The 288,358-nt window shown below is 37.9% G+C and overlaps 1 protein-coding gene across 4 annotated transcripts; it reads right to left on the bottom strand.

Moving 5' to 3' along the window:
- Nucleotides 1-112,467: 112,467 nt before the first annotated feature.
- Nucleotides 112,468-257,755, bottom strand: SMOC2 (SPARC related modular calcium binding 2). Of its 4 annotated transcripts, none has more exons than XM_041424421.1 (13): nt 257,186-257,755; nt 208,698-208,869; nt 196,158-196,264; nt 194,950-195,049; nt 187,293-187,340; nt 183,174-183,257; nt 182,323-182,397; nt 156,868-157,054; nt 149,591-149,673; nt 120,303-120,405; nt 119,153-119,400; nt 116,667-116,710; nt 112,468-113,959 (listed from the first exon to the last, which is right to left on the bottom strand). In XM_041424421.1, the coding sequence occupies exons 1-13, from the start codon at nt 257,258-257,260 to the stop codon at nt 113,936-113,938; spliced, it is 1,350 nt and encodes a 449-aa protein (XP_041280355.1). In that variant the 5' UTR covers nt 257,261-257,755; the 3' UTR covers nt 112,468-113,935. The 4 variants fall into 4 exon arrangements, with proteins under 4 accessions (XP_041280355.1, XP_041280348.1, XP_041280363.1 ...); XM_041424414.1 differs by having other exon boundaries at nt 112,469-113,959; nt 119,126-119,400; XM_041424429.1 differs by having other exon boundaries at nt 112,469-113,959; nt 119,126-119,400; nt 183,174-183,224.
- Between the last annotated feature and the right edge of the window lie 30,603 nt (nt 257,756-288,358).

The following is a 288,358-nucleotide window of genomic DNA, read 5'->3' as shown; positions in this document are numbered from 1 at the left end:
GGGTCTATTTGAAATATTCTTTTTGAAAAACACTGGAAGACACTTGGTAACTTTTGGTAAAGTGCTTGTTGAGTCAGTAGTGGAGGAGTTTCCTTCTGCAAGTCTCCTCCGAAAAAATACCAGAAACAAAAATAAACACAAGATTCGAAATTCCATGTATCTCTGTATTTTGTAGTGTCTCTTCAGGCAGCTCACAAGAGTGAAATACAGAAAGTGCGTGTGGGCCAGGAGTGGGCTATCCATTTTTCCTTCCCTCAGCGGGGGAGTGGCAACCGCTGTTTCTTGGCATTCACTCAGCCCTCCTGCTTTGGCATAATCAGGAGCTGGAAATGTACCGTGACTAAGTCTCTTTTATACCAAATCCAAACATTCTTGTCAACGCCAGGATTCAATTTGCATTTTCAATGCCAAGGGCCGGCAGACTAATTCTACCCTCTGTGTAGAAAGTCAATCCCATAGATGAAGGGAAAAACTTATTCAGCTTAATTTAGATTACCAAGGGACAATTCTGAGATTTACTACATGAACTATAGTGAAAAAAAAAATTACAGAATGTGAGGAAAATGGTCCTTTTTGTTTGTTTTCTGAAGAAAGATCTGTTGTGTCAGTAACAGAAAAAGTGCTTATTGCCTTCAGACAGGACTGATCTATTTTTCAGCTGCTTTTAGGATGAAAATCCTACAGCAAACCCCCTACACCTCCGCTACTAGTAAAGAGTGAGTGGTGCAGCCATTGCACAATAGAAGAATTCAAAGAAAGAGAAGGTAGGGAATCAGATTGCTCACATAGTTGTGGAGATATTTCCTCAGAAATGTTAAGTCAAATTTCAAACATTTATAGAACTTGAATACAGCAGGTTGTCAGACAGAGACCTGGGAGAATTTCTTGATTGTATTACCTGCCAACTCAGCTTTATATTCAGTTTCATAGTTGGCAGACTTTTTACTTCTCTCCACATCATTTGTCTGTCCATCTGATGCATTGTATAATTTTTTTTGTATCTCCTAATTTTGGCTATATTTGCCCCTGAATTTATCTTGTACATCATCTCTAGAGGAAGCACCATGACTTTGATAACCCCCTATGCACTTGTAGCTTTTTTTCAAAAAAAGACTAGCTTCCTTCTTTGTCATTCACTATCACACTTTGTTGTCACAGTTTAAGTGAGCCTTCTCCCTTCTGTTCATTTTTATCCCCACGCACAGTATTTTTGACGGTTTGTTTAAAGTCCAGGCTGACATTTCCTGGAAAAACTCTCTGTCTGTCCTTCATTCCTTTCCCCCTGCTCTCTGTTAATTATAAAATCCAAGCATTTCAGATTTCTATCAGCTCTATGCCTGACAATTTCCTTTATTCTTTTGTTTTAACATTTTTTGGCAAGCTTTTTCCTTTCATATTAAATCATGATTCATGATCCCCTCAACACCTCATGTTCACTTACTTCTTCCTGAGCAGACAACCCAAATTCTCTTCTTCAATCTCTTGTTTACTGAATTTTTTATTATTGTTTTTGTGCAGACTTTGTGATTTCTCTGTCCTCTTTAACTCTGAAGACTGGTCTGATTTCACTAAGCTTTCCTCCACTTTTTATTTCTCAAAGTATAATTTTCCAGCTTTTTTTTTATTTTCTGGCCTTAGTATATTCTATACTAAATATAAAGAGGTCTTTTCATCTTTTCATCTCCTGTGCTCTTTAATGTCGATTTAATGTGATTTTCCTTCGTCTGGTGGCTGCTGCTGCCATGAGGTGTCAGGGTATTCTCTTCTTTAATACAGAACAAGGCAATAGGGATGCTGAGGGATGCAATGCTAGAAATAAGTGAGCCAGAACGGACACCCATCAGTAGCATTGTAAAGATGTGCACACCCTTGGATCACTGCATGACAATTTATCATGCCTGCACAGATTAAATGGTCAGGTTAAGGGAGGCAGCTGGCTCTTTTCACTAGGGTTGCATTGCTGCAGCACCCAGATGCCCTGCAAAATCTCCAGTCAGGCATTTTTTCCTTTGAGGGATGCAAAAGGTTGATGCTGTGCATCACCAGCCAGCTCAATGGCAGCAGAACGTCCACGGCTAAACTGACACTGTCTGGTCTGGGATTATGACTGTGTTGCTTGACAGTGGAAAGGTGACAGGCAGGAGCAGTGCCCCACTGAGGCAATTATTCCCACTTCCCTCCACTGACAGAACAACACAGCACCTACCCCTCCACTCTATCAAACATGGTGACACAGAGCAGGGGTTTAACAGCTCATTCTCTTCCATCTCATGCTTTTCTCATCCACCTTCCCAGGGAGGATTTGATGATAAGCTTACTTTCTGAAAAGTCTAGGGATTCTTTAAATGAGTGGAGATTAATGGGAAGGAGAATTAGGTATGAAATTAATTGACTGTTGAGCTAAATTCTGTAAATTGTTTTTGACTGGAATAAAGAGAGCAGAGGATTGGTGCTGTATATTTTGAGATTCACTTTTCTGACATGGACCTTTTAAAATTGAAAATGGATACTTCAAATGCATTAGAAAAGTTAGGATTCCACATGGCAAACATATGATCTGCCCTGCTGTGGTTCAGCAAAATTCTGTCATGTTCAGCTATGGTCACAAGCTGATTCTACAACTAGACTTAAAAGAGCTCTATCTTATAACTATAATTTTTATTTAACTTTAGATTTCTCTTAGTATTTAATTAAGAAAAGCAAGCAAAGAGAGGAAAATGAACGACTGCCAGTGAGAAACTTGAAGGTCTCTATTTTAGACCTCTCTAGACCTGCCTATTTGGGTACCTGTACCTACATCAGGCACAGGTAAGAGCACAGGAACCTGTCATGGAACCCACAGTGCAATGCACCCCAATATTTTGTCTCTAATATCGACCAGCATTAGCAGAAAGGTGTGGAAAGTTCTCCTGCTGCTCTTAAGTCATAACATGGATTGAGCCTGGAAGTCTGAGGTTTAATGTCTCTACCATATTTTTTTAATTTTGATTCTATTTATTCCAGTTATTCTTATTATTCATGTAAATGTCCAAAGTGATTAAAACAAATCCTTGCTTCATCTACATTACATAGAATTTTTTTCACTCCTAAATAAAACCAGCACTGCATTCTAAAGTTTGTGGACAAGAAATACAGAGAATTCTGTGTAAATTACTTCAGGGTAGATGACACAGAGGTGTTGCTTCTTTGTGAAGATTCTACTCTTTTTTAAAGTACAACCCTTGTCAGATCATGATCAGTTCTAACACTTCTCTTTACTGCAGAGAGTGAACTTATGGAAGGTTAATAACCTTTGTTAAGTTGCTCTAGGTGCCAGGGCTAAATTATCTCAGAAGATATTGTTTCAGGCCTCCAAGAGATGTGCACAGCTTTCAGAGGAATCAGTAGTTTTAACATATGGAAAGTTTGTAGCTCAACATTTATTGGTTGGATTTGTGTCAAGTGCAGACTTCAATGAATTTGCTAACTCAATATCTTCCTCAGATGTTGTCAGTCTTGCTGATGCAGCAGCTCTAGCTTACTGGCTTGGTGCCATGGTGCAGGTTTAGAAACTAAGCATCTCTTGCTGGCTGATGTGGACTCACAGATGTCTGGGTGCACCGCCTTAATCTTCTCATGCTTTAATAAATGCTGTTCTCCTGGGTCAGCTCACTGCCACTTTGGTGTCCTGGCTAATGCCTATGCCTGGCAATTTTGATATCTAATTCTTCAAATTCAGGATCTTCCTTTGTGCAGGCATTTTCTCTGCCCCCTTCCCTTTGACCCCAGCTTAACTAACCAGAAAGAAGAGAAATTCTTGTCTTTTCTCCAAACCTATTCCCCATGCCATTTCTTTCATCACTGTTGACGAGTCTTCCGTCTTTCCAGACACTCAGATTTACAACCATGAAACTACTTTTCACTCCTCACTTCCTAATATTTGGGTCCACATTCAATTTTGTCTTCTTTGCTTCTATAATCTTCTAAACCTACCTATTTTTCTTCTGTGTCACTCATCATTTTGCTGTCATGGCCTACCTCAGCCTCCTTTTTTGTGCATTTTCTGGCACCCAGCTTCCCCTATGCAGGTTACTTAATACTCATCAGCTAAACATAATTTCTTCTTCCTCAGATAAATAATTGTTCCTTTTTTGTTCTAAGTCCTCTTTTCTCTCTCACTCCTTCGACATTCAGTTCAAAAGCTCTGACAAAATTTTGTTTCTCATGTCTTGAATCCCGTTTTGGTTTTTTTGCCCTTCCCACCCCTCTTGTTTCATTGCTGTATCCTCCCTTCCCATCCTTGCATGTGGAATTTGGGTCATGCTTCTTCCAGTGTGCAAACTCTCCATTTCTTTCACTTAAATCTCTGTTGACATACCATCTTTTCTGTTGTTTTACCCTAGCATTTTCTTTAATATCCTGCTTACTGTTTTCCACTGAAACGGTTTATCCTCCTCCATATCAGAAGTCACTACTCATGTAATTAGATGACTTTAATATTTTAGTTTATTCCTTGATACCATTCAATTCTGTTTATCTCTGTCTTGTACTTCTTAATTTTAAATTGCATCCCCTTTCCTTGAAGGGGGTATTCTGGTACAGGAATTCTGTTTTATCACTTAATGGATATTTGGTACTGATGTGGCTAATCTGCAGTAAGAATCACTACAAACACCCACAAAATCATTAGTGAGATGACAAGAATAATAAATATTTCTCTTCATCCTTCTGGGGGACCACAGAGTCCAGAGTGATCCTCCTTTGTTCCAGCATGTTTCAACCTTCTGCCCTGCAAGCACTCTGCTGGTTTTTTAAGTGCATCCTTTGTTGAAAATAAGAGACAGAAATTTGGCAAGCACCTTTCCACAAGGATTGGGAAGAAGATTTCTGAAAAATTCACTGCTGTGAAAGTTGCATGTACAAGGTTTTTTAGGTGGAATGTATTGCAGAGAAAATGCAGTGAATGCTTAGTACTCCCCTCTTTTACCTTTTGCCTTTAGTAGCAGTATCCTAAGAACAAATACTGATGCTTTACCTTTCAAAAGCATGCAGCGTCAGAGGTGTACATTTTATATTTACAGAATGTGGGGAAAATAACTCTGAAGTATAGTGGTGAACTTGTATGGCTATTTGAGAGCCTTATCACTATATTAGATTCACTTAAAAACAAAAACCTGTCTGCATAAGAAAATAAATTATATTACACACTCAGCAGTACAAGTTACTCCCATGCACTTGTACCAAATGTAATTGTTAATGGCAGCAGCCACAAACTTTGTAATTGAAATTAATTTGACAGGTGTGATCTGTTTGTTTTAATTATAAATGCTGTTACTAATGATAGGAGTGTTACTTTGGAACAGGTTTGTCAAACATAACTTCTCTTTCTGTAGATATTTTCAGTAAGAGATCTACTTTTCAAGCCAATAAAATTCCCTCCAGTCTAAAGATGAAACATTATATTTTGTGGAGAAGTTCTACTTCGCCTTCTGACATCTAGCTACATGATGTGATGTATACATATACATACATATTTCCTTAAACATCATTCTCTTCTGAAAATCAATTCATTTTGGCTGCAATCCAGAAATATTTTGAGGCAACTTTATACACGACTTCAACAATAAGTGGTTCCTGCTTGGGTTTCAGTCTGTCTCTTTCATGGGTAATGCACAAGAACAAGGATCAAAGTACTTAAGTCTTTTGTCAATACTAATTAGAGCTGAGAAAATCAATCACTGTCTACTTCAAACTTGAACAGAAAGTTAATATTTTTCAGAAGAGATTTCTGAATATTCATCCTCTGACTATTAGCTGAGACTGCTGAACATGGCACACACTAACTTCACTTGGACGTGATGCACCTACACTTCCCTGTGTTCAGAAACAGCATGAATAGATCAGGAACTCCTCCATTTAAAGAATTTCTAGGAGCAGAAAAATTAAACCTGCTTTACTAATGACAAGGTTCCTTGGAAAAAACTAGCATATGATATGGACCAAAATGTGACATTTTCCCAATATATATTAGTCTACAATACTTCTGTCTCACCAAGATTCCAGTATACATTTCCATACCCATTCTCAAATCATATATAAAATAATATGCATATGCATATGTTAGAGAGCAAAACAAATATTCACAACCGTGTGGGATGAGAGAAGCTGTGAAACAGTAGCTGTAATTAAAAAAAAAGCAGATATGTATTATTTTCTCAGCAGATTATTGTAGATTAAATGCTATGGTTCCACAAATAAAATATAAAACAATATAAAAATAGGACAACTGTTATTTGTCTTGTAAAAATGTTTACTGAAGGAATATGCTCCTTGAAACCTTAATGTTTACATTGCCACAGTTTAAACAAAAACATCTTTAAGGTACTTGGCTTCAAGATTAATCCTGTGTGTATAGCAGCTCTAGCAGTGGGACCAGTTTCCTGGGCAGGTCTGATTTATATGTGATTTGTAAGGCAGACTTGCCAAGTTTATGCTCCTGGTGCAATGCTGAGGGCCAAGCTCTATTCTGGTGCCAGCCAGCACAGCACCACTATTTACAGCCATACGTAATAAAAATGAGCCAAGCATGTGCCTCTCAGAGTTCCTGGAATAGTCACTTCTATACTTAACTATTAGAGTAAAGTATTCCAATGAGATGTTTGCCAGACTGGTACAACTAAGCCCTGGTTCTGACTGATGAAGTTTACTGCAACGTGTATGTTATGCATCAGTGTTGACATGGGTGTGCTCATTTATAAGCATAGGTTTCTCTAAAGCAATTTGGCCTGGAGGGATCTAGTACCTATCTGCAGGAAAGATCATAATATTCACTGGCATATGCATGCAGACACATGCAAAAAAAAAAAAAAAAAAAAAAGGAAATACAAATATCAAGTAACTGCACAAGGTTATATTATTGGCACCAGCAACTGAAGTCCAAATCTAAGGTAAATCCCCATCCATAGCTTTCTACTGTATGTACTGCTGTCTTGCTGGCCTCAGTCCATAAAATTTTCAGTTAATTTGGAGAACCAGTTCCACAAAGGACAAGGCTCTATACCCTGGTTTGAAGGAAAATAGGATTCAGATATTCGCCAGAGACAGGACTGAGTCATTTGCATCATGTGTGTGTTGCATGAGGACTACTTTCACATTCCTTCAAGATGAAAGATATGATAGTTTTACTTGTGTATAATGTTTAGGACATGGTCTGGTGAAGCAGGTATGCATCAAGCATCAAGGTACCAATCAATATATTCTCAAGGGATTTTCCAAACACAAGCTAGTCAGGATTTTTTTTTTTTAATTAAACACCTCTTCCCTTGAAAATGCTGGTTTCTTGAAACTGTAACTTTTCAGGAAAAAATCTAGTTTTTCAAAAGCTTTTTTGTGAGGAATCTTGGGTTTAGGATGACATTTCTCACAAGGGAAGAAGAGAGCCATGCCCTATGCTACATAGTGATTTGGAGTTCTCAGGCTAGTGGTGGTGAGGCTCCAAAAGCTGAGGGTAGCAGCTTTTCATTATGAGGCTTCTGTGTTTTACCATGGATCAGAGGAAAAAAAAAAAAAAAAAAAAAAAGAGAGTTTCAAGATATCCCAGATTCTTCCTAACACAAAATGAAAACAGAAGCTGAAACTTGGTGTGCCTGTGCATGTGTGTATTTATGCTATGTAAGCGAGTGTATTGCTCTTATTCTTGTTTCCCAGCCATTGCTGTCACACAGTTGATGTATGGTTCTGGCTTAATATTAATTTTTTTAAGGTTAATATTTTCTATGAATCCATCAACAGGGGCCCATGTAGCTGCTGGATGCTCTGGGACTTACAGACTCTGTGAAGCAGCTGTAATCTGCTTTCTGTATAGACTGTTTCGTGCCAGACATAGATAATTTTCAAAAATTCCTAGACAGTAGTGTCTTGTGAAGACACCGAATGTCCAGATGTGAACTGAGGCCTATATTCTCAGCTGGGGAAAATGGTGTAGCACTGACTTCAGCTTTGCTATGCTGAAGTACATGCAAAGCCACAGCTTGCATTTGACCCACCACTTAGGACAGCACCACAGTGCTTGATTGCAGATCCTTTGAACCATTCTGGGTATGTGGCAAACTGAGAAATTTCTATTTGGCATGAGGCCACTGTATGAAAGCCACATTTCTATTTTCTAATGAGGAAAATTTTGCTAGTGAATGTTCTGGGTGAATTACAGAACTTAGGCATTTGGTAAAAATGCTTTCAATTCCTTGCAAAAGGCTCCATGCAGATGCTAGCCTGCAACTTTCCAACATGTAAGTATGAAATATCATGCCAGGGGCATATCTTACAAGTTACTCTTTAGGGAACAGTGTCATAATCAAGGGAGGAGAAAAAAGAAGCTTTCTACGTAACAGAAAAATTGTCCACTACTCTTGCCAGAATTTAAATCTGATTGTGCAGGTCTCCCAAATGTTTGATGATGTGGTTCACTGAACTTCATACCTATATAAGTTGTGTTGTCTTTTGGTTTTTTTTTAAATTGATAATAAATATTTTTTTTCTTTTAAAAAGAATGAATAATGGTCAGCTGAATTTCAATGTGAAGCATGTCATGTGATGTCATAAAGAAACTAATTTTAAGAGCAGGTACTGTAAAAATGCTTTTGATGCAGTTGTAGTTGTGTTAAAAAGACACAATCATCACCTCCTAAAGACAGAAGAAGTTTAGAAATTGCTTTCTGTTGCTATCAGTGCAAATAGTTTATGCATTCTCTCTTTCCAACTACCTAGAGAAACTGCAGCCTTTTCCTTTGAGCAAGCAGTAGAACAAGTAGGAATTCAATAACTATCTAAGACTCCTGATTGTCAAGATTGTCATCATTAGAGAAACAGTGTTGTTTTCAGGATCAACCTGGAGATCCACTACCTGAAGTTCTTACACCTCTTCCTACATTGCTACTGATCTTTTGGTGTGACTGTAGGGAAGCTGTGTTATTTATGCAATGCCTTAATTATACTGCTTGGAAATAGAAGATAATGACATTTTCTTTTCTTTGTTCAGCCTCTAAACATTTTTCAATTAAGAATACTATGTGGCTGCAATCTAGGGAGCATTGACCTCAGCTGCAAGCTTTCTGCTAAATTCAGCTTGTTTTATCAGACCATGTAAAAGTAAAGGATTATTAAATGCTGCTGATGTATTTTAAAAAAGCCTTTCACTTTGAAGTGCATCAGGTTCCAAATGCTGTTTACTCCACTGAGACTTACAGATCTTAGGATGACTTTTTTTCACAGTTTCCTAGTGCCTGAAATTCTTTGAAAATTCTTGTTGTTATATTTTCACATTAGCCAGAAGCTCCAAGATGACCCTGGAGCAAACTCTTGCAAATCTTTGAAACTCAGCAAGGCCCTCTGAGGCCCAGATTCTATTCAGCAGACAAGCCTTGCGTGTGGTTTTGTGTTTTATAGCAGTTTCCCACAGTTCCACTTTTAATATCTTTTAAAAATTATTTTAGAATAAGCCGAAGAAGGAGAAATTGCCTAACGACATAACAAAAAGCCTGAAAGAAGCAAAATAGTCTGTGATTCAAAATATGGTACTGCAGCTTTAAATACCTTACCAAATTGTTGAATCCAAGCCAAACTTCAATCATATTTGCAGATTTGGGTTTAAATAAACACCACTGCAGTTGAAAATGGAACACTCTCACTTCACTGTTTACATTTCAGAAAAGCCAGCGCTGGAGGACAACTCTGTTGGGAACAATAGTTTCAGACTTATTTTGTTTTTTACTCACTTTACATTTGGGCGTAGAGGTAAATCACTACATATAGTTAGGCCAAATATATGACCAGAAATTCAGTATGTACTGCTTGTGTTTCTACATAACACAACTAGAGCATCTTTCAGAAGAGAAATTGCTTCTTTAATGTGGTAATGTTTGCATGAAAATATAGAAGTTATATAAAATATATATCTAAGGCATACTTAAGTTTGTATCTCATTTTTTTTCACTTTCCCTTAGACCTCTGTGCTGATGTCTTCCTCTGCATTAGTCAATAGCAACCTGGCTTTCTACTGATGCCTTATGAGGGTTCATGGAGGTCTGTGCCACAGTACTAAAACCACGTTTACATCTGTGTGTGAAAACCTGTTTAAAATGTTGCAGTTCAGGCAGACAGTGCTGAACTAAATATGGTACTGACAGAAGCTTAGTGGAAGACCTCAGCAAAACAAGTACCTGCTCACCATTCCCTGCCCAAGGGCATGTGGTTCTGCTAGCTTGTTGTGAGTTCTCTCTTTCTCCACAGTTGGTAAGATGGGTTTCAGCACTCTCAGTGAGCAACCCAGCATTAATAATTAGCATCATATCTGGAAGGCTACCAGCCTTTTCCAGACTGAGGCTTAGCTCTCTAGACATGCATATCCCCAATGGTGTGTTAGAAGTCTTGCTCATCATGCCTATTTTTCTAGCAAACATTTCAGTAGCAGCACAGATTCATAAAATGCTCTTTTTTATATGTGTAAATAAATAGGCTTTGGAATTTTCTCATTCTTTATGATTATTGACACTTTTACATGTTTTGCTAGGATTTCTTCTGTTACAGCCTGAGGACCACAGTAGTAACTGTGCTTTATTATGAAGGTGAATAGATCCTGCTGTCACAACAAGGAAAAAAAACATCATTTAGATTGCAGGTACCTTAGACTTCATTGTCACTAAATTATATTCAGTTTTGGACTATATTTGAGGCAATTACTCCCACTCATGATTGCTTTTGTATAATGGCATAGTCATGAATGAGTGAGAGCTGAAATGCTCTGTGTATGACTACATGAATGCACACAATCCATTGCACTTCTTACCAGACATTTCCTGACATCCGACATTTTCAAGGAATCTTATCTTTCAACAAGATTTGTAACAGGCAGTTCAAGTCATACAGACACTCATATCTTAAGCATCCTTTCCACTGACCTTGACAAATGCAGTCTTGTCTGGTCAGAGCCTTTGAGAATGCTGTTTTAATGATCATTTTCCCAGCCTGTTGCTTTGATCTTGATACCCCTTCTCTTAGGGCACAATTGGCTCCTCACCTCCCCCTCAAACAAAAGTGATATCTCTTCAAAGACCATTCATGGCTTTCTTCCACCTATTTCTTATTCATTATCACAACATCAACTTCCACCTCTGATTGACTTGTAGTGTTAACCTTATGTTGATTGCTGCAAAAATTTTCAAGCAAGACCATTTTAGTACTTGCTTTTAGTTGGCCCCTCACAGCTGGAGGAGATGTTTTAGCTGTGACAGTCACTTATTAGTTCTCTTTTTAGTCTAAGCAGTTTTGTTGGGTTTTTTCTTTCCCCAAGATCATGGTGAAAAATGCTTTAATGCTGATGGTGTGCCAATACTTTTTATGTATGCCCACAATGCCTACCTCCTCCTCTTCTGTCCTGCCTTATGTATGCATGGTTTTTGTTTTGAGCAGGTCCTGTCCTAGGAGGTTTTCCAGTAGGCCAAAATATTTGAGTGCTCCAGTAACACAAATCAAAGTAACAAAGATCTCTTCCTCTCCTAATTATGTGTTAAGTTTTCATAACAGCTGATTTTAAAAAGCAGCAATTTCCTAGCCCCCTCAGGTGGGCCATACCCATCCCACCTTACCCTGATATGACTACATTTGCATTAAATGAAAAACTCATGTGCATCCTCTTCAAACTTATGATCCAATGCCAACAAAGTTATTGATATGAACATTTTTGTGTTGCCAAAAGGGAATTCCAGTTGGGTTTGGTTATGACTTTCAAGAAGGTGGTTGAAATACACCTACAAAACACTTTTTCAGTCAGAAAACACTGCCTGCCCATTGTGGTTGCACTAAGGGGTTTTACCAGCGCAACTGTGATAACAGAAAATCTACCGTGCAGAAAAGGGCTGAAAATTTACCAAAGAGCCCCTGAAAAAACTGAGCAGTGGCAGCCTGGTTCCATTGGCATTCACAGGAATTTTGACATTATCATGAGTAAAGATAGGATTTCACAAAAGATGTTTATGAAGCCTAATACATGGAGGCCATAAACTGGGAGCATATCATAACATCCATCCCTATAAATGTCATGAATCTACATCCACATGTAGATATATATATATATATATATAAATATATATATTTCATTTCAGTGATCTGTTTTAGATTTCTAACACCAAGGAAAGCTCAACCCCTCAGAAAGGGTAGTAAAGATATAAGAAGATAATTGCAACACATTCCCTTGAAATTCAACTGAGAAACTGTAGAATTTCAAGGGAAACATGAGGCTATTTGAACATGGCCACCTACCTAAACCAAAAGAAGTTTCCAGGTCCTGAGCTGTTTTAATTTTGTGGGGTTTGTTCAGACAACTAAAGTGGCAATCAATAAGACTCTTTAACCCCTCAACCTGGTTTTTGTGATAAAAGGTCAGAGTTGAGAATGGCCAGACCACAGGCTGTTCTAAGAGGTGATCTGGCTATATGTTGGATGAAAGTAGAAATTAGTTATCTGATGAATCAAGGAAGTCTACTTAAAACATAAATGTAAACAAAAATAATTCAAAATTTTGTTCAAAATGGTAGAGAGATAATATATATATAATATATATACATTTAATCTTACATAGGTGGCAGGTACATGAAACATTTTAAAAATTTTTAGTCAAGTTTTGCCTGGGGACTTCTGACTTCAGAAGAAAAATGAAGGTGATCTTAAAAAATATGGGAGGAAAGTTAAGAGATCCTTGTTAAAGCAATGATCCTTTCAATGATTCCTCTCTTAGCTGAACAATTTTGATGTGTGCTTCATTTACTTCAGTAAATGAAGAAAGAAGGAAAGAAAAGAAGAAAGAAATCTGAGTCAGGATAGCAGGGGGGAAATCACTAGAGTGAAAATAAAAATAGAATGTTTTGTAACTTTTCATGCAGAGTTTTATTTTAGCAGTGTGCCAAAAACAGGGACTTCTGAAGACATTCCAAAAGAATGGCTTTTTAATTATCCTGCTGTTATATTGCTCAGTCATGAATCTTTTTGACAGTCTAAGTGCAAAAAGCTAAGAAAATGTATTTATAATCTTCACTCTTTTCCTTCTCTCATGCACGGTTTTTTTCCCCATATTGGAGTAATAAATACTGGCATCATAATAGGAAGACACATTGAATGGTTCACTAGTGAGTTGAAAGAGGTGAAGGCAGAGACTTGATCCAGAGGAAAGGGGTGTCTGTGATTGATGAGACAACAACAGTGACTTGAAAGCGGGAGCAGGACTAAACACACTTAGGGTTTTTGGGCTTTTGTTAGTACTCGTTCTTTCTTGCCTGGGGGACAGTGATTTCAGTAGGATTTTCTTTCTTGCCTGGGGGACAGTGATTTCAGTAGGATTCAAGTCACTTGTCCAGATCTTTAGAAAGACCTGGCTGTGGCATGGCCTCCAGCAGAGCTTCTCGACACCCCCCAGCCCCAGCAGATGGGGGATCTGCAGCCAGGGACTGCTGAGCTCCGCACAAGCAGAAGGTGCTGCTCCTGCCACACTTCCTCAGCAAACCCACCCCGCTGATCAGTGTGGGACAAGGCTGGAGCAGAGCTGGAAGAATAAAGGAGATGGGGATTCCCCAGCGCTGCCTCTGCACTGCCACACAGCAGGAGCGTTTCTCCTGCCGCACATAGCTGGGCTCAGCAGGGTCAGAGCTGGCAATGGGCTGCACTGCTCTGGCTGCACAAACTTGCTGAGTGTGCTGTGCCCTCCCAGACAAAGATTAAGTTCAGATTAATATTCACACATACTTCCCGTTTACTTGTGATGAAGAGAACAAAATACCCTCACAATCTTCTGCTAAGATTTTTCATAACCTTCACGTTCATATTTGATTTCTACAGTTAAATAGACATCATGTTTGATAACAAGTCGATAGACCACAGCACTAGCTAATAAAATAATTTGAAAATTCTTTTGGAATTTCCTCTGCATGATGTATATGGATAATTGAACAACTCTCAATATAAGTTGCACCAGAGAGTTCTAGCGTTATTTCAGAGGGAATGAAAAGACTGTAGAAGGAAAAACTCTCATCTCTGATAAGATATACCCATATTAATGAATTATCACTCTTTTTCTAGGAGATAACATTGTATTTCCTGCCAGCGTTCAAAGTATAAATCGAGTGTATTCAAGTAGTTATTATAACAAATGTAAAAAGCACTTATACCAAATGTAAGGGCTTGTCATCTTACAAGTGGCTCCTGTGCATTTAATTATGAACAGCAGATAAAATACTAATGTTTCTCATTCTGAGATTTTTTTTAACTTTCTGCTTCAACTGGGGCCATGGGTTTAAGCTCAATTATATGTTCTCATCTAATGAAAATTTTCATAACTAAATATAAATTGCTGAATTACCAAAGAAATGCATATATATATATATATATATATATATAATTCACATTATTGTAGATTTCACGAAAAAACCTATGTGACTTCAGTTTTTGCTTTATCAATTGGACCTAGAAAAAAATCTGAAGAGCATATTACTTAACATTTCCTTAGTAATAATAATTAAAATTCTGTAGCACCTGTTCTAAGGATGGAGAGCCAAAACATTATTCCTTGCATATTTTTAATTCAGTCTATTCCCTTGAACTTCAAAATGACCTTGCAAATATTTAAACTTAAGTATGATCTTGATAGTAGTTGTTTGTATCCTGTCTTGTGTGTCAGTACAGTAGATGGAGAGTAAAAAAAAGACACCTTTCCCCCAAAATCTGTTTTTTAGAAAAGCTGACCTTGTTTTTTCTCCAACATCAGAGATTTTTTTTCCTGTTTTGTTTTATCGTTAGAAAACATTTATTTCCTCTCTGCTTTCATAAGAATGGTTGGAAGGAATCAGTTCATCTGTGCAGTCTGAGATATGCCCTGCATTTTAGGTGTTTATCAGCTTAGGACATACTTTTTCCAGTCTGCTTGCCAGCAACTTACATTCAAATTTATCAGTGAAATAGAACTACAAGGCAATGAATAACTTCAGAGATCCTGACCAGGTTCTGTCCTTGCCTTATGTTCTGTCCTTGTCTCACAGATGGGATCTAGGAAAGTTTAAGCATTTTGGGCAGGAGCTAAAATACCTTGGCTGCAAAGATTAGGAGGTTTGGGCAATCTGGGGTGTGTTTTTTTCTTCTCTCTTATTTTCTTTTTAGAGTACACACAATGCCTGATGGGACTTGGGTCATGGCCTGTTTCATCTTGCAGTTCACACTGGCTTTAGCTGGAATTTTCTTCCTATTTGTATTAGACAGGAGTTTTTCCCTAGGAGCTGGGCATTCAATTTTTGTAAGCCTTCAGGTCCATCCTTTCTAGGGAGTCTTTCAGGAATCCTAGCCTTTAGTTTCTGGTTTTGCCTTTCTATAAAGGTTATCAATGTGTGAAGTTCTGGTTAAAGGTTTATATGTAAGAGTTGTTTCCTACAGCATTTTCTTTGCTTAAATAAGTCTGTGCTGAACCTTCTGTAAACATCTTCATATAGTTCCCCAAGACATGAGGCTTGATATTTTATCTTTTTTATTACAGATTTTATTGGCAAAATAAAATAATTGGCCTGATAAAATTTAACAGAACTTTTCTGGTTTTGGTTTAAAAGAATGTTCAAAGCACTGATAAACTTGACAAGTGACTTTGAAATTTTCTGTAGGTGCTTAATGCCTGGAAGTAAAGACACAATGTCTGTCTGAGGATCTTCTTGCAAGAAAAAAACGTTAAACCTTGTGCTGGTTCTGTTTCATGCACTTCTTCAGATCAGCTTTAATGGGCAATATTCACCACTTTTATATATATATATATATATATATATGCACTTTTATATATATATATATATATATATATATATATATATATATATATATAAAGGCTCAGAAATCTACACAAAGCCTTAAAAATTACTTTTCTCAAATTTTAATAAATTACATATTACTCATGTACAGAGCTGGTTTTATATTAATGTTGGGATGCCAAAGGAAAAAATAAGGAAGAAGCACAAATTTCAAAAATTCTTGTGATATTTTATTTTCAGACACATCAAACCCTGGAAAAGCAACAACAGTTTAGCAAGAACAAATATCTGGCTTTTTTTGCATCAATTCTCTGTGACTCCATTTCAGAAAATTCTTGCTCTAATAAGGAAAGTTGCACTGCTGATAACAGTACCCTTTAGTCTTTAGGTGCCGTAACACAATGAGGGTAAAGTATTGATAGTGTTCTCTCATCTTTGGATTTTGGTGGCTTGAGGGGCTATAACAGCAGGATCTCAGTACCCACAACGAACTCATCAACAAGACATAGCTACCAGTGCAGGGTGGAAGGATGAGAAATAACAGACATAATCTAAAAGAAGAGGTTCAGACTGGATTTAAGGAAAAAAAACCTTTTATACCATGGCAACATTTCTCAAGAAGTAGAGGAGCCTACCCAGAGAGATTATCCTGTCTCCATCCCTGGATATTTTCGAGAGCTGACTGGCAGCTGTCAAGCTCTGAAACAATTATGTCTAACTTGAGAGCAGACCATGCTTTCAGAAGGAGTTTGCACTGGAGACCTTCTGAGTTCTTTTCCAACACAAATCCAGCCTGTGATTGTGCAAGGACTGGCTGCAGGAGGAGCTAAGGATCACCTGCTCCTGTCCATCCTATGAAAGGGTGAGTAAAAGACACATTGCAAATATAAAAATATGTTCTTCTCTTATGACCCGGAAACATAGTGCACGTGGCAAACAATGGCTACCAGGTAGAATATAAATCTGTTACAACACAGAATACACTAGAGTTAAAACCAGAGAAAAGAGTGCCTTCTGGCACGATTTCCTATTAGACTTCCCAGGTGTCTGGATGCTTCCATCTTCTTTCAGCTCCTCTCACCCTGCCACCACCTCTTTCCCTTCAGTTACAGTCCTTTCCATCACGCCCTGACCAAAGCAGATTCCTTTCAAGGAAAGAATCCCACTTTTGAATTCTGTTACTTTCCTCTTATTTCAAGTAATTGTAGTATTCTTTTCTTCCATCAGTGTTCTCCCTTAGGGGAATTCTTCAAGCCTTAATTCTCAAACCACCCTTTTTCAAATAGCTTAAGATTTAATGCAAAAAACCTGTTTGTCAGCTTATGTTACCAGCTATAGCTATTTCTAGCCAGGGTGTTTAGGAAGTCTTATGCTTCCCTTCGCAGGTTGTAAAGTTGTGGGTTTGGCCTCCATGAAATATCCTTAGTGTAATTTCTGCTTTGCCTAGAGCTACCCTCAATCAATCCCCCATGCATTTATCCTGGAAAACACAGAGCTGCTTCACACCTCTGAACACCTATAGCTCTCTGAAGTCATAAGTCTGAAGATCATCATCCTGAGGTATTTAATAAGTTTGGGTTTAGGGCTTCCATTTATCAATCCTTTTTTATTAGACCCTTCTTTTTTCCTGGCTATTTCTCCAGCCGAACTCTGTAGGAGTTGTCTATATGACATATGCCTTCACGGTGTGCAAGAAGGGGGGGTTTCTGCCTAATCTTTACACTGTAATAAAAACTAGTCAAAATACTGGATGAAAATGTTTTTTGTATGTATTCCTTGAGCAAACTAGCAATGCCAGAAGACTTGTACCACTTCAAAATTTCTGTCAAACATCCATGCAGTTTTGTCTGCTTTCTGTTGCTGTTAACTGGACTTCAAACTAGTGTTCAAATATCCCCATGAAATTTTGAGTTAGTTTCATGGGCCATGCTTGTCAGTGAAGTTGATGAAATGAGAGAAACAGCTCCCATCAGGTACCAAATCATACTTTGAGCTTCAACACAAGCCTAGAGCTTGAGATGGCACAAATGAAAATGAAATTACTATAAAGACAATTTTGTCTCAGCTTCTGAATTCTGACTGCATTCAGACAATGCTGAAGTAACGAGTTCTAAAATAATCTCTCATAAACCATCAGTAAGCCTAAGATTTGCTTGAATTCCTTTCTTCACATACACTGAAAAAGCTGAAGGATTTTCAATAATTTAGAGCATTTTTTTTCACTTTAGACTGAAATCTCCCTTCATGTCTCACAATCCATGGCTGTTAGAGCTGTGGTAAGATGGCATTTTTTCAGGATTGCCCCAGTTGCAGAGGGAGCAAACCTGTACATGTGCTTCTACACAGCTATGGGCTGCTGCTCAGCTCTTGTATGTGCAGGCTGCCAGAGAGCCAAAGTGACTACTGATGCTGTCAGCCAGCACCAGTGTGCAGAGATGTCCTCTCTGAAGCAGGCATTGATTGCCAGCAGCACGTTATAGTCTTCTGATGTCAAGTAGACCTAGTGCAGACTCCAGCACTCTCCATACCATCTCTGTCCTTCCACTCTCACTGATCAGCAGACAAACAGACTCTATCATCTACCTCTGGGCAGGACTGCAGCCTTGCCTGCTATGCCTTGCCCTTACAGTCACACTGGTGAACAAATTGTTTTAAGTAAGGAAGGGTCTGAACAGTCATATTTCTTGCTTTCCGATACAACAGAGACAATGCCATGTCTTGGAATGGTTCCTAAATTCAAAATATCTTCATGATTCCTCATATCTATGAGTTTAGAGATGCAGATGCACTAGAGGGAAATACCTGCTAAACTACATTTTTCAGCAGACAAATAAGTCCTTCCACCTTCATTTGACCCCAATAACTTCCCATTAATATATTTTTGCTTGCAAAAACCCCAAACTGTCTGCACTAATGAGGAGGCAGAATAGAAACACTATTTGGCACCTGTATCGTGATCAGTCTGTAGCACAGGTATGTGTATCAGTGTGAAGGTACTGCTGAGCTGGAGTACAGTACAACCCTGAGCATACTGTAGAAATGGAAAAGAAGAAAAATCAATTTTGTGTATTGTAGAAGGAATAGAAGGAATCCCCTATTATTTGATGTAGTAAAATGGAAATCTTTCACCTGAACACAACACACTGAAATAAACACATAAAAGAGTTCTCACCTAAATTTTCTCTGAATATTGCAGGAAAAAGCATCTGGACAAAAGAAAATGTGAGAAACTAGACAAAGCAGGGGATACAATGCCTATTGAAAAAATTATCAGATTGTACCTGATTCAACAACATATCCTTGAATCAAAGGTATCCTGGGCTGTGTCAACAAGGGTGCTATCCGAGAGTCGAGTATTCTCTGAGTAGTCAGCACTGATCAGACCACATCTGCAGTTTTGGGTTTTTCAGTACAAAACAGATATGGACATACTGGAGAAAGTTCATCAAAGGAACACTAAACTAGTAAAGTGGCTGCAGCACATCTGCTGGAGTACCTGGGAGCTTAGCCTTGAGAAGAGACAGCTCAATGGCATCACATCAATTAATTAAATATCCTAATGGAGAGTAAAGACGGTGCCAGGTTCTTTCAGAAAGGAACAGTGACAATGGGTACAAACTGAAATATAGAAGGCTTCATTTGTACCTCAGAAAACACTTTTGTACTGTGAGGGTGACAGCATTGGAACAGGTTACCCAAAGAGGTTGTGGAGTCTCCACTCTTGAAGATATTTAAAAATCACCTGGTCCTGATCCTGGGCAACCAGCTCTAGATGAACCTGGTTGAGCAGAAAAGCTGGGTCAGATAACCTCCACAGGTCCCTTCCAACTTCAACCATTCTGTGATTCTGTAATTTCTGTCTACAATTAGAGCAAGTTACAGCAAAGTACTATAATACTCAGAAAGAGGTTTGGCTGAGACATAACTTTAAGCTTGGGTACTTTGTCAACATGAAATATTTTTGATTTATCTACTGTATAGAGGATGATCAAAACAAAAATTTTCCCTCTCAAGGGATAGATCAGCCTTTTGCTTTTTTTTGTTCAGTGTTCATATTATTCTGTACTGTGCCATCAAAACCAGGTGCATTTTGCATCTGTTGCTGGAAGTTGACTTGAACAAAAAGGAAAATGCAATAGATTTATCAAAGGAAAAGAGCATTGGTATTTCTCTGAAATCTGCTCAAATCTTTCTCTCTGTCCATGAGTAACCATAAATCTACCTGGTGTATTGACAGCCAAATGTTTTCTGACCTGCGCAAACATAGTCAAATAAATTTTAACTCCTTTGATGCACTACTTTGCCAAAACTGAATCCAGATGTTCAACAGGTGACCTGACAGAATACCATTACTTCCCAATTACCATAAATAAAAGGAAAGCTGCCACAAAGAGTGTGTGAAGATATATCATTCTAACATTCCTGAAGATTTAACCCTTCCTGAACATTCACAAATTGAACATCTGAAAGATAGTCCTGGACTTAGTAATTAGACACAAGGATCTTGACATTATCACTTCTCACTTTTCCCCAAACTTAGATACTTTGAAATTAGGTGTTTCGGGGGATTTCAGTCTTTTCAGAAGCTATAGCTGTCATATGGAGACAGGCAAACAGACCTGCAGCAGCACTTCAGAGCCATGAAGAAAGAACAATTCTGCCTCCTATTAGGCTCAGTAAGAAGATAAATAGGTAGACTAGTATGCCCCTTGATACATTAACTATAATCCTGTAGTCTTCTCTAGTACAGCTATTTTCCAAGTCAGTGAGTTAGTGAATATAAATAACTAAAGCTCTAGGGGTTTGCATTTTGTGTTCCTCTCTGCAACACAAGGTAGCATCCACAAGTATTTCTCAAAATGCTAATTTTAGCTTCATGCATGGGTCCATTTATGTGATTGCACTGTGCTTGTGACATACAGAATGCTGGTAATATAGGTGATCTTAGCAGTGGTGGGATAATAAGTAAAAATTAGCATAACACCATTAGAAATGTTTATGTATATTGCAGAAAACACTCTTATTCTAGGATGATGAGCAAAAGAAATATTTTCCAGAGTCCACTAACTTCTTGGATTCATTCTGTCATGGGCTTTCTAATAGAACCCATGAATTCAAAATATTGAAGGAACATCAGATCTTAAAAGTGGTTTAGAGTGGTTACACTGAAACAAATAGACACAAATACAGACTCTTTAAAGATGATTTTTTTGGTATAAATATTCACAGAGTGAAGACATGGGTAATAAAATGATGCAATTTTTTATCACTCTGGCAATTAAGTTTAAGCAGTAAAGAAGCAGGTTAAGAAAATTTCCAACCAGTATCTATGGTTACTGTTTTAGATCCAGATGGTGTAATACCAGCTGATGAAAAGTCACCTGTTAAATCAACTGATGGCAGCTAGAATACCATCACAATGGATTTTTCACTTTAGATTCCCAAGGGAAACAGGTTCATAATAGCCACTTCAGATACATTAACCCAGCATACAGCTCCACCAAGGAAAAGAAAACATTTCTTCCTTACTCTGAAGTATCAAAATTCACAAGGCTGAGGAAGAGTCCTCCACGTCTATACTTATCCCAGGCAAGACCTCTGATTAGCTGGTGGTACTGGGGAGAAAGGAGTGATGTTATCATCACCTCTTGAGACAGGAATGCTTTGTCCAGCCTTTCATTTTTTATGTTAGTAATACGAGCACTGTAGGGAAGGGAAAGGAGATATTCAGAATCACATCAGTCCTCATTTTTCTCATAATTTTCAGCAAATACCCATTTACTGTGCTTTCTATTTGTGTTTCTTTTTCTGAAGCACTTTCTGTCTCTGCAATTTTTTGAATACCTGGGTGACTAAAAGCAATGCACTGGCCAATAGTGTCCTAGAGGTTAGGCAAACTTTGGTGACTTCAGCCCTGTATTTCACTCTGGCTATCCCTTATTAATGCTTACCTTGACCTCTGGACAGATCTGTACTTTCATGAATCAACATACTAATTTCCTACACTTTTTAGTTAGTTTTTAATAAGCCGCTAAGAATAATTGGGGTTTCAGCAAGATGACACAATAAAGCTGCATCATGGAAAAGGTCTCACCCTCTTCATCCTGCTTCTGAATTGTAGTGTGAATAGGCACAAAGTGTCATTCCACTCTACACCCTACAAGCACACAGGTATGAGCATGTACACAGACACATCTGTCTATGAAAAAAAGTACCTCTATGACTATGAAATCCCAATATCCACTCTCCTCATAATCCATGAAAAAGCCATTTGAAGCCAATAATTTAGCCACATGGAAAGGATTCTGTCTTGCCTCCACCTCCATTAAGACTCATTGTCACAAAAGACAACTCACAGCCAGAAATGCTCTGTGACTAGGTTTATCGGGTTTAATTCATTAAATAGGGTATTCCTGTATGGCTTGTTAGCAGTGAAGCAGCAAGAATAGTCCAGGATTACTTGCACCTGTCTGGATTTAAAACAAAATAAATAGAACAGCAACAACAACCACCTTCCTTTTCAACCTAAATGTTTCACAGACCTCCGTAGCTTCATAGTCACCAGAGGGGGACAAAGACTCAAAATGCTGAGAACTTGAGTATACTTTAATTTGCCTCAGCCCACAAACTCTTCAATTCTCTGTCTGCTCAGATGCTGCCTTGCATTTGTACTCAAAGCAGCCTATTTTTCTTGTCTTTTATGGTTTAGTAAAGCCTTCTTTTATAGAGAAGTGTACTAGATTTCAGAATTGCTAAACCAAACAAAATTAAACATTCATGAAAGGATCAGATATTGAGGTTTCCTCATGTTCCTTGTACTAACACCACACAACATTCCTTTTGATTTTGTTTTTCTAGATGGAAGTATTGCTATCCAAGTGATCTTACAACTCACACATGGCTTCCTGCTACAGCCACTGACATTTCATGAAAAACTCTGATGTTGGCAGAGAAAGAATTCCCTAAGCTTTACTGAGCTTTCCTGGTACTGTTTTTCTTTGCCTGACCTTTGTTTTACAGTTCTGAATTATTAAGCTGGCCTTTTTTCCTTATTCAGCATTTCTGTGTGGAAGATATTATGTCTGAAACACATTGAGCAATTGAGGCCATTGGGCTCTACACTATGGTTGTGAAGAAAAGACTATATGATAATCCATTAGTATCTTCTCATGGGGTTACAAGAAGGAAAAATTGTTATTGGAAAACTCTATTGATCCCAAAAGTCAAGAAAAATATTCTTCTCATTATGCAGAAATATATGAAGTGTATATATTAATTTATATCTTGCATTTTACAGAATAAATCTGTGAATATAGATTTGATGGAAACAGAGCTGCACCCTTTAGGAGTGTGCTGTTTCTACTTATTTTTTTACTTCTTATTTTATTCCCCCCCCCCTCCATCTCCCTCTTCAATGCATAGGGTTCAGCTTCCCTCTGATTATCATGCTGTCTTCTTTGAAGTAATGAAATATATAGACATGATATATAGATATGATTTTCTAGAAGACACCAGAGGTGGCCATGTCCAACCAAGTTTTGCTTTCTCTCATAAGCAGAAAAGGACAAAAGCAAGAACCAGTAATTTCTCCTAGGAAAGGTTTTTATCTGATAAAATAAAAACCTTGCTCACACACTTCTTTCTCTAGATGAAAGTTTGTGATTATCTTTTTTTATGGAAACACTCTCTCACACAAGGGTAAATCTAACATGTGTACTTTTTATCTCAATATGCATTTACCAGACAGAAGAACAGTATCATAATCATGCCACATGCTATCTTCAGACATGCATCTCCCCTGTTGCATAGTCTGGTATTTAGTATACTGCACCATGAATCATTTGCTATCTCTTTTATTTGCGTGTCATTACCTAATGTACATGCATTAAATTCTCAGTGCTTTTTGGACTCTCAAAGATGCAATTTCATGCCTGACAACTCCATAAAATATATTAGATATTTTCATTTATTTTAAATTCAAACCAGAAACCTGGCTTCAGTGGATGTTTCAATTGCTTTTTTTAAATCTCTCCAAGCTTGTGACATTTGTAACTGCTCAGATGTTAACCCAAACCATTCACCCATTCACCTTGGTAACAGCATACTTTTGGTTTTTATGTACTGGGCTGGACATCAAAGACATGTTTTTATTGCAGAGATTTTATTAGCCAAATCTGGATTTGCAACAGACCCTATTCAACAACAGCTGAATTGTATAGACAGCTCTTCTTTTGGATAAAAACAGGTGAACTGTGATCAACCAAGTCCCAAATTGAAATCTTCCCTCCATCCTTGCTCAACTTCAGCTCCCTACTCAGATTTTGGCTGGGATGGGACATTTTATGGAAATATATGCTATATCTGCTGTGCTTCTTACAATAGGAAGCCTCAGTCTTCTTACAGGAAGACCAACACACACACACAATCTCTCCAATGGAGACTGTCATAACCTACAGATATCTTATCTAAAAAAAACATAGTTAATGATGGATGCATTGAACAATTTATTATTTTTTATGAGACAAACTGATGTCTTTAACAATTTGTGTACATTGCCTTCCCTACTGTGTTTCTACTGAGCTTCTGGAGGTTCATAAATGTAGCACTGGCTTGCCCTGTACTTACTCAAACCATTACCTCCTCCTTCATTCCCTACAGAAAGAAACATCTGGCAAAATAATGGCTTCTCCGTTAGTTCAGTCAAACCCTCTTTCCCCTCAGCCCATGCTCCCAAGGTTTCTACACACACATTTAAACATCCGTGTGACTGCATGAGTAGGGTTGAATATATTGCCTAAGTGTGTAGCCACTACCACAAGCATGTGGTTTAATACAATCAGGAGTTCTTGATGACCAGGAAGATGTGAGGCAGGCACTCAGAAAATCTGTTGACGAAAGGTACTTGAACTACATGTTCAGAAACTTAAGCAATGTCTACCATAATTTTAATTTGTCGAGTTTCATATAAGAACTCACTTCTGTCAAACAAGTCAGGATACCAGCTGTTTCAGTAGATGTTATCAACAAGATTTTATGGTTAATGTTATTTCCCATTACTTCCAAGAGAAATAAATGGAAGAGGATGCTGAATGACAGTTTAATAGTAATGATATCTTATATTTATATAGTGCCTACTATCCCAGAGCAATTTACAAATAATATCCATAAAAGAGTTACTCTGCCCATCCTTGAAATGCCTCCATCTCTCTGCTGGAGGCTGGGATCCAAGCATAAAGTTGACAAAGAGCAGATCAGCAGGGGAAGGGGAATTTTGGCTTAAAATTCATAGACTTGGGAAACAACATCTCCTATGGAAAAAAAATAGCCCACAAGAAACCTACGCTGTGGAATCATTAAACTTCCCATAGAACAGAAGATTCTGGCCTTGTAAAAAAAGTTTGATCACATAGGAATCTTCTTGGGAGTTAATTTTCTGCCACTGAAAGATAAAATACCAGATTCTGCTAGGTTGTGAAAATATGGTGCCATGAAATATCCATAAATCAAACATAAGCCAAGCCTTCCAGCTTGGAGACCAAATGAACATATACTTCCAAATGCTGGTCATTGATGCTCATGAATCTGGTTTTACTCATAGATATTGACAGTGCAGCACACACAGTTGTGTACCACACTCCCTTCCACTCTGGCAGCAGCCAATTACCAGGTGTGCCAGCAGGCTGCAGGGCCTGATCTGAAGTCTGTGATGGCAGCTCTCAAAGAAATACCTCCTCCAGCATTTGTGTCTATGGTTTGAAAGGAAAAACAAGAGCTATACCCCACTGCTATGAGAGCTGTACTTCATAATTTTTTTTACGTCTCAATTTGGCTCTGGGTTGTTTGCAACACAGCAGTGATTTACCAAAGCATCGGGGGAATACTTTTTGTCACCTTCATGTTTCCCACCAGCAAATTGAATGCAAACAAGTATATGTTTGTTTGTCCATTCAAAGTTATGGGAAGTAGAGATGTATAGTTTGGACATCCTATTCCTTCAGGAGTCAGGCAAATAATTTAGAAGTTGTGCTCTGTACCCCCCTTCTGTGATGTCCCATTCTTAAGAGAAAGGGAGCACTCAAGATTCGTAGATACTTATGGTCAAAAGAAACAACAGAAGTCAGAGGATCCACAATAGCTGCAAAAAGACCAGAAGGATTAAACACTTGGCATGGAAATTGGTATGTTAGTCCCTGACCATCTAGTACAAGCATGCACCACTGGGGTTTAGATAGAAGTGCAGGGTGAAAAGAAGAGAGGAAAAGAGAGATGAATTAAAATGGGAGAGAGAGAAAATGAAAGCAAGAAAGAGAGAAAGAGAGATCACTAGCCCTGGATCCAGTGTCATTCCGGTTGGGAGTGCCTGCATGCCTGGGCTTCATGGGCCTCCCTTTCTATTAATGATTTTTAATAGGTAAGTTTTCCCCAACCTAGAGTTAAGTTTCTTGCTTCCTATCCAAATTAGCTTTCTGCAGTCCGTTTCTTCTAGACCTTTCTGGAAATGAGTCAGGGGTCTTTGGTGGTCTTTGGTAGTCTTGACTTCTGTCCCTACTGTCCACGTCTACTTCTCAATCTACTTCCTGTACTGTGCAACACTGCACTGTGTTGTGGTCCAGGAACTGAGACAAGGACATTTTTCCCAGAAAAGTGCTACCCTACCCCTATATAGTCCCCTTCTCCAGCCCTTCTCCATCCTGTTCTTTATCACAGTGTGTTAATACCAACAATCTTTGGTTGTTATTCCCAAGAATCCTTGGTCGGCTCCACAGCTATCTGGCTATCGGTATTTGAGACATACACATTAGCCCCTTATCTTCTGGGTTTCTACACCTTCTCAGTTTCTCACTTCTCAGATGAGTAGTTTAACCACTGTTTTATGTGATGCTATCTGAAAAGTTAAAACACTCATCTGAAGATGAAGCAGAGTACACAACCATCTGAAGTGCATTATAGTTTAATGAAAAATTGCAATAGTAAGTGTAATACAAGTAACAAGTGTCTGAATCCAAAACATTAAATTACAAAATAACTTTGTTTTTTTTCAAATCTGACTCTTCTCCCTCCTTCACCCACTGGTAGTTTCCAATGCAAAATATTTCCCACTAGCCATGAGTCCCTGGGAAAGCATGTAAGAAAGAGAGGTGATAAGGGAATAATAATTTGAGAATAAAATGTTTGCAGCTGAGAGTGAATATTAGCTGGTTTAGTGCATCAGTATGTAAACTAGTCTGGGCTTTGAAGCAAATTCATTAGAACAGGTTGACACAGTCCAAATGACAAGTGGGGGGAACTCCTCATGGTGACATTTCTCATGGCTAGAACAGAGAAGCAGGTTAACTTGTTACTGAAGGATTAAGTGTTCATCAGTTACGTGTTGACATGTCTGAAAAATATTTGGCCCCTTTGTCTATGATTCACTTTAATTCTGCCAGACCTTTTTAACCCTAAAATGCCTCAAATTTCTGTCCTCTCCCAGCTTTCCCAGCTTTGAGAAATACTAAGATGCCAAATTTTATTACAGAATTTACTGTGGGCTTTATAACACCAGCCTACAAATTAAACTTTCAATCTGTAAAGTAACTAGTTTTCATCTCTTATTTTCAAATATACTTGGAGAAATTGTTTCTGAAAAAGACGTGCCTGTCCTCTTGAACTAATGCAGTCAGTGGGGAATTCGGCCATTTGTATGTTGAGTTGTTATACTAAAACAAAAAATAAAGAATAAATAATTATTTCTCATCCAAACTGATACTAAAATTTGGAGATTAGAGATCCCATTCCTTCTCAACCATGATATGAAGACAAAGGCAGATAGGAAGGGGGTACTGTGTGGGGTGTTTTGGCCAACTCTAAGTATTTACTAGTAGAGGTCCTTTTCTTTTTCTTTTCTTTTTCTTTTCTTGTTTAATTTATTGGCCTACCTGCCTTTTATTTCGTGGGATTTTATTTCTTATGGTGGGGGGTTTTCTTGGTTGTTTTTTTTTTGGGTGGGATGGGTTGTAGACTTCTTTTTAGTGGTGAAATATAAGATAAAAGATAAGAAATATGAATCAAATGATGAACTTTGCAAAAAGTTAACTCCAAAAAACATTACTAAACAGACAGAACTAGTGAAAACCACTAGTTCTTATTATGAACTCCAACCTCCACAAATCTGTGTGCTGAAATGGAGCATGGAAGCGATCAGACCAGAATTTACACTCTTTAAGGAATTTCTCCATTACACAGGCTTTGTGGTCAGGCATCTACAGTACCTTTCCCCTACATGCTGAGAAATTTTCTTGCATTTTGAAGATTTTAGAAACCTCTGTTCTGTGGCCAGTGTTGAGATAGACTGGAAATCTGATCAGCAAGGTTGCCAGTCGCCTTGCTCAGAACAGAACACTTTTTATCTAGTTTTGATTGACACTCTTGCAGAAGGTCTCCACTCTGCATATGGTTGTCAGAAAAATTGAAATAGCAGTGCAAGACAGATAGCTGAGACACAACTTGCTGCTGCTTTAGGACTGTGAACAAGGTTGCCTGGCAAGTTCACTGTTGCTGGGTATCAGATGCTGCACACACAGTCTAAGTTCTGTTACTTTGGGGAAGTTGTTTCAGTGGAAATAGATTTTTCTGATTTAATGTTGTAGAGAAAAGGCCAGAGGGATTATGTTTTAAAGAAGATATTTGCTGTAATCATGCAAACACACAGGGCTGCTGCTATCTAACAGGGTGGTCACTTCAGTAGAGATACCAAACTTTATCTGAACTCAAGCACACTTCCTGATAAAGTAGCCTGTACAGCTGCTAGGTGATATTTACAGTAGATGGATTTAATAAGGAAAAGGAAAGACTTTTTTTTTTTTGTTATTACTACTTGGGCTGCAAAGCTAAGAATGACTTCAAGCCAAAAAGCTCCCAACTTCTCAGTATATTTAACTCAAACTATGAATGTCCACTAATACTTTCCTCTGATATTATCTCCAGATTCCCAGTATAATAGTTCATCAATTCAATTAAAACACGGTCACATTCTCTTTCAATTTTAACTTGCTAGAACCCTGACCAACTTGTTTGGTTTTTTTTTTTTTTTTTTAAAAAAAGCAAAAATCAAATTATTTTTCACATTTTTATGCTCATTATACTCTGTAAGTCTCTTTTCTAAGGATCCTGAGACATATTTTTTTTAAAAAGCAAAAATCAAATTATTTTTCAAAATTTTTTATGCTCATTAAACTCTGTAAGTCTCTTTTCTAAGGATCCTGAGACGTATTTGTCTCAAAATATTCTCTCCTAGTATTCCAGCATCAAGAACACCTGCTCTTGATATACATACCCTTAGTGAAGGCTCCCTTCCTTTTTTTTTGACAGGGAGAGGTATTGTAAAATATGCCAGTATGAATTTAATGTTAAGACTCATATTTATAGCGAAATGACATCTTCCACGTGATGAAATGTAAGCAAAATCAGTAAGTTATCTATTGCTTCTGGGCAATTTCCATCTATTAAACAACACTGAATTGATCAATGAAAGGTAAGAGTCCTTCATTGTTTGCTACAGACTTCTAGTAAATGTCTGGATAAGAAATGAAATATTTATATTTATTTTAAATCTTCATCAGCAATAAGATGACTTCTAATAGGCTTGAGTAGTATAGTCATGAAAAAAGTACTGGAAAACTACTTTAGAAACAATTGAGGATATGGAGCTATGATTGTATGAAAAAAACACCAAACCACTCCTGAGGCGGTGGAGATGTTTATTTTCCCTCACTAAGTATGTGATCAGACTTTGCAAATATTTGCATCTGGAAGCTGAAAGTTAAATAAGATCAAAAAATTAGGTTAAAAGGTAAAGAGGAATCCTCAGTGATAATCAGAATTCATCAGGCTGAGAGGTAGTTCCAAAGTCATGAAAACCTGGTTTTTATGCTTATTGTTTTTCAGTGCCCAGTGTTTTTGTTTATCTATTTGTATTAAGGTAAATTCCTCATTATTTGTGTTATGGTACCACTACCTACTGTGCCATGTATGTACTTCTGCTTTAGGCAGCTGAGACTTGCTGCCATCAGAAGTTGTTCTAGTTTCGCTATGAATTTGAAGGCACCGGTAAAACTGGTGCTTCCCCTCTTTCTCCTGCCTGCCATCTTCAAGGAATAAAGGACTCGCATTCTTTTCTAGTCTTTTCTTTCTACTCCCTGATGACCACTGGCAGGTTGACCTCCAAGTGAGTAAAACGGCAGAGGGAGTTGTTTACACATTGGTACTGTATCTATTATTTTTCCTCCCAGAAAGAGTTCTCCACTCAGCAGTGTATGGTTCTGCTAAGGAGTTTTTATTCATCAAGAAATTGTAGCCTCTGGCATTTTAAACAAATTTCACTGAATTCCTGCAGAACTGGTTCCAGCTATGGATGGAATTTGTAAACTTACATGGTAAGTGCTAAAAGAGACTTTTTGAGGCGACACTGAACTGCCTTTTTACACACAAAACACATAGCACTTTAAATGTAAGTTATTTTTACATTTTCTTGCCTTTTAAAAAAAAATTTTTACTTCTCCTACATACTCTATGCCTTTGCAAAACCTAATGCCACAGCTTTTTCTCTCCAGGTCCCAAGTTATTCCAGGTCTTCTCCATTTCTTCACAGAATATCAGTTTTCTGTATTACACTTGATCTTCCTCCTCAAAACTCTGCACTATACTACTCCAGCCATGTGAATTTCTTAGAGAATTATTTAGTCTCTTCTCACTCCCCACCCCTTGTACCTAAATATTTTGGATTTTTCTCATGACTGATCCTGAACACGACTACAAACCAGAGGGATCATTTTTACTTTTGATTTCTGGGGCTATCGAAAAAGTAGTTCAAAATCCAGTTTGCACCTCAACTCTAGAAATATACATCTCCTTGTTATATTTCCTATAAATCAGCTATACATACTTAGGCCAAAGTATACGCTAAGCCTTTCATTTCTGTAATACATTGGTAGGAAGAAAATAAACATAGAGAAACTATCTTAAAGTGATCTGCAGCAATTCATCAAAGTAGAGTTTTCTTGAAGACCTTAGTAATGAAAATCACAAACAGCTTCTGTGCACTAAACAACACCAAATGCTTGCCCTGGAGCTCTAAGGAATCATGGAAACAGTTTCTCAGTGCATTTCCCAGTATTGATCCACAAGAATTTTCATGCTTTCAATTTTACATAATTCTCAGGTTGAAATGAACTCAGAGCATGCAGCATGAAACTCGGCCAAGAATTCTGCTTCCTATAATTCCAGCTCAAACCCATATATCAGCCTGACTTCTCTCAAAGCATCTTTCACAAAAGGCGTGCAAGCACTGACTAACCTCATGCTGGATTCCAAATCTGTAATATGGTTTTGGTTTCATTCTAAACATTTTGCATAACTTCAGCTTTTTATATTAAAATGGTCTATGTGGTCTTCAGAGGGGTCTAAAGGAAGAAAAAAACCAAAATGAACTCTCAAAAGGTTCATAATTTCCTTCATAATCATTGGATCCTGAAGTCACACTGGCTTCACAGCTCAGATATTAATAACTTCTGAGAAATCCGCAGCTGAATTTCTGGGTTTTGCAGCAGATATTGCACATCTCTTATAGAACAAATTATTTTTCAACACCATTCACATAATTAACTACCTCACAAGCAGCTCTGCATGGTGCTATCACTGAAGTAGGAAGTCCTTAGCTGTCTGAGTATTCATATAGAAAACATCCAGAGTAGGAGTACCTTCCTAGTGGGTTAAGGCCCTCTTGCAAGGAGTCCTGATGCACAGGCCATATGGATGTAGAAAAAGCAGCATCACTCTGAGATCAGAGATTTATAGGTCATTAGAGAGGCTTTGTCTTTCTTACAGCTTAGCTAAGCTGCTTAACAGCTTGCAGCTGTACCTACAAGCATCCTACAGAGCTGGAAGATCCCAGACTACCTTGGCTGTATCTGCTCTTTGCAACACTTAACGATCCAAACAACACATTAAACCCAACAATGTTGGATTTAATGCAGGAGTATTCAAATAAACAGTTAAGTGGCTGTTCTCAGCTATATTCAACAGTAGTTATACATTTCTGAGAGCAAGTCAAAGAGGCTTGCTTGACCTTCTCTGCATATAAACTGACTTATTTTAGTTTGAAGTGAAAAGAATGAAGAATAAGGTCTCAGATGAAATTACTACTAGGCCTGACAGTCTGTTTAAGAAACTAATATAAATCAGCAATTAGATATAACCTTCCATGAAATTATAGTGTTTTACTGTGATATATTTGCAGGTTCATAAAAGTGAGGTTCAGATCAGGGCTTAAATATACGTATTTGTGTAGTTACCTTTGCTACTTTCTTTTCTGGAAAAGGTAAGTATAAGTACAGATCAGTATGAAACCCATAAACAATTGCAGCTTATGAATTTTTGTGTTGCTATATCTAAGAGTCTAGCTACAGAAAGCCTCATTTTCTTTGGGAAAATTAGTACTAATATTAGAAGAGGGAAGAAGTTAGAGCCTGTTGATATAGGAGAACCATGGATATCTTGTGATGCCACAGGTGACATGTTGAAAGACAGACCTCACCTGCTCACTGGGTACTTTGTGAAGTCTTGAAGGCATTCAGAAACCACTGCTGTCAAGAAGGATCATTTCAGCAATCCTCAAGCTGGGGGTTTGCTCACAGTGGCTAAGTGGACAATATCTAATTCTCTAACCTATGCTCCCTTGCTGTGTAAATGTGTCACATTTTTCAGCTGGACTTCTCTGCAGTTCCTCCTTCTGCAGAACATACATTAAGCTCTTCAGTGGACAAGGGATATTGTGAAGCTGACTGAAATTTGTTGCAATGTTTTGCTGTTGATAAGTCGCATCAGAAGAGTGTGACGTGATGCTAGATATGCTTCAGCTCTTCAGAGCTGGAGAGGTGTTTGGGGCCTACCTATTCACTCTTGACAGAGTTATTGATTTAAAAATTTAAAACAAAATTTAAATGAGGAAGTTGCACTAAGGCAAATAAACAAATGTATTTAAAATTCGCAGAATGAAGGTATTAAGGAGAAAACAACTGCTGAGAAGGAAGTGTTTTCTCCCAGCTGTGTTTTCTCACCTCAGGTGAATTCACACTCTGGTTTGACTTCAAATGATCATAAAACATCTTCAGCATAAACAGTATATTTAACAAAGATAGAAGTGGCCTCATGAGATGTGCAGTAGTTTCTCACACCTTTTCTGCTTTCAGAGAATGACTGGTAACTCTTCCCAGTGGATGTGCTGCAGACACATTCCAACTCTCTGATGTCAGTAGCAGCTGCACCAAGAACTTTGCTGGTGTGCAGAATGGCTAATTTGCCAGAGCTTGTCAGATAAGAAAATAAACTTATTTCAGCAACTGTGAATTATTCCATCTAAAGAACATCCTCTTGAGCTCTCATGTTGGGATTCTGTGAAAATCTTGTTTCACAATTCTGTTTCCAAAATTTAGGCTGACTTTGATTCAGATTTTTTCAGGCACTCACACCATGCCTTATATAACTCAGAAGAATTTAGCCTACAAGACTTAGCTCATTTTATCAAATTTTCTCAAAAAAATTACTATTTTGGTGGCTTCTACAAAAAGAGCTGACCAAGTTCTGTTCTCAGACCAGCTTTACACACATGTAGACAATAAATATTTTTAGACTTTTCACTGTCCAGTTATGTAGCCACAGTACTTTCCCATGTAAAAGTACATTAAATTTTAACGCTTCCTATGAGACTCCCTGAGATCTTCAAAGTTTTTTCTGATGAAGACCTTCCTTCCTGCTGGTAGTTCTGATCTTCCAGATGCTATGCTCTTTCACTGAAATCACAATGAGTCTTCTTGAGATGTTATAAAATCATAGAACAGTTTCAGTTGGAAGAGACCTTAAAAATCTACCAAGGAGTTCCAAACTCCCTGTCAGGGGCAGGGAACCTTCCTGTTTACAAGAGTAAACCTTGACCAGTTTACTCGGAGCCCATCCAGCCTGGTCTTCAATGCCTCCAAGGATAAGGCATCTGCAACAACTTCTCTGGGAAAACTGTGCCACTACTTCATCACTCTCACAGTAAACAATTTCTTCCTAATGTCTTATATAAACTACTCTGCTTCAGTTTAAGCCCATTGCCCCTTGTCCTACCACTACAAACTCTTGCCAAAAGCCCCTCTTCAGCCTTCTTGTTCCTCTCTTTAGGACTGGCATGCTGCTATATGGTCTTACCAGGGCCTCCTCTTCTCCAGACTGAGCTCTTGCTCTCTCAGACTGTCTTCATAGAAGAGGCATTCCAACCCTGTGATCAACTTAGTAGCCCTCCTCTGGATTTATTCCAACATGTCAATGTCTTTCTTGTGCTTTGGGGAGCTGGACACAGTATCCATGGGGAATCTCACAAAAGCAGGACTTTCTTTCAGCTATCACCTAATAAAGAATCAGTCAGCTTGGCCTAAACTGATAATTGACTCCCTAATATCCATTTCCCTCTTTCTGCGGGATTTGGGAATATTCATCTATCCTCTGCCTTTCTCCATTGCTCCCAAATGCTCCTATGTTATCTCCTACTCAAAACTGCTAAGTCTTGAGTGATCAGACAGAGCACAGTCCAAAAGCTTTCTTTCAGAAATGTGACAACAAACCTCTGTCTTTCATACACGCTGAGTTGCTGGAGGCTTCATATCTGAATTCTGTGGTAGTAAATGCTGGAAAGGTTCCCTGAGCTACATAAATGTTAACAATGGATTTTTAACACAAAAGAAGGGTGTTTTGCTCTCTTGTGTCAGAAAATATCAGGTGAGCAATATAGCAAAGGCCATCAATTTTATGTAAAAATAAGGGACATTGAATTCTGTTTAAAGGAGACTTAATAGTAATTCTGGGATGTGACATACTGTGGCATACGTGCTTTATATACAGAAAGATGTGTCCACTGCCAGTGGCCAGGAAGGCCAGTGTCAAGGACACAGGTAATATACGTGAAACAGAAAGTGTAGAGAAAAGTGGCAGGGAAATGTTAAGTACATATGAGCCTGCAGGAAACAGTGCCTTCTTAACACCTCAGTCATGAAGCCCCAAAAATTTAGCCAGAGACACTGGTATTCTGTAACTTCCTTCATGATGAAATCAAAATAATCACAGCTTGTCATTATTCTTTTGCAGAAAAAAAGGTTAATCTTTGGAGAGAAGAGAAGAGAAGAGAAGAGAAGAGAAGAGAAGAGAAGAGAAGAGAAGAGAAGAGAAGAGAAGAGAAGAGAAGAGAAGAGAAGAGGGAAGGGAAAGAGAAAGAGAAGAGAAAAGAAAGAGAAAGACATCTGTGTGGCAAGTGGTACCCAAAGTTGAAGTATTTCCTTCTTGTGGAGGTTGTTTTAAATATAATTAACTTTAAAATATATTTAGCTCTTTTACATTTTTATTTTTTTTTCATTAAATACATTAAGAGTACATTTTATTTAACTTTTTTTTATCTCCATAATTTCTGAATTTTAAAATTTACAGTGTATCAAAATATCATCCTCTCTTTCAGTATGTTTTTATTGTCCATGAAGAGGAGAAAGAGAAAGGAGACAGAAGAAAACAATTTAGAACAATAGTAACTGGATTGTTCCTGTTATACTTTGTATTTAACAAGCTAAGTTAAAAAGGTGAGAGAAAAAAAAAAAAAAACACCTTTCATAACCTGAGATAAAATGTAATTACAGCAGGATCACCTTTCAATATTTTAGTCAATTCTAATCCCATTATGGTAGATACAAGATAGAAACAACTTGAACTCACAGAGTTCAACCTGCAGATCCTACATGCCCAATCCACTTTTTTATTGTGTTCCAGCTCTTCAGCAGGTATGTTCCAGCAGGTTAAATGCTTTGCTGATCTGCTGCTAGCCTTCAATAAACATGTTATCTAAGCAAAAAGATCGAAGAGTATATGGAAGTTGTCATACTGTTTGACTCAGTCTACAGTATATCTTTTTTTACTTTAAAAAAAGAATACAGAGGGGAAAAGCAATGAATCTGCTGGCACTGGTTCTAGCCAATTTGAACTCAAATTAGCAGAAAAGTCACCATGTGATGAATGTTTCCTTTGTTGTGATTGCTTTCCTATGCCTGTTCAGGTCTGCAGAGTTGGAATTGTCAGAAAGAGAAGGAGAGAAGTCCTCGTGTAGGGAAGATATTTGAGGAGTGGCTCCCTCCCTGGGCAGTGACTGACATGAATTTGTAAGATGCTAAGTCCCAGACCTTCTGAGTCTGAAAATTAGTTTCTTGTACCTAGAACCCAAATAAGACCAGCCCACCACAGCAGGAGCTGACTTGCTTATTTCTTTTACTACTGGATTTCTCTTTGGAAAAAGGTCTCACCAGCAAAGGTCTCAGTGGAGGCACCATAAAGAGTGGTTAGGATGCTGTAATGCCCAAATCCAATGAACATAAAAGAGTTCCAAATTTATCCTGCTGTAAGGCTCACCTAGGACAGTCCCTCACTATCTGAGGTTGAAAAGACACTTGAACAGCAGCCCAGCTTTGCAAAACAAGATCCTTAAGACACAACGATCAGTGACAAGTTCAAGCTGACATTTTATTTCAGCTGTTACTTTTCTGCTTTCTGTCACTCCAGTAGTCCCTGCTGGCCAGACTTAAAATAAACTTTTTTGTCTCTGGAAAAATTAATGACATTCCTGTGAAAAGCAGGTTAGTTGAAAAAGCTCTATCAAGTCCAAAAAATAAACAGGAAAGTATTATTAAGAGAAAAATAATCTTTAAGAGGAGCTGATTTAATGATTAACAGCTCTACTTTACCACAGACAGAATTCCTCCAGTGATATATGGAACCCCTCTGGGACTCTCAATTTTTACTAGATAATCCCTCCTGAATGGTAAAATACTGCTATATTCCCTGCACATCACCTTTTGAACTATACAGGCATTTTACTAATTGACCTCAAGGATAACTCTGGCCCAGATTATCTGAGGTGCATGGCTGCCCGACTTCCAAGAATAAACTAAAATTTTTGCTGTTTTGTGGGGGCTTTTTGAAATTTTTTGTTCTAAGTTTGTCCTGGAAGCTTTACTAAACAGAACAAAACAAACCAAGCATACAAACAATTTAACAAATCCCAAACCAAACCAAACCAAACAAACAATTTAAAAAAACACAAACCAAACCAACAACCCACCCCTCCAAGAAAACCTCAACAAGAGAGTGAAAAAAACCCTGAGAATCAATGTCTGCAAACCATACATATTCTGTTACTCCTCATTCTGATGTTGCCCATTGTATTGTGCATTCATTTGATCACATAATTACCATTTTTCCACAGTGCATTCAGTACACAAGAATCAAAGGAAAATACAGACATTTTAAATAACATTATTTTTTATTAGCTATAGAAGATTCTTTATATTCAAGGAAAGAATGTATTTTCTTCTAAACCCATATTTTAGAAGCAAGACTCATACAATGGGCCGACAAAAATGCAAGAAAACTTTACTGCTTGGTATTTCTCAGCACAGCTCTCTAAGTTTTCCTCAACAGAAGTGAAAAGCAATAAAGCTTCACTTTTGAGTGACTTGAATCAGCATCAAGTTAGGCACAGGATAAAGGCTGTGAAATACTTATAAAAGCAACTCTAATGTTAAAATAGGTACATCAAGTTCCTGGAACCTGTCAGGAAAAGAAAAAATGTTCTATTTGCTCCTCTTCTAGAAGGGTGGAAATAAAATACTGGCAATATATTTAATTAAATAAAGTCAGAGAGCAAAATCAGGGCAGATAACCTCTCCTGTGCATAGCTCCAGTCAGCATTTGGACAGTTGTATTTATTTACACTACTACTCAACCATGGGGCCAACCTGAGCTAACCACAAAAAGGAGGAGAGAGCCCCTGCCTCAATGACATTAGGAAGAAAAGACAGTAAGACATAGAATGAAAAATAATCCCAGTATTCCTTATTTTTTCCATTCATAATTCAGGTATACAAGAATTCAGCACTACTAATGAAATCTGCATCAAGCTTTCAGAAATCTCAATCATTACAGAAAGCTACCACCAAAATTTCTTACTTCATTTCTTTACTTCTTTGCTACTTTAATTCTTCACTTCTTTACTCCTTTTCCACTCTCCAAAATACATTTTTCTGGAGCTATGCAAATACTACATGATGACAGCATGACACACTGTGGGTTTCTGTACAACCCAAAGTGCCATGGCTGAACAGGACTGGCCAGGCAGTGGAAGAGTACAGGGTTGGTAAGGATTTCTAAGTAACACAGAACACATTTTTCTGTAACCTGTTGTTTCCATCTGGTTTTTATCTTGCAGATGATAAACAACACATAACATGAAATATGTAGGCTGGATTGTGCTACTACTTTGTCACGTTCAGATTTCTAGAATTCACATCTTCACTTGTAGACCACCTTCTCAATTCCCATCAAACCACTTCTTGTGACCCATGTAAACCTGCTTTCTGTAAGGTTTTTCTTTCTCCTGAACTCCCTGGAGGAATAGGTTGCTGCTCTGAAAAAAATGAAGTAAGCAGGAGAATATCAAAGCTGTCTTGTATGCAGTGAACAAGTGCATACAGTCAGGATGTGACTTGAAGAGATTTCATAACTTATACATTTTCACAATGGTTGGAGATGGATAAGTCACACTGATACCTGAGTGGCGGCTGACATGAAAAATAAAGGATGTTCCTAACAGCCAAGTCAGCAAAATCAGCAGCTCTCTGCATAAGTACCCTTTAAAGTACAATCAAATTCTGCTGAAGAACTCAAGGAATGAATCTATGACAGATTTGGTCTGACCCTTACTCTTCAAGACTGACCTAAAACAGAGGCATTTAGCCTGCAAGTCTAACACTAGAGAGGATTAAAGGATGCTGTTTCGTTTGTCTTAATCCCACACAGCAAAGGACAGAGATACAGAGATACAGAGGCACTCACTGCTTGTTTAGAAGAGTTCTTGCCTGCAATGCATGTTTACAGGGACAAGAAAAGCCTGTCAGATGCAATGACAACTAATTTTATCCTGCCTGTGAAAGGATTTGAGAGTTTTAGAAGAGGCAGGAAGGCTACAAAGGGAAGGCATTTTCTCAGTTTAATGATGGGTCAAGTGTCCTTCACCACAGTGCCTGCATAGCACCAAGCCAGTTATGGCAGAGCATATTGATCCTCAGGAGGGACATAATCATTTCACAGACCATAATTTAAAATGTTTCTATTGGGACAGTGACAGCTCCTGAGCTCTGGCTGTTGTTTTGTGGCTTGCAGATTTATGTGAATGTGCATGCCTGCATGCCTGCCCACCCACCCATTCATGCTTCTACTGAGCTACTAGCCTGTCAAAGAGATCATCTGATGGCTCAGATGATCAGAACCCTCATGGACAATTTCCTCCCAATTCTGCCACATACCTCTTGCCTATTTTGAGGTGCTAATTCTTTCTCAGAAGTGATGCAGGCTGTAATCACTGCTGTCATCTTCATAACACAGCCCTCACCGTACACATTTTCTTTGGGTTTTTTGGTCCACTAAGTGTTATACTGATCAAAACAAGGACAATGATTTAGAAAAAAAAATTCAGGATGCGGTTTCCCATTTCAACAAGGTACAGAAAGTCCTCTCTGTTATTGACAGACATGGGTGAGCAAATTCTTCTTGTCTGAAGGGAGTCACAGTAGAAACTCATGGAACAAATTGAGGCTAACCACCAAGGCATGAAAATATGGATTTACAGCAATGAAAAGGAAGTGTGTTTGACTGTGTATACCAGTGATATATGAAGCATTTTTTTAAAGTGTAAAGCCCTACTAGGCATACACTGTGACTTAACCAAATCATGTGAAACACTATTCAGTACTTTTTGAAAAGAAAAAATGGAATATGTTGCTTCCTTCAAACAGAAAACTGAGCTTCTAAGTCAAAACAAGTTGCTTTCTCAGAGACACAGGGCAAAATTACTTCACCATCCAGGTAATGTAGTTCTGATCCAGACTTGAATCTTCAACTGGCTAGAGCATTCAGATCAGTAGCATTTTGTTATAGAGATATTAGCATATACAAGGACTCCGTCAGCTTGTATCTTGAAAGATAGGCATGTAATAGATATATGTGACAAGGACTTGATGTATCACTTTTGACAGAGCCTGAATATTTCATTCAATTTGGCATATCAGATTCCAGAAAACTCAGGCAGGAAGTTGTTTATATGACCTACTTTCCAGTCATTATAAACTTGCATTTACTCTGAGCTATTTCTTTTTCTTCAGGTTAGGACTAGTGACTGGGCACACTGTGATTTAAAAAAGTCAAAGCATTATTCCACATTACTGAATCCATTGAATTCTTTAATGTAAGCTAAGCAACTACATCACAAAGAGAAGACTTTCAGTTAGAAGTCCAAAGTATATAGAGGGATTTAAATTGTCTATACATCCTGTCAAATGCTAAATCAAATGGAATAACCTTATGTATACATACTTTACAACTCTCAAAAACTTTTGATCTCTTTCAGGATAAAGACATAAAGCAAACAAAAATTTCTTTCTTGTCAGAGACACCACCTAGCTTGAAGAGTTTCAACTCAATTCTTTTAACTACCTGTCTCCTTCCCCCTGTAGTTATTTATATCTGGAAGGTAAAAATCTGGTTGCTGAAAAGTTCTGAGCTAAAAACAACATAATAGAGGACTACAAAATACATTAAAACCTTACAGGAGTAGGGAATTGGATAAAAAGTATGATTTTGTTTCTTTCTATATTCTTTGATGTATGTATGCATAAAAGTTAATTTATATGTATATTTATAATCTATTTATTTTCTGTATACATCACAGTTGCCCACGTTTGCCTTCTGAGTTATCATTAGAACTTAGTCCATAAAGTCAACCCATTGCTCACTTATCTTAACATAATATTGATTTATATTCCAAATCTACTTCCTCTACCGTGTTATAAACTAAACCCCTGGGGACTGGTTTTATGTTTGATTTGTGTTTAGATCAGGTACAGAATGGTTTTTAACCCACGTGAGGAGGAAGTCACTAGCAGCAGGCAGTACCAGGAACCATGATGTTGTTAACCACCATGGAAGGAGCAGTTCCTGCAGATGAGGCCATCCATGGGCTAAGGTCAGGCCATCAAAAAGCTTTCTTGACTGAAGTGAGATGTTTTGATTACTGCACACTGCACTCTTGGGCATCCTTCCCTCAGGCACAGTTGCTTTCTTGCCCTGCTATTGCAGAAGGGCAACACAGGGAACTCTCTCAGTCAAGTGAAGATTCACCCACTCATCCCTGCGTTGATGGCCCTACTATCTCCCTGTGTGTGTTTGTCATTGTATGGGATCTTGGGAACACCACAGTGTGTGCCAAAATCTGCTGTTATAAGACATTGGTACACACACTGGCATGATTTGCAGGGTTTCGAGTCTGCAGGAGAGCTCAAGAGAGTACAAAACATCCCTAGACCACCTCTCCTTACCTCAGCCACAGGATAATCTTAACGCTGTAAAATATTATTAGCTTATTACCTGCATTAGCTTAAGCGGTCTGTATTTATTTAAGGGATATTTATGTTTTCCTGTCCCCAGAGTTTTCTTTTCCTATTTTAATGTGTTTTAAGACTTTGGGCCTAAAGGATATATAAATGTGACACTCAGCCTTGACTACACAATTATGACCAGTAATTTTACAATATCCTACATCACATTTTCAATTAATCTGGAGTTAATGTGGCGTGTCACACCAACAATTGGATGTACAGTTAATGAAAGCTGGAATCTTTCCCACTCTGTGGGAGGTTTTGCTCTTTTGAAGACCTTTTCCACTCATATATCACCTGTGTTAAAATGCAAATGGCTTAAATATAATCAAAGCACAGAATGTGCTGTGATTTGAAAAAAAAAAAAGCCGTTTCCATCAGCATGAAGCAGCAATTCTGCAAAACTGATGAAAGATTTCAATAGCTATATTTTGTTACCGCATATCAGCATTATGCAATACTACCTCTGTTGACATGTCTTTTTAAACTGTAAAGAAATCATATTGGTTAGAAAAATCCACCACATCCCAAATTAATAGCAAAATAAAAGAAAAAAGAACAAAGAAAAAAGAAAGGGAATATTTTTCTGATTTTGAGAGTGGTCCTTCAGGATTTTCAATGATGGTAATCGAACTTTATGACAAAGGGCAAAAAAATCTTAGTATTAATTTATTGTTGAATGTATACTTTACTCCAAGAGAATAATTAAACAATATACAATTGAAAATGCCATATGCAATTCAGTCCTAATTTGTTACTTTAAGCTTTGTTCATCTTGCAATTATCGAATATCTTTATCAGGGTAGCCTTAACACTGCCCATGTATATTAATTTGATGAACTTTGGTAATGCAAGAACTCATTTAAATTTTTTTTAATTGAATTTATAGAAGAATCAAAACACTGCTTTTCCTCAAATACAAAAATGTAATTTTTTTCCCCCAAAATATTCAAAGGGACTTCTTTTAATTAGTTTTTTTCTGCATCTTTTTCTGTCATTTTTACTTTAGTGAGCACTGTTCAACTGGTTTATGAACCTTTTCATATAAAATTATCCATAGATTTATTTGATTTACCAGGAAAAAATGTAATTTTTTCTTACTATGTATACATAAATATATCATGAGCTATTTAACTATCTTTTGGCCATGTAATATATGTTTAAAGCACAACATTGTTATGAAAAATGAGACTTTTGAGGAATGACATTAATGTTTTGTATCATTGGAAAGGGCCTTCTTAGCCTTTTCCACCTCTGGGGAAAAAAAAAAAAAAAAGAAAGAACAAAAGAAAAAAAAGCCCATGGTGTGTATTCCTAACATTTCACACAAAGTTTACCTGTGATATTTTTCACCAGGTGGGAATGAAAATTTTTTTCCATAGGGAATATCTCTGTAATTACAGAAAAGTAAACATACATGAGGGAAGAAGACGGAGTTATAAAAGATGACACAATTTATAAATCTCTTTGTATAAACTTTGCAGAGAAACACATGGAATTATATATAATGTGTGAAATGTGAAGAGAAATTAGATTTGAAAATGTAAGAGGGAGGTGTTAAAACATATTTTGCTTTAACTGTAATTATCAGGTTGTCATTTAAAAGACAGTGCAGACAGTAGTAGAAGGATAAGAGGCAGTTCTTGGCTTCTAAGGAGGAATTTTTTCATTCTCTAAATAAATTGGAGTGCCTAAACTGATTTGCAATACCCGTATGACATTCACACAATGCACAGCTATGCAATTGTGTGCCTGGCCTTGTAATGATGCATGGGCACAGAAACGAGCAGTTGTCAAAGTCATTGTCCACTGCCTGCTCCCTAATAAGAGAGCAGTGGAATGCAAGTGGCAGGGATGCTGCTCCAGTCATGAGATCCAAAGGACACAAGGCAAATTTTAGGCGCGGGGGGTGGGGTGGGGTGTGTCCTATTAGATTTCAAACTGCAAACTAACTAACACGCTAAATCAAAACTGAGCTGTCATAAGCTGTTGGAGGTATTTCAGTCAGTGTGGTGGCTTCAAATAGGTGTCTCAGCGCAGGGGAGAAAGGTGTCTCAGCCTCTTACACTTTTACGCTGATAGGATGAGATTAATTGTCTGAATTTGAACTATTTAGCCTAAGCTAGTCAACTAGGCTCTCTTTATGACTGAGGAGACACAAAAACGTGTTTTGTTAGGACCCACCCTTTAAATATAAGGAAGTCCAAAAGTCACATTTGCTACATCTCCACCTCTCTCTTTCATCTTAGGAGTGCAACAATGTGGCTTTGACTAGAAACCTGTGTGGTCAGTATAAGTTGGGAGAATGGAATCCCATCATCACGCATTCTTGTCCTGTATGTGCTATAATGTGTCATAAAGAAGAGTGAGATCACTGTGCCTGTCTGAAAAGATGCTATTATCTGAAGGATGGCAAACAGTTAATGTGTTTTCAAAACAAAAAGAGATGTTGCTAATCTGTGTTAAATATTTATTTATTTTCTGAAAATATTTGAGAGTATTACTCCAAAAATATACTGCATAATGTTCAGTTCTGCAGAAGGATCCTTTACATCACATACAATGACTTTTTTAATGACACAGAAATTTTTGGGGTCTTTTTTATTTGAGGGGTTCTTTACATAGTGAGTATCTTAGGAAATTAAGAGACCTAAATCCTACAGTATTTTGAAAGATGCAGGCAAAATTTCCATTGAATTCAGCTGGGGTGGAGGACAGACTGAAAGATCTGGATGCAAGTAATGATCATTTAAGCATCTGTTACTGATGAAAGTATTTGCCAACACCTCCTCAGTGGCCTGATCTATTTGGTTTTGTATACTGCAAATTGTAACCGTGCAACAAGCAAGTTGCTGAGCAAGGAAAAGCTGAGGAATTTGAGCCAGCTCACAGAAAGTTGCACACAGTCTCTTCAAGAAGTGTTTGCAAGTCATCTGAATTGTGCTTATCTCAATGCAAATAACAGTATTTCAGAAAGAAGGCTGTAACTTTTCCTTGATTAAACTTTTTGGCCCCTTACAGATAAAATGGTCATCTGCTTTCCCTTGACATTCCATTATTACAAATTTTTGTGGGTGTTTCCGTTCTCAGGGATAAGAAAATTGAAGAAAGCAGCCATAAACTGTAAGCGTATTGATATCCAAGTGGCATGATTCAAGCTGAAATGTGCTGCCCTGTTTACACATTAAAAGGAACTTGCCATCTTTCAAACCATGACTAGAGGATAGCAATTTTCATTAAGCTGAATTCAGAGCTGAAGATGTACAAAATACTGTACAAAATAGTGAAAAAAAATCTGAGAAACTGTCCACCTATCCCAAGAGACTAAGCCAGCAACAAGGTTTAAATTTTCATCTGCACTCCCCTGTAAAAAGGAATGCAGATATGAAAGTGACTACAGTATCATTCCACATGGCAATTCAGGGACTGAATGTTAGGTGTTAGGGCTCAAAAATGCTCAGTTATATATATCAAACAGATTATAACAGAAAGTAAGTTGAGAAGTTTCTAGGTAATACAGCTTTTTAATGTATCCAAGTACAACATTTTTCATGTCTTTAATTATATGCCATTAGTTGCATTATTTATATTCCATATAGATTAGACAAAAAAAATACACTTTTTGTCTATTTTTTTTACTTGAGTTCAAATATCTGAAGTTTGTGAATAAAGAATTAAAGCTAAGAAGTTATCATATCTTTTCCAAAGAAGTGTGACAGTTCAACAATTTAAAAAAAAAAAAAAAGTTATTCTACCGACATTAAATTTTCTCATGCTGCAATAACATTGTTTTTTCATATACTAAAGCTCTGAGAACTTTGGCAGTTTCATATCCCCAAGGTTCCATTTTCTTCCTTTTTTTTTTTTTTTTTTTAGTTCAGTTACTGAGGGTTCACACACATGCTGAGTTCAACTTTGGGTTTCTGGGCTCATACAAACCTTAAAACTCAAAGTAATATTCAATCATAACCATGTTTTCCATGGTTTGGGACAAAACAGTAAACTTTCTGTGGAGCTCAGAGATAGGATTAACTCGACAGGCAATCTGTACTTTAGAAGTTCAGCCTGAGCTCATTTCAAGGGTCAGTAAAACTTGGAAAATCTTCTTGACAAATTTGAGACAAATTGAGGATTACAAAGACGACTCGAAACACACCCATCTCAAAAGAGGCAAGTAATCCTTTCTGTATCTCTTTTGTCCTCCAAACCAGTTGCTACAGAAAGAAGGGAATTTCACATGGCTGTGAACTTCATAAAAAATATACACAATTCATTCAGATGAAAAAGGCTTAAATATTCTTACGCTTTTTACAGTTCAGCTGTTCCATTTGTCCCACATTCAGCTGAGATACTTCTAAGTTATGCTTACATTAAAGAAATTCAGGCTTATAATTCAATGTCAATCAAAGTATATGAAATTTCTCTCGAACAAATGAGTCTTTATGTTTTTCATGTCTGAAGGCACCTAACTACATATGATCCCATGCAAGTTATGTTTAAGTCCAGATCTCAAAAAAAATAAACCTAAAAAAAACAACTAAAAAAGAAGTTTTCAATCTTTCATTATTTACATACTTAATGTTGTTTGATTCAGAAACCACAATATAAATGTTTTCTTTTAAAAAATCTGTAAGCATCAAGATATATATAAATATTCTACAAAGCGATCAGTATGTTCTCACCAAAAACAGATGCCTTGCAAATATTTGGCTTGTTTTTTAAAAAAACACCTAAATAATTTTTTGAGGTCTGGCCATCTATACATTCAAAGTGCAAGTGTTTTTAGAAAAAATACTTCTAAAATATATATTTATTCATTTTTCATATGTCTATATGAAATAGAAAGTCTTTACTTAATATTCAGAAAATCCACTGTGGTGCAGGTGTACAGGACTTTCCAAAAATTACTTGGGAACAAGATGAATTTATTCAAATGGCCCCTCTTGCAGGAAAGTTTATTCTGCTGTTCACAGCATCTGAGAAGCACAGTGATTACCTTCAAGTTTCCCAGCTCCTTCCCAGGGGAGCATTCCAAAATGTCTGTTCTGGATGCTCCCACAGCCCCAGTGCACTTGCAGGGCCAGAGGAGTGAGCTCAGAGGGCTCCAGCAGCGTGGCTTTTCAACACAGGGTGCAAAGCTCGGGCTGCCTGTCTGGGCTCACCGCCATCCTGGGCTGCTGGGAATCACAGCTGCTCCAGCCAAATCTGGGGCAGGAGCTGGGCTGACTGCAGACTTGGCCAATACAGCAGGTGCCATAAAAGAAAAAATATGTGTACAAGTAAGCCTTCTGTTTGGTAATTGTTTATTTGGGTCAGCTGCTTGCTGAGAAGGACAGACTAGCTCTTGGCACCTGTCCTCAGAGCAGTGTGAGTCTGTCCCATGTGGCTTTGCTTCTTACAGGGATAAAACATAGCTCCAGTAGGCCAATAATTTAAGCATAGGAGTTTAAGCTTTCATTACTTTCCTAAGTTTTCTTTTCCATGCTTTTGCAGCACTCACTGATCCACGCTGGAGCACAGTGTTTTCTTTTTATTATTTGCTCTATTTTTGAGATAGCCATTTCAGGTCTCTAGTTGCTAAGCTACAGCACATCTAATAGGGCCTTGTCCAGAAATACTCACTGTGTCAGAAAATTAGGACAAAAAATCTTAACTAATTGTAAACAGATGATACAGGATCCATCCCTCCTTATTCTGAAGGCCTAAAATTTGGGTGTCTAGTCTAAACTAATCAATCTTACATCCTCTCATCAAAGGAGAAACTTTGTTTTAAAGAACAGTTTGTTTAAAAGTTGTGCAGTTAAAATATGTGGCCCTTACAAGGTGCATGTCTTCCCTTAACTTTTATGGGAATCCTACACAATGAATTGAAACAAGAAGCCCCTTTTGGGTGAAATGGAGCCCACCATTGGTATATACTTCCAATGTGAACCTACCATGATGAATAGCTATTTCAGTGAAGGGTTTCTTAATAGCTCAGCAAGGAATAAATAGTCTGAGCTGGCTAACAGCAAGCAGCCTCCACTACACAGAGATTTTCAGCATAGTCTCCTCAGCTGTTGTGAAATATATGTCTCTGCTGTTATAAAATGACTTTCATGAACAAATACAAATGTGTAAAAAAGATGTGTTAAAAGCAAAGACAAATGAACACATGATGAAATAATTAGAAACAGATGACAATATACTGCTGTTTGAAAGCAATGTTTTTCACTTGGTTCTATTAATGTACAGAGACCCGCAAAGCTCTTAAACATCGAAGAAGGTTTCTAACACATAGTAAGTTGCAGAAAAGAAATGAATAATTAAAAAATTATTCCATTGCTCTTTCAACAGTGTACAAGCATTACAAGGACAATATTCTTTTTCTGTACTTCCCCTAACTTAAATCACATTGCAAAGCGTAAACAGTACATTACACTGTTAATAAAAACACAATGTCTATGAAGAATCATTTTTATTGAGAAGGCAATCTGCCCATGCTTTCCATGTAAGATTAAAATGGTTTCTCTTCTACTTTTGTTGGCACAAGTGGTATTAGGCACACACCAGGATTTAACTGCTTTAAGTCATAATATTCTTTGGCCAAACTGTCCTGAAGTCAATGGAGATTGTATTTGGGGCTCCTTTATTTTCAAAGTCCTTTGATATTTCAGAGGATAGTTTACTGTTCAGATCTTCTCTTCCAGAAAATCAAAATCACGTTTTGCTATTTCCTTCTCCAACATGATGATAAGTCCCAGACTCTCTTTCGTTAACACCCGAGGACATGTGAGGCAGGACCTCCTGCAAGCAGCTTTGTGTATAGCTGATTTTTTCCCACTAGTGTCTAAGACATCAATTTCTAAACATTACACAATAATGCACATTTAATTCTAGCTTTTCGGTAGAAGTCAAACATGAGAGTTTCATGACCAGAAGGTCAGAAAACAGGCAGGACCGTTTCCTGGCAACTTAATGGCATTTGGCTTTATAGCTGAATTTCATACCCTTCAGGAATCTTAACTACATTTTTAGCAAGGAAAGAAAACAATCTCAGATACTGAATTAAATCCTGGAAATGGACAGTTCTAGCAATATGGTATATAATCTTCTAAAAGTTGGTGAACTGTTGAACAGGACAGTCTCAGTAAGAAATATTATATTTTTGGCCATGGGCCTCTACCAGAATTTGTAATGTGTTACATGAAAAGCTCAAACCACATGGCACAGACAGTCATTTGTAGAAAACTTTCCACTTCTTCATGCTCTGAGACTAATGTTAGGAGCAATTCTCATAGATTTCAGGGGGAAGAGACAGCTGACCACAGATTTGGCTCAGAAATCAACTCTTTTGCATCAGGGGCCATTCTTTTCTAGAGGGCAAGTAAATATTTTTACAGACATGAATGGAACTGGACACAAGATGATCTGGGACATCAATCAAAGTTAAATTGTTTCTTAAGAGAGATGTGGAAAGAAGATAAGACTATTTTATTCATTGCTAATATTATATGTTCGTGTAGAGCAGAAAGGATCTCACTGCACTACAGAAAGATTATGCTTACAATCTAAATGATAAAAAAGACTAAATGCAGAAAAACTACATTTGCTCCCTGGCATGAACTGCAACAGGACAAGGAATGTTGGCTTGTCAAGAGTAAATAATTTTATAAAAATGTCTTATTTTTTCCTGGTCCCAATGTTTTCCACCCACCCTGAAAAAGAGAGCCTACTATAACTGGAAGTGAAATTGCAGGACCATGAGGGTTTATTAATTTTTAAGGGGTTTGTGAATATCAATCTATTTTAAAACAACTATTTTTTTAAAAAATTATGCAAATAGGTTTCTCTATTGAAATCTAAGATGGACAAAATTGTAAAAAATTTGTAAAATTGTTTTTAAGCTGTTAACTCAATATTTGCTCAATATTTGTATCACTATTTTGTAATTTGTAGATATGCTTTTAGACATTCCTGCCACTTTTGACAAGCGTGGTAACTGGGAATCTTCTACATAAAATACAGTAGTTCTGACATTCCAATGGCTTGACATTTACATTTCCTGACTCAGATGTGGTCAAAAGGTGTCCTTCACTGCATCATATTAAATTTTGATGGGTCATTTAGCAAATTACAGAAAGGCAGCTATCAATCATGGACTTTGTATTTATTTTCTTAAAGAAGGTCCAAATACTGCAACCTTTGTCTAGAAAATTTTACATGTAAATTAATTTTGGCCTTGCATTTCCAAAGAGAAGAAATGAGAACACATCTAACAATTTTAAACATAGAGAATAGCTTCATAGCTTAAAATCTGTTTGCTGATTTCAGTCAGTTTTGTCAGGATGTAGACAAATACAATCATACGGCGTCTATGGAAATGGTTGTTTTCATAAATGTTCAAGGGATCATTCACATAGCCAAAAAAAAGATAGATGATAGAAAATTAAAAGTTCTGATAGTGGTCCCCAAGACAATATATAGGTGTTGAATGGCTTGAATATCACAAAAATTGCTGAGGTTCATTTGTAAGTTGAAAGGCAAGATGTGGCTCTAAGTAGTCACTTCTTTGATTAGAGAACTCTGACTTTACTGATGTCTGTCCTTCAGCATCATACTTTGAGTCTATCACTTTTTATTTGAGCAGTGTAAGGCTGTTTAAACAGGCATTCTTGTTCTCTGCAGAATGAAGAGAAGTCATTCCAGACCTAACGTCTCTCTAGGCTGGCTGATTTTGTCACTGTAAGTATGCTCACTTTATGCTAAGCATAAGGAATGCCTAACCTGTACATTCCTTGAAGATACTCCATCTGGCGTGAGCACAGAAGGAGGCAGCATAATGCTACAATGTCACCAGGAAAATTCTCAGTTACTGAGGTAACATTTGGAAGATTTACAGCTTCTAGGAGCCATCAGGCTGAAGTCCTTAAAACCCTGGGGAAAATGTCCACTTCTTATACTACAAAGTTTACACAATTTCCCTCCCGCCTTGTTTGTGTGATTCAGACTCAGTTCCTGCTCTTACCAGCTGCCTTTATGGGTGGCATATCCATGCATTTTGTGGGAAATGACCCCACGCAAGTAGAGGATGGACAAGAGGACCTTGTACTTTAAGGCCCTTTTCTTCTAGCTGGGTAAGCTGACATCATTTATGGTATGACTCTTTGAATTCCAGACTCTATATATGAGAGATAAATGAGTGCACAAAACACAAACCTAGCAGCAACTGAAGCCTGCCTCCTTTATCTGTCTTAGTAGTCCATGGAGAAGGTGGAAGGCTCCTGTGGATGTTGTTTGAAGTAGACAGTTGTCCTCCGGAACTGCTACTGCCTTTAGGGAGTAAAATGCACAAGAAAAGGTTCTCAGGAATAGAATCATACATTCAGAATATCCTGGGTTGAGGGGGACCCACAAGGATCATTTAATTGAACTCAGATGGCTGATATTAGGCTTTGTGAGCCCCTAATTTTGCCCCTAATTGTTGTGTTCAGTTCTTTTTGATTCATGGGAGTATTTCAGTCCAAAGAAAAACACAGGTGTCTGCCTTTCAAAAACTGCTGGTTGAGGACTCTAGATGGGTGGAGCTTGTGTGACCAGAGGTTAGAGAGTGTCTGTCCGGCAAACAAGTGCTATAAATCCAATTAACTTCCCAGAGCAGGAAACTCATTCATCATAAAAATCTGGAAAAAGATATTTTATTTTACTCAGTGATTAAAATGTTAATTATGTTCATTCTTTAAAAGAAATAAAACCAAAAACATGCTAATGCAGAGACTGAGTTGCTAAATACAACTTCTGGAGGAACCAAGGTGAAGTGTCATAATTCAGAAATGTTGAGGCACATTGTGACAATTCAACACAGTTGTTGGTTATCAGGAGTTTCTACAAAATATTGTGAGAGATAGGGAATTACAATCATCCCCAGTCTCATGGGTTTCAGATCAGGAGCATTATATATTTGATTGGTCAAACTGGCGCCAGAGAGCATCATCAGTCATAATTTTCTCTTAAAGCTGATTGAGTTTACCCATTTCTTCCTCCATTAGATGCATGCAGAGAATTTGTAACACAACATTCAAGTCTCATCATCATAAAATGAGACTCTGGGCAATTCTGAATGACACTTTTCATCTTTTGTTTATTCTTTCCCAACCCTCTGTAAGGTAGGTGTGCCAGTGTCTCAGTGAGTATGAAACCACAGACACGTGAGTCATGTATCTCAGGGTTTCTCTCATGCACATGCATGCAAACAGATCAATGCAATATTACAGCCAATGGAGTAAACCTTAAATGAAATTTCTCACTCCTGCAATCGGAGGAGAATTCAGCCTTGTTATAAATGCTCCAATTTCAAAGTAATCCTATTCGCAGAGCTGCATCTGCAATGTGATTACCTGAGCAGGTTTATTATGTACAACTTTGTGTTATCTGGATGGAAAGCTCAAGAGAATAAACCATGCTAACAACAGCTACTTTATCTTTCATTTGCGGAAAAGTATTGGTGGAATACAATTACTCTTAGAAACTTAGCACATCTGAGCTCTGCAAGGCTGGAAATAAAAGTCCTCAACACAATTAAAAAAAGAATATTATTTTGTAAGAAAAGTTAGATTTGTTGAGTAGTGTTGGATGAAACTGGTCTTCTTTTTTCTACTCTTATCTAAATCCATCTCTAGCAAAAATCAGTGCAAAAGGAAGCATTAAAATGTATTTTATTTTTCTGCACATCTTTTGTTTTACATTTTGAATGTATTTCTCCGTACTGTAGCTTGCTTGAACAAATACTTTTGTTGTAAACACTTTCAATTGTTTAGACAAACTAAATGTCAGCCAGTGCTAAATGCATTTGCAACAAGAAATACACCAAATCAAAATAATGGCACATGTATCTCAGGCACCATTAAAGAACTTTAAACAGCAGTGTATCCAAAACAAAAATTCTACATCAAACATAGAAACACATGGTTAATCTGTTACATCTGTTTAGTTAAGTGATGGCCTTAATTACTTTTAGTCACCCATGACTCTCATGAACAGTCTCCATTTTAGATTCAGACATTTTTCCATTTCTCTAATTAGGATTTATTCATGTGTAAACAAGCTCGACATTGGTTTACCCACATACATTTATGTTTTTACTGTGTGGCCTTGCAGAGCAATTCCTGCATGTTTTCTGCCTATTCATATAATTGGCCTCTTTGTCCCACATGTAAACCTCAGCAATAACTTCTTGACCAGTGATTTTAATTTTTTCCCCTCATAAATAGGTTTTGAAAGGAATATCCATAACTTAAACCTTGAATTTCGTAACCATCTTTCTGATAATCAGAAAGCTGTGCTTTCTCACACATCCCTTCATCCAAATATCCCGAATGGGATATGTCTGGATTATTTTTCCCCTTCTCCTCTTTTCCACAATATACTAGGAGTGGATGGAGCATGGAGAGATTTCAGCAGGCAAATGAAGTTTCCTTATAAAATTTTATGCTGACATAATAATCAGCATGAATTTCTTTAAGGGTTACACACTTGTGGATATGGTCTTTTATTCAGTCATCTCTGGAATTATTTCTCTCAAGCACAGAATAAAACAGACTGAGCACATATTTTCAGGTTGAACCCTTAAATGAACTAGATTAGGCACAGAATATTGATTTGGTGGAGCTAATGCTGCTAAGAATGCTTCAAAATAACATATTCTGGGACATGAAAATGAGATTTTAGCATCTTGCCAGGATTTCTGTCCTTGTAGTATTATCTCAGTGCCCCGTGTAAACAGGCCAAACATCCTGGGAACATGTGCAATTTTGAGCATCCCCAAACTGTGATTTACCATGTGTTCATGACCACCATTACTCATTTGCAGAGGAAAAAATTAAAGTATTGAAGTAGTTGCTCTAGAAGATGTCAGCTATGCCAAGGACTCCACAGCATTACATCACAATAGTGAGAGGAGACAGAAGCCAATACATTCACGTGACACCTCACATGACACTTCACTTAGAAGATACTGTAAGCTTAGAAGATACTGTAAGCAATGAAGTTCAGAGTGCTTTATACTACTTTTTTAATTTAGTTTTATACAACTCAATTGTTAACCTCTTTCCATTTGCTGCAACATTATCTACACCTAAGTGCACATTTTGCAACAGTGAAATATATGGTGTAGCTATTTTATAAACCATACAACTATATGCTGGTTTAAGTAAACTAACAAATCATAATTATAAAAATTTTCCTGATTAAAAAGCTTAAAATTTGTAATTTAAAAATAATCCTTATTTGGGGAAAAAAAAATTTGGTTTGTGCTAAATTGTATCTCCTCCCTTCTCTCAAGTATCATCTTTATGGACTACCATAGTCCATAGCCAGGGGATGCTACAGCTAGCACTATTTGAACAAAATTAGAAATGCTCAAAACTAATTCCATTGACAATAATTGCACTATATACAGGGCAAATTGGCACCATCAGGTTAAGACTTTTTTATATAAAATACATTTATTGATACCTGGAGCTTCTCCACTGTCACTAGACTTACACAACATTCAGAAATTCAAACTCTGCAATTTAGATTTAGCTGTTATGCTATTTTTGAACTGTTGCTAGCAAATAATCCTTTCCATGCCATCACCACTTCTTGATGTAGCTGTCAAATTTGACCTAGTCCTTCAGTCTATCCAGACATATATATCCAGTTTGAGCAGATGGGAAATATTGTTACTCTGAAACTCCACTGACAGAAGGCAGCTTTTATTTATGAGATCATATGAGATCAGGTTCATATGGGGGTATTTTAACTGAGTATCATCTCTTTGAAATTTGCTTAAGAAATAGAAATTAATGATAATTTATATCTTACTTGCTCTTTTCAAAGTATTACCAAAAGGCTCTTGGTAAGAGAAAGGGAGGGAGAAGCAAGGGCAATGTTTGTGGCTGTGGATATCTTAGTGTAGGGAGCAGGCACTGACAAGAGTTCTTAGCATGGTTAAGTTTTGTAAGACGGCAATAGCAGTTAAGGGCTTTTAAAAACAAAAATTCCAAAAGGTGTTGAAAAGATATAAAATGATAGAAGAGAAAGCCCTTAATAGACTGAGAATCAGTAGAACAAATGTGAGCAAGTTCCTACTCAAGCTTTTTTTTTTTTTTTTTTTGCAAGGAAGCAGGCAGAGCAGGCAGAAGCCTTTTGACCAATTTTAAAGTCACTTGTGAACTAGCTTAGCCCATATCAGAGCAGTGTGTCTTCAAAATTGGCATCTTTACATTTGTCCTTCTGTGGAGTCTTTCTTTACCCATGTAGAAATGACCACTCACAAACAGCATGGGCTCAGAATGGGCATTGGAAGGAACATAAAGAAAACGATCAGGTTTTGACCATGGGAGAAAGTAAATTCAAATATTCTCAGAAAATCACTTAAAAATATTTATTGAAAATCAATTCATTGAAAAAATTTATTGAAAATCAGTTTAGATTTTGTTTGTTTAATTGTTTTCTAGACACAGCCAACACTGGTCTTTTATTTGAAAACAAAAGAAGAACTGCTTTTTCCACCCAATATCTATGACCAAATTAATCTATATTTAATGTCAAGGATGCCCAGGTTTTTGCTAGCAGCTTCCACGCATCCGTTCTATTCTCCATATTTTTGCAAAAATCCACTTTTTAATGAAGAAGTTACACTATAGTTTTTGAGAATGATTAACAGACTGGTTTATTCTGCAATTTCTTCTGCAGATTTTCATGTGTTTACACAAGACAGCTTTGCCTACTAGCCCTCAGATGGCTGGTTTCTTCTTTGTGTCCTAATAGAGGTAGGTGATAAGACTTTCAAACCAATTGTGATTTTTCTGTGCACATAACTTTTTTCCCCAGGTTCCCTCTTTCTCTGATGTGACATTTATACTATGGAGTTTTCATTTGTTGGTTTGTTTTAGGATCCAAGCCTGGCTCCTCTAGGAGCTGCTCTGAGCATCTGGACTCACTTTTCTAGCATTTTTCTCCTGATCAAATCATCTTATGTGTAGACCCAAGTGTATTCTATACAATCAAAAATGTGTTTCATTTTCTAGTGATTCACTGCGGCTGCCAAATACAGCCCAAATGGCAGTCTGAGAAACAGAGTCTACTAACGGGAATAGATAATGCAAAAATGTTTCTCTAAGGCACCTGCCAGAAACCTGCTGATGCATCATCTGTTGGAAAATGGGTGGCAACAGTAATTTCATGGGTAGTGAGAAATGTTGCCTTTACAGAGAGTTCCTTAATTTCTTTGGTCTGTCCATAAAACCATTTCAGTCTTTCTACCCTCACCAGTTAGTTCACCTACTTGGCTAATTCTTCCAATCATTTTAATGACTTGGAAAATGTTTGCTTATTTATTTTGCTTGAATTTAAAAACAAAATAATCTTATTCAAGGCAGGAGTTATGGGCTCCTAGTAAAAATTGGCCTTGTAAACACTTTGCTGAAAGATTCCTTTGTAACTCAAAGACACCTTGGAATTTTTAGGGGCTTTTTTCCCTCCCTTTTCAGTGCATGTACCTTTAGATAAAATCATTAGATGAACATTAATGCTTATCTCACTAATGGATACCTTTCTGCAAATAAATAGCTTTGGAACCAAAACACAGCATGCAGCAGAATGGTTTTTTTCAGGGGAGGATGGTCTATCCTGATTAGGAATGACTTACTAACAAATGTGCAGGTTGTATAGATCATCTTACTACTCATGGAACTGCCTGCTCACCAGACTAGTGAAGCCTGCTTATAGCATCTGTCACGCTGTGGTTATCTAATGCAACTTCCAGATAGGATCTAAAAGCTGAACTGGGCCAACATCTTCTCACCCACTTATCTGATCTCAACACCTCAGCCTTGATGGGATGGGACAAGGATGGCTCACAACAGAATCACAGAATCATTCAGGCTGGAAAAAGACCTCTAAGTTCATCAAGTTGAATCTTTGACCAATCTCCACCTTGTAGACTAGACCCTGGCATTAAGTGCCACGTCCATTTCATTTATTTCTTGAATATCTCCAGGGATGATGACTCCACCACCTTCCTGGTCAATGCTTAATAATCTCCTCCATGCAGAAATTTTTCCAGATGTCCAAACTAAACCTTCCCCATTGCAGCTTTAGGCTGTGTCCTCTCATCCTGTCACTGCTTGCCTGGTAGAAAAGACTGATGCCCACCTGGATACACCCTTCTTTCAGGCAATTCTCAAGCATGATAGTGTTTCCCCCCAACCTCCTTTTCTCCAGAGTAAACAACCTCAGCTCCCTCAGCTGCTCCTCACAGGACTTAATCACTAGAAGTTTCACGAGCTTCATTGCTCTTCTCGGGACACAAATCAGGACCCCAAAGGCCTTCCTGAAGTGAAGGGCCCAGAACTGGACACAGGATTCAAGTTATGGCCTCACATTGCTGAGTAGAGAGGGACAATCACTGTCTTGGTCCTACTGGCCACATTCTTCCTGATACAGGCCAGAATGCCACTGGCCTTCTTGGTCACCTGGGCACATGCAGGCTCTTGTTCATCTGCTGTTGACCAGCACTCCCAGATCCTTTTCTGCCAGGGAGCTTTCCAGCCACACTTTCGCCAGATTGTAATGCTGCCTGGGGTTGCCTAGTGGCCAAAGTGTAGGACTTGACACCTCACCTTGCTGAACCTCATAAAACTGGCTTCAGTCCATCTATCCAGCTTGTCCAGATCCCTCTCTAGAGCCCTCCTACACTCCAGCAGCCAAATGATTGCATAACTTATCATCATAATATTTCTCTGCAGACAAATTTTGCTTCACTCCAAGACAGAATCTACTTCTTTGGTGCATGGTAGGATATGTCTGGGATGTGTTTCTAAAATGGTGTGACATCTTCTGCCATTTAAGACCACAAATTAGTAGAAGGAAAAGCATTAAGGAAGGTTCAGATCAGAATTATCCATTGATCTGAATAATAATGGCATCTGCAATTACTCACGCTGGGACACAAGTCACAAGAACCATTAATCCTCATGCTTCAGGACATAATTGAGCAACAGCTGGAGTCAGGAATAATTTTCTCTATGGCAGACCATTGCACAATTTTGTGTATTAGGGATAATTATGTCTATATTTGAGATGGCTGGCATCAGCTCAGTTGAAGACAGAAGGTCAAATTAGATGGTCCTCTGGTTTCTTCTGTAGCAATTACTATGTTTTTACACTGATACAAACATCGTAAAAATCCCAAACTGTCTCAGGCGTCATGTAGGACATAATGGCTGCTTCTTCATTCTCATTTTTTCCATCTGCTTTGGATAACCTGGAAATTAATACCAGTTGAGTCTGTGGTAACTTCTTGAACCAACAAGTAGCAAAATGAAGAAATGGAATTGCAAGAGACCATGCAGCAAATAAACATCTTTCATATCAGTGTGTCTACTTTTACCAGCACTCGCTTTTAGCAAATGTACCCTATTAGGAGGACCCATCTCAAAAAATATTCCAACATCTTTAACATCACTTTGGTGTCTCACATTAACTAGTTGTATCTATGTGATTTCTTCTGGCAGAATTTCCATGAACCACCAAGTGAAAATGATGGGAATGGAAATTCAGGTAAGAATAAGTAAGTAATTTAAATATAACAATTATGGAAGTTCAGTACTGCACTCTTCCTTAAAGAAAACCCTGATGATGTTGATTGTTTAGCTAATTCAGTACGCAATGTTTTATGAGTTAGAAATGCAAATTCAGTGCTAGATTATTTGATTTATGCTGATAATCCAAGAAAATAATGAAAAAGTGAATTTGGTCTCCCCCAAATATTTCCAGTTTTGCAAACTGTGCAAAGTTTTATGATTTATATTGCCACTTTCATTAAGACAAGGAAACTACAACTTGTTTTGAACACTAGCAAAGTAGGTAAATTTTCAAATTCTGTTCCACTTCATGTTCATAATTGAACATTTCTTTTAGCTGATATCTTCTTTGACTCATCTGTATGGTAGCAACCAGACTCAGCCATTGTCCAGTGTAAACACAAAAAGCCTGAATGAAGTCAGAGGAAAGCTCTGTAATCATCTAGTATAATTTGAAGTTGATAGTTTTAGTTTCGACTGTGCCTTAGTCAAGTGTTCCTTGAGTTTGATTCTGCCTCTTAAGGGTAAAATTCACATCTGTATAGATCATAAAACTATTTAATAAAAAATTAAAACTATTTGTTATTTGGCAATAATACTAACAATAATAATAATCTCTATTAACACTGGGGATTAATTTTCTCCTGAAGAGGGGAATTTTAATCTCCAGAAAATGCCTATAGTTATTCTGAATGTCCATCCTATTATCATAGTAACAGACATGAAGAAAAATTTATACTAAGGAAAGTTATTTACTGAGGAGTTTCTGAGTAGTTGCAAGGAATCATCCTGTGATAGAAGGACCAGGCAAACTGAAGCAATAGGAATTCAAAGGCATATGATATCTTCCCAGTTCCAGGTTTATGTGTTTCAAAATTAAATAGTTGATTACTGGAGGAAAAACATTGAAATTTTAGTATTAGTAAAAAACCTTTAAAATACTCTATAGAGAACACATAATATGGATTATAAAAATATGTACACTGTAAATTAAAATTTCCAAATAATCTACAGAGAAACATTGACCAAACAAAATAATGTTTAAACTAAAATATTTTCCCCATTTCATTCTGTGTGTCAGATGAAAGGAAAATTAAGGGGGAGAAAAGAAAATTAAGGGGAAGGAAACTCAATAATAATTTTTCTTTCTGTCTTGCACCACCCTATCTTTTTACTATTGTTGGTATTGTTCTGTTCTGTCATCTGTTCTACATTAGATTGATATCTCTTAATATGTTCTCTAACCAGTCCTTGAGAGACATAAAGGGAGATTGAAAGTAACTGAAAAACATAAAGGCATTATGGTGAGAAAGATGGGCACATAATAAATCAGAAATGATTCGATGTTTTTGAAGATCTGGAAAAGCAAATTTAAAACTTTGGAAAATTATTCTAAATGAAGTTTTGCTGTTTAATATCTGCACTAATTTCCATGAAAAGTAGTAAAAGAAGTAAAGTTAAATTTACTGAATTTCAAAGAAGAAAAGTGAAGTCTCTACTCCATTAAGTGATTTTATTTTTGCTGATGCTTTATTGTTTACCTGTACTGACTCTGCAGCACCATACAGCATAAACCTCCATAACCTCAAAAGTTCTTGATTTGCTCCAAGAATATTTTATTGCCTCAATATATTTTCTAATTACAAGATTTTTGTTTTAAGGCTAAGTGGCATCTCCTTAAACTGAGTTCTGATGAACCACTCTCTGCATAAAGAGATATCAGCTGGTTTGATTTAATTTATCTATGACAGTCTTTAGGGTTGAAAAGACCCTTAAGCAGTTCATGTTCATATACAAAAAGCCTGGAGTTTTCAAGAAGGACAGTTTAGAAATTTAACATTGACACAGGTTCTCTGGCTTTTTAGAATACCTCAAAAAAACCCCCAATTTCTGCAAATATTTTGAAACCCAAGTCAGAAAGAGAGATATACTAATTATTGAATTCCAGTTTCTCAGGCTGACCAATAACAACTTCTAACATCCATACTTAATAACTTTAACCACTTGCATCATATTATTTAAGCTAAATGGAAGATTTCCTACCTCAAATGAGCACACACCTTTATAAAATCAGAGACACACTACATGTGCAAATAAATATTCTGATTTAATTTTTAAGTAATTAAAAAAAAAAGAAAATTAAGAGTAACAGAAAAGAAATTATTGTTTAGGGTATTTTTTAAATCAGTTCTAATTATTTTCAATATTACTAAATGCAATGGATAAGCTGGTGAAAACAATTATGCCATTTGTACTGAAAATGTGACTTTATTGAGTCCAACCCTGAAGTAAGTGTCTAGAAAGTATTTTTAACTATGAGGAGCAGTCCTGCAGATATAGGAATAGCATTCTTTTTTCTTCCTCCTTTTGGCCTTGCTCAGAAACATATTGCTGGCTCTTACCTGAATCTGTACCAAGGTTCAGCTTTCTAATTGTTCCACATTTAGATTGTAACTCTTGACCATGGTAACCCATGTCAATCACATTCACTGGGAAAATTAATATTGCTTTAGTACCTGAAAATCTTCAGGAACTGGGAGTAGTTCTGTACTGCAACTAAACAATTGTCTTAGAATCATAGAATCATGAAATTTTTTGGGTTGGAAATTACTTGAATAAAGATCATTGAATTCCAACTTCCCTGATATGGGCAGGGACACCTTTCACAATGTCAGATTGCTCAAAGCCCCATCCAGCGTGGTCTTGTAGAAAATATCTTGAAGTAATTTAGTGAATAAATTTAAAATTCCTATGTACCCAAGGCTGTACACATCTACTTTCCTTCTTTTCCTAGATCAGTATTTCTTCCCTTGCCTCTCCTTTCTCTACAGTTTGTCTTCTTAGCCCTATGATACCTGTATTCTGCATGTGAGAAATAGTATCTCATTCCTAAAATCAGACAGCTCATCTCTCTTGTGCCTTCAAGCCTACTTGGACTGGTTTGAGCAGACCACTGATAACTGAGATCTAGGGTTTCTATCAGTTCAGATGCTATTCTTCTGCTTCCTGCATATGAAACCCTTCTTGAATTAATCTTAACGATACAAAATAATTCCTTAACTGAACAAAAATATCATACAAACATATGGAGCAGATGATATTGCTAACTTAGGCCAGATTCAGAACTAATACAATACACATAAACAAGATGTCTTTTAGAAGATGGTAAATAAATAGAAAACCACTATATGTAAATTATTTAGTCATGTAACATTTAACAACCGCCTTGTTTAGAGTGGCTAATAGACAAGAGAGTTATGCTAGGCCTCATTTAGACTATAGAAAGTCATGTAGAAAATCAATCAGGATAATGTAAAGTCTTCACAGCAGAGATGATTTGGTTTCCTGTGTCCCGAAGTTAGAGATATTCTTCAGAAGCCCTATGCTTGTCCTTGCTTGAATTAAAACATGTAAACCACACTAAGGAAAGAGGTTAATAGTAGTTCATTCTGACTCTTCTATATATTCTCCTTTACAAAAGGTGTAGCGTAAGTCTGCAAAAAGTAGGTAAAGACAGTTTAGTGAACTCTAGCCTTTCTCTCACAGCTTGCTGTATCTCTGTAGTCATGTAGTCATGCTGAGCACTTTCTACAACCATTGTGTTATTGAAACAGCACTTCTAAAGATGCCATGCTACTAGGCAACAGCAGAGACATTGGTATATAAAAAGCAGCTAGACTTTTGTCATCTCTTCCTTCTTGGAGCAAAGCAGGGTAGCGTGGTGGGAAGGAGGAACAAAGGTCACAGTTTTCATGTCCTTCCCAGTATTCCCATCACTGTTTCTAAATTGGGTAGACAGCTAAAATCAGACAAGGATGTCAGGTAAGGGCCCTATCACTTGCTGGACCTCTGAGCTGGCTGGACACAAACCTTCCCAAACTGGACACATATATCCACATTACTGTGGCACTGTTACCATGAGATATCCTTCAGTCAGGCACTTTCACAGCACTTGAGCTGCAGGTTGTGTGTAACCCCATATTTCTAGTTTTAGCACACAGATCCAAATTTTGTGACAGAGTAACCTGCTTCAGTCTCAACCAAATTCTTGTCTCTGTGGTTTTTTTTGAAGGAAACTGAAACTTGGACTCATATCTAAGTTTTTCTGCAAGTCCTGTTTCTCATCTTTGCAAGCAAAGGCAAAATAGAGTAGGATTTTGATGAAGAAAAGTATGTTCTTTTTTATTTTTGGTCTCAGCTCTTAGGAATAGTATGTATTGTAAGAAGGATGAAAATTATGTATGCATTGATTCTAAGTTGTGGGATATGAGGGAAAAAATTCAAAACTATACTGTCTTTTATAACCAGTGGCAGGAATTTCACAGTTTCCAAAATCAATTTAAGTTACTGATGCATTAACATATTGAGATTAATCCATTTATTTCTGGTGAAATGATGAAAACCATTGAGTGAAGGCCAAGTATCAATCTTAGGCAGCCACACTGTGGTGAAATAATTGCAGCTTCATTTATCCAACTCAATCGACCAGTCATGTGTACTGTCCTGGTAATTAAGTATTTAACATCCTTTGTTCTTCTGCCACAAAAAGCTGTGGCAAAGCAAAATTTGGATCAGGATGCCTTGAAACAGAACAGAAAGCTGTTTTTATGATTATTTGCAAAAATTAATTCCTTATTTTTGCAAAACTCAGGGAAGCAATTATGTCTTCCTGTACCGCTGCCAAAAATGCAGCACTTATTTTTCCTCTGTTCAGTGACTGGTTTATTATGTAGGCATTTGCAAGTGAGAATATCTCCATAAGGGTTCTTTGTGTTTGTTGAGACAATTTTTTATTTTTTTTTAATTGTAGAACATGTGGTGTGGCAGTAAGATGATTACTGTAACAAGGAAATCTATTAGACCTCACTCAGAGAATGATGGAATTCCCAGCATTTATGATTGTAAAATTAAAATAGACTTATGGCCAAAAATATTCAAATGAGACAAATTCTTCTTTCCAGGTATATGGGATAGATTTAATTTTTTAATCCATTACTTTATTTTAAGGAAAAATTACATAAATTCTATTTGAAAATATGGTAATTGAAAAGTGCTACTTAACCTCAGCAGAAAATACTTTGTTGTTTTTTTCCTTTTTTTCCTGTCTTCATTTGTTTCCATATCCATTAGAGAAAACCAAGAAACAAAATCAAATTAAATTGTGACAATCTATTTCAACTGCACTCCTATCTCCTGAAGGCAGGAGTGTAGGATTTGCTGCCTTGTGTGTGTCCCATATCAGTTCAAATAATTTTTTTCTCTGGGATTCAGGTTAATGCCTTCAACCAGACAGCTGTAAAAGAGTTTGTGTATAATGTGTTATCCTTAAAACTGGCGACTTGGAAACATGAAGATGACTTGATTTTTCAAATAATCTCCTATTTTTATAGGAAATAATAATAATCTGCTTCAAATAGTCTCTGATTTTTATAAAATCAGCAATGTGTGTGTCCCTCTGGGTATTTATTTTTTTATTACTGTTGTTATTAATATTATTAATAATAATAATAATAAATATGTTTAGAGGGTTTTTTTTTTTTTTGTTCTTGTCAAATCTATGAAGCAGGCATTCAAAATGCCTTTCTGTAACAAAAGCCTTTCCTCTGTGAAGGAAAAAGACTGGCAGGCCACGCCAATTTAAGTAGACTGGAAAGCTGAAAAGAATTGGGAAGAAGCTACGCATTAGATTTCATGAAACAAAGAAGTCAGGAAAAGGCTACAAAATCTGAGATAGCCCTAGAAAGAGCAGAAAAACTGGAAATTGGTTCCTTACTGAAAATGTTTACAGTGGTAAGACAAACACATTCTGCATTTTAGCTCTTCCATGCAGTAAAGGAGCTGTGCTGGTATAAATATTCCATTTCTGGTTTTGTGAGGATGCCCTTCCCAAGGATGCTGTGAGCCAGGCACTGAGTCTCTGGATGCCAAACCTGGGGAGGGAAGAGCAAGCATGATCTGGAGGAGTGTGAAACCCAGGCACAGGCAGCAGATCTCAGCAGAGTCAGGGATGACACAACCTCAGAAGGCTTGTGCAGCTCAGCCAGCCTAGGTGGGAGGTCAGGAACCAGAGACCACAGGGAAGATTTATTTTTTGACTCCACTGACTTGGTGTGCAAGCTCCTTGCAGGGCAGTACAGAAAGACATAAGGGGATTTGATGAAGTATGAGATGGGGTATTTGCAGGATTATGTTAGGTAAACTTGCTTGTCAAATCCTGTTGATTCAATAGGTTCTTCTCTGAAATGAGATAGCAAAACACAGTTTATTAGTCAGATGTAAGTTTTCTCTTCTGGGTTTTTTTATTTTTAATATTTTTTTGCTAGTGCTAGTGCTAGTGTCAAACCTGTGCTACCGGTTTGTATATCAATGAGTCTGCTTATGCTTTATTTGCTGTGAAAATACCTAGAGGGATATTATGCTGTTCCATCAGCCCAGAGGAATACTGTATCAGTCATAAATTCACTGATGCTCTAGATATTTCCCATAATTGGACTCCCCTCATAGTCAGAAAGAACCTACAGTAATACAAAGCTCCTCCAGAATCCAGGACATAAACCAACGTAAGCAACCAGAGCACCTAGTGATCAGGTTTCATGTTTTTAGCAAAGGGTGCATAACTCCTACAGATCTGATGCTCATCACCAATGAAATATGCATTTATCTCCATTTCCTTTTCATGCAAAGCGAGTTAATTGCTTCATTCCTTTCTCTGGATCACCTCCAGGGATATTTTACTTGATTGCTGAGTTACAATATTCTCTTCTGTCTAAGAAAAAGACTAAGAAAGCACAAAGATGCTCCATTCTATGAAAATGCACACATTTTTGAAAAACACACTTAATTAGGACATTTTTAACTTGGTTTATCTAAAATAATATACGTGTCAATATGTTAGTTCTCAGTTGCTCTCTATAAAAAAACTCTAAATAAATGTTTATGAATTTTTTCTGCTTTCCCACATCATCATAATCTATTTTTTATTGATATGAGTGGATGTGTGAATGTACTTATGTATTCCCATGCTTTCAGTGGCTGACCAGTACATAATCAAATAACTACTTATTTGGTGGTGTTTAATTTATGACAATTTCCATACCCAATTTTCAGAAAAGGCTGACTATCCAGTGTAATGCTGACTATCCAAGGCTTTAAGGCAATGTAATAAATTCAGCACTTAGAATTGTCAGTCACCCCTACAGATCTTAGCCATACATTACCAAAAGAAAGGCTTTCTTGTTCATGGTTTGGTTTGGTTTGTTTTCTGACTGAGTGCAAATAAATTGTGTCAGCTGTAAAAACCCCATTGCAAGGTGATTCCAAGGAGGAAATGGACATATTCACTTATGTTTTGAAAACATAAGGATATGAAACCTGATATATATGAGGGATTTCTTGCAAAGAGTGAAATCTAGAAAATTATTGGAGTGTCTCTTACATAGTTGGGAAAGAAGCTAGTCTCTTTTTTTTCAAAATAAGCAGATGAAGAAAGAAAAACACTGACACACTGATTCACACATCCTGTTGCATACCAGTCATTGTTTTTACCAGGCATCTTTTCCTGATGGAGGAATGAAGGGTTTAAACTGGTACTTATGTGCAGACAAGACCTGCACACTATCCCTCTTTTTCTCATGTCTGGACTTCAAATTGGTCTGAAACTTCTTGTGGACCATTTGTTGCAAAGTATTTAGGTAAAGTTGTGCATCTTGCTGGGAAGATACAACCCAGAATTCAAACCCACCTCTTGTGTTTATCTTTCTCCATCACACTAGAGATTTATGAGGCCACTCAGGCTTTAGTGACATTCTGGTTTATTGTTTTTTTCTCTTTCAGGGAGAATTTTAAACAAATTAATCCCTTCCCTTTTCTTCCCTTGCCTGGTTTTGGTTCTTTGAAATATAATATATTTAAGAAACTCCTGGGATTTGAAGCATACCACCAGGCACGTGGGTTCCCTCAGGTTTATAACCCACCCCCTCAGCCTTTCTGGCATTGAGGGCTCACACTGAGTCATGCCTCATGTGTTAAGTCCTGAGGCTTAAGTGGAGCAACGCATAGCTACAGAGCTGGCCAAAATGTGCAAAGAGAAATAATTAGCACCTATGGGGATGTTTCTTAGCCCTCAAACAACAAAATTAAAAAACCAGTCTTTTCTGGTGATATCAATGCTTTAAGGACAAATATGTAGTATATAAGAAAAATGATTATAATTTTAATGGGAGTATAATTAAAATAATTTGGAAGATCTTTGGTTTGAGGCACATGAAATTGCTCATACAGATATCAATAAAGTGTTCTTGAAATGCTCCACCAATACCTATAACAATCCTCAGATCAAAATGCTGGGAAAAAAGATAGGAATAAATTATTCTCACAGTACTCTAAAAAGTTGTGCTAACTCAGCCACGCAATATCTCATAGACACAAAGAGAATAATATCCAAATTAGTGCCATATGAGATTTTAACATTACCAAATTCAAAAATCTCTAAGCAATTTTGAACAAGATGAGTTCATAGGAATAACTTTAAGTAAAAAATTATTTAAAATAGTTGGGAATTACTTAAGAATATTGTCAGTCGTTAGTCAAGAAGCTGTAACCCCATAATACAGAGGGAGGGCCTTGTTGATTAGAAAAACAACATCTTTAAGAGAGGAAAATAAAACAGCCCTTTAACATATATCTAACTATTGTAAAATGAGGTAAATTGGAAGAAATTATTGCAAACCAGAAAACAGGACTTAAAATCAATTGGGTAAACTAAAGTCTGTGATAGACAAATAAAATTCTTGCAGAATGAATCTTATTCTATTTGTCAGTGGTAGAATTGTCAATTGTATTAAAAAGAAAAAACTATTTAGAACATGTTATCAGAAAATTCTTGAAGAGAACAGGAAAATGAAAAAGTCAAGATTTTTCCTTATTTAGTACACAGGGGGAAACAGAGGCTCTTTTTGTATTTTTCATATATCATAGAAAAAAAAATCATAGAAAAACAATCTGATGTGATTTTAAGAAGCTATCTAGTACATTTCACAACTCTCAAAATACTTATGTCTTTCATGGCATTATTTTTTCTACTTTGTGTTTACAGACTTCCAGCACTAAAAATTTTGCAGTCTCATTTGGCTTCCAATTCCAGTGTCCCGCTGTTCTTGCCTATACCAAGTTGATTCCCATCTAACTGTTCCAAGTATCTTTTACTTCCTGCTCCAGATTAAGCCAACTGATTTTTGTTCCAATCCACCATGATCACTGAGAACAATTAATCCTTTCATCCCTACAAAACTATTATACAATTCAGCACTATTATTATGCCTACTTCATTCTACTTTTTGTTAGGTGAGACAAATCCTCATGTTTTCCATACTGCTGGGCATTTTTGTCAATCATGTTTGGTTTTCTTCAATATTTTCATGTCTTTCTTGAAATGTGCTGTTCAAAACTGAAATCCAGCCTCTGCTAAGAAGACCAGGATTATTTCCTATGTCTGGTCTACTTCATACACCCCGCTGTATATATATATATATATATATATATATATATATATATCCCACCAAACATTTCTGACTTGTGTTCAACAATGATACAATCAAATCCCTAGATGAACTTCTAAAGCATGGCTGCACCCTTGGGAGTGCACTCCTGTTTCAGTGTGGCTGATTGTTTTTTAAACTTGTAACTACTGGATTACATACAGTCTTTTTATTCAGATCATTTCTTCAGTTGGCTATAATAATCTTGATTTTTCTTCCTACACTTCTATCCTCCAATCAACTGTAAAATTTCATGAGCATGATCACTCTTCCCTCCTGAAAATATTGTGCATGCCTAGATTCAGGGCAGCATGACACTGGGTAAGTCCTACTACTGACTGTTGCTAACAGCTATCTGGAACTGCTATCCATTTGATTTTTGCATGCACTTTAAAGTCCATACAAGATTTCCTTTGGATTCTCAGAAGATGATCAAAAACCTCATTAAAAGGAGAATATGCAATGCCATTGCTGTATTAGCTGCTCAGTTACTGTGTGAGCGAAATAAATTAGGCAGAATTTGTTCTTGGCAAGTTTCTATTAGCTCTTAGTCTGATGAAATAGTTTCCATTTTGACAGAAGATACTAAACAAAAACTACTAAAACTTGACATTTCAACCAGTGAATAAAGGTTAACTTGCATCCAAGATTTTAAAAAGAGCTTGTTGAGTGGTTGTTTAAATTGCAAATATAATTTTCCAGTAAGTTTGGAAAGAGTAGGGAAGTTCCAGTAGAATAGAAGAATCCTAGTCTCATGCCAATATTCAAAAAAAGCTAAATAGAATGAACCATTTATAATCCTTGCCTTCCTAAACATTAGTCTGGCTATCTAAACAATGGGTGAAGGAGTTCATTAATAGCGACTAGGAGAAAGTGGTGTAATAGAAGTCAATTAAGATGGGCTTTACAGGAAATTATGTTTTCACAAAAGAATTTGCATTTTAACTGCAATAATATTTTGATTTATTAAAATGCAAGAATTCATACAGCATTGCCAAACTTTTGTGAAATGTTTGTCATGCTAATGGGTATCACTTTATAAAAAGAAACAAAAAACACCACCAAGAAATATACAACAGCAACAAAACAGGAGAAGCATAATAGAAAACTAGTTAATTGAGCAGCAACTGAAATGTAATTGTTTGCAGGAAGTCATCTCTGAGTGGGTAGGTTTCAGACGGAAATCTAGGGATGATGATCTAATGTTAAATTGTTTTCCATTTGTATTGCTTTTCTGAGGAACCATGTGAAGTCATTTCTGACAAACTTTCAGGTCACAAAATTTTAATGGGAATGTTGATAAGACAGAGAAATTTCCTATAAGCCAGGTACAAAGAAACCATAAAATATGGTATAAAATAAAAATAACTTTTAAAGATATCACCTATAAAATAATATATTTAAGAGCAAAAATATCCATCTCAGTATTTTATGTATATATCAAAAGTCTCATAAAGCCCTGACTTTGACCAGTTGAAAGCCATGGTGGTGAACAGATCACATTGCAAGACTATGGGCAAAGGATGTCATGTTCTATAAACTGCATGAATAAGAATGTATTGAGCTGAAATAAGGAGCTTTTGATTTCTTTTCAATGAATTCCTGCATTTGGCACAATTCTACAATAACATGTCTGATTCTGGTCATTACAAAGTTGGTTAAAACACAGGTAAACGTCTTGTTCTTGAAGTCTCAATATTTACTTTTACAAAACATAGCTAAGAAGTCACTTGACTGAAGCAAAATGTTAAAAGTCATCATCTGCATACAGTGAGTATTTTAAGGCTATTATTATTCTTTGGACAGTTTTGTCTCATTTCAATGGTTGCAAATAGCAGAAGAAAAACCAAAAATGTGTAAGCATCTAAATGTAAATGTGTAAACAGTGTGTCTGCGTACTAAGGGGAAACTGGCCAACCTATTCATACATTTAGGAAACTGAAATAAATAAAGGAAAAAAAGCACATTTATATTCCATAAGCCTTCATATTTTGTAATACAACGTAATAAGAAATGCCTGGATTTCAGTCTCTGTAAAATGGAAATAACTTTTCATTTCCACTGTGTTTTCTCCATATGGCATCCCCTTTTTTCAATTAGTTCTGCTACAGATTCTTACCTGACTTTTGGTATTTTCTTTTACTTTTCACATAAATTAATTAACACGGATTTTTTCCCCTACAGTTTCTCAGACGAGCCTACAGATAAGGGGATAAAACCAGCCAAGACACAAGTCATTGAGCATATAATTGGTACATGACTAACACATCTCGCACAGTCTCATACAGAGTGAGCAATCAATCTGAATTTGACTTCTGAGGTCCCTCAGAAACTAACTCCATACCTGCCTATGAAAAAATAACTGTAGGGATGAATAGTGATGGTATTTGTGCTCAACCTGTTAAATCTTCCAGACAAGAATGAACAATAACATCATCTCCCATGAAACCACAAATAGTGCAGCTCATTTGTTTAAATACACCACAAAAAGTCATGTAGAGGAGTACATTCTTTGGAAACAAAAGTGAGCTTGCAGTTTTGTAGGTTTTTTCTAACCTTTTTCAGACACAAACATTAGTCACTTTCTGAGTTTTTTTCCTGTAATCCGTCCTAATTATATTTGTACAGTATGTTTTCATCATTAAAATGAGCTATACTTGCATAGTGGAATTTTTAAACCACCAGTATTGAAACCAAACCACATTGATGCACAGTCCAATGCTCTGCTTAATGAAAGGTGTACTTCTATGAACACTTACTTGCATAGGATTTTTGTGATTTTTGACAATTTAGAGGTCAATATTTATGGCTTCCATCTCACAAATGTTCTTATAAGACATTACACACCCAAGAGATACTCCTCTCAGTTACAGAGAACTTTAAAACCAGTAGAATAAAGCACTAAGGTTCTGTAAGAACTTCCAAAGACTGCTGAGCTGCTGATTTGGAAACAGGAAATGTCATAAACATAATTTACTGATTAATCTAAGAGAACAATAATGTATTTTTTACAACAGAGATAATCTATTTCTGTGAATCATGGACAGCTGCAAAGGAGATGAAAGGAAAACGCAGGGTTGGGCTGACTGACAAGATACAGTATTTCCTACACTGCCTGAATAGCATCTCATAGCTATAATGTTAATCTTGAGACATGCCTCTAGCAATGTGTTCATAGCATAAATGAAAACATAGTGCCAGATACTTACCTTGAGTTAGGTGAAGCCTGCTGAATCTAGTACTTTATGGAGTCCATCCTTAAAAATTGATCCTCCATTTAAAAACTGAAATCCATCAGCACAGAAACCCCAGAAGGCATCAGAGGATTTGAAAGGAAATCTCTTTAATTTTTACCACATCCAGGAACTAAAATTCAACACTTAAATATTTGGTTAAAAATCTGGTCTGGGCTTTGAGAGATCTGAGCTGCTCCAAATATTTTTAATTAAAGTGAAGGGACATGTACCCAGATCATTTAAACTTACATTTACATTCAGGTATGCCATGTTTGGTTACTCCCAAAAGACTGTGTTCACAGTTGAGAGGTGTTATGCTGGTTGTCTGGGGAAATAGTACATAAACCAGCCTATGCTGTGACATTTGATATAAAATGTACTAGATTTTAAAAAAAAATTAAAAATATTGCTAATAGCTTACAACTTAAGTTGAAAAGTTGAAAAGAAAACAAGGAAAAAATAGCTTTACATATATCTGTGGGATTTAATCACCTTCACTTTCATGTGAGGCACATAAACGTGTTGCCATGTAATTATAATTGATTGATACCATGTATGTCCACAGTTAACTTGCTAGCTAACAGTTAACTTGCTAACTTGCCCAGAATGGGAGGGAGCTCCACATCATGCCATATGGCTATATTACTGGCAGCTGTCAGACTGTGACATTCTTTAATGGTCTCCATTCAATTTAGTATTTTTGGATATTCATTCTCTTGCCGCTGCTTTAAAGTTTTGCAAAGAACAATTATTTTATTGTGTTTTGTCTCTGGAAGTGGTCAGAAAAAAAAAAATCAGCTTTGGGAGTTTAGGCCTGGTCTTATACATAACAACCAGGAGGCTGTCATCAATCAGAGAGACACAGAGCACTTCTATCTTGGAGACAACTCGTGACCTTAACCTGACCAGAAAGGCTGATCAGAAAGTCCAGTGTCCATGAGACTCCAAGCCTGAATACTGTCAGACTGCATGTCACCCAGCTGTGCAATGAGTTTATAACCCCCCAGCCTTTAAGACCTTTCACTCTTATGAGAAACTTCTTCTTAAGAGAACTGAGCTTATTCTGGAGGAACAGAAGGGGACCAAACAGCCTCTTCCTGCTTTGCTGAGCTCTCCCCAGGGACAACAACTTGCAAAGAGAACAGAGAGACAACACAGGTGGCAGATGAATTGCGGAAAAGGAAATAAACTCCACAACTTTTGTGAAAGTTGTAAAGCCGGTATGTTTATTACAGCACCGGACACGTGGGAATCTCTCCTCTCAAAAAGTCATGCCTAAGTCTGAGAACTCCAGATTCCTTTTTATCTCCCTCACTAATCCATATTCATGGAATTTCACAATAAGTTCATACATATTCATTAGCTTTTTTATCAGACAGTGCAGAAAGAACTCCTGGGTCATCCTGCCCTCTCTCCTGCAGCCTCTCCATCTGTTTCAGAGTTCAAGGGGCCCTTATTCCTTATCTTCATTCCTTATCTCTGTCCTTCGGCTGAAGCAGTTTCTTAGAGCATAGGTTTTTGCGAGAACAGGCAGTCAGACCCAACAGCTATGTTTGCAAGCTACAGACTTAATTCAAAGATGTACATTTGACCTAAATCAAAATGGATTTTTACTGTGGAAACTCTCCATTCTGTCTCATAGATGACTCCTACTTCTATTGCTATCCCCTCTTTCTTCTGCAAGCAGAACATTTGAATTTCTGCTGTTTATTTAACTCATGTGACACCCCGGTTTGTTTTGCCTTGTCCACTTTAGTTTGCATAATCTCCTCTCCTCTCCTCTCCTCTCCTCTCCATTTCAGTTTCAGCAGGTATCTAATATTCCGATCTCATAAACGACAATAAAATATGAAAATTTGGTATTATGAGGAAAGAAAACATTATGCCTCTAGCTGCATGTCTTTTTATTTCTGAAAGATTTTTTCTAAACCAGAGCAAACAATTGACAGATTTTACAAAAAGTCATTTCATGCCTACCAACAGCTCTAGACAGCTAGAGCAAATTTGTCAGCATGGTATTGTAAAGTGCATTCCTGGAAGCTGCTGAGCCCCTAATAACACCATTTAAAAGAACCAGACTGCAAGGCTGAAAGACTTTAATTAAATAGTTTAAAGTTAGAAGGCTTTTAATTGCTACAAGCTAAAGACCAGCTGAAAAGAAAAAGAATCATCCAGCTGCACATCCCAGCCTTGCACTTGCTGTGTTCTTCATGCCTGTCTGTGGCTCTTAGTCACTACAATCTCACATCTGTTAAAAATTATTTCTGAAAATGTCTCTACTGAATGATTTTCTACTGTAGGAAGACATTGAAAGGTATTTCTGATTTGAGCTAATCATACATATGCATATTTTCTGGAATTAACTTAATATTAGCTTTCAAAATATTTCTGTTAAACTTTTGTTTTCCAGAATGCTTTTTTATGCCAGACAGACTTTATTTTATTTCACAAAAATAGTTACAGTTTTCAATATCTTCTCTCTTCAAAAGCATAAAAGTTTAGATCTACTGGATGCAAATTCAATTTGCAACTAAAAATTATTATTTTGTCAAATAAAAAGGAGATGGGAGGGGGGTAGTTTCAGTATAAAAAGCTGAAGTGGGGGTAGAAGGGAAGGGAGAATGCCAGTTTGAGATCACCCATGATTGTTTCCTTTACTTGCATTTGAGTATTTTGAGATTTTGGCTGAGAAAGAAGTGCTGAAATGCTGTGACCAAAACTGAAATTGTGGTATTTTTGGACAGAGTGGAAACAGGAAGGATTAATAACTTCACAAAACAGCCTTTTTCTCTTGAGAATTCCAGCTTAATTTTGTAGTTTAGTGTTGCAATATTCTTTTCAACTTGAAGATATAAAACAAGACTACTGAAATATTACTTTGTATTGCAAGGTAAAGCAATATATTTTAGTGCAAGAACAATGCAAATGTGTATGTTCATACATGTCAAGGGAAATGTGCCTGTTAGGTGGCAAAATTCTGAGAGGTTCCATCTCAGAGCTTTAATTTGAGAGCAGATGCCTGCAGAAAATATTCAGGACTACAGAAAAAAATGACCAATTTTCACAGGACCCTCAGTAAAATTCCACTAAAAGATGACCTCTGCAAAAATTTTGCATCCTCATGACTAGAGAAAGTTTGGGATTTCTTTCTCTGGAACAACACTAATTTGACACAATTTTTCCTTTAATCACTAGGTCATGCCTGCACCATGCAGTATTTGGTTGCTGAAAACCATCAAGAATAGTGTGGAAAAGAATGAATTTCAAAGACACATACATAATAGTTTTCCTGAGTACCTCCCTTCCTAAGATGTGCTGGAATTCACAGCCAAAGTTTGAATTTTCATGCACTTTTTTTTACTCTACTGATTTCAATTTCTTGATTAGCTTTGTGCTTACAAAATCTGGGGGTGAAACTCAGCCTTTTTGTCCAAAGCCTTGCCTGGTTTGACACAGCCTGAGATTTGAGGATCCTCCTCTTCCCAGGACTTACAAAACCTTTGTGGTTACATGTGTACTGAAATTTTAAAAATAGCTAGGCTCCATTCTTCAGCCCTGAGAGCAAGTAGGTTAGACTGGCAACTTCTCTACTTTCCAAAACAGCTTGGCCAAATCCAGCCTGAGCATTGCTAATGGTTGCAGGCCTGTGTGTGCTCCTGATTGTGCCTAGTTACATCCCAGGAACTGTTTGAACAATTTCTCAGCACAGATAATCAAGGTTCATAGTTTGTGCCCATCCTTGCCTATGCCTGTTTGATCAACCTTGTGTATTCCTTCTGAAGAGCAGGAAGAACATTTGATGAAAATCAAAATGTCACCAACACTAAATGATAGCTTCTGCTACCTGGATGTAGTTACATGATCTACAGAACTTTGGTGCAGCCAAATAAAAAAATTAAACATATTTGGGAATAAGGTTTTTCTTTGTTTCTTTGGGGCATTTTAGCTGTCTCAGAGGATCAGAAATAAAATATTATCCCCATATGTTGTTGATTTCCTCTGGATCCAAAATGGTTTTGCTTCTGAGCACACCTAGCAAAAGCCAAAGATACAAGCTGCAGGAAAACTGAGGAACAGGATAGCTGTGCTCTCCCTCCCTTCTTTATATGGCTTCAATCAAGGAAATTCAGGTTCATCTTTCTGTATTCTGTGATCAAGAACAGAGATATTTTTTCAGCTAAGGTTTGTGATATGCTTGTAGAGAACCTTTATCCTAGGCTGCTGAAGCTCTTCCACTTAGATAAAATACTGAGGTGTTTAAGCAGCGGTGACTATGAGAAACTGTGTTCTGGTTGTTTGTATAGACAGGTATTAGGAAGGCTTAGTTTGGAGTCCATGTTCCAGACAGATATGCAAAAATCTAAATAGTTATTTTTACATCTGTAAGACCTTTTAAAAATTGATCACTGGTAATCTCATGAAAAAAAAAAAAGGTTGCATTTGCATGAAATTAATTTTCTAGATGTAATGCATTTTTATTATCCCAATTTTTTCTGAAGACAGAATCAGCAGTGAAAGCCCTCCTTCATGCTGTCTTAGAGACCATTTCTCCTCACTTTCCTGGACACAAAACGTTGCTGAAGCCACTGGAATACTTGTTCCTGTGAGAACCAATTTGCTTTTATACTGTGTATAAGCACGAACAGTTCTAGGTCCAGGTGTGAAGTTACCAACTTCGTGCAATTTGGCAAGTGGCCCCAGCTTGTTTCATGTACCAGGGTTTCTGTCTGCTTCCTTCCATCACCAAATTGAAGGGATTTATAGCTGACTTTAGGGTGGTGTACTGGTGGTAACCTTGAGAGTTCACCAGCATGAGGCAACAGCTCTCTGCAGCCACTCCCAGGGCATGCACTATAGTTTGGGAACCACAGAACTAGGCAATGGTTACAAAGGGCTCTGAGAGGTAATTGCTATGTCAGTGCTAAGTATTATTATTATTTTCCTAGCTAGCAAAAGCCAAAAAATAATGATATGATACACAATACATCATACTAAAGCGGAAGACATACTTGTCCTTGGTTTTGGTTACAGTTTTGTGGAACCAAAAATGGAGGGGAGCCATATCTTTCACTGCCCATAAAATGAGAACAGCAAAAGGAGGGTTGATATCAAATATGCTACTGGTAAAGAAAAACACATGAAAATGTCAGAGATAAGAATGCTTGTGAGCTGTATCTGGCCAAGATTTGGATTTGATTGACTCTGGCTTGTCCTCCAACCAACACAAGACCTGGGGCATCTCCTACTTCCTCACATGCAGAAGCACTTGCAGAAAAAAGCCATGCTTGGGGAAATACAAAATAATAAACTTTGTCTTCTCATGTGAGTGCTTCTCACCCTGGAGATGGTGACCCTCACATTTACCAGCATATACTGACAGAGACCTTCACATTTATAAGTATATATTGGTGAACACATTTTTGCCAATTAATAAATTTTGCATTTCTACTCATTGCACCTAATTTATACTCCCAGAGGACTCCTGCATAACCAGGCTTCATACTTCAACCCTTCCCAAACTATGTGGAGCATGAGTGATCTGCAATCCTCACTTTGCAGAAAAGGAATTGCACCATAGAAACAAAGCCCAGATTTTACACCTGGATTAGACATCTCATTCTTTGCTGGATTCCAGTGGGTGTTGGGTGCTTCCATATCTCTGAAACTTCAGGGAAGGGCTTGAAATCACACAAGTTACATGGGACCACTTGGAATAGTTCCAAGCTTTTCTAGGTCCAGATGGAATAATCTAAGCAGAGGGATAGGATCCTGTTCTTTTAAATTCATATTAATAAGGTCTTATTTGCAAGAAATAAGGAAAATTAACTCACTGGTTTGAAGGCTGACAACAATAATTTTACTGCAAACACAGAGTTTGCATGCTTCAATGCTGTAAGAAATACAAAAAATACTGACTTGTGATGAAATCCTGTAGTGAAATTATTAGTGTTGGCCCTGTGGGATATACAGGACAATATCAGAAATGCTGGTTAAATGTTGTTTGTACACTGCACCCCTCCCTTAAACATCAGCCTCTAATAATATATTACAAAACAGCAAGTCAGCATACAGATGTCTAATAATCAGTTATTCTGTGGGTAGTGTCTGGCCTTGCTGAAAGTGGGTCCAATATCACACAGGCAATACTAATCCTTGCAAATACAGTGAGAATCTATTTGCAGATAAGGGCAGAAGCAGTCAGGACCAGTTCAGGGTTTTATGGTATATAAATACCCAATAAAGAATCTATAATCCCAGTCCTGCAATTGCCATCACATGGCAATTCTGTGTGGAACTCAGAAATAATGCCTCATTCTTAAAGGATACTTTTGAGCAGTGCATCCTGAGTGGCTTTTAAAAGAGAGACACATATCTTCACCCTTTTTTACAATGTGGGAAACCAATGTACACCAAGATGCAATAGTACAAAATGAAAATCAGTAGTCTAGACAGGAATAAATAAATCCCAAGCAACCTGATCCTGATATACTCTTCTCCAGTGCATTGAGGGAGCTTTGAAGTGCTAGTAAGTTATGGAGTCATAGCTTCTGCCTTCAAATCTACTATAAATCCTATTGCTCATAATTTCATTCTCATAATAATTTAATTCTGTACATCCTATAGACTCATTTATGTCACCAGAATTGCTTTCACTCAGCAGTCATGAATGCATTTTGGATTTTTTTTTTTTATAATTTACCTGTGAAAGCAACAAGTACAGACACATTAAAAGTGGAGGGACATGAGTTATGCCTTCCCTTACTCTTAGGCCCTGATTCTTCCCACTTATGAATAAACTAATACATGAGAAGTAATAAAGATTTTATTAGGATGTTTAATGCTTCAAGCTAAGTCAGTGAATAAATGAGGAATATTATTCTTATAACTCTACTTAAAACAGCATTCAAGTATTTCTGAAGTGACTCAGAAAGTGAGAGGTAAAAGACCTACTGGAATTTGAAGGCTGTCCTCATAAACACCTTTCTGCCTTTTGAGTGTAGAAAAGCCACCCATGATTGAGTACAAGGTGGATGAGGATGAATCATCAATTAGATTTATGTTGTTTTGGGTGAGCAGTGTAGATAATCTTTTGTTTTTTCAGAGGTACTAAATAGTGATTTCTAAAATAAAAACACATTCCCCTCCTCTGCCCCACCCCAACATTATTAGGATTTCTTCCAACTGTCATTGCAGAGTCTGAGTGTTCAGTATGGCAAAAAAAAAAAAAAAAAATCCATTTAGTCTTGACTTGGGTTTTCAATGGGAGCCTGGTGGCTCAGACCCCAGGGAAAATCTAAGCTGTTGTTAAAGTACTTAAACTGTAATCCTTTCTGGGACTTGAAAATATTAATGTTGACCTATTTCCCATGAAATAGGATAAAGAGTCAGCTTAGTCTCACACTTTTGCAGTGGCCTCTAGTCATCCCATGTCTCTTCTCTGCCCAGTACTACAGATAGGATAATTTGGTGATGGGAGTCCTTCAACATCTGACTACATCTGTATAACTACATGGGTCAATTTATCCTGCTCATAGCTGTCAGCTCACTCCACTCACTCTAATTCTCCTTCAGCACTTCCCATACCACATATTCCCAGCTGGAGATTACTGCTACATCTTACTCTTCTCCTGAGTTGTTTCAACAAGGAGTGACTGTAGCCATGATATTATGAAAAATCCTTTGCTAGGATTTTTCCTCTCCTGAGAAGCTGAGGAGCCTCAGGAGAGAAATGTAAACTATAACTATCTGCTGCTGTGGAATGCAACAGGTGCATCTGTGATTGGTCCATGTGGATTGTATTCCATTGATGACCAATCACAGCCACCTGTGCCAAAGCTGTGAGCAGTCACAGGATTTTGTTATTCTATTCTGTTCTATTCTTGTTGTAGCCTTCTGATCTCTCTGTTCTTTTAGTATAGTTTTAATGTAGCATTTTAATATAATATTTAACATAATAAATCAGCCTTCTGAAATGGAGTCAAGCCTCGTGTCTCAACACATGGAGAGTCAGCAACAAGTGACCTTTTCAGAGAAAATGAACTGTTCTGGTTTAGGAGATGTACACAGCTGTTCTGTGCTAGTCCCTGGCTGAAACAAGATACAGGGTATTTACAGCCATGCTGTCAACACAACTGTGGCATAATGGACCAGAGGCAGTAATTTCATGGCCTGTACAAAATCAGCTACAGGTCACCTTTCCCTTGATACTTCCCTAGCCTCGTTGTCTGTGGTTTTCATGTATATGTGTATATATATATATATATATATATATATATATATATATGTTACATATATATGTTTCACATACATACATACATACTTCTTTTTTTCTGTTTAAGTATAGCAGTCTGGAAACAGAATCCACAACAGAATGATCTTTGCTTGATGAAACAAAAAAAATTTTGAAAGAGATTGGAATAACTAGGCAGAATGGAAAATCCTTTCAAAAGACAAAAATAGTATAAGCCCTCAAATAAAAGGTTGTGTTGCCAGGAAAAATTACCTTTGAGCCAATGTAACAATAACAAAAACATGAAGAAAGCATTAAGAAGAAAAATACAGAGAGAGTAAAAGAAAGGCTCTAAAGACTCAGAAAGAATAAGGGCACAAATTGAACTGACAGGCCAACTGCTGCTTTGTAAACCTCTGCACTAATAATTTAAATGTAAAACTGCTAAAAACTGGAAATGTTTTAGCACTGATTCCCTCTTTCCACACACTGTCACAAAAGATACATAGATACATAACTGAAGCTACGTAACTGGACCCAGCTCCCTAAATTACATTACTATTACCAGCTACAGGGAGAATCTGATGACGATTCAAAGAGCAACTATCTTCTCTGCATGTTAGAGGTAGCTAGAGGGACTTCACACAGCAGTGACCCTTTGAAGGAAGGGCAGACAACGTTCAAAGCTCCTGCCTGGAGGTATCCATTGTATAGTGGGGGAAGTTTCTACAAGCCCACTGAACTCATACTCAGCTGGACATCAAAACATCTGTCCACAGGCATTTGAATTCAGTCCCTGTGGGCACTAAGGAACTGGTCTGGTAGCAGGGCAAAAAGTGGTAATATTAGCAAAGAAATTAAGAGCTCCTTTTATCATGATGCTCTTCCCTCTTCTTGCAGACAGGCTACAGAAAGTTTGCCAAGCACTCCTACTGGCACAGTAACCTGATTAGCATGCTCAGGCCTGCAAGACCCTGTGTGTGCTGGAGGGTGTGTTTAAACCTCTCCCTGCACAGACTATGAGTCTGGCCAAAGTAATACCGACCTATGTGTGTGTGTGCCTGTACACTGTTAACTCCCCTAAGAGGCCACACAGAGGCTCAAAAGGGTTGCAGAAACACTGAGAATCTCCTAGAGGGACAGAGACTCAAGGGGAAAACATGTTCCTCAGGCACCAGCTGTTGAAGGCCAGCAGTTGGAGTCTATCTTCACGGATCTCTGAGATCCAGCAAGAACTCCTCCAGAATTTCTGACTTCGTCCATGTTAAAGCAAATACCAGATCCCAGACAAAATGAGGAAAGATGGCTGTCAAAATTCCCCCATAGATGAGAATACAAGATTGGGTATTCATCTAAAGAATTGTATCCTTGTGTGAAACTCTTCTGAAGAGTCTAACCCTTTTGTGTCTGTGTCACTGGACAGAAAATGTCATCATTTTGTTTTCTTTAAAATTTTGGGGATTCTTACTTCTCACAGGTCTGGATGTAACGTAATGTTCTCTCACAAAACAGTACCCCTTGAATGTGTCAAATGCCTATAAGCATCAATAGCTACTATTGCCTTATGCCTAAAAATTCTTAGTCATAAGGTATAAAAAACCTACAGCTTTCAAGCTGAATTATCTGCCCACTGAATCCAAACTTCCCACTGCCTTCAGCCATTCAGCCATCTGGTAAGCACAACTTGTTCATAGCAGCGCCCAGTTCACCCAGATTAATGATATTTTCTGTTTGCTTGTTTTCCAGGCTGGGTTAGATTCTCCTCTTCTCTTAACCATACAAGTGGACACATTTTCCTTCATGTTTTGGTTGGCAAGTGATGTGGAAATTTTACACACCCATTGCTTCTGAGCAAGCCTCCAGGATAGGTTGCTGTTGCCACTGGTATTTAATTCACAGTGGTCAGTACTATGGAGATACCTGAGGGACAGTAATTCTTAACTTGACATAAACTTTCCTCCAGTATGGTGCTTGACATTCTGGACCTTATTAAATACCTGGTAGATAAAGGCACCACAGTAGTTTTTATTGTCCTTAGAGTCAGATTTAGGAGAGATGTCTGGATCATGGGCTGATCCAGCCTTGTTATCCAAAGTTAACTTAATTTCATTTGGAATGTTGTATTCAAAAAATCACTTCAAGAAAGAGAGCCTGAGAACACTTAAATACTTAAGGTAAAAAAAACAAAATAATGTGATAAACTACCACTAGCCTAATTTTTACTATCCATTTCATGTTGGATGATTTAATTAATTAACTTGTCTGCTGCTAGTTCCATACAGAAAATGTCATGAATTTCATTATTTATTTGTTCATTTGTGTGGTTTCTTTCTTTTGATTTTTCATTTTGTTTAATTTTCCTCTGTATCCCCAGTCCACAGAAGGCAAAACATGATGTTCAAAAGGTTGTTTATATTAAAAAACAACAAAGCATCAGACAAAAACCACAGCCCTGTGCTCATCTATAGCTAACAGTGAATAACAGATAAACAAGGTCTAATGAAATAAATGCCTGCATGAGCATTTGCCCAAAGCACAAAGTCAGATTTGGAGGTCTGGAAAAGTTGAGTTTTTTATTCTCCTAAGCACACCTCTGGAGCTAACATAGTCACTAAAGAAAAAAGTCACAGATCATGTTTTGTAAAGGTTATCCCACAAGATTCCTGAATCACCCAGGCAAAAGCAGAACTGATTACCAAGAATATAAAAGAGTAGCTACACATTTCTGCTAAACATGTTTGTATTTACTCTTAAATTAAAACATATTTTCAGAACTGGCTAATTGATGTCTTAATTGGCCAATCTGATCCAGTGAGTCCATTTTAATTTTTTTTTTTTTCAGAGTACATTACATTTTGAGAATAGGAGTCTGGGAGTTGTCCTACATAAAGTCGGAATACTGATTTAACTAAATCAATCTAGAGTTTATATGACAAAAGTGAATGAAATAGATACTGTGCAATAACCTCTTCTGCTATAATTTCCATTAGAAAAGTTGTTCTGACATAAAAGCTTCTTTATTTCACAATCATTTGGTTGTTGCTGAAGTGGAGCATTCTGGTCACATTCCTCAGTGACAAAAAGTACTTAAAAACTTATTTTGTAATGTGCAAGAGATGTGAATACAAAGAAGTGGGTTATTGATGAAAATCCAAGACAGATTGTAAATGTCATTCTTTATTTGCTTTTTAACAGCCAATTGTCTATAAAAGAATCAAAATAATTTAAAATATGCTATATTTATTAGAATAGCTATTAAGCTGTGACTACATAGCATTGATACTGAGATACAAACCTACACTTCTCAGTTTCTAATATTGAACCTAGACATTTAAGATTATGACAACAGGCAGAGAGATGCACATAACAGGGAACAGCCTAAACCAACACCACCAAAGTAATTAAACCAGTTCTGAAGATTAAACCAGTTCTGAAGCTGTGAATAAGGACAGTCCCTGCTGTGTTAGGAAATATGTGGTCTATTCTCACTGTTCTCCTCTTGATCTTGCTACTTCAGCTGATTTCTTCTTTAGCCTTGGACTTCATAGTTCAATCTTCCTATTTCATAAAAATATGCTTAAACATAGGAAGTTGTTTAAAGTTTCTACAGGGAAAATATTGCAATAGGACATGGTAGTCCATTTTATAAAATCTTCTCTTTGTAACAGCCTAGCCAAATGTTCTGAGAGTATTGCAATTATTTCTATTATGACACAGGAGTCTTGGGAGCGAGCAAGGTATTTCTTAGCCCTTCTTATCTCATAATTTCAGTGCTACCTTGAAATAAAACAAAGGTGGCTGTGAGCCAGGAATAAACAAAGCCACACACAGACCATGCAGTGTAGGGTCAAGTCATGTCAAAGACCAGATAATAACAAATGCAGAAGAGGAGGAAAAGAATTTAAACTGGTCTAAAAATACCCTATACTATAACACTGGGCATGTATATGTTTGTCTCTGCAATGTGAACCACTGGGACCCATATTCACATCACCTCTGTCCACAGTTTCCTGTAATTCATGTGCTTACAGAGATGGTTTCTGAATGATACCACAGAAATTAGAGAGGAAAGAAGGAAAAGAACATGCCCTGTCCTTACCCATCAGATGATCTTTCCACTGTCGTTTTATGTAGGTGCTGCTTTTCTGTTAATTCACTCATTTTTTTTGTGTATATATGTCAAGCAAGAGATTTTACAGACGAATACATGCTGGATTCATCGAATAAGTGGCGTTGTGTAATGCAGAGCCTGTATTTAAAACTGGAAGCCCTAGGCTGTACATGAAGAACAGTATCTTGCATGTTAGTTTTGGAACAAAAGTACATTTTCTCCACCCTTGGACCCCAAGACTTCATTTGTCTTTGAAGTCATAAAAAATAACAGTCAAAAAGACCCCTGATATCTTTTGCAATGGGACCAGAACTATTCAGGTGAATGCAATGAAATAATATAATTGTAGTAAAAGACTGGAATATATTGTGCTGAAAAACTATCATGTGAAGCCAGAAAAGGAAAATCTGAAGGGAAAAGAGAGAGGGACCTATCTTATGCCCTTTTCAGTGTATCATGATAAAAAGAACTTTCAGAGAGCAACATAGTTAATCTAATATTATCCATCCCTAAGAAGAGACACCACTTAAAAAATAAGAGGGAAGTGAGCATGTTTTGGACAAACACTAATTTCGACTATATTGAAATCAACAGCCACTTATTGTCTTCCATGGGCTTGCATTTCTTCCAAAGCTGTCTTCTGTGTCTGCTAATGTTCAAATCACTTAGGCATGCATGGAGTGCTGAATTAGCAGCCTGTCTTTTAGCAGTACGAAAAATAGAAAATAGAAGGTGGGTAAGATGAGAGGAAATGGGTAGTAAATTTTGAGGAGGCACAACTTAGAGGAAAACAAGGAGAAGAAAGGCAAGGAGGAAGAGGAATATTTAGTTACGATTTATGACAATACCAGAAGTAGATAAGCAGCTCCTGATGATGGAAAAAAAGTGGCTGGCAGTACCCAAAGGCATCACTGGGAAGAGAAATTTTAAGTGTTTTTTCAAGTGAGCTATTAATTAAAGTGTTAGAAGTCAGAACCTATAGTATGTGGTGGTCTAGTTTAACGCTAATTTATCTGTGGCACTTCTTGCATTATATCAGAGCAGAAAAATGCCAAAATGCCATTTTTCAGATGACTACAGCAGTAGCAAGCTTTGTCAAATAAACAGCCATCCAGGATTCAGGTTAGAAAGTGCGGATGAGGGTGGAAATTATTATGAACCACAAAATGGTGGCAAAGCCCACAAGTTTTAAAAATGAAGTAGGTTTATGTCATCTGCAGGCACCAAAACTTTCCTGAAATCCTTTATCTTCATATATTTCTTTAACAGCTCATAAATACCAATATGTACATGTAGGTACTCCCAGGAGGGCAGGCTTGGGGATGATGATGAGGAGTGAAATGACCACACCTGATTCGTTCACAGGTAATCTTTGGGTATGAGGGCTGGCTGTTCCCAAACCAAGGAGAATTCTCCCTCCTGCTGCCTCACAATCAAAGGCAAGTTGGTAAGAGACAGATCTATTTTGTTTGAAGTCACAGATCTGGCAAAGTTTCTTTAATCTTGGATGAAATTTTCCCAGGAAAATTCACTGATGCGAACAAATTCCAAAAAACCAAATTAAACTATCCTCTGGAAAGTTAAGACAAGGCAAAGAAGTGAAAAAAAGGAGAAGACATTCCCAATTGTATCCTGAATGTATCCAAGGCTGGTTTTTTGGAGTAGAGGGGGAGTGGGATGTTTTTTGTTTGTTTTGTTTAGGGTTTAGTTTTTTGTTGGGGTTTTTGGGGAGGGGGGCCAGGGAAGGCTTGTGGTTCAGGGATTTTTTGGTTGGTTAGTTTAGTTTAGGGTTCGGTTTTTTGGGGTGGGGCAGGGACACATAATGTAATATTTTGCCTGACCAGATAAGTAAAGTATAATGCAAGTAAAATGACCCTAATTATAAAATCTGTTGAGAAGAACTAGGAGCTGTTTTCCCTGAAATTTTCCCATCCAAGAATCATAGAACGGTTTGCGTTGTAAGGGGACCTTAAAGATCATCTGGCTTCAACCTCTCTGCCATGGACAGGGACAATTTTCACTGGACCTGGTTGCTCAAAGTCCCATCCAACACAGCCTTGAACACTCTCAGGAATGGGGTACCCACATCTTCTCTGGGAAACTGTCCTGGTTTAGGGCAAATTTAAGAGAAAACCTCCAAAAGGGGCCCCTCCACAAAGCAAGCCCACATGGCCCCTCCCTGCAACTGATTAGGGAAGGATTCCTCAGAGGAAATGGAAAGAACCATTTATTCAACAGGTAAAGCACTCCCCAGCATACAAAATGAACAATACTGGATGACAAAATTCATTGGCCACTCTGAAGAGATGACAAATTCAGAAAGTCTCTCCTGTGGGTGGTAGTTCTGCTGTCAGTCCCTCTGGCACTGGGAAAGGCTGCAGAGTAGGCCCTGGCAGGCTGCAAATTGTGAGCTCTCGGTGTTTCCCAGAGTCTCAGTCCAGAGCAGGTCCGAATGGTTCCAAGAAAAGGGAAAGAAAAACAGTCCAGGGAAAGCTCAGACTGCCTCAGCTAGCTAAACTAACTAACAAACAAGGAAAAGGAGCACGTTGTTCTGCCCTGTCAGTGTCCAGACATCACCAGTGTTCCAGCTGACTGTGGAGGAGGAGTCCAGTCCCTGATAACAAAACTCTGTGCTTCTTCTTCTCCCTGTCTTTGCTCTCAGCCAGTCTTGAGGGCTGAGAATATAACATCCAGCATTAACAGAACACACAATTGGAGATACAAGCATCATAACATCACCCTAGGACAGCAACCTGTGGCAATGTTTCCGCACCCTCACAGTAAAGAGTTTCTTCCTAACATCTAATCTATATCTACCCTCCTTCAGGTTAAGGCCGTTCCCATTGTCCTACCACTATACCCTTGTAAAAAAGTCATTACTACTGATGGTTCAGGTCTTCTGATAGGCGCTCTGAAACAGATATAATGCCAAGTTACACTATAGCCAATGTTATCTAGGTACACTCAGAAGAAAAAAGGATATAAGAGATGCTAAAGTGCCAGCTCCAGCAGTGCTCTATTTACCCCAGCACTATAATGGGAAAGAGAAAAAAAGATTGACATAAAAAGCCATTTGTTTATACAATCTATTGGAGAGTTCTTCAATGATGACATTTAATTTTTTGGGAGACAAAGTCAGTAATGCCATTCTGGTCATTCAGATCATATACCAATAGACTACAAGTTCCAGGACCTGGCAACTGGCAGTAGAGTTAGATATGCATGTCTGGGCGATAGGATGGGGAAATAAAAATCTAAGCAGTCCCCAAAAGCTAAACTCTAACTGAAAGTTTGAAGAACAAAGGTTCATAAAATGGTAGAAAAAGTTGCTAAAAAGGAATATGACATGATGTTTGCTCCATCCCATTGCCTAGTTGAGAATCAGGCATGTCTGATTCTTGTCTATGTGTTCAATCTGCTCATTAACACATTATTCATAAGCTTCTTCTACAATCTCTGGCACTTCCCTGTGTCTGTTAGTGGAGGAAATTTTGTGGTGTCAAACCTGAATCTTCATTGCTACAGATGTAGTTCATAATTTCTGTTCCTTTCCTGGAAAGAAGACAAAACCAGTACTTTTTCCCACAGTAATGTTTTAAGTGAGAATATCATTACATGGTCTCCATTCAGGTTTTTTCCAGTATCGCAGATACTAAATACACACAATTCTACCAAACTTGTAGACAATCTGCAATCTAACCACTTTCATTTAATAAGATATAAGTAATTTCAGGTACTACGTTGACATTCTATGCCAGGGTTTGTTTTTTTTTTTTTCTGATTGTTCTGCTTTCACGTTTTCTCTATTAAAAAATAATACAAGAATAACAACCCCCCAATCTAGTAATTTGAAAGATCCACACAAACAAAAGAGGCAACTAACTAGCTGTTATTTACAAAAAAAAACAAAAAACAAAAACAACCAACCCAAAAAAGTTTAGCTGACTCATTATATACTGTTGAGATGTTGAAATTAGGAAAACTCTTTTAAAGCCTTCTACATCATTACATTGTTTCAAGTGGACTTCTAATAGTGACTTCCCAGGTCTCTCATGCACAAGCCTGGCCTGATGTGGCCCCTCAGCCTTCAAGCCTGCCTGTGTTGCAATGGGCAGCCTGGTTGCTGCTGGGCACAGCAGATGAAGGTGTCCTTCCATGCCACTTTGACAGTGTGAGCTAGGGCAGCAGATGAACTTTTCACTTGCAGCTAAAGCAGTCTTTGGGCCAAGGGAAAAACGTGCTGCCACTGCGGTATTTAAACTGCCTACTCTGGTACTATATGAATTGCAAAAATCTCAATTTCAGGACTTTAAGAATCTATTTTTCAAAACCTGCTTTCTCCCTCAAGGTCCATATGTGCCAGAACAGCAGAGAAAGTAAATTTGTGGCTTTTTAAGCTATCTTGTGTATTTGTTTCAAGCATCATCTAACCCAGGTATTTGCAGACTTCGGCCAAGAATTTTCTGTTTTCCTTTAGAAGCAAACATTGAACAACCCAGGCAGGAAGGAACCTCAAAAGATCTGGTACAGCCTCTAAACAACATTTTTTACTCTTCCTATTACCATTTACTGGTATCTATCTACCATTTTTCAAGTTGTAAACTGATTATGCCAATCCTAACAACTTCCTAAACAAATTCTGAAGCCTTTGTGGCATTTTAAAAGAGGTATTAATAGGTAGTAGAAGTTTTGTAATAATACAACAATTTACCATGATGCAAAAGGCAGTGGCAATTCCAACTTTACTGATTGCTGCAAAAAGACTGGCCAAAAAGCTTTCAAGACTTCCAGCTCTTGGTCCCATTAACCCAGTTAGCAACCTGCTAGCACAGCAGTCAATTGAGGAGCAGCTTCTGACAAGTGTCAGTGCCTTTGCTATAGTACAGTAATTGTGCTTACCAGTTTTCAAACATACTTGGCTTCATAAACAACTGCTTCGCTATAATTTCTCTATCTCAGTTTGCGCAAAAATGCACACAAACTGTGTCCTCTCACATGACAGGTTAGAACCCTACACAATATAGAAGAAGGTTTCATTTAGAAAAAGTCTTTTCTGCTGTACCATGCCCTGGTCGTGAAATGAAGTGGTCAAGAGGAAGCTCCTATGTTTATTCCCCTGCTCCCATTCCCACCTGAGACAGACCTCCTGTAGGAAGATGATAAGGGCTGTTGCTTGATTTCCTTCATTAGACTGTTCAAATGAAGCACTCAAACAAAGGTGACAATGTCTGAGGAAAAAATTGTGTTAGGAGATAAAATGTGTTAATTTAGCATTTTCTGGTCTGGGACTAATATTCTAAATTCAGCTTAAAGCCCAAACATAAGCCAAGAGATGAACAAAAATTTACTTGGATTTAATTGAATTTAGGTAACTGTCCAGACAGACTTGATACCAAAAGAAGATATTTTTTATTTGTTTCTGTTGCAGGGAAGGCCTGATTTAGGCTGAATGGACACCATGTTCAAAGTGGATAAGAGATTCACAAACTGTGAGATCTTACAACACCAACAAGCCATGTTATCTGACTTGGCTTACACGTTTTCACCAGAATATCTTATCTTCTGAAAAAATAACAAAGGATTCGTTTGAATAATACAAAATTGGAGAATATTGTACTTCCTTGGGTTGTACTTGGGATGATCATTCTTGTTCTTAAGTCCATGTTGTGTGATATGCCATGTCCCTGCCCAGATTGTGGGGCTCCCCCCATGCTGGCCACAGCCCAGGAGCTGTGTCAGTCCCAAGGCCATGAGCCCTGTCTCGCAGGAGGCCTGGTCCCCAGCTCCCCTCAGTTCTGCCAAGCCAGATCCAAATCTTGTCCAGACCTCATCCTGACTTCATCCCCAGGAAAGTGCAGGATGCCCAAAGATGGGACTGTCTCAGTGCCCCCAGCTCCCTGCACCTTGCTGGGGTGGCGGGACAAGTCCTGGCTATCATGCCTTGTCTCAACAGACAGCCATGGACAGCCCCCTCATCCTGCAGGGCCTGGCCCCGGCAAATTCAGGAGAGTCACACTGGGCCATTTTTCTCTAAGGAGACACCCCACGCCAGTTAAAATGTTTCTGTGTCTTCTATTTGGTTATCTAAGCATATTGTACTATTTATTTTTCTCCTTGCATAGCAATTAATCTCAAACTTTTTTCCGCACCTCTTCAGGTTCTGGAAAAAATTTTCAAAGCTGCAAATCATTGTGCACAGCCCTGTTTTTTTACAAACTGTCTATGTCAGAAACAGTGATCTCTGTTCATCTTCACAGGTAAGAAGCCAAAGGTCCTTTTGGAAATTACTTCAACCAGAGGCTTATACTTGCTTGTTAGGTAAATGTACTAAAAAGCCCATCCTGTGACACTCATGTTTGCTTGAGTAATGTGGTTTGAAAGCAATATTTTTGCTTTTAAAATGTGCATTTTGCTGTGGAGACAAGGTCCAGAACTCAGTTTTCAAGTCCTTTTCTTTCTGATTATGCCTTTACTATTTTAATGGTGATGGCCTGAGGGTTCTAGACCTGGCAAGAATGAACAGCTTTTCATCTTTGTAAAAATAAGCTGAGATCATTCACAGAGTTTTCCATTGTTTATCAGCCCTAGTAAATATTTGTGGGTGTCCTTATTCATTAGCTATTTCAGATTTGCAAAGGACTCTTTCCAAAATAAAAGAGAGGGAAAAGAATCGGGGGAAATACTTAGAATGCCAGCAGTAGCAGCAAGCAGTGTAGTGAATGCCAAGGCAGCTGTAGCCTTCTCTGTGGTGGGTCTGTTGTGTTTTCCTGTTCCATTCACCTTGTCTTTTCTGCATCCTGGACAACACTGCCAATTAAAACAAAGCCTTTACCTTGCAGCTCTACTTGCAAACAAGGTTGACTGAGGTTTACTGATAGAACAGTTTAAAGTTGCCAGGAAACAGGCATCCAATCCCAGCTGTAGTAGGTATTGTTTAAGGAAAGAATCAGGCCCATTTTTTCCTGATCATGGCCTTCTCATAAAGTAAAGAGAGGCTGAGGTGTTTCAAGAACATGCTGTTGCTCTGTATGGAGTTTTTTTAGTATCTCATCCATAGTCTTTGGTGAAAATTTGAAAGCACGGACACTGCTTTTACTGAAAAAGTATCCAGTGAGTTCCTAAAGTCTGTGCTCATTTCTAGGGCCTTTTAAATATAAGTGTTATCTTGTAGGTGGAAAGAGATAGAAAAAGTATTACTCAAAACTTTGATGTTCATTTTGGTCAAAAACTCATAATGAACCTGAATATTGGTTTTTGGGAAGTGTCATCTTGATGCATTATTTTTGGTATTTCATTTGCTTTCATCTTTACTGGCAAGATTAGGTCTCTCAAAGCATAAATTATATACTGCATACAGAGCCCATCCCTCATTCTGCAGTCCATGAGTTGGCCAGAAAAGACCAAGGTCACTGAACTACAACATCTATGTGGCAACAACTCCAAATATAATCTTGTAGGATATTTTTTTTTTAATAGAAAGTTCATTTTTCCATTAAAAACGGATTCTTTTCATCCCTCTGCTCCAGGTCACCTTTTTTGTTTATTCCAAATTAATTTAAACAGGATATTTTCAGATTGCCCCCACATATTGCAAAAAACATTATCCTTTTTCTTTTCTGGCAAACACAACTAAACTTTTGGTAAATTTTTTCCAATTTTCTTTTTTCTGTAAAAAATTATTTGACATTTCTCTTAATTTCCTTTTTTTTTCTTTTAGTTTTGCATTCCTACTTATAAGATGGTACCAGTGGAGGATCTCATAGGAATTTATTAAGCTGAGTTCATTATTCCAGTTATCTTACATCTTGGGTGATTTAATTATTCTTACTAAAATTTCTTTTAATTCATTTTGATAAAAATTAATCCCACTTATGAAAAGAAAACTGCTAAACCAAAACAAAACAGAGTGAGTTAGAAAGGCATTCCAAGAGGCAAGAGTAGAAAATATTATTATTACTCTTTTCCTTTTTTTATTCTGTCACTTAACAAAGTCCACAAGTTGTGCTGTCCAGCACTGGTCCACACCAAAATTATTACCACACCATTCTTATCAACTGCTTGGTTGTTCAAGTGGTTCAGGTTTATGCTGCAGATTGAAGGGTCTTATATTCTTCCTTCTAATATTGTTCAAGTTGGATTCAGCAGATTTTCACAGGTGGATATGCTCTTATCAGCCTTTTTTAATAAATAAAAAGAAAAAGCTGGATATCCATTTACAAGGGGGGAAAAAAGCACTCAAAGAATATTATAAGTGTCAACCCCAATGCACTTAGAATTAATTATTATCATGTGTTGACTGTGAGACCAAAACATGTCCTTCTGTGCAATGTGTATGTTGTCATACAAGCACAGTTTCGTGACGACATACACATTGCTCCTTAGAAATTCAGTATTATCCACTGCACAAACATAAGGAAGAGGAGAACTTTTTAAAAATATACGTAATTTATATTTTTAAAATAGTGCGTAAATATTTACTTTTTAAAGTATGGCTGGGGTACTCAAGGGAATTGTCTTGTCTTTCGGGGACTCTCAGAAAAGTCCTGTTCAGCAAGTCTATAATAATACCATCATTTGAGGATGTCAGAGTAACAGGTCACATACCAACCTCAACCACAGTATTTCTGGGTTTTGTGATCTGCACATGATACCAGTACTTAGCAGTTTTTAATAACTTTGGGAAAGGTGGAAAGGAGAGAGGAATTTTGGCAGACAGAATTTTGGCAATAGGTGTGCAAATTCAAATTCAGAAAGTTAAAAATGAGAAACCCTTAGTCCCACTCCAGATCAGAATGGAAATAAAGCACAGGCATCTTAGTCATCCTGTCCCTTTTCTATTTATGAAACAAATCTAAGTTTCACCTCCAGCTGCAAACTCTGTCTACTTGGGCATATAAATTATTGTCACAGCTTATGTTAGCTTGATATATTTTTGTTGCTTATAATGAGAAGAGTCCTTTTATAGATGGCTAGGTAATATTACTTTTGTTCATTATGTACTTCTCCAACCTGTTTCCCAAGATGATAATATTTATAATAGAACACTTGTCATTCTGAGTTTTTCATTACTTCCCTTGAGATAGCTGTCGATGCAAACAGCCAAAATCATGTATCAGAAACTGCATTGCTGTTCTCTAAGAGATCCCAAGCTACCAGCATGTGGTTCTCATTTGGAAAGAGTAAGAAGGGGCAGTGTTCTTATAATAGCTCCAAACAAAAAAACATTTGCTTGAAACAGAAGGGTACAGTGAGACATGATGTCCTCAGGAATTATTTTTTCATTTTTAAGCCAAGAGTGGTACAAAAAGTTGTATTCATTTTCCACTCTCACTACCTGCCAAGATATAGAGTAAGGTCACCTATATGACCTTAAATTACTGATGAAGCAGAGCTGAAAGAGGGAGTATGTGCATCAGTGTATCATGGTGTCAGGTTCTAAGCATATCCTAATTGAAACTAAAGTTTATTTAAAGATTGATGAAACATTATATAAATTAAATGTCTGCTGCTACATGCAGCAAAATTAAAACTATATTCATCTAATTGCCCTACCTACCATGACAAAATAATTTACAACTGTTCCTGTTCTCTAAACAGGATGAAAAAATTGTAACAAATTTTTCCATCCTAATACAATTGATGGTTTTTGACTGTACTAGTTATACATAAAAAGCAGTCATAATTTTGAAACCTACTCAGCCCTACTGTTTATTATAAATGTAAATTCTGTCCAGCATCACCCTCCTACCAAGGATCACAAAAATTATATGCACTTAATTATTGTCTAGAATAAGTAAATATACCCAGTCTGAGTTATGCAGAATTTATTAGCTAGCTTCAGCATCTGAAAAGATTCAGGTCATAGACCTAACTTATCTTTGGCTTATCTATAGCTTAGGTTTCCTCCTAAGCTATAGAACTAAGATAGCAGAAATGGTATGACAAAGCAAGGAGACAGAGAAGTTTATATCATAGGTAGCTTACACTTAATAGGAAAAAAAAAAAAAAAAAGAAATCAATGGCTACAAAGTCTCTTAAAGAACTTTGGCTAAATAAGAGGAAATGTAGATCAGGGCAGAAATAATGGGAATTAAGTCTAGGACATACTACTGCCTTAAGCTTATGGCACTGACATGTTTGAAAGGGATGTTCTTGCTAGACATGATACTATGAGTTTCTGATAGCCAAAGACAGATTTAGAGAAATATTTGCGGAGTAAAATGAAATATTTATAATATCTGGCAAACAGTTGAATGCATTACAAAAAAAAGAATACAGGCTGTCCTCAGGTAAGTAGAAGTAAGCCATATTATTTTTCAAAATAATTTGAAAAAATTTGACAATTTCTCTGCTTTGTGAAAAAAAAAAATGCAAATAATCAATATCAAATGCAAATAAACAAAATCCAACTTTTGTTAGGAAAATTTGTGTTCCTGAGTAGATGTCTCCTTCTGCACTGAAATCAAGTTCATCTTTAAGGAATTATTTAGTAAAGACATTTCCTTTTTCACTTCTCAGTGAAAATTTCCCTAGCTGGCCCAAGTAAGGATGAGAGACTTTGAACAATTTCAATTTTTTCCTACAAATGAAAATTGTTTTCCATGCCACTTTTTATTTGGATACTTTTTATTTCTTTGAATGTTCTGAAAAATGAAGGTTTTCAGCTTGCATGGAGATCAGAGTTTAAAGTGACCATGTTGTTATTTTTGTTATTAATATTGTTGATTACCCAACCAATTAATCCCTTTTGGCACTAGGACCATAGCTTGGGATGGAGAGCCAGAGGAAATCATATATGCTGTATGAAAGCTAGCAGGGAACCTGTTTTTCTTCTGGGGGATTCCCAAAAGAGGGAACAAAAATAGTTCCCAAAATCTTCCTGAACTTGCTGAGGCAGCTTGCAGATTCAAGGACAGCCCATGCAACTTAGATTGTCTATTTAACCATCCAGAGCCAACATTTCAAACATGAGGCTTTGAGAGGTTTATGGGGAGTTAGGTACAGGCAAGGGAAATAAGGGAGGTGGTGCAAATTAAAGCAGATCTGTAGCTACTCTGTCTATGCTGTGTTTGAATTAGCTAAAACAGACCTCTGAATACCAGAGAACCGCTGTGCAAAAAAAAAAAAAAAAAAAAAAAAAAAAAAATTAAGTATGATAAAGTCCAAAATTTCACCCTTTAGATGGATTCAATACAGTATTTCTTGTTCATCCAGTGCATTTTGCTGTCCGGCAATGTTATACATTATGAAACGTATGCTAGCTAAGCACGCTTTTGTTATTGATTTTTCTCTCATGGTCTCAGTGCAATGTACAGTCATGCCTTTACTGTGTCTCTGACATCCCATGAGACAGTATAAATGCAGTCTTAATGGTCTGCAAGGATGAGCACAAAAGGCAACTTTGGACAAGTTAAGCAAGTATTCAGAGGAGAAATCTAGGCAGAACGAGAAAGCTGCAGGACTGATTACAATAATGATAAAAAAGCAACCCTCCACGTAGATTCCAGGGGGAGGTAAAACAGGATGGGATGGGAGTGACAGCAGAGATTTCTGCCAGATGTGGAAAGCAGAGAGAGGACAATGCTGGCTCATGGCAGGATGCCTGTTTTCCTCCTTCCAATTTTGAATGATTCCAGGGAAAGAATATGCTGAAGAATATCTCTCCGTTGACTGTCTGTGTTGCTGCAGTATGAAATATAAGCAGGAGGGTTTGGCTATATCTTCAAAACATGAAGCAGAACAAGTAAAAAAGTTTATGTTGTCTTTCTGCTAGTAAAAGGAATTTTGTCCAACAGTTATCATGAGAAAGTGCCTAGTTATATTTTTTGAGGTTTTCAGCAGAAAGACAAAATACCAAATTAAGTCAGGTAGTCCAAAAGTGAAAGTTGTTTTGGTTTGATGGGGTTGATTTTTTTAAAAATTTACAGTAAAATGCTTGAGGATTTTTCCCCATCTTTTACTTTATTTAATTCTTGAGCATGATTCTTTCTTGTGTTCCAATAGTTAAAACAGCAAAAGGGAAAATAATTATTTTCAGTCAGAAATAATTTTTACATCACCTTTACTTCCAAAGAACTTCAGAATAGAAAATGCTCCATCTTAATATTTGTAACATTTCAAGCTGAGAAAAAAAAACTCCCTAAGAAAGCAATGCTGTGACTAGAACAAGAGGAGACAGTCTCTCTGCTTCTTGCTAACGTGAAGAAAGCCCCTATAGGCTACTGGTGCTATTGTACCTTTGCTTTGCAAGAGGGACCAGGAAAGTGACTGCAGCCTTTTCCCTCTCTCACACACCTACCACCCATGGTGCAGATTTAAGTTAGGCATCTTCACACAGAAAAGGTTCAGACAGAGGGACCATAAATCCAACTGAAGTTTTTCTCATAGTGGTATGTTGTTAACTTACTGGCACGCTACTGGGTTTGGCTTTGTTTAACGGCCTGGCATTCTACAAAAAAATAAATCAGGCCTTTAATTTAGATGTTAACTTCATTCCTTCATGTTTCAGTATTATCATCCAAGTAATTTAAAATGTACCCATTATTTTTGCAGATCACATAATCAGATAGTATTAATAACAATAATACCTAATTGGCTCTTATTTTGGCTAGAGCTTATTTCTCTAGTCCTAATTATAATAATAAAAAATAATATGTGTTGATTGTTACACAAGAAAATAATTAAAGAGCTTTATTTCTACACTGGAGTTTTGTTCCTGCTTAGGTATGAAATTACTTATTCTGACACAAGTTTGTGAAGCTGGAGTCCAATGTTGGCCCAATTAACCTAAACCCACCCTAACTTCAGCAGAGGGGTGTTTGCACGTGACAGGCTTTTCTCCTTTGAGAACAATCATGGAGCAATATTTCTGTCATACCCAAATCTGTATTTGGCTCCATACAGATTTGGGTTCTATGTATCAAACCTGAGTCTGACTGTAGTGAAAATTGTCAGGTTTTGTGCTAGATCTGAAACATAGCTCTCAGATTAGACCGGATTTCTGTTTCTCATAGAAGTATATTTTATCCCCGTAAAAACATAACAATTCTTGGCAGGTTAGTGAAAAAAAAAAACCCCAACACAACGTGCATGAACACCTCTCTAAAAATGTCCTGGGAGACAATCTGGTAGTTGAGAGCAACCACACAACAGGAAAATTTTACCATCACAGCTGGCATAATTTCTTTGAGAAAATACTGTGCTCTTCATGGCACAAATGCAAACAGGCTCCCAAAGTTAATTAATTATATTTTTAAAATTTGACTTAGAAGATTCCAAAGAGAACAGCAACAGAAAACTTAGGGCAACAGTTCTAGACAAGGTATGGAAAGAAAGTATGAAAGAAACCAAGAAATCTTGGAAAGAAACCTTTTCTTCAACAACAGTCTGTCCCGTCAGAAGGCTAGCATGAAACTTCTTGAAGCTTGTTTAGTCTGGGAAAGAATAATTGTACTCCATAGTCTGATTATGGTTTCAAATTAATTTTCATGTATTTACTGCTCCCTAAGCAAATCTATTCACAGGAATTAAGAAAACCACATACAAAATCTATAAATTAGAATTTTTCCAAGAATAAAGGGGGTGTTTTCTAGCTCCACTTAATTATTGAAATGTAATAAACATAGGCAGGTGGGGAGGAAGTCAAAGTGGATAAAATAAATCCAGGTTTCCATTTCATGGTGTTGGGCACATTCCATTACTAATTATTCTTTGCTTCTGTGCAGAATGTAGCTGTGATCTCCACTAAATTCTGCTGAGGGGCTGCAGAACTTAATTAGTTTGAAAATGCATTCAGACTTGCTCATGTTACTGTGGAATGGCATGCATTAAACTTGGTTTTGAAGCACACATAAATGCATCTCTCAACTTAAGTCTTCTCAACTGCCTTAAGGCTGAACAAATATTGGAAGTGAGGCAGACCCACCTCTTGGCAGACTCCAGTTAAATTGTGCTAGTTATTGTCATATCTGAATGTGATCAGATATGCAGACACCTCTGGCACATTTGGCTAATTATATTGCAGAATCACAGAATATGCTGTGTTGGTAGGAACCCACAAGGATAGTTGAATCCAATTCCTGGCCCTGAACAGCACCGTCTCCAAGAGGCACATCATGTGCCCGAGAGTATTGTCCAAATACTTCTTGAGTCTGTCAGGCTTAGTGCTGCGACCCCTTCCCTGGGGAGCCTGTTCCAGTGCCCAAACACCTTCTGGGTGAAGAAACCTTTCCTAATATCCAGCCTAAACCTCCCTTGAAACAGCTTCAGGCCATTATCTCCAGTCCTGTGACTAGCCACCAAAGAGAAGAGATCAGTGTCCGCCCTTCTTCCTCCCCTCACATGGAAGTTGTAGCTGCAATGAGGTCTCCCCTCAATCTCCTCCAGGCTGAACAGATCAACTGACCTCAGACTCTCCTCATATGGTTTCCCCTCAAGGCCTTTCATGATCCTCCTGACCATCCTTGGGACACTATCTAACAGTTTAATATTTTTCTTATATTGTTTTGCCCACCACTACTCCCAACACTCACGGTGAGGCCACCTCAATGCAGAGCAGAGCAGAGCAGAGCAGAGCAGGACAATCTCCTCCCTTGCCCAGCTGGTGATGCTGTCCCTGATGCCCCCCAGGCCAGTGTTGGGCCTTCTGGCTACCAGGGCACTGCTGGCTCATGTTCAACTTGCCATTGACCAGGACCCCCAGGTCCCTTTCCATGGCACTGCTGTCCAGCATCTCATTTCCCAATCTGTCCATATATCCAGGGTTGCCCCATTCCAGATGTAGAGTCTGACACTTTCCCTTCTTGAACATCACTGGTGATCACCCAGCCCTCTAATTTGTCAAGATCAGTCTGCAGGGCACCCATTCCTTTGAGAGAATCAGCACTGCCAAAATCATAAGAACAGCACCATGCCTGTAATGCACAACTGGATGGTGTCCATTAACATCCCCTGATTTCCATATTAGGGGATGCTGAGCTATGCCATCAATTTTTTTTTTTTTTTTTTTTGATGTCTGGCCAGACCCACCTAACAGATAAAAAGGTCTTGCTATGAACTAAAACCTCATTCTCCTTTTCCTCTGCGTCAAGCTTGTTGCTCTTCTCCTGCCCTTAAATCTGGTAGCTTTGTCAGATAAGATTTTCTTAGCATTCAGTGAGGGAATGAAGCTTGGAAAAGAAGAGAGCAAAAAGCATGATTTGTTTGTAGCAAGAAAACCATCATTTTGCAACTCAAGCACTAAAGAGGGTTTGTTCCAAAGTGATATAAAATACTCGGCTTTGGAGCCCAAACTGACATTTCTTTGTCCAGGTGATAAATCTCATGTCATGAATTGACTTGAAATTCCTAATTCTGAATAGCATCCTTTCCTTCTCAAGCAACTGTTTTCTCACGTAGTCCTTCCTGAAGGGACAAGCATAAAGTGCAGACATTGCCATTTAAAGGAAATGACTAATTGCTATGGAGAGGCCTCTCTTCACTGGAACAAGCATGTTGCTAGAATGGATACCAGGATCTATCCTTAGCAGTCATAGAGGGCCAACATTTCTTTTCACAAATTGAGTTAGATACAGAAGAGTGGTCAGACATTCCAATTAGGCCTAAGGTAAGACTTAACTGAATAGTTGAGTTCTGCTATCTTCCAAAGGGTAGAAGAAAATGGATAATTTCAAGTGAAAATTTTCTCATGTCTCTGGCTCAGTACCTTTAACCAAAACTCTAGTGGCATTGGCTGAACGTTTCTTAGAACTTAGCTGAGCATATTCCCTTCACTCTGGTTTGACACACTCCTTGTAAGCTACTATGAAAGTTAACCACGGCAGCAAACTTCTGGAAATGCTAGTATGGTCTACATATTCATTGATTTTTTCAGGTCTGTGGGATGGTAGGAAAACAGTCATTTCCACTAGCTTAAGAAGGTGTGAGAAGAGATTGTTATCTAGAAATGTTTACAGATTAATATAAAACCAGATGTAAACATGGAAGCTGCTTGTGAGGTGTTGTAGCTGAAGCACAAAAAAGCTACATCCAGGCAACTCCCTGATGAGTTCATTTCATAATTAACACAAGCAGGATTAGAAACTAGATCTCACTCCCACTGAAACCAGTGATCATTTTCTCTACTGAGCCAGATGAATAGCACAAGATCAAGGCACTTAGAACACAAGCTGAAACTCAGTTCTCTACTGAGACAAGTGGAAGTTGCATTTAAGTCCTCATGAAACCCTTATGGAGTCTCATGAGATCAAAATTGTTCATTTACCACTTCTCAGACCTGAAATCATTAAGCCTCAGACAGACAATTATTCTGACTCTCCTGGGTGTAACATGGCACAAATTTGTAGATGTGAACAAGGCTCAGCTCCACAAAATTTAGGGAAGTTAAGCATTGTTTTGCTCCTGATGTCACTATCACTGTATTCTTCATAGCTTCACGATAAAGTCCTGTGCCATGGCTCCACTGCTGTCATGGGAAGGGAATGGGAAATTCCATCAAATGGCTGGATATAAGGCTGTTGCCTCAGATATGGTTAGGTACATCTTGGATGCACACATATTTGGAATTTTAACACTGAAGAAACTATTCTAGTCATGGTTTCTGTATTTTAAGGGAAAAAAAGAGAAACATGAATGCTCAAAAATAATTGTGTAATGAATTTGCATATAGTGCATTGGACAAAACCAAAATGCACATTTTACTAAGCTAAACTCATTGTATGTTAGATAATGGGGAATGAAAAGAGAAAAACAGAAAAGAAACGGTTTGATTTTTCTTTTCATTTTTTTAGTTGAAAATTATATTCCAACTAAATTATATAATTGTATGTTAATATTGGTTAGGAAAAATATGTAGACACTTTATCAGTATATAACTGCTCTTAGCCCAAGACAAATAATAAAGTTTTTCTTTAGAACAACATGTTATTCCAGCAGAATTTTTAAGTAATCATTACAAGCATGTCTGCGATTCTGAAGTTTTAAAATAAGAAGATCCTAGGCAGTTTAAACACAGACTCAATTTTGCAAAACTGTTTTGTTACTGTCCCCTTACAGCACTAACAGTAAACTTGGATATAATGCACAAGCCAGTTCTCATTTATTATCCCTGTTTGAGAAATTGTGCTTAATATAAATATATGAAACAATAATCTAAACCACAACAGACTTCTGGTTTTATTTTACTCAATAAAAATAATTTTTAAGCTAGTGATAGTATATTTTATAGACACTGGCACAGCAGCAGGGGGACAGATGCTCCATCTGGAGGAAAGCTTTGAAAGATGCTATTATAAGCGTTCTCTGGCTAGCTCAGTTTCGATATTTTGCTATAAAATCAATCAGTGAATATGAGTTATACTTTGGGACAAAGATTTAATATTTTTGATGCTTGGCATCACAAGAGAAGATCTGATTTCTTTAGAGAGTACTCTGTAGAAATGGTTAGAGCTCCAGAACATGTTTTTGGATAGTTGTTTTAAAGCATTTAAGTCTGAAGCATTTAAAGCATTTGTTCTTTCCTATGAATTGTTATTCAAGAGTCCCAAGCAAGCATGATACGTTCATGTGTATTCCTAAAAAGTTTTGAATTCCTCAGACAATTTCAGAACAAGAAGTGAGGATCTTCAAGATATTGTTTTCACATGTCTCTTGTATCTTATTAGAGACCAGAAAATTCAATCACACATGCCAAACCATCAGAAACCAATCCCTATGCACTACTTACAGAAAATTTTTTTTATAAGACTCTTTCCATACTTGGTTCTATGTCCATATTTATAATTAGCTTCATGAAACTTGTCTAAACTTCTCCATTGAATGTCAGGACCTCTTTGCATTCCTGGGAAATGCCTAAACAAGTTAATGTAAGATGTGAGGCAAGATCCCCCGTTAGACACACTGGGATGAGTCCAGATGTAAGCTCTCAACTGAATCTGCAAGCCCTTCCCAAGAGTGTCTCACTTGGAAAGCACTTGAATAAATTTCTGTTTGGTTTGCTGAGTTGTAGTGATGGGTGGCTCTCAGCAGGGTGAAGGGGATGTTTGCCTGCTTATGGACAGGGAGCCGGGCAACATGCAAAGTTTCTTTGGCCAACTCAATCTCTGTCGAACGGTGGGTTCCAGGTCAGTGTCTCAAAGCTTTCATCCCAACACAGTTACATCTCATTGCACAAAGGCAGATAAGAAGAAACCCCAAGATTCACAGCGTCAGTCAAAACAAGAATGGTTAGTATGTTTTCCCCCCCATTTTTAGCTTTCAACTAACAAGAAGAAAAAGTTGTCATTGGGCTTTGGTAAAAACTGAATGGCACAATGTATGCAATCTTTTAATTTTCTTATATAGTTTAAAGAGAGGATAGAACAAACTTCAAATCTAAAGTAGCATGCCTGAAACTAAATATAGGAGTCAGTATTTCCTCCTATAAAACAAACAAAAAAGTAAGTTTTACAGATTCAAATCCTACAAACTAACCTCATCTCTAATTAAAACTTAAGCTGAACAATTCTTTTAAATGAGTGGCATTAAGGGTATTTTAACTTTCTTCCTTTGTATTGTACATCTATTTTGAAATTCACAAGCTGTAGAAGTCAAGAACCACATAATCCACAGTCTGACTTCCTGTTGTAGGGATCTATCTAAATAGATCCTTGCTCAGTCACTACTTCTCCAAGCTCAGAATTCTGAGTCAGGAATATTTCCAGGGATACACCAACCATGATTTAAGAAATTAAATTCTGTCCCCACAGAAGCAAATGTCTGTCCCCTCATCCTGCCTATATAATTACCACCTAAACATTTGGGTAGGATAAACCTTCAATAAACATGAAGAAGGAATTCTTCATTTCATTACATGTCACCAGACATAGATTCAAAAGGGCAAACAAACATACCATAATTGAGGCAATCAGCAACACTGCTACAGATACAAAAACACAGACCTGTAGTATCAGTTAATTTGCAAGCTCGGAGAAATCAGGTTTTCCAATAGACCTCATGGCAGAATGGATTTTTTTCCAAGGTGCAAGAACAAGTATTAGCAGATGAAAATGAGTGGTAGTGGATTCATTTGTAGTATTATCAATACTATCAGTATTGTTTCTACAGTGGTAGAAACAACACTGTGAACTGTATTTGTTGATGGTCCATGGACTATTTCTAAGAAATCTACAAAACATTGTGAAGAAATGTGTACTGATAGTACCTTGTAGTGACTCTACAAGAGAAAGCAATTCCTTTGGAAAAAAAATTAGATTTGCAAATTGAAAAAGGTTATAAATTGCTATTACAGGAGCCTGTAATGCTGTTCATTGCATTAGTAAATTGATAGGACAGTTGACCCCTGACATAAGCTGAGAAAAATAGAAGATAAATTGATGTTGATCTAACAATAACATTTCAAAAATACTCACATAAAAGGATTATGAAAAAATAGCATTTGTCCTAAGATTGTTACAAGAAAATTTGACTTCATTCACCATCTTTTTTATGAAGAAGGGTCCTGAATCCATATTTGACTACCAATTTGGTGAACATATGGAATTGCTAAAAGGTCACAAGTGTGTAACATGCTTTGCCACCTGCTGACACCAGGATATTAGACTCCAATCTAGTGAATGCCTTGTGTAGTGCTGAAAGTGTTGCAGTTAACTATATTTTGTCCTGTTTGGTAACCCTCGTGGCCATGGTAGGTGGGAGTTTCTACATTTTTTTGAAATACAGATTATGGCATTATATTAGGAGGACAATAGATTAACCCTGAGGGTTTCAGTACATTTCCCAAAGAAATAGATTTGGCAGGTGTACTGCAAAGAAAATGGATTTTCATTGCAATATTTTCATTGCAAATTTTTCATTGCAATTTTCTTTTCATCTCAGGTTTCATACCAGTTCATGACCTGGAAAGTTACTGAAAACTTCCTGCTATACATCTTTTATTTCAGTTGTCACCAGACCACAACAGGAAAATATAACATGAATACAAACATGAATCTTCCCTGTGATGTATGTGCTTGTCAGGCAGGCAAGGAAAATGTGCTTCAAGTCAGCTGAGACTTTAGTTCATGATCCATTTTTCTTTTCTGCTGGTACTTTTTTCTGTCTTCTGGTGGCCAACAATCTTTATTAAACCTCACCAGAACTTTTGCACAGAACTATTCACCCCAAAATTCACCATCACTCTGTTCAGTTAAAAAAGCTTTACGGTAAGTAAAAACTCTCTACTTTTGCTGAGATTTTATATAGGTTTCTATTTTCAGAGTAACCAACTAAATTAAACCTGAAAACTATTCTGAAATAACCCATATTAACATAGTAACAAGAATCCCGCCCAAGGTTTTCTAGAACATGTGCAACCTAGTTTGTGATGCAAACTGCAGATTTGCCATGCTCCAGGAAACAGATGTGTGTATAGCCTGTACTGCTAACCTTGTTCTGTTACTGGAAACAGGTTCTCAGAAGACTTGTACAAGAATGGTGAAACTCAGCTGGGATATAAACACTGCATGTAACTTCAGTGACTCCATTCAGCAGGAGAGATTTTATTTGCTATTAGAAAGAGTGCACATGAACCTAACTTCTTGATTGACTGCTAAATTTGAGATTATGCACTTGCTCCTAACTCAACTTTCTTTATCCCTCACTGTAATTTGCTGACTTTTCAGAAAATATGGTTCAACATTTTTTTTTTGTCCTGACAATTGTCTGAACCATTACATCAGTACAGATGTCTGTATTACACACCAGCTACTTTTATCCTAGCTTTACCCAAGAGTAAAAATAAAATTAAACTTTAAAAAATATATCTGGTCCATAAAAGCAGCATTGCCGTGTTCTTGAAATCCTTATCTTGGATTCACATCTCTTCACTCAGAAAGTCAGCCAATAAGCACAGATATGTTCCTTTGCAGCTGGGGCTAATAATGCCCTTCTCTGTGGTCTTAGTGTGAATTAAATTTAAACTGATTGTTGCCCTAACTTACTGCTGGCAAATGACCATTTCTCCTCCCTGCTCAAGGAAGACAGTCCTTGAGATTTTCTGCAATCCAAACTGGGTTCCATCTGTTTCATCTGTTTATTCATGCCTATACTTATTAAGCCTGATGGAAAGGCTGCTGTGAGCCAGGGACTGTCTGTAGGGATGGCTCATGCTGGGGCTTGTCTAGAGTCTCACCCTGTGCCTGATCCCACAAAGCCATGATCTGAAGCAATGGTGCTGGAGCCCTGCTTTGAAATGGACCCAAGCACCGCAACCTGGCAACCAACCAGATGTGCATTTACCCCATCTAGCAGCACACTCCAGACAGGCTTTTAAGGCAAAGAGCATAAAAAACTCCAGAGTGAACTGAGTATCACAGTGTAATACCCTCACCACACTTCAGCCTGAGGTGGAAGGGGAAAGGGCAGCATTACTTTGTAAGCAGGTAAGCTCACAGCCTGCATTCACTTACTGCAGCCCCTTGTTCCAGGAAACTGGGCATACTTTTACTCCAGAGCACCTTAACTCCTACCTGTGAGAGCACTGTATGTTGACTTTCACAGGAATGAGATGTGATAAAAAGATACTTCCACTCCCCTCTCAGATCTGGCCGACTCTTTAAATCCACACTGTTCTCATTAGAGTCCCAGGCTCTGGTTTTAAACACTGCTTTAATGTTCCCAGGGAACTGGAGCACAGCTGGTCTGCACAGTGTTTTAGGGAAAGGTAGGGAACTTCATATGGGAACAGAAATCTGCCTGCATGTTAGATTGTCTGAATAAACACAGGTACTGCTGTTAACCACAACACTGAGTGTTTATTGAAGGCAATTCACAAAGACAGGGGGCATTTTATTTACATTTGCTACAGATGTTTCTGCATGTATCCTACTTCACTATCTATTAAATGCATTCTGCAAAAACTGAGTTGAAAATTCACTAAAAGGCAAGCTTACAAATGGTTGAAAAAGGGATTGTGTGAAATTTTTACCATTTCCACATGTAGTTTTGCCTTCACACTTGCACCTCAATCATTTGTATTCCATTCCCCACTATCTTTGAAACAAAGGCTGTTAGCCGCACAAAATTTTCTCATGGTTTTGCAATAGACTATAAACATAGGGGGTTTAGGACAAAAATAATTAACTCTCTCATATTTATGGCAGACACCCAAACAATGGGAAACTGCTCTGTGAAATCTTGTAGCATGATGAAACAATGAAGTAGATCAGCATGAGGTGAATTTTGCTTATGGAAATGTTTGTAAAAGATGATAAATATTAATAAAATTTAAATAAAATTAATTTCCTGACAGAATTTTTGATGTCCTAAAATATTTTCTTTGTTTTCATTGTTTGTTATATAAAAGTACTGATTAATAGAATTATTATGAAAGATAATTATAATTTAAATGCATGAAGAGCAAAATATGAAAACACCATCAGCAATGCATTGTCACTAATATACAAATGCTGCATGATCTGCCCTGTTTCTTCCCTCTCAAAAGTGTTTCCTATTGTCCAGGTGAAGATTGGCAACACTATTTAACAGACAGCAATTGGTAGAAGTGTGGTCTTTCACAGTGTGAAAGACTGTTTCGAGCCCCTAAGAAAAGAAAAAAATCATTATAAAATAATAAAATAAAAGATACACTAGCAGTTGCAATTGACTAAATATGCTAAAGTAGTCATTACTGAATTCTCCCTGGCAACAAGGCCTATACAGCAACACTACAAACTAAAGCAAAACTTACAAGGGAAGATTTATCTAAAACTTACTGGTTTGTTTTTATGGCCAGGCTATAATAAATTATTTCTTAAGCAGAATCCATCATATTGGTGTTGAAAATTATAAGAAAAAGGGGGACTGAGTATATGATGATTGAGTCTCAATGTGGCAGCATTAGTATTCATTTATACATTTAGCTTCTAGTTTAAAGCAATGCTCAGTGTTTCTTATTAAACAACCAGGATGTTGGGGCATCTCTTTTCAGAGATGTCTGTCTCATCATGGTGCCTGTATCCTCCTTTCTCACTGTGAAGAGGACATTCAGTCCTGGGAAGTTGGATCTCATAGCTATCAGAAGAGAATGAAACTTTCTATTTTAAAAAGTTAAAATTGAGCAGAGGCTCCAGAGTTTAAAACAATCTTTCTGTCACTGTCCATTCCCCCTCCCTCCCCACCCTCCCCATCTTCAACCATTGCAAGCAAATGGGGAATCTGTGCCAATTGTCATTGAATTCCATTTTTCATTTGTACTGCCTGGTTTAAGGTGAAAGGCTTTCAGGCAAAATCTGATATGCACTGGCTACACTGCCTACTGCCAGGACACAGATTCTGAACAGTTCAGAGTCTCTGGGCTTTAAATGGTGCAGCAGGTGCTGGCTGTAAAATAGGCTGTCTGGCCACTCTCATTGCAGCCTCCTCCTCTTCACCCCATCACTCTCTCCCATTCCCCTCCAAGCTGTTCATGGGCATGTAGATGGCTCTCTCTCGCTTCAAGCTGCACCCAGGTGAAGCCCCTTCCCAGCCTCTCCTTAGAGCCACCCCAGCCTATGTCCATTTGCTATTTGTATTAGGACAGCATGTGATGAACTTGTTCCTATATCTTCTCCATTGCACTGCTGAAGATCCAAAGATCCAAAGATCCAAAAATCCAAGACATTTCTTGCCATTAGCTATTTTCTAAGTAATTTTCCAAATGAATTTTTAAAGTAAATTTCCAAAGGCAATGAAGTCAAACTCCTTGCCATCAAGTCATGGAAACATTTGGTACCTTGAAAATACTTCTAATCTGAACATGTGATATTTTCTAAGGGCTCCAAAGTTTTCTTGAGTGTGGCATTCACCTTCTCTGGAAAAATCCCTTTGCCCAGGATTTTTCTCCTGGGAAGCTGAGAAGCCTCAGAGGAAAGGAAAACATTTCTTATCTCATTTGCTTCTCCTGTGTTGTGCTCATGTGTGGAATGTGTTTGGAGATTGTTTAACCAAAGGTGATTGCCTGATTGGATTCTGGTGTGAGTTGTTTCGACTCATTGGCCAATTGGGGCCATGTTGTGTCAAGACTCTGGAAAGAGTCACAAGTTTTCATTATTATCTTTTTAGCATTCAGTAAGTATCCTTTCTGTATTTTTTAGTATAGCATAGTATAGTATAGTATTCTTTAATATAATATCGTATAATAAAGTAATAAATTAGCCTTCTGAGAACATGGAGTCAGATGCATCATTCCTCCCTGCCCTGGGGGTTGCTTTTCAAATACAATACTTGAGCATCTTTATTGCAGTCTGTTTCTCTGCCTTTTTCTCTCTCTGAGAGATACAAACCCTTAAAGATTAAAGACTTTGAGAAGCATTTAAATAATTAGTTTTTAGCCACCCCAAGAGTGAATATAAAGGAAACCACAGAAGAAAAAAAACCAGACAATGAGAATTAAGAACTCTTGTACTCCTTTGTCATCTATGTGTTGATTAAAGAAAACATTAAACTGTAGGGTATCACCAAAGCCTGCAGAGGATTTGTTGGTGAAATGAATGAAAGAAAAAACTAAAAAAACACAGCTAATTAAATTTTGCTTGCATCTTTACTGAATAAGAAATACAAAAGGAAATTTATCTTTGTTGTGGTTCCGATTTCCTCATCCTGCTCAAGTATGCTCTTAGTTTAGAAATATGGTGGTTTCTTCTTTCACATTTTCATTAAATGTTGCTCAGACTTCCGGGATCTAAAGGAAGCCTTTGGATTGGCCATGAAAACAATGTCTTTTGGAACAAAGCACTGGAGTGACTGGGATAACAAGTACTAAATTCAGACCTTATATATGGATAAGGAAACATCCAAAGGCAGGATAAACCTCTTGTACCACTCAGAAAGTGATACTGTATGAGAGAGATGCTTTATGAGAGAGATGCTGTGCCCAGAAAAATGGAATTTTCAGTCTCCTTTTCACCTGTGTCCCTTCTCTTCTTATTCTCCCTTCAGTCTCTCAGACTTTTCCTCCTCATGGGAGGCTAATTACCTGTTCTATTTCTTTCTATCTTTAGCATTTCTATCCTTGCTTTGTTTCCATTTATACCCTTTTAAGCTCTCCTCCCATTTCTACCTACTCTCTCCTTCGTTATGTGTTCTCTTTGTCTGCTCTTCTTTCATTTCCACATGTGGCTTTAGCACAATTCTGGCCACATTCCTCAGTGCCTCAGGGTGTCTCCATGAACCTATTTAACCTATTTTGATTTTTCTCTTCTCTCTCTCCTTAAGTTTTTTCTTCTCTCTCTCTCTTTTTTTTTTTTTTTTTTTTTTTTTTAATTAGTCTTTTTTAAATTACATATTTGGTTTGGTTTCTTTTTTTTCCTACCACTTCAGCCAGCACCTCTTCCTTTGTATATTTTGTGTTGCAAAATATTTTTTGAAACTTCTGTAAGGCAGCAGTGATACAATTCAGGTTAACAGCAAGAGCAACAGAAAAAAAAACTTCCTTCCTCGATGCTGAGTATTCAATACAAAGGACTATGTTCCAGGCTGAGAAGCACAGCTCCTTTCTGCAGAGCACTAAAGATCTGATGTGTGCAGACACTGCTTCATATATGGTGCTGAGCAGAAAGAGGAATTAACTGGTAGGAGTTAACTGAGCACATGCATCTATTGAGGAGTCATAGTATTTCTCAAATGCCCTGTAGCTGTGACTCACGCTGCCTCCCACTCAGTTGAAGCATGATGCTCTCTCTCTCTGAGCATGGATTTGATGCATTAAGTAGGAAGTTAGGGTTTGTCACTGATGATACAGGACAGGAGTTTTCAGTTAATCACAGCCCACCAGGGTAAAAAAATCTGAGCTGTGGAGTAATATCCTGTACTTTGCAATATCTGTCACCATGCTTAATCTTGTGTTCTTTGTTCTGGGTATTTGCCCCTCTGGTATCGCAGCCTGGGACGTCTTAGAAGAATGTACCCAAGCTGTGGATTCAGGAAGACTAACTGGGAAGCTAAAAACCTAGAGAGCTGGAGGTAATCCCTGGGTAGTGGTCAAAGTGGATTTTGCTTCACATCAGCCTTTGAGTGAAATGACTGCTAAAAGTAGATATATGCTAGAATATTTTAGGTTTTGCGTATGTTTGCAATGGCTCAGTCTCATGCCAGGCTTGTTTTGCAAGCTGGAATAGTGCCCCTTATATTTCTGTCTATATTTCACACTGCTTCAACTGTTTTGCATAGATATAAACTAATATAGATACCCTTACGCATATTGCAGTTTTCTTCACATTTCATATGCATTCAGTGCTAAACCCAGCCATTCATCAAGCCCCAATCTCGTTCTTCTTTGCTTCACAGAGGAATAGCAAGGCACTCAAAAACTCAGATGAAGCATGAAAATCTGTTTGGAAAGCTGACTTCTTCCAAATATGATTTTTTTTTTTTAAGGTTGGTGGAAGAGCAAGAATGCTGCTACCTTTTGCAATATCCAATTTTGTGACAAAACAGGTGTCCAAATGTCATTTTCCATGTTGATATTTCATGCTTGTTAGTTAAAGGAAATTAAGATCCAAGATAAAAATAAACACTAAACAAACAAAAAAAAAAACAAACTTTTAAAAGTGACATTTCATAGTAAACCTCAATCACATCAAATCAGTTAATCATGGCCTAGTAAAATAATATTTCTCACTGGAAGCTTCATGAACTTTTTTTTCCCCTTTTTTTTTTTTTTTTTTTTTTTTTTTTTTCTGACTTCTTAGAACAAATAGAGGCAACTTCATGGATTCACTTCACATACTGAGTGGGATTTATAAATCTTTACTAGCTGTTATTAGTAGCTTAATAAAAAATGTAGCTGTCCACCTACAATCCCACAGACTGTTCTGATCTTTTATGAGTGGTTTTCTTCATAGAGTACCCATTCAGCCAAGAATGGATCCCATGATTGTGCAAAGAAGGATTCTGTATTTGATATGAAGCAAGAAATCCCATGCATTGAATTGATGTTAAGTAAAGAGAGTATCTAGGGAAAGGATGACTCAGATGACTCTATTTTATGTAAAAGATTGTTCATATGCACAGAATGGACTCTCAATTCATTATCTTACCTTCCAAAAAAGCTTTGTGTACCACTAGTGACATAAGTCAGAGGGCAAAGTGTAGGACGAAAAAGGGAAGGTAGATGTAGTAGAGGCAAAACACTGCATATATTTCTACCATTAACTTAAATAAAAATAGATCTCTCTCCCTGTTATCCCCCTCACTGGATGTTCTCAGGAAATGTGTTATTCTCAATGCTTTCCACATGAGCTTTTGTTTAAAGAAAAAAACCCATGTATTATTGATGCTTTTTAAACAAAGGGCATGTTCTCATTTATAAAACTTGAACTGAAACAATTAAATTGGACAAAAGAGTACAGTTTGTATCAATCATTCTAATGTTCCAGAGATCAATAAACTCAGTTGGTTCCTATTTAATGTCAAAGTAATTACTCCAAAATTACATCAATTTGCCATCCTAAAGGAAATAAAAGCAATCAATCTCTCACTTTTAGCACTAAAGACTCTTACTTAGAAACATTAGTTTCTATAACTTAGCTAGATAGTACACCAGTGTAAATATTTAAAAGGGACAACTATATTATCTTTGACAGCAAAGATTTCTTAACCTCCATTAATCCATCTTTTATTACTACTATAAAAGAAAATATTAATTACATATATCAAATCTTGGAAACATTTCAATATCTTTAATGAATCAATCTGGGTTTTTTTATTTTCCTTCCAGCTTTCTAGGAATGACTGCTTTCTCCATTGGCTTATGGTACTTATGAAGGGCAAAAGCGTGGTCTAAATAAAAATTACAGTGTATTCCTTTATTTATATGCAGTGATTATTGTTAAAGTTACTATTTCAGTCTTTCAATATCTGAAATTACATTATCATGAAAAAATTGTCATTTGGAGCACTCATCAAGGTCCCAATTCTACAAAATGAGCACCTGAAAGATAGCTATTTTGTTAGACTGGGAGAAGACTGACAATTAAGTCGTTTTGGTAAAAATTAAACTATGAATTTGGCCTAAATGTAGGGATAGGAAGAAATTTAGTAAGTTTTCCAAAGTGTTGACAAAATATTGAGCATTTCTCACAGTGTGGCCTGTTGACTAATGGACATTGCAACAGGCTGGACAAGTCACTGAATAAATACACATTTTTCAAACTTTTTAGTCTTCTATTTACAACCTTATAAAAGTTCTAAACAAATATGTTCAGCAATAGCTGGAACTATAACAAATATTGGTCAATAAGAAGCTGAATATAAGTTTCGTTTTCAGTAACAGGCTTAAATTTGAAATTAAATTGTTGCACATAGAGTAGGATAAAAACTAGAACTAATTAATTACTGTGTAAATAATAAACACTGTAGTGTGAGCCTAAGGGCGTATCCACACGGAATCCTTTTTGTCATCAAGGCTGTTTCTAATTACAAATGGAACATTTATCTCAGTTTCGATATTCCTGTGGACATATGGGAGATACAGGCAGCCAAGATGAATTTAGCAAGTTTGCAAGTATGATTCCTTTAGGGATCTGGACTCTACTGGCAGGATAAGAAGTCAGTACTACTTATATTCGAGTGGTGTAATCGCTGTTAATTGACATAAATCATTAAAGTGATGACACAAAAATGTATACAAAGAGAAACACCTCATGTTTCAGTCGTTGTAGAGTTATTAAATGACTTTCTGTTGTAAAAGTCTTTGGCTACCTAAAAACACCTTTAGCATTTACCTGCACTTCCACCACTGTTTAAGGCTATTCATTATATAATCACATTGCCAGTCCAAATCCGCCTCTCTACACAACCTCTCAGTTTAAATGGGGTGCATTTTCAAACCACGGACATGGCAAAATATTTGGCAGCCTACATTTATATTGTCTCCAAAGGCCAAAGTGATGGAATTAAATGTTTCTTACAAGATGCTGCTATTAACCATACTGTGACGACCTAACCAGGCATTGTGAATTGTGAGGGATTGTGTCTCTCTCCTCATTGTTTCCAGCGAGGCTGAAAGCTGCCCTGCAGCTCACACTCACATGGAGGGGAAAAGGTGTCATCTCTATCTATGCCCCATTCCACTTTGCTGAGAAGAAGCAAGAGACCAGGTTGAAGTTATATGGAGAATTCAAGGAAGCAATGGTATGACTAAGACATGAATGATCTTAAAAGAGAATTCAATATAGGCAAGTAGACAGACACAATGCAAGGTCATGAGGTTTCTTGTAAACTCAAAACAGTGGTGAAATCATCACTGTATGTATCTACTTCCAAACAAGTCTGTGTTGCAAAAGAAAAGTCACCAGCATAATTTGATAACATACTAATCTTTAATCTATAAAGAAGATTAATTTCAAAGTTTAACATTATAAAAGAATAACAAATACTTTTTAAAACAAAAATACAAGATAACACACAGTTGCCTTGGTTTCTCCTGTTGCCAGAGCTTACAGTACACAATTTCTGGGATACAATTCCATTGCATGCAGTGTTTCCTATTACTTCAGAATATGCTGGAATTGAAATGACACCTTTTGATTCACAAAAAGCTTTTCCAGGTACAAACTCAGGCAGGGTCCTATTAAGAATAGCTGGTCACATGTCAGACCCTACACATTATTCAAACAAACCGTAATGAAATCACTGCTTGCTGCTACATTCCTGCCTTCTCATGTCAGTCTCTAGATGCCAGTAGTCCTTCTACCACTGCATCAATCAACCCAGCTGCTTCTAAGTCACAGTTGTTCAAGAGCAGAACTTTTTTTCATTTGGAAAAAAAGAGTCACATCCAGAAGTTCTTATTCCCCTCAGACACACATATGAAAAAACACTGGGGGAAAAAATGATAGACAAAGTATGAAAACTTTTGAGAAGTTTCTATAGTCAGAAAAACAAAAGCTTCAGGCAGGGGTAATGTGAATAGCCCCTCCTCTAGTGGGCCCCCAGGCAAGCCAAAGGGTTGATAAGGGTAACCAGGTGTAGAGGAAAAAGACTTATCCTTCCCTGTCACAATAGAAAGGTTTACAAATCTGACTCATACAAACTCTACTCCTGCTTTGCATTGACCATGGAAACATGGTTTTAAGGCCCAGGCTGAACCGGATTGGAGGGACACTACAATCCACCTTACTCCTTTCTGGTTTGTGTTAACCCAAGTGAAAGCAAACAGGAGAAAAATTCTACCAAAACTTATTAATAAAGGCACTTCAAAAATTGATAAAAGGATATATTGTTCTATAAGCATCCCAAGTAGAATAACTGTTTTTGAATCCATTAGTGGTTGTATTCTCATTGTATGATCTTTGGAAAGCCTAATAATTACAATAAAAACAAAATGAAATAAAATATTTCCACCAATGAAATATCTGTTCAGTAAAAAACTGCAAAACCAAGTAAACTGCAATTTACACAATTCTCTCAGTTCTGCAAACCTGAAACATTCAACACTTCTTGGACAAAATTGAGAATACAGTAGATTTTTAAGCATAACTCTACTTAAATGACAGCATTAAGAAAAATAAAGCATACTATTGAAACCAAGAATACATAGAATCGGGTTTCTGTGCTACTGTTTGCCAAAAAGTTGGGTCTTTTTAAAATGGTTTAAATGCAAACTTTTACATCTCCAACATCTTTTACATATTTCAGACAACAAAAGAATACACATACATTGTATGTGATAATTTTTCAAAACTAGCCATTACTTTTTCACAGATTAAAAAAAAAGTCTGTTTAAATATTTCATTTCTACAAAGTGAATTTACATTTTTAAGTACAAAGTGCAAATACTACAGTTGTTTTTATTGCCTTTTGGTGAGGAAATCTCCCACATGTCAAAGAGATCTGCCTTGGATTAGTAAGGTGTTCACCCTTGCTTCTTCGAAACTTGCTGAAAGGAAGTTGGGAAAATTTGCATTATTAATGATGGTTTCAATTAGTCCAGCATAAAATACTATCTCTATTTTTCAGCAGTACCCATATGCCACTATCAGAGGAGAGTTCTGCATAAATATATACAGGGAATAAAAATATTCCTGCCCTGTAGTGCTTCATGGGATCTATTAGCATGGGTATGAGCAATATCTTGACTACTTACCTATGGCCCTTTAAATCAATATCTGTCAAACACAGTTTTAGCAACTACCCCTGGTTCAATACACCTCCTATGGCATGTGATGTATAAGGAATTGGCTGCTGGCTGAAGTCTCACAAACAATCTGTGGCTTCCTTACAATTTTTTGCTAGGCTGCAAAAAGCAGCACTGAAAGTGAGTGGGCATGTATGTGCGTGTTTGTTGGACAAGGTGGAGCTGAGCAAGGGAAATGTACCTGGCCACTACCTGAGGCCTGTCGGACCCATCCCCTATTTGACCTCTTTTAGAGCAACTACAGCTGTGCCTCACCTTCTCTGCTTTCTTTCATTAAGCTGTTTTCTCAACAAATGTGAAAAAAATATGTGCTGAAGCACACATAAGCATATATTTAACTAAACCTCTGCTAAGTAATAAATTAGTAGAGAGTAAGCTTTTGAGTGTATGCAAACCCCTCCTGAGTGGTGCAAATCTGATCAGGCCTTCTGAGATAGGTGGTTTCCTTTGGGCAGCTTCTATACTTTTCAGTAGCTTCCTTTCAAGTGAGAACTTCTGTGATGAAAACCACCTTGTGCACTTGAAGCCATGTATTGTTCAAGTATGACTGCCAACAGATGGTTTTCTTAGCCACCCTTAATGTAAGGATGTCATTTATCAGCAACAGCTCTTAAAATAATTGATGCTGAGTCAGCAAAATTATTGGACAAAATTGAAAAACATTGATGTTCTAAGGATACTTTTATTTCCAATTCCACAAGTCAGTATCAGATTACAAGAAAGGGGAGAGGGCTTGTCATGCTTCAAGTGCAATGCATGTGTGCCAGTAATTGCCATTATATAATTAAAATAATCCCTCTGAATGCTCTGGACTTCTGAAAGGATGATTGTTTTCAGGCTGTCTTGTTTAAGTGTAAGTAATTTGTGGGGAAAACCTGAAAAATTAAGACCACAAACACTGCTTAAACAAACAAACTTATCACATGATTGTAGCTGTGAGAATATTTTATATTCCATCAAAGGTATGTAGGAGATTTCTGGTAAAAACCTCAGCCAATGTTGAGCTTGCCTTAGGAAGTTCAAACCTAACATCAAACAAAGCAGAGATGAAAAAAGGGAACAAATCAACAAGCAACTTTGAGAAGACGTTTTCTCTTGGCTTGTGGGTAGGTTCACCTGGGGTTCAGTTTCCAGCAAATTAATCTAGCTTTATGATAGATGGGAAGACATTTACCACAACTAGGGTTTTGGGGTATTTTTAGCCAAATTCCCATTTTCATAGGTGCAGCATTACCTGAGCTGCTCTTATAATAGAGTTACATGAATAATTTTTAAACCATTTCATCATTTACTGATGCTTTTGTAGGTATTAATAATTTAATTCCTCTAACTAATACAATAGTGAGGTAAAAGAATAGTGTGAAGATGACTATTTTGCTAGACCATTCAAACCACTAGACTCACCAGTCCTCCCTCAAGACCATGCAAAAGTACTAGGAAGGTATAACAATGCTGGCCAGAAAAAATTTCGTTAGGATAAATGGTTATAAAAATAGACACATACAAATTAAACCCCACTTTTTTTTTTTTTTTAACCTATTTTCTTGGCATTTCACTGGAGTCCCTCCTTCTCAAAGTGCACCTTTCCTTCATTTAAAAAACTCTGCTTTTGTGCCTTTTGCAGCTCTGAACAGCTTGAGTAGCCAAACTTCCATGGATGACATACACTGGTGCTATTTTGAAAAACAAGATCAAGTCTTTGCAGAAAACTGATCAAAAAAAAAACCCATGGATTATGCTGTCAGGGCACTTGACATTTTATTTTCTCCAATCATTCTGCAATTTTAGTTTAAATGCAGATTAGCAGACTGATGCAAATCCTAGTTCTTCACCATATTTTGCTCAGCCAGCAAAAGCATTTGAAAGTGACAGCTCTTTTCATTGCACTAAGATTTTAAAAGCTGTTTTAAGCCACCATATAATAATGCAGTGGGGTTTCTGAAATGTATAGATTTTCACAGGGCATGGGAAATGCATTGCTTTGTTCATTTCAATAAATGTTAGTTTGTGTTTATAGTGCAACACAAAGGAAAATTGACAGAATTCAGCTAAAGTAAAAGTTAAATTAATATAAAGCAGTGCACATTTAAAAGTGCATGGGAATGCTGTCATTCAGGAATGCAGAAGACTCAAGAGGGTTCAATTACACTCATCAAATCATCATATATGTCCTATATGTCAATTTACACTTTCCTAGAAGCTTCCACATGCTAACCTAATCCACTTTGCAAATTATGCACATTTACTCTGCACCTGTAATTGACTGATTTAGCTTTCCATATATAGAACCTAAGTTAAAATTCATTAATTGAGATGTTGCTCTACATTTTTCTGGCAACTCTGCAGAATAGCAGATTAAAGCAGTTTGAAGCTGCAATGAACTGCTAAAACCCCAAGAAATTCAGCCAGGAGAGGCAGAAATGGAGATCTTGCTCTCCTCAGTACTCACCTGCCTACTGGATGAAGTGCTCTCCAGGTTGGTTCTAGGGACGGCTAAAGGAAGGAAAAGAAAGCATTATAAATATGGTTTGCAAGTTATCCTCAAGAACTGAAGCCCTCATTCAGAAAAGCAATTTTTTAGAGCAGGGTAAGTACACAGCTTTCAATAAATGAGATAAAATATTTCAGATCTTTCATTGACACAGCTACTTTTTTCTTTCCTCAATACAGGTATTGCTTATGTCAAGTAGTTATATGAAAATTGAACAACAACATCTCTTTCCAGTTAACATGTCAAATTTGCTTAGGAGATTGTATATAGTCAAGGTTGAGCATTTCAAACTTACTAAATATTTAGTAGTGAATGTAGTCTATTATCCCGGGCAGTAAAGAAGCATGGACAAGCCGACTGTATGGAAAGCATTCAGTTTGATTAAAGATATCAGAAACAGTTTTACAAACCAAAAGTTAAAAGATAAAAATTAGATAAAAGATAAAGATATCACAGAAATAGTTCTACAAACCAAAAACATTGTTCACATTTAATCTGTAAAATGACAGGGTTATCACTGCTTTTTAAAATTTCTTAGTCTCAAAAACAGTACACAAAATAGGTAAAAATAAACCTTCAAAAAGCTAATGAATTTGCTAGCTGATTAATCTTCCCAAGCTAACTTGTGACACTAGGGAGGAACTTGCTCTCTTGGTTTTCCATGTCAGTCTGTGAATCAGACAAGCTTCACTGGAACTTAGGGAAACAAAACTGGACCTTGAAAAATGCTACAGCAGCTAGTACCCCCTTCAGAAAACATGATTTACAACTATCTGTGTTTTAAAATGCTTCAAATTATTCTCACACAAGAAACTTGGGACTCACACAAAATGATACAAAGCCATTTCCTTAGCTCATCTCTGAACCTCAGGTGACAAAAGTCTCATATTTTCCTAGAGATGTAACTCTAACTGCAGTGAAGTGGTAATTGCTTTCATTTGTGCAAGTGAAAGAAGTATCAGAAAGGAAATTTTAATTATCAAGTAAGAGAAACAAAATAGAATAATGGTATTCCAACAAAAGTAATTTTTATTTTCTTGTCCTTAAAACTGTGTACTTCTAGTAAAGCAACCCAATGATTTGGTTAAGAACTTTTTTCCAACTGGATAACATTAGTTTTTCAATGCCAAACTGTTCAGATTTTTTTTTTCCTTCCAAAGTTGAATGTTCTCATTATTTAATAGATTTTTTTGCAGAAGATCTGTTACAGAACTTCAGTTATGATGGTTACAATTTTTACTTCAGCCAAATCTGTGTGTGATCTTCACATGACTTCATGCCTCTTACAATTTTCATTTCTAAAACAGACAGTTTATCCTAATATTTTGGGGTTTTTCTACTGGAATACGAAGACAAAAAAACTGGGGTTTGTTTTCAGTCTTGCCATGGCTTTCCTTTACTGACTGTGTAGTGAGTTTGGACGCAAATTTCATCCACAACAAGTCCTAAGAAAGAATGCCTGCTGCAGGAAGACAGAATTTTGTTTCACTTCCCTCATTCATAGCATAAAGATACCAAAAATCATCTACCTTCATATGCATTTTTTTAACCTTCATCATCTAAGTGAAAATTGGAAGGTATCATTATGAGGTCCACAAAAAAAGCCTTAGGAAAAAAACTCTGGATCTGATCAATATTTGTTTTGAGAGTTCTGTTACTGTGAGCCATAGACAATTTACTTCATTAGTAAAATGTAGACCTCTTCTGTCTTTCTGCAGTATTCCTTTTCTAGACTTGCATACAACCAATGAGACCTTTGTTCCACTGTCCTGGCTTCATTTTAAGGTATCAGACAAAACAATTTTCCTATATTCATTCTTCCACAACTTCTTAAAGTATGGGGATCTACTGCTGCTGTTTAGAACTATTAAAAAAAATTCCCATTTTCAGGAATTGTGTAATTGAACTCTGTAGGTACTATTATACTCTGTAGTTAGTTGTTCGCCTTCCTACCAGTTTGGCAGCAAGGTAAGGTGGTTGTGTATTAGCTGTTATTCCACCTGTTTGGCAGATGACCACATTCCTCTCTGCATCTCTAAACCACATTTGTCAAATGAGAATTCATTAGAAAGTTAAATCATGTGCTTCCTTCCAGAAATCCAAAAAGCACAGGTGCGATACTTCCACTCACTCAGAACACAGTTCTATAATAACACTAAACTGACTTTTTTATGATTCTTATTATATCTTATGTTTCCTACCATAATATATTTAATGGTTAGAATCAATGGGAAGTTGTTGATTCCGTTGGAGCAAAGTGATCCAGAAGCAACTTTCTTGCCATCTGCCCTAAGCAACACTGCATTTGCTGCAGACAGGTGTATTATTTTATTTTGTGTAACTCTGGCACATATAAATATCAGGCTTCATAAGCTTTGAAGAATTTAGTGAAAAAGACAGAGAGAAAAGGTTCTTACTATGGCGTTTCTTTGTTTCTGCTTTACCTTCTTCTTTTGTTACTCCCAAGCAGCCCATTAATTCTTGAACTGACAAGGACTTGTCATTGTTCACATCACAGTATTCCACAAACTTCTTCACACATTTTTTGGGCTTTGATTTCTTTCTTAGGAATCTCTTAAATGGCTTGATTTCCTTCTTGCCGATATCACCACTGGAATTTTTATCTAGCTGTTTGAAATACCAATGGACGACTCTTTCTTCCAGAGTATGATTTGGATCAGGCTCAGAAACACTGGAACAAGAAAAAAAGATAATTTAGTATTAATTCTGATATTTAATACCTTTATTTCAGAATACTTACATCACTGTCAGATGACCATCACCATTGTTATCTAAAACTCCCTGGTACTGGACACTAACTTGCAGTGAATCTCTCTTTTTTTCAATTTGACCAACAATATCCTAAATTTTACATTAAGGGCTAGAATCTGTTTTTAGTGTACTCTCTGAAACCCTGTTGAGTTCAGCATCATATTCTGCAAACAGTGCTTTCTCCTTAAATTTCCTAAATCAGAGAAAAATTGAGAGAGAAATAAAAGAGAAAAAGACTGCTTCATTGTCAGCAGATGCATTAAATGTGTAAAGTAACCAACCAAAGTTGATCAACAATCAGCATTGCCAAATACCAAAGCTCCAATTACAACCCATAGAGGATTCTCTTAGAGCTACAGCACCTAAATATATTGAATTACAGGATAAGCTATAAAAATAAATGCTATCTCCTCAGATAGGTACCTGACCTGCAGCTGCCCTAAGTTTGACAGCACTTAAGCATTTTTAACACTACTTGTGACTGTTGCTTGCAAAACAAACATTGGTCTGTTTTGCAAGCAACTAGAAAGAATATGAATCAGAAGGGTAGCACACATTCAAGAAATAAAGCCTTGAGAGGAGAACAAAGACTGACATACAGTTGCACCAGCAGCTACAGATAAACCCTGAGCTGTGCTGCTGAGAATTCATCTGTCAAGTGTATCTCTGTTTAGTGAACATAGTCCACAGTGGTAACTGAAGTAAACTCTCCTAGATAGGTTATTGGAAATTCACCCTTTATGCGGGCTCCTTAAAACCCTCAACAATCCATTTGCCACTGTCGGAATGCTTTTAAAGACACACAAAAAATCTGAAACCCACCGGCTGGAAGACAATGATGGATCAGAGACTGCATGCACCATATCTGTGGACAATGCATCCAAAACACTCGTTAGGAACTCATTCTTCTTGGCCCCAGGACAACCTAGAAAATCAGATTTTTTTTTTCTTTTCTTGTTACCTGCTTTTACAACACTTAGATTCCAACAATAGTTTAGACTTTGAGATAGATATTACTCCTTGTACACAAATTTCCATAAATTGTGAACATGTTTATAACATAATTCAAAGACAAGCATTTAAATTCAGGTACATATTTGTAACAGAGCAGGAATAAAAAAACAGCCCTTTGAACTGAAGCAAGTGTGAATTTGTTTTGCATACCTTGAGTCCTTTTATTTAATTTTTGGCCATTAGTTTTCCTTTTTTCAGATGTCTGTAACATGGGTGTCACATTTTGAAAAAAAACAGCTTTGAAGCCATAAAAGTTTGTACATGACACAAGACAGAAACACGGACTAGAAGTCGACAACACAATACCTATTTCAGATTTCCACCTTTGCTTCTCTTGTTTTCCACTGGCTTTCTCAACACACATATTTTCAGTACATTGGTTTTCCTCTCTGTAAAACGACAGCCAGTTCCTTGTGTCCTTCCCTTTCCTCTTGGACAGGGATTAACTAGCACTACATGGCACCTAGCCCAATCAGTTGTTGTTAGTTGGTGCTTTGGTTCATACAGTGAGAGCCTATGGTGACGCTAGATCATCCTCATAATCACATTCCCCACGCTATGATGTTCTTCTCTGAAAGAAACTGACAGCATGTTTCAGACACATAATATGTCAGATAAATATATACTGAAAGATCCCCTCTTCAAGCAGCACAGCTGGTGCAGATAAATTCCTCTGACAAGCACATTGATGTTGACACACGGAGGTTTGCTTATACAATACACCTGCTTCCTCTCCTCTTCCCTAGAGCCCTGAGCCAAACACCAGGTCCTCCTCTAACCCTCCAAACAGCTGACTTAAAGTATAGGATGATCCATGATCAGTGATATGGAGATTACAAGCTTGAAGTTAGAGCCCACAGCAGGACTTTCACAGACAATTCTGTGCTGGAAGCCACTTACTGTAGCTCTGTTTTAAAGTGAAAAAGGGAAATACTTTGAAGTGGAACACTAAGATTAGTCAGTCAGTAGGGATTTGGTATTTTATTACATTTCTCAGCAACCTCTGGAGCAGGCAGTAGGACTACATGAGCCTGAAAAGCTTCATCTTGCCCAGCAAATTATTTTTTTAATACATCCCATGTTGATCCAAGGAAATAAACCTGTGTTATATTAGCCCTTAGTTGTGTTTCAGTCAGAATACCTCAGCTATTATGTACAGCAGGAGTACCCACTAGATATTATTGTCTAACACATTAATGCAGTTATGAGTTCCTTGCCTTTGGGACCAAGGATATTTTATTTCAGTAAACGGTATATAAAAGGAATTCACTAAGGCAAGTTTCACTGCACTACAAATACACATATGAAAGCAGTTGTCACTCTGTTAGATATGTCCCTTTCTCATTAGTATTTAATCAGTTGTGGGTTTTTTCCTGTCACAACTGGAAAAAAGAGAAAAAAGAAATTAAAAGAAACTCTCCAAAAACCAAAACCAAACAATCCAGCTCCTATAAGTTTGAGTTCAATGAGGCATGAGTTCAGTGAGGCAAGCACTTCAATTTTCCCTGTACGGAACGAAAGTTAGAAGGGTGGCAAGATATTAATAAGGGAAGGACAGAGAACTGTACCAACAGGTTCTATTCAGTGCATATTCTCTAGTGCAAAGAGTTTACTGTCAAATTAGGTTCAGACATTGCAGCCATGAAAGGAAATTGTGCATTGTGACTTAAATGAGGCCACATAACTTTGCAAGCCACAAAAGAACATCTGTCCAGAGATGAGCAGGCAGTCCCTGTGCAGCAGGCACATCCAGTTGTGTCAGGGTGCCAACCTGTATGAACCAAGAAACTAAGTCACTGAGCAACCCACTGAGCTCAGCAGCAAGGACATCACTGTGGGCCAGAGCTGGTTCCCTTCAAAGAACAGCTGAAAAGTCTGTCTGAGGCTCTCCACGTAGGCCTATCTTGAATGTTATAAGCTTTATTCATTTTGTGTTGGAGCTGTTATTACCAACATCAGCCAGAAGCCTAAATTCTGCTCCAAACTTAAGTTGTAAATTGATATAGGACTTGTAGAAAATGCAGAAAATAAGACCTCAGCATGTAACGATGAAGTGCAACATGGAGCAAAGGCAATTTGACTTTTTTCTTTCTCTGGCGTTTTTTTTTGGATGGTTAGTAATGTCAATATCCAATTTGATTTAGGACCTCCACCAACTTTTCATATTACTTATGAGTGTATTTCTGAAACATCTGGAAGAAACAAAAATCTGCTTTAGGTAGTTTCCACTGCTGTCCAGGGAGCTGCTGAGTGTACATATGCTACAGATACAGAGATCAAAATCCTCACCTAGCTTGCCATTTATGAGATATAGCTAAGCAGAGGAAAGTATCAATTTCTAAATTCACAAGAAATCACAGCAAGAAAATTCCACAGTTTAAAGCCAGTCTCTAGCAATTTTCCCTAAGAATAAGAAAGGTTTCTAAATGTGTATTTCATAAAGTTGCAATAACAACTGACAGAAATAGAAATCTCATAGAATACAAAAAAAAAATGCTGTTAAAACAAATACAATCAGTTGCTGTGAAACATTCTAAATCACAACTCTACTACTTAACATAAAATGACACCCCACAAAATCCTCATCAGTCAAATACAGAGAAAATATTCATGTTCTCCCAATTTTAAGTTTTGCTGATGTGTGGGCAATCACACAGCAATTTACCCTGCAGTGAAATCTCTGTTCCTTGCAGGTGTTACTAACTCGGGATAATTCTCTGGAGGCTTCATGCTAAGCTTTAATTTTCAACAAATTTGTGGATGGCAAGACTGGAGGAGCTTTAGCTTGATTGTAATGAATAATTCACTCTTATTGGGCTAAATATAGAAAGGGAAAGACTAATCTCCTATGGGAGCCTTATGCTTCTTGCTATGGTTTATAGGCTTCAGTTTCTTCTTCTGCAACTGCCTGTCCTATGTGGATTTGACAGCTTACATACATAGTAATTTGTTGTTAAAGGGTGGAAGCTGAAACCACATGGAGTTAACACACAGGTTCAGAATGTAGACTGAGGTGTTTGCTTTAAGGATAGTGTTACCCAGAGTAAACCTTAGACCAACAAATATGTATTTGATAATTTAATAACAACAAATGACAGGAATACACAAACACATCATTTCACCTATAATATAAAGGAAATCAGAGAATCATCATTATGCATTATATCTTTCATATATACACATTTCTCTATACACATAAGTACTTTTAGCACCGAGAATGGATTTTTGAAGTTAAATCTGTGGGGAGGTTTTCCATAAACATTCTAAAATATGCACCCTAGTGGCTTGAAGCTCCCTGCTTGGCTGATAAGAATCTACTACTGTCAGTCTCAGAAGATTATCTTTTACAACATATCTGAAGTCGTGGCTAGAAGACAATTTTGTTCATTTTTGTAAAAATGGGAATCCAACAGGTAAGATTTACCACCTTAAAAGCGATTGTACATTAATCTTCCTGCAACAGAGGCAACTGTCTTGAGTCAGTCACTCAAGTTATTAAAGGCATGACAACTTCCAATTAGCAAATCTAAAGTTTCTTTTTTATTCCCTATTTGCTAATATGAATATAAAGCTTAGTAGTGCGCTCAGACACAATGACCACTGAAATACCTCTAAAGATTTCAAATAAGTTTTTGATCTGCCAAAAAGCAGAATGACCAGAACTATTTATGCTTCATTTGTACCTTTGATTTCACTGAAAAACAGTGTTATACAGAAGAAAAGAATTTAACAAGATCTTTAAGTGCTACTGGTTATCCTGGGAGAATAGACAATACAACAAAAACATTTTTTCTTGGACATTTATTGTATACACACATATATGTACAGTCATGAGTTTATTTCTTTGTTTGTCTAGACATGCTGAGGGGCCTCCTCATTTTTGGAGGACTTCCTGAGCTCTTCCTGACTTCCTTTCCACAAAAAAAAAAAAAAAAAAAAAAAAAAAAAAAAAAAAAAGAGCCTGGGAAGTGAAATTTGTTACTCTACTGATTACTAAAAAATCATGGTCTCAAATAATGTCTCACTGACAAAGTCACTGCTTTTATAACTTTATTTAACAGATGGACTTGATGACTATCATGGTTTGAGGCTGGCACAATGCCAGTGCCCCCATGAAAATATACTTTCCCTAGTGGCTTCTGTGAGATGTGATCAGGAACAGAGCAAAGCAGGCTCCAACTTAGGAGTAAAGGAAACAAACTTTATTAATTACAATATCTAAAAAGGAACAGACACAGCACTAAGATCTGCCCTCATGACTTCTTCCTTCCATATCCAGTGCTTTCACCACTGCACATGGACCAGGACTGCTTTTAGGGTTCCCCTTTTAAGGATTGCCACCCAGTTCCAAAAGCAGCAGTCTCTTAGCTTCGGGACACCAGTCCCCCGCAAATTTATCCCCTGGGGTCAAGGGGCCTCGTGAACAGAGATCTTCGTCTCCACTGAAGACGCAGGGCATCTCACACCCTCCTCAGCCGTCTCTGTTCACGCCACTGCTTCACCACACTATCTTTGGCTTCAAGGCATTGCCTCCCCCTAAATGCAGTCTCTGGGTCACAGGAAAAACATGGGTCTGTCCATGGCCATACAAGAAAAGAATCCAGTCCAAGGCCACTCCATCAGCTCCTAACCTAGGATTCTTCTCACCTCTTCTGACATTCCTCATGTGCACCAACTTCCGTCACACTTGCTCATTTCCTCCTGCTTCATCTCTCTCTCCTCATTCAGATTCAGGAGGATCAGTATTTGTAAGGTTTCTATTATTCTAGAAAGGGGTTAAAATCTTTGCCGCTGTCTGCCCACTCTATCCCGGGTCGGGGGGCTTCAATGCTTCTCAGAGCTCTTCCACCCTTCCATCTTGCAAGGTCTTCACCCTCCCCTCCTCTGTCCAAGGCTCCGGCCTACCTCACCCGGCTGCATGGCTTCCCCTCCTCCATTCAGCTCTAGCTGGGCAAGGGAGGTCTGACCTCCTTCACTGACCGGGACCAAGAGAGAGTTCTCCTGGGAGTTCTTGCTTTTAACCCACTGTGTTCTCAGAGGCGGTACATACCTTCAGTGGCCAAACCAGGTGCCAGCATTCAAATCCAAGCACTGATTGGTTTGACCACAACCTCCCAAAAAACACTTCCTTCTTAACCTACGACAATGACCTTAGAGGTCTTTTCCAGTCTTAAGAATTCTCTGACTGTGTGACTCTGTGCCTCATTTCATTTCAGTTTTTCCCTCATTGCAGCTTCTGGTAACTTCTCACAGACAAAAACTATCTACTTCTTATTCTGTAGCCTTGAAGGCTTGAGGACATTATTACCTCTCCTTGTTAACACCCCTAAGGTATTGCAATTTTTTATAATTTATTTTCTCTTAAATATTCATACAATTTAAAATAATTAAGTTAAGCTCAGAGACAAATTTTCTTTCATATGTCCATACCCAAATTTCAAAAATAAGTAAATAGAATACAATGGATATTAGCTGTAGGGGGCTACTGATCCATTGTTTTGTAGTCCCAGATCTCCATGTCTTACAGGAAAGAAGTATTATTTCTCGACAAGTGCAGGAAGCAGATTTCAGTTCTTAACATGTATTTAATTTGTTGTTACTATTTTAAAATTATCTTTCTGTTCTAATTTCATGGGACACCCACACACACTAAAGAGTTAACAAAGGATGCTCTCCCAAAGCCCTACCCTTCAACCCTAGACATTCATATCATACCAAAGACTGAGGGGGATTTGTTGAACTTGAGCCTGCTGAAATGAGATGTCTCACCCACAATAGTTATTTAAGTTCAGTATAAATGAACCCATTCAGAAGGCATTCATCCCAACTACCTGAGGGGTTTTTTTCCTTAGAATAGAAGAGAATCTCCCTTGAAATATTTCACTTCTTCCCTGTTAACTGAGGAAGCCCAGAGAGATAACTTCTATTACAGTGGTGTTAAACAGGTTGTGATTAATTCTGTATGTTTCTGTTTTACACATAGATTTAGGCTCTAACTACTCTCCTATTCTTTGGGTAAATGTGGCAGAAAGAAGGGATAATATTCATAGCAGAAACACAAGATCCTATAAGCAGCTTTTGCAGGCAACTGAGTGACAAACACTGGGGCATTTGTTGATAGGAAAAACAGTTCATTATGTTTATTTCAGTTCCTGTGCTATTATTACTAAACAAGAAAAAGAAAATTGTATCAGATCATCAAAGCATGAGACAGGCAATGTGAAATGGCTAACTTCTGATTACCACTTTTTAATTTGGTTTTCCCTTCATTAAAGGCTTTTGAGAAGTGAATTTCTTGCTGCTAACAGCTCTGAGATGTCACTGTGACAACACCGAGCGATGAATCAGTTGAAACATGGTAACCCTTTCAGAGGCCATCCAGCCAAAAATCAACACTAAACTTGAGAAAGTATTTGGATCTTATTTGTCATTCCTAAACATTATCTTGTAGACCTTTACTTTTCTAGGTTTGACTGCAAATAGGAAAAACATCTAAAAAGTCAGATTGTAAGGAGTTGTGCCTCTTTGCTGCTTGACTGGATACAAGAAAACTGATACTTCTATTTGGCGGTCAACACCTACAATATCTACTTCACTTTTAGAGGCCAAAGACCTCTCAGTATGCTGAGAAGGATGTGACATTATGAGCATTTAGGTTCACAGTCCCTGTGCCAGAGCCTTTAGAGGCTCATCCCCTCAGGCTGAGCACAGCCTGCAATGCAGCCATGTGGGTCAAGCTCCAGTGGAAGAAATACAAAGCATTTCACTGAAGTGTTAGCACAGTGACAGAAGTCAATCATCCCACTGATTAGGACACAGAGAGAAGTGTTTAAAAATTAGAAGGGTATCCAAAAATGTGTAGAAGAGAAAAGCAACTAGATCTGGTTTTCAAAATGTTATACTTCTGCTTTATATACCATATTTCATGACTGCCTGGACTTGAGATAAACAGCCAGTACCTCTGACTGCAGTAACACTTTTCAGAATAGCTTATTAAACTGAAATATTTTGGAATCCAGTTTTATTTAGTATGACAGGCATCTGAATCTCCCCATTATCATTCTGAGAGTCTTAACAATTAGCAATCAATACTGCTTAGAGAGTAAAAATGCAGTTATTTTTAGTAGACATTTATTACTTCCATTTACTTGTATTTTCATCATGTTATTATGTTTCGTCTCAGGAGAATGGTATGAAACAAAACATATTTAATTACCTCCATTTAAACATCCATTTAAAAGCAAAAGCTATGACAAAGAATGTATGTTGTTGTAATTATGGAAGTGACCTCAGAAATAAGGTGCATAATTTTGGTCTCTTGATGGAAAAATTGAACTATGGGAACTTGACTTAGTGGGGATGTTTTTTACATTACTTAATTAATCAAAGCAGCCTACTTCTTGGAAACCTTCATGAAAAACAGCCTTTTCTACAAACTGATGTTGATTTTAACTTTTCTGGCTGTCTCTTACTGAGACTTTTACCAGTGGAAGCATAAGCTGAAAATCCTCAAAGCACCCACTATCATCCAAAGCCATAAAAAAGGTCGTTATTCAGACCCTAAGAACCAGTGGTCATTAAAGAGGAAGAAGGGAATTCAGAGTTGTTGGGCCAGCAGCACACATTCCTATTAGAGCAATTTTTTAAGAGTCCCTGTGCACAGAGTGGAACCTTCATGCCAGTGTGCGATTCTCATGTGTACATAACACAGGATGGATGGAGATGAAAGATTAGCGCTCCATAAAGACACCTTTTTGTACATGGTGGATCTTTTCAAATAGACCTTTGAAACACTGTATATTCCTTGTTTTGGGGGTTGTTTTTTTGTTTTGGTTTGTTTTGTTTTGTTTTGTTTTTAAAAAAGAACAAATAGAGATGTTACAGAGCAATGCCAACCTGTGGCACCCAAATGGAGTATTTCACAGAAGCAGTGACTTGGCATCTCTTGAATCTGGAAATAAAAGCGGTGGCAGAACCACCAAAAGTAAAACTAAGTCAGTATTACCAGGGCGCAAAGCATATTGTTGGATGGTAGAGGATGAGATGGAAAAAAAAAGATGGGGAAGAGAGGAGCAGAAAGGAGGCAGAAGATCTAGCAATCCTGCAAGCAGTCATGTAAAATATCAGTCTTTACCCTCGCTTTATTTTGCTTATACCTGTGAGTACTGAACTTGCATTAAGAGACAAATTTTCACTAGTTTTACCTGATTACTTTTTTCTCTCTCCTTTCCATAACTGGCAAGTGACAGATTTAGAAACTGGATATCCTGTACAGAGGGAGGCTAGAATTAATGGCAGGCAGGCATGGCTATTTTTTGGAACATTAAATATATACTGAATCAGAATGGATTCTTAAAGCAGTGATTAAAAGAGGTTTATAAAATGGAAATCCTGGAAGTAACTGAAGTGAAACAAGAGTCAGCAAGTACCACTAAAGCATTACTTGAACACTATGGAATGAGACAGTCCTTGGAAACCTGGCATCACAAAAATTTCCTTTTCTTTTTATGCAGTTTTTAATTTGGCATCCACAGTCGTGTTGCCTTTCTGGACACTTTCCATTAAACATGATATATTTCATGCAGACATCATTTCAAATCTCACTGGCTCATCCTTTACTAGACAAAAAGCTGTGAGATGACTAATACAAAAAATATAAATACAACTTGCAAATCCCCAGTATGGAACTCTTACAAGGTATAAAATTACACAAGAATGAAATGACCCTTGGTCTTGCTGAAGGAGGTGGGCATATTATGACAGACTGACTAGGTCCAGGCTTCAATAATTAGACATTATTTATTTAAATTAAAGATGATGGTCCACTCCTAATTCAACATTACCCAGGTCACTTCTTCAGGGTTGACAGAGGTCTCTATAGCTACAGCAGGTTTTCAAACCAACTTTCTTTGCAAATACACCTGTGTTTGAAACAGATCCTCCAAGTCAAATTTAGTATTGTGTACCTCATTAAACAATAATAAACTAAATGCTCAAGTAATTATGACCTGGATTTAATCCCACAAAAAGCAGGCAATTGAGAGTTAATAATGCCACCCTTAATTTGCAATTTACAGTAAGCACTGAGGAAATGAACACATTTTACTTAGAGATCCTGCAATGACAGAAGCACAATGGAGCAAATTTAGGATGGAGATTAATGTAGTTATGGTTCTAAAGTGTCTGCCAGGAAGGATGCAATGCAGCTGACTTCATGTAAAACAGATTACAGTGTGCAGTTTGATTACAAAGTGCCTTGGGTCACTTTACAGCAGGAAGATGGTAACATTCCATTAAGGATTATGAGGACACTTTCCTCACTGAACCACTACACTGTAAGTGAATTTCATTGGGTACAGTGTGGCCTGTTTCCCCTGTGCATGTCCAGCATTCAGTCAGGTACTCAGCTAAGGATATCCTGCAGCCATGCCAAGGACAGGATTTCCTTGTGTTTGTGCAGAAGCCCGCCCTGTCAGCTTCAGCAGCTGTCATGAAGCTGTCATGCCAACCAGGATCTGCAGAGTCAACTGACTCTTGGTACTAACATGTAATATGTGAAAGGGCTGAGGAGAGAAGTTATTGAAATGTGAAATCCGGTCAGGCTTAATGACTATGGGACTCTATAGGAAACAAAAAGAGGGGGAGAAATATCGTATCATCCCCTCCAGACATCAGGCATGGTCTACAAACAAACATGACCCCATTTTATACACACGCTGACATGGCATGGCATGCTGCAAGACTGAGTCTGTGTAGACAGTTACAGCAGTGTGTGTGTACAGTTTCTGGAGCAGGCCATGGAATCTCATTTGTTGATAACACAGCAATAGAAACACACAAGTGAGGTTCTCAGGTGTCTTACTCTGTGCTGCTGAGTGAATGGAGAGAGATGGAAACAAGACATTGCTTTATAACTTTGTGCCCTGAGTATTGAAGGGGATAGGGAAAAATTCAATATGAGTGTACAACAGCAGCATCCCAAATGCTCACACCCAACAAAATGGAATCTTTCTTGGGTGCGTACACTAACCTGGCTTTCAGCCATGCATTTTGCAACAGCGCTTGCTTGTTGGTGAAGGCAACTGAAATAAATGACTCTGTAATTCTTACACCCCACATTTCCATTCTAACTCTACCGGAAATAATTCCTTGGTATAAATACACATACTCTAATGCTGATTTAGTATGCAGTGGTCATTTTCCATTACAAGTGAATGAATGTAAAAAACTCTTATTCAAAGCTAGAAGTCCATGCTCCATACTTACACATACCCAATACTGCAAATTCTAACACATACAGAATTTCAGTCTATGAACTTCACATGACTAAGATAAACAAGCCCTATGCAAACAACTATAAAAGGGTTCACATGCTAGATTGTCAAAAATCACTTGGTATTCTACTGCTGGTTAAAACTGGGAGGCAAAAAAGAGAATGTAATGAGAAGAAAAGAAACCCCCAAGTACTTAAACCTTTGAAAATGCCTGGGATTAGATTAAGAAATTCAACGTGTATGTGTGGATTACAGGAAAAAGGGAAACAATTACAACCCATCCATTTGTATCAACTGATATAAGTACATTTGAAGAGGATTTTACAAGTTTCAATTATGTGTGTCATTGCAAACACCAGAGCATAAGCCAGAACAATTTTTGTGGAAAGGACATGAATATATGGTAAGAGCAGTGAAAGGTGGAGAAAAGCATGGAAATTGGAGAGAACCAGGTAGAAAATCAAGGGAGAGAAGAGGGACACAGAAACCAGTGGAGAAAAAAGCTGCTTGAAGTTCCAAGCAAACTTGCAGCCTGTGCACTGACACAGACACCTCAAACCACACTGAAAGAATATTAATCTTTCTCTCCCATTCTTCTCCAAACAAAACTGTGATTCACTGAGATAGCTCTGGTGTTCACATGAACTGGCTTCTGGTGGTTTTGTTTTCTCTGTTTCTGCCAAAGCCATGTGGATAACATGGCTGAATCTCTGCATCTTTAGCTGCATTTGCAGGGACAGAAGGGTTTTATATCTTCCTATTGCTTCTGGCGCTCTTGGTATGTGACAATGAAGTAGCTCTCTCTCAGCCTGGCCTGGAAACAACTATTCCATCATGTGGAAATAGTCAGGATTGGGTAGTTTATATTTTACTCTGGTGCAAAATTAGCTTTTTTTAAGAGCAAAACACCCTATCCCACCTTGGCCAAATAGCTTGGTGATGAGGGCACGCAGCTGAGATGGAGGAGACTGAGGTTCAACTCCCTGATCCAAACCAGACAGAGTAGGGAGTTGAAACCTGGCTTGTTGTTATCCTAGTGGAATACCCTAATCTCTGACACTAGAGAGTTAGGTTCAATTCCCTGCTCTGTCTGGTTTGGATCAAGCATTTGAACCTATGTTCTTTCCTCTTCAGCTGAATACTCTAATCATCAAGCTATTGTGTGACCACAGAAGGGTTCCTTCTGCTGTAAGCAAACCCTCAGAACAAAGAAAATGTCAGAAGCCATTCCTATTGCTACATTAAAACATTTTCTTCAGCAGAATGACAATAACATCAGAACTGTACAGCACGTTCTTTAAGTCAGGGCTTCATCCTACATGGCATAAAGAAATGCAGCCAGCGTCTTCCAAAAAGCCTGGCAAGTGTGTCAACAGAGTCTTCTCACTAGATCAAATGAATTTACGAACTTAAAGAAAAGCATGGGCTTCAGTGCTTTGCTGTACAAAGGCACTGCACTTCACAGTCTGAAGAATCAAATTCCCAGTAAAAAGGTTTTTTGCCTTGCATGGTTTGGTTTTGAGGCTTGTTGCCTCACCAAACAGAGTTGTGTGAACGGATGCTTAAGCAGCACTTTATCATTCTTATATACTATAAGCCACTGCTTATAACCTTTTTTCAGCAAATACAAAAGAGAAGAAGCCTGTTGTTTGATATAAAAATACATTGAGTCTGTTGGATTTTATTTTCTAACTTTCAATCCATTCAATTTAAAACTGAGCATTTCTGCTTCGTTATTATTCAATTTGAGTATTTCACTTAGAGGACATTAAAAGAGTAGACAATACAACGCCCAGTGGTATAAAGTTGAATTCAGAGCACACTGGAAAAAACAGGGCAGCTGGAGGGAATCAAATACTCAGATGTCATGGAAAAGAGTAGGGGGGGGGGGGTTAAAAAAAAGAAAACATTATTTATAGAGGCAACAAAGAGCATAGGGTACTTCAGTTGTTCTATCTCAACCTGACAATTTTCATTCACAACACAGAGCACAACCTTAATTTGTCATATTTTTTTTTCCATTTTCATGAGAAAGGTTTCATGCAATTGACTAAATTTTGAATAGAAATGCACGGTGGGGTTCTCACACAGTACCTTCAAAAACATCAACAAACTTTATGACTCAACTTAGTAAAGCACCTAGGTTTGTCTATAATATCAAGTGCATCTTGGGTTGCTCAGATGGAGCAGCATCTATTTGATCTATGAATTTCATGAATGTTTGAAGATAAAAACATCTCTCAAGAAAAGGGGAAAGGATGGGAGTTTCAAATTCAAATTTTTCAACCATTTTTAGTGAACTTTATTTAATCTGTTTTCTGTTTTTTTCTGCATGAAAAGCATCACTTTCTATCTCTCAAGTATTTGAGAGATTCCATTAATTTTGCTGATATGTTTGGAAATGGTTATCAGGAAACAATGAAGAAGAATATAAATGCCTATCTATCAAAGCCCATTTTAAGAATAAGTTGCCCTCCTTTTATGACAGGCATTTATCTGTTGACTCTACTGAAAATATTATGAGTATAGAATGTCCTCACTTTATCTGTCCTGTATTACAATGTTCTGCTTTATCTGTAAACAGAGATAAATCACTAAGAATAAAACTTGGGCATGGGGAATTAGTCTTTTGCTGTTGAAGTACAAATTTTGGACTGGCAACAAGAAAATTAACCCAATTAATTCCTACCTGTCTCCAAATTACAAATATTACTAAGCAAAAGTTCCAAAGCTAAACATCTGAGATAAAAAAAATCTGTGGAGGGAGCTTGATTTGGGCTTGTGCACATGGTATGAATCCTAACTTTAATAAAAAACTATAAAATTAATTTGTAAAGAAATAATTTTTTTTAAAAAAATGTACTCCTTTCCTATTAGCTAACCTATGAATTCCATCTAAGATATAAGGCAGAGAAGGTACCCTTCTCTTTCTGCCCAGTTGAACACCTTCTGAAATTCATTGTAGAAAAAGGAAAAACTTCAGCATCAAGACATTCACTGTACCCCACAATGAGCTCACCTTTTGTATTTCACCTATATAATGGCAATTAGACTAAGATCCAATGGGTCTGGTTTTTTTCACTCCTCCTCCAGAAATCCACATTTGATTTCAAATGAGGAGTTCAGGTTTAATAGACTCATTCAGGTAATAGTTTTATGATAAGAAATTCATGCCTCTCCTTTCATATTAAACCAGAGTTTTCTGACCTGCTTCCTGGGCAGTTTCCTTGGGTGGATTGTAAAGAATCAGAGCATTTTATATTTATTCACATTCCTCTTCCCTCATTGCTTTCCACACAAAGTGACTATCAAGTGAAGCCTGTCTGCAAGATGCACCACAGCCAGATACGAAGGAGAGCGCTAGCAACAACAAAACATTCACTCAAACGCTCAGCTAAGCCTCCAAGCTTAAATCTCAAGCAGCTAAGGAATTTGACAAAACAATATTTCACTGTAGAATAAACCCTACAGTTTTCACTCTCCCAGAAGGACCCTGCTTTCCCAAATAACCCTTCTTTAACCAAGTCACCTGCCTACGTCAGGGAAATTAATGAACTTCAAAAGTAAAAACAACTCATGATGAACAGCAAGCCCTGTTTTTCTAAACATCAGAAATGACAGCACCACAGCAGTGCGCCTTCTTTTTTACCAAGCCATACAGAGAACTCTAAATTAAAGTCCAATTCATGCACCTTACATGTCCAGCCACCACACTGCACATTAATCTCTTCCCTAGATTTAGTTGCCAAGTTTGCAATAACACTGTGATGCATGCCTGGAACCATGAGCTTGGGTCCAGAGAATTGTGTACCCTGTTAATGCAGGGATCAAAATACCTTAAAGAAATTAATTTTTTTTATAGGAAGTTCAAGTAAGTGATTTTTTTTTTGGTAATCCCTATTGGATTAAACTTTTCCTATTGACAATTACCCCTAGAGAACAAAATGCTACACATAAATCTTGGACAGCCCATAGAACTAATGAAATGGACTTGTAAACATGTGAGACACAGATGTTGCGGCTCTGTTTGCCTTCATTTTTTAATCAAGAAGGAGGAACAATGGAAAAAGAAACACAGCAGACAAAGGATGAAATCAGCATTGTGTCCAAGCAAGTAGACAGTTGAAATAAAAAACATGACTTCAAACAGCTCACAACAGATTGGCATTTCAGTGTTTGCAAAAAAAAAAAAAAAAAAAAAAATAGCCCATCTTGCAATAGGAAAGTTTCATGCAAAAATTAGTAAAACTTAAGGCATTCAGAGGACAAAGTATTTTTATATAAAAGAGACTAGCTTCCTTTGATTCAGTAGGAACAAGACTAAGTTCAGAGAATAATTATTCCTTTCAAAATTTGACACTAAGATTGTATATCTAATATTAATTCTTTTTATCCATTACTTTGGTTCAAATTGATATGGAAATGTCAGTAACACCTAGTGCATGAACTCCCTGTTGGTGCTGTTTATGAAGTTTAGATGACCTTAACTTCGACAGTCCAGCTGGTGTCCTAATTATGATGAACTATGCTTTGCACAAAGTTGATAAGAACACTTGGATCCAGCTGAACTACTAAGGAGGAAGGGAGATATTTACCAAGACTTCCTAATTAACTAAGTGTCCTGCCTTGCCAGCTGTAAAAAAATCTCTTGTTCTGTAAAGAAAGTAGTCCTTTGATATATATATAGCATACGATGCATCAATCACATTTTTTTCAGAAGCAATCTTCCTCTTTTCTAAGACAAAAAATGCTGAGACACAGTTTTAATGACTGCAAAATAAAATGTTCTCTCATGCTTAAATATACTCCAATTTTTTAATAGGTCTGCATGACAAATCTGAAAGATAAGCGTGCAGAGCAAAATGCTGAAAAATGTGGCCATTTCTAGTGCTGGACATGGTAACCTACCACTCAGTATCTTTCAGGCACACAGAAATCACTGGGAGAGCGTGGGTATGCTCAAGGAGTCACATTGTACATGTAGTGAACCCAGCACCACCTGTGGCTGTTGAGCTCACTGACACAGTAGAGAGTAACTCTTCTCTCTCAGAGAAATGTGTCACAGAGCAAGCCGAAAAAATGCAGGCACATACATGTACCTACAGGAAAAGATGCTGGTCAGAGCAGCTCATCCCACTTCTGGTAGGGGAATAGTTCAAAACCCCTCCTAAGTCTCACTGACAGGAAAATACAAAAAGAGCTCATTCATTCATCTCACCCCCAGCCCAGACTCATGCCTGTGCAAGCTGGTATGTGTGCAAGGAACATGGGAGCAGGGGAGTCTCAACTCATCCCGACACAATGGTGCACACATATGGTGTCATCCCAGCCTCATGTCCTGCAGCCCCACCAGAGTCTGGAGTTTGAGCTGTCTTGCACCAGAGTAGGAGAGCTATGGCAGAAGAATGAACTCAAACATTTGGAGAGAAGAGGATGTGAAATCTTCCCTCCATGTCCCAGCATCCCTCCCCAGGATGTCAGTATTCACAAGAGATATTTGGGTTGAAATACTGACACTCCTTAAACCTTCTAATTACACTTGCTACTGAATCTCACTTGTTCTTTCATTCTGTGAAATAAAAAGCAAAAAAATACTAGTATCAGAGGTCTCTTTTGTGAGCCCTTGTAGGTATCCTGTCCTAGTTATTGGTTTCCTTGATACCATTTTACAACCTAAGAGAACTTTTTCCAGTGAGACTACTTTCAATTCAAAGTAATGAATTAGAAGCAGAATTTGCACAACAATCTCAGAGATTAAATAAAATAAAATTCTTCTTTAGAGCAAGTGACTGCCAAGCATACAATTACAAACCCACTTTAAAGAAGTTATCTACAAAATCATCTGGATGATATCAGCTATTGAAAATATTGGCAAAATATGTATTTACTTTTTCTATTCTTAATACAATGACACAATGAATTTCAAATTTCTGATAGAAAAATCACTGTTCTTATATTTGCATAGTAGAGTCAACTTGAACGAGGCTAAGTGAAACTGCAATTTCTTTCTCTAACGTGCATCACAGTAATTCATTACAAACAGCAGAGATAAGATACAGCTTGCAGAATGGTTTTGATTAATTTCAAAATATGAGAAAACTACTGAGAATATATATGGAATACATTTGTGAGTAGAACTTGTTTATGATTCTTTCCTAGGAGTGTGAGTTGAGAGGCATAAGAGGATCTATGTAAATGTGAATTTTAGTTTAAATACAGATTTAAATTTAGGGCTATGTTAGTTATCATATAAACACTTCTAATCTATATAAATCAGAAACACATTATTCCTGTGTGATGAAATTACTAGCACACATAACCCCAAAAAAAGCACCAGAAGAAATTACAAAATTCCAATGCACCTTCTTAAACCCTGTACAAGTACATGCTATTTGGGGAAAAAAGAATCCAAAACTCTCTTGTATAAATATTTCGGAGAGTTTAAGAGTATTTTGTTAGGAATATTTTTGTATCCTTCGAGCTCTTTTTTGGATAGTGTGAATTCAGCTATGCAGATGTCAGAGACAGACAATTATTCTCACTAATAAAATCCTTCTCTAAATAACTCCAAATCAATTTCTGCATTCAAAACCTAAAGGACAAGCACCAGATATACTGAAAAATTTCCAAGGGTAGAAATATGTGTTAAATATCCTAATGAAAAAACAGCAGTCTTTTATTTTCAGTGGTTCAGAGATATTGTTTTGTGGCCATTTAAATATTACTTCTCTGAACTGAAATTACGATATGGATATTTCCAGCATACATAAAAGAATAACTCTGTTCCTTATTGATGATTATATTTAAATGCACACATAGGTGCAAAACTAATGGAGTTCTTTATGACGGCTTCCTGCTTGATGAAAATGAGAGAGACACAGCAATAATAGCAAGTGAGATTGTAGAGCCAAATGCCAAATGCAATTTATGAGTTAAATCCATATTTATCCATAGCTGTCCATTCTTTTCACCACCAGATGTATACAAAATACTGTAGCTAACTAGTACGATTACTACTACCTAACTATGTAGCTGAATATGCTACTCAACAGCTATTCCTAGATTCTGCTTTTCTCCTCAGTGAGCCAGGTGAATTTTTCAAACTCAGGGTTTATTTTCTGCAAAAAAATCTGCTGCTCAGCTCTAGTAGACATTTTCCATTATAACTGTGTCTGGCTACAAAGCCTAGGAATTCGCTTATCAGTAGTTTTCCCCATTATAAAGTTCACAGCACAGAAGGGTCTGTAGTGATTAAGAGGCCATAAAAAAAAGCTGATGAATATTCACTCTGTTTCTTAAATTAATTTGATTCAATGACCTTTGCTTTGCATTGAGCTGTATTCCAAAGCTAATTTCAAATTGGACTGCTACCAGCAAATCTGGATTATGTACTCAAGGAACCCAAACCTCAGACTCGTAAGACTTGCATTCTATAACTCTCCAGTTAGAGAACAGGAGTAATACCCTGAGACTGAAAACCCTGACTTTGCACTGATTCTGACTGTCTGTGTCTCATTTAACAATCAGAGACTACATAGCACATAAAATATCAAGGTTATGGAACAACCTAAACCTTTGTCCTACAGACACTTATGCCTGGGCTTAACTTTACAACCACATGTGAAAGTTTCTTTGATTTTAATTGAACTAATCACAAGAAGAATGCAAGTAAGTGTTTGCAGGATCAGGGTTCAGCAGGTCATGGAATGTACTTTAGGAATATTTACAATGAGTTGCTTGTGGATGACTTACAGAGGAAAAAAGCTTTACCAGAAAACATTTCTAGATAGCAAGCAAATTAAAGAACTCACAAATGTAAATTTATTTCCCAAAATTATTCATGGATTTTTGCCATATGCTAACATCAGAAGTCTATGAACAGTAGCACTCTTGCTGAGCTAAAGAGAAGCCAATTTCTGAACCTTGTGAAGCATTCTGAATCCTTTAAAAGAATTCCCAGATGTTTGTATGGGTTCATTTCATTTCTTTCTTGAGGGCTCTCAGTTGTGGAGGCCTATAAGCTGTAGTTAACCAAGGAATAACACCATCTATTTGAAAAACACTGAGTATCATATAAAATGTCATCCCTGTGAACAAGAGCATTTATTCTACATCTCCTCACTGAGCCCAGAAAAATGCATTCTCTGCAGGCTAAATACCTGATGCGAAGAAGGACCTGGAGGAAAGCCAGCTGGCTTAAGCTCAGCCAGTGTGAAATGAAGGTGACACATGCTGGCAGACTGAAGCACTTTGAGGAATTGGCAGGAACTTTCACTGCCTCTCCAGGTGATGGCATCTGTCCACCCACTGTCCGAGTGGCTTTGCAATCAGCTCGACTGCGAATTTTCCAGGCACCATCTTGTTATTCTGTATTTGTGCAGTGCCCAGAACACTGGTATCCCAGACTATACAACTATAAACTGCTGTGATGCAAACAATTAACAACACTAAGCACAGTGTCTTTCCAAGCTCATCTCTGGTTGCAGGTTCTCCATATTAACAACAACAGGTATGACAACCTCTATCTATGGCTGCACCAAAGTTACAGCACTTCCTTACCAAGACAAAGAATGTGAAATTAATCATGTCTTTGATCTGCTGTGATGAGGAGAACAAAACCTGGCATTACTTTTGAGCCTCAGTCAGAAACTATGTTCAGTAATGATATTTTACTTTGTAAAATACAGTCAACCTCAGTGAGATGTGCAACACTCTTCTACTGGTGATCAGTTCCGCTGGTCTCAGATAAGCTATGCTGGTATTTAGAAAACAGGAGCATTGAATGGACTCTCTGATTATCAGAGACAGCCTTTTTCTCAAAAGAAGTAAACAAAGTAATTCTTTGTTTCAAAGTAATTCTTTGTTTTCAGTGTTTTTAAATCTGCAATGTTATTCCTTGTTTGAATACAACTTCTAGGCCTCCACAACTGAAAGCCCTTGAGGGAGAAATTTTTTGCCCTTTTGCAGGGGGTTACACAAAAAAAGCCTTTTGGAGGCTAAAACAAAAAAATTTTATTCAGAAAAATATACTTAATGATGTGAGATCAGTGTCAAAATTTTTGACTACATCTTGTTCACTTTTCTTGACAAGTAAATTAGGTTTATCGCTTGACACTTTCAGTCATTATTCAGCTGAGTAATGACTGATGTTATCACTGGATTACACATGAAGTTATTCAAAGTGTTAGTAAGTGGGAAGGCTTGCACTGGCTTACCTTTTCACAAGCCCTAGCCTTGTAAGTATGCATTTCAAAAAGTCACTGTTTGATGAAAATCACAAAATTTCTAGGGCAATTTATTGTAAGTACAGGATATTTTCATAATTGCTGAGAATTGGAAATCCCCACTGAACTCAGAGTTTTTAAAGTGCTCATTTTATTTGAAAACTGGAACACTTCTCCAAGTGACTAAACACAAAGAATAAATGCCTAATCATTGCTGCTCCCTCTTGAAAATATAGGTCCAGATATACATTCAATCTGAAATGAAAATATTTCTTTTTCCCTGTCCACAGATTAAACATGAGAGCTGTTCCTGCCACATAATCAAGGAGAGCTTGTATCCAAGTATGAAAACACAACAAAACAAGAGATCCATTTTGAAAGGAACAGTATTACAAATCCACGGCATGTTTTTATTCAATTTACTCTATCAGATTATAAAGGGGAAGCCCCATACCATGTGCCTTTGAGGAAATAGTGTCTTATTATGTGACTCCCACTCACTGTCATGATAAGATTCACGTGTCATTTTTCATTATGATTACAGCCCTGGCACACTAAAATGTTTTCTCCTTTTCCAGTTAATATGAGCTTTTCTTGACAGCTTTTAGATTGCAAGATGATAATGATTGCAGGCATTTTGGCAGAAAACACTGAGGTCATTCTATACCAATCTTCCCCACTGGTGTTGAGTTTTTTTTACTGCTTATCCAAGAGCTACAATCCAGTTGCCCCACATTATTATGAGATACCTCTCCTATGTCTTCACTATACCAGAGATTATTTCAATATTTTTAAAAGCATTTCTTGAAGCTTGTAGTTTTAAGAATAGAGCATCAAAGTTTGTTGAATGAGGCAAATTCTTTAATTCCTTTTAGTTTCAGTGTGAACAAAGTTTTCCTCTGCTTATTGTAAGATTTTATACTGGGCACAGACACTACCTCTGTATCCTTCAGTAATGTACTTGGAGATGTTTTAAAAGGGTCTGTGGTATTTTCACTGTAAACTTTAGACTGTCTTTAGAAGAGGGCAAGTATCTTGATTTTCTTAATACTCACATGTATTTTCTGCAGAGACCTTGTTAAAAGAAACAAAGATGTTTAAAATGTACTGTTTTGCAGTTTCTTTTGGATTTCTTGATTAAGCTAATCTCTGCATTGAAACATTTCACATAAATTCATTTCCTTCTTTGTCTCTTTACTATTAGAAAAAAAAAATATAGAAGGAAAGTAAATATAATATTATGGATTAAATGTAACTGTGCAGCTGGTGTGAGACAATCTCCTGGGAAGCCAGCCAGATACAGGAGAACATTCTCCCTTCTGGGCATGTTCTCCTGGAGGTGTTCCACAGTTCACACTGACAGCAAGCAAGACTGCTGTCCTTAAACATGGGTTTGTTTGGAAAAGGAGGACAGCAACAAGTAAGGTGAGAAACAGAATATATATTCTTTGGCATAGCCAAATGATGTGAAGCAAATGAAGTCAGTGTTTATTACTTCTACTATAGCCCTTTAAAATAAACACAAAATTATAGGTTAATATGAAGTAGAGCAATGAATGAAATGCTATTGCTGAGCCAGTAGCATCACCTTTAATTAGCAAGGTTTTCTCTTTTGTTAGCTGTGAAACAGTTGTGTCTTTCACTGGCATTTTATTAGTAACATAAATGCTTTCTCTGTGATTTTTATAGGCAAATTTGCACATTAAGTAGCTCTTGGGTTACGTGCTTGTGATTATTTTTTTCAGATATTAATATTTCTACTGCAGGTTTGTGTGAAGATTCATTTTGATAAGAAATTATTACAAATTGATGCAAAATTAAAGCAGTATGAAGAACTGTGGCCAGATCATTATTAATCAAATCAGGATGAGGAGATGAATAGAAGAGGGTATGCAGGAAATTAACGTGATATGCAGAGCCTTGAAAAATAACTTGCAAGACTTCCTTCCTCTGGAGCTAAAACTCCCACCGGGAAACTAAGATATGTTCATGTAGCCAGACAATGGGGTAATAATATTGAAGCTGCTAAATTCAGAAGCCCAAGTAAACTATTGTAAGTTTAAGACACTGAGTCCTCTTTGGAGGATCAGCTGCTCTGAAGCCGTAACAGTGGCCTCAGCACTTGCTTGACCTACGGAGCTAGGTAGTAGTGAGGATTACTGCCTCCCCCCTCCCTAGGCCACCACTGCACACACTAGAGGAGACAGCAAGTGCTTTGGAAGGGGAAGCTGCCATTCCCCTTCCTACCCCAGCAATAAGGGACTGACAAGTGTTCCTGGCCCTCCAGCACCCCTTTGCACAGAATCACAGAATCATCAAGGTTGGAATATCTCTTTAAAGTCAAACCATCAACCTAATACCAAACTAAATCACCCATAAATAAAAACCCCAAGTGCCATATACAGACGCTCCTTGAACTCTTCAAGAGACAGTGACTTCATCACATCCCTGGACAACTTATTCCAATACCTAACAACTGTTTCAGTGCGAATTTTTTTCTAATATCCAAACTGACCCTCCCAAAGCACAACCTAAGGCCATTTCTTCTCATTGTTTCACTTGAGACGTGACAGGAGAGACTGGCCCTCACTTGGCTACAACCTCCTTTCAGGTAGTTTTAGAGAGCAGTGAGGTTCCCCACCCCAAGCCTCCTCTTCTCCAGGCTAAACACTCCCAGCTCCCTCAGCTGCTCCTCAAGACTTGTGCTCCAGAGCCTTCACCAGCTTCATTGCCCTTCTCTAAATGCCCTCCAAAACCTCATTGTCTTCCTTGTTGTGAGGGGCCCAGAACTCAACAGAGCATTGAGGTGTGGTGTCACCAGTGCTGAGTGCAGTGAGAAAATTACTTCTCCAGTCCAGCTGGACATTCTTGATACAGGCCAAGATGTCATTGGCCTCCTTGGCCACCTGGGCACACAACTGAACAGCTGTAAACTAGAAACCCCAAATCTCTGTCTGCTAAGCAGCTCTCAAGCCACTTTTCCCCAAGCCTATATTGATGCATGGGGTTGTTACAATATAAGTGCAGTACCCAGCACTTTGCTTTACTGAACCTCATGTGGTTGTCCTCCATCCACTGATCCAGCCTGTCGAGATCTCTCTGCAGAGCCTTCCTATCCTCCAGCAGAAAAACACTTCCATCTAATTTGGTGTTATCTGCTAACTTAGTGAGGATAAACTAAATCCCCTTATCCATACCATTGATAAAAGATATGAAACAAGACCAACCACAACACTGAGTCCTGGGGAATATCACCAGTGACTGGCCATCAAGTAGATTTAGTTCCATTCTCTACCATTTTCTTGGTCCAGCCATCAGACAGTTTTTAATACAGTAAAAAGTGTGTCTCTTCAAGCCAAAAAAAGGCTCAATTTCCCCAGGAGATTGTTGTGGAAGATGGTGTAACAACCTTTACTGAAGTTTAGTTATTCAACAACCACAGCTTTTCCCTCATCTTCTAAGCAAGTCACCTTGCCATAGAAGATTAGGGTGCTCACGCAGAACCTGCTTTTCATAACGCCACATTGGCTGGGCCTGATGCCCTGGTTGTTCTGCACATGCTGTATGTTGACACTCATCATGATCTGTTCCATGACTTTCCCCTGTACCAAGGTCAGGATGACAGGTCTTTAGTTTCCCAGATCATCCTTTCAACCCCTTTTGTAGATGGGTGTTACATTTGCTAATTACCTTCTGGTAATTCTGGGACTTCTCCAGTTAACCAGGACTGCCGGTAAATGACTGGAAGTGACTTGGGAAGCTCTTCTGGCCAGCTCTCTCATTACTCTTGCTGCACCCTATCTGGGCCCACAGACTTGTGGGTGTCTAATTAGCATACAATATCGCTAGTCATTTCCTTTTGGTTTATGAGGGTTTCACTCTGCTTCCATTATGAACCTCCAGCCCTGGGAGCTGTGCCTCACTGTTGAGCTTCATGTCCTCCCAGCAGACCCCACCATGCAGACCCCACCATGCTCCAGGTAGGTCCCCTACATCAACTCACCACACAGCTGTTCAGCTCTGCCATCACTGTCATGAAGGTTCACACCAGATTTGAAACAACATTTCCTGTTCATAGTAATTTTTTCAGGTAGTGCTGCTCCATACAAAGCCTTTTTGCCAAGTACCTCTTGGTAGATAGAACAGCACAGAGTTCAGAGCAATGGTTACAGGCTCATTTAAAACAGCCAGCAAATTCAAGCAGTTAGCTGACTACTCAGAGCTTTAAGATTCAATAGCAGAAAGGAGTATTTTGAATATTAGCTCGTGCAGCCAGAAAGCTGGTTACATCATGAAAATATAATCCTTTTAAATCACAGCTCAGTGAAGACAGTTACATGCCAATTGACCTAGCAATTTGAAGCTCATGGGAAGGTAGGCATGTGTTAAAAATTCGCATTATGCCTTATCTGATGCCTTTAAAAAAAAGAAAGCTTTAGTCATTCAAATGTTTAAGAATGTGAAATAAGGTAAGATTACTTTCTGCTTGGTGATGGTACCAGACTACACTGAGGAAACGAAGGACTATGTGGAAACAGACTGAGCTAGATGAGGTAGGACAGTGGTGGTACCTCAGTATTTTAGCTGGGAAATTCTCTGGCACCCTATAAAATCTGATGCAGTCCTGGTCAAAAGTGGAACCACTGCATGATAGAATGAACCTCAAAAGGAAAAGCAGTTAAACCTCTATCACTTTCCTTTTCTTTTATGATGCCTTTGAAGTGAGACACTTCATATGACGGCTGTTTGGCTGTGGGTGTTGCATCATTGTGGTTTGAGTGCTTCCGACTATTTCCCTTTAACTTTGGAAAAAGATACACTGCCAACAACCAAAAGTAAACTGTACTTATCTACACATAATTCCCCCATACCTTAAATCATGAGTTTTGCTCCACAAAACATAAACTGTTCAGGGTCAGTGCAGGATTATCCCATCAGAAACACAGTAAATAAAGCCATTACAATAGGAAGAAAATTGGGCAGTTAGAATATTTTTGTTTTTCTTAAGTAACACAAAAATTAAATAAACAGATGAGTTAAACTGCGCTCATGCATGTTTTGCAGGAGAAAATATTAACTACTTGAATGCCAAGGTTAAACTAAACTCAAGAACACCCATACCTCAAAACAAGAGCTGAGTCAGTAGTAGGCTATGAAATTAGAAAACAACCTGTAGTTTATATTTAAAGAGTTTTAAGGGATTTTTTTGTTTTGTTTTGTTATTAAGTTGATTAACTATACAAGGGCCCTTTGTCAAGACATTTCAATTGAGTCATAAAGTTCTAAGTTTGACCAAATTGTAGACCACTGGAGTACCACGACCATGATTAACAGAGCTTAGGCCCTCAATGGTCTGTCTCACAGAGGCTGTGCAAAACTACTTTGAATCTTTCTTGCGCCACCGAATAAACCCTGGACAATAAAAACCTTTCAGATGCTTTTTAACTCAGTGCTATCAAAACCCTGAAATACTCACCTTTTTATGAGAAATGGTCTAGAATCAAAAATTGTAATGATAATCAACTGAAGTGAAGGATTGAAGTAAGGACAGAAATAGAAGTGAAATGCTGATTTTATGTCACCAGTAAAAACCTACAGTAACTTGAATGCAATGGAAGCATGCTACTTCCAGCAAGGCAAACTGAGATCAGCATCTCAGGAAAAGAAAATATTCAACAGCGAAGAGCTATGCCATTTAGAGAAAATTTTAAAAGGGAGACTTTTAAGACTTTTAGTAGATTGACTTACTACATCAGCACATTGACCCAAATCAGTATACCATATTACTGTTCGAGGCACTGTCATTTCCAAACTATACTTTCCCCTCTCAAATTATCCCTTGGTATGAAATGAAGTAGCCCAACTGTAGGAACTTCAGAAAAACCCACATTGTGTTAAAGAAAAGGAGAAACTTAACCAAACCAAAATAAAATGTAAACAAAATTAGTAGTCTGACTTAAATTGACAAAACCATAACAACCCAGTAAAGTCTGAAAATCCAGCTTGGCATTGTGTCCCTTGATGAAACTTGTGTGCCATTTACTAATTTGTTATTTTTGTGTTTGTTTTTTTTCTGCACAAAAGATAAGGGTACTTCTAATTAAAAAATATTGTGAGTAAAATGACTATCCCCAGAATACTTTAAAATTTTTTCCATTTACTTTTCATATTTCAGATCTGGGTAATAAAAATCATATTACAGGAAAATAAGATAAATTCCCAAGTCAGGTAAGAATACAAAAATCTTAAATCATACAAATTACTATCCAAAGTTTATCCAGCCCTCACACACAGCAGAGCCTAAAACAAAGATTTCTTGCTTTCAATGCATACTTTTTAAATAAGAAAAGGATTTGCTCAGGAGACAAATTATCTGAGTAGTCTGGCACTGTATCAGTATGCTATCATGTCTTGCTTTCTTACACACCAAGGTCCTTTTCTGCCAGGTTGCTTAGAGCAGAGGCAAGACTAGCTTTATGAACAGGAAGTTTACAGGGGCACCTACACTTCATTTCATCATACTATATGTTTAGCTTAACCAGCCTTCAGGCTAAACCCTTTTAAATGCTCTTGATCAGCTTATGTAGAAAAATGAATTCCTCTTTAAAACACCAGTAATCCAAAGTATGGAAAAAACTATTCAAGGCCTTACATCACAGAGCTTCCCTTTTACTGTATAACACAGAAGAGAACAAAAGGTCAAAATACAAATGTTTGAAAATTCTGACTATGAGAAAAATAAAAACCCTTTTGTTTCCATAGTATGTGACATTCTCTATACTCCTTTTGAGTTCAATTTCATTATCTCAGAATAACAAGTTTTGAGAAGGCTCATAACCACAAGTATGGTTGTCAGAAAAATGCTTTGGCTTTAAAAAAGAAATCTAGAAATCTAATGGGAATTATTATTATTATTATTATTATTATTATTATTATTATTATTATTATTATTATTACTTCCAGTCCAAACTAAGAGATACAGGTGGCTTGGATCGTCCCTACAAACATTAGACTAGCCTCCAGCTTCAGATGTGTTATATTAGGTAACCTTAGAAATGTAAAGACATAGTCTTAGCTAGGTTTAAATTAGTGGGAATTTTGCCATTGACTCCAAGGGACACTTGTCTGCCACAATTTTGCCTTAGCAAGGTATCAGTGCTTGCCAAAAACTTTTTCTTGATTTACTTACAAATTAGTGCTAAAAATATTTAGCTTAACATGTAATGGGTTCAAATTTTTAGGTGGTACAAATCAGTGCAGCTGCAGAACCATGCCAATTTAATCCACCTGAGGATCTACCTAAAGGGTTTATCCCATTTAAGATCATTCATAGCAGTAAAGTAATTAATTTTAAAATCTTTTTGGTTTTACACAGCAGGTAGTCACAGTGGTTTCACCAAGGGCTACTGCAATTTTGTGGCTACCAGCAAACCAAGCAAACCCATCCTTTCAGAAATGTATTATTCCTTAAAAGTAAGACTCCAATTAACCTAGTTTTTTTCTTTATTCAGTCCTGGCACCACTCAGCAATTATATGTGATATTTAAATTTAGACAACACAGATGCAAACATGCCTTTGCAAGGCTGCTTACAATAGAAAAACTGAATAACAGTGATTCATTGCTATTAAAAATTTGATTCATATTAGCTATTCACACAACTTTGTGTTACTTGTTAACAACTAGAAATATTTGTACAAGACCGTATTTCAACCTCCTTTATTTCAAAAAATTGTCTAAAGTAAATTCAATTCCTTTCACTTGATGTAGTGCTTTTATAATAAGAAATAAATTTGTCATTTATTGGCAAATGCACTTGTGCGTTTAGCCTCACAGGGAAAAAAAAGAAAAAAAGAAAAGATGTTAACACAACTACAGCTGGGAAGCAGTCTCTTCCCCCAATTACTTCTACAGACACATACTTATTCCGTGCTGGAATAGAATAGGAGAATAGGAGAATTCTGCAGAATAGGAGATTCTTCTACCTAACCTATAAGTATTCAAGAAATTTTGGTATCTGCCTTATTTTAAAAAAGCATAAAGCATTTGGAAGACAAAGATTAAGCAACCTAACATGAGAAAGAACAAATACATGTCATACATATCAATTATAATAATTATAGGCTTGCATTGTTTTAGTTGTTTTTTGGATGAAAGCGCATGTAATGCAAAATATCAATTTACCAAGTAGGAGCTTGCAGCACTGAAAATTCTTGTTAACTATTTCATTTGAAAAGTATCTTGATTTTGGATATGTCTTTATTATTTTATTGTGTGAAAACACTAGCAGTTTAGATAAAAAATAGATCTATACAATCTTAAAAACCTTCACCTGCCTATTCTCCCTCTAAGATTCCATCTAGCAAATGCTTTTCAAAATATTTAGCGAAAGGTAGGAATGACCAGTAAGTGATATCTTTAACTGCAAAACTTGTTTCTTCAACTTCTGCTCTGCTATAATGTCTTCTAAGACAAGTCCTTTCCATTCAGAAAAAAAACCCATAAAATCAAGTAACCATCCAAGTCTGTAACTATGCAAGTGTTGTGTGAAATAATTTGTTGAAGATAGTTAACTTTCCACTGGTTTCCACGGAGTTGTAAATAGCACAGAATAATTTGGGTTGGAAGGGACCCTTGAAGGTCATTTTGTCCAGCCCCCCTACAATGAGCAGGGAATCTTCAACTAGGTCTTTTGATTAGCTTCTATATAGAACACAACATAGAGTTATATCTAGCATTTTCTTTAATTACACCTTGTAATTAAATTTATTTCATGACAGAGAGCATTAACGTGTGTTCGCTTAATATGCATTTCAACACTGATGGGCATAGTTTGAGAATCATTGCCTGAATGTTTCTTTGGGTGACAAAACTAGATTTTTTTTCATGACATGAAAGATCTGCACATGTTATTTACTTCCTTCTGATTATTTACAAGGACTGACAGTGACTCTCTCATAATGTGCAATATCACTAAACCAGCTACACCTCAAGTTATTCAAGCATAATAAAACGTTATTTCAAAAATTAAAGAAGTCTACTGACTTCTGTGTATCTCATTTATCCATAGATAAGGTCTCTTACATGATTATAAAAAGTGTGAAAAAAATGAAAACTCTAATAAACACCATTTTTTCCTTCAACGAAGAATAATAATAAAAAGTATTATTGTGAGGTAAACTGACAGAGATTCTCTTGGAGAAAAGTAAGATGGATACATTATTGAGACTGATTTGAAAATGGAGGCAAATTTCCCATGGATTTTGCTAGAACAAGGATTATGAAGCATAGGTTATGTTATCCTGGATATACTTGCTGATTTCCCTGATATGAGAACAGCAAAGAATAATTCCAGCAAGTAAATGTGACTGGAATTAAACTACTGATTAAAATGAGCCTTACTTTCTCTGACAAGATCCCAAGACACATATTGATTTACACTGTTCCAAAGTCAAAGACTTCAGTTAGTAGCAAATCAATAGAGTGGTATCTAAAAGATACCTTGTTTTGATACAGTGTAAGGAATTGCTTTCTAATCTACTGTAGTGAATGAATAAAGCCCTGGAATGCATAAACTCAAATTTATCCATTTCACTGACCTTGAAGCTGACGCCCTTTGTACAAATCCTTTGTTTTCGTTGGATGAGCTCTGGCACCATTATCACATTTAGGTTGTTCATACCTAAAGAGCAAACAGGGAGAGAATAAAACCAGCCAAAGTTAATTGGATTAAGAATTAATTAATTTCAAATTTTGTAGTCCTCATACCTTCTTTTATTCAGCGAATAAGCCCACATTTTCATTCAGAAGGCAATGCAAACTTATCTGTCTCTCTTTCACTTAGCTCAAAGAAACCATCTTTATTCTCCTGGAGTTCATACCAAACTAAAAAAAAATATTCTGTATTCTAAAACCCATTCTACTGGAAAGAAAACTGAAGAACTGCTATGAATTAATACAAAATAAAAAATATTTTGAAAAATATACCAAAGAAGCCCCACAGGAGCAAAAAAAAGAAGAGACTGTCTCCCACCTATAAAACAAAAAAGTCATAAACAATACCACAGACAGTACTCATGTTGGGAAACACCAGAGAAACAATACCAAAATCACAGCAAGGTAGGTACTGTAGTTTGGGACTACTGTAGCTCTAAATTCATGTGCTACTGTATCTTCTCAATTAAAAAAAAAAAAAAAAAAAAAAAAAAAAATTTAAAAAAAAAAGAAAAAAAATAAAAAAAAAAAAAAAAAAAAAAGTTTAAGTAAAAAGGATTAACATTAATGTTTTGAACAAGAGTGAAAAAGTGATAGGATTTCCAGAAGGAAGGTAATTGGGCTGGAACTGCTTGAAGTGAACTGTGAGAAAGACTGGATCTCCACCTGCTACTGCAATATTCTGGCTCTTCTATGCTTGCTGAGTTTACTTAAAGTCACTTTGTTAGTCTAACTGGTAACAAGAAACTGTGCTATTTGTACTTCCAATGAATAGTGACTTATGCAACACCACTAGCAATATATTTTATACAAGATCAGGAGGCATGGGAGCATCTGCTACTGAATCTAATCTCTTTTTCCATGTCCCACTATCAATGCATGGTGTTTTTTCACTCACCTCGACAGTCTCTTTCTGAGAAATTTTTACTTTATTGTCCTAAAGTAGACTGAAATTGCAGAACTTAGCAGGTAACACTTCAGAGAATGTTTCAATTATCAGTCAAACTAAAATGAATTGTGTCTATATACATGTGTGTGCACATACACACTGTTCACTGAATCTAGATTCTTTCATAGTTTATATAACTGAAGTTCTACTCCAACTTCACCAAAATCACATTTACTGAGGGGCGTACTTAAATTTCTTATTAAAATATACTAATCCAATCTTTTTGGAACAAAATATTTCTAAAAACATTGAATGTGGCAATGTCCTTGATTCAGGTCAGACTGCGTCTAAAAACAATGCCTAAATATTTTGCTCTTAATTATCAGGCAGCACAGAGAACTGCAGTATTATTTTTTCCTTTGAGCACTTAATTTATTTCTATACCATCTGATGAAACTGACTACTGGCCCATCAAATTTTACCTTCTGCAAGAAGGTACAGTATCACTTTTGTGGACATGGGAGAGCTACAGACTATTTTTTACCCTAAAGAATGGCAGAAATAGAAGGTGCTTTGATAACATGGGTTGGATTCAGATGCTTGATGGATGACCACTTCAATCAGCCAAGAAAACAGTGAAAGGGAAGTCTCTGAGCAATACTCACTAATGCAGTATCTGGCAAACAGCCTAGCCCCTGATTAATCTGATACCTGACTCTGCATTCCCCTCCTTCTCTTCCATTACTGTGGCTGTTCTGTGCCTACATTTCATTTTTTGGCCTCTACTCTTCTACGCTTTTGGCTGATATTTTTGTTAAACATACACATAGTTCATCATATACAAACTAAATCTATAAAAGCCCAATAGGTGTTAAAATGCTGCAATGTGAAAAGTCTACATTTAACTCTTTAAAGCAACGGAAGAAAGAAAACAAGTCACTTAAAATTTACCGTACAGGAACAGCCATGCTAAAAACTGATAACAAAACAGACTTGCCTCAGTTTTCATAGAGAAATAGTGGGAATGGGATAGCATGTCAGAATGGAGCACTGTCAGGTTAAAAATAGTGTAGTTAAAAGACATCCCAAGTTACTCTTTTGAATTTAAAAGGGGAAAGAATCCCTAGCAGTAAATGTATATCTAGAATTGGCAAGGGCTTTGGAAGACTGCTTTATACCTCTGATCAGTCTGCTGGGAAGCACTGAGATTTACTGAGGTGTACAAAGCAGTAGAGGATGGAGGCTTCCACAGGGATTCTACAGTGTGGACAGCTTAATGAAACAGATTATTTATGTTCCTTTTTAAGTTCAGAGAATCTTGTGCAAGTTTGGGGTTTACTCTGCACAAGACCTTAGTTGCTAAAAAAAGTCACATGTGAGAACACAGCCCTGTGGTTCCCACTGAGCCAAAAGCCTGAGGTTCATGTTGTGATTTCCAAGAGGCATTGGGAGCCAGCTGGTGAGGACCACACCGACACTTTTGTGGGAATGGTTGTTTTTAGCCTTTAAATACATTACCTCCTTTTAATCCAGATTTATTCCACAACTTCACCTAATTTTTTTGTTTTACTGTCTTAAATGTCCTAGAGGGGTTCTTCATTGACATAGCTTTATTTTAACTCTAGAACAAGTTCTTTTTTTCTGAAATACTTTCACTGGCAAATAATTTGTCTTTTTTTCAGATGACAGTGTATTAGAAGGTAAATGAGTGTTAATAACTACCCTTCATTTTGAAGGTCTTATTGAATATGACTACCATTTATTGAGGTGTTCAGATCCTTATAATATGACAAATAACATCCTCATGAATACATTCAGAACAAATAACAAGCAGAATGTTGTTCTGGCAATAGCTTCCCAGATCTGTCTATCTTTCAATGCTGTCCCTTAGTGATTTTACCCTTTTTTGCAGAATAGATATTTCAGTATTATGCACCCATTTTGCTAAGAGGAGTACTAATGTTATCAGTTCCTGTGGTAGAGTCTTAAGATCCTTTAATTTGTATTTTGAAAGTGGAAAACTGAAAGACCGTACACCAAATTTTGCACAAGCCCCTGGCTGTTTAAACTAGGAAGGACTCTCATATTCCTTCTTTCCCTTCTATAAGAATTACAGAAAGTATATATTCCTCATTATATTCTGATCTCCATTTAGTTCCCTCTCCCTGAGGAAAAAAAAAAAAATTTAGTTTTATCAATACAGAAAAGAAATTTTAAATCAAGAAATAATTAATGGGATTCCAGCCCATCTAAATATTTCTCCGAAATGAGGTCTAGACATTCCTCTTAAACTCCAGGCAGTAATCCCACCTGCTTGTTTACCAAGACTGCAGATTCCTAAATACATCAGTCATTCTTTATTTAGTACGAAATTCCTAAAACTGAGTTCTCTCCTTACGCATCTGTGCTCAGAAATGTCCTCTTTGGGGATATCACTAAATTTTACTTCCACAGAGCTTCACTGAGGACTGACCTTAAGTCTAACAAAGCTGAAAAATTAGAAATGGTCAAGAACATAGCAGCTGATCTTTTCAGTATCAGTCATCAGGCAGAGTACTTTTGTGTCTAAACCATATGCATGGAAAGATTGAATACAATTTTCCAGCCTTTCAACCTTGAGACATGCAGCACAGTGAAAGGTCTTCCCGCCGCCTCTTCTCCCACAGCTGAGTGACTGTGTAGTTGCCAAAAACAAGAGCCCAGCAGAACAAACAGGGGGAAAAAAGAGACAGAGACTGATTCTAGGTCCATAGGTGATTCATCAAGGGGTTGAGAAGGTCTAGAATTCCAGTCTGTATGATGGTAGGAGCTAAAATGGCACATACTGCATGCACACTATACATATGAATAGGAAAGCAAGGTGGTTGATTTTTAATGATCATCACCTCCAATTTCATAAATGGTTGATCCTGACATACAGGATGTGGCAGGAAGCCCACACAGATGAACAAAGTGCACCTAACAAAATTCACATTTAAAAAGGAAGCATACAATTGATCGGCTGATACAGGAGGAATAAACAGACACTGTTCAAGTGCACAGCAATGGAGTTAGGAATCTGGTAAGGAGCATGTAGACAACAAGAAGAACTTCCTACGTGCATATCAGCAGCAAAAAGAAGACAAGGGAAGTGTGAGCCTGCTGCTGGATGGGATAAGAGACCTTGTGACAAAGAACAGAGAGAAGGCAGAAGTACTCAATGGCACCTCCTCCCCGGTCTTGTAAGACCAGTCTCCAAGGAATCCCAGGGTTCTGAGAGCAGCATTAAAGTCTGTAGCAAGGAAGACTTATCCTGGGTCATGAAGGATCAACTTAGGGATTGTTTGAACAAATTGGACATACATAACTCCATGGGACCTGATGGGATGTGCACACAAGTGCTGGGGAAGCTGGCTGATTTGTGGGCCCCTCTATTATATCTGTAAGGTCATACTGACTGGGAAAGGTTCCTGGGGACTGGAAGAAAGAAAATGCCACTTTTGTGTTCAAGAAGGGCAAGGAAGAGTCACTTAAGCCAGAAAGCCTTACCTCAGTTTCTGAGAAGGTGATAAAGTAAATCCTCCTGTAAGCTATTTCAAAACATATGAAGAAGGTGATTGAGAGTAGTCAGGATGGAATTATGAAGAGGAAATCATACTTCGCCAATGCTGCAGCTTCCTGTGATTCTGTAACTTGCTCAGTGATTAAGGTGAGAAGGGCAGATATTATTTATCTTAATTTTAGCTAGGCTTTTGACACTGTCTCTGAGCACATTCTCATAGACAAACTGCTGAAGTATGTGTGAAACAAGTGAACAGTAAGGTGTGTTGAAAGCTGGCTGAACAGCCAGTTTCAAACAGTTGGGATGAGCAGCAATATTTCAGCTGGAAGCCAGCCACCAGTGGAGTGCCCCAAAGCTTGTTTATTGTTAAACAATATTGTTTAATCTTTTCCTTAATGACCAGGACACTGGGACATGGAACAACTTTAGTAAGTTTGCAGATTACACAAAACTGGGAGGAAGCACCTGGTATACAAGACAGTTGTGCTGCCTTTCAGAGGAACTGCAACAGATTGCAGAAATGCGTTGGCAGGAATCTCATGAAGTAAAAAAAAGAATGCAAAATTCTTACCCCTGGCACAGATTTACTCCCTGCATCAGTGCAGTATGGGATCAACCAGCTGGAAAGCAACTTTGAAGCAGGAACCTGGGATTTCTGATGGATGCTGAGTATAAGGCAGCAAAGAAGGCAAATAGCCTCCAGAGTTGCATTAGAAAAAATACTGCCATCTGGTAAAGGGCAGAGATCCTTGCCCTCTCATTCACAATGGGAGAATGAGACTTATCTACAATGTCGTGTACAGCTCTGAGCTCCCCTAACAGAGACATGGACATACTGGGTCTAGCAAAGGGCCATGAATGTGATTAAGGGACTGGAGCATTTGCTATAGTAAGAAAAGGATGCTGACAATATTCACCATGGAGAACAGAAGGCTCACAGGAGATCTTAATGTTGTCTCTAAGTATCCAAAGAGGAAAATAATGAAAGGGAAGTTATAATCTTCTTGCTGATGTCGAGTGGCAGAAAAAAAGGCAGTGGGCACAAAATAAAATACTGAAAATTTCATGTAAAGATAAGAAAAAACTTATTTTTAACTATGATGGTGATCAAACACTAAAACAGGCTGCCTAGAGAGGTTATGGATTCTTCATTCTTAGCAATTCTCAGAATAAGCTGGACATAGTCCTGAGCAATCTACTATAGATGATCTTGCTTTGAGTAAGGGGATTGGATCAGAAAACCTCTGGAGACCCCTACCAATCTCAGCTATTCTGTGACTCTATAATAAAATCATATCAATAAGAACTAAAACACACACAAAAAACCAAAACCAAAACCAAAAACAAAAAAAAAAAAAAAAGGAGAAAAAAGAAAAAGAAACAACACCACAAACCCTCCCCCCCAAAAAATCCCAAACCAAAAATCTACAAGAAGAAAACCCAAACTAAAACGAAAATAAAAATAAAAAGTAGACCACCCAAAACCCAACAAAAACAAAACCTCAGCAGAAGCCCCATTGCTTGATGAGCACAAAAAGATGATTTGGACTCAAATTAGGGAAGAGGGACTAAAATTATTTAAGATAATAATTCAAAGAACGATTAGGACTAAAAAGAAGAAACAGTGACTAAACCTAGGAGTGGAGAGCAGAGAAAGAGCATAAAAGGGAATATCTGGAATCTCTAGAAGTCATCTTTAGATACTCATACAATATGTATCATGTTCCTACAGTTTTAGGATCAAATTTAGGCTATTATGTTTTGACCATTTGTGGACCTCAACTTGGCAGAAACAGTTGATCAACAGCAACTTTAAGTGATAAAATCAAAGAATCCTTAAGGTTGGAAAAGACCTCTAAGATCATCAAGTCCACATCAGATGGCACTGTAATTGGCATAGTCTAAACTATGGTATAAACAGCTAGCAATAACTTAGCACTTGAAGAATACATGAAACTATCCTCCCCAAGAATATACCATTTTACGGCAAGTGGCTTATAACGCATGTTTCTTTCACAAACCTTATGCAAATGATAAAAGAGATTTTGCTTATGTTATAAAAGAGTTATGATTGCATCAAGATACCTATACTGCCTGCCAGCTCCATATGAGCTTCTATAGCATTCCTACAAGGGCTAAACATTAATAACCAACCTAAAAAACAACCTTTGGAATCTGATAAGTGCTTTGCCTAAATCTGCACTATGTGGCTTACAATAATTTACCATGCATCCGGCTCAGCTGAGATGACTGAACTGCAACCTTCTATTAATAACACACTAAAATGATATTTCCTTGCTATGGATTCCCAAGGAGTTGCTCCATCAAAGCCCATCATATGAGGAGGTTGCTACAAAAATAACAAAATAACTAAGCATTTCTGAGGTTGGACGTGGTTTATGTCACAGACCATCTCGGTTGCCTCTTTTATATTCAGGATAAGGAGTGTAGGATTTCCTCTGAGATTATTCATTATATGCTTCAAGTCTTGGATTCCTAGCACAAAAAAGGAGTAAAGAAGAGGACTAGGATGGCAAACTGCCTGTGCCATTGAAGTGAAAGAGTCTATGGCCATCTGGCCCTAATTTGTGATGTCTCAAAATATTTCACTTTATAGTGGAAAAAACTTATATGACATAATTCCGTCAGCAACAGAAATCCACAGGGTAGCCCATGGACATTAGGGTATGTTCTTACCACAGCTTTTGAGAACTGAATATGTACTCCCTTACCTGGTTGATGTACCAGGGATGGGACGTCCTGTATCCACCAGAACACACCAGCAGTAGCCTGTGGAAGGATGGCACTGCACTGGTTTGTAGAGGCCACCCTGAGCACAGTCTGGAATGAACACATTGTCCTTCTGGGGCTGCTTTGCTTCCTCCAGGGCTGACTGAAGTTCTTGATCACATGATGATGCTTTTGAATGGAAAAGAAAAAGTACTGAAGATAGATGGAAAGAACCTACTCAATTTATCAAACAGATTTTATGTCTTTCTTTGATTGCATATAAGGATTTTCTTTGTGAAGTCTTGCTACAGCTCAAATACCAGGTACATTGGTTTAGGCTATATATTGTTAAAAACTTTAGTTCCCTGTTCATGCACCTCCTTCATTTTATAGTCCTAACAGTATTTTGAACACCTCTTTCCTATACTTGAGGTAATCTATGGATAAGCATATACTTTGTGACCTTAAAAAAAATCCTCCACAGTCCGTAAAGTACAGATTCTTTTCAGAGGTTGTAGCAGTGCGTTTAGAGGTGGGGCACCCCGGGGATGTCCCCGGAGGGCCCCCTAGGCTGTGAGTTGGCTGGCAGAAGCAGGCAGGCAAGGAGACTCCACACGGCTTCTGAGGGTGCTGATCAGATGAAGGTTTATTTGGGGTCCCAACCCCGGGTACAGCATGGCTACTGAGGGAAAAGGGGAGAAGGGGGAGGGAGGGGGAGCCTCGGGGAGGGAAGGGGCAAGAGGGGGGAAGAGGCTGAGAGAGAGGAAGGGCTAAGAGACCGACTGATCTCCTAGCACAGCTTAAGAGGGGAATTGAAGTGGGCGTGGAATCAGACTTGGGCCAATGGGATGACAGATACAGCATGGTTCAGGGCAGGACCACAGGCTTAGAACATACCATACATTTCGGAGGCGTGAGACAGAGCATACCATTTAAATAAAATGGAATACAACAAGAGGTAATAGTAAAAATCCAACTGCTTAGGATTCCTTAAATGAATTATTCATCTCGATATTCATTTGGATGTTTATATTCTGCTCGTTTTTTCCAGTTTTGAAACAACCTCTTAACACTGAGAATTCTTCCACATTCTTTTCTTGTGATTCTGGTGTTGGCAATGTATCATTTGCTCTGGAAAGTAAAAACCCACGAGACCAGTACATTTTTATGTCACGTAATCTGTATGTCTGAAACCTTTCCGAACGTGTGAAAAACTTACATATCTATACATTCTCAGCTTTTGCATGAAACTATGAGGCAAGGAGGAATGAGCAGAAACCACAGGGCCTGAGAATGCCTGTCAGTTTACACCAGTAAAATAACACCTCTGCTGAGGATTTTTAGTCACTAATAAACCAGTACATGTGAAACTTCAGAGACATTAAATAAGAAAGACTATTTATTCAAATCATTATTTTACTAGGGACTTTAAAATCACCTATCATTTGAAACGTAGATTGTTAAAAAATACATTTCTAAATAATTCCCACATGATCCAGTAGGAAAAAAATACTAAATATTTGAAAAGCAAGAATATTGAGGACCCTGCAGACATTCAAGTTACTAACTGGAAAATTTCAAGCCAGTAGAATTTGAATCAGTAAGAGAGTCTCTTCAGTTAGAGAACAGTCATTTTAATGTTACAATTGAAAAAAAAAAAAAAAGTGGGTAATATTTGCTCTTCTTTCAAGGCAGTTAAAGGATTTACTTTTTAACTTTTCATAGTTCAGTGCACAAAAAACAAGTTGAATCCTGACTGAATGTTCCAGTGCATTTAACAAATTTCAGCTGTAGGGTAATCTTGTTTTCTTTTACCCACAGAGTTCAGAAAATGCTTTGCAAATTTCAGGCACCAACAGAAATTCACTAATCATGTCCAGAACAATACTGCTCCTTGACAGCTTTCTTCATATGTAAATGTCCAAAATCAGTCAGACTTCTCTGGCAGGGCAAAAGGTGCTAGGAAGCTAAACACCTTCTTACTTTAAATGGCACATAATTATATCTATACAATGGCCTGATTTATAAAACAGTGTACTTTCTTTCCAATCCATGTAAAAAGTTTAAAGAAAGAGAATATCACTTTCTAGCTTGATTACATAAGGCACAGATGGAGGTATTTAGCTGACTTATTTTCCTCTTTTGTTTCATATAGTATTTGAACAGGGTATCTAGATAAGTTGATGATTTTGTATGGTTTTGTCTTGGTCTACCCACTGACATAAACAGATATTGAATACCTCTCAAATTTCCAGTGATTAGATAATAAAGTGTACTTAGAGAATCACTGTAGTAGGGACAGAAACACTCTTTTAAAGAGGGAAGTAGGAATTATTTGTGTGTTGAAACCTTCACAGAAGTAACTATAGTTTGACAAAGTAGAAATCTGTCACCAACATCCTCCTAGAGTAGCCAAAATAAATGTTCCCCTCAGTGAATCTGGATTATGATGAGTATCAAATAACAAGCTGTGATAACTCTAGAAAACACGTCACTTAGCTTTGTTGTTAACTTTTTATGTTTTGTATACAATCAAGCAAAAAAGAGCACCGGGGGTGCCATGAGAGAGAGAGAGGAAAGTTACTTTTTAAACTCCACTAAATTAATGTCTCTTTCATACTGATAAACCTTGGGACCATGCCATTAGTTACTGTGACCTTCTCTTGGTTTGCGTATGTAACTGGCAACATAATATGGCAGATGTGCAGGTAGCCTTATCTCCTCAAAACCCAGCTTTGTATGAAAAATACATTTGTATGCTCCCAGCTTTGTTTAGAAAATACACTGATGTATAAAGACCACATAGTCAGGTCATCCAGATAAACAAAATGTGTCTGAACAGAGTGGGTGTGATGGAAAATTCCCAGTGCAGAAGCAGATATGAATTTTTTCAGCAGTGGGCATAAGCTGTGCTCTCTAATTTCTGTGAAGCTCTAGTTTCTACTGATTGAAACAACCCATGAAGGACTGCACTGCTGATTCATGGGCCAGTGCAGTCACCTCTATTGAGGTGATTTAGGTGAGGTGACAGTGTTAGACATTACTGGTCTTTACTGTTGACTTGCTGAGGCAAGATTTTCTACAAGCTGTTGCTCAAGCCAGAAATCTGTATCTTTAGCACTAGGTCATGTTTCTTCTGGTCCTTTTATTCCCTTATGTCAGGTTTTAAATCTCAGAGGCACAGAAAAGCAGAATTACAGGGAAGATGTCACTAGAGGGCTGAAAACGTGGCTTATAGCTTTAGGAGGGACAGTCAGAGGACTGCTTCAACTTAACCTCAGAAGTGAGACTGGAAACAGAGCAGACAGTAATCAAAGGAAGGTTTAAAGATAAAGAACTTTCCCCTTCTTGAAACTTTCAATTTCTTATCTTTCCCTTATAGATAGGAAATTTTAACAAGCAGAGGAACACATCACTGGACTTAATTAGTTTTCAGATAAAATCTAGATTATTTTTAACAAATTAGGAAAAAAAAAGAATATGATAAACACTACATTTGTCAGTTCTCTATGAGCCAAATGACTGAGTCTTATTACAAATCTGCTGAACAGAGTTCATTAAATTCATTCAACAAAAGTGCAGAATAGCTTATCATTTTTCTCCCTTACACCATGGCTCATGAGCTTCAGACCAGATATCAGGCCATCTGCCAGGACAGTAATTTCTGAAGCCTAATGTTTTATACACTTTTGACACAACCATTTGTGTTACCATTACTACTTCCCTGTTTGTTTTCCCCAGTAGAACATTGATCCTACCTAAAGGAAAACTGGTCTAAAGTGCTTATCTATAATTCCTGCCTGCCAGAACCAGAACATTAATCCTTTGTGTGATTTCCTGTCTGAGGGAGCCATTCATCTACTTTCAGACTTTTCTATCAATTATTTACAACAGGAGTAGCGGAAAGATGCAACTGTAGCCCTGTGATGCTGAGAGCTCTTATCATAAGAGCTACCATACCACTGAAAATAATTGCCTTTGTAATGTCAGCAGAGTCATGGTCAACAAATGTTCATTTCCCAGGAGAACCAGTGATAAATGTCATTAACTTAGAAAATCTCTGACAACTTGTCCAAACAATCTGACAACTATGAACTGGAACCATAACAGATGGATGCCAGAAGTTCATAAAGTGAACAGTATGGAAAAGGATCTATGCCACAATAAAAGCAGGATAAACACCTTACTCATTAAAATGCATCAAACTTTCTCTGGAATGTGTTACTACAATAACATTCCTTCTGGGAACAGAAAAGCATGGACACTCCAGTTTCTTCTTTTCAAGGAATGTGCTTACACTGTTGTTATTTTACTTAATTCCTTCAATTTTACCTTGCCAGAAAAAAAAGAGATAATTTCCAAGCATCTTAGTAAAAATTATAAACATGATTAAAAAATATAAACATGGCTAAAAAAAATCCTTTCTGCATAGTCTACCATGTTAGCCAGTGCTGTAGCTTAGCTGGGGTAATTTATTTCAGGTTTTCCCTTCTGCATTTCCTACCCAAACTACATTTTAACTTAGGCTTATAAGCATTACTGATTCAAAGCAGACATTTCAATCATATAAAGAAATTCACTTTTTTGACTGGTTTTACACCAAGAGCCTTTGTGTCATCCATCCAATGGCCATTTCTGAATGACAAAGTAAAATTCTTTCTCATGACAAAGAGCCACTTTAAAAAAATGCTTTAGATGTAATGTATGTTACACTTCCTATGTCACAGTGATATTCCATTTCTTCCCTTTTCACTTTAAAGATTAGTTGCTAAATACATTTTTTATGTTCTGGTTTAAGATGCCTTTACAATCCGTTACAACAAGGTGAAATGCTGCTGAAATCTTCTGTCAGTAAGAAACACGCTTATGAGTGCTAATGACAAACTCGGAGGAAAAGTTTCATGTTTTGTATAAAATCTTCGGTCTTTTTTTTTTTTGCCAGTCTTCCCCATGAAAAGAGTCTGGATTTCAATAAATCAAGTTAATTTACAATATTTTTCTACAAGAAAATTTAAATTAACTCAATTAATTTTTAAGAACAATACCTCAATATTAATAGGATATAAAAATTTAAATCCTTATTTATTAAGGACTTAATTTACTCATCTGTGATGGGCTACCTAAAATGTTAATGTTTACTAAGGAATGTACTAGAGGAGAATAGCAGTGATTTTTCTGGAAAAGTCATCCTGAATAATCTATTTAACTGTGCATTTTTCCATTGCATATCTAAAACACCGAGCGCTCTTTTATGTATGTTAGGATAATCATCTTGTTAGTCTTGTAACAGGCTCCTTATTTTAGAAAGTCAAGCAGTTTTTCTGCTGTATCTTATCATAACTTCTCCCAATGTGTGGAATTTCATGATTACAAATAATTTGAGTTGGGTTTTTTTGCATAAATGTAAATAGCTGTATTTATGTCTAAATTTCAGTGTGGTCCACAGGAACAAGTTGTCAGTGTGCATAAAATTACAGAGGCATCTGTATGGTACTTTAACATTTCCTGCCACTATACAAGCACTTCCATCCAACTTTCTTAACCCCACAATGTGTATATAACAAATAGAATCCACTCCAAGAAATTCTGTTTTCAGTTGGCTCCTTCTTCCTCCTTTTCTCATTATCATAATGGGCCATGAAAGGGCAATTTAGACAGCCTGGTTTTCAGGGTAAATGGATGTTTTATTAGGGCTTGAAGCTCAGTGTCCCCTACAGAAAGCAGGTAACAAGAAACCTGTGAATGAAAACACTTCCAAAAGTGATAAGCAAGTTCTAGAGTAGTACAGTGTAACATAACAGGCAGTTAATATTGCAGTTCTACCCTGTTTCTGGGAGGATATACAGACAGAATATAATCATACTTAAATTGCTAATCAGAGTGTTCTTCAAATCATCTGTATGTCCTAGTTAATTAAGCAAAATTTAAGTGCACTTCAAGTACTGATTTACACAGGCTTTTACTAGTTTATTTCAATACAACATGATTAGGATGGATAAATACTCGTCCTATTGATACCCATGAAACCTTCCAAGAAATCTGACATCTCATGAGAATAAGAATTTGATCCATTTGCTTAAGATGAACCCTCTTTGAACCAGTGAAGTTGATACACCCCAAGGAAACCGATCACAGTATGTTTTTATATTTTTAACTAGTTTTCACAGTATTCAAGTTTCGTTGAATGGAATTCCACTTACATTAGACCAAATTGTATTTCCACATATGACCAGAATGTTCACTTTAGAAAGGAAAGTGGGAAGTGGGATAATTTCTATTCAAGCTATGCACTTCCTGCAGAGGAGTTGAAGTTGACTGAATGGCAAAATGGTCTACTACAGCAGTGGCTCCATCAATCCAACTCAAGCAAACACGCCCTTTCAAAGTAAACTAACAGGTTCTTTACCTTAGCTGACCAGTTTCATCACCCAGAATCCATCAATTCTGTTTCTGCTATAAGCACAGCTAATACAAATGACAAAAATTCCCCAAATTATTTAATTTTAGTAAAGGAGAAATGTAATTCCATGGCTTTCTATTTTTTCAGGGTTTCCAGCTTTTGTCCAGAGACTCTCTAACATGACAGATTCCTTCTCTGAAGAGGTAGATGAAGTGGTATAATGCACTTTGAATCCCAACTTCTTACCCTTTATGTACAGTAAGCTGTTTCCTTGTCCCTCATGGCCAAAGAACGGGCATCTCACACCAATCTTTTTTAAGATTGTTTTTATTCAAATCAGAACAACTGTTCTTACAAGAATTTCTCTGCCTGCCACATCTTGACACTTTCAAGTAACCTCGATTCTAACTGAAATCAAGTACCGCTCAACGCTACAAAAAAATGCAAGAATTAATTTGCTCATGCTGCTAGCTTCTAAAAAAGGCTGTTCATTAACCTGGATCAAACAAAGAGTATTTAGGTGGGCCGGGCTTCCCCCAGTAAAAATCCATGGAAAAATACCTACTAAATTCAGTGGACAATACATCAGATCTCAGCTGAATATATTCATATGCAAGTATGTTTCCAGTTAAGCCTAATATTTGTCCATGGACCAAGTACTGATAGTAAAGAATAGGTAACATTAATAAACACTCAACCTTAGACCCAACATCTAGATGGCAACCAAAACCTAGGACTAAATTACAGCATTTATACTCATCTGGCACCACATGTTTTGATTTATGTTAGGTTCAGATGAGCATCAGCATGAGGGTTCTCAAAGCCTGGAGGAAGCTGGCAACTTTCCTACCCATATTCTTTCTCATTTGTGAAAAAACTTGTGGGAACCAAATATTGCAGGTCCCGTGTGTGCATTTGCAGAAAGTGTGCAGTGTACAGCTGATCACTATTTTGCACTTTTGGAGCTTGGGACAATGATTGTGGCTAAAAAAGCAAAAAGCTCATTGCTTTAACACAGTCCTAATGATTAATTTATGCACTTTAGTCCATTGAAGAAAGAAGGAGAAATCACAGACAGATGCTCTCATTTATCTATGTGGTTTCATATGCAAAGACACTGCAATACACAAGGAAAATCCTCTGAAAATGCACTGAGCACATTGAAAAAAATATTCAAAATACAGACACCACTAGCCCCCATTTAGCTTTACCTGAAAAGAGTATAATCATAAGCAATATCATCTACTGGGATACACCAAGATGTTCTCAACTTTTACCCTGGGTCCGAGTAGCCAAGTAGCCCTATATCAAATCAAGATTTCTGAAATACACAAATTCTGTTCTACCAAATGGCAAAAGTTTGGGGGGGGGCATAAGACAGAGGTCTGAAGTGTAATGGGATGACTTGCTCTTTAATCAAAATCCAAACCCACTTTTCTGCTGGGATTTTTTCTTAAAGTTTCTGGTTTAGGGAAGTTTTTGCACATACCTCTACAATTCTTTATTTTCTTAAGATTTGAAATCCTGTAACCACAGTTACTGAGAAAGACTATAACCACAGTCACTTCAAAAGAAAAAGAACTGTTTTGCCTCAAAAAGCCTGCTATTTTAGCATTCTATTTGGTTGTTCCTTTGCTTGCTTGTTTATTTATTTTAGCACAACTTCTTGGTTAAACAGATGAGAAACATTATGCAAGTATTCAAATTTATCCTCTCACAGAATTATAACTAATTTAAATTAAACAGCTATTCATTTGTGATCCTTTTTCTCTTTACTGCTGTTGAACAGATTAAGAGATCAAACTAGCTACACCTTTGAAACCAAATGTAATTCTCTGTTTTGCCATTACTACTCAGATTGAATAAAACTGTAGTGTGAGATCTGTCCCAGCTTGAAAACTCACACAGAAATTAGTCTTCATTTATAAACATGACAGAATCAGATTCTAAACATTTAAATATTAGCATTTACTTCTACAGTAGATAAATAAGAGAGAAACATGAAGTGAGTATACATTAGATTATAGAGATTATAGATAGGAGTTACTTCAGAGATGTATTTTGCATTATAGCCGAAATTTTTGTATTGAATTTCCCAGGTCAAATATTTTATTGTACCATCCACGAAATGTGAGAGTGCAGTAAACCAAAAGCAGCATATTTTTGTTGAATCTTTAACAGCAGTGCGTGAAAGTGATAGCAAGCCTTTGCAAAATATCAGGCATAATCCAAGGACTGTTTACACTCTGTCTTCCTCAGTGGATATTTAAAAAGTACCTTTACACAAATCAAAGTCATTTAAAGCCAAATGGTCAATGACATGGCATCAGGCTTCACAATGAGAATGGAAAATCTGATCTTCTGAAGAGATGAGATCCCTCATCCTGCTTTTGCTCAATTAAAGGGAGATGGATTATTATCTCCAGGTGTTCTTGCTAGGCTTTGTTAACTTGACTTCCCTAACATGAGAGAAGATAATGTGCAAATGACTGCCCCATTCTGCAAGGGTACATCTGAATGCAGTTATTTGCCAAATGGGATGAAATCTGATTTTCCTACATAAGAGGCAATAGTGGTACCCATTATTGTTACATACGGCTGCCTCATCATGCCATAGCAGAGCACCCCCACTGTGTTCAAACTGCAAAACCAAACAAACAAAAAAGCCACCACCCAAAATTACAGTAAATGAAAATCACTGACTTGTCCCAAAAAGAGTGGCTGGCTGGCCAGCTTGCTATAGCAATCTGAAGGCTCATTCATTAAACAAAATTGCGCAAAGCTATCATTCTTGCTTTATGACTATATTGACCAGCAAATGTGAGTCTCCTGCCAGTGGAAAAATCTCTCATTTTTCAAGAGAGATTTGAAGTGAAAATAAAGCTGGTTCAGTTTTTCCACAGAGCTGTGAAAATGAAGCTCTTTGCCAGGTAAGCTGAGGATACATATTTGTTTGAATAGCTGTACTAAAATTTAAAAACAAAATAGGCAAACAGGGGTGCCTACATTCATACTTTGGCACTTAAATAACCCAGCCATCTTATACGAATGTTTATCCATCTAGCATTTCCCCTCCATGACACAGAAGCTGTTTCTCTTCCTCATTTAGGAAACTGAGTGTGTGGACATGACTTGGGATACTTGACCTTAGGCACCCAAATAATTTTCCTTTCAGAGGTGTACAGTGGCATCTCTGGCTGCAGCCGGTGTCATGTTGCTGCTACTGGTTCACACCGCTAATACTGTTGGCACCATGCAACGTTTTCCAGCCTTATTGCTTAACTCCTGCCTGAGGTGACTGCACTCCACCGACATTTAATTTTCTAAGTATCAACTCATTTCCACATTACAGACAGAGCCCTCACTACTTTTGCAGAAGCCAGCACGAGCCAGGAGGATTTCTGTTTTATGGGAATGCGATCTGAGATGCACAGTTTAAAAATGTGCAGATATGTTAAAAAAATAAGAGAATATTAATTTGAATTTTGGTAGGTCTCCTTTACATGTGTCAAAGCATCTTACAAAATGGTCAATACTGTCTGCACCTTTGCCTAATTCATAGCAGACTGGATGGGCATGAATGGTAAGAATTTGGCCCTCTGGCACTCAGCAGGAATACAGACACTAAACAGGCTCCTGAAACAGAAATGTTCCATTCAGTATTTCAGGCAGTTACTTCAACAGCCATAATACAAAAGTTTATGTTACCATTGCCATTACCTCTCAGATAAGCACCCTTAAAACCTACCTGGATTAAACTATCCCAAAATTTAAAAAATGTAGTAATACTGAAAACATTATTACACCCTTAAAAGCTAACCTGAGACAGATGAATCAAAAACTTTTCTACTGTTTATTTCTTCTTCATTTCATCAAAGAGAAGGCAAGAATCAGGTGGAAAATGAGCACACATATCATTGCTCATCTCTAATTACAAGGACTGTGTTGTGCAATGAAAAATCTTTTAACAGAGCAACAAACATATTCTCTAAGGTGCTACGGTGGTATTATCTGTTGATGATACTGCTCCCAGAACTCTTCTTCTCAGTATGAGATTTGGCAACATGAAGACTGGTCAAATGGTAACTGCACTGCTTTAACCCTGCATAAAGCTGAAGGTTCATCTCAGATTAAAGGTTGTACAGGTCTTTGCCCTGCAGCACACTATTTATATAGCACATAGGATGTCAGTATTCATAACAGGAGATCTCCAGGATTCATAAAGACTGCTTACTGATTTTGGCAAAGTTTTGTGTGCAATAAAAAGGATGAGCCAAAGAGTAAAAGCCAGTAAGAATGTTCTAATATTAATTCTTTCAACTCCAATAACTTTTAATACAGTTTTATGTTGCTCTTTCTTTTCTTTTTTTCTTTTGTCATATGGCCATGGTTAAACAGCTCAGCCTGTGCTTTGGTTTCAAGAGCAAAGACAAATCTTTGGCTTGGCTTTATCTTCAAACTTTGGAAAAAACCAAGGGCAATCTGAATTAAAAATAAAAATTCCAATTCCATCCCATTTTCATCTATGTTTTCAAAAAGAAATAGTATTCTAAAGAGTAGATAATGCTAAATATGATGTGAGAGTGAAACATTGCTATGCTTTTGAAGAATGGGAGACCTACAGCCATATTGAAAAAGTCCAGGCCAAAATTTCTGCTCCAATGAACTGGAACCATTCAATTGCATACAGTAGGGATCAGCAGCAGAAAAGTTGGTCCTAAGAATATTCAGAACAATTTTAAAGGCTTCTTAGATAATGCATAGTAACAAAGCCTTTTGAGCTAGTGAAATGAGAGTCTTAAAGTGTCTAAGGATCCTTAATCTTTTACAATCCATGATTACTTCACCATGATTACTTTTGCTCAGAAGATCATTATTTTGAGTGTTTAACATGCCACACAAATTACCTGTATAAGTGGTACAGGCCTTGCAAAAATACTTCCCAGCAATCTATTCTGTGTAGGAGTAAAGAGCAGGTTTCCCAAAGTGTTATTTTTCAAGGTGTTTGCTCGGTATTTCCAGCCCTTTCAGACCTGTTCCCATCTCATCTCCCCAACTACCTCAAGCCATATTTATTCTGAAGCTCTCTACAACTAAGGAAGAAAATTCAAAAGACTAGTTTTGTCAGTACTGTTCAAATAAAACAGATTATAAATATTTAACTTTTACAATGAGCATCACAAGAAAGAGCAATGTTGACATTCAGTCACCTAATAAGGAAACATTTTTATTATCGCTTACATGAAGAGAGCTCTATTATTGTTTCTACATATAATGCATTGTATGCTTTGTGTTCTTTTTAATTTGGGAAAATTAAACATTGTTGAATGTCTGGACAATAATGCAAAAGCAAGCTCACTGCATGATGCTCCCAGGAGGTTGTGAAGCTATTGCAATCAGAGCTGTTGCTAATTAAATCTACCTCTTGTTACAAAGCATTTGGGGCCAAACCAATCAACCACTGGCATAATTAATGTAGTTCACAAGGGCCTTTAGCAGTACTTGTTTTCCTTAATCATGAGGAACAAACACAGGCTAAGGAAGAGTGGGAAAGCCTGTGTATTTACAAACCTGCTTGCCTTGGGTCTCATTTGGAAACAACTACAGTACAGTCCCATAGCAAGTACCCTTGAGCACTAGTAATTTTGCTTCATATATGTATGCACACTTTCATGAAGATAACTTGCAGGAGAAGACACAGGCTCTCCCTTGCATCAAAGGAGGAAGCCTATCCTCTTTTGCTTTTGTTCTACATGTATATTTTACAATGACACAATGACAGGTATAGTTTGCAGAATGAAGGGGAGGAATCTTTAAAGTTATCAATCAGTTGCAAGGAAAAAGATGTAAATCCAATGTCATGATTTACATGACTGAGACACTGAGATCAACAAACAAAACAAAAGGCATGCAAAATTGAAAAAAAAAAGAGTGCCTTTTCATTTAGAGAAATACCACTATTTCAATTGGTCAATACAACACCTTTTTCTTCATTTCCACCTGCTATACTGCATATGTCTGTAAACCTCCGTATTGTATTATACAGATGCTGTCTCAACTATCTCTCTGATGAAACCTTTCTTCTGTTTGCATTGATCTGTCCAGACTGCAACACCCCTGCCCAAAGCAGAGACAGGATTAGAGCCCTGGAGTTCCTGGCTAGCTGCCCCGAATGTAAGCAATGAAACCACACTGTTTCGTCCACTAGCTGACATCAGATGTTTTCCCATACAATACTTTGTAGGCTGCTTAAGTCCCCACAATGATATCCTGAGGAAGTAATATTGGCACAAAACATAGTCCAAGACTCTGAGCACTAGTCAGTCAGACCAACAGCATTGACATTATGACACTTGTATGAAGTTTTCTTTGAAAAACTCAAATGAACTTCCACAAAACAACTCACAACTTTGATTAAGGTGATGCATTCTTACTTAGGAAGCATTCTAACTTAGGATGAATTCTTATTTAGGAAGCATTGTTACTTAGAAGGGTACTGAATTAAGGCTGAAAATATATTTCACTATCTTTAGGGTCAAACATCTAGTTGCTCCTACATTTTGGTATCCTTCAGTATCCTGCAGTGTGGATAACACAGCTGGACACGGTATCTCTGTAAAGGTCTCTGACATCCTACACAGGTAATGACACCTTTCCAAGTTTACTCAATCTAGGAGTCAAGCTTTCTCTCCTATTCTTTGAAGTCACTGCTCAGCTGGGTGCTCCTAAGAGCACTCAGCTTGGTTTTGGGGTCACTGCATTTTCAGAATACATCCTGCAAACTCATAGCAGGAACAACAGCCTTTATTTCTTGGTTATTCTCCTCATAAAGCCTCCAGTTTATGGCTCTGGTTGTCTTAGTTAAAAGGAGGATATGAAAGATTAGAGATGACTAATCAGTGTTACAAGAAATGTTAACCAGCATTTGAGATTGCACAATGATATCTAGGGGAAAACTGAGAAACAGGCAGTGAAGATCAGCTATTCACAGGAGAGAAAGAAGACTGCAAAGAAAGGATTGTAAACATAATGGGAATTCTCTGTATGCAACCAACTTTGAGGAAGAATAAGAGAGACTACAGTAATATTGCAAAAAGCTCCAATAAAATTAGATATGAAATAAAACAAAACTTAAATATAGTGTTCTGATTCACAAACTTCTGTAATCATATAGGGGATGAAAAGACCTGAAGCAAGGCATTTTCCCTCTAGCCTTGCTGTTGACTGGGAGTGCTCTATATAGAAGCCACACACACCCATTTTGACAAGAGTATTGGAAAGGTAAGTGCACACGACATTCTTAGCACCATGGTTAGTTATGTGACGTATTCTCTGATGTGTGAAGGTATTTATGAATATTCAATTTTTCTGAATATAAATATGATTCAGTGTGCAAAACATATCATGTGGTGACAATTAAGTTGTATATAACCGATAATAAAGAGAAAATACAATTCAGCTGGCAATACCAGTGGAGTAGACAAGCACTTGTACTGACAGCACATTCATTAAAGTCAAGAGGAATTCCAGCAATGTAACAGCACCAGGATTGGAGTGGACTGTCCTATTGTCACTGATTCAGGAGACTGATATACTACATACTAGCTACTTTAATAAATGAGTGTGCACTGTGTTTCCAGGAGAAGCCATAACACCATCATCGGTCCTATACCATTAATGTCCCCATAAAGAGAAAAATTTTTTAAAAAATTGAAAGAAACCCTCCAGGCCTGATTCCCCTCTCTCCTCATAAGTCTTCCAGTGGTATTAGCCTTGTAACTGCAGCAGAGTCACTCCTATTTACACTGCTCCGAGTAAAATGAGGCTTAATACCTGCTAAAACTAAATCAGCACCTCCTACAGTCATTTTCTATTATTATATTGGACTGTTTAGCTAAAGGGATGAACTACAGGATGTGTGACTACATTACAAGTCACTGTTCTGTACTAAAGACGTTGGTAGGGAAATGGGAAGAAGTGACCTTTCAAACCGCTGACATTTATACTGATATTTTTGGCTTTGCTGCTCCTCTGTTGTGTAAATTCACAGGAACTTAAAATCATATCCCAAAAATTATCTTAGACTGCTTTTAAAATCTGATTAGAAACTGCAAGAACAAGGAAACTGTAAGTCCCTTAAACTAAGAGACAACCAAACAGGAGAGCAATGAGATTAGCAATTTTCTCATTACCTTCTGGCTGTTTGAGATTATGACCTTAGCTACATAATGAGAGTTTTAGGAAAAGCAGAGAGGAAACAAGATCAGAAGTTACTTAAATTTCTCCTCCCCAAACCGGTTTGGCAAGTAAACAAAGAGAAAGCACCCGCACTTCCTTGCCAGCCAGAATAAAGGGGCACAGGGATGTTCTGAAAGAGTAAACTGCATCCGAACAGTGTGGTCATGAGCCTCTGCAACTAATCCCACCTCTGACTCTGTTAGAAGCCTCCATTGTATCAGAGTATGTGGATGAATTTGGTAAGCAACAGGTAAACATAACCATCAGTCTTTGTCAGTTCTTTCATCTTTTAGAATTTGCTTTAATACAGATGTGAAAATTTGGCCTAATGACTGAGGGAGACACTCAACCCTTCCTATGATTTGAATTTGAACAGATCTTGCAATTCTGAACTATTTCTTTCTTGCAAAAACTTTACTTCAGATTTTGGAGGCACTTGAAGAGTTAATTTGACTTCGTAGTCCTCTGCTTCCAGACCAAATATCAATGAGTTTGTTGCCATGATCTAACTAGGTATACTGGAAAATAATTCAAGGGCATTAAAAGTCACCCATGTTTGAGGAATTTATGTATTTATAATGCATTCTAACCCACAAAAACTGCATCTAATCATTCCTTCAAATACAGGCCAATAAAAGTTATTTCATTTTGATAAGATGTTTTTATTCGCTGAGGAACAAAACTGGAAAGTTTAAATATCATAAGATCTCACTAGAAAGCAATGGTACAAGGTAACTCACTGTTTAAAGGGCAAGAACATAAATTTTGTCAAACTTGTTCTGACTATAATACAGTTGTTTGAAAAATTCTATTTTGACTGTCTGCTGAAAAACCAAGTATTTGAATAAAAATATGTTTTTCATTCAAAGTGTTTCTTTTTGATAAAAAAGGGAACAAAACAAAACCCCTCAACAAGCTGTTTTTGTTGAACTTCACAGAGAACCACATAATACAAGATCCCTCAAGTGTCTGAGTTTATAAAATGGGGAGATTATTATTACACATACTGTCAGCCTAAGGACCCAGCCCCCAAAAAAGGAAGAACTAGTGAAGTTTTAAAATTACAGCTCCAACAAGACATTACAATGCACCATCATGATTTTGAGTTTTAAGCCAAAACCATTCAGTTATTTGAAGATATTTCAAATTGAATTTTTGTCTTGAAGAAGCACCTTTTTAGATGAAAATACAGATATTTAAAAAACAAGTTCCCTAGTAAGTCATGTGTTTTCCACAGAAGACTGCATTTTCAACCAGTTTGGCATATTAAGCTTTCCCCTCTCTTTTCTCTTGTGTTTTGACCAAGACAATTTAAGATTTGAAATTTAATTTACTGCCTTAATTGTATTTAAACATACATAATTTGTGGATGAATGCAGATACTTAGCCTGCTGTTTTTAAACTACAAACTTAAAAATTGCTTAATGAAAAACAGTGGTCTGTATCTTCAACCACTGCTTCTTCTCCAGTAACGCAGAAATCTAGTGCATTGTGGAAACAATACTTAATATTATCCCTAGGCACTTATTACTACACATTGCAGAGTGCAGGGAAAACATAGTGCCTAACATTTACCTGGAGCAGTCCTATTTGAGAGATGACAGAGCACAATGTACAGAGTGCAGTAAAATGTAAAGCAAGCCAGTCATAACACAGTAGTTGGGGTATAGATGAGAAAATCTGTAAGTGGGTTTATGTACTTTAGCAACATAACTTGCCTACAAGAACTTCCTTTGCTCTGACGACCCTAGGTGTGGCTTTGCACGGAAAGGAGGCTCTACATTGGAAACTAAGAATCTAATACATTGCATTAAGGACAGGTTAGGGTAAAGGATCCATGGATGATAGCATTAACCTTGGACTTTAACAGTCCATAAAAGCAGACACTGCTGTAAAGAGTCAGACTAATTGCAACAGCTTCACTGCAGACATGTGGCCAATGCACAGATTTGGGGGTGAAATCCACCCATCACATAGAAGTCATGGTAGGTGCTGAATTTCTCTTGCTTTTGTACCAAATGGAGAACACTAAAATTACTGATGAAGCCTCAAAAAGTTCCTGCATCATGTGGCAATTTGTTACAAAATTAAGGAAAAAGCCAAGATTTTTTTTTAAGTAATGCATGAGCTATAATACAAGCTGTCAGTCTCTTCAACAATTTTGTTCAGAGATACATGGCCTGGCAAATAAGAAATATGGAATTCATACATGATAAATCATCCAATTAAAAATCCCGCAAAATTTAAGCCACCATGACTAGCCATAACCTGATCTACCAAGGAACATTAGATGGTCCTCCCACAGTCTGTATTTCTATTAACAACAGTTAGAACTTTTTTTAGTGCAAGTAGAATTCCACAGTCCATATAACTGGTTTTTGCTTCTTTTTCAAAGTTTATTCAATTACTGGAAGGGTAGATAACTGGTTATTTGACTTATCCTGATAGAAGAAAAAACTGCATCTCTGCATAGAACATGGACATTTTCTCCTAACTATCAGGTCACTGGATGATGATGGAATGCCTGGCACCTCTTACTATTTACCCTGTTGGAAGACCTATCTTCTACATACCACCCTGCAATGATAGTACAGCCATAGCCAGACCCAGACTGTCTTGACTGAAAGTTTTATCTATTTCCCAGAAAGATTATGTCATTAGATATGATCCAATCTAATATGTTTCTGTGCATTAACATGATTTACATGATTTTTCATCTGCCACTAAAATACAGATCATTAACCTGCCATTCGTCTTAGGATTTATGGACATTATTGGTGTTTTTATGATTATGGAATCTGATGCCTGGCAAACCATAGAAAGCTGTAGGTAGGTGGAGGAGTGCATGCCTGAAAACTAAAGGAGAACTTCAAGCAGTACTCTTTTGTCATTTACTTGCAATGTGATACAATTAAAAATGGTCAGGAAAGATTACTATCTTTTGGCATTAAAATTTTAACACATGCAGTAAAACAGAAATTATCAGCCTTGCATAAAACAAATTTTTTTTTTCTCCTCCTCACAGTGGGGGTCCTGTAAAGCCCTGGAACATCCTGAGGATAAAGAACATCAACTGGATGTAAAACAGAGCTCTTTTTCTAATGGTTTAGGATGGGAGGGTCTTCCCCTGTCATGGGAGGAAAAAGCTGGAAATGGCAGTGCTTGATCTTTTTTTAAGGTTTTGAACTAATATGTAAAATTAAAATGAAGATAAATGAAAATCCTTGTGAAAACGATTATTAAAGATAGGACAGTTCTATAATAACTGCTGATCCAGCAGCCTATGAATTAAGAATGATTCATAATATACAAGCAGTGTGGGGAGGTCTGAAAAGTTTAATCTTCTTGGATGACACTGAAAGAACTGAAAGAAAACAGCAATTTTCCTTTACCAATTTAGGTCAGGCAAAGAAAAGCAAGGCAAGGAAAAGAAAGAGGACGAGAGTATGAAGAGGGATTTTGTTCACTGGTGAAGAACATGAAGAGGTTGAAGAGTACTGTTCCCTCTTTTGTAACAGGTAAATGAGGACTAGAGTATCATTAAAAATTGTTGCTAAAAAGTAATAAAAATTCTCTATTAGGAACTAAGTCAACCATTTAGTGATTGGTCCTAGTGATGTGAACATTCAGTAGTTTTTAAGCCGTGAGTTTTTCAGCTGCCAGAGAGTATCTTGCAACCAATATTCAGAAAGAATTGTACTCTAAAACTATTGTGGTTCTTGACAGAAAAAGAACAGCAAATGAAGGAGAAGGAAAGAGAACTACCTCCTACACTTTAAAATGTAACAGTAGTGCATATAACAAGTTGTTACAGTGCCTCACAGATCTCCCTCCCCAGCAGTTTCTTAACAATGCTAGTTTTAGAGTAAAATACAAATCAGAAATTATAGTTCACTCTGAATAATTAAGTTCCTTCTTGAACTCTAAAGGGAACATTTAGTGAATCAGCTGCAAGAGTCAACCCAAAGAGTCTGAGAAGGCCATAAGATTGTGTTTTGGAAGCTTCCAGTCTTCATCTGAGTATTTCTTACTAAAATTCCATGCAATGCTTTTCTCTTTAATTGCCATGCACCACTTTGCTGAGAGAACAGGCCAAACAAAAATTGTTCTAGCAGCTCATGTCTTTCAGCACCCACAGATTTTACAACGCCCAAAAGGCAGATCTATGGCTAACATAAAATATTTGGACTTATTGCAGATGTCAGGAAATAATGCTAGTGCCTTTCTTTGTGTAGGGAATTGACCTGCAGATAAGCCCAAAGTAAAAAGTTCACAGTAAAAATGTCTGGACTTGAACTTGTCTAAAATTTGGCAGAGACAGGTTGCCCATTTGTTATGGACTGAGTTCCCATTGACAGAATCCCTGTGTTGATTTAATAGCTGGTTGGGGTGTTTGAAGACTTTAAGAATCAATACTTGTGCCTTCTATTCTACTTTCCTTTCAGGGTTTGAATTGATGTTTTTAGGGTTTAACAATTCAATTTCAGATATTCCAGATGATCAACCTCTGTGCCAGAACATTACAGATCTCCAACAGGCTGTTATAACTTTCAGCCCATGACAACGTCAGATACTCTAGGCATGACATGGATATACTTCAACAATTTATTACCACACTCTTGACTTTTCCAGCTATGGCTAATGACTACATTTACAACACAAGCATTTACAACACAAGCAGTTACCATGGTTGAGTGTGGCTCATACCTCACTAATTGTTGGAAAGAAACACTGTCTTTAGGGCTGAAATGAGCTGGTAACAGGCAAAAAGCTCCAGTTTTTCTGTGTAATTCAGTGGTTTTCAATTAATGGACCACTTCTACTCAGGTTATTTCCCCATGCAAGTCTACTTTACGTATTAATTTGAAGTCCATTTCTGAGTGTCCAATAAAGGCATATTATATTAAGAGCAAGCAGGCATCATCCTCACCTGCCCCTCCTTTAATGCCAAATACAAGTAAATTTGAGAATGGAAGATTAGCCAGGGTTCTGCAGGACAGCACACGACTTCCTAGGAACCCCTCCTGAAAAAGACAGGCAACAATCTTTTAAAATACTTTCTTCCCCCTCTTGCCTGTGTTCTTTCCTCACTTTTTCATTATATCAATTTTGTTTTCCTTCTGTTATAACAGACTTCATATCTCAAAATCTCCACATTGTGAAATAAGCCTAATTCAAAATACTTCTAGAAAATTTCTAACTTTTTTTTAGTAAATATGTAAGTGGAAACATTCAACTGGATCTTAATTTTTCCTTGCTAGCTCACACAACTTCAACTGCAGGTAACTTATCTTCAGTGAACACTAAAAGCAACATCTGGAAAATTAAACAATTTATGAGAATAAATAAAAAGTCACTAAGCTATTACACAGTTTTCTGTCTCTAGGTTATTAATTTTCCTATGCTTAGAAAGGAATCACTCTTAGAATTGATGTAACTGGGCAGACACATGAACTCTTACATTTATTTTCTTTGAAAGAAAATATTTTTTGGGGTTTTTTTTAATGCAAGTATTTTAACTTTAGGACTGACTTTTGTCAGGATAGGCAAAACAGTAAGAAGTTAGGTTGAGTTTGGAATGAACATGAGCATCGGAGTATGGAACAAGATTTGTCTTGATCCTTTCAGGAGGTGACTTCCAGGGAATGATCAATGCACTAGGATACCACTGGAACAATTGACACTGAGAAACAAAACAAGCCAGCTAAGGAAACAGAAACCTCACTGACAACCAACATAGTCTCTATGTGAGAAAAACTCTAATGTACAAATGCTTTGAAGCTGTCAAATGACATGGCAATAAAAACTACATTCACCTCTTAGAATGTCACTCTGTCGTATTAATCAGTCTTACTGGCACACTTTGCCAACAGGTTCAGACTATACAGACAGATAAATGCAAGCAGCTATTTTGTATAGCTATAGACAGATAAATGCAAGCAGCTATTTTGTATAGCTATAGACACATAATTATCACTTTAGATTTCATTATTTTAGTCTATTAAGAAGGTATTCTCACCAGACATAATACCAACTGTTTTCATTTGCATTTGCAGCCAGTCTACAATACATTGCTGTATGTGCACGTCAGTATTTTCCGAGATGGTGTTTTGAGAACGAAACTCCTGTTGAATTGAACTCTCTGGGACTAATTGATAAAATCTTGCAACAGATTTTTTAAGTCCTGAAAATGATAGTCTGTAGCAAAAAGGCAGCAATAAAACACAACTCCATTGCATCAGAAAATTTAATAAAAAAAAAATTTAATATGTGTCCCTTTCACATGCACACAGGTGAAGTATAAAATTATGAGGATGATGATTCTACATTACCAGAATATCCAGATTAAAGGGTTTGAAATCTGGGTACTCTTGAAATCACTAAAACCATAGTATGAGGAGACAATTAATTGTGATTTAGGATTCTTCATTCTGGAGGAAAAATGTCATAATCACATAAACCTGACCCTGCCTCAGAAACCTTAATGGTAGATCAGGATTTTCTCTGATCTGCCATTAAATCCATCTTTTATGATGGATTATGAATGGCTTGTCCACTAGCACCTGCTTAAAGCATATAAGCATAAAGATGGCAGAAATCACAGAGTTGGCACAAACACTGCATCACTTGTCTGTGTGGTTCAGATGAAATGTGAACTATTGGGTCAACAAAGAAAGGCAACAATTTCTTCCTCTCATTTGTTTTCATCATACTGGTCATACTGGATTATCAACACAACAAACACCAGTTTTACAAGCCCTTTACAGTGCTCATTAAATACACAATCAACAAATGTATGATCAATGAAAATATAAATCATTAGCACTAAGATACTATTACATCTTTACAGAAACAGACAAAAGTATAATAATAAGAGAATAGAACTGAATAGTAAATAGGTGAAACCAGCCACTAGAACAACATTCAAACATTTTTTTTATCTTGAATTACATGATCACCAGAATTTCTTAGGTCTTTAATACCTATGAAAGTATACTACAGGTTACGGATGACTTTTTCTTTCCTGTATTTGCAAAATTAATGAAATTTTACACTAAGTATGGTTTATTCTGTAGTGTACAGAATCTACTGACAAATTACTGAGTACTTTAAGAAACTTTTTGAACATTAAAAATGTTATCAGTTAAACTCATCCTATTTATTTCTCAGCAAAGTGCTCCCACAACAGGCTACTAGAAAATAATGGCTCTCAAATTCAAGCTAACAAAATGAAGTTTCACTCAGCACTGTGAAAAGAATTAAACTATGCTTTCTTTGTCTACACTCAAACACCAAAAATGGTGCACATCCTCTGAAAAATGTCACACTGTGTTCCCAAGAATACCACAGGAATATAAATTGCTGATAGAGCAGATGCAGCAAGGAGAACCTAAGAGATTTACAATCCATCCTGAGCTGTCCTCAGGGGACTGGATTTTCCCTGTTAGGTGATGGGAAAGTATCTGCACTGTCTTCTCCACTCACATAGTACCCGGATTTCCAACTGATACCGGTGTGGGACTAAGTTTGCCTAAAGCACAGACACCTTAATATCAGCTACAGATCTCAACTAGTCACCATGCCTAAATTCCTAGCGGGAATTTCGACCCTGAGTTCCCAGATACACAGCAGTGTGGGCTGCTGCATTTTGATATTTTAATCAGAATCCATATAGTCCCTTGTTCAATGTTTTCTGTTTGTTTTCTATAGCTGTTGGTAAAATTCTTACTTCTGTCAATCTGATACCGCAAATCCGCAATATTTTCTGTGAAATGGAGCAAGAAATGAGGAGCATGGGGGTAGTCATAAAATATTTACAAAGGCACTGTGACATATATATAAAATATCTCAGCAAAACCTATTTTAGCAATGAGATGAATACTAGTCACCATGCCTAAACCAGTCTAAGTAGGGAAATAAAAATTATTTCGGAAATCATCTTAAATGTACCAAAAGAGCTATTAAGATGTTTCTACTCAAAACAGTCAGTCTAAACAGAGCTATTGTAACATAATCCAGTGTTGATGGCATTTTTACCAGGAGTAAAATTTTGTTCTCAAAAACTAATAGGTTAAATACCACTCCACAAATGCCTTAAGTGAAGGCAAAGGCCTATTTCTCTGAGCCAACAAAAAGAACATACAGTAGAAGGCATTATAGAACATGGATATATTATCCACTAATTTCATGCCTTGCATCTGTGAGTCTTGCATATGCCATTACTCTGTGCTAAATTAATTTAGGCTCATTCAGTCAAATGAATGCACTGGAGAACTAATATAAACTAGAATTTCCTGAGCCATTATTTTCTATATTCCAAAACCTAAAATAGTTTATGCTGATTTTACTAGCTAGTTGTAACTAGCAGGTCATTTGCAGAATAGTAAAAGCAAACTACTTCATGAGGGGTAAAGCAAATTTAATGTATTAATTTGTGACCTTAACTCACAAAAACTTTCTCCTAAGGAGATTGATTTCGCAGCTCAAGACAAGTTTGTAGATGACATATTGATCATGATACATTAGAACATATATTCAAGTAAAAGCTAGCAAGAAGAAAGCAGTACAGACTAAAATAGTAAGTTGTTAAATAGGATATTAGTATCTTGCCTGAAATTTTGTCTTTTTTTTAGTTGTATTCTATAGGAAGGGCTAGATGATAGTGTTATTTGCACCTCAAGAATTTCTTTGACAGCACTAGGATTACTATAGAAAAACAAAGGAAAATTTAGCCCATTATTAATAAATTTGGCTTCATGTTTTGTTTTATAAACACAGTTCCTATGCAGAGATAAATTTTCCTCATTTTTTTCAGACAAATACTTTTCAATAAGCTTTCTGATGTTTTTATGACCAAGTCTGAATCAGAGTTTACTAAGCTAACTGAGTGAAGAAGACATCTATATTTATTCTTTATAGTGAAGCCTGGAAGTGGGAAGACAGCAAGTTTACAGTCCACTGGGTTCAGTGGCAAGGCCTTTCCTGCTCTGTACATATAACTGTCCAGAGCTGATTCTCTGTGAATGTTCCCAAAAGCCTTGGCACCACTCTGAGAGGTAATAAGGGAAAAATATTACTCTTTTTTCTTTTTTTTCAAGACCTTAAAAACCTGCCTACAACAACCAGTGAGGACACTGTTTTTAGCACCTGTATTAACCTTGATTGATTATGTCAATCTGGCACATCAGATATAGCTACAAATTACAGGAAGATTTGCTGCACAGTACCTCCTGAAGTCATTCTGCTAGCCTGGGTATGTTACTCCTGTCGTGAGCAAGTCCCAGTGTTAACAAATCTAGCACAATCATGCTTTTGGACTAGGAGTCCAAACACAATCATGCTTTTGGGCTAGGAGTCACAACCCAGATAAGCTATGCTTCTGATTCCTCTTCTCTTGTAAATGTGTTTTTAGATGGACTGGAGGTTATCAGTTCTCAGAAATAAACCCACCTTTTTTATTTTTTTCTTTGTGTATGGACTTGTGTGTCTGTGTGTGTGTGTGTGTCTGTGTGTGTGTGTGTGTGTGTGTGTGTTTTGAAGCTTTGGCAGCTACACTGCAAACTCAAAAAGTTTTACTTAAGTCTCTAGCACTGTAAAAATTTAAAAAATATTCCTAACAGTGACAAATTTCTATAGACATCTTTTATTCTACAGAAATCCCAAAGGATTTCTCTTCTTGCCTACACTGACTAAAGAAATGAAAAATTAAATCTCCAGCATGAAAAGTATTTGCTTCAAACTCTTGCCTACACTGTTTAAGGTCCTTCCCTTAAGTGCCTACTGGAAATTCAAGGAGAGAAAAAATTACTAATAATTATTGCACTCATATTAAAAATGGCTTGCATAAAGAAACTTTAAACCTTTTAGTATCTTGCTTTCTTCTTATGATGATTGTTTGTTTTTTCTAAACGCTTTTGGCCCCCAATTCAGTAAAATTCTTAAGCACAGTACTTAATGTAAAGCATAACCTCAATTTCTACTGAATTTGAAGCGTGGTTTGGGGTGATTTACTGAATTGTAGCCTACATCATTAATGTTTCCTTTCAAACTATACATTTTTCTACAGAAATAAAAACCAGGAATATTCTCTAAAATTTATCCCACTGAAAGGAAGCAGCAATGAGAAAGGCACCAAAATTTATCATTCACCAAAGCACTGAATTTATCTGAATACTCTAGAGAATTCAGTCTTAGAACATTCACCTGACATACCTAGTCCAGGTTTAAAAATCTCTATTCTAAACAATTATGAAAATAAGTAAAGCCAGAATTCCACAATTATTTTTTAAAAAGCAGCATAATTAATTCACACCAAAACAGTGATCAGTTTGTAAATAGCAGGTGACTGATGTAGTAAAAGGCAGGTAACACTGTCTTTCCAATTCCTGCTCACTAAAAACTGGCTTCTGATGGGAGTTTGCTTCTTTTCAGGTTTGCCTCCTCTGATTTACCACTAAACAATAATCCACACAGTCATTTTACAAACACTTTCTTGCTACATATCACCCAAAAATAAGCAGATAACAAAGATGAAGATAATTAAAAAGAATGTAAAAAATAAATGTCTGACCCACTAAACACATGTAAATAGGTATGAACCACAGACTTCAGTGGACTAATATAATTTTAGCTAAGTAAAGCCTGGCCAAAAGTACTTCTCTATAAAGGAATGTATAATGCATGAGCTCAGTAAATCATCACCATTGCAAATCATTAAGGCACTATCATACAATGAGAGTGGAAGCATGATGGTTATTAAAATAGTTCATGCATACCTTCAGAGGCGCTTTGCAAAGTAAGGATGACCTAAGTTTCTTACCTGAGCTTTTATTGGTTTTGTTCTGTCTACTCTTTACTTGCTCAGTCCATAAGGTAGGATAACGAGAAGCTATATCTAGGAAAAAAAAAAGGCAACAGAAAATACTTGATAAATGTTAACATTTTTAAAATTTATTACCAACTGAATAGGGGCTAGTTTTAAAGAAACATGGATCTTAAAAAAAAGTCACATTGCTTTATATTAGGGCAGTTAAGACTATTATTCATGCAAAGGCATGAATAGTCCTTTCCTTATTCTATTTGTACAAAGATTTTTCAATCTAAAAGTTCAATAAACACTTTTAGATGAAAATTAAGTTTAATTAAAATAAAAATGTCCTACTCTGGACCCAAAATATATAGTGGCTGCAGACCCAAATTCTGCAAGATTAGCAATGAGTGATAAGGCAGCCACAACATAGGACTATTATTGCTTATTTAATGGCAATTGATTTCTTCAGAGGCAAGCTTCACAACACATCAGCCTTTACAGTGATATTACTAGTCATTAATATACGCTGAGGATAGAAGTTACCCTTTGACTTGTTTATTTGAACATAGAGTTCTAATCTACACTTTGGCTCAAGTTTAATCCTGCATCTGCCCTCAATCACAACAAATAAAATTGCTGATGTTGGTCTCCACTAAAGTCTCATCTCCAGACTATCATACAAAATTCACTGCCTGCAAGACTATTGTGTTTGTTGTCTTTGTTGTTCCTAAAAAAAGAACAGATATTTGCAATTTCTTCCACCACCCCAGCAGTTGTAGATACTCCTAGGATGTCATTTTATGTTGTGGAATACAGTCCATAACTGCACAGTTTAATACCATACTGTTAAATTCACTCACCTTCTTCATCACCTTGAGGCTGAGTCTCCAGCGCGGGAGCTGAGGCATCATCTGAATTCAGAATGGAAAAGATTTGCAAGGAGACTACAATTATGAGAGTAAGCTAAATAAGTGTACATACATGACTGAAAATAATGATTTGCACATAGCCCCGGCCAGTAAACAATTTAAACATTCTTTATAGGCAGTACACAGCACAGATTTAGTACATATACAGACTATGTTTTATAAATGGATGGGGTCTGAGGTCATGGATGATTAATTTATTGCAAGTTCTTTGGTGATGCATGAAGTGATCAGGTTGCTCTCTGGAGTGCAATTCTTCACTTCTAATGCTGCACACTGATACTTACAGATTATAACTGAAAAATCAGCATTTCTAAAGAAATAATTAGATAAATGTATAGAAGGACTGAGACCTGTGAAATGAAAACCAGTCTAGAGGGAATGAGTGGCTGCAGACACCTTAAAATCAAAGGGTTTTTTAAGCACAGCAGGATCTATTTAAGAATCAAGTTGATTTATAAGTGAGATTCACAGATTATATAACCAGAATATTGTTTGCACAACTGTTATCCTCTGGTCAGCATTCTCCATCCACCCACTACCAACCATTACTGCAAGAAACGAGGAAGGGAAAATTACAGAAAGCAAGACAAGAATTGACAAGAAGACATGAGTCATTTTAGGTTCAGTAAAACACTGTGGACGTAGTGCTGGAAGAGAAAAACTAAACATAAAAAAACTATTTAAACAAGCTTTTGCTAAACAGAGTGGTACCAATGACCCATCTTTACTTTATTATGTTTTTGTTATTTAAAACTATTGCAGATGTGGGGTAAATATGACTCAGGAGGCCATACTAGTGCATATTTTCCAGTCATATTTTCCTGTGGCATGGAGCTAACTCCAAGACCAAGGTGTACTGCAGTAAACAGCATCTTCCATGCAAAGGTTTTATTACTATTTCTTGCAGTTTCACAATTGGATCTCAGACCTAAACAGTTTCCAGATTGTTTTCTTGGCATTTTCATGGAAGACAGAATCAAAGGTAACTGAGAAGCTGCTTCTGGCACGTAGCCTTACCTGGGTAACAAGGGAGCAGCAGCTTTTAGGCTAACACACTATCTCTTTCCTTTCCTTCTTGCTAGTGCAATTCCAAGAGTCTCCTATTCTCTTTGCTATCACCATCACTGTTTGGGGCATTTTAAGTTTCTGTTGTCTTTAAATCATGCAAAAGGTTTGGGGTCACTCTGACCTTTGCCTCTAAGGGTCACAGTCTGGGTCACAGTCTAGGTCACAGCAAATACCGATACCAAGTAGATACTGAGAGCAGGTAAAACCAAATTTCCAGCCATGGAATAGTGATCTTTATACAAAACCAAAGCAGCAGCAACGGGAGCTTAATTCAATGCAAAATTATCTAACCAAGGCATAAGAAGATTTCTTTTAAGAGTGCTCTTTCTTCATATCCACACAATGGCAGTATTCTTTGCTTCAATGTTATGAAAGACTGTCACTCCTCATTAGTTTTGCTGGCATTTCTGTGGTGTCCTCTGGGTGGTAGAATAAGACCATTGATTAATTTCAGAGAGGCCATCAAGCATCCTAGTGTACTGAAAATCAAGACATATATTTAGATGATCAATCAGTATGTGATTCAGGAAACCCAGTATTTCAGAAGGCAACATATGGTAGGCAGATATTACCCAGAGCTAAGCCAGAAATTGGGTCTGCATTTAAACGACTTTTCTAATAATCTTTTGGTACACAATTTCAGTTTGTGACACATTTAATCTTATGCAATTACCTGAAATTCAGCATAAGGCTGCAACTCAGTGATAATCACCCCAATCAAAATTAGCCTCCTGAACTTTGTTCAAGGAGCATTTAAAACAGTTTTGGTGTTGTTTTTGTTTTAATACAACATATGTTTAATGACTGATATGAATTAGATATCTCACAGACTAATTGCACAATTCTTCCTGGCTGGCACATGCATACCAGTCTATATATTTAAACATAAACTTGTTTAAATTCTGTTTGCTGTCAGAGTTCAGTTACCAAGAACACAGTCCTGAAGTCAGTTAAGAATCAGAAAAAAAGGGATGTGATCCCAACTCCGACACCTGTGTTTTTCAGAGTATAAATATTTTCCTTGGATAGAGGAAAGAACTGTGTAGCCAGAGAACATACTTAAGGGAACAAATTTTAAGCTTCATTTCTGTTCAGTTTAATGTTTAAATTTATAAACATGCTAACAAAGCCCCTGATCTCCAATATCTGCAGCTGGAAGTTTTCTTTCAGTATTGGAATACCCAGAGAAAGCAAGGTGCACAAGTACATCAGATATGGCTCACCAGCTCCGTATCTATGATACATCTTGGAAGGGGAGACTGTCTCAAGTTAAGTCTATGCTGTCTCTTGAGGATAGTCCCCAAGACCACACTTTGAAGGTCTGAAGCACATCCTCTGGAGCACTGAGAACACTGTGAACCAGCCTAAGTTTGCTGGGCTACAATATGGGCAGACACTCCTGGTTGCTCCACAGGAACATGCAGAGGAAAGAGCAGAGAGTGTTATGGTTGCTGCAAAAACTACTACAGTGCCCTTGCAAGCTGAGCTACAAAATATGTTTTACTACACTGGCTGTGAAGCTGAAGCACAGCTCCTTAACTCAGACAGAGGTATGATCCTGGTCCCTTCTCTGTGAGAGTCCCTAAAGAATTTGGGATGTCTCTAACAACACTACTTTATTTAAATCATAAGTCAGTGACCATCTGGAAGAAGGGTGAGGAGAGGAAGAAAGCAGTGTTTGAGAAGAAGCAGGGACCACCTAGGAACCAGGTCAGAAGCCTTTAATGCTGCAGGCTTGTGCTGGAGAACAAAAACCAGGCATGAGTAAAATGCAATCATGTCACTTAAGACACAAATATACGTGGTAAGAAGGGAGATTTGATAAACTGTGTTCATTTCCTTGTTCTGTGATTGTTCATTCAGGGTTCAGTAGTTCAGCCATCACAGCCACAAACAAAAATAGAGGATACCAGTCAAGTTTTATATATAGGATAGTTCATTCAGTTCAAAGCTGAAAATGAAAGTCCAGACCTGAAGAAAATGGGCAACATACGGTTAGTGGAACCTGCAATTTGTCTGGAAATACATGAAGGACCAATTTTTCAGTACTTTGTAATAATTAGCCTTAAAGAAGTACTGATTCTTTTAGCCTAACAGCACTATAGTTTATTTCAATGTTAGGTTTATGGCAATGCTGCAAAAGCGCCTGTCAAAAAAATTCAGTTATATTTACCATGCACCAAACAGAGAGGCATTAACATTAGAACAAAAATGAGTAACTTCTTTAAAATTAACTTATGCAGTGTAACTGATGGAAATATTCAGTATGTTGTTTTCAGCTGAATCTAAAATTCTTTCAAGTGTTTGGAGAGTGTTAACTTTTATTTAGATCATAGACATCTCATTCATTTTTGTCTATGAGCTATGTCATATTCACATCAGATTTTGACAAAAAGATATACATCATGACCTATATTAAAAAAAAAAAAAAGGAAAAAAGAAACCAAAAAACAATCTTCTGGCCATAAATATAAGCCATCAGATGACTTAATCACAATATAAAGCCAAGTGCTGGGTCCAAGATGACTCAAGCACTGATTGCTATGGAAATAAAGTGAGAACTCCAGTTCCCAAGATTTTGGGACAGCAGAATGCTGTCTTTATCAAACAGACAGAATGATCTGTCCTCCAGAAAAAGCAAAAAGTATGGGAAAATATTTCAGAGTATAGAATTGGGAAGGAAAGTTGTCCAAACAGCACTGAATTGCAAAGTCTATAGGACTGAGACTAGAAAAATATAGTGTCTGTGCATACATACATATATATATATATATATATATATATATATATATATGTTTATACTTATAAGTTTACTAAATATCTGCAATGAAATATAAAATTAATAACAAGCATGCATATATATTACATATGCAGCTACAATACATAATAAATTTATATTGATAATTTAAATATATGGAAAACCACAGCAGTGTATCCCACAGTTATTTTAGCTTCTATTTAAAGGCCAGCTAAGATATTTACCTGTTTTGCCTGTACCTTCTCGTTGTGGCAGCTTCTCACTCACTGAACCTACAATTGGAAAAAGGAATTAACCAGAAAAATATTATCTTCACTTCTAATATGCCATCTAAGAAACACAGTTCTGCTTTAATGATTCATTTTTGTATATTACAGTAATAAATAGCAGCAAATTCTTCCTCACAAACCAAAGGTTTTCGCTTTGCCTGACCTCTGCATTTGTGCACAATCCATACACTGCCAGACTCCACTTCTTGGCCAACACAAGACCTGAGAAAGAGGTAGCATTAAACACTACATAGACACAAGTCCAAGAACATGCTCATGTGCTGCAGGATGACCCTTTCCCTTCCCCACGGCCCCAGCAAGGACAGGTTCTGCAAGAAGGAGCATAACTCCGGAACCACTCCTTTGTTGTCCCTCATACAGGGCAGCTCTCTCCCTTTGCTCAGTTTTACCCTCACACCTCAGATGCTTTCAGGGGCTTTTTCAGCCTCTAGGCTAGGCCTGGCTCAGATTAAAAACTGTCCTTTTCTGCTTTAAAGGCCTCACACAAAACCTTGTGGAAATCCTGTGGTGGTGTGGCAAAGTGTTTGTGTCCTGGGGGGACACAGAACCTTAATCTGAGCCTGAGCCTGAGCTTGAGCTGGGCTCATGAGTCATCCCCAGAGCTGTGGCCCATGGGAGAAGAGACAGGAGAGGTGAGAAGGGACTCAAGAAGATTACAAGAGATGGGCTTTCACAGCTTATTCTACCAGCCTAGACTCCAACCCAACATAGAATCCAGCCTTATATTCAAGCCATCAAAAAATGGAGAATCCACTAATTTTCTTAGTAGTTTTTCAAGGGGGCACTTGTCCTTAGGATTTAAAATAGAAATCCTTCCTTATTTCTTGCTTGTGTGCCATTTCCATTTTTATGATTCTAATTACTAGACACTTAACAATTTATCTGTCTCTGCTGCATTGAAAACCACCTTTAAAAGTGGTATCTTTCTCTCTGAAGAGCAAGATGGAGTGATCAAATCTTAAAAACATGAAGTCTTTCCATTCTTAAAATACAGTCTCTTCTTACACACACCTGCTATAATTAAAAGAAAAATACTGAAAAATATGTGTGTGAAATAATTTAGTTGCCTTAATTTATTAAGTTATTGGAATAACTACGATGACTGTGTTTAAAAAAAACCAAAGGAAACCCAAACCTTGCAGCATAATACTTGTGTTCTAAAAGGACAATTTAAATAACAGAACCCACTAAATCACAGGCCTTGCTTACCATGCTGAACTGATGGTTACTTCAGCAGGAAGTTTAGACAAGGAGTCTGCCAGAGAGGAGGTGCCTAACATTACAAATCAGCCCTGCTGATTTTAAAGCCTCCATGAATGAATACATGGCATTGCAGTCAAGATAGTAACCTGCTGATGGATTCAACTCTTAATACAGCTTTATATATGCCAATTACAACTTTATATATTCATATTAAAATATTCTTGTTTAGACTTGTTTCCTTTCATGACAATAGTGTATTTTAATACATTTTCATTATATAATATTTGAGTCACCAGAAATTGAATAGACTTAGTGATGCATCAGTATTAATTGAGGCAAGAAGAAAGTCACTATCATTGCAGGAATTATATCCAAGGGTGTTTGGGATAGCTTGTTCTACAAGGGCTCCAAAACTAATCCATGTTGTTCACTCTGAAAAGGAGGCAGATTTTGTATTTATGCTGAAGCCAGAAGATCTGAGTTTTTGATGCTTGGCTTGCTTTTGATAAAAGGCTCAGCTAGAACTCAAATAAGATGTTCCAGTGTTTGGAAGTACTACACACAAAATTACAGGTTTTCCTAATTGCACCAAATACCAGTGATCCAATCTTTCCTCAAATTTCATCCAGCTACTATTAACTCTGTAGTTTCCGAATTTCATTTTGGTTCACAGGCTTATAATAATAATTTCCTTTCAAATCCAGATACTTTAGGCCCAACTCTCAGTCACGCAAGCATTTTAAACAGACTTTACACTCATTAGTAGAAATGATGTCTCAGCAGGGGGAATGTGTGTGATGAACTGTTACCCATACTCACTCTGCTCCATTTTGGCACCAGTGTTGTCTCTCTATGAACATTAGAACTATTAGTATAAACTGAACTCAGTTTATACACAAGTAATTTAACACATTGGTGAAATTTATATAATATCCCACATCTTAAACTAAAAGGAGAAAAATCTTTCCAGAGGTATTCACATTACTTCAAATATATGAGAAATGGTGACAATGACTAAAGTCTGGGGTAATTGAATTTGAATTTTTTTTACCCTAAATTTTCATGAAAAATTAATGGATGGAGGAAGAGAATGGCATTTTCTAAAAACTAACATAATCCTACCTAATCTAATTTCAGTAAGAAACTGGATTAATTCTATGAAAATCAGGTTTACTGGGCTAACATTATTTTTTTAATAGTCTTAAGAAGTCAACAATAATTTTCGCATAATTTCCTATAAAAGAAAACCTGTGCCCTTCATATAGTTCCACCTGAAATTTTCAATTTATGCAGCATAAACTTGTCTCTAAATTTGAGGTAAGGAGTTATTGAGTTTGTATCTTTTTTCTACCATTTCCTGAATGGTAGAAGGTAGAAGCACTTCTAGCTGAAATGATGATAGGAAGTTGCATTTGCAAGTTTATAGAAAATTTTGTCCTCAGTATCAAGATGAATCCCAAATTTTCAGCTAGGCAGGAAACAAAACTAACTTATAACTTATCTAAAAGTTAGGCAATGCAATTGGCTTCCAAGTTTTCAGTACATTGTAAGCAACCAAATCACCACATAAATAAATATCCTTATGGAATGATGGAAGATGAGGAGGGATATTAGATTCAACACATTACATCAAGAGGAAGAATTTAGCACGATTCAAGCTTGTACACTTGCTTAGCCATCTTTCTATTTATGATTCTGATCTTTTTTGTTAAAGGCAGACATAGTCATTCCTTAGTTTATTGCAAACCCTACAATCCTAGCCAATTTCACTCTAGCAGCATCTGAGGCACAATAAATCTTCCAGAGAATGTGTTGTGAGTGTGAGTTTTGTGGGTTTTGATTTTAGCATATCCATTTTCTATAATTTTGATCATATGGGATTGGGCTATTAAAAAAAAAAAAAAAGGTGAAAGCCTATTATTATCTAGTTTACATTATGATTTCTGATCTTCTGCAAGAGAATATTTGATATATAATCACTGAATGTAGACATCAGGAAAGGTAAACTCCCCCTACTATTCCTATCTCACCTGTGGCTGTGTCTGACTGTGTATGTATAGGCAAAGAACTACATATGAGGACTAAATATCTAGATAATTCAAGGATGAATATTTTTCTCCAGCTAATGAAAACAATTTAATGGAAACTTTAAAAGTTCATTGCCTTCCCAAATATATTTTTTGCATCATATTATTGGACCACACTACTGTACTGGAAGAGTTCTGAATTTCTAAAGGTACTTGCATTTTGGCCATAAAAGATGATCATGCCATCTTAATCAAAAGGGAGCAAAACTGCTTCAACAGAAGAATAAAATTTCTCTCCATACCTCTGCAATCTCACTGGCAGAAGCCCAGCATATTTAATAGGGCATAAACCCTCTACAATAGGCAAAGACTCTATCTTCCAATGATAATATAACACCTGATTCTCAACTTCTGCCCCATTTCTCAGGACTCCCTGCCAATGGAATTTCTGTAGTTCCCTACAGTGCTGATAACAGAGACAGACAGTTGTAAAAATGTCCTTTTTTTTGTCTGGTGCTCTTTAGTGAAAGTACTGGGAGACATTAATAATTTTTAAGGATCTTTCTTTTTGATGCCATCATGGGAATGTGTTTGATTTACTGTCCCTCTCACCATCCCTCCTGCAATAGTGAAGACGATTTTCATAGAGTGGAACAGCATTTTGAGATTTATCATGCATGTCTTAGCAGCAACAAATGTTGATGTGGGAAAAACTGAAAAAGCTGGAAGAAGAGCCTCTTTCAGGTAAAGATATAGTAATTAAAGCAAAGGTTTACATAAAATAGTTGGAAAATCCTGCATTTTTAATGCTGCTTATGATCTTCATTCTTCCATATCTTGCGTCTCTTGCACAAAAGGCCGCTTAAATAAGAGTAACAAGAACAAGTCAATGAGCAAAAAATGGCTCAGGCAACTGTTGTTGATACATAAAAAATAGGTATGAGACACCTCTTGGACCTGAGATAACTTCAGAAAACACTATGTTATTCAGCTAACCAGCCTTAACAGTTAGAGAAATGTAGAGGTTGTTTTGCATATCCAGTATCACACAGTAAATGGGAAGCATGGATAGGGTTTGGAATTGCTAAACCAAACTCCAAACTGCCCATCCTAAATTTTGCTTCGTATTTCCTCTATTCAAATTCAAGTTCTTCCAGACTGTCGTGTTGTTCTTTCTTATTTCTGGGCATTCATCAATGATAGTTCCACTGGGGGGACATGAAAGGCAAGAAATTATCTCATAATTTCAGAACAGCACAGTTGATTAGAAATGTATTTGAACCTGGTCTTCAGCTGCTGAAGAACTAACCTAGAACTGAAAATTAGTTTAATATTTCCATTAAAGCAAAAAAAATTCATACATTCCATGATAGCACATTGCCTGTAAGAAAATCATTAGAAAAGCATCTTAATTGTCTGCACAAATTTTCCTCTAAAGGAAAAAGGTGGCAAAAGTGATCTTGGGAGAAAAAGGTATGGTACAGATAAACTTGGAAATTTGTACAAACGACTTTGAAATACCTATAGCATCCAGCCTACAGAATACAAAGAAGCAGTGAGAATAAAGAAACATGCTGATGTCAGGATGCTACCACTGCAGATCTCCCTGCATATCAGAAATAGCACAGAAATTCCTGCCTCAAGGGTAGCAAGACACAAGGCTAACAAGGGACAACAGTATTGGCAAAAATGGTATCTCTGTAATACTAGTTGAAACAGGAATATATTTACACAACTTCAGTTGACCCACTGAAGTTTTGATTATAATTCCTGTGCATAGTCATACTAAATAAAGAAGTATAAAAGGGAATAAATAGTGATCTGGAAAACATCAACACTCTTGTGAGGGAAAAAAAATCTTATCCTAAAATCTCTTATCCTAAACAGATGGCAATTTTGAATATATACTTGGAAATGGGAGAAAGCTGCAGTTGCGCATCAGACTTTCGTTTTGCAATAAACAAACTAAGTTTTGCTTTATTATATCCCATAACTTTCTGAGAAAATCTGTAGGTGCCTTCTCTGTTGAATGAGAAGGTTTCTCCAGATCTCTCAAAACTGAGTCCTTTGCCAATACCACTGCAAAATCCCCTAGCATTTCAAGTCTTCCTTCCAAACTCTGCTGGACTTCTTTCCTGAAGGACAAAGGAGAAGTGATGAACAGCAAAATATGAGAACACTGATACAAGGGGACGAAATGTGCAGAGAAAATCCCACAGGGTCTCATAACTGAAAAATTACCCACAGTCTTTCCATGGATCAAAACCAGACTCTGAAAAACCTGTGCCCTGGAACAGTTTATTTATCTCTGAGCTACTAAATTCAATTTGAGTTCTATTATGACCTTCACCTTAGCATTTCATTAAAAACAATTTCCTTTCCCGCCCCTCCAAAAATGAGCTGAAGCAGTCTGGCAGTTTGTCTGCTAAGCATGTGACTACACCTTTGAGAGGAACTAGGCTTAGGTTCCTCAGAGATACAAAATAATTCTCATATTAATTGATTAATTTTCTAAGAACTACACTGCAGTTGCTCCCCGGTAATACCAAAACAAATACAAAAAATGAAAATATAGCAAATAATTCAACACCATTTTGAGCCAAAATATTGCCATGTGTTATAAGACACCTGACAAACAATTATTTATTTAACTTTCAGCATCAACATAACCCTTTCTTCACTGATGTCAGTGAAAGGACAGGTGGGGAGAATATAAATGGAGGATATAAAAATGGATTTTGCAGAGAAAGAAACAAAGGCGCACTCTCAGAGAAGCCCTAACTATGGACATGTAAAAACAGCTCTACTCAAAATTACACCGAAGCACAAAAGTGCTGTCCTAGCCATGGCATCATAGAACCACAGAATGGTTTGCAAGAGACTTTAAAGTTCATCTCATTCCAAACCCCTTGCCACAGGCAAGGACACTTTCCGCTAGACCAGATTGCTCGGACCCCCATCCAACCCATCCTTGAACATTTCCAGGGATGGCACATCCACAACTAAAGAAGACACATCCATGTGTCTTCTGAAGATGCAGATCAGTCATAAATTTTAATGGCACTAAAATTAAAATGAATGCACATTTCCCCCTATTTTAAGGTTTCTGAATATTTTATATTATTTTTCACAATTGAGTCTTGCTTCACAGTGACTTTTCAGAGTGGATTAAAAGGAATATTCTGAAGAGTATTTTTTCTGGATAAAGTTCACCTACAGGCAAGATGTGGAAAGATTCTGTAAGTCATTTTAACTAGAAAGACCTTAAAAATAAAAATAACTTTCTATAAACTTTGCTGAAACTTCTGCATTGCTCTCCTCCTTTCTCCATCTATTTATTAAAAACATCAGTGTTGTGCTTGAATGATTGAAGTAGACCGGGACAGATAAATTTCCTGATTCACTTTCTTTTTCAGCTTTGTTCACATTACAGGACAGTGAAAAAGCTGTTTCTTCCACTTTCTGACAGAGAATGGTGCTGCAGAACAAATAGTTAGACAATAGATAGAGTGTGCAAATATTTGTAGAGCTATTTCTATACAATTCTCTCAACCTCAATGGGCGTGAACAGCTATTTTGACCACCATTCATACACTTGGGATTTATCATCAGTGTTAATGAAATAGGGTCAGAAGCAATCCCCTGAAAAACTGAATCTCTTAATTGTCCTGATGAAAGACAAAAGGCAGCATGCAAGGCAGTAAGTTTGATTTCCCAGTTAATTTCTGCAGGCAATTTTTTTCATTTTGCTCTTAATGCTTTTATGGATTTGGTCATTTGTGGAATGTGCTGTGGGAGTTTTTTCATTGGGCTATGTTACAAATGGGCATTCACGCTATGTTTTTTTTTCCTGTATTCTAAATATTGAATTATCAAAAAATGCAAATTCCTCTGAAATGCTTTTGAAATGAGTTTTTGTGCAAGACAGTTTATAACATAAAGTGCTATATCATATAACATAAAGTGCTATATCAGCAATTCAGTCACCTAGTTTCATATATGGACACATAAATATGGTATGAATGACCACTGCAGAAAACCTTCAATAGCTAGATTAATGTACAAATAAAGTAGATAGATCCCAGAATCACAGGGAGGCTTAAGGTGACAGTGACCTTAGACTTCATGCACAGCTATACGAAAAGCTAGACCAACTTTCTCAGAGCCTCATCCAGCTGAATTTTACCAAATCCCAAGGATGGGGCATCCACAGCTTCCACCACCACCAGTTTTTGGGCTGAACCAGTCTTCTAGGGAAAGCTTCTTTTGCTTGTCTAATCAGATGCCACAGATAAACAGTTCATGACATAGCATCATAACGGATGTTATGCATGTTATGCAGCCAGACAAAAAAGATTTACCTGGGCAGCGAGGAGTTTTGTGAGCCACAGCAGTACCGCTGATAGGACGGCCATTGGGAGTGACACACCAGCAGTATCCAGTGTAACTATGGCACTGAACCTGTCAGAAACAACAAGAACCATGTGCAGCTTGTCAGACACATGCCTGTTATCCCACAGCATTTGTGGCACACGAGTACAGAAACCTATCCAGCAAACTGTATTGGCAAAACCTAGAACAATAAACCACAATGGGCCCATCTCAGTCCTATATATGATTTTTTAGCATAAACCATATTTCAGGCTAAGTGTAGTTGGTCCTTCAGAATCAAATTGAAGAAAAAACTATTGAACTATATGTCTTAGACGAGTGAGGCGCAGGTGTTATAAAAACTTCACAAGGAAGTTCCTCAAGGGACACATAAACTGTTCCTGAAACAAGAAATCCTGAGTTTTTTCCCACATAGAGAACATATTGTTCCACCCACTGAAGGAGCAAGACAGAGTGCTTCTGCCAGCATTATTCATATCCCAAGTTGTCAGAAAGGAAACTCTTGGAATTTCGCTTAAAAACCAATTGCATTATATTTTCTAAGGGCCAATATCACTTGCCTCATCATGCTTAAAAACAGAAAAATTGTCTTCTGCGCTACTCCAGGACCAAAATGCAGTACAGAGGGGACAGCAGGGGATCATGATTGGAATATATACCTCAGGATAAGCTTCTAACTGTGTTCCTTCTGAATTCCGTGATCTAAGTAAATTAGTCTCAGACCACATGCTTGTGAAGAAATTCAGCAGAGAATAATGAAGGATTCTATATGATTCATGATTTAGTACTTAAGATATGGATTCCAGTCACAAGATTTCTGGTTCAAATCAGGAACAGATCACAAATTCCAAGCATTTTACCATCTGATGAGTATTCAGGGGACTACTGAATTACTCAGCTGCCTCATCCTAGAAGAACAGGGAGTGTATTACACGAACAGTGGTAATGTTTGGCTCTTTTGCTGGCCAGCTGTGAAAGAGAGAACAAGGACTCAACACATAACACAGATTTTCCTTCCTTTTTTTTTTTTTTTTTTTTTTTTTGACGTGTTGGTACAAATTACATTTAATTTTGAAATTAAATTTCCCTTCATTACATTTGTCTCTTTCTCATCCTTTTCAAACAGACATAGTCTGACCTTCCAATCATGCAAGACACTGAATGAAAAATTTTCAACCTGACTGTATGTGCCATCATCATTGCATTCTGGGATAAAGACTTGTTGAAATTCTTTGCGAGCTTGTTCTTGGGTGTACTTCCTCTCAGCCACACATCTGGAAACATCTAGAGAAATGGAAAAGGTCAGTCAGTTGGATGATGCAATATGAAAAAAAGATAGGTGACCATCTATGTTACGAAAAAGACAACCCTGAGACTCATGCAAAGAGATTCAAAATTTTAATAAGTGAAAATGTATGACCAACTTGCATTATTTTTAGGGAAGAAAACCAATGCAGGACAATAATTTCTGGACAATAACCCGTAACTGGAAAATGAAATTGAGAGATGCCTGAACAGACAAACTTTCTGTTCTAAATGCCACCAAGAAGTAGAAGCCCAAACAGAGCTTTTCCTCTCAATTTAACACAGCAATAGCTGCCATGCTGCACACCACAATAGTATTTCAGAGATGGCGGCAGCAGCAGCTTTCTAGTACTTCAGGAAAGGCAAAGGAAGCAGCAGGAGCACAGCTGCCTCGTACTTCCTACTTACTGCAGCCAGGCAGCAACTTCAGCTGTGACTACAGATCTCACCACCAGGCTGGTAAAAAAAATAAATATATATATATACTGTACAGCGCAGGAACATATTGGGAAGGTGATTAAATAATAATTTTGGACATGAATAATTCATATTATGCTAAAATTTAATGTGACATTTTATGATTTATGCATGGGACATCAAGTCTACCAGATGGTCCTTTTTGTCCACTGTGAGGTTTCTTGCATCATCTCCTTAGTTATTTGGTATTGGTCTCCATCCAAGAGACCAAACAGCAAACAAGACAGCTTTAATTCAGTTAAGTTTCTATTGTCTAACAAGCTATATTGTCTACTACATATACTTTATTTCAGTTATGCAGCCAAGAGCTCAAAAAACACACATAAGTTGTTGTACCTTTTACACTACAAATTTTAGCATGTTGCTGATGCATAATCAGGACTTCAGAATCTGTTTGAGCTAAGCAATTTCAGGAAAAATTAGAATACCAGGCAAGCTTAAGGTAGTATTAATGACTTCAAGATGTGACTGTAACATCTGAATTAAAATTATTTCCAACATACGAGCAGAGAAATTTGCTGCTTCTGATCCCTGTTTGGTTTAAAAACTGTTTGACAGAAAGTGGTTAATCCCATTTTAAATATAAAACTGTCCAGTGATTACCTGTGAGACAGCGGTGCTGTGGTGATTCATTAATGCTTGTGCAGCTCTTCAAAAGCATGGGAACAGACTTTCTAGTCCATGCAAGGTGCAAATTAAACAGAATCTGAACAGTGAATCAACAGCACTTGACAGAAGTTTGCATTCCTAGGAGCACACAGGTGAGCCAGCTGAATTCCCATACCCCAAACACCCTCTCTGTGCCAGTATGATCCAGACACACATTAACAGAACAAGCCTGGAAACTTACTGGCATGGCAGAAGTTTCTTTTTACAGGGTAAATCCTTCACTTGTCACTTCCGCTGAGCTTTGGATAACTCACTTGGCAACATTAGCATTAAAAAATCCCTTCAAGTCCTAGGCAATCTGCTGTGGAAGTGTAGCATAATGAGGACAGTTCTCAGCATCTACATTCTGAAAACAAAATTGGGGCCCCTTAATTCTGTTCTTCCTATTTCTCTCCTGATCTTGGATTCATGTGCACTAGTTCTGTGTGTTACTTTACCCTTCTCAAAGGAGCACTATGAGAGTTCATGCTGCTAATATGCCCCAAATACAAATAGTTTTACTTTGAAAAACTATGTTTCAGTCTTAGCATCATTAATTGTATTATGCTGTTTCTGGAGGAATACTTAGAGATTAAATGATAACTGAAAGGGACAGAGAAGTTCAAGCATTCAGAAATGTGAGAAAGAAAAAATAATAAGGAACTAAATTAATTTGTACTATGGCACTTTAATAGTTTTTTTCTCCAAGGGAGAAGTATAGTCAGTGTACTGTGCAGGTCAGGTAAAATCTGTTAATATGTGCACTGCCAAAGATTTTTTTTGGGGGGGAAAAAAAGAGAAACATTTTAAGCAAACTTTGGTGTCATAAGCATTCTTCTTAGCATGGTTTGGTTACACAGTGCTTAATAACATGTGGTTTTAATGTAGCTAGTATTTTAACTGAAAATAAATCACTCCTTTGTTGAACCTCTGTCCTCGTTTTTCTGGAATGACATGTGGTTTAAATGCCTAAAAGGAAAAGTGATATAAATTCCATCACATGAGGTCTCTGGTATAGAACCAGTAGAGTTGTAAATTATCTTCAATAGTTAAATTATCATAAAAATATACCAAGAAGAGAAGTCCTCCAAAACTGTCCACCACTTGTTCCTAAACAGCCTGATGCTCTAAAGGCCTCCTATTCGTGGATGATCTAATATACTTTAAAATCAACAGTCACCAAATTTATTAGAATATAAAATTCACATTTGAAGTCTTATTTTGTAATATATAACCATGGAAACACTTTAAACCTTGGACATTACTGAGCTTCAGTATATATACAAAATAAAACCATGAGGACGATCTCTTGTCAAGTTAATAATCTGAAAGTGTGTAAAGTCAAAATATTATTTCCAGTTTTGGGGTGTTTTTTGTTGTTTTTGTTGTTGTTGTTGTTGTTGTTGTTGGTTGGTTGGTTGGTTGGTAGGGTTTTTTTGTGGGTTTGTTTTTTTTTTTTTATTTTACTGAGATATTATTGCAGAAGAATAATTATGACACAGAGTTGAGGTCCAAACCTGACAGAATAAATGTAATCAGGTGATCAAGATAAAAAGAAGAAATATAAAAACATTCACACTCAGAATATTAATGACCATTAAATTGTTCATTCAGAAGAGCTAAGTTCCTTCCAAATAAAAAAGAGATCATTGAAGAGAAAATAAAATATTTTCTATAAATTTGTAAGACTACACCATCTGATTATCTGCCTCTGTGCCCTGGTTGCAATGCCTTCAAAATCTGTTGCATGACTTCCAGAAATGTTTCCAAAGAAAAAGAATTCAAGACATTTAATGGCTATACATTTATGCAAAATAACAGCTGAAAAAGGATGAAAAAATTATTTCCTGATACAACTGGAAGAAAGGCTGAAACATGAGCTCACATCAAAATATCAGACAAGAGACAGTTGTAAGGAAACCTTGCAGCTCCTAACATGCATAAATAAGCAATGGGTGACATCCTAATCCATAGGGAGAAAATCCTTCAACATGGCCATTGCTCATGACCATTCAGCAAAGAAAAATCTGGGATTCACTGTACAAAGTCTCCTTTTACTGCACCCAGATAATTTTTACCTACAGTCTCCTCTGTGCACCTTGTAGAAGTGCTTCACATGAAACTCAAATTAATAGGATGAGTCTAGAATTATGTGGTTTGCCAGAATTTAGTTTACATAAATGAATCAATCAATAAATAAATACATCTAAGGGGATGGGTAACAGTAAAATCTCTCACACACCGAGTCAACTTTGCTATTTATCCAGGACAGGAATCATTCAGGTCAGGATGGTTATTCAATCAGGATGATTATTTTGAAATGAAGACCAAGAATGAAAGGTGACAGGACTGACCCAGTACCTTTGTGCTGATTAATCAGCCCAAAGCTTTTGACTTTTCAGCATTGCTCCTGACAAAAGCAGGCTAAAATCTTACAAGGTGAGCAGTGTCCTTCTGGTGATAAACCTGAGACCAGAGGGGAGTCTGAGGCTGCAAGGTTTTGGAAGGATGAGAACCACTGTCTAATGCAGCAAAGCTTTTTTGGGTTTCTTGGAGTTTGTTTTGTTTTGGGGTTTTTTGCGGGTTTTTTTTTTTTTTTTTTGGTTTGTTGTTGTTGTTGTTGTTGTTTGTTTGTTTTTGGTTTTAATCTGATTTTTTAAAATTTTTGGAACTTTCTAGTGGGGGCTTGAAGGGGCTTGAAACTGTTGTAAGTTTCTTACTAGAATTCTCACTATACCTTATTTCTCTTCCTAACTAAAGTATTAATAAGAAATTCAGCAGGCTCAAGCTGCATTCTGGTATATGACCTGATGGAAAGGCCGTTATGTTCTAAGACCTGTTAAAATCTGGCTGAAATGCAGCCTAATTTGCCTATAGTCATACAATGAGAAGAACTAATTTTGCAGGTATGCATGTCCAGCCATAATTTGGAATTCTGTCAATGACTAACTCAGTGAGACTTTATCCTCTCAACTGCAGGTAAAAGGGCTTTTACATCCCATAACCTTGCGGGAAATTGGAAAAAAAAAATCTCCTGGCATAGAAATTGAGCATGATTTTACCTTAATTCAGCTCACTGGGACTCTGTTAGCTGTCAAGCTGGACTGGTACAAGGCTCACTGCGTTTTAGCACTGTATGTTGGCCAGTGTGTGGATTGTGGATGTACCTCTGTCACCTAGCACCAGGACTGCAAAAGCAACCAGAGGTTTAATAAGATGAATACATCTCGAGATGTACAACAGAAGACAAAAATGAATATATGGGAGTAGACAGAAACACGAAGAACTTAAGAGGGTACAGAGATGTAGCTGTTTGGGCAGGTCTTTCTGAATTGCCCTAGTGACAATTCTGACTTCCAGGAGAGACCAGTGACCAGAAAGCACAAACAAAATAAAAAGTCTTCTTAATTCTGATCTAAGTTACTCTGTGCAACAGGGAAAAGTTTCACCTATGAAGTGGATCCACTACATTGCTGCATGACCTTCCTGAGATAGCACTGAAGTCAAAAGGAAATTCTGGAAATAGAGTTAACCTCACAAACAGCACCAGCCTGACTTGGAACTAATCTCATTTTATGCTTTATTTCCAACAGTACAGCTCTGAAAATACTGAGCTTCAGGGAAAAAAAAACATACACCAACTCTGCTGGCTAATCCTTGAATAATATATCAAACAGAGGGAAGTTTATTACTGCAAAGTAGAAGTTTGTCATTATAACAATGACACAAACTCCTCAAGGGGGTAAACACCATCTCTAAGGTGACATTCAGTACAATTAATTTACAGGCATTTTGGGGCACTACAGGGAGTTCTAACCCAGATTATCTCATGGAAAAGTAAACAGCTTTGCCAAAAGTATAGATAAATCTCTTGTAAAATTTTCAATTTAGTTCATCCAGTATTTCTTGGTTTGCAATGTATCATAGTAAGAATAAAAATACCTTTTTCAGTCCCAATACATGAAGCAAACTTTGCTTGCTTTGCAAGACATTATTGTGTTTGACACAACCTCGTTATTTATTTATGCAAAAAATACACTTCATCCTTTACTTACTTATTTTATTATAGATGGAATATTCTGTTGAACATATCAGAAACATTTACTACTTTAGAAAAACTATATATAAAGTGGTTAACTTAATCATTTGAAGGTTTCCTTGAGAGCTTCCCACAGAGAGTCAGCTGTTCTTACACTAAAGAGAAATCTTTTCTAAAGTCACATAGATGTGAAATACAGACCTAGTGTAGACACACATAGTATAGACAGTTTCCCTTTGCATCTCTATTTTGCCAGAATACCTGTGTACACTTGTCCTTAAACTTAGAAGCATGCAGAGCAACAAGCTGTTTCAAGTTAGTTGTTCAACTGAGCACTTCACTGAATTGTTCTACAAATCAGAATTTATTTCTGCTCCTGTGCTTCTTTCCCACTGCTGTACCTTTTTGGTAACTGGTAGTGATATGATAAAAGTCAAACAGTCTTTATTTGCAGTTAATTTAGCACAAAAATTTTATTTGGAGCACATATAAAACCACTTGGTTTATATGGAATAAACCATTCATGAAAATTTCCCATTATATTTGACCTAGGTCAATGGATATTGTAAAGAACTGATTGTGTCTAACAGCCTCTAGTAGCCTCTAGTGATAGGAAACACGTAGCAAACTTTACATGCTGAAAGTATCAGTTTTAAAGATGCAGGGATATTAGCCTCTTGGGTTGGAACGGATGATAGCATAGAAATTTAGCCTGACACAACCATAAAATAATGACTTGCTGCTTTGTGACAAGGGCTGGCCAGCTCTTTCACTATTTATTTTTATAGCTGCTTTCTGGATTCAAACAAAACAGCAGAGCAATCTCAGCCTGAACTCTCCTCTATTGGCATCTAACAGACAGAGCCAGGCAGTGTGAGGTTTCTTTGTTGTTTTCTTTTTGCTTTTGCTTTTGCTTTTTTCCCCTACATTTAGCAACCACACCACCATTCAGATATCTAAGCTCTAAGATAAAACAAGGAATGCTGTGCTGGATTCCCTCATGGCACACTATTTCAGTTTGCTAACAGTCACATTTGGAGAGATGCAGTCTGATTAGAACTGAATCAAATACTTCAAGAAAAACTAAAGCAACAGCTTTCTGATTTTTTAGATGCCAAAGGCTACACTGGCTTTCTGAGAAAAGCAGAGATTTGATAGTTTGGAGAAGTCTATTTTGCTAATTCTTGCACAGAAATCTGAGAAGATTTGCAAAGGTTTGTAGTTCTTAGTCTTTGGTGCAGTTTTATTGCTTTAGCACTCTCCACTTCTTTGGGGACCTTCATTTTTATATGACTGTAACCTTAAATGAAAACACAAGAGCAGAAATTAAAACTCCACAACAAACCCAGAAAAAGATTACTTTCAAATCAAATTGTTGCATTGCATATTTGATTTTATGAAGACCTATTTTTTGTGCATAAGAATGCCCTTACATACCTTATTTCTGTGCAGTCTGGCTTCAGCAAATTCTGCTTGGAGAAATATTATTTTAAAAAATTGATAATTTTAAAAAGAGATAAACTCTATCTCCAGAAAACTGTGGATACTATCCCAGTGTTATTTGTCCTGTGTTCTAAGTACCACTAGATACATTTAAAAGAGCAAAGAATATTCCACAAAAATATTCCAAACGTACTTAAAACTTCATTTCTATGAAATACTAGAAAGTATAATCAGAAGCCAACTCCCCTTGTTTTAAGAGATAACATAATTTGCAACTTCTATATGTAGATACCTTTTTCACCATGTTGTATATTTTGTTTCTCACCACTTTTAATACAGTGGCTTGATGTGTAACATCTTGACACATAATATAAATGAAGACTCAAAACAAAAATGAGGTTGGGGCTGACAAGTATTTGTATCAGAGTTGCCAGCATCACAACCTGGAAATTTGAAGTCATCCTACGGATTAAACACAGTGAGAAAATGTGTCTGAAAAAGGAGAACATAGCTCCTACCTGAAAGTAATTTAGGACAAAAATTTGCCATATAATCAATTTTCCTCCTGTAAGGTTTATTTTTAATAATTCCAAAGTTAGTACTACTTGTCAATATATTCTTTTTTTAGTATATTTTTTGAAATAATGAAAAAACATGCATAGATCCTTTTTTTTTTTCTCCTCATTAAAGATGAAAAGAAAAGAGAAAAAGGAGAGGTGAAAAGGGAGAGCTGAGGGCATGTGAAAACTGTCCTGTTTTCAATGTACAGTCTGTGCAAGGTCTCACTCTGTTCAGTTTTATTTTTAAGACTGACACCTTGGTCCAGTCCCACTCTCACTCATTTCGGTTAGAAAAAGAACTATACATACTCATTTCTTTTTTCTCTCTCCAAATGAAACATCTTGGGAGTGTGTTCTACCACCCAAACACATCCCACAGGGCTGCCTTCCAGGCAGCAGGTGCACCAGCCAAGCCAAGGTCCCTGCCCACAGTCTGAGCTAAGGGACATGCTCAGGCACTGCCAGCACACGTCAAGCTCACGCCCGCCTGGCTCACAGGCAAACCTGAGCTGGATGGCAGCCTCCATGGGAAATCTGGAAAAGGCGTGCACTCAGAAATCACGTCCAGCATTTACAACCCAGTTCTCTAGCTAATAGGCAAGAGTAATGTGTCTCTAAATCATGCTTGGATTCATTAATTATAGGACCAAGATTAACATGTGGTCTCAAAACAACTACTGCCCAGCAATGTCTGCATTCTCTGCACAAAGGAAATAATCCTATTAGCATGTTTATTCAAATGCAGGCATTTCAATTTCTGTAAGAATGCTTTTAATCCATTCATTAGCTCATTGTAATCACAGTTTAAATGAGTGAAACTCTTCACTATTCCTGAAAACCCTAATTTAAAGAAACAAATGCTGAGCATTTTCTTCTTTAAGGAAAGCAAATTCTAAAATGCCTGTTTTATGAGAAATTTCACTCTTATTTTGATGTGCTTTGTTTTTTTTTATGTGACTTGTGAGAATTAAGATATTACCTTTTGTATCTACAATAGCTCATAAAAGAAAAGCATTTTTAAACAGTGAGGCTCTTTAAAATATAACAAATGAATTAAGCTAGATATGACCTACCTAGGGTTTTCAACCAAGAAAGGGAGTCTACATAGCTACAGAATAACAGTGACACTACTCCATGTGATGACTCTCCTTGGTGTATTCACAAAGCAGTAAATCATTGCTGGGGCTACATCTGCAAATACTGAATATGTACTCAGTGTTACACAGATTAAATTCCAAACCCCTCAGAAATTAAATATCACTGTGTAAAGCTCCTACATTGCCATTTTTAGAAAGGACCACTCAGAGATTTGTGCAAGTCCAGGTCAGCAGCTGCTTATACACCCAGGTTGCTGTTACATGATGATAGTGAAGTAAGGAAATGTGATGTGAGCTGGTAGTGGAGATTTTATAGAGATTGACAATTTGTATCAAAACTCCAGCCATTAGAGAAGTCTTATTTTAGTGAAGTACTGGTAGAGAAGCCACAAAATCCAAGTGCCCCAGATGGGATATTTTAAAAACTCTGTCAGGGTAGACATATGCTGGCAAGATACATATGATTTTTTTTTCATTGATCACGATATCAGAATACCAAATATTATTACTGAGCCACTTGCTTAATACATATAGAATATTAGTCTCCAGGGCTCCAATTATGGGCCAGGTACATTCACTTAAAAACAAACTGAGAAATGAAATTAGTATTTTTAATGTTATATAGGAAACAAAAAGCTAAACAGAAAATAAAGTAAACAAAAAGCTGAACAGCCTTAAACCTGTAAAAGAAATGCACCTCTGTGCATGCTGCCTGCTGGGAACAGTCCTTGGCCCATCTTTTTCCTGAGCCACATAGATACAGTCCTCTGGAGTGCACAGCTGGCTAGTGCCCAAAGCGCAAAAGGGTGCGTTTATCACCTTACCTTACTGGTGCTCATACTGTATCCTTACATTACTTAATTAATTTGTGCAGACACAGTATCTGTTTCTTTCTGAGGAGTTTAAAAGCAATTATATTGCTTTTCCACTTCTTTATGTTTTATTCCTTTGGCTATGCTGGGCCAGATTTACTGTGAAGCATTTGTGTGTGCATGCGGTTGATCCCCATCACAGGTGATATTTTAACAGTCCTAACTGTTAAACAACACAAGTAGTATTTCTCAGCTGTCAACATACATTTATTTATTAGATTTGTAATCTCACTGCACAGCAAATGTCTGTGTCAAACAAGTGGCAAATCTCCAAAACTTTGGAATTAAGATTTTGTTTGGAAAAGTCTCCAGAAATATGAATGTTCTTCTACAGTTTACACAGATTATTTGAGATCTTAGAAGCTCCAAAAATAGGCTGGAAATTTTATAATATTTTAACTTCTTATAGCATTTCCAAGCTTAGAAATTGATTCCAGCAAAGGCTGGAAGTGGACTTAAAATAAAAAAAAACCATACGATTTATGTCTTCAAAAAAAGGCTAACAGAACAGTCTAGTTTGATGCTTGATTTCTTAAAGGTGGGCTGTCTTTCAGAAATGAGAAGAAGGTTTAGGGTTCTTTCATTTTCAGATTTGTTTAAAGTGTTTTGATCTCTGCTGCAGTCATCAGGAACTAGAACAGAAGTACAAGGGAAAAATGTTTAAATGCTGCCATTTTGCTGTGATCTTTTAAGATCTAGGATCCAAAAATTGTTTCCTTCACACTGCCAAAGAATTGCCTAGGCTAAGCACTCTTGCTGTGAATGAAACTTGAATTAGAAAGGAAACCAGCACACACAGAACAAACTATCCCTTTGTACTTTTTAGTATTTAAGTGTTCAAAACTAAATAGATGAGAAAAATGTTGAGAACAAGTGAGAAAGAGAAAAAAGAGTCAATATAAATTTGCCTTTCAAAGGAAAAAAGAAACCAAGAAAGCAGACATCATTCTGGTAATCATTCAAAATTCCTTATGGATGTAAAAAGAAATCACAATTCTGAAAATCTAAACAAGAAATGACTCAAAATTACTCCAAAAGGCGGTCAACATAAACTGTCGAGGTCTTCAGATTTCTACTGAATAGACTGAACCAAACAAAGAGTTAGTCATCATTAAATTAATTTAAATGGCACCTGGAAATATTTAGTTTTTAGAGAAGATTTTTGTGACGTGAATAAGGAATTTTTTTGGAAGACAGAAGGAGATAGACATAAGATTGCCTTTTTTGATCTAGGGTGGATGATTATTATGGCACAGATTTAAAGTTGTGAAGTCTATACCAGGAATCACCTCTTTTCTCCCTTCAGAACATTCACATGAAAACATGCATATTTTTTCCCTCTTACCTACAAGCTCAAAACTTGTTTCAAAACGAATGCTTTAATGGGAAATTAGGGTGCGTGTCTGTTTTTTCAGGGGTACAGACAAACAATTCCAAAAGAATCTGTTTTCACTCCTGCATAGAATGAAAGTAAATTCTGAAACCTTGAAAGTTGCTCTCTAATGAAACATCACTTTTTGGTTAGCCCTACTAAAACAACCCTCTGCTTTTTGATCAAGCATTACCTGCAACGAAAAATTTTACCACTCAAAAGCAATTGGCTCAAAAGGTCTTAATCAGAGCACTTCCTTGGCTCTATCAAAATGTTTGATATGACTATCAGAACTAGCCCTAGCAATGCTAAAGCTGAAACAGCAACCAGGCCAATGAGTCATCTTCTTCTTCTTTAAAACTTCTTTTTATAGCTTGAAATATTTCTGATGATCACAGCCGTAAGTAGGAATAAAGACACTAGTCACTTCAAAATTTAAAACTGCTTTACTGAATAAGAAATACCATAAAAAAAAAAAAAGTAAAATTAAAAGAGAACTCATCTCTTGCTGATACTAAGTGCATTATTGGCCATATCTGCCAATCAAAAGAATAAAACATTTGATTGAAGAGAACATGATGAGTACCTGCTATCAGCAATATTTAAGGTGCCTAAGGTGTCTAATTCCAATTCTACAATTCTACTGTATGCATTAATAAATAACCAGAAAATGAGTACTTCTCCAAATTGCAGCTATTCACTGCAGAAAAATTTGACATCATCAATGTGGAAACCTTCAGTAAAGCAATTCTCATCTTAATGAAGAAAATTTCTTGCAGATTGCTTTTTCAATATTGTATAAAAAAATAAAGAAAAACACTCAAAACTAATTTAAATAAAGCTCTAATGTATAAAACAAACAAATACCAAGTGCACAGTACTTGTCTCTGTCATTCATGAGTGTAACAAAAGCTTTGGCTCAGGTAGCTCCATTATGTTAACCTTGCTCACCACAGTAAACAGATCCATCATGTAGTACAATGGTTTAGTATGAAAGGGCTGAAGAATGAGGATACTGTTTCATCCAGGCAGAAGATGAGACAGAATGTCTCTTTGAAGCAGTCTTGATGCTTCAGAGGATTGCAGGAGCTAATGGAGAGAGACGATGTAGAAAATTGCCTCCTACAGGTTGAATTGGTGTGGTCCCTGGGGTTTTCTTTCTCCCTCCCCCTACCTCCACTCCCTGCCACTCTCTTTAGGACCAAGGGAAAAGTAAATCTTTATGACCACTGCTAATCTTACATTTTAGAAAGATCACTGTGTTGGGAATCACCCTACACTTCAGTAAGGAACTGCATTGTCTATTACCATGCTGCTCTAAAATTTAAAAGATTTAACTGCAAATATTTTGTTGGTCTGCATGTCACTGAAGTTGTCTAAACAGAGATCAGAAGTAAAGGAGTGGATGATATAGGCAGAAATGGCCTGTGAGGGCTCTGTGGATATGCATTTTTTTGGTTTTTGCTTTTTCTCGCTCAACTCACCCTACCATCACCACCCTTGCCACACTACATGATTGCAGTTAGGAAATACAATAAATTGACCATCTCAAACTCAAAATGCCAAATTTAACTAGATAGGAAACCCTGCAAGATAACTATTTTAAGAGTTTCTCTGAACCTGCCAGTGATATGGTCCTTCTGAACAAGGACCTGGCCATGCAATTACCTAAATAGTGACTTACTGAAAAATAGAGGGATTTGGGAGTCACAGTTTTGATGAAGGCTCAAAATTAATTTATCTTTAGATAGAATACTCTTATAGAAATAACAGATTTCAACCCACTTCCTTTTAGAAAACTGTTCAAGTCCAGAACTCCTGGTTTTCAATTCACAGACATTTCAAACACTGTTTTAGGGTCTATTATTTTTCATTATAGTCAACAGAAACTTCGATTTTCTCACCTTTGCAGTTGCCTCGGTAGGCTATTTCCAGCTGAGGGTCTTTGCATTTTGCTCGTTGGAACTCACACCGGGACAGAAAAGTTCTTCCATCAGATGCACAGAGTGATTTCTGAGGGGAACCTGCACAGTCCAGGCTGCATTCTCTGTCTTTGTCTTGGTCCACTCTCAAAAACTAGGGGAAAAAAAATTAATGCTGTAGGAATGCTATTCCTGTGTGAAAACTGCTCTGTGATCCCCTTCCCCAGCAAAGACATACAAATATCACCCAAAACTGACAAGAAAGTTCTGCCTTTTTTGGGTATTCAGATCCTAGCTGATTCATTATATCTAGGGTTTTTCCACTGCTGCTGTGAAATAGCAGTGACTGCAACATCTCCAAAACATACACTAAATCCAGTATGACAATTAGAAAGTCTTTGAATCTCTTTCAACCATTATGAATATCAAAACAGTAACTTGGAGTTTTTGGAGTGAAAAAGGTAATGGCAGAAATATTCTTCACAACAAAAAGGAGACAGCAATGGATGCTTGTCTATTTTATTAGATATGTGTTAATTATTCCGCAATGACAAGATGAAAAGTCTGTTCTAAGACCCAAGTAGGATTTTTAACATAAATATTCTCATTGTGGATTTCAATGCGCTTCTTTCTAGTTTTGACACAAAGTCACTGAGCCCGACCTAATTGTTCATCCCTCCAATGCCAAGGCCAATGAGTTTGGCATCATCCTTGGCACTGTGAAAAGAAGGAGCTTCTCACCCTGAAACATGCTGCCAAAAAAACCCTAATCAGATCTGATGCTGCTACATGCCAGCCAAAAACAAGGTATTACTTTATCTTCTGAGCTCTTGAAAAGCTGAGACTAGGGAGATGGTGAACTCAGGAAGTGCTCAGGTGAATTTCTCTACTTTTCTGCTTCCTCTGAACAAGCACAAAATTAAGCAAGGCATACAGCTACCAGGAGCTAATCATTGTCCTAAGCATCATGAGGTGCCCAAGAAAAGATCTGTATCCAGCTAAAGCCCTGTTTTCATTGGTGCTACTTCACCATTAAAAACCTCAGGTAGAGAAAATTTTGAACTTCAGATAAGAAACTGAAATTAGGAGGAGGAAAATTTCAGGGGAAAAAAAAAAAAGAGCACAAAGAGTAGTATCTGGGATTAAAAATTTAAAAAAGCATTTGCTATGTATACTTCCCCTGCCCCTTGCATTTTATTATGCATAAGAAATACATAAAAAGAGTGATAAATCTCCATAATCTTCATACTAAAAACTGTGGTCTATTTCCATTTCCTATCATTTAACGTGAGGAAATACAGATGTCTTCCTGGAGAGTCTGCATGAAAATGGAGAGATTATCTCAAAGGTATCACTTTAAAATAATAGTCATATGGCTGGACTTTTACCATAATTTTTATATTTTAGTGGGCCACTAAGATAAAAAAGAAAGCTTCCTTTTCCCAATGTTTTTGAGCAATTTTTCACTTTTAGGAATAATTAACTTCAGAAGAAAATTATTCACAAATTACACACAAACCCCAAATCTTTCTCCAAGGAATCTAGCCACAGAGTTCCAGAAGTGGAGAACAGATGTTCCTCGTTCTCAATGTCAGTGTTATTTTGCAGCTCCTTCTTGCCAACAGAAATTAATAATTAGGTGAGCTGAGTGGGAAGGGAGAAAAACTGAAGTCATCTCCCTTTACCTGCACAATGAGTAACAATGAAGACAGGCATCCATGGCTCTGAACAACCTCCAAACCATGTTGGTCTCCAGGGCTTTCCTGGGTGCCCTGATAAGCTGCACTGTGGGAGCCCTGTGAGGTCGTCCAAGCTGCCCTTCTTGCCTGGTAGGCATCTGCAGGACTCTGAGATTAGGCTTACCTAGGACTATGAAAAGGATTTCTCAATGAAAAATGGACCCCATGGGGCACCTGGCAAAAAAAGTCCTCTGCTTTGCCTCTGACTTCCCCTGTGGATTTGGTGATGGCAAGTCAAGTGATCACCCTCTTTCTATTTTGCAAAGTAAGGAATACAGCCTTTTTGAGTGTAGAAGACTACACCTCTGTAATGGCTAGGCATTTTTCCACCCTTGACTTATCCTCAGCCACATCCCCATTGAGCAGAGAATTAGTTTTCAAAAGCACAGGAAGGTTTTGTGACCCACAGAAAATCATGCAGCAGATTGGGGACTGAACCCAGGCACCAGAAGAAAATCACACACAGCAGGAGTCTAGCCCCTGTACCATTTCTTCCCCAGAGTTTCCTCATTGGTTCTGTTTTGAACTGTTGCAAGAGTTAAGATGGGTATGCCTGACAGTAACACTGTGGACAGAAAATCCACTTAAATTGTCTGAGGAACAAAATCCACTCCTTGAGACCATGATAGTTCACAGATAAAGCTGTATTTTAAAGGGCATTTATCCAAAGAGTTTTATTTGAGTATTTTATTATTTCAAAGACTTAGAGGAGATTAGGGCAAATTAAGGGTTCAAGGATATTCAAGTAAGGATATTCAACCTGGACAAGCAGAGGATGAAGGATGAAGACAAAACCACTTGAATAGCTTATTGGTTAGCCAAACCTCACTGGAGAATTTGGGTGGTACATTTAAACAATTTCCACCAACCTAGTGTAACTGAGGGATTTAAGAGCAGGAAGGACAAAAAGGCAAGCAATTTTAAGGAAAGACAGCATGAAAGAGAGACTAGCAAATGTACTTGGAAAAAAAAAAAAACATACAGAAAGTATGTGATTGGCATTTGTAAAATACTTAATTGTCATCTTTACTACAACAGTTTAGGATGGTACAAGTCAAAATCAGTATTTCTTGCTCACATAGCCAAAGGAATTGATGAACACATCAAAAACTAATGCTGAAACAAGAAAGGGCTATGGAATTTCTCGTAAGAAAAGAAAAACAAGCACAGTCAGTGACAGAAAAGCTGGGATCACACTGGTGCACATCTTAGAGCTTTACTTTCCTGTGAAAATAGTCCTTTTGATTAAAATAGGACAGTTTAGAGAGAGGGAAAAATGGTCCAAAACAGACGAGAAAGTGACTCACTCTCAGTATTGGTTCATCAATTTCTGTCTTTGAATTCATTTAACAAATGTGTTATTGTACAAACATGTGATTCACTGAAAGACAAGCTTAAAGAAGCATTTCTGTTGAATGCTGGTAACAACTGAAATTAGGCCAACAACAGTTGACCAACCTGAGATGGAATTATTTTGAACAACCAGCATAAAGTGGACAATTATGGTTAAACCCTATTAAAAAGCAAAACACTTTTAACTGAGAGGAGTTCTTGCCTTAATGACACAGAAACCAGCCTAGTCATGTTTCAAAAAAATTGGTTTCAACTAAAAATTATTCCATAGATTCCAGACTCAGCTGGAGTCACTGTAACTTATCTTCTCCTTTGCATTTCAGTATCATTCATTTCAGCCTTTCCAAAGCACTATATTTGACAAGACCCAGCTTCCAAAGGACTTGCTATTCTGTACTAGACACTGCTTTAAATTCTCAAGCAGTATTTCTAAGAAGAAAGAATGATAATGGGGATCTAGCAGAAAAATGTTTGATTTTAGGTTTACCTCATTAATAAAAGCTAATCACTAAAGTCACTAGATATACCCACTTGACAGGTATAAGCATTTCTGAAATATTATTTACTGTCATATATTTCTGGCATTACAGAATTCCAGTGTTTTCCTTCACTGTCTCATACTTCAAGGAATCTTAATACTGGATGAAATGTATCACTGATGGTCCCAGTGATCTTTCATCTCTCTGTTACTCAAGTTCAGAGTATGAAGCAGTAGACACAGGAAACCTTGCTTAAACTGGAGAAAAACATTTCTGCTGTTTTTTGCTGTTTTCCGCACTGATTTATCTTTCACCTTTGTTTTAGTCACTGGTGCCACATCTGGACTATGGACAGTCAGGATGGCTATTTCTCCAACCAAAAGCAATGTGTTGCAGCCAACGAGGAAGTTTTTCCAGTACCTTAAGAGTAGGAAATTGATGGTTTCCTTACTGCGCTATTAAACTATTTTTCAAAATAGTACATGTATAACCTTGCTCACTTTTATGGTGTAACACATATCTTTACCTTACATTGTTCACCCTTATGCAGGGATTCAGTGTCATTCCTCTGGTCTACATCCTGCAACTACATCATTGCAAGGGCAGAAGAGGCCTTCAGATAAAACTGAGTCACATGCACACCTTCACATTTCTGGTGCACAGATCTGTGACCCCACCCTCTAAAGTTCAGAGAAACTCTCCTTGCTTCTAAGCAGATGACAGAGTGAGAAAAGCTGAGAAAAATGGTGCTTGGCTAGAGAGCCAACAACTGGATACACCTGGAAGCTGAACTGCCAGCCCAAGAAAGCAGAAAAGTCAAAAGCAATGTTGCAGTCTGGCCATGGGGAGCACAGCATCTCTCTGCATTGGAAGAAAAGCTGACAACAGACACACTTAGGCTGAGGCATAAATATTAGTTATTGAATCTGGCTCAAAGCCACTTAAACAGTGATGGGAAATGCTCTACTCTACATTTCATAATACAGTGCACAGCTGTAGATTTTGTCTTTGGTTTGATGCCACTGTTTGATTAATCTGAGCAAGGCAGGACTGTTTTCCCCCTTTTTTTTTTTTTTTTTTTTTTGTTTTTTCCTTAAATTTGGGGCAGCTTGCCTCTGATACTTGCAATCCTGTAGAGATATCTTGAACATAAACAGGCTGCACATAAAGCATAATTCATAACCATGCTAAACCTATTTTTAATTTGCCCTAATATAAGTTTTCTTAATAAAACTGAAGACCAGGAAGCCAATTTTTCTGTTTGTGGATAGAAGCCTTCATTCTTTTCTGTAACACCAGCTTAGAGTCTGTGAACTATGAAAAAGACAGTCAGTTCCGTGGATTTGGATAGTTCAACAGATGTTTTTAACTAACCTTTCTGTAATTTACAGATTCCTTCAATTTTGACTGGACCTACCTTCCACTGACATTAGGTATTTAAACACATTCACAAAAGGTTTTTATTTTATTATTTTTTGTGGACCGCTTATAACTGATATACAGACTTTCCCTTTAACCAAGTGAATGCTACTTGCAGAATCTAAAATATACTTCAAGATTGCTCATAAAACAGGAGACTAATACTTCATCTTGGAGGGCTGGAGGCCAAAAGGGCCTGAAAAACAAATAGAAGAGAGAAGATAGATGCTAGACATCACTGATTTGCTTGGAAAAGCCTACTGCACTACAGCTTTGAAAGTCAATTTCTTTATACTGCATCTGGTTACTGTGACATATTGAACATAATGGTCTGACTTCCCTGCTGCTGATATGGGAGGTCTGCAAACAAACTATGGAGCAGTGCACTCTAAAGTGGCTCTGTGCTGAGAACTTTGTAATGGTGAAAAATGTGCTGATTTACAGTGATTTATGTAGTCGTGCTGTTTCTGTCTGATAGCTGCCTGACAGGCAGATGTAGAAATCTACAAGCTAGGAATATTTAATTCTTTCTGGGCTTGTCTACAATGGAAAAATGAGTTAGACAACAACAACACATGTGTGTGTGTGTGTGTGTCTGCATATATGTAGACACACGCAAGTTATAATCTGTAAAGTCATATTCCCATATGTATTTCAGAAAAAGGCAATGATGTTTAAATATCTATGTAACACTCTTAGAGAGCATTCCAATCAGCTAGTCTGTCTCAATCTGCTTCACTGAAACACCACTAATCTTTTCAATGTCTTTTTCTTTACTCTTCTCCCAAGGAATGAAGCAGAAGGTGATCTTTATGGGTCCCTTCCAACACATATTTTATGATTCTAAAGTAAGTTTACAGAACTTTACTCTCATTCCAATGCCAGAGGAAAGCATTCAGCCCTAGCACTGAAATGGATGGAAAACTTAAGTTCTCCTTATCCCTGTTATTAAGGACAGAACCAGAATATACCTTCAAAATACCTGCTCTGTATAACAGCTGTACTCAACCAATCTTAAACAGATTTGTTCATCTTATGCTGTCCCACTGAAGCAAAACAGTTCTTAATGACAAACCCAGAGCTGTGTACTTGCAATTGTGACCTCCTTTTGTTTACAAACATACAGGACATCATCATTAAAGTTAAGCTTGCATGGAGGAATTTACACAGAAGCCATTACACACTGGGCCTTTGCAGCCTTAAGAAAAAAATGACTGCAAGGAGACCTCATTAGTGTGTATAAATTCCTAAAAGTGGGTGTCAAGCAATAGGACAAGAGGAAATGGGCAGAAAGTGATGCACAGAAAGCTCCACCTGAATATAAGGAAGGACTTCACTGTGTGGAGGACTGAGCACTGGAACAGATTGTCCAGAGAGGTTGTGGAGTATCCTTCATTGCAGATATTTGAGAAGCATCTGGATGCAATCCTGTGCAGAGTGCTCTAGGAGAACCCTGCTTAAACAGCAAGGCTGAACCAGATAATCCACTGTGGTCCCTTCCAACCTGACCTATTCTGCAATTCTGAGACTAATCAGATATGATCCTGATAAGCCACTTGCTATTACAGTGGGCAAGGCCATTTGCACTTACAACAATCTCATCAAAACATTTCTGCCTCTTCTCAAGGGTTCTTGGTGTGCATCAGAATGTTCCCATTATGTTCCCCTACCAGACAAGTGAGCAGATTAGTGGTGTCAATGAATTTATCTCAAACTTGGGAAAAAAAATATGAACATTTGTTCTTTAGAGTTCATTATCCTTGTTTACACAAAAAAGTAGTGACCCAGCCACAAGTGCAGCACTCTCCAGGGCAGTAAGCCATGATCACGGTGTCACAGTGTGGAACTCATTGTGTAGATGACAAAAACTAGAAATTAACGTCTTTAGGAAAAGTTTCACCTGCCTTGGAAGAGACAGATTATGTCCTAAAAACATCCCTTCTACCTTATGAGCTGGACACTCTGATAAACTAGCTCTCCTGTAATTGTTTCAAGTCCTATGAGAATAACCTATCCCATAGTGTCAAAAAAAAACCAAAGGGGAACAAACCCTCAAAGTCTCAGGTTTCACACAACTGAAACAGAAGTTTGCTCTAGGTTTCAAAAATAACTTTATCAAAGGTCTCCCATAGGCTGTGCAATTGCAGGGGCACACAGGAGGCAGAACTGTCTCTAATACCTGCTGAGACACTGCTTTAGAAAAGGGCTGTGTTAAAAGTAAGGACAGTGAAATGCTAAAGCAGCAGAAAAGATCAACAGAGAGGGGGAGCAGAGGTCACACCCCAGATGAGACTGAGCAAAGCTTTGTATGTTTTTAATTTTCTAAACAGTTCATTTGCAGAACCTGATCCACCAATTTTTAGGCATTTTTCGAATAACACTCAGGCGAAACTGAAAGAAAATCCACCTGTTTTAATTAGAAACCCTGAATCTGGACAAATTGAAGGTCCTTTCCGATTAATAACCTGGGGCAAAGGGTATGCTTCTGTCTCTACAGGTGCTGGAATTAGGTGGGTCCCAGCCAAAAACGTCAAACCATATCGCACCCCAGAATGTGTTGATGAGCCCAGAACAGAGGAAGCAAGTATGCAGACGTGAGCCAAGCAGAGAGATCCCGAGTCACGCCTGACGATCCTTGTTCATCGGTGGAACCTGCAAATTCTGACTTTGTGTTAATGTTGTTTATAAGTGTGTCAATTGTATGTCAAATGTTTGTTTTGTAGAGCTGACTTTTGGCAAAAGTTTGGGTTTTTGTTTTTGTTGAAAACAAAATTTAAAAAAATTTTATATATATCTATATATATGTAAGGACTCTGCCAAAATTTAGCTCATGAATGAGATGAAGCAAATGCAAGTTGTGTGTTGGAATTGGTGGGTTTTGATTGGTTTTTGTCGTGCAGATTTGCCTGTGGAACAACCAAAAACAAATGTTTGGGTGACCTTAGCCAAGGCAGCTGGCTCAGATACTATATGTTTGTCTAATTCGGAACCAGAAAAACCTTTCTCAACCTGTTTGGTTGCTGTGCCAGTAAAGGAGTTGCCTTTGGTCAAAAAACAATCCAATGATAAGCCAAGTGAAATTGACAATGGAAACAATCCCACATTGAATTGGAACGTTTGGGTCAAAAAACTTCCCAAGGCAGCTTCTGAACCCCAAGAATTGGAAATCCTTGGTTCTTTGACAATGGACTTTTGCTTTACCTTCATGGCTAATGCTTGGCGAAAGGGTGATCTTCCAAGGTTTAATGTTACTCCCCATTACTTTGCATATAGAAATTTGAGCTTTTGGTGTAACTTTTCAAACAGTTGGGATGTGCTTCCTGAGGCTGACCTATATCCACAGCAATTGCCTAAGGGATATTAGTTCATTTGTGGAGACAGGGCTTGGCAAGGCATCCCAGCACACCTTGAAGGTGGCCCTTGTAGCATTGGAATGCTCACTGTAATCGCACCCTCAGCTAAAGCGGTCATGAAAAGGAAACAAAGGAAAACAAGATATGCTCATCATTATGATGAGAACTGCCAAAGTGATTTCATGCCTTAGAAAGCTGCAAGAAGGGTTTCAACAGGTATATTTTTATCCCAATTGGCTTCAGCAGTGGCTTTGAAACAATTAGATTGAGTTGGATGTTGGCTGAGCAAACAAACTAATGCCACATCCTCTGCCATTAGTGATATGTTAACCGATGTTGACAGTGTTAGACCTGCTACCCTTCAAAACAGAGCAGCAATTGACTTTCTCTTGCTGGCGCAAGGGCATGGTTGTGAGGAATTTGAAGGACTGTGTTGTATGAACCTGTCTGATCATTCAGAATCCATTCACAAAAGTATACAAAAACTGAAAGATTTAACAGCCCAAATTAAAAAGGATGGTGAATCCTGGTTAGATGATCTGTTCCAAGACTGGAGCTTTGCACCTTGGCTAAGATAACTTTGCAAGATAAGCCTGTATATATTGGGTGTTTTGGTAATGATGTTGATAGTAATCCCCTGCATACTTCAGTGTGTGCGACGGATGATGAACAAAGCAGTCAGAGAAGTTTTTGTCATACAAGAAAGAGAAGTAGGAAGTAGAATTACAGAGAGTGTTCAAAATCTCACGGAAATGACAGATGAAGGTATAGAAATGGAAGAGGGTTTTGAGTTAAGACCTTGGAATCGACAGGAATTTTTTGAACAATGACTTATAACTATTGTCAGATATGATTCATATTTTTTTCTCTTCATTGACTGGGCCTTCACAGCATTGAATTGCGGTGCTGTAACGTAGTAATGATTAGGGTCCACAAGAATAGGCCTTAAGCAGACAGTGAGTAAAAAATATTATAGTAAGGCTATGAAACACAAGTAGTTGACGACACGGTTCTGAGGGTTTCTCTTTGGGTCAACAGAGAGGGGGAATTGTGGGAATCTATAGGGTTAGAGGATTTTAGGAAAGTTGGGAAAAAGGAAAGGCCTCAGACAGTAAGGACAGTGAAATGCTAAAGCAGCAGAAAAGATATATCGGCAGTAGCTAAGACATGAGAAATAAAACAATAAAGCTGTGTAGTTTGGCTTTCTAAGTTGCAAAAAAGTATATTTTAGTAAATATTTAGAAGGTCAAATATGAATGGGGCTCTGAGCATTGTCTTTTATAAACGAACCATTGTATGAGAGAAAAGCTGCTATTGTTTTAACCGAGGCTACGTGTGCTTCATGTAGTTGGATAGAAATACTGTCAATATGCTATTGCTCTACGTGAGTGGCTGAAACTAGATCTGAGATTGTCTTATAATATGTTGTAACATTAAGTTTCCTCGGCCTGCTGTTTGGATAGCGAGCTGTTCGCATCGATCCATTGCCAAAGTCATGTAATGAGACTGATGCTTTTTAAATAAACAGCTCACGACGCTATTCAGGTGTGGTCCTGTTCCGTTCGTGTCTGTATATAAACAGCCGGCGTCACCCCACCTCCACTACCTTTGCTTCATTATATTTCATGAAACTTTTCATATGTAACTGATGCATAGCCTCTTTCCCTATAAAATTTATTCAGGATGGTTGAAATAAACAGCTAGAGTATGCAATTTCACTGAGTGGGAAGCTGGGGTTTGGGTTTGTTGGGGTTTGTTTTTTGTGTTGTGGTGGTGCTTGTTGTTTTATTTTTTTTAATCACCCAGGATTAGTAGTCAAAGTCAGCTCCAGTTACCTAGATATCAATTAGAACAGTGTTGTGCTTTACTCCCTCAGTGCCTGGAGTGCGGTAAAGGTTTTGCAGCTTCACTGCCAAAACTGCAGTCTCCTCTTGATACAACCAGCACAGAAAATTATTAAACAGGGTTGTGCTTTGATTGATATGTTGATATGTTTTGCTTTGGCATGTTATTTTTAAAATGTTTATTGCTTTAACAGGTGTTTTTTTTAAGTGACCTCTACTTTGCTGTATTGATGGAGGGATGGGGGTGGGGGGACAGTGAACGTCAGCACATCCATCATTTCTTTTCACTGCTGCTTCACAAACTACTAAAAAAGGCAGACTATCTCAGTTGTGCGGCCACATAAATTAGGAAGGATTAGGGTGAAACTGAAGCAAACCATGACATACATTCTTTCATGCTCTCAAGAGAGCACAGACATATGAATGCCAGAAAATGCTACAAGAAGTCCCAATCTACTCTTTTTTTTCTCTCTATCTCTTAAAAAGAAACTAAAAGGCAGTGAAAGCATACCTCTTGAAGGGCCATTCCCTTCAGTAGCTTAATTCTATGGTCTAGTTCCATTCCTAGTAATGTAAATATACAGACACCAACAGAAGCAGGCTCGGGCTCCAACTGAGTAGCACTCAGCCATGGTGAATCACCCTTTCAGAAGGACCTTTCCCTGATTCATTTGAATGCTTCTATAGTACAGTCTTTTCAAGCACAAAGCACTCGCTTCAAATGAGTCATGCCAGAAGCTGCAAAATCTGACCACCAGAAACAATGTATGAAAAATGTTTTGGCACTGACCCTATAAAACTAAAAATAAAATAATGGTCTTAATTTTCAAGACATGATAAATACTATAAGTGACCCTAAAGCACACTTTATCTGACTACATTCTTTCATTTCCAAGATGAGGAGTCCTTCATATCATGAAACCACTTATTTTTGCAAACTGATCCTAGTGTATTCACTTTAGAAGAAAACAGCCAACACATTTAACACTGTAGATATTTAGAAGGAATAAAAGTGCACCTCAGCAAGGGAAAATGATTTGCAGCCTTTTCTTTTCTTCCAAAAAAACAGTTACCTGACTTTTCAGGGGTAAGAAAAATCTTCCCATGATTTTTATTATAGTTATTTTTTGACTTCAGTTTAAACTAAACAGCTGGGTTTTTTTTTTTTTTGTTTTGTTTTGTTTTGTTTTGTTTTTTGTTTTTTTTTTTTTGGTTTTTTTTTTTTTTTCCGTTTTGCAACATCCAAAAAGTTAAACAGTACTGGTATGTTGTATTCCATTTTATTTAAATGGTATGCTCTGTCTCACCCCTCCGAAATGTATGGTACATTCTAAGCCTGTGGTCCTGCCCTGAACCCTCCTGTATCTGCAATCCCATTGGCCCAAGTCTGATTCCACGCCCACTTCAATTCCCCTCTTAAGCTGTGCTAGGGGATCAGTCTGGCTCTTAGCCCTTCCTCGCTCTCAGCCTCTTCCCCCCTCTTGCCCCTTCCCTCCCCGAGGCTCCCCCTTCCCCCCTTTTCCCTCAGTAACCATGCTGTACCCGGGTTTGGGACCCCAAATAAACCTTCATCTGCTCAGCACCCTCAGAAGCCGTGTGGAGTCTCCTTGCCTGCCCGCTGCTGCCAGCCAACTCACAGCCTAGGGGGCCCTCCGGGGACCTCCCCGGGGGGCCCCCACCTCAAAACGCACCGCAACACTGGTATACTGTTTAAACAGTATTGGTATACTGGTATAAACTTATGGTATGCATTGCCTGAAAATTGAATGTTAGATTGGGATAGGAAGCATGACAGGCTTGTACAGTGCTCAAAACAAACTGGCACCATCTCTACGTACACGTAACTGTAAGTTAGAGAGAGCTCAGCCTTTTCATTCTGTCAGTGTCCAGTGGCATCACTTCTCTTGGTTTCAGAGTATTACCAGCAAAGTATACAGGTTCAACAGAGTCAAAAACCTACCAATATAAAGACCTTTGGTTACCAGAGACAGAACAAACTAGCATAAATTTAAGTTGAAACTCAAATTGAAAGGGTTTCTCATCTGAAGGTATTCTGTTCTGAATCTACTACAATCCACTAGCTGCTGGCTGTGTCATATGTCCACTGCTCTGCATTTGTCCCAAGTCAGTGGTAACTTCATGCCCTTCATTCTTGTGGTGTTGTTATTCATAATCTTTTATTTGGCAGGTCACTGTCATTTATAGTGTTTCTTCTCAGTTGCCAGATGTCACACAGGGAGAAAACAAACAGAGAAACAGTGGGATGCATTGTCTATGTATTGAATTATCCTCTAGTTTACTTAAGCTTTTCTTAAGTGCTGACCCAGCTTTCAGAATACAAGTAGGCTAGCACAACCATCTTGCTAGCCAGTTTCTTGAGACACAGCTAATCTGTTTGGCTGATATCTTTCATAACCTCAGCAACAACTTGGGAAAATACACAAGTTTTATTTCTTAGTGTTGTTTAAAGGCTGCTTGTTTGAAAAATACTTTGGCTTCCAGCATACTGAAAAGCTACTTTAAAATGCAAATAAAATCTAAGTCAGATCAACATTTCTATATTTGAGAGGTCTGTTTTTGGATTTAGGAATATCAATTCACACTGTTTAAAGTGTCTGAGGTAGCTTAAACCAATAAAACTAAAGGCAATTACCTATAACTCCAAAAAAGAAGCTATAGGTTTAACCTCTACAACAAATGCCAGAAATCTCCAGCATACAGGACACACAAAACTCTGAAAATGAGCTTCTAGATGGTGGTTTCCAGTGTAAGGTATTGCTGTTCCTGGAATCATGAAAGGCGGATTTCCTTTCCAGCTCACCTTTGCTCTCCCCCCACCACATGCTGAAGCAGCACTCCAGCTGCAATTACACTGAGGGATGTCAAAAAAGAAAACTTCATAAGAAGTACTTACCTCTGTGAAAAGGAAATTGTTTATTAAAGACCCCCTCTTTAATATATAAAGAAGGACCCTCTCAAAAGCTAAAGTGAAACAGTGCTGGATGTTGCACTGCAGACTTGTAGGGAACAATCTCTCTTTGTGGGGAACAGAAAGGTTCAGCTAAACAGGTCTTTCCTATATCTGAATTTCTATGCAACTCTATTTAGTGCCTATCACGATCGGCAGGCAACTGGCCACTCTCCATATGGCTGGTTGCCTTCTCTTCCTAGGGAACGAAAGAACACAGAGGCATCTCAAATGACGAAGACACAGTATGAGACAATATCACAACAGAGCATTTCTTTTTATAATTCAAATCAAGTAAGCAACTGATTCATGCAGGGCAGAAACTCAATAAGACATCAAAGGTCTAATCCCCAAGCCATAAAGCTAACTTGCTGACAATAACTGCAGAGCTCTCACTCTTACATTTATCACTGCCATCAGCTCCTTCAGAACAAAGTATTTGGGAAAGAAGGCAGGCAGCTGAGTCTGGGAGGCAGATTTTGCTCTTGGTAAACTTCTGATCTTAAAATAACATGTTGCTAGGTTTAAATACTATCATCTTTAAAAATAGGAATCATGCTAAAAGCAAAGGGTTTAATAATACACATTTAGAATATACAAGGGTTTAACAAGCCAGTCTAATGAAAAAAACCACTTTCCACAGGGACACAAGAACCTGTAAGCAGTTTTCTCAAACTACTGGCAGTTCTATTTCCTCTCAAGTTTGGGGTTTTATGGACTTCTTGTATGTTTATTTGTATGTTGGGCAAAAACATTTTTCCTTTAATTTAAAGCATTGTTTTCCAAGGAAAAAAGTCATTAAGAGGCCATTTATTTCTAATTATTATGAGGACTTTTTCAAAAGAAAAAACCCTTAAATATGAAAGACAAAATTTTGTGTGCATCTAGCAGTGGATAAAGGAGGTCAACTAACCATGATACAAACCAGACATAAAAGAATTCTTCCAAGTCCTGTTTCACATTTTAAGTGGCCTCTACTTTCTTTGTCAGAACTTTTTGCCTTCTACACACCAGTTGGCCAGTAGCTTTAAAATCTATCATAAAAGATCACCCAGTCCTAGGGATGTTAAATTGTCATATTAGCAGTACAACCCAATACTCCCTTTCCACCTCACACCCAAATGTGTGAGATTTCTTAACAGCATAAGGAATTCTTACAGATGACAAACCAAATGAAGGAGAATTTGAAGAGCTTCTACTTGAGTTCAGTGAGCAAAGACCTCACAACTGTTGGTGCAGTACCAAAAAAATATCCCCAAAAAAGCCTGTAATGACAGTCACATATACTGTATTGTAGATGAAAAATCAACAATAGAAGAGACTACTGCACTCCAGAAGTAAAAAAATACTGGTTTTAAACATAGTGGACTTGAGAACACATGGAATAAGACTATAACAATTTCTTGAGATCCTTTTTTTATTAATAAAAATCACCCATGTCAAAGATTTTGTAAAGTTTGGGTTTTTTAATGTTATGCAATCAGAATTAATTTTTGCATGCTTGAGGAAGCCTAGACACTGTATTTGTGATAAGAAAATGCTTGTAAGTACTTTGAAAATACAATGGATAGAAAACCCCAGACCTCTAAAGAACAGGTATTTAATTTTAGTCATAGTTTCTCTCACCCCAAAAAGTGAAAGAATTAAGGTCCAGCAAGCTTCAGCTCTTACCAAGAGCTTATATAAACATATTTTTACAGCAGAAGAGTGAAGTTTTCTGCAGTACGAAGTCTCTGATGCAATATTTTGTGTTTGTGGTTTCTAGTTATACTTGAAAAATCAGAGACTCTTTTCCTCTCAGATTATTTTAGTTAGAAGCCTATAATTACCCATGGTATATTTTGTATATGCAGTGGAATTGACCAAAAAAATACAGGCACCTATGATGTATTTTCCTATTTTACTGTGGAAAATGGCTCCCTGATATGGTTTTGTAGAGATTATAGCATTTGGAAGAATATTTAAGAGAGCCCATCCCCTTCTAACAGGTAGACTCATCACACCAATTCCACAGCCTCTTCCTCCCAATGTTACAAGTTATTGCCTTCCTTGGAGCACGGAATCTGGCTTTCACAAATCTTATTTTGTCTTTTATCTTTCAGTGCTTGTGAGGTCAAACACAGCCACAGCTTTGTTTGTCTGTTGCATCGAGTGGCCTGGAAAGACAGCAGTTAGTGGGCTAGCTTTGACCACATCTCACTGACATATGAGGAAGAAAAGAAATAGTGATGCCATTTTTAAAAAACTTAATCTTTTTTCCCTGTCATCTGCCTCACAGAGGAAAAAAAGAGCATATTACACAGCAGATGCTAAGGCATTCTCACCTCCCTTTGTGTTGTTGCCTGAGGAAAAGGAACATCAGATGACTGGACTAAGGACAATTGCTCATTTGGCACCATTCTCTGCAGGGAGAGCTTGGCCAACTACCTAAGGAGAATTACGAGCTGCCCACCACAGGCTGCTGATGCTCTCTGTGGACAGCACTTAACCACATTTAAAGTAATTTAGATAAAAATGACAAATGACAGTGTAAATCTATTCAGCCATGAATATGGCTTGGACTAGACGAACATGGGTATTTTTCATGAACCTTGGCAAATGTAAATCACTGTTTAACTGTTCAGAAAACAGGAGAGCAAATGTCTTATGTGAATTCAGCATGCCCATATTTACTATGGGAGGGGACTTCTTCTCTTTAAAATGTAGGCCTAGGGGCATAAAATTTGTCCCATATCACCTAGAACAGACTGCCTTTGATACCTAAGTTATCCTTCTGTCAGCTGCACAGCCTGTCACGACCTGTTGGATGCCATAAACTAAGCTTGTATCCCCAGCCACCTCCTACAGCACCGGAAGGCCAGACCTTTCCTTTAATTAAAGTTCCCTGAGATCAGTCACCTCTGCAATCTACACCACAGCTCTACCCACAGCTTACTCAGAGTGGCATCATTAGCTGACTGACACACTTGCCAAAGGACAGATTGACACATCTGTCATTATTACTGTCTTGGACCCAGGTTCACAGGTAGAAAGCATGTTCTGCTATGAATCTTTCAGATATGAATTATATGAATAAGTGCCAAAGCACCACAGATTGCTGAGGCAAACAACTCCAAATACTTTGTGACATTTTTCCATTATTGAAACAATCCATAGAAAATGGCTACACCTTTAAATAATTCTCTTGGATTCACACCTTAGAAAGCTAAAAATCTAAATCCTCTGCATCTCCCGTTGATACCCAAATATACATTCTCCTCAGAACTTGCCATTAAAGGAGAAAATTTCTGCTAGCATCAGTTTACAGACAGTTAATTTAGTCACAGAGATGTGATGACTTGTTGAAAGTCAAAGAGGAAGTCTGTGGCAATGCTGGGAATTAAATATAGGACTCCAGAAACTCCTTCCTGTTTTTTAACCACATGCGTCATTCTTCCAAATGGTCTTTCCTACATAAGATTTAGTCATGGCTGAAAAAAGCCTGGTTCATTAACAAACCAAGGAGATAGCAAGACAAACAGTATGAGTCCTTCAAAAAGGCACATGGATTTTCTTGTTAAAAACATTGAGGATATTTTGTAGACTATTTTATGAATTTTGTTTCAATTTACAAAAAAAAAAAAAAACAACAAAAACCCTCTCTTCACTGAATGTCATTTTTAACGCAATCTAGGATGATTTTTCCAGGAAAAAACACAGGCTGATCTGTTTGGACTCTGCACGCTCTTAGTTCTTTCAAGTTTTGAACAGTGTGGTACTGATCAGTTTTTACTTCTTTCAGGGGAAGTCCTGAATTCAAGGTCTCTCAGAGTTCTCCACTTCTGAGCCTAAAAGAGTAGAGGAGAACAATAATAATTTAGTTTGTAAGAGATATACAACTGCAATTTTCCCCCTTGAAATAACCATGTATCCCTCAAAATAAAGGCAATATTTCTACTCCTTCCACCCACAATGAACTGACTAAATCACAGACAAGACATTTTATCTTAGTGCTTCTTTAGACCGCCCCTAATAAAAATCAGACTATCATTACTTGTCTCTGTAAAGCATTTCATAAACCATGAATGAAAAATACAGTAAGAGCAGAACATTAAATAAGTGCCAAAGCCATGAGATCAGGCTCTAAACATGGCCACAGACTTGACTTTTTCTTTAGTTCTCTGGGGCTTATTTATGGCTAAGCATTAATTACTTGTATTTTATATGTCAGCTTAGTGCAGTGTTTTATTTAGTTATGTGGTTTTTAGCTTTTAGGAGCACCTCAGTTTCCAGATACTTCTTTATATAGCTGTCAGACATAGAGAAACAATGACAGCATTGTTAATATATCCATCAAAACAAAAAAGATATGATACATTAATGTTTCTACTGCAAACAGACACTGTTAAGGCAGAGGCATATTTTTCAAGGTTTTTGTAAACATTTTTCCTTACTGCTAATTTCTTTAAAAGCCATACCTCAGTGCTTCTTCACAGCAATATTTCAACCAAATTGTGAACTGATCTGAGAAAAATAGGAAACACTTCGACCAAGAACATGTTCCTCAACATGGTTTCCATACTCAAACACCTCAGTCTTTTCTTCTCATAGTTGGAAAAGCAAAGAAGATTAGCATTACAAGAAGCTGATATCACAATTTATCTGCTGCACACCATGCTTTTAATATCACAACAGCTTTCAGGGAATGAAATGAAATTAAATAAATGACAGCAGCAAGCCTTGAACACAGAGTATGTAAGATGTATGCCTGTTAGCTGCTCTTGGAGGAAACGAGCAGCTATGAAACTGCATATTGGCTAAACTCTTTCCCTCCTTGCAGTAAGAGTTTTATTAAGGAAACCGGAATCTGCTTGAAGCTGAAAATGTTTTGTTTCTGTAAAATATTGTTGAACCACAAGAGGATCCAAGCTGGCTAAATATGGAGCAAGACATGTTTTTGTATACCAGCCCAAAATATTCTCTTACTGATTCATTGGTAACTTATGACCGGTTTGGATGTAATCTCAACCGACCATCATTGGTCTTGGGAGGTGAAGTGACATGAGTCAACTGTAATTAATATGATAAAGAACAGCTCACTCTTACTGCTTAAGTCAGTCCAGTCAAAGCTTTGCTTCGTGCAACAATATTCCAGCTGCAACCTTTAAAAAAGGCAAATACAAAGGGCCATAGCACACTCCACTTATTGTACTCCTTTCTCCCTAGCTCAAAAGCACAATATTCTTGTCCAGATGGAGATGAAATATAGTATCATGTTTTCCTGTGCAAGAACATGTAAAAAACCAATAGACAAATACATTATTTTTATAAGGTAGATGTGCTGCATATATAGCTTCATAAATTGTTGCTACGCATTACTAAACATTCTTCTTTCTTTTCCCCATTTCTAAAAATCATGTCAATCAAGAGCTACTCCAATATCTTTCAGCACAGCTGACATAACCCTGCACAAGAGTCCAACTAAGACTTTGTTCTTTGGGTACAGGAATGTCACATCCAGTAAATACAAAACAAGCACTGGAAGTGACATAAATATTTAAAAATAGAGAAAATTGTATGAATAAATTCAACCAGTGAATTTTAAGACTATATTTAATAATTCCTGTGGAAGTACTGCAGACAAATGTCAGGTTTTAAGCTCACTCTTGAACTCCAGATAAAGGAGCAGGTGACCTGGTGGGGCCAATGGAAAGGAGGTGGAGTCCAAAAGTTGCCTACTGTTAAACATATATAAAATTCCAGTAGGGAGACAGCAAGTGTTAAATCAGTGGGCAACTTGATTCTGAGCAATGAAGAGTCTAATTTAAACCTTTAATCTTTAACTAAGCTTTAGCTGCCAATGAGAGAGAATATACACCATTACCTAACTATAAAGGTGTCTATGTTTAAAGTTTTGGGGATGCACAAGTTTTCCAAATCACCACATAGGCTGATGTTTATCTTTGAGTTTTCCTCAGTTCTATTGTTTGGTTTCCATGTAATATGCAAGCTGGACAATTTTATATAAAGTTGTGTTCTTGCGCAGCATAAACAGGTTATCAGCTTGAATATCACAGAATTCTAGAATTTCCTGAGTTGGAAGAGACTCACAGGGATCACTGAGTCCAACTCCTGGCCCTGCACAGGACCACTTCAAGAGTCGCACCACATGCCTAAGAGTGCTGTTCAAATGCTTTTCGAACTCTGTCAGAGTCAATACTGTGACCACTTCTCTGGGGGGCTGTTCCAGTGTATGATCACCCTCTCAGTGAAAACCTTTCTAATATCCAACCTAAATCTCCCCTGACACAACTTGAAGCTGTTCCCTTGGGTACTGTCACTGTTCCATGAGACTGAAGAGACCAGTACGTGTCCATCCTCTTTCCCTCACAAGGAAGCTGTAACTGCAATGAGGTTTCCCCTCATTCCCCTCTTCTCCAGGCTGAACAGACTAAGTGACCTTAGCTGTTTTTCATATGTCTTCCCTCCAGATCCTTCAACCTCTTTGTATTCTTCCTTCAGATTAATATGTGATGTATTCCAAACAACTAAAAACTAGTGCTAAAACAAACTTGTTTTTTCTATGTTACCTGCTTAAGCTGCTCTTAAAATACTGAAAGAAGAACTGATATCTTACAAAATTCACCTGTTCTCTCAAAACAGTTTACCTAGTCACACATTTTTGCACACAAAAAGAAAATCCCCACTGTTCCTTCCAGGATTCACACTGCTTGCAATCTTTGAAGTACTGCTTTTCTCAAGGGGAAGCAGTCTATGATTGTTCATCCTTTCCTGCCTCAAAGTTACAAATTTGAACGGCAACTTAAAAGGAAGTATCAAGATTTTTATATTCCTTGGCCAAGTCCTAGTATTTTGTTTAAGAAGAGCTTGTAGATCTAATAATCTCCTTGCACTCTATTTTATTACTTGTCCAGAGCCACCTGAAGTACTGGTTTATTCTATCTGATAGAATATGCAACATGACATTCTGTGGGACTCACTGTTTTCTCTCATGCTCCCTTAGAATGTTATATTTTCATGCTAAGCATTACTAAACTGGTAACTGCAGGGATCTTACCCTTGACTGACCCTGCTTTATATTGTTCTTGGCTCAAAGAGGCAAGAATGAACAACTCCCAGTAAGAAGTCTGACCATCTTCCTCCAGGGGAATTGCAGCTGTGGAGAGACCACATATCATCTTTGGAAAAGCAAATCTATAAGGCAGTTTCTCATTGCTGCCATAATATGGTGCAAGTCTGATCACTTTCACTAGTACAGATAAGTCAAGTCCCCGCTTTTGATGATACAGAAGAATAGCAATTGCATCCGAATAGAGCTACAGGTAAAGGAATGGTAATTTATTTTCATCCAGTGAGGATCTAAAAACAAAGATTAGATTGAGCAAGCCTGAAAAACTACACAGGAACACTCAACAAGAGGGTTTTGCAGCAATGCTTCCCAGAGCTCCTGTTTCTGGCCATGACAAGAAATACCACAAAAACGGCCACAGTTTAATCCGAAACTGGATATGCATGCAAGAATAATGAAGATGGAGGGATGGAGAATGACAGACACAAAAACACAGGACTTTTACAAGCTCTGTCCAACCTAAAGAAAGGCTTGGGTTTCTTTATAGCTCAAGTTCAGTTAAAGCCTTTATGTAATTCAATAGGGAATGCTGGAGTGGAAGTCAACACTTGATCCAGGTCTTATATTCTCCTTACCTCAAATACTGTATAATGTTGGTTCCTAAGAACTGATGAGTGATAGCCTTAAAGGTGAGAAGCAAACAGCACAATGGCAAATCCAGCGAACTGACAGGGTGCAACAGGACATGGCTTCAAAATGTGTGAAGAGAATTCACTGGTTGTAGCAGAGCCTGGAAGAAGCCAGTGAAGTGGGAGAAAGACAGGAAGGAGGAAGCAGCAATGGCACTGAGTGATACCTTAAGAAAAGTGTCAAGTGGCCATTGTACAGAGCAGCCATTCCAACTCATTTATATTCTGTGTTTGCTAACACACCTGCATCCTGTTCTTGTACACGCAAAAACTCGCAGACACTTTCTTCCCAAAGTGGATGCAATGAATACATGTAATTTCTGTATTATCAGCATAGAGAGACACCATAGGGACAGCAAAGACCTTTACTTACGCATCATCTACTACTGGCTACATCTTGCACTGACTTTAGCAAAGTTATTCCTGATTTACATCTGTGTAAAAATAAGTCCAGTGTGCTCAAGGAAACACTCTGCACAGCTGGGACAGTTTAAAAACATGAAATAGATGTTTGTGACACCATATGATTAAAGAAAAGCCCAAACCACAGCGTTTAGATCTGAATCCAAATCCTCCTCAAGCTTGGTGTGTTTTAGACCCAAGATTTTGATTCAGGCCCTTGTCTATATCAATTGTAGCAACTAAAAATTCGCTGTAATTTTAACTAATATATCACACCAAACACATCAGCACCTACTTTGGATCTTAAAGGCTTTATGGTAACTGGTAAATTAAGTTGTGGAACATAAACAGTAAGTACTTTTTGGTCTAGAACAAAAAAGAAACATGGAAAATAAACATGTTAACAGGCAAGTGCCAACTTGATGTTCCACTGAAATTATAACTCCATAACTCAGATGTGATCATTAATTTGCTATATCAACAAATATGTGATCATTAGAAGAACTCATTCCAGAGTTAAGATGTAGGGACACCTGTGACAGAACTCAACAATTTCCAGCATGCAAAAATTGTCATGGTTCCAAACCCAGTTTTTGCTTGCAGTTAGAACTCTGTTTCTATGAAGATTATCCATCAACCTCAGCTGTTTCCTTGCTCAAATATTTGTGGAAGACGCTGAACTCTTATTGTCATGAACAGCATCAATCCCGTTTCCTTACATAGGACAAGTCATTGAATGCTTACACACTAGAAAGCAGAACTTACCTGTTATGAAAACATTTGAAATGCAAGCAAATTTGACAGAAAGTTATAAACAAGCAAAATTCAAGCAATCTGCCTGAACTCCCAGCAAAGGCAAGGATCCAATAACTTGAAGTTAGAAAAATTCAAAACAGAAACTAATTTTATTTTTAAAAGCTGAATCTTACTAATCAGACAATTTTACATGCCCTTAGTATGAATGAGAATCCCATCTAGGAGCTGCTCATCTAGGAATACGTACATGCCTAATACTTCCCTAATAGCCTATTTTTTTCTGAATTTTGAAATGTTCATCTTTTTTAATGTATATACTGAAACTTGTTATATAAGAAGTAATTAACCCAGTAATAAAATTAAATCATCTTCCCACTCTTGAGAATCAGTGTCCAAACCAAAATATGTTGACTACGCAGTTAGTTGCGGGGAAAAGGTATCTTTCCTAGAGTCTAGGCCAGAAATTCCAGATCTGAGAAAGTGCTTTCAACTCAATTAAAGGTCTATTGACTAAAGCCACAGATGTTTTCTCTCAGGGGTGGTATATGCTAGCAACCAAGTTGACAATTCAGAAATATTGGGAATATGCAAAATAAGCCTTCAATTCCCCTTTCACTCTGAGCTGCGACAACCCAGTAATTAAAGTTTTCAAAGTAGTGTAGTCAGACAGCTTCAAATCCTCTTCTTCAGCTGGCAGTACTGAAGAACAAAAATGCAAAATTGAAGCTCTGTGCAGAGTGTTAGTACTTACTGTAACTAATTGCCAGCCTTCTTCTCAATGCAAGATTTTCCCAAACTAATCAGTATTTTATCTTTTCCCAATGGAAGAATATTCTGCCTACTTTCTCCTATTCAGTTGCTTTCACCATTTCCACAGATTTTCCTCAGGTAGAAAAAAGAACAAGTCTTTGGGGCACAACAATAGCCTTCAGAGCAGATCCCTAGCCTCATCCCAGCCAAAAAAATAGCAACACTTACAAGGATATGAACTGATTTTCTCAGGCCCACCTGAACGATCTTACATAACAAAACTGTGTACGTTAGTCAAAAACAAGTAGTTCTATGCCTCTTACTGTCATCTGAGCATGAAGCACAAAGAATGTGAAAAGAAATATGGTTTCTTGAGTCTCCCCATCAATAGTGACACTATTCATCAAAATAAAACTACAAAAGCTGTAGTTGTTTCCAAACATCCACAAATTAACTCTGATGCCTTAGGGAGATCCACACTGCATCACCTGTCACAGCCAGATGCTTTTGTTTGCTCTGCAGGAGAAAATGCAATGCTTTCAACAAGAGGGGAAAATTGTCCTGGTGTTTTTGGTTAAATGGCAAACTTTGATACATGTGTCTGCTTATGTGTATATCTGCATTCTTATCTATCTATTCAGAACTAGTTTACACGTGAAATCATAAGTTTCTTGGTAGTTTTCTGGGTTTGGGCATATTTTCTTTTCTTTATACAGACTCTGTGACCTGCTACAGCCACTTTTTTGAATGCCTAAAAAAAATCCTGAGCCTGGAAAGAGTTAGGGATAGAACTATTTCAGTTAAAGTGTATCTAAGTCAAGGTCACATTGCCAAGGATGTGTATGAGAAATTTCCCTTACTACTGCTCATACTGTGATCCCTACATTAAATACAAGAAAAACATACAAAGTCAGATTTATAGAAACAAATTATATTATTTTACCGACTTAGTATACTGTGGTTCAGCTTCAGTAAAGAACATACTGCTTACTATGAGAGCAAGGAGGGGAGCTACTGTTTCACTCAGAGAGTACATTCAATAAACTAAACTTCTAGTATATTTCTTCAATCAGGTAGCTAGAAAGTAGGAAACAACTTCTTCTCCATGACACAAGAGCAGGAAAATTCACCTATATTTGATCCACAGCTGCAAGTAACATCTATAACTTAATTGAAATCTTCCAGTCAATACTGAGATAAGAGGAAAAATATCAATTGTTTCCAAGAAGGCCAGGTGACACTTTGTCAGCCCAGCTGTACCTTAAGAGAACACACACAGCTAAAATACAGGTTTCTGGAAGTAGCTGATCTTCATTTTCCTGATCTTTGTCTGCTTGGAATTTTTATCTACTTTTAAGGGTGATAAGCACTCATTACAGAAACCCAAGCATGTTTGCAATGATTCTTTACTCTGGCTCAGACAGGAGACTCAATTTCTTTTGTGTGAATAAAGCTACAATGACGAATTCACACACTAACAGCAAACTTTCTATGGCCTTTTATTGTGGCTTAAAGAACCAGGGAAATGGATTTCCAGCTGTTTCTGTTTCTGATGGACACAAAGCAAATTTTCCAAAACTGTCAGTGTATCATCTGCAAACACACAACTGTGAAGTGGAATTGTGTTACCCTGAATGGAGAAGAGTTTTAAATACTACAGGTGCCTGTTGTACTCTGAAGACCCATCTCTATCTAAACTTTTTTTTGGCTATTTGTCACTAGAAAAGATAGCTTATGGAAGTGAAAGATTCTAATAAGCCTGGAAAATATTTCCCCATGTAACTGATTAATTTTAGCTTGTCTTTTAATGCTAGTTTTTGAACTCTGTAAAAAGCCATTGTAAACTACATTGGTGTACTCAGCTGTGTCTTTTTCTTGCAAGTTACACAATTCAGAATAGCAGCACCTAAAATGCTGAGGTGCAGAGGGTTATTTTCCTTTAAGAGGTTGATAAACTTCCCCACCTTGTGCCATTGTCTCAGTGGAAACACACCTACCTATAGTTTACAGATAGAGAGATATACAGTTTATGTTTTAAACTCATTTGAATCCCTAAAGGGTAAATCATTAACTAGATTGATCAGTAGATTGATGGGACATAAAACTGGGACAAACAAAAGTTAAACAAACATCCCTTTTTCAGCACTGGTAACTCAAGGATATTTCCTTATGAGACCAGGACTTGAAAGCTTCCAGGTGAGATCAGCGTTCAAGGGTTTTTGACCCAATCAATGTAACAATCACTTGTTATATTTCATAGAGAAAAGCACTAGCAACACACAGTGTACCTGCAGAAAACCAGACCTGAACACAATGTGTTATGCATCATTTTCCTACCAGATTTAAACCTTTCCTGGACTGTAGATTCCGCAGAGAAAGGCAGCCCCATCTATGTTTGGCTGAACTTCTAAAAACTCATAGTAAAATCCTCTTTTCCTTTACTTTGTAATTTGTTACTTCTAACATTCAGGCAGCACCTGGGATTTTTATTAACTGTAAACCTACTCAGGAAAAATGAAAATTTCTTTAACTATATTGCAGCCTTTCAGTTTATGTGTTTTAGTGCAGTTAATAGACTTTGTGGTAAAAATGCTCAGCTTCAGGAATTTTCTTAGCAGACTAAGAAACAATTTACTACTTTATCCTGTCTTTTATCCTTTTTAGATTCTATTAGTAGAAAAGCTCCATGGTTACAATCTTAGTTTCTCCAAACTAGGGAACTCAATCCAGTTTACAGGAGTCAGTAAAGTGTTGCTAACTATAGTGTTTTTCTTCTCAAATAGGTAAGATCTTCAACATTTCAGGAGCCAGTTGGATGTCCATCTCCCCTGTTATTAAGAGAGAAGAAAGCCAAAGAGGTTGATGAACTCTTGCAAGTAATTTGTAATTTGTAATACATTTGTAATACAACCTTCGGTAGGATTTATTCTCCTGATCTTAAAGTGAGCACATACTGTGAAGTGTTATCTGTCTTTTCCCTTCAGGAAAGTGCAAGTTTCTTCTGCTGACACCTTAGAATACTATAATCTTTCTCCTGCAGTAAAAGTCCCTATTCCATACAGGATCTCCTAGTGTGTTTAATTATTGTAGTTTCATCCTTGTAACTGAACAGTTTGACTACTAGCTGAATAATATGGGCACATACAGAATCACTGAGAAATGCTCTTTATCATCACTAACACAGCAGCATCTCACAGAAGACAAAATAAATAGTAGATGTCAGTAATACATAACTGTGTACCCATCTGCAAATACTACAGGTCAAAATCTTCCAAGTTGCAGCTGTGCAAAGACTTCCATTTGAATAAGGATTCACTGCTATAATGAGCAAAAAATTTCCTCTTGTTATCTAATGTACATATCCAATAGCTTTTCTGACAACTGTGAAATAAAAAGAGGGCTTGACAGGTGTGTGGGGACTGGTATTCAGGAGAATTCCCCAGAGTTCCCTTTTGGAATATGTCCTGCAAATTCACTGATGCAGGATGCTCCCATATGCAACAAAGACTTAAATACACAGTAGTAGCTTAATTTAAGAATATTGGCACTGTGTTTAGAGTAATTTTGAGTGAACTCACAGTAACATACACATGGGACATAAAGGCTTGAGACGTAACTCTTCTTTTTTTCATTGTTTCTCTTAAGTGGTTTAGAGAACATCTTTTCAACATTCTTCACAACCTCCCCTTCCCACCACCCCCAGAAATAGGGGTGACATTTAGCTCTCCCAACCATGAACTTGTGGAATGAATCACACACAGTGCTAGTGCAGGAAAATCCTGTTTCCTGACAGAAACCACAGAGCTCTGAGCACCAAGGTTAAGTTATGGCATGCAAGCTGGCATTAAATCCACCCTAAAGTTCAGTTCTTGTAAGAGTTCACTGTCATATAAGATTTTCCAAGTGATTGCTCAAATTGAGTAACACAACAACCTACCTAACAAATCCTCTCCTCCAGTACACTGTTCTCCCTAAGGGAGAACTACATGGGCAGCAGAGCTTTATCCTCAGATTATTCAAACCAAAGAGGCAAGGCTAAAGAATTTCCATTTCCTCTGAACAAATTCCCATTTGTTCCTGCCACACAGCTACAGGTTTCTGCTGTCACTAGGCCAAAACAGCTTGACAGAAGCACTCAGTTTGGAAGTGACTGGAAAGATGGGACATTTCTCAATTCTTCCTTCCAATTAATTTATTTATCCTCCATGTGCCACAAGAAGGATTCCAACAGTTCCCTCCAGCAAGTTAAAAAATATCAAAAAATACAGTTTAGCAGAATCCCTGACACCGCCACTGCCATTGAAGGGTACATAAACCACTCCACAAAAGCACTTCTAGGAGTTTCACAGTTCATGACCTCGCACTTGAGAGTCTTACTTCACGCACTCCCAGAGATCTTTGCCCTGACTACATCAGATGAACTGGACAGGGCATGGAGATGACTGCATGGGTTCTGCAAAGGGGGCTTGCCCCTCTAAGATGTCATTGCTCAAAGAGCTACTCAATATTTGTGCACAATAGCCACAATAGTGTGTAATAGCCACAAAAAAAATGGGACTGAACCCATGAAAACATACATTCTCCTCATGGAGATGGCTGCATAATAAAGGGACTGAAAGACATTGGCTGACATCCTGAGAAGAGTTTATTTCGCAAATTATTAATCTGTATTTTCAAGGCTCCCTGCAGGATAAAAACATAATGCTTTTTTGATCCTCAGAATTCCCTCCCTGTTGGTAACTTTTGCTGAGTAATTAAACTGTTTCATAAATTATAGTTTGTTAGTGTTGTGCAACACATTATAGATGGCACCTAAAGAAGGTATCAAAAGTACAAAAGGAACAGGAAAAACTACTCCTATTCAGATCTGCTGCACGCAGGCTGAGTTTAGCTCTGGTGGGCAGAGGGAGGGCTCCTTTCCCACTAGAAAAACAAGTATTTTAAAATCATCTAAAGTACAACTTTCACTAGGGATAGTCTCTCCACCATATTTTGTTTCTAGCACAAATACTTAGTTAAACCAGAATGTATCAAATATTGTCTTGATTATCTAGGTAACAAGCACTATGCACTGTTGTTGGCACCACAAGAAGCTGTCTCCTCAGCAGAGCTGAGCTGCCAATCACAGAGAAGCAATACATTGAAAGCCCTCCTGAGAAATCCCAGTCTTTTCTGTCAGCCAAAGCAGCACTGCAAAAAACACCAAGAGCCAACAAATACCCCACAGAGCTCTTAGGCAAACATGCACTGATAGTCTTGCCCCTTCCCTACACCTCAGCTCCACCAACATCTCACTCAGCCCCTTCCCAGCCTAATATATGAGACTCCCTGACACCATCAACTATAGAAAGGCCAGGGAAGGAGCTAGCTAAACGGACAACTACAGCAGATCTCCTTGACATAGAGCTGGTGCAAATGGAAAACAGATTTTATTTGTCCTTTTCCTATTAAACACATATAATCCTTTTGATGTGCTACCATAAGTTTGTGTTGGTGAAAAAGTCTAACTACATTATGTTAAAAAAGCAAGGCTATTGCAATGATGTGACAAAATCTCCACTACTTAGAGAAAATCTCAGTGAGGAACTAGATGGATCATTCAAGGTTAATACATTTATTGTGAAGGCAGATAGGACTTGACGATAAAATTTTTACCCCACATAAACTCTTCATAAGTAGCTCCTGTAGAACTTACTTTAATTATTACTCATTAATCATTTAATGAGCTACTGCCTATCCTGAAAACATCCAAAGAGGTCAGACAAGCCTAATGTAGCAAAAAACAATCAGTTAGCAATGAAAATTTCCAGGACAACTCTAAGATTCTAAAATTCTTCCTATTTTACTTATTCAGGTTGATCAAAAATGTTAACTATGAATGGAAAATCAGCTCCAAATCCTGTAAATTAGCTTGGTTTTAGTGTTCAACCTTATGACCAGACATAACAGTAACATAAATAACTTTGCAAGTGTTTTCAGTATAAACATTTCTCCTAAAGTCTGGGGAAAAATCCTGATATGGTAAAGTAAGAATGTGAAAGCAAGAATATTTCTCTTGCAGCAAGAAATAAGAAACTTTTTTTCCTTTTTTTCATTGTTCAGGGAGGAGAAGATGTCAGAGTTTTCTTGTTGTCTCAGGAAAGCTGATGCTGGCAAGCACCTTTTGTTTCATAACTGCAAACACAACACATGAAATTTGATCTTTCATCAACATGAAGTCAGTTCTTGTGGTCTAGAACAATTTCTGACCAGACCTTGTAATATAATAGAAACTGATTTCACTAGGGCATTTCTGGTGTGAGTATTTGAAGGCAAACCACATGTCTGCTAGTTACCTGCAACATGCTTATTCAGTTTAGCCTTCTGAAATTTGAAAACAGTGAGAGATGTATGTGACAGTTACAATCATGGTAATCTCTGGCACCCCTGAACTGCCTGCTGAGGAACAATACTGCCACATTAGTCTTGATGTAGGTGGATATGTTTACTCCCTGTTGTACAACTCTGAAAGCCACAGCAGCATGGGCACTGTGCCACTCAGCTACACTGAGCTATGTGGTCTCCTACTACCAGGAGAGTTTGACCAATACCTGGCTGCAGTAGGGAAACAGTCATAAGGCACCTGTCCTTCCTGTGCTTCCTTCACTTGGGCACAGATGTGCACATAGACATAGACACCTCCCTCTGCAGCTTCTGTCTCTGGCAGCCTACCCATGCTTCCACAAGGTTTACTTGCACTTCTTGATTTATAGGGTGCAGAAAACAGGTAAAGCAATGTGGAAAGTGTAATTAATTTCCTGTAATACCTTGCTACTCACACCTGAGGAGATTGTGGATGGGGAAACTTTACCTAAAAGCTGCTGTCCTGTCAGATATATGAACACAAGCGGTCAATAGTCTGGTTACTACTGCTTGCAAAACAATAGTCAATATGATGTGGGAACCTACAAAACCTAATGTTCCTTAGGCACACTGGGTGATTAGATGTAAGACTGGAGCATATACATTGCTTCCACAGTCTGTCTGAGTCAGCCCACTACACAGAGTATTTTTCTACAGTTTTCTGCAGATTATCTGTTCAGTCTTTTCATGACTTAGGGGATGATGAGACACTTTGGTTTTGTACTGCGCTACCTTCTTTTAATTCTCCTTCTCCAAGGGAAAAGTCTTCACTCACAAATAGTAAGGCAACTTCAGCATATGTGATGAAACCAGAAGTTGTCTCTACTGCCTGTGTATTTCATAGCAATTAAAGCTATAAAATCTCTATTATAGAAAGGACAATGCAACTCAACATCAGCTGGAATGCAAAGGTGGTTTACTGGGGTGCTTATGCAGACACAAGCCAATCCAGTTTTGTCTTGTAAAACTAGAAACAACAGCTTGGCTTGTGCCTGCCTTAGGTTGGTTTGTGTCACCTTGACCAGATCAAAAACATGGCTGCTAGAATTTTTCATCAGAAGAATTATTTTAAGATTATAGACATTTTTGATCCCATGTACAGGTCCTGAGATGATGCCTGTCTTAGCTCAGGATTAATGGAGAGACAGCACAGCCCACTGGTAGCCCCTCTTCCCTGGTGTTCCTGCAGAGGGGCTCCCATGCCATGCTGGAGAGGTGACAACACAGCTGAGACTTTTCCTCACCACAGGACCTACTTTCCAGCTAAAACCTTGCTGCTTGGCCTCTGCCTGATCCACAGCTCCTGCCCTATTTAATCTTCACCATGGGCTCTGCTCATCCATGCCCATATTCCCAACTATAAGTTACCTCCCCCTTAAAGAGCAGCCCATACCCAGGGAGGCATCAGATGCTAGGGGCTGGGGCTGCCCCAGGTCCCCCTGTCTGTTAACAGGGAGCCCCCACTGTTCCCAGTCCCTGGTCCTCACAACACATGACACTCTAATGCAGACTTCTTGCCTTTCACATTACATTTTTTACCATATTAAGAGGCAGTCGTAGTGGTTCAAGTAAAAAGGAATTGGTCCCCTGAGATGAATGTGTAACGATTTTCTTTGGACCGAGGAAGGGAAATTAATTTTCAATTTAATAATATGAGAAAAAAGCCTTATATGTGCTAATATGTTGGACTCAAATGTGTTTAGACTGGGTTGTTGGGATGTTTTGACATTGGGTAATTAGGGTAATTGGAGAAAACAGCTGGACTATTTTGACACATTTTGATATGAGTAAGGTCACTCTGACATGAAGATCATGAAAGTGATATAAATGTAAAGGAACTTGAAGAATGAAACAAAACAATTTTCTATAGAACACCAAAGATACCTTTAAAAATACATTAATTAAATAGCTTGGGAATTTTCAAAAATGGATCTTTGGAGACACCTCCCAAATCACACCTTTATACTTCTACAGGTGATCATATCTGCCATGCAAAGGAGAGTATGAGAATGAAACAGAAAAACAAACTGTGACAATAAAATAAACAGTTTTACTTTATATGTGTTTGGCTTTGGTAATAGTTACGTAAGGACCTTTTTTCCCTCTTTCTGCAGGGATAAATCTGCAGCTGTCTGTGAACATTTTGATATGCCTAGTCAGAAACAAATTTAGCAAAAGTAACAACCAACAGCTTGACCTGTCTTATATCAGTCTCTTGCTAATAATAATTCAAAATACAAATGTCAATTTATCTCATACTTCTGATGTGCCTACAAGATAGTTCTGCATGGCAAGACAATAAACCAGTATTTATTATGCCTACAATTGTTTCAAGAACAGAGCCTGATTTTTAAGATATTTCAAGGCTTGAATATATTCTACAAAATCTGCAAAATCCTTGGACATTTTAGCTACTCTGTATTAAATATATGGTTTTTCTGAACATAGGGCTTGATAAGCTGATTTTTAAATGAGCTACATTTATGTATACCATAAACCTTTCATCATCAATAGATATTCACATATTAAAAATGGTAGAGAAACTTCTCAAGAAATTTGCAAAAAAAAGACAACAGTGAATATTTCTATATTGTCTTCAATATTAAAATAAGACAGTGTGATTGCTAACAAGAAGCTAAGTCAGAGAACCTGCAGAATTTGCTAATTTTGCAGAATACCTTTCAGATTAGAAAATATTCACAGAAGCAGAATCAGTTCATGAAACTTTAGAAACTGTATTCATTCCTGTTTAGGAGATATCCATTACTGATACAAAACTATAATTACAGCAGCCTGTAGTGTCATCTGTGCTACACTGTGCATGAAATACTGCAGCAGTTTGAAGTTCCTTCCAATAAAAATCCTTCTACTTAGAAAGTGCTAGATTTCCTCCATTCTTGTCTTCTGTCAGCTCTCTTTCACATTACTATGCGTCTCTGGAATACAAGAGTGCTTTTCCATCTCCTTAAAAACATTAGTATTTAAAACACAGAATTTCAACAAAATCCACCAATTTTACAGAAATCTTTCAAACAGAAGAGCTGTTTGTTAAGAAGTGTTTTCTCTAAAAATGCAACATTTCATAGGCAAATTGCCTTTTAAAATAACTTACTTTAAAAAGCCCAAATTTCTTGTTCTTTCTCTCTTTATGCAAACATAATTTTTAATCATTTGTATTTTTTATTACATAATTCTTATAATAAAAGAAAACATTCAGCCATTCATCTAATCAGATTAGCTAGGATAGATTTCACATGCTTTGTTATTGATAACAGTTTCTTTAAAATCTCAGATAATGAAAAGCCATCTATCTACAAATGAAGGAAATCAGTTAAAAGCAAACAAAAAGACCAAAAAAAGGAGTCAGTACATGCATGTACATGACTGGGGCAAGAGGAAAGCACTTTCCCTAGGCTGCCTGGAGCTAGATGGCTATCCTGTATATGATATTGACATATTCTTCTTCTTTTCTGCTTTACTTTTTTGATCCTTCAAAAATATATGTACCTATCTTTGGATATGTGTGACTCCTCACTCTCTATTTTTCAGCCCATGCTATAGCTGATACAATTTTCAGCCTTTCACAAATGGTCTTTGAGTAGGTGAGGAAGCCATCCTTTCCACCAACTCAGTTTCCACTGGCTCCTGAAGAATTACAGAGGTGACAGCAAATAAACAGCAACAACTGGGCAACTGCAACAGTGCCTCGCATATGAGGTTGTTCTTGTGCTCAGCCATCAATCAAAAACACAGCAGTAACCTGCCAGTCACCTAGGAATAAAGCAGAAATATTTGCCAAAAATGTTTTGAACTTGCTTGTCTCCTGTGGTTCTGGGGGGCATTACACTGTCACCAATCTGGCCTTTACCAGAACATCACGATTACCTAGCAATCCCTAATGCATATTTTCTAAGAGGAAAGGGTCCCCAGACAAATTCCCAAACAACCTACTACATAGAGTGGGACTGCACTTCACTAGACAGATCAGCCATTCTCCACAGGATAAGGGAAGTTTCAATAATGAAGCTGAGCACGGCTGATAAATTATCCCTAGGGTAACAGAGTACTGGTTATGTATTTTATTAGGTGATGAGCAGAATAAGGGTAACATCTGGATTTACAGTCCATCAGGCTAAATCTGCCAAGTGTTCAATTAAGTTCAGTTTATTGGAACAACATCATAACAGTCAAATGGATTCCCATGGCACGGATCCCAGTTCAATATGGAAAATGAAACAGCAATAGTGCAATGGTGTCCACCTTTGACATGAAAAATGCACTGAAGAAGGTCTATCTCAGAGACAGCAGATAATCAACAGCTATTTAAGATAGCAAAACAGCAAGCAGCAGAGATCTCTGGCCTAGAAAAAGCTTAAAGTCTTGATCAATAAGCTACAACAACAATGCAAGTGACCTGAACACTGAAAGACCAGCCCTTCTTTTCATAGCATCATTCACAGCTTCAGGTTAATGGACACCACGGAGTCCTGGCCACATTAACTGAAATAATAGCACTGACTTGTTTCACACAGTTGCTAAGACAGAGGCTGCCTGTTGAAAACATAAACTCCCTTACTCCATGTTTTCATAGGCAATCTGCAGGAGTTTTAACACAATGTGCAAGCACTTCTGGACAACATGGGATGCTGTCAACTAAGGAAGCAGCAGGTAAGCAGCAGGAACCTCACCTGACATACTGCAGTCAAGCTCAGGCAGGATTCCAGGCCATGGGGGACAGCAGAACTGATTGAAAGGCAAGAGCTTGGAAAAAGAGTGCATTGTGAAACCAATGCACACTGAATGGGCTTGCCCAAATAATGCAGTCAGAATGAATAACAGGTATTTTAGCACTCCCAGCTTCATGAGCTTTCTTAATGATTGTGTCGATGAACCATACATGTACGCAACCTTAGGTCTAATTTAACAGAGTTGTATGCACAGAAAGTCAATGTCACTGAGGTAATACGAATCATTTGGAGATTGGCTTACAGGCTGCTTGTAAGAAAATAATTTTACAAAAATGTGTGCATGTTATTTATAGCCCATTTTATTTTTAAGCCATTTTATTTTGAAACAAACATACTGGTTTTGAGAGGAATAAAAGAAACATAAAAAATGCTGAGACTCAAGATTTTTTCTTCACACATTTTTGGCATGAGCGCACCTCCCCATTCTGTTGACTTTAACTGCTCTCTCTTCCAGATTCTCCTCACTTGTATTTCAATTGAGCCAGTGCTTCTACCATGTGCAGGTATCTATCAGCCAATCTTTGTCTCCCAGAAGAGTCTCTGGAGTCTTCATTGAGCATGCTGTTTAAGAATGGCTGTGTCTTGGTGTGCCTTTGCCACAAAGACTAAAACTATCATATTCACAGTGGAAAAAAAAAAAAAGATAGGTGAAATAAACATGGCAGGAGGTCTTTCTCCTTTTTAATGCCTTTATTTAAAAAATCAGCTCAAGTGGGGAGAAACCGATGGGTCGCACCCAAGCCGCCGCTGCTCCCAGGAGTGGCAGGGAGAAGGAGAATGATGCAGCTGTGTCCGCTGGTACGCAGGCAGAGTTGGGGCTTGTATCCTCACGAGAGATTAGGAGATTCTGTCTTTTCAGTCTGACATTCAAGATCCTCTTGCTAGCTGATTTTTTCTGAGGTTAGGGTGAGAGGTAAAAAGGATCTTAGCAGACACGGGATTAAGTTCCTCACCTTTAGACATCACGTAGATCTCTTAGTTCCATGTTGGCTCGTTGTTTTTAGGGGTTTTCTTGTGAAATTTGGTGAGGGGCTTCCTCATTTGCATACTAGCTCTGGCGTCCCCAACCCTCCCCCCCCCCCGCCCCCTACCTGCAGCCTCAGGTGTCATCTCCCGGGAAACAACAGGGGGACACTTGAGCTGATTTTTAACTATTAACAGGTAACTGAAGAAAAACTGTTAAAAACAGGTGATTACAACATGAAGTTATTAACAACAGCAATTGGTTTAACTTGTTAGCTCTGCAACTTAAAAAATGGACAACTTTCCTACTCATAACAACAGTCTTATAGTAACAGTTTTGGTGGATATGGGATTTATCAAATTCATAGTAAGAGAGATAGCTATATTTGCCCTGAAAAGGGAGTGATAGGACTTTAAGAAGTTTTGTTTCATGAATTAGTGCTATTTCAGTAGACCTTTAGGTTCTGTAGTCACATGCATTTGTCAACAACATGTAAGAAGGACAAATATGACAACAGGGTTGATTCATGAAAGAAACACCATCCAGTGGCAAGAAAGAGCATGGAGAGGTGATTTTATACTCTATATGTCCAGCATATGCCCAGTGGTATCCTTCTGATCAAATTCTACATGTATGTACAAAAAGCTGCCAACATGTTTCTGTTATGAACAGCACCACCACACAGATATGTAAGAAAAAGATTTTATCACACCTCCCAGGCTTCATATCCAAACATGCACATTGACAGTACCATTTCAGGCACTTCAATTATCTCCAAGCTCCTCTGCACCCTCCTGCCCTTATGGGGTAGACCCATCGTTTCCCAGATTCAAGAAGGCAGACAGATGTCCAATTCTGTCTTGCTGAAATGCCCACTGGACTCAGCAAGATGTTATGAAGAAGGCTGGACACACCCATTATAAATACCGTGGAATATCAGAACTGCTATTATGCAATCCCTCCTCTGGGACCCACGTACAGCTGAACCTGCAGCTCCTGCATCCACAACACACAGGCCACAATCAGAGATCCACTTCAGCTGAGTGCCTGCTTCAGGCATTTCTGTTGTCCAAGTAACACAGGGATGTACAGAAATTAACTGATATTCCAGAGAGCCAGGACAGAAGATGCAGTTGTGACACCTCTATTTAATAGGAAGGACTAAAGCATGGTGAGGCAGAATCATTTTAGAAGAGTGTACTGGCAGGGCAAACCATCTCACTTCCCCTCACCCATGCTACTTTGCCATTTCAACTGCCTTGCAGACACCTGGCACACATCACACAACATTTGAATCAATGCAAGACACAGAATGTGTGTATATGACACATGCAGCCCTCAGGCTGTTTCACAGTCATGACAAACGAAAGGAAATTAGCTAATCAGCTCCAATTATTCTTTGACAACAGTTTCTAAACCTCACTCCACTGAACAGTTTTCTAGCAAAAACAGAAGCAGTAAAAAAATAACCACAAAGTTTTAAAAGATGTTGACCTTTATTCAAGCAAGAAGCTTCAGGTATGGGAAAGTATATAGTCCAGGCACACACGCACACCTGCTTTGCTGTTGTTGGCAGCAGACAGCTGCAGGTCTCTTCCTGAGAAATATCCTGCATACCACAAAAGAGCTGGAGAGTATGAACTGTGACCCCATTCAGCTTTGATAGACTTGTCTTTTTTTTTTTTTTTTCAAACTTTCCCATTCATCAGGCACACCCTTTCTAATGTTTGTCTCAATTTTACAAAGACCCCTGGAGGGAATGTCATTGCATCTCTGACACTGCTTTAATTGCTGTCAGCTGGAAATAGTGAGTTTTTACATGTGATTAGTCCTATTTCTAACCTCCTAATTTCATTGGAGACTTCTGATTGCTTCTTACTTCTAATAAATGAGTGAGATTTCCAAACATGGTAGTAAAATGAATCTCACTTGGGATTTTTCTCACCCCCAGGTGTGTTGACAAGACTCAGGATGCCAGTTTTAAAGAAATAATTTACATTTGTAACAAGGAAAGATACTGTGTGACCTTTTGATTTCTCCTGTCATAATAAGCAATCCAGGCAGTAAAAACTCTATTCTGTCATTATTTAGAATGATAATCATGAGAGCTGCTAAAATAAAATCAAATATTGCCTGAGGCAGTTCCTGAAGTGACTTGATCTGAGATTTGAAGGGAGATGGTATTCTTTTTGTTCTTTTCAGTCTTTAGATTACACAAATTCATCAACTAACAAACACAGCTGCCCTGTAGCACTTCCAACACAGTCAAAACCTAACAGCTTAGAAATCTTGTCAAATGAAAACTAACACTAGACTCCTATGCACCATTCCCTTAGACCAAAACACACAAACAAAAAATATCACATCAAAGCAGTCAGATCAAATTACATAAACTTTGGGGGGAAAATATCTGACATTCTGGTTATTAATTTCAAGGCAACTTTAAGCTTTTATGGGGGTTTTCCAATCATTGCTGAAAAACAAAAGGAAGAAAAGGTTTACATGGGAATGTATATAGCGTATCCCTGCATATGCATATATAGCTGACACAGGTCATCTTAAGGTAGAAAATGGCAATCTAGGGAATTTATTGCAGCTGATGGATACAACATGCTGAAGCCACAGAAGGCCTACAGGAAGAAGTTCTGGATAATGCCTGACATCTCTCTGAGTTTGTCAAGAGAGCCTTTGGACCAGGTTTCCCAGAGGGTTCTTTGTGCTGCTGTATAGAAAGAGAGAATACACTCAGAGGCTGTGAACACAGCAGCAATAACACCTCTCAATTCTTTGCTCTGCACTCACAGGACAGAAGCATCTTTCATCCAAACCCATCTCCTCTTCTCCTTTGAAAGGTAGGGAAGGGCAGTGGGCAGAGAAGCTTCCAGCTCCATCTGACCTACAAAAATAGGAAGAAGCATCCAAACCTTCACATTATAATTTGTAGGAAAGACCAGGCATTGATTCAGAGCTATTTTTCTTTAGGAGAGAAAGAGGTTTGCACCATGAAAGGAAACATATACTGAGGCTAAGAACCCCAGCTTTAGGGCAATGATAAGGTTGAAACACTAAGCTCTCACAAGTCAGGAAATACCAAGCAGATGACACTCGGCTCTCTGTGCACTGTAGAGAATACTTTGGCCAACAGCATGACAAGACCAGAGGATAGACAATTTTGCTTATCTCTTCCTGAAGTAATGTTGAATTTCTTCCTCCAATTATTTATAAAAGGCACAGTAGGATCAAACAGATGTATTTGTGTGTGTGTGTGTGTGTGTGTGTGTGTGTGTGTGTGTGTGTCTGTGTGCATACACACATAGTTATAAGGAAGTCTATACAAAATAACCAGCTTGGATAATATGCAGAGGGTGTAAAGAACCAGACTGTGGCCCCAACTACCTGATGAACTCTACTATTTATATATCTTCCATTATTTGTGTTCAGTCTCACCTGCAAGAAGGTATCATTCAAGATTTATTTATTACTGAACTTGAAAACTGTGGCAGATCAAGAAAGCCAATCAGGCATGAATCTCTTTTGCCCAAAACATTGTACAAACACAAATATCTTACAGACTATACATAGAAAAGGCATGTAAACACTGAAGATGAACTGGATGGGGAAGGAGAATATTGGAGAAAAATCTACAGTGGTCAGAGAGAGCCCAGTCACAACTATGAGTCCCAAAGGATGACAATTTCCAGGTCCTCTGGGCTCACTCCTAGCAGCAGTATTGCAGCTATCTCTTTCTTTGCTTCCACTTCAATACTACGCGTATTGTGAACCTGTGGTTATCTCACCAGTCCCTCTACCAAACCAGCAGTGCTGTGTCTACTGAGCTTTACTGAGTCTGTCACTAGCCACAAAGATGAAAAAATTAATCTCTATCAGCCATTAGTCTTGGTGTCAGATCTGGCTTTGTCATATAGTACGAAATACCCTGACTCTCTCATTGCTGTAGACCTCTCCTGGACTTGCAGCTACTGAACATAAATACTGACACTTCATAAGAGAAGTACTTGATACCCATTTTGCAGCGGAGAAAATTGCTGCACTAGTTACAGACAAGTAGACACTTGAGCTCTGCTTTTTGCTGTTTTCCCTTCAGACTGAAATCAATTCTCCATGCATGAATATTGCCTTGCAATTTTATTGCAAATTAATGGAAGTCTATTATCAAGCAATGACAGGGCTTTTGCTCTGGGAGTCATTCAGCACCTGGAAAAGGGAAGTTTAAACAGAAGAGCAATTTACTAAATGAATACTTCTTTCAAAAAAACTTTCCCTTTCTTTCAGAATTGTAATTTATGGAACCTTTCAAGGAGAAAACATGAAGGGAAGATAAAACCTCCTGCTTAAAGTTCAGATTTGCAACTAAATCCACTTAGACTGAAATCTATCAAAAATTCAGCATGCTTGGAAACTGCCGTCCCAGGAGGAGATGGTCTGAAAGACAATCCCATTAAAAAATAAGTTGTTCACTTTGTTTTGTCTTGCTTACTAGAATTTATGTAATAAATGCTGCAAAAAGAAACAGCATGGATACATGCAATGAAATTAATATGCCCTATGCTTTCTGCAGACTGAACCCCTCTTCATGTCTCACAGCCAAGAGCATCTCATATGTTAGGCCATATATTCCCTCTTGTCCTCACCAGTCTGCTCTGAGCTCTCATGAATGCTAATTCATGTTAATTAATGTCAAGCCATGCCATGTCATTAAAGACATTTTCTTTTTGCAGAACTCTTTTTTACATTTTAATAGTTTGTGTCAAGGCATTTTTCCACTTGAGATTTTTCCCATTTGAGTTCCGATCTGATGTGCAATTGAGTGGCAAGTACTGAAAAATCAAGGTCCCCAGCTGCTCCCCTCCTCCCCTCCGGACTAAAGCCACTGGGGAGGGAAACAAGGGCTTCCCCTCATTTCAGCCCTTGCCAGAGGAGACAGGGCAGACCGCGCTGCTCTTGCTCTCCCTCCCGTGGTGGATCCCTGCAGTGCCATGGAAGAAGAAAGGTGACCTCCCTGCCCCAGAGAGGACGCTGCGCAAGCGATGCCACCGCTCTGTATTTGCAACGGAATGGACAGGGGGAGAAATGGAGAAATACCTGTATGAACCCTCCCATCTCTGCTTTTTATTTTGCGTCACTTAAATCTTTGATGGCTCTCTTCCAAAAATAAGCCATCCAATACACCAGAGATAATTCACTGAACAAATAAACTTATGGCTAACTCAAAGCCCGATTTAGTTTCTATGTTGACAATCTTTTTCATTTCTGCACCCTCTTGTGGGGACAAAGATATCTTTACAATATGTACTACCCTCGAGTACATCGTAGCATACTTTTTTCAGGACCAGGTTTCACTCACTTGATTTCATTTTTTTGATAGAAACTTTTACTTTAAAAAGTGACATTTGCCACAGTGATTTTTCACTCTAGAAGATCCATCAGCCCATGTGACAACTGCTCCCTTGACTTGAGCAGTGTTATACAGCACTATAGGTAAAAAAGGTGATGCACAATGACCACACCATTAACAAATATAACTTTACAGAGCCTGGGTCAGTTTCGCTGACACCCCTTTGTCTGCACTAAGTGGCATCCATGTGGAGGCTACAGTGAATGAGAACTGACTAAAACACTGTGATTAAATGCAATAAATAATTCTTCACCTGCACAGACAAGGACAAATAAATTAACTGAGACAACTGAACCAGAGACCATTGGTAAGCTGTGTTCAACATGTCCTCCTGCTTATAACAGAAAATCTGCTTTTAATTTTAAGACCATTAGGTTCACCTCACAGTCCCAAAGAGGAACACAGCATGTTTGGATGACATAGAAAATCAGGATGAAGACAAGTGCACTGAAACCAGCATGGCACGCATGTATCAGCCTCACTGAGAAGAGATTCTTACCTTTTGGTATCACCACCTCTCTGCTGTCAATACCATATTTTTACCTTGTATTCTCACAAGAGCAGCCCCACACCCTAGATTCGCAACCATTAGCAGGAAGATGCCACTGTGAAGAGTAGCATCTAGCAAAGAAAAACATTTGAGAAGCAATTCTCTAGATGGCATGATTTAGGTCCCCAGCTCACACACTTTGTATTCTGTGATACTTGCAGAGACATGATCTGTTTTAACAGAATTTCTGTACAAGTAGACATGTTGCAGTTAAAATATGGTTAAAATGGTTTGCATGTCTACTAAAATGTCACCCACTCTTCTCCCCACCCTTCAAAGTAATAATGAGACTCAAGGCAGATTTTACTCAGAGTAAACTCAACCATTCCTCCACTTTACTCCAGATAAGAGCAAGAAAAAATAATGGAACTGAGGCATTGCCTTCCCACCTTGACATCCAGGGGTCACCTGCAATCTGCAGGTTTTCTCTGTACTGCAGCTTGCTACATGGATCATAGTGAGTCCATCCTGAATACCAACAAAATTATTCTCTATCTGTCACTACTTGCATTTCAAAAAATGTACTGATGTCTCCTGAGCTTTTAAACTGTTCACTCACTGATAGTACTTTGTTTAATTCTGAAAAAAGGTCAGAATATTAGTAATTGCATAATAGAGCTAGGCTGAGTAAAAAGACTGTGAGCACTTCATGGCAGCAATTTTATTCAAAAAATCTGCAAAATACAGCATGAAGCCATGACTTAAAGAGCATTCCAAAGTAAAGGAATTTTTCTTTACTTGCATGTAAGTACTCTTTAGGTGCTCTAGGACAGATTAAAAGATTTATAGCACATGTATGACAGCTAATTTGTATACAGTTTAAAAATGAACACCTAAAAGACAAGAAAGTATATCATTACATCCTCAAAACAAATTTAAGCCAACACATAAGAAAAAAAATATCTTTACCCAGTGACTCAGAAGATGACACAACAAGCAGCCTAAAGTAAATGAAGAGGGAAAAGCTAGATTTTGGATAGGTATGATGCAAACATTCTCGAGCAAGTTTTCTAGCAACCCACTGAGCAAGCCAGGGAGAGAGCTGGAAAGGATCGCCTTCAGGAAATGTTTTCTCTTTCTGTCCGACCAGAATTCTAGGTTGCATTCTCTACTAGCCTGGATTTTCAACAGCTGATGAAACACTTAGTGGTCATTTTTAAAAGGTAATAAATTAGAGATGGGAAAAAATTCACTGAAGGACAGTTGCTAACTCATCAAAGAGATTTCTTCTGCAAGGACCAGCTGAAACTTCCATTTGGGAGACTGACTTCACGAGTTCTGTGGTAAGATGTGACACAGCATTAGCTTTGCTGACTGAGGACCACGGATAATTTGGTAAACTCATATTAAGCAACCCTCTGATATTAAGCATTATCACACCAATCTAAAAACTAGTCCATATTCTTCTAGGTAGCTTTCACTTCCCCATAACCATAGTTTGTATCCTTGTATCCCCTGCACACCACTGCACTACAACAATTGCTGTAATTCAAACCAATTCCCTATGTACAAGGGGCAGCAAGGCAAAGACTGAAAAACTACAGTAAAAACGTGCAGGTACTTATGCTATACCTTCTCTTCTCTGCTTAGTTTATTTGTTTATGGACAATATTATGTTACACCTCACTGTCCCTCCTTTTCTTTTGGCATAAATTAATATGTGTGAGATTAGCATATTGCAAATTTTTTCTGAAGTTTTTTCTCTTTCCAGGTTTACCTCCAGTGTTGAACTGTTGCACTGCCACTGTAGATAATATTAAGGCAGTGATTAGCAATTAATAACCAGAAGTGGATAAAGAAATGCCAACAGAAGCATCAGAATTTTGCTGTAGAAGACAGCAGAGAGGCAGAGGATGCAGTATTCACAAAGCCAAAAACTACTTAGACTATATTAATTTGTAAGAAGGTATTACAAATTTTAATTATGAAATGGCGTTCATCATGAATCTAGCATGTCAGCTCTTTAAAAATCTACCTCAAAGCACAATACTGAATCAAAAAGAATATTAGGATGAATTTGGGTTTTGATTCTAAAGAAAACACAACATTTTTGGAAATCCCTGAGTCCTTTGCAAGATGTAACCTCTTTTCATTCTGCAAATTGCCCAAGAATGTCACTCCTGAACCAAACTCAGTCCTTCATTGCTGTTCAAAAATAGGTATTTGATTCAAACTCTTTCTGACTCAGTTTTTAATTTTCAGGCACCTCTGCACTTCCTGGTCTTAGGCCTGACAGGAAATGAAGTACCAAAATACCATGAAAATGGCTGCGCCTGTGGTGAGGCTGGTCTGGCTGAAGAAATGGAAATATGAGCAAAGTCCCGAGCAAGCCAGATCTTGAAAAGATCTGTAGCCTGGTTTCCAGACCAACAGGGTTCAGATAGGTTTTGGATAGCAGCTAAACCTTTGGAGGCTTTTCAAAATGAACTAAACCTTAAGTTTGCCCACTGTCAAGAAATACAGCTGTTCCTCGAGGTATTCAGTAGGCAACAGGAGGCCAATGACAGCACCAAAAGTGGCCACAATATGCATGATCTACTTCTTTTTGTTTGCTTCGTCCTGCTCTTCCCTCTCCACTCACAATTTCTAGTCTTCAATTCTAGTTTCAAAAATCTTATGGGCATGCAGTCAAACAGCTATCTTCATTAATGTCTTACACATTATAAGGTGCAGTATATGTTGGCTGCATGCACAAAAATTACTTCTGACCCCAGATTAAAAGTTTGCTGATGCTTTCAATATCAACTCCCACAATTTTTGGTGTTGTTTCTTTAATAAGAAGTGTCTTGAGAGTTTATTGCAAGGAAGCATTGTTGAAAGTGTTTTATTTTCAGAGCTGATGTACCCTTGGTTGTATCAATGCCCATTTGCAGTAACAATGTTGTTAGGATCTGGAGCCACTTACAATTTTATTTATGGTCTTGGTTTTTCAGTCACAATTAGAATAACTTTTCCAAATGTTTTGGTTTGCAGGCGCCATCCAAATGGGTCCTTAACTTGGAAAGCTTTGATTGTGTTTAGTTTCCCTTTACTGAACTACCTTAGTGGTCCATCTTATATTGGTCAGTGTTGTGGAAGCTATCCACCACATTGAACGCTATTGAATACTCACAAAGCATGTGCCAAGGGAGAAAAAGAAAACAATTGTTCCCTGAAATATTCAGCTGCTGATGAAATAAACTATTACCAGGCAGAGGTGTTCATTTCAAGAAGTAATTTCAAGCAAACTTTCTTCCTTTGTAAGATCTATCAATTGTATTGAGAAAAGCACATGGTGCAGCAAAGCTTTGAAAGTATAAATAGTTTGTGGTACATTGCAAGTCATCAAGATTTTAAAATAAGAAACACTTGTATCCTATTGTTTTTAGAAGTATATCTACACACACAACACTGCAACCGAGATAAAAGTGAAGCTGATGGTTTCAAAAATGCAGTATAAACAATGACAAAGTGTGTTGGTAAGTGCAGTGATCATAAACTTATTTATCTGAGAAACAAAATGAGCTTTCTTCAAAGCACTGTGTTTCAAAACAAAAGTACCTATATCCTTAAGACACACCTAATTTCCCTAAGACAAGAAATCAACAAGGCTCAGATCTCCTCAGTTTCATACATCCAGAAAGTATGGGTACATCTCACAGAGCAGAATAAAAATGCAGCATTGCAAAAACATTCCAACAGTGTGTTACAAAAATTGCAGAGTGCTACCTGGTTTTCTATAAACAAGGTAAAAGGACAAGGCTACTTAAGATATTTTGTGGAATGTAAGAATGGTTTACATTAGTATTTGACACAAGGGGAGAAAAAAACAGGAGCAGCCAATCTGACTACAGTCCCTCCAGAACTCATGGGTTCTTATGAGACAGCTCTCAGCCTGCCTTTCCATAATGAAAGCCATTGTTCTGTTGCCAATATTTGTTCATTTGAAATAACAATAAATACAATACTAAAGAACATTATCCTCCTGCATGCATCCCTGAGGCTCAGTTAGCAATTAATAATTGGAATATTGCATTTCACCTCACTTTATCTATTACTGCAATATGGTTCTACTCAGGAGACCAGAGTCCAGGAGAAACCTTAGCAAAGAGTAATCTTGGTGACAAGAAGCCAATACTGATACAAAGTCAAAGTAACTTTGGACTATCTCAAACCCAGTGAACACATAGACACTTTGAAACTCTTAGACCATGGTGTACATCATGGCTTCCCAATAAAGATTCAGGTATGCATCAGCCCATCTCTCATCAACCCTTTTCTATCCTGGCACATAGTGAGGCAGTCAAGTCAGTTATGTCTGGGTCCACAGCTTACGCAGAGACGGACAGATTACAACACTCACACCCACTTTAGATACAGCCATGAGGTCCAGGGGACCAGACTCTATAGACAGACTGGAGCATTTCAACTACCTGCTGACTATTCTGATGCATCTGCCTGCCAGAAATCATCCTTAATAGCTGTTATGTACTAGGAAGCCATATGCTCATTACTCCTCGCAAACCTGCAGTGACAAAACACTCTTAGACAATCAGAAATCTCTTGGAGATATTATTTGTGTGAAAACTCTGTAATTTATTGCTATTGGACTACTGCAAAGCTTCCAACATCTGAAAATCACATATTCACCAGGACTACAGACATAGGTGGTTCTTGTGAGTATTTCTGCCCAAGTGAAATGCAAAACTATTATTCCTAATTAAATGGGGGAATAGGTCTGTAAACTACTGAACGTCTTTTCTGAAAGTAGTACTTGATCCATCCCTCGAGCTAGTAAGAACATAAAGTTAAAACAGGCCAGAGATATGTTTATGCAGATGAAAATCTTAAAGACAGATGTTGATATCCTCCCTCCCTGCCATGCCATCACCCAATTTGTTCCTTAAATCCCAGGCAAAGAAAAAACCTCTGATCCATGTGTTACCTTTTGGAAAATGGTAGAGTGGCTTTTGCTAGAGTGAACTATAATTTTATTGTCTTGTCTCTGCCAAGGTTGATCTTATGTCAGATTTATGACAGCGATATTGCCACCAGCTGGCAAGATGAGTATACCTCTGACAGCATTGTGATCAGGGATGTGCATTCCCTCTCCATGATCATCCCATAGTTTTGAAAAACTCAGATCCACAGTGAAACATGCCCTGTTCCTGTGACCTCTGGTTGTTTTTGAAAATTTCAGCCTTTATCTGTTATTCTTCAAACCACAAATAAAAATAAAATCTGCATATGATATGTAGAAAAGAACGGCCATTCTCAGTTGCCACACAGTGGCACAGCAGGTGAAAAAAAAAGCCATAGATTTTCTTGGTTTTTCTACACAGCTTGGGTTTGTTGTTCCTTGTAAGTATGTGGATAATATCCATGGATATTTGAGAAAGGTACAACTGGAAAGGGGTTATATAGTCTATGAGCTACAAGTAAAATGACTACATGAGTTAAGAATGATTAAGCAGTGTGGTACTTGTTGCCATAATAGCACTGTTTTTTTATTGTTGTTTAAACAGGTAAGTACAGAAACAGGAGAAATAAACCTGCCTCACTCAAAGTGCAGCCTTATGGGAAGATGTAGAAAGTATATGTGCATCAGTGTGTATGTGTGTTATTTCATTCCTCTGTGTGTCTGCCTGTCCCTTACTTGTTTTAGGGAAGGATTTCCAATGTAGTCTAGTATTTGTATGGGTGAGCCCTTTCCATAAGAAGAGCAGAAAAACTAACATGAGCTCGCTACCTACAGTCCTCTACTAACAAGGCCAGCTAGCTACACCTACCAAAATGTTCAAGTTCATTTCAGTCTGAAAGCTTGACGTCTTCAAAACCATTACCCTTTTGGTAGCAGAAGCAGAGGGTGGGAATTCTACCAGAATTGACTTTTCTGCTCATGGTTCATAAAGATGCAGACTACTATATGGTACAGAAATGAGTACTGCACACTTTGAATTGGTGAAGGAAGAAACAGAGTGACTTCTAACATCACTCAGATAACAGTGAAGTCTAATACATTTGCATGAGTCTATGGCATTTAATTTTTAAAGAGTTTGCCAAAGAGCCCCTGATGAGATTTTGCTTCCCTTTTGTGACACAGACAACCCCTCATTGAATGAAAAGTATATTCTGCAGTGATTTATATCCATATTTTAAATGGCTTTAACATCATTTGGGTTCCATATCATCTAAAGATATTGTAACAGTCACAATCATTTTATTTTACATTTGGACAAACTAAGATTTGGTAACATTTCCAGTTTACTTCCACACTAATATTTAGAACTCTTTTTATGTACAGAAAAAAAGAATATTAAGAATATTACATGTCCTATCTTGCAAATTATGTTTATACATTTGTTAAAATGACCTTGAAAGTAAATTGCAATGTTAATCTGTTTATTAGAATAGTATATATCATCTGACAGTGTAAGGGGGCTTCAAATGAGGGTCTTAAAAAGTAAAATATGAGAATCACTTTATCTGTCCCACACTTTAAAATGCCATACACAATAAAATTCATGGAGCAAACTCAGTCCTTTAAGGTTTTCAATTAGCAGCTTCTAATCTACAAATCATTTAAGAGGGGAAAAAAAAAAAAACAAAAAAAAAAAAAAAAAAAAAAAACCCAACAAACTTAGTCAATAAGACAAAACTTTTCCTAAAGAATTTCAGGTATGAACAGCCATCCCCCACAGCCATTTCACCTTGAGCTGTCCCTATAGCACCTAACTCAATAAGAGGGGGGGGGAAAAAAAAAACAACCCACAAAACCCCAAAAAAACTCAACTCTCGGGATTTTACAGAAATTTTCTGAAAGACTTAAACAAAATAGGGTCTATTTCACTTTGCATCTGCCTGTAACTTTACCATAATAAACTCTAAGCACAGAGCCTTCACCAAAACACTTAAAAACAGCTTGAAAGAGGTATTTGCTGCCCGTTATGTTTATTCAAGCACTTGTTTAAAAACACATTTAAGGAAAATGTTTTTATTTCTACACATTGCATTAATTATAGCTTCGCAAACACTGCAAGCTCTACAAGAAGACTGAACTGAGCTATTAGCTGCAAACCTCGGGTCTTGGCTAGAATAGTGGTTATGGCTTATTTAGCAAGCCTAATGAATTGGCTCACCCATCTCTACGCGGAGTTCCATGTATAGCACCATGGAGCCTGGAATAGCCAGAAAGGCTTGTTTCATGTTGCTTTATAATTAAAATAAAGTAAAATCGGTCAGCCCGAGTGGGTCCAAAAGCGGACCTCTCTGCAGCATTATTCCTCTTCGGGCAAATGAATGCATTAACACCAGCGCTGGACCGAAGCTCTGCGGGGCCCCGCAGTAAACCTGCACTTCGCAGCCGCGGGTCGCGCTCTCCCCGGAGGGGCTCGGCGGGGCGGCGGTGCCGGCTGCTCCCCGGGCGAGCCGCGGCGGAGCTCCTGCCCGGCCGAGGCTCCCGCCGTGCCGGGGCAGGGCGCAGCGCTGGCTCGGCAGCCGCGGGCGCCTCTCGCCGCACGGGAGCCGCATCGCCCGCTCAGGTGCTCCCGGGACCGGCCCGGAGGGCGCCCGGCGGCGGGGTGGCCTTACCGTGAGGGCTGAGAGCTTCTGTGCCGGCACGGCGGGGAGCAGCTCCGTGAGCAGCAGCAGCAGCGGCACCCACATCCTGAGGCGCGGGCGGCGGGCACGCAGCGGCTGCGGGTAGCGGAAGACGGGGATTCTCCTTAGGATGTCGCTGCCCCCCGACGCCTGCTTTGGCTCCTTTTCAATCGCTCCGGCTGGGAGGTCCCAGCTCACGTCCTCAGTTTTCTTTTTCCCCACCCCAGTCCTTAAAATTTGGAGACGCCCGTAAAGCTGAGAGGCGGCACTTTCTCCCTCTCTCTGCGTGCCTCCCTCTCTCCTCGGGAGTCAGCCCCGGCTAGGAGATGCTCCCCCAGCCTCTCCTCTCCCGGAGCCCTCCCACTGCCGGGGAATCTGCCGGACGCCGCCGCCCCCCCCTGGGGCGCCGCGCCTGCCTCCGCCTCGGGCGGGCTGTTGTCTAGCCCTTGGGGTCCCTTTCTCTCCCTTCCAGCCCTGAGCCCTCTGTGGCAGGGGAAGCGGGAGGAAACGACTGGGACAGGAAGGGAGGACCCACCACCACCACCACCGCCGGCAGCACGCGGGAAGGCAGTGCCCTGGCTGCGGAGGCTGGCGGTGTGCGACCTCTCCGAGCCGCTCTGCCCCTTTTCCTCTTATCCTTCCCCCTCCCCAGCCCGGCCTCCGCTTTCTCCTCCCAGACCCACAGATCCTCGCCGATTAACACTCCCCGGTGCTCCCGGGGGGTCGCCGCTTGCTTCCCCCGCAGGGTTTATTCCTCCCCCACGCCCCCGCTACATGCTGAATCAACATGCACAAATACCGGCAGCCCCTGGCAGGCGGGGGAGGTGGTCCCGACTCCCCCCCCGGGGAGCCCCGACCTCCTACCGGAGCGCCCCTGCCCTGGCCCCGCTGCGCCTCCCGCCGGGCACCGCACGGGGCGGGATCCAGGCCCGTGGCATCCAGGTTTCTGAGCTGGGACAAAAGCCAAGGTGACAACTCCTGTGGAGCAGCCGGGCGTCGCTGGGGGCTGCCAGGCTCTCCACCACTGCGGGAAGCTGGCATTGCTGGCCCCGGGCGGGATACCCGGGTGAGATAGGGAGGCTGCGGGGCTGCCGCTACGCGTGCAGTTAATGCCAGGCGAAACCTTCCACCCCAGTTTCGCTCTTTCCTTTTTCATCTCTTAGGAGCCAAATAGAGGTCTGTTTATATTTCCTTACTGTGAAGGATCTCCTCGTCCCTGCTGCCTCTTTCACTACAATTTTATCACTGGAGTTCCCCACTCCTCCCGGGGACCCACAGCTCACTGCCAGCCTGCAGAGATTCCCGCAGGTAAGTGGTACTACAAGGGACGCTGAAGCTATCAGGGCTTTATTCTCCGTGTGTGCGTGTTTGTGGGACGGGACACAAAAGGGCTTTAGGAAGGCTGCAAAGTGGCACACTCCCAACACACAAATAACAATTATTCAAGCATTATATCTGACATCCTTGCGGGTTTTGTCACACGTGGCTCAGTGAGGGGCTCAGGGTAGAGCATGCTCTCTAAAGCAGTAGCTGCCTGCATGGTGAACCAAAGGTGGAGAGAAGTAGGTATTAATTACAGAGAGATTTGTGTGCTTTACTTAAGACACCTACTGCTGACTTTTCCAGATCCTACAATGTTCAATCGATGCAGCCAGCAAGGTATTTGCAGCACTGCCAGTTCTCAGTGAGCACCCACAGTCACAAGACTTTAAAAAGCATCCTTTTCAAAAGGTTTTGTTGTTTGGTTTTTTTTTTTCATATGATGCAATTTTTAACAAAGTATTTGCACTCATCTGTGTGTAAATGGCCTGTAATATGTCCTGTGCTTTTTAAATGGGGGAAGAAAACCAAAGATTCCATATTCTATCGGACAGGTTGGAGCGTGTTTGAGGGCCTTCACTGCACCAGACCCCTATTGCTCTCAAACTAGCAGCATCTCTCATAGTGATAACAAGTTGCCAGTCACTGCATTAGGCCCTGCAGTACAATTTGCCAGCCTGGGTCTCATAGCCCTTTCCTCTCAGTGAAACTTAGCAGTGTTGATGTGTCTGTCAAAAGGAACTTTTTTCTTGTGACCATGACTAGCCTCTTTCATGCCATGAAATTATTCACCACATACAAAATCCTGTTTCCCCCATCTTTCCAGTCCTCTTCCATGCTCTCCAGTCCACTCCAGTTTGTTTCCCAGTTTAGGTCTGTGTCCCCTTCATCACAAGCCCATGCCTGCTTTCCCTTCTCTTTCACCTTGCTCTTTGTATATTGCAAACCCCACCTTCAGCTCCTTCACCTTCAGTTCATTGCTGTGTGCACTACTGGCATGTAGTTGGACAAAGGCAATTCATGGCCAACAGTCCCTTTTTTCTTGGTTTATCTGTCAGGGCATGCTGAATGACACAGCACACAGTTTGGATTTGACATTGCAGAAAAAAAATACATTCTCAGAATTGATGAGAAATACATCTAATAAAAACAAACTGCAGGTTTTTGAAGGTTTATAGCTTAGTCAAATGTGAGTGCATTTACACAAATTTGACAATAGCCAAAAGGCCAAAATTCTGAAAAAAGGCCAAAATTCTTCAAAAAGGCAAGTTTAGAGACCAGAAACTGTTGACATTATCATTTTAAAATAAAGATGTTTTGCCAAAATATATTAAACTGACCTTTATGGGAGGGGACAGAATATAAAGGTCAAGTCAAAACTGTGGAGGCACAGACCAGTGTGTGCGGCTGGCTGTCCTTGGGAAAACAGGCAGCTTTGAACAGTTAGACTTTTTAATTTCAGCATGTTGCATTTTTCATTATTAGAGCTTACTATGTGGAGATTTATCACATTTTAGTGAGTAGTCAGTATAAAGAAGAGGACTTAAACCTCTTCAGCGCAACAACAATGGCAAAAAAATCCCACTCTCATCTTGACTTGAGAGCAGTGCTAGTAGCATTCCCACCTGCTAGAGACAGAGTTCATGTATGCTCTCCCCATCACCCAGTGCCAGCATGCTCTTTGGACTTCTCAGAAGATTGCTCATTGCAGTGCAGAGAGAGGCACTGCTGTTGAGTCATGCTGTGCTGCTGTCCGAGTTACTCTACTCCCCCGGGGAGGGGAGGAGGTCTCGCCGGCTGAGCTGAAGGCACGGCAGCCGACAGCCGGGGGGGCACTCCCTAGATGCGCCGGGGCGTCCCGGGAGCGCCTCAGCAAGGGGCAGCAGGGAGCAGCAGGCAGGCGAAGTAGAAGAATGAAGAGAGGGACCCTCCTCGGGGGTAAAATCCAGAGCCTTTATTAACTCCAGGCGCACCAGCCGAGCAGGGACCACGAGTCAGGGAAAACAGCAGCTTATAAAGGGGGTGGGAACACGACACATTGACCAATGAGGGAGAACTGGGGAGTGAACAAACTTGTGAGAAACATGCCGGCTAGCCAGTAGGGAATGTGGCAGGGAGGGACCCTTGTTCCCGATCCAATCACCCACCGAAGAAAGGAGAACTTTCTGGAATATGGGAAGGAGACAGTGGGTGATGGACAGGAACTTGGGGAGGGATTGACAGAAGGTAACCAGGGAAACAGGGGAGGAGAGAACGAATTGACACTCTCAGAGGGAGAGGTTCCAGGGGAGGGGGAAGGGGGATCCCAGGACCGAACCATTATAGCTTTAGGGGGTAACAGAACACACCAAATGAATCCTGCAACACAACAGAGTCACTCTCACCTTGCATTAAATCAGAGGTTTAGTGAGGAGCCACAGGTGCTCCTCTTTCACTCAAGTGTGGAGCCTGGGATGGCATGGCTGGGATGAGAACCAAACTCTGAAAAACCATCTGGTGGCTGAGTTAAAGGAGTGCCAGTGTTGGCAAGAAGGATGTGAACACCAACAGAGGCAAGAAGGAAAAAGAGAGAAAAAAGACAGCCTTTGGAAGTGTTGCTGACCAACCTGGTTTCTTGCTTGACTGGCTAGAAACAACCATGGGATTCTGCGTGATTCTTGGAGCCTTGGAAATAAACTATGCTGTGGAGAATGTCAGCAGGAGGAGTTCTGTCTGGGGAGGACAAATGCATCCCTAATTCTTGCATCTAGATTTGCACCAACCATTGAAATCATACAGGAAAAGAGCTATTGCGTGAAGTGAAATAGAGGCTGTAAAACACTTTTCTGAGAGCCAGGGGAGTAGCTGACATAGGTGACATAGGGTGCAGCAGAAAATAAGAACACAAAATAACACCAGAGGATCTAAGACATCAAAATTCTTGGGCACAGAAGTAGTATGTGTTTATCCAATTATTACTATTATTATTATTATTATTATTATTCCCTTTCCTGGCTGGACTTGTTTTGGTATCATTACCTGGTTCCTATATGGCTCATCATCTTTTGGAGGAAATACTTTTTTATTTTCAAATAAAAGAAGGAACAAACAGTTTAAATGTGAAAATATAGGAAATCTTCTTACTGGGAAGATCCTGACCAGATCTCAGAGGTGTACCCCTTCAGCATCCGTATGCACTGCTTCTCAGAAGAATAGGAAGAGGTTCCTTTCTTCTAATCCTAAGAGTTAAATGGAAATGCTTTCACAGGAAAAGTGTGGTATTTTACCAGTGGAAATGTCACTCAGTCCTAAATGAGGAATAAAAAGCTAGGTTTAGTGCCTGTATATTTTTCATTTCCAATCCCTAGCACTGACATTTGTATTGTGTACCAGCTTGCTATTTCAGATTTGTAAACCTGTTGTAACCCAAACTCCTTTACATTGTCACTCCTCTTCCTCAGCCTTGTGTAAGGGGAGCTCCACGGTCCCAAGCCAGCCGTCTGTGGGCACGAGGTGTTTGCAAAGCCTTCACCACACCCAGAGATCTCAGCCCAAATGGCAAGGTGAATGGGCCCCGTGCCAGAGCAACCCATCAGCACTGGCAGAGCTCAATCTAGAACAGGATGGAGGCAAAGCTGCCTGAGCATGCAGAGCAGCCATCCTTGTCCCTTCCCACAACGTTCCTGCCTTCTACATAAACAGAAAGCTTTCCTGTTCAGGGCACCTTGCACAGAGATTAATGCCTTTTAAGACATTAGGAAGTGGAAAACAAACAGCATAAGCTAGTCGTTTCTTAGCCCTTCTGCTTTTCACTCCTGTCCCCTCCTTATTATGGGCACAGAGCAAAGAAAAGTGTATTTGCTCCTTTCTGCCCTCCATGACTGTCCAAGGAAAGTCAGAACAAATCTTCTGTGTTAGATGAGAAAACATAACTCATGACTGCAAACAACAACAGCCTTCTGCAGGGGTGAAATACCACAAATATAAGCAAGAGCAGGGATAGGACCCTGAAATTGTGTGAGAGTAGGAATATCTACCCAGCAGGCCTTGCAGAGGATGCAGATCTGCAGTAGATTCCAGCAGCTAGTTTTTGAGAGATCCTGAGGACATATGCAGAGAGGCACACACTTCTGGCGGGAAAGTGGTATTATCAGCATGCAGTGGTCTGTGCAAAAATTGCTACATGTGACCTAGCAAAATTTTGCTTTGCAGTGGGTGGTAGTGGCTTTTAATCTACTGACATCTTTTATTGCCAAGTTTTCTTCAGGAAAAGTAAAAAATTGACAAATAATGCAAAAAGCTCATTTAAATCTTAAAGAGAAAAAAAAAAAAACAACAAAAAACCCCCCCACATTTGGAGGGAAATGCCCATTTTTCTTCATATTTTAGATTTGCATTAACTGTTTTTGCCCAGCTGGTGAGTACAGGTACATTCTCATAGACACTGTGGTAACAGTAAAACAGCAGGTTAACAAGGCAATGGACGTGACTACCTCTCAGCTTTTAATCAGTTCTTTCCTTTACAATTCATTCAATATTTCAGAAGCTGTGATTTCATGTACTTCCCATTGCCTACCAAAAGCCAGTGTTTGCACCTTCTGCCACCAGTTTGTTTGTTTTTATTTATGCTGACTACTGAACTAATTAACAACCATACATTTTGGAGAATGTGTTGTAAGTGACAAGGTTTCTTTAAAAACGTTAAAAATCCTGTAATGTCAAGAACTCATTTGGGCATGTGTTGCTTTACCACTTTAGAGAAAAGACAATATTATTTTTTTGTTTTAAACTGAGGCAAAAAGCGGCAAGTTTTATGGGTTTTGGCAGGCTGGTGTTTGTTGCTAGCATTTCTCCTTAAGCTGAGTTTGTGGTGAGCTACTGGCTCACCATATCTCTGGGGCACGCTGAGGTACAATGTAAAGAGTGTGGCAAGAGACAAATTTATAGCAAGAATTAAATGGAGAGACATTGTGAACAATTGAATAAGGAGCTGTTGGCTTAGATAAACAAACTATCAAGGCTTTTTCGGTGTAGGGCTGACATTAGACCAAAAGTTAATTTCTCAGACCTGAAGAAAATCTTTCTTTCTCATTGTGGTTTTAAACTTCTGACAGGCTTCATAAATGTTAATCCATAAGGTGTTTAAAATTTTGTGTCTCAGCAAAGATTTGTGCAGGTTCTGTGGCTTGTATTTATTTCTATGTAGTGACTACGGCATAAGAAAAAAGATTATTGCTTATGAAATGTAAACACAGACCCACTTGAGAGACAGTGATAGGAATTACACTAAGCATTTAGTAAATTATTGGTTTCCACTGGGAGAACAAAGTATTTTGCATTGGAAGAGATACAGAAAAAAAATAAGGGGAGGGGGGGCAGAAAATCCAGTAGTTTCATAACTATTTTTCTAAGAAAGAATGTGAAACAGTATCTGTAACTGGCACCTTATAGCCCTTAGGTAATTTGGCCTTTCCTGAGCTCATAAGAGTCGATCAGGAATTCTTCAGGGAAACAAAATGTACGTGTGTTTGTGAGAGCACACACCAACTTTTAAAAAACTATGCTTTTCACTGTGGGGGCAGATAATTAACTGCAATAATATCCTTGTCAGGAAGGATTCCTTGGTCCCCCAGCAAGTGTTTCTGCTGACAAACAGACAGAACTTTGCCCCTCAGCCAAAAGGCTGCTGCTTGAGATGTCTGGAGATAGAGGACACCCTTCTTTGAGCTCTTGTATTGCCTGAATGACACCCAGCTCTCCCACATCCCATCCTAACCACTGGTTGATCAGACTGTTCTGAAACAGTTCTGACAGATGAGCTCAGAAGGATCTTTTGGTAGTCAGCAGGGCCTGAACTGGGGAGACATTTTGCTAGGAGAGGGGTTAAGGTTTCATACAACTGATTTGAGCCAAACAGGGATGCACACCTTTGTCTCTTGTGTGCCAGATGAGCATCCCAAGCAGACAGCTAATGTGTAGTCCCTGCTTGGCTTCTCAGGAGAAGATTTTGCTGGTATTCTCTCTCAGAAGAAAGAGGAGAAAAAAAAAATAAAAGCATTGCAGCTCTGCTGGCAAAATCCAGTTGGGTTGCCAGGATGTGTTATTTCATCCTTGGAACCGGTGCAGTGTCAGGAGTTGCACCACCCCTCTGGGGTTTATTGATATAAAAATTCCAGCACAGTTGTACTTGCAAGCTCCTTCTAGTGTACACTATGCCTGTGAAATAGAGTATTTGAGAACTTTTGGCATTAACAGATTACTTCTTTTTAACACATTTTTACAGAAATGTGGGAAAAACAGTGAAAATGAGTTAGGCTAACAAATTCAGTGCCTAAGCAAATATTACTGGGTGCTTTGTTAGACTGGGGCTGACATTAGAGTTAGGGAAGGAAAACAAACAACAGTGTTACTTTTCTTTGTTTTTTCTGTGGCCAGTCCTATTAGCTACAGCTAGAATCTACACATCATCTCAAAAAATACCCAAGCCATGTACTGTCATTTATTCCTGTAAATCATATTGATTTCAGTTGCATTCCTCTGGTTTAACTGAGAACAGAATTTGGCTAAGAAGTATTGGGCCTGCTCATTTGTCCACAGGTTTTACATATGTTATGTGAAGAGATCTAACTTAATATCATCAGATAGCTCATCAACTGCCACCTTGGCAGCCAGCATAAATCTTCTAGGGCAAACTTGTTAGAGTTAATCTCAGTAAAACAAATTGATGGAAAATGTCCAGGGATAATCTGAAGAGAGTAACAGAGGACAGGTCTGGCTTTCCACGTCTTGTTACAACAGGTCTTGACTGTATAGATAACCCCTGGCAGCATGGTCAGTTTCTCTTCAGCCTGAGAAACCATGTTTGCCCCATGTTTCAGTACATCAGTGCCTAATCCACACCATCAGGATGGGTCCAGAGAACAAACTTGGGTCCAAGAATATCTGCTGTCCTTGACACATCGTTTATGTCCCATCCATTATAATTATTTTTTTCTGTTTCAGTCCCACACAGCTCTGAGCTATTGCTTTTTCTCGACTGTGCTTTCTTCTGGTTGGGAGGCAGGACTTGGCTTTTCTCTCTGAGATGCCTCACTACTACAGGTGCCATTACAAATATATTATTTGTTCATTTTCAGAAACCTGGAAAGTGAAAGAATCTGAAGTAGAGCTGAATGCTACTTTGCAAATACTCTAGAAGGGATGTCCAGCTTGGCACTGAGCTAAGTCATCCCAGTTGGCAGGAGAGCAGAAAGTCCATTTCTCTCTCAAAAATGAAATCTGAATATCTGCCAGCTCCCTGGAATTACAAGCCCCAAAGAGTGTCTACTCTGGTGTAACTAGAGATCTATGGGTTTTGGCATTTCATGTATCCATTACCACTTAGTGCTACATAGCCTGGCCAAGATGGGAATTTCCTTTGTGGCGAGACCTCTTTTATTAATAAAATACGAACCACATTTGTTCCCCAACATCAATCTCAGCTGGCAAATTTCTTTTCGTCCCCCAATACAAACCTTCATTTTGAATGCTCCTGGGGAGTATCCCTTCTCTCTTTGTCTCTGCCTGTGTTTAATTCTGTGTCAGTATGCACAGTAATAATTCCCACTCCAATACAATGAATACGCTATCTGAACAGCCTGTTAAGGTCACTGTGGGTTGAATCAAGGTTCAGGCTCCTCAGATTTGTCATGCCTGTCCATGACTAGCAGCACCTCAAAGCCACACCCCACCATACATTGTCACACCCGTTGTATGTAGCAGTGAGATTGTAGGGGAGTCCTGACTGCTGACCAGCTGGAGTCAGAAGTTAGGAGGATTATCACTGGCTGCAGGCTGAACCAGAATCTGTATAAAGTTTCCAAAACTTACTGGGAAACTATTAAATACTCAGATGACTTCCCAGTGCTGACTGTGATCCTCTCTGCATCTGCTTCTGCACCATACAGCAGGCGGCAACAAAAGCACCTTTATATTGGAGCGTTGGTGACATAAATGTACAGATTGTGTCTGAAAATTGACTCACTATGTATGGTGGGGTAACTTTGACTTCCATGGGTCCTTATGGAAGAATCCTCATATGCTTGTATAATGCAGGTTATTCCTGCCTTGTATGTATACACCTTTTTCCATTCCTGCCACTGTCATGGATCCACTGCTTGAAGACAAGTCTTTTCCTGCCTGTGACTGAGATGTTATCACAGCAGGTTAAGAGAGAGGTAGATTTTGAAGAACATTTTGCCAAGATAATTCTTGTCCCCAGGAGGAATCTTGGGGAGGGTTCTGCCTTACTAGGGTTTTACATGATACTGTTGGAGCAGTAACTGCTGCAGACAGAGGGAATATATTTTAATTTTTTATTTTGTTGGTGGAAACACTGTGCAATAAGGAATTCCCTCAAGGTGAAGGAGAAAGCAATATAGCTAGCTGTTGCAAAACCATCTGACTACCCACATCCTTGTGCACATAGGGACATGTGCTCAACTTCTTTAACTTTTAAGATTAAGCCAAAGGAGAGAAAAATGAAAAAAAAAAAACAAAAAAACAAAAAAAACCAGCAAAACAACAACAACAACAAACAAAGGGGAAAAAAAAGAAAAAAAATAACATAAAAGTAACAAAGTAGAAGGAGAGTGAAGAATGAGCAAATGTTCCTTCCCCAAATAAGAGACCAAACCTGTTCAGTGAGTAGCAGAGTCTGCCTCTGACCTCAATTCTGCTGAAACACCTCACATCTGGTAAACTGTGAGCTGCAGCTACAGCTTTCCCTACTGCCAGTACATGCACCACAGATCTCATCTCTTCAGTGTTCCTGGCAGCAGGTGATGCAGTTGTTCTCCTATCACTCTTCTGGCCTCTGAGCCTCTCTCCAGTATCTGGGTAGTGACATTCAAAGGGTATTTAGGACCACAATCATTCCAAGCCTCTAGACCTCTCTTAACTTCAACTGAAGTCATCCAGCAGACATCAGAGCGATTAAAAGGGCTGAGAAATACAATGTTATATAAATCTTATTTCCTTACAAAAGATTGAATTTGAATAAGCCAAAAGCATGGAGAAACAGCCTTCATGTATTTGCCACTTGCCAGTTAGAAACCTCTGTGTACAGTGATTTATAGTTTATTGGCAACCACACTCTCATTGAAACTTGAAATTATTTTATACCAGAAGGTTTTTGCAGATTTTGAAAACATTTGGTTTTGGTCTGATGGGACTTCTGAATCTTTTGAGAGGATTTGCTTTTTGTTCTTTGCTTTAGAATTGCATGATCCATCCCTTCCATTAACCTCCCTCACCACTTGTTATCATCATTTATGCAAATATTATTTTCTATGCTTATAAACAATTTTATTTTTTTATGGGCTGTAATCAGAAGGGATTTCTCTGTTCTTCAAGGTGTCAGCTTAAGTGGGTTTTGAGTCTCTCTACTGGAGCCTGAGGTTCCCAGCTACTTTTGAACAGTTGAATTTTAGAAGGAAAGTGCAGCTAAAGTTTCAGTTGGTTTGGGCATTTAACCAATCACATATAGGCTTAAAAACCTAGTAAGGCAGTTCCTTTACTTCTTTTGACTGTTCAAAGGCAAACTTATAATTACCTTGTTCACTCATATCTTCAGTGTCTATCCATGAGATTACCTATGTGGGTTTGTCCTCAAAAAGAAAATCTTCAGAAAATTTTCATTAATGTCCAAGAATATAGCAGGAAATGGAGTTGCAAGCATGTATATAACCTTATCTGGATTGTGCATTGTGAATCAAGTAGTATGTGCCTTGATGAGGTTGTGTATGAATGTATGTGAAAATGGTAACTTCTGGCATGATACAATTATCTTTTGACTTTTAGGCTCCCAAAATCCCTGAACAAAAACAATTCCACATGACAATAATTTTGCTATGAAAACAATAATATTTTTAAAGTTTGAAGATAGACACCAAATACAAGATGAAACAAGCTTTCTTTAAGGAAAAGCTGATTACCACTAGTTTTGTCACTGGAATAAGTATTTTCTTGCTACTGCTGTAACACAGGAATGCATTTTGCTTTTTACATTATTTGTAGCTCACTCACTCATGTTAATCAATGACAAATTCTGCTGATAAGACCAGGCAAAAATAAGAATTATTCTTAGAAGTATAGACATGCACTTTCTATAAAATATATCTCATTTTCAGTGATAAGACTTACAAACATGACTGTATTGAGATTCCCCTTTTTTTTTTTTTTTTGATGGGGGTGGGGGAGAGGGTTGGGTTTTTTTTTATTTTTTTCAAATACAGAATCCCCCAGGAACTGTCAATGGAGTTGCAAAATTTGCAGCAAAATGTTTGATTTGGTCAAAAAGCCACTTCAAGATTAGATTAAACTATTTCAAGCAGTTTTGCTGAAGACTCAAAATTGTGTCTTTAATCCAATATAAACTCTGTTTAATGAAAGCCATCTGCAAGTTGTATCATTGTTACTCCTTATTCCATTCCTATTGCTGCTTGAAGCATCTCTGTATTAGCAGTTACTGCAAGTGGCCACTGGTTTCCAGCAGAAGCCTGGTAGTCAAAACATCAGTCCAGCAGCTGGGACTTTCTACTTCTTGCTGCCTCTCCTGTTGGTTCATGCTGCATGGCTGAGCCAATCATGATCACTATGCAGTTCATTTTGCCCATTTGATAAGAGGATATTGTATCTGCCTGCCAGGTGTGTTGTAGGGACACTTAATGTTTGCAAAGAGCTGCTATGGTACTTGATCAAAAATCCTGCAGAAGGGCAAACTTTCACAATGGAGTTGGAGCACAGACTCGTATAACAACATTTAATGCTTCTCCAGTCTACAAAGTTTTGCTCAGGCTACAGCAAAATGAAATGATGGCTAAACTAATTTAAGATCACCCAAAGTCTTTGTTTCCAACCCTGGGCTGTCTCACAGCCCTTGTGAGATCTTACTTGTGCTAAGATTTGTTGATGGAACCACACTGTCCTTATCTATGCATTGACCTGAATGAGAAATTACGTTGGTGAGAGGAGACTTACTTTAAACTAGGTAAGTTCCCTGATCTGCTTTCAGCATCTTTCAGAAAAATTCAGAGTGGAACAACTGACAAGGCAGTGAATTGCAGTACACAGACAGGGACAAGCAGATGAAATGGGCAGGAATCCTTAGATTGACTTTACCATCAAACCCACAGCTGAATGGCACCTCAGAGAGCCTTCCCATGCTTGTTGCTGTCACCATGCTTCAAGCTCCATAGTATTCCCAGCACACTAATAAAATGCCATGCTGCAAAATATCCAGAAAGATAGAAGAAAGGCGTCATAGTGATTCCCTCTGTGGAGCTGGGAACTGGTCACTAGGCACTGGAAGTAAGAGGTTCACCACAAGTAGATTGGACAGCAGTAAGAGAGCAAATCTGAATGCAAGTGTCCTGCACATTGATTAGAAAGCCCATTCCTCTTCCGTGCTGCAGTATGCATTTTAGATACCTATCCACTCTTTCTGCATCTAAAAGACATCTCTGACTCCATTTTAATTGAAACTTCCCATGAAGTGCTGTGAGTGCCCCAGAGAAAACTGTTTTACAAAAGTTGGGGAGTCATATATGGTACAGGATTATAAAACTAAACCAGGGAAGTTTAATTGGAAAATAAATTCTTTTTGTGTGCACTTGAACTCCCACAAATAATTTTTGAAATAATTATCTCCATATATGTTGCCATTATTACAAAATACATTAAAAAACTACAAAAACATCTGAGAGTAGGTTTATGGTCAGCTTGTTACTACTGTGTCTTGTGAAGGGAGCTTCAGATGTGTCCCTAAGGGATTCTTTGGAAGAGTGAGGATCTGGGCAGCATGTCTTTCTAAAGATACTCCTCCAAACATTTAGAAATTTGCTGGCGATCTGAAGGAACAGATCTTGTCCTTCAATTTGTTGCATTTCAATTTTTCTGAATGTAATTTTTGAATATTTATTTTTAAATTTTCTTTAAATACAGATCTCCACATGTCTGAAAAGGTGAATCTAGGCTCACTTTTGGCGGTTTTAGTGGTTATGCATAGTTGTCTACCTCTCAACAGCATTTTCCAAGATTTTTTTAAACAGAGAAGGGTCCATATTGCAGCAACATCAGGCAATTCTCCTCTTTTTTCTTATCCCATCTCTCAAGGGAAAAGGAAAACAAAATTAATTAACCAAAGAGACAAATGTTAAATTCTTCATCATCGCTACAGTATGCTGTTGACAGGGAGGTGTACTCTTCTTAGGGAAGGGGAGTGCCTTCCCCTGACAATAAAATGACAGCTCTAATTACCACATACATTTGTGATTTGCTTTGGAAACTTATTTTGACACATGCAGAGCTAGAAATTGGAATCGCTTAAGGGAGAAAGGAAACCTGTCACAGATGTGGGTGGCAGAGCAAGAACAAAAGACTGTGAATTTCCTCTTTGCCATTACAGATCTCTGAGTTGCCATCTTTTCTCTGCAGCAAACTAGGGAAGAAGAAATTCCTGAAAGCAAAGCTTTGTCTTATCAAGTGTGATAACATCTGAAAAACTGTAATGATCTTCCCCACTCCCTTCCCCTCTCTTTTGCAACGGTTGGGGCTGGGCTAAAGACAGAGTAGCAGGTCACTGACCTATTAGCCTCCATGATCATTTTACCCCAGGCCCTGAATTATGTCTGCAGACAGCTCCATTGGGAAAGAGAGGCAATAAGGTCACCACTTCCCCATTTCCTTTTCACTGCTATCTCTGCACCAACAGCTTCTTTGGGCTTGACTTCTCCATGAGTAATTGATGTGTTGAAAGTTAAGCATGAGCTTAAGTGCTTTGCTGGAGTGGGGCCAGCATGTGCTGCACCTGGAAAGATCTAGCCCCGGGCAAAGGAAGGACTGGCTCAGGGCAGCTGCCCCTCTCTCCCCATGAAGCTGCTGAGAAGGAAGGCTTGCAAACCACCTTTTACCTTGGGCATCTTGCTGCCAGCCCAGTGCAAGGAGCTGTATGCTACCCACGAAAAACATGCAGAAATACCAGCTCTTCTAGAATATAACATGATAGATGATCTTCTCTCTGATGTCTCAAAGAAATGAGACTTTTATCATGATCTGCATATGTCTGGTTGTGCCTGACCAGTCCTCCTGCCCCATCTCCCAATTAATTTATTGATTTATTTGATGTAGGAATAACAATCACTGAGAAAGTTAAGATCCTCCAAATCTCATTAAAGTAAGCAGCCAGAAATAGCTGCTAAGACAGAGAAAGAGCCAAGGTATCTTCCAGCTGCTGAAATATCAGAATCATCTGCAATGATATGACACATTATTGGGAAGCCATTCAGTCGCAGTGCTTCCAGAACAGTTTCTGGGTCCTGTTAATCAGGGTGTTTTATATATTGACCTGACCGTTAGAGTTGGCATTCCTGGGAAAAAAAATAAGGAAAAGATACCTCCTCAATTCCCCTGTGCCCCAAATAAAGTTGAAAAATATCACCAGTATTAATAATCCAACAAAAAGAAAAGGTGGAAAAGTGTATAGATTCTCCTTGTTTGACCAGTACCCAGCAATATTGTGCAAACCAGGGTAGTTCTTTGTATTAAGCTAATTGAATATTAATTCAGCTTTTCTGAATTTGAGTAAGAATTATACACAAATTTTGTATTAAGGAAACAAACCAACTAAAATATTCCTTTAAGAACTTACTTCAAAATTTTAACCCTGAGTGATTAATTCAGGTGCTCTTCTAGGATGCTGAAAAACACCAAGAGTAATAACAGGAAGATTAAAGTTACTTCTCCTGTAAAGCAGATTTGAAAATAGCTTCTCTGACCTTTTAGTTATGGAAAATGATATGCAATACAAATTCCTTGGTGCTGCTGAAAAAAAAAAAGTTTTAAACCTCTCTGAACAGATCAAATGCAAACTCAAAATCTGCATTACTAGAAATTGATAGTCAAGTACTTATATTGTTTTCATATTGTCTCTTCTTAGAGAGAAGATACTCAAGATGGTTTTGCCAACCTCATAACTTAGGCTTCCATGGAAGTACAGTAACCTTTAATAGCATTAATGGTAAAAACAGAGCCTAAAGAGGCTTTGGCAATTCCAAGAGCTGGAGTAGTGAGAGGTGATGCTTTTGCTGTCTCATGTGGAGCACAACATTACACTAACCCTCCCTGATAAAACCACCAGCAGTATCACTGTGTTTTGTTACATTTCTGTGAAAGGCCAAGTGCAAGGCTTCAAATGCCCTGGAAGAACTCCAGTGCTCCTGCAGATGCCAAATACAGTCCAAGGGCCAGTGCTGCACTTCAGCAACATCTGTGTAACATTATCTGTACTGTAGCAAACAAATTCAACCTCTTGTTCTGTGGTGCAAAAAGTTGGGAGCAAAAAGTATCAGTTTTCTAAGGTTTGCTGAACATAAAGTATGCTTGAAATAAACTGTAACATATAGCTGTTTATATTTCCTTTAATTACAAAAGTGCTGAAATGAGCAGCTACTTCTTTTCCCCTTGAAAGTGAGGCATAAGTGGAAGCGAACATAGTGTTTTCTTTTAATGTTACTTCTGTATTCCTCAAATATATAGATAAACCAGGTTCAAGTCCTTTGATTTCATGTGTAGGAGTCAAGGAAACCAGAGTTCTAAGGTAGATATGGAGTTGATCCAAAGTCTACTGAAGTCATTGGCAGCATTTCCACTGCCCACAGTGAATTTTAGATCAGGCTGCATAGCTGTAAGTAAGAAGATTCACTTGAAGATGAAACATGAAAATTCATGTGAAGTAAGTAAGCACAAAAGAATAAAAGTGGAAGTAAATTACATTATCATTACCTCATAAACTATTTTTAGGAACTTATATTTTTTTTAAAGCATTGGGGTTTTTTTCTAGTTTCTCCATCTGTTGTGTTGCCCTGCAGAGCACACATGGCATGCTGCAGTGATTATGTGTCTTAAACCTCTGGTACCACTCACTGACTGATAAAGAGGTCAGAGGGGGAGTCTGGGTGATGATAGTGGAGAGAAATGTTCCAGAAGAAGACTTACAAAGGCCTGTGAACTGTGGAAATTCACTGTCTCACTGTCACCAGCTATTAGCAGGGCCATTAATAATGCAACTTTCAATGTATAGGTGCATTAGCTGTTGTCATGCTCTAGTAATGAACCTTCCATAGGACAGAGTGATCAGTGTCTTTGTACTAAAGGATAGTAATAGGCCTGTACAACCTCTCTCTTCCCTTCACTCTGACTTCCAGAGGGAAAAGAGGTAGTTCACACTCACTTTTCTGAAGCAATCATTCCTGAGAGATTTTTTAACTCTTTTATGTATCAGACTTTCATATTGTTTGGGGCAAGTGCTGTACCCACTGATTTTAATAGTTCTGTTTTCAGTGTTAACATACTACATAGTCTCCACTGAGGAGTTGTAAATATTCACTGTTGGGTTACTTTTGTTTGAAACTTAGTAATCTGATACTATTTTTATTCTCAATTGCATGATTTCAGTCCCAGAAGAAATTGTATAATTGTATAATTTTCACTTACACAGACAGTGGACACTTCTCAATATGTTGGTGATAATTCAGCAAAATGGGTCAATTGCAAATGGGTCAATTGCAAGCTTCACAGGAGAACACCAACTTTTGAAACTTTAAAGCTTAAATTATGTGAACTGGCAACACTTCAAGTGTCTTATGTGTTGACCTGGGTAGAAAATTGCTGTCAAATTCAAGTGAACCTTTAAAACATATTTTATTATTTATTTTTGTTCATAATTCAGTACATACCCTGTTCACAGAATATAGTACATTCTCTAACCAAAGCAGGTATTTTTAATTGTCATTATAATGCTTTTTAAAAATAGTTCTGATGAGAAGTATGCTTTCCTTACAAGAGAAAATTGTAATTTCACCCCTAGAAAGAAAGAGAAATAAGCAACTTGGAATGAGGAAATGATAAAATGCAAATTTGTGGTTGAACTACAGAGATGTTTGGCATATTTCTTTGTACATTTAGTGAACTCAGCAGAAAACCAGTTATTTAAAAAAACCTTGACATTTCTATTTCTGTCACACAGATCCCAGTGTTGATAAGCTGAGCTGAAATACAGAGCTCCAACGTAATCTGTGAAAATATAGTACCATTCTGTGAGCAACACAAATGATATTTAAGTCTTTGATGGAATGTACCAATTTATGAATCTATTTCAAATTCTACAAAAACAGAACTGAAAAATTAATCCAAGAATCTTCTGTAACTGCAATGAAATAAATATGCTTATGCCATTTGGTATTTCCCTTTGACATTTCAGTCTTTCCTTAAACATTGAAGTGACTACATTTCACTGTCATGAATGCACAGAGAAAAGGAATTAATAATGTTGATTGAATGTTCTTCCATGAGACTATTCAAAAAAGTGCACGTGCAACAGTTCTTGCAGGAAATGCTTTCCTGTTTATCAAACTCAGATAACAATAATGACATCATATGATGCCAGAAGCCTGCCACAACCAGGCTCAAATTTTTGTAGATATGCAATTTATGGTAAACAACTTTTGAAACAAGTATATTCAGGGGAAAGTATCAGTGTGGAAACTTCAATATTTCTGTGGGTTGCCTGAGAATCAGAAAAATTAATTGTCAGACATCAGAAAAATGTCTAGAAAAATTAATACTTTATACCTTGAATTTTTAGCAAGGGTCTAAAAGCACAGTGACAATGGAAATACTTAGCTGGAAGTTTTTCAGAGCCTTTCCATGATGCTTGTACAGGCATGCCTGGAGCACATGTCTGAACTTATTGTCACCATAGTTTCCATTCATTGTAAACACTGGGAATGTAATGTTTGACCATGGCAGAAGCATGGACCTGGCACATCAAGACAAGTAAGTAGATGGAATTTCTGTGACTAAAAGCAGAGAAGAGTTATGGCACAGCATTTATGACAAATAAAGCTTTTGTGTTTCTAATGGGGAACTAGGATTTGGTGAGTAGGTGAAGATAAACACTTCCTCTCATATTTTCATTAGATGTTGACCAAACACTTGGGAAGAAACCTTCCATGTATTATTTAAAATGGGTCTAAATAAGCCAGAAAAAATATTTAGGTCTGGTGACCTGATGGTTAAAGAAAAAAAGAAACAGGGGTGCTCCTGGAAGGAGGTGTCTCCTGACAGGAAGTCAGGAAAGATGGCACATACATGTGCTTGTGCCTGCTCTCTTTTGGTTCTTTAGCCCCTCTCCAATATGGAAAGCCACAGAGAATAATCTGCTGATACTGCAATTTTATTTTCTCTTAGTTTTGGCTCAAGCGCTTGATACCAATGACACTGTCTATTTTTCTTAGTTAGCAAGGCAGGGTCTGTTCAATCCTCCTTTCATAGAAGCAGCCATTAGAAGAAAAAACCATTCCTGTCTTGCCCTGCTTCATCTAGATCTTCTCTTAACTGCTGTGCTATATGCTATTGAAAAGGGATAGGTTAAATACTCTGCCATATACAGTACGTAATAGTGCTCAGGGACTGCTGACCAAGGGCTAGAAAGAGACTACATATCTGAATTGCTACTTTATAGCCAAAAGCAAGCTCCATATTTTGATTCATCATATGATCCCCCTACTTAGTAAAAAATGAGAGAGCTCTGCTGTGCTCCAAGCTAGAGGAAAGAAGACAAATATTTTCCCTCTTATCCTGGAAGAAAAGTAGACACTGTCTTTCCACATGCTCTCTTTAACCTTTGCTGTTCACCTTTTGGTCCCTAAGCTTATTATAACAGCTCAATTCCTCTTATGAAATCACTGTCTTATGTCTTCTGTTTGTCTGGGCCTGTGTAATGTCAGATGCTCCAGACTTTCAGGCTGGCCAGGATGAAATCAAATCACAGCTTTCTCCAGCTACTAGCTCAGACTCTCTGGCTTGCACAGCAGCCATTAAATAACTGTTCTTTGTGAAGCTGCTAGTCCACACCAGTGGCTGGGGAAAATCAAAACAAAATAGCACTAAGTCTTGTGGTCATGGAATGACATCACATCTGTTTGGTGTCACACTGGGCATGTTGAGTTGCAGTTTGTTTCCATTCAAGCGGCTTCTTTGGCAGTCATGATGTGCTGATATGCTGTTGGAAATGATTGTTCAAGAGGAGTCTGTGGTGATGATGTTAATGAGTGATTCAGCAAGACTCAGACATTTACAGAGTTGGCCCTGGTGAAGGAGAGCTTATGTTTAAGGAGAGAAGAAAAATGAGGAAAGAACGTGCAGTTTATGGAAAAGACATGAACATGACCATATGAAGGAAAATAAACTGAGAAGAGAGGAAGTACAGCTCAGAAAATGAAAGAAGAATGATGGGATGGCACCAAACACACCAAGAGCACGTGGGCTGACACTGAAGCATTAGATTTTGCTATCGCTGAGATAGTTAAAGAAAGCAGCATAATGTCAGAAGGAGAATTAAGCAAAATGCTCTGTTTTAAGTGGTCTATGAGACATTAATATTCTTTAGGGACCTGTACCCTGATTGTAGGTCTTGACATGAAACAACACAATTTAGTATGGAAAGCATTGTTTTATGCTCATGTTAACTATATTAATTTATCTCCCACTAATTATAAATTAACTAGTCATTAAACCCTAAAAAATTCCAACTACCCAAAACTTTCCTGTTTATCTCAACATCAGCTCACCTTTGAACCCTTTTTTTTTAATAACATCTGATGTTAGCTGTGTATCATAGATCTAAATATTCACATCCTATGAAAAATTGCATGTCGTCTGCTGGCTTAACTCAGTTATAGTCTGGACACCTACAGAGTTGATAGATGATCCTGTTGGCAGCCCATGTGGCCTGTAAGTGCCTCTCATCAAGCATGATTGAGATCTGCATTTATCAGTCTGCAGCTCTTTAACCTGTTAACACCCATTCGTAACAGGATAATTTCACACTTGAAGTAACCGGGTGAAAAAAGTTCCTAAACTAAACTAGAGCAAATTTGGTAGGCCACCATGAGGTCACATTCTTTTCTTAGAGTGCTTTGATCCTACTACAACATCTTTGAACTCCCTGGTTTTTCCTTCTCTGCAATTCTGGTGTAAACCAGAATCTCAGTTTTGCTATCACTTCTCTGTAATACAATCTATGAACCTGGGAACTACAAATGGAAAAAACTTTCAGGTGGGAGGGGGAGCTCTAGATGTCTCTGGTTCAGCCCCCCTTCTCAAAGCAGGGTCAAGAGCAGCTCAGTTAGCACGATAAATCTGTATCCTTTCCTTGCATCTGCAAAATGAACAGCCAATCCTGTGACTCACCTCCTCCAGAAACTTTCTTGGATCCATAATTACCCACCCATTTCAGTGGAAAGTACTCCTACCAGTGGGTGAATGTAGAGCTCAGCTTTCAGCCCACTGCTGGGAGAAGGCAAGACAGATACCAAATTACCTGCCAGTCCTCCTCTCTTCCTTTGCAGAAGATCAGCAGGGATATTCTTTCACATGTCATTCTTAGCAGGGACATTTCATCATGGAAATGTCTCCTACCTACTCACCAGTAAGAGATCTGTTTGCCTGTGAGTATAATTTCCTCCAATGGTCTACCAGTATCCCAGCCTGTTGATTTTTTGGGCAGGATGCGTGGTTCATTTATTTGCTCAGGTCCTTGCCTGAGGATGTGGTGGTGAATATGTCTAGTTTATCCTGGAGGGGACTCTGAGCTGAGCTGACACAGATCAATAAGCCATTTGTTTTATTTGCAAATTTCTAATGGTAGCCAGAGGCTGTCTGAACACATTTAATAAATAATAATTTTTTTAAAAAAGTAAATGAAAAGCCACTGCATTTCATTTGAACTTAATTGGTATAAAAGGAACTCACAAGGGAGCTATGTTTTAGGGGGGGTTATTTTGACAGAAGCCAACATTTGTCAAAAGACAGAAAAAAACCCAAACCCATTGCCAGAACTTTGTTTCTTATTCACACTGCTCTTCTACATTAAAAATCAGCAAATGATGAAATCCAGACATAAAGAAATAAAAGGATTCATTTGCTCTGAATATAAATTTTCTTACTTTTCCCTCTAATTTTTCCAACTAGCAATATCTGCAATTTTTTTCAGAACACATTTATACTGAAAGAGCAGAGGAAATAAGGATAACTAGGATGCAGGTGGAAAGGTTAAAAAGTTTAAGAAAGACGAGTGAAAAATTTTAGGTGTTGGAGAGGTATATATAGCTGATTTTCCATAGGCTTGTTTCTAGTTTGGTATGCTCTGTACTTACATATTGTGTTTCTTATTCTCTTGTGTCTTAAGTTATATCAGTTATCTAAAGTTTGCAGCTAATTAAGGAAATAACATTGAACAGTTTCCATACAGCAGACCTTTTTCAATATGGGAGTCTCCAGCTGAAACACGATGAGAGTTCTATCACTGTGTGCTAAGGCGATCCAAGGATAGAGAGCAATTTACTGTTTGCCTTCTCAATAAAAGATGCTATTCACATAAAATTCATATATTTATGCTTGTGTCTATATTTATTACATTGTTGTCTTTTTCTATTTTTTTGCTACCTGCAGAATCAACTTTTCCTGAAATGCAAAAAATTTTTCCCTGGCAGTTTCTGGGAACCTTTGAATGCTGCCTTTTCCTTGGACTGCAGTGACACCTAGTGCTCACACCATTGAGCACGGAGTGTGGGCTGGGTGAGCTGTGTATGGAGCAGCCCGTGCTTTTTGACTTGCCGGGTTTCGGGTATTTTCTCGTTATTAGGCAATGCTAAACAGTGTCAGCTTCGTTGATGCAGTCAGACCTGTATTTACAGCAGCTTGGGCCTGCGGGGCAGGGGCTGGGAGTACTTGCAATGGGAACTTGTGTATGACAGTCTCTGTTGTGGGAGTGCTGGACGAAGGGGGTCAAGGCAACAGCAACTTTGTCTCACAGCTGGGATGTTCCAGGATCTCAGCTCAACAGGAAAGTGACATTTGAGTTCCTGCCTTTAATTAAAAAAAAAAAAAAAAAAAAAAAAAAAAAAAAAAAAAAAAAAAGACTCTGGAGTATCTCTAATTCAGTTCATCATGTAATTTACAAAGTAGTAGCTCCAGTGGGATTCATTAAGTTCTTGGTCATGATTTTTCTGCCACTGTATATGTCCAACACTAGCTAGCCAGAAGGATTCTCAGAAAATGCAGGGCACCACTAACCAGCTATTCTCTTCCATCTAACATCAATGTAATGCACAGGTGCTGCTGAGTTTGCAACCAGTCGTCGTCACTGCAGTAAAATCAATGTTTTCCCCTCTCCAGCCCAGGGCATACATTTCTATAATTTCCTGTCTCCACCACGCAATGCTGTTCAAGTCACCAGGAATCTGCCCACAGCAGGCAAAAACCAACAGAGTTCTCTTCCTCCAAAAAACATTGCAAACAAAATCAGGACCCCTACCTTGCAACCTTTGTTTCCTGATGTTAACAGCTGGCTGGTATCCTAAAGATGAGGAAGACAGGAGAACTGTTGCCTGTATTTAGAAAATCATATAATCACAGATATCCCATAGAAAGCATCTTACATCTGACAGAGCAGAAAAGTCACACTGCAAGGCACTTTCAGTGATACCCACAGGAATTTACCTAGCCAAGCTCTCCTTCTTCTCTTGCAGAGAAACAAATCTCAGTGTAACATGTTATCTCCCATGGTTGGGTGCCATTTCTTCTGATTCTGCTGTTTTTCGGAATTACAATCACATTCTTCCTATGAAATTCCCTCAAAGCATTGTTATTTCATTAGTAATTTTTGATAATACAGTAGTGTTTAGAAACTGGGTAGTATACCTACAAGAGGACTGTGAACCTAGTATCTGCTCCTGCATTACCTGCCCAAACATCAGAGAAGCAGCAATTCCTGCCTGTTGACAGACAGTTTTTGTAAACTTCAGATGAGCTCAGACCATTTGCTCATCCCTAAAACTGACAAAGGCACTGACCCACATCCAAAACAGGGCTTGGCCTTTCAGGAGGGATTCTTTTTCCCCACACACCTTGACTACTCACTCCAGAAAACTGTTCTGGCTTTGTGACCACCTTCTCTCAGCTTGTGTGAGATGGTGCCATTTGCCACTGGTGAGGCTGAGAAGGATCCAGGCAGCTCTTGGCCAATCATTCTGGAATTTCAGGAGGGCCCTGGAGCCCAGCCACCACATCCATGATCCTCCTAGTCCTGACTGTAGGACCTCTAACCCCCACTACCAATTTTCCCACTGCACAAGTATGGAGATGTATCTCAGTTCAGACAGAAATAGTCACTGCTCTGCCCCACCCCTTGCAGCAAGGATAAAATTGAACATGGCTGTGTGAAGCACACACTCCACATCTTTCACCTTCGACTGATAAACCACCTCAATACATCCATGGGACCACTCCTTCCCATGCAGAAAACCAACACACCTGTTCTTACACTGTTTCAGGCGTCAAAAGTTTCAAAACCAATTTGAAAGCCCTTTTACTATTATGACACTTCTACAAAATATGTTTCTTTTTAACAACCTCTAAGATCAGCCTAGGATCTGGAAGCCAAAGCGACATTCCACTGGGCTTGGGACTCCCCTTCTTAAATGTGTAGCAGGGTACTTGCTCCTTTTGTGTTAACCACTGCTGCTCAGTGCCTGATTCCCTCTTTGCATCTCCAGGCAACAGCAAAGGCTGCACAGTTGTGATAAGCTACAACTTCTAACAAGGAGCAGCACCAATTTCTTCACCGAAGTCTTGTAAACTGCATCTAAATGGTGGTACTGCAAAACCTAAGATCCCCTGAATGTGGTCCCCAGGACCTGTCAGAGGGAATCTTTTCTTCCAGCCATAGTGCCCCTTGAGCATTGCAGTGTCTGCCAGAACCAGGAGGAATGCCATGTACGTGGAATATCTTTCCAGCTTGGCCAGACAGCAAACCAGAACCCTGACACTGCATTGAACTCCCAGCTGGAAATATTTGCAGCTATGTGATCTGAAAGCAGCAGAAAGATCCTGTTTACTTTCCATGTTGTCCATGAAGAGATAGGGACATTTTAAATCTTTATTCTGTTACCAAGGGAAACAAAAGTTGCCTTTTCCAGAAAACCCTAGTTTCTTTCTGAAAGGGATTTCAGCTCTCATTCTCAACAATAGCAATGCTTTCAGTGGTTGTGGAGGAGAGCTAAAAATATTTTAATTGTATCATACAGGATTAAAATTGGAAGGCAAAATATACAATACCTTTTTAAAAAGAAGGGCACAGTCTAAAAATATCTCCTTCTTTTTGAAGCCTGAATAATTAATTACATGAATTTATGCTTTTCATTATTGGAATTATGAATTGCCATTTGATACCTCTAAGAAGGAGATCTGATAAGAAATGTATTTCTCTTCTCTTTTTTTATTGCTGTAAAGCAAAACACCTCTTTGTAACCTTGAACTGTTGTTTGCCATCTCCTTCAAATTAGAAACAATAGTTCCACAAAATGGTGTTATGGAAAATAAGATACAGGCAGGTTTACTGCTTGACTTGCTTGAGTTCTGCTTCCCTCTACGGCATAAGATATTTTTGTTTCCCAAGGGCTAACTGCTTATCTTTTCTGTGCCAATCTCCCTAGCCATAAACCATATTTTAAAATTCATCAATATTGTTATGTTCCAGCCTTAATGATTTTAGGATTCTATGATTAACAGAACTCCATGAAATCTTCCTTGAGCACCACAGATGTTCAAATCTGTGTAAAATACATTGAACACTTTTCATTCAATTGGCAACATTCTTTTAGATTGTCCTGCTTTGACCTCAAAGGGCTTCATCTGAGGTGTGGCAAGGACTTGTCACACAGAACATCTGGAGATGAAATAACATCCATGATGTACTTTTTCAGCTCTTGGCTGTACAAATGGCAGGCTTCATCCATGGGGTGAGAGCTACTAGCTGCCAAGGATACAAGTGTGATTTGGAGAAAAACTGGTTTCACCCCTGGAAAAAACCTATTTTAGGCATTTTAGACTTACAAAGCACTATATCTTCTGTTATCTAATGCTATATACAATAATCAGATATGGCCACAATATTTTCTCACATATGCCCTCCACTATGGGATTGAAAAATCAGATCCACCATGATTGAAATTTAACATTTTCCATTTCCATCAGAATCAGTTTTTCTTGGTGACAATAATAGCACAGAAAAATATTCTCAGTCCTTTTGGCACATAAAATCCTGTCCACATGTTGCACTGTGATGTGTAAGACAATTAGAGAATATATCCAAAAGCCTCTCCAACTTTTTTTTTTTTTGCAGAGTACCCAACAGTGTGAGTCGCTATGCTGTCTGCTCACACTGTTTTGGGGAAAAAAAAAGTTTGAAAAAAGGCATGTAAATACTTAGTGAAGTTAATAAAAATAGTACAATCTGTGATTGCTACTCTTGTCAAAACTTCAAAGGGAAACTGTACTGCGTATTTGATTTTTTTCTGGTACGGGTATTTAAAGCTACTTGATTGTTTACCAAGATGTATCTAACAAGTATTTTCATAGATGTGTGACTCCTTTGTCACAGAACCACATTTATCATGCCACTTTTTGTATTTTGCATTTTTAACATTTTGTATGCATTACTCTTCCACTAAATGAAGAAAAAAAAGTTTGTTCACTTTGGGAGGTACCATCTGGTTTGAGTTTAGTCACAAGGAGGAGGAGAATGGGTCTCCAGTAGAGACCAACTCAGAGTGCCAGGCTGGAAGAGGTCTGTCCATGTAAAACCACCCCACCAGCCCCATCACATCACCCAAACACAGCTGGTACATGGCAGAAGGGCACACAGGGCTCTGCACTCCCGCTCCTGCCAGCCTGGCTCTGGAAAGCAGTCAAACACCTCTGCCATCTGGTGTGCTTTTATCAAGCATTGCAGTGAACGATTTAGGAACACAGGATGTCTCCTAAAAGCACCTGCAGATGTGCAGGTTATATTACTTCTACCAGAGCTCAGAGAAAGCAAGCCCTTGCTGAAATCAAAATGCCACCAGGTTAACAAAGAATCTGGAAGTGACACTAAAGGCCCTTGTCTCTCCCTTTTGAAAGTAATGCCAGTCCCTAAGACACACATAAGTGTTGTCTGTTGGAAGGGTAGAACAAGAGTCACACCTACTGGAATCACTATCACCTGACTGGAATCTTGGCCATTTCCATGACCTTGTTTCCCCAGTGTGCTTGTTTCTTCCTTACCATCAGTGCTAATGGGAGTTGTATGTGCACAGCATAGCTCTTTTACTTTTTTTGTGTTTTCTCTAACTTAAGAATGTCCTGTTTTTATTTTTTTTTCTGCAAGCATTTAATAGGAAATTCTGTTGTTGCTACAGAATTCAATAGAGCCAACTTTTTTAAAAATAGTTAAAGACTCCATAGAGGATGTATTTTCTTCTGTTTTTTCAGTAACTCCTATGATTCTCTGGTTCAGTTTATGGAATCCTTTCAGTTTCATCTCTATAAATTTCTAGGAACACCTTCTATATTCAGTGACTATTACCATATTTTAAAAATGGATAAAATGAAAACTGCATTGCCTACATATTCTATCCGTCCTTGCTAATAAAAAAAAAAATCATAGTGGATTTATTAATACCATGAAAACTTTCACCTGGTAAGCTTAGTTACACCACCAACAAAAACTTGCTGCAGTGTCAGGGGAGACTAGAAGTTGACTCAACCCATCTAAAATCAGACTCACCCTTTTATACTCAGGGGGATTTATTGATTTCCAGTAACTATAGAGAGGGCTTATAATGCTGCCCTAAGTGCATGTTACTCAGATAATCTTTAAATGGGATGAAACTGGGACTCCTGTGTGGAACTGCCCAGCTCTTCTCAGCATGTGAGACAAGTAGCATCTGAAAAATTGTGCTCAGACATAATACTGTGTAAAACATGGTCTGGCATTCATAAGTGGCCTTCAAATTAAGTTTCTGTGGGAAGTCTATAAACTTCAGGGAAAAGAAACTGTTAGAAATGGAAATTCCTTTTATTTAATCCTTGAATATTTTTTGCATAGAAATAATTATGCTGTGCTATATTAACCAACACATATGCACTATTTCAAATGTCTTTAGTTTTTAAATATTTCCCCAGAGTGCCCTAGTCTCCTGCCAATGTTCCCCTTCAGGCCACCAGAAGATCCTGCTTCCCAGGTTGGCACATTTCTCCTCAGACCAGTGCCAAGAATTTCGACCCAGGCTGCAATTACCAGAAGAGCTGTGCTGAGCCTTTCAGCCTCCAAGTAATTCTGAGGTAAAGAAAGCATTTTAAAAGTGACAGGCTAAATAAACAATTTTAGTAAAACCTAGATTTTTCTTCTGGGCTTGTGAAGGCAGATCAGAATTAGCAAGCATTTTATTGTAGTGAATGCTGTTCTGGTAAATCAACACTACATGCTTTGCAAAAGGTTTGTAAAAATTATTAGCATTTTCAGCTGTTTCCATCTGGAGAGGTCTAGATGGAGGCTCATATTCCAAAAGTGCTGAGTACAAGGGAAAGATGAGATCTAACTATGAAGTTCAAATGGGCTGTACATGATTTCAAGAAACCCCAGGGTTCTGAGCCTGTTAAGACAGAAGAGTTCTTGGTTATGTCTTGAAGCAGAGTTTGGGTGTATAGAAATCTTTAAGACAAAAATTGAGTTTTTTCACCTCTGGAGTTAGGCAGCACCTGAGCTGTGGTTTACAGGATGAAAAATATTTCACTTGTGTGCTTTAATTCTTGCTTATACACTTTTCAAGATATTAAGTATTTCTTCTCATCCAATAAGTCACATGCAGCTTCATCTAAAAGCAATCATAACATTCATGGAATAAATGGAATTTCTCAACAGGATATGAAAATCCAGCTGATTTTTTTTGCCTTCACAGAAACTTTGTATTGTATGAACCAGTACACAAAACTGTAAGAATCCAGCTCATTTCACCAAGGTCAAATAGAGCAGTTCACTTTTGCATGGCCTTGGTGAGGAAAACCTAGAATTAGTATCATGAGGAGTGTGCAGTAATTGATTTGTATTGCTCAGCTGACAAGCTATGATTCACATTTTTTTTTAATATGACCCATTTTCCCATAACATAACTCTTTAATAGATTACTTCTGAATAAGTGGTAAATAAACTGTATTTTTGGATGAGATTTCCTCAGGGGACAAAGCAGTCTTAGGGAAGAGTACCCCCACAAGATAATACACCAAGACTCATCTAGCAATAAATGAACTTTCTGCTGCAAGCACTTATCTCTCTCCATTAGGAACATACCAGGATACTAGGTAACTGAGCCTAGGTAAGCTCAATGATTCTTGGCACAATTCTGTAAATGCATCCACATATTTTTCTATATAGCAAAAGCTATATAAGTATATTTGTGAGAGATATTATTAGTACTAAGAACTAGAATAGAATTTTTTACTGCTGCCTACAAAAAGTTATCAGCTCACCCTTTCTGAAAAATTATTCCCAAATGTTTTTGGAGTTCTGTTTTCTGAGGGTCTTTCATAGCTTGGAAACTGGACTTCTTGGCAGATGCTTCAATTTTTACTAGTCAAGGAGACCCAGGGAATTCAGCTATCCTTCTTCTTCCCCGCATCTGATAATGATTCAGAATTTATACAGAATTGTATTTTGGCTGTACCTTTGGCAGTGTTCCAGCACTGTAACTGTAGGCCTCACAATTTTCCTTTAGTGGGCTTGCTGTGAACAAGCTTTGGGTCCTGGCTCCACTGAGAAAATCTAAGAGGCAGAGTAGGAAGAGAAGCAGTGGGAAGAGGTTTCTCCTTATGCAAGGCTATTTTGTCGGTATAAAATGATGCAAGTGGGAAACACTGTACTACCAATAACTTTCAGGAAACTCTGATAGATTCATTGACATGGCTTATGATTCAGTATTTGTAAGAATAAGTGTTCTGGGAAGATACAGGGCCATGAGCCAAAAATGTGTTTCCCAGGGAACTGATCCCAGTGGACAGGGAGAGACTGAACTAAGGAAGCAGAATATTTGATGATGGGGTAGCATTCCCAACATGCCCATGTACTTCAGACTTTTTGAAGAAAACACTTAGAAGACATTTTTAATCTGTAGTAAGACCAATAAGAGAGAACACATGCAAGCAGTAGTTAAAAACTTTTGCTAAATGCAGAATATTTCATGTTATTGCAATGCAGTTTTCAATTCCATCTATAGGATCCATATTTTATAGTTAACTCTTCATTTCAGTCTTGTAATTTAAATTCCATTACAATATGTTGATTATTTAAAAAAAAATAATGCCATACTGGGCAAAATTTCTTTCCAAAATACCTTATATATCTTTACATAAGATACATCAGCTGGTCTGATTTTAAGAGCTATTTCATGGTATCACCATCTACAGATACGTATAAAATGGGTAGAAAATAAGTGCTCTGTAATTCTGAAAATTAGGTCACTGATGATTCATACATGACCAACATATTTCAGACAATTTAGGAAAGAAAGTGAACCTCTAAGACCCATCCTGATTCTGTCAACAGACTGGGGATGTGTAGATGTGCATACTTTGTGTGCCAAGAATTGTTACAGAGAGCAGTGGGCACATGGTTTGTAATACAATGTGCTTTTATTTTTAAAGCCCACCTTCTTTATTATATTCTTTGCTTGAAGTTGGAAAAATTGCTCCTTTGCCAAATAATTTAATTAGAATTATGTCATATCCAAACCCAATTCTGAGTATTTCTAAAAGCATTTCAACATATATGTTAAGAGCTCCTGCCAAAATAATTTCCAAGAAAAATGCTTTGTGACTAATAGAAATTTTATACAAAATTTCCCTTTTTTTTTTTTTGGGAAATGTGCTTTAATATTTCAGGTTTCAATAAAAGCCAGTAACTATATTACATAAATATTCATTATTTTAATGTCACTTGCAGGAACAGCAATTTCATGACTATTTCTGTTTTGAAGCATCATTGAGCTGATCTTAATGGGTCATTATGACCTGCAGTACATTATTTCAGTAGTACTCTGACTAAAAGTTGAAATATGTTTTACTTTCAATAGCATTAACCCCACCTCTTTTGATTCCTCATAGCTTAGATATTGACTTTAGATACAGATCACTGAAATGCCTGTTTAGCTCAACTGCACAGGCAAGTCAATTCCCAAGCCAGTGTTGAAGAGAAAAAAGTATTCAGCAGCTGTGAAAGCATGGATGTTTTAGGTAGAGAAGAAAGGGTTTCTTCTTCACCACTACCTTCCTTTCATATCTTCAGATTTGTATTCAGCTGGGGGACTTGGACTATGAAGCAAGGGCTAAGAAACAGAAGAGCAATGAAGCATCATGTCCAGAACTAGCTGAGATAAATAACAGATTGAATTCTGACTTGTTCCCAGCTCCTGGGCTGCATTTAATTTTCTTTACAGTAAACTCTCTTTGGAAGACTAAGATAAAAGAAATATTTTCTATATTAGCAGGAGGATAATCAGAGGTGCTTTATTAGGTTTCAGTCCTGGAAGAACCTTCTGAATGAATTCTTCAACTATTTTAGCATGTATGTCTGTGGTATTATGAACATCATCTATGTCTCTAAATTTATGTCCTCTCAAACCTTTGATCTCTGTAGTTTTGAACATGAGTTTTTTCATGATAACAGTATTTCTCACTGTCATGTTATACCCTTCTCCGCTCCAAAAAACTGCCACTCAAAAATTTTACTGCTACATTTAATTCAGGTTGTAGTACTCAACATGTCTTTTCTTTGAAATATTTACAAATAGCAACAACAAATCCTCAAAAACAAGTAATTTATATTTTTTGCAAGCAAGGAGAATTAATGAAACTGTCCATACTGATAGACACAGTCACAGTTCACAGTCT

The sequence above is a fragment of the Onychostruthus taczanowskii genome, unplaced genomic scaffold (assembly GCF_017590055.1).
Source record: "Onychostruthus taczanowskii isolate IOZ18803 unplaced genomic scaffold, ASM1759005v1 scaffold111, whole genome shotgun sequence".
Classification (NCBI taxonomy): Eukaryota; Metazoa; Chordata; class Aves; order Passeriformes; family Passeridae; genus Onychostruthus; species Onychostruthus taczanowskii.
Note: the sequence above shows the minus strand (reverse complement) of the source record. Positions and strands in the feature narration are given on the sequence as shown.

What these genes read in the sequence shown, in the direction of transcription:
- SMOC2 (XM_041424414.1), bottom strand. Translation starts at nt 257,260, where the DNA reads ATGTGGGTGCCGCTGCTGCTGCTGCTCACGGAGCTGCTCCCCGCCGTG. An exon ending in CAAAACTCCTCGCTGCCCAG is followed by an intron (nt 187,341 to 194,949) that starts GTAAATCTTTTT and finishes TTCCAATTGTAG; the next exon opens with GTTCAGTGAGTGAGAAGCTG. An exon ending in CAAAGGGCGTCAGCTTCAAG is followed by an intron (nt 120,406 to 149,590) that starts GTCAGTGAAATG and finishes CTGATTTTCTAG; the next exon opens with GTTGTCCTGGGGCCAAGAAG.